Raw genomic sequence first — 288358 nt, forward strand, 5'->3', positions numbered from 1 at the left:
TACCCTATTTCACAGACATTAATTGGTACCCTTTGATTAATTACAATACCTTAGCAAGTTATTAACAGTATTCTGCATTTATCAGAGCTACTGATCAGAATTCAGCAGAACAGTGTCCCAACCAGGGCTATGAAGCAGATTACTGCATTTCTTCTGCACTTATTTACAAGCCTCTGAAATACTTACTGTAATTCTTGTAAGATCAGGACCTTCATCCACTTAGTAATACAAAGAATAAACTAACAAAATGAACAGATATATTAAAAGACTTTATTCACAATAGAGAAATTTTTACAAATATAGTTCTTAAAAATTAAGCATCTTGATCTGTTATGTCTCTCATTACGTCAGAGATTTATATAAAGGTGGAAAAGACTAAATGGAATATGTACAAATCAAAAACAATAATGGAGAGAAATGGATAATACATATGATGAAGTCACCATAGAAACAGTGAGTCATTGGGTATTGTAGAACTGTCATACAACAAACATATGTAATATTCATTCCACAAACAATCAAAACAACTGTTGTTTTTGCAACTTAATTTAAGTGCCATTTAAATTATTCACCATTTAGAATTTAACATGTAAACTTAACTGAACTGTTATATGCTGAAAAGGAATGAGAGTTTAGGCAATGTCTTCACAAAGATATTTGATACACTGTTTACAGTTTTTCAAAATTCAGCAGTTTCCCTTCCATCTGAATTATCAATTACATATACAGTGGCCTTTAAATCATCAGTTTCCACAGAGTTAATTTCATATTGTAAATACTAGGAAAATACCATTTTAGCTGTGTGGTAACTGTTGGTAAAAGCGGACTGATTAAATGGTGATCACTAGAACATTTCACACTTTGGTGTTTTGGGGTTCTTTTTTAAAAAAATCAATATTCCTGAACTTACAAAATAGGGTATTCTTACAGTTGGCAAACTCTACAGGTTGTACAATCTTCTTGTCTACTTACATAGTTTACAAAAGGTACAATACAGTGCAGTTCGTACACCTGAATACCAAATATGTTGTCAGCAACAGAATCACGTATCAACTTTGTGCTCTTTCAAATCATAACCCGCAAACCAGAAAAATTACACTCTTCAAAATTTCTGTATTCCAGGGAAATCAACATGAAATTTAAATATCTAAACACTTAGAACCCAACTTATACAACCATTTTGCATTCTTTACCTTTATTTGCTGGGAGTAAGGGAAATTTGTATGTACAATAAATTTCCCGCAATTTGTCCCAAGATCACTAAGGGTGTAGAAGACCCTGATCAAGAAAATGTAAAAACCAGGTTTACAAAACACATGTCTCCAAAATACGTTTTTTCTGATTTTATTGGTTTTATCATCTGACTAAAAGAAATGAGACCCACAGAAGCGCGCACACGAAAATTACACAGCAGGCAGGACAAGATGTTTATGGAGTAACTGGATAAAAATTCAATATTGCCTTTTTTTTTTTTTTTTTTTTTTTTTTTTGGAGTGGAAGGAAGTGAAAAAATTAGTTGTACTCCAAAATTAGATGGACTTGTATTCCTTTTAAAACCACCTTGTATTATATTGGTGCATCTCATAATGAAAAGGATGACATAGTTAATATCCTCAAACGATACAAATCCTGGCCCACTGAAGTCAATGGGAGATTTACCGTGCATTTTAATGGAGCATGGTAAATTATCGAATACAAGGCACCTAAAAATGTGGATACCTTGTCACTGATATTTTTTTTAATGAATACACATATGGATAACGAAGGCTCAAATCCTGATCTGAGCACTGATTAAGAGTAGCCAGGCAGGGCACCGGGCAAGTGTGTGTGTGGCACAGGAATCTCCCTCCACACCCAGGTTGTGTAGCCCCCAGCAGGTCCTCTCTGCAGGCTCAGCCTAATGATGCATTGCCTTACAAAGGCTTTATGTTCTCGCCAAACCCCAAAGGGGGAGGATTAGCCTACTAGTGGATCCTCCAGCCTTGCCTCCACCCAGGCAGATTGCGTGGGATATACACCCTTTTCTGTACCAGCGGAACAACACATGTGTGGCTGTAAACGGCCCTTTGCATCTGCAGAGGAGGGGACATGGATTTCTCCAAAATGCAGGACATGATGGTAATAAGTTTCCTTTGTTCCTAATTTTTACCTGAAAAAGCCCTATGTTGCAGCACTTCCAGCATTAAGGGGAAAAAAAGGGTTCTTGTTCTTTTGTGAAAGAAGATCTATACCTAATTACAGTTGTGGAACCATAGTGCCTAAATAACTAAGCAGGACATTTGAGTCATCATATGCACTTATTTAAAAGAAAATTGAGAATTACTGTTCTGAACCATGTTGGCTTCTTTGCAGTCACATCATCTAATAGTGTGCTTTTGCATGCTGGGAAGCCAGTGGTCACATCCTACTCTGAACATACAGTACAGTCACCCTGCCTGCAAAAGTTAAGTTCCTAATATCTATATGAATTATTCATTTAAACTATTCCAAAATGCATCTCAATAGAAAAGGAATTGTGCCTGATTTTTCCCTTTGGTGACTCCATTAAAAGTAGCTTTTCTTGGTAATCAAGGTCTTATGTCTGAAGAATACTTTTAAACAGGTTATATTTCTATAACTTTGGTCATCCTTGGAAGAAAGAGTTCTGGGCTACCAAAATGTACTAATTCTCTGCTGGTCAATTTCCATCTTCCAATGCAAACAATACTTTTTTTTTTTTTTTTTTTTTTTATAAAGACAAGTTTCCTTTGAGCTATTCAGAACTCCTGTTCTGATAATCTTTTTATACTACTTTGTTCCACCTGACTGTCTTAGGTCACAATCTAAACCAAATGGAATTGTTGAAAAGTAAGATCACAACAGATTAAAAAATCATCTCCCCTTCTCTGATTAGAATAATTTGTAGCCTTTAGAAAGGATTTCATAACATCTTATTTATCTCACACATCCAAACGAAAAAGCTAACAGATTACGTAAATACCGATAAACAAGATATGATTCCCTTTTTAATAATTCAATAATGCCAGTTTTTCAAATTGTTTATTTTGCTCTTACCAAACTGATTATAGAAGTGATAGTAACTCTAGCTAGAAAATGGAAGAAACAATTCAGTTTGCAGTGATATTCTAAACCAAACAAAAACAAAAATGTGAGTTTTAATAAAAACTAGGATCTGTCCAACTAATGTAATGGATTTGTAAAAATGTTTAGGTTCAATTCAAAGTATACTGCAGTTTTAAACAGAATTGTGTCTGCATCAGATTAAACTATTCCTATGTAGACTTCACTGATAATTAAAAACTTCAGAAGATATTTTACCAATTGATAGACCCGCATAAGAAGAGGCTGTCACACAGTTACAAGATTTGTCTCAGGTGACAGACAGACAAAACAAAATTAACATAGAACAACAAAAAAAGCTCTTTATACTTAATTCTTTATGGCTTTTTGCAACATGGCAAAATATTACAGCTTAAAGCAGACATCTCCTCACAGAGGAGGAAAGAATTTTGCAGTCAAAACAAAAGTGAAATAGGAAACAAGTCACATGCAGACCCCTCTCTTCTATTTGGCAAAGATGACACTGCAGCTTAATGAAGTCTAGAGACGTCAGATTTCTTAAAAAAAAAAGTGGTTCAGCTGGAAAAATAAGATTAAAAGTTTTGCTGTAATGAATTTAGGTCCATTCATAAATCTTTACTGGCAAATATAACAGACTGCAAAAAGGTTGGCTTAAAACTCAGGAATTTAAGTAAAACTGCATCGTGTGCCCAATATTGGAAAGAAATTTCTAAGGAATGAAACAAAAATTAACTTAACATTGTTTTATTTGTGTTTTTCTTCCTTCTTCCCATCATCTCTGTGAAGAACTGGTAGAGGGTGAGCCTCAGTGTTGAAGATCCAATGTTCAAAAGGAAGAAGATCATCGTCAGAAAACAGTAAGTATAAGTACCTGGCAAGAGAAAACAGGTAACATGAGAGCACCATGAAATAACCTCAGGTTTAAACAAGAGAAAGATGGAACTAATTCATTTTCATGGATAAATATTAACTCCCCACTTCTATTGATGGAAATATTAGGTAGCAGATCTAAAGTAAAACATTATCAACCAGTGACAGTTACTAACGTTTTGGCACCAAGCATTGAGACTACTTAATTAAAATTGGCTTCACTGCTTGACAGTAGCAGGTGGTGATGTAAAAATTTCTGTTATGATAAACAAAAAAGATATAAAGTCTAGGTTCTCGAAGTTAAACAGCACTTCTTTTTCTGTTTCATTCTTTTTGGTTACATATTATTACAGCAATACACAGTCATGACAAGCTTTTATAAATGACCACATGCATCAAAAGAAAACTGAGTGCATGTACTGCATCACAAATCCTGTTTGCCTTACTCATAAGAGCATGATTTGGTTCAAGGTATGATATTTAGATTAAAAACAGGAATTGGAACAATACCGTGGATACGTTTACTAAATAGGACTATATTAATACTAATAATAATCACCATTAAAAGCAACAACACTTACTCACTGTTATACACAGAGATCTTGGAGATACTGTAGTATATATATAAATTGTACACTCAAATACCACTGCATGGGAACTGTTGGCAAATGCTGACCTTTTAATTCTTACCACTATACTTAACCTTTTAAAGTACTTTACATTTTTCAAATTACAAAGTTTTATAGCAAAATATAATCAAAATAGTTTTTAGAACCCCCTGTATCTTTCTTTACCTTTGTCATTCAGTGCACAGTGCAGTTGGCACTTTCAGCTGAGGTTGCCACATTGGCTGTCTACACTAGGATTTGTCTGAAAAGGTTTCCGAATGTTGCTAACACAGGTGGAACTTCCCTGGTGACAGGAACAGTGTACACAAGGCTCCCAAGGCTATAAAGGACTAAAAGGATCAGCTTTCCCTTTAGAAGGCAATGGAAATCAGAATACTTGTAAGCTGTCAGATATGCTGTCTCATTTTAAAGTACCTAGTTAAATGAATAAGTGCCACCGTTTAAGTAAACAAAAAGATTAAAAATGTTATAAAACATATTAGAATAGCTTTGGTACATTCGGATTTCAATTGCCTTCTAATAAAATGAAAAATTTCTGCCCTTCCTGTCTGCAGTTTCTGGAGGCAGTTCAAAGCTTTAGCACAGCCTGTGCTAGCCACGCCCCTTTCTCCAGCTTGCTGCCAGAGGATTCATTCCAAAGCTGTGTAAAAACTTGTAGAAAATAATTAATAAAAGTCATTCCAATGCCAACAAAGTAACTAGGTGCAGTGAGTCCTTGCTTATACTGTAACTATTCAAATAAAATGTCGACCCACATCTGGAAACCCATCCAGGGTGGGTAGAATTGTGGGAGACACTAACAGCAGAAAAGAAATGATCAGGTAAGAAAATTTCCAATCTTCAGCACAACATCTCCCACAGTTCTGTTCTCTGGACAGTTTAACTACTCTGAGGGACCCGATAACTGAAGGTTTTTGGCCAGAGAGCCCAAGGATCCTGCAAACAGTAGCTACTGAGGGCTGACACCTGGGCTGTTGTGGTGTTTGGCTGAAGTCCCTTATCAACTCCTTCTTGAACAATGTCCAGAATAACTGGAATCCCAGGATATCTTTGATTTTCCTTTGTGCTTGACACCAAACACTGACTTTGGTCCAGATGGAGGAATAGGCTTTTAGTGAGGAAGCTTTCCTGGAACACAGCAGAGTCTCTATCGCTTTGGAATATAGGCCAAGCGTGGCTAACACTTCTCTTGCAACAGTCAAGCTGTCAGATGGAGACTATCTGGGTCTGGATGGAGGACCAATCCTTGATAAATAGTGTCTGGCCTCTCCAGTAGCTGCAATGGTGGTTTCAGCTTCAGTTCTCAGTCTGGAGAACCAGGGTCTCCTGAGCCAGTGTGCTAGCATGATCACCCTTGCTTCTTCTAATCTTATTTTTTGGATCACTTTCCCTATGAGAGGGAAGGGTGGAATATGCATACAGCAGGCCTTGAGGCCATCTGTGTGACACAGCATCTGTCCCCACAGATAGGGGTCTGCTTTCCTGGTCAAGTATTTTGGTCACTTTGCATTCTTGTGACTGGCAATCAGGATGACTGAAGGAAGACCGAAAGTCTGTGCCGTCAGATTGTAGACTTCCTGGTTTAGGCACCATTCTGGGTTATTGACATTGTGATGGCCAGTCTACCTTTTGGCTCAGCTCCCCATTTATGTGGATTGCCTTTAGGGAAGGGAGTGTCTTTTCTGCCCATTCCATTATTTCCATTGCCTCTGAATGTAGAGCTACGTTTCTTCTCTCCTTGGTTGTTTATGTATGCAACTATGGGGTTGGACAGGATATGCTTCCCTTCCAAATGGCTCTGGAATCTCAGAATAGCTAGTTTGTCCGCTCGAAGCTCCAAGACATTGATGATATGACAACTGGATGAGGGAGAGATAAGGTGGAGCCCATAGCTTGAGGGAGCACCCCTGGTGCACTTTGTCTCTTACATCCACTTATCTGCGGTAGAAACAAGCTATTAATTTAGAAAGTGGGAAACCCTGTCTCCCAAGCTCAGGTCTGGGAGGAGGCACATGCTGATTGCCATAATGAGCCCCAGGAGGTTGCGGGAGCATCTCTAGGTTTTCCATTCGCTTTCCATTCCATCGAAGGCTTTTCCCTTGACATGTGTTATCTTTCCTCTGGAACCTCTGAGAGGAAGATGGATGAAAAGGAGCATCTGTCTGATAGAAGGTTTGTAGTCCCCTCTTAGAGCACTAATTGGAGAGGGTAAGGAACTGTAAGTTTGGCAGCATTTTCAGCCACTATTTTGTCCAATTTTTCTCCAAAGAGGAAAAAATCCTGTGAATTTAGATGAGCACAGAACTTGTTTGGAGTGAGTATCTACCTTTCAGGTAGGAAGTCATATGTGTCTCCTGGGTACTGAGCTGGATGCCATGGCCCTGGCAGAAAACCTCATAGCATCCTTTGAAGTATCTGCCATGAATGATGTTGTATAGATGTAAAGTTGGGTTGATCTCTGTCTGTAAGGGCTTTAACGTCCTCCAGCCATGACACTGCTCTCAGGGTGGCTTCCACCTTCCTATTTGTTGGATTCTTGGGGACTAAGTCCCCTTTGGATGGAATAACCATATCCTTTGGTAGAGAAGCTATGGCATCATCAACCTTAGGTACATTTATGAGAGCATTCTTTTGGATCTTGAAGCTTGTAGAAGTTGAGAACATGGCTGTTAACATATTTACTCTTTTCAGGAGATTCCCTCTCCCCCAGATTACTTCCTCAAAGGATGCATGCAGGGGAATCGCTGCCTAAGGACAATATTTGGAAGGGAGGTATTTGCTCCAAGTCTTGAGGGCATGCTCAGGCTGAAACTGAATCATGGATACAATCTTTTTGCACACGGCTTCGAGCTTCTCAAGGGGGGTTGAAAACTTGGTTGCATTTTGTTTGTGTCCTGCTCATAATCAGAGTCTGATAATAGATCTCCTTCCTTGGTAGAGGAGGCGGTGTCTGGGTCAGAGGACGAATACCTATTTGGTTTTTTGTACTTTTTCTTACCCTTTAAAATTTCTTTTGGATATTTTAATATTTTTTTTATGTGCTTTGCAGGCCAGTGGACTGTGCCCTGGTTGGGGTCTTTTGTGGCTAGCCTTGTGCAGGGTCATGAGTCCTCTAGAAATTTCTCTCTTGGAGTCCTCCCATGTAGACTCCCACTCCAGCAGGTTGGGGGATGGGAATTCACTGCTATTTTTCTGAATCAAGCTGAGAGGAAGGTGGGGCTGATTGTGAACCTGCTTCTACCCCCAGAGCATTTAGGACCCATTTCAGGACTTGGGGTAGGACAGTAGCCCTACTAGTGTCTTATTCTTATGGTCCTGAATTGCCCCAGGACTTATCCTCTTGGGCATCTGAATTAAGTCCTCCCTCATCCTTACGATCTCCCCCTATTCTGCTCTGTCTCCTCTGTTCAGGCATTTCTGTGGGGGAGTCAGGGTTTCTTGAGGAGATGGGGTACCAACATGGCCGTCTGACTCAAAGTTCTGTATCCTAGCAGTGCTAGGGCTGGCTGGCTGAGAACAGGCAGGGCATAACTTGCCCTCTGTAAAGCCTGTTAAAGCTGCCTCACAAATGGTGCACCTTTTAGGCTTAGTCCAGTGCTCATGTGGCTGCTGTACCATCCCTGAAAAGGAGGACTACTCCAGATGGCTTCAGCCATGTGCCGCTAAATACCCGCTTTAAGAGGAGGAGCAGAGGAAAGAACAAAGAAGGGTGCTCGATACAGCCTGAAAACAAAACAAAGTAAAAATAAGAAGGCAAAGGAAAGTTCAGAAACAAAGGGAACATCCACTCATTGCTGTGGTGGAGGCAGACGATCTGACAGCAGGCTGGAGAAAGGAGTGTGGCTAGCACAGGCTGTGCTACAGCTTTCAACTGCCTTCAGAAAGAGCAGACAGAATGGGAATAGCCCATCCGAAGGAAAACTGTGGGAGATGCTAGGCTTCAGAAAAAACTTGTCTCTTCAGTCCTCCCTTTGCATAAAACTATCGAAAAGGCTGTTTGACTGGTAAGTGTTTTGTTTTTTTTTAACTCTTTCACAAAAGTGTGTTTTGGAGCATGGTTTCAGACGGGTTATTCAAACTAATATAATCAGAAACCCAGTGGGCTCAACGATAGTTGAGAGCAAAATCTCCAAGAAGCCATAACAAGTTTGTTTGGTCAAAATCCTCACATGGCTGGCTTAAAGGACTGTATTATGGAGACAGAATACTAGATTGTACACTATGCTCTTAAAAAAATCCCACATGTATAGACACAAAATTAAAAACCCACTAGGAAAATACACTTTCAGTAGAAACTGCAGGATTACATTGTTATTATACAAGGCTGGGTTGCAAAGAATAGAAAGAAATGGGGAAAAAAAGATTGATGCAAGATTTCCTTTCTTTCATTAAAAGCTGAGGAGCGAATGAGGGCCCCTTTTTTGTTCTCTTATCAAGTCTGTATGAATTTACCATAAAAGTTAGTTCCTTTTTTTCTGCTCCATAGTTGACATGAAAAGTATTCAGTACAAGAGGACAATCTCACCATCTTGTCTGGTAAAACAGTGGTACTGGTATTGGCATGTATAACTAGAACCTATCAAAACTGTGAGATGTAATTTCTTAACAATAAATATCAAGTGTCTTTAACCGAGGTAAAGATATTTCCAAAAGTCACAGAATTCAGTTTATAAATAAAAATGCAATCTATCTGCCTGCCATGTAACAAAAGCTGCATACTGTTCCAGTCAGATTTTACATTACCTGAATGTCAAGACTACTAATGTTAAGTACTCATCTGTAAAGAAAATCTGTAGAGGTTCATTAATATAAATTAAGTCTTCTTACTAACTTACTTGAGGGTCTCTGAAAGGAAGAAACTCTGCTGCACATCATCATGGCTTTGATGGTTGCTATAAACATCTCTAATTCCAGAATAGCCACCATCTACTCTGCAATGTTGTTCCAATGCCTGAATTCATGAGAGAAAAAAATTAAGTTAAAGAAAATTAATCTTCTGTCAATTTTACTGTTAGTCTGCCAAATCCAATTACACTGCAGCTAAATGAGAAACCTTTTGTCATAGTGTCCTTGGGAAAGATCTGAAATTGCAGAACTAGATAAATATACTTAAAATTCTTGTATTTTTACTTTTGACAGAGTGCATATATTGGCATAATTATATATTTATGGGGAAAGCAAAAATGGAGGTGACTAACTATAAAAGGAGGTTCTGTGAGATGGATGGTCCCTATCTGTGTTCCACATGTGGGTACGCAGGTGCACCAAGTACCTGGGGCCAGCGGATCTTGCCCCACCTTGTTTGTTTATATGGCATCATGTTGTCTGATGTTATCTAGGCACATTGGGATCGTATGAATGGTAGGAATGCATTGCAGGCCTGTCTGACTGACATTAGTTCCAAGAGATTGATATGCATCCTGGCCTTCCGAGGTGTCCACATATTTTATGACTGCTTATGTGGGCTCCCCAACCTATGAGGAATGCATCTGTGATTATTGTCACGCTGGGTGTGGGAGGCAGAAAAGGGACTCCAATACATGTATTTCAGGTTTGTCCAAAAGATAAGTGAAGCACTGATGTTGATGGAGATTGTTGCTACAGCATTTATGCTATGTCTGTCTGATGTATATCTTGCCCTGAGCCAGGCTTGCAGACAATGGAGATGTAGCCTGGTGAACAGAATTATGTAAGTACAGGAGGCCATGTGGCTTAGCAGAAAAAGATGGACCTAGACTGGTGTTCAGGGTTTACGAGTGACTTGTTTTTATCAGACTGCTCTTGGTATGGAATCTGTCTGCTGGGAGGTAGGCCCTCACTGTGGTCAAGTCCAGGGGTGCCCCTATAAAGTTTATGAGATATTTGGGAGTCAGAGTAGACTTCCCCATGTTTAGGCATGTTCCCAAGTATGCCAAGAAGTGGCGCAAGGACAAGGTTGCCGACACCTTCCAAATACGATCTGCCCGTTAGAAGCCACTTGTCCAAGTACAGGAAGATGGTATAGTCATTTTATCTCATTTGTGCTACGACCACTGAAAAGACATTCATGAAGTTCTTGGGTACTGCTGCCAGCCCAAACAGAAGTACTCTGAACTGGTAATGTTCCTGTCCTACCAGAAAACTGAACAACTGTCTGTGGGATGGGTGAAAACACCTTTCACATTGGAGGGCTGCAAACCACTTGACTTCCTCCAAGGAGGGAATTATTGATGCCAGCATAACCATGAAGAATTTTCATTTGCAAAAATAAATAAATAGCTGACATAGGTTAAAAATGGGCTTCCATTCTCCCTTTTTCTTTGGATCTATGAAATAGTTGAGTAAACCCTTTCTCTTGATGCTGAGGTGGCACTTGCTCTATATCTTCCTGAACCAGAAGAGAGTCCACCTTCTATTAGAGTTGCTCCTTGTAACAGTGGTCCTTGAAGAGGGGCTGGGAAGGGTGTTTTGAAGAAGGCAGGGAAAGACACTTATGGTATAACCGAAGTGGATGATGTCTAGTATCCACTTGTCCATTGTTATAGCCCTCCAATTGTGCCCAGAGTATGCAAGGTGGCCACCAAAACAGACTTTGGAAACAGGTTGGAGATGGCATCATTGTTAAAGGTCGCAACTCAAAGCAACCCATCAAAAGTAACCTTTGGCTGGTGGATGAGGTTGGATGGCTGTTGTCAAGGTGGATGGTAGTGGCACATTAGCCACTGGACCAATGGGGCCCATGCCCAAGGGCCCCGGCCAATTGGGGTGCCCCTGCACTCCGACCGCTCAGCGCTCCTGCTGGGGAGCAGGGTTAGGGTGCTGGGACTTCTCCTGCTCCCTGGCAGAAATGCTGGGCAGACGGGGGGGGAGGGGCGGGGGGGAGCAGGAAAAGCCCCCATGCCCCAACCTCATTTCCCTAGCAGGAGCGTGGGGCGGGGGAAGAGGGGAGAACTGCAGGCAGAAGGGGTGGGGAGGGCTCCCCACTTCCTCTAGTCCAAGGCCCCACAAACGCTAATCTGCCTTTGGTGGATGGGACTGCATATGTTGGACTCCGCATGCTCTAGTGCTTGTGTGGTGATTTTTATGGTCTTCGGTGGTAGACTGCAGAAGGGTGTTGGCTCATACACCTGTTAATGACACCTCCTTTTCATGGCTGGGATATAAATGCCCAGGGAGCAGAGAGCTGTCCTAGAGTCTTTTAGTGAGCGCAAAAACCCATCTGTTTTCTCCCTAAAGATATTGGTTTAATCAAAAGGTAAGTCCTCACTGGACCTCTGAACGTGTCCGGAGAAACCTGAAGATGAAGCCACAACTATCACCACATTACTATAGTGGTCAGTGTACATCTTGATGGGGTACTGGCCGCACCAACTACAGTTTGCAAAGAAGTTTTAGCCACAATTCTACCTTCCTCAACAAGGGTTTGGAATTGGGCCCTTTCCTCCTGGGGGAGTTTTGTCTTGTGAGTAGTTCATAAAGTCATATGTCGCTAACAGGGCCTTGTAGTTAGAGATTCTGAACTCCAGAATGTTCCATCCTGCCCAAAGTCCCTAGTAGTACAAGCAGCCATGGAAAGACCCAAGTAGCAACACCCAAAAAACAACCCTGTGGACATGAGATGGTCCAGTTGTTTCGCTCTGTTGTCCACAGGAATGGTTTTAGTGTGTTGCTGCCTGGATCTTTCCATGGCTGCCTATACTACCTGGGACTTTGGGGCAGGATGGGTGAACAAGTATTCTGTCCCTTTTGCTGACACAAAGTAATGTTTCTTAGCTCTTTTAGGGGAATAAGGTACATGTTGCCTGTGTCGGCCATATGCTCTAGCTGGTTCTATAATGGTTTCATTCACTAGGAGAGCTACTTGACTGGGTCCTATAGGCTGCAGGGTATCCAAGTGCTTATATCCTGAACTTATAATGGGATCTGAAGTATTGTCACCATCCTCTGCAACAATTATTGGTATTGTTTATGGTCATCAGGTGGGGATGGTGAAGACTGAATAATTGCCTCATTGGGTGAGGAAGATTACTCCTGTTGGTACATCCAGTACTGGCGTATCCAGCTTGTCATCTTCCTCTTCCACACAGTCCTGCACAGCCAGTTGCTGTTGCCGAGGAGGAGAGTAATTCTCTGGTAGAGTGTACAGGTCCAGGGTGTTGGGCAAAAGGATCCCATGATCCCCAATAGGGTCAGCATGAAGGGTCACAAAAGCTGGTTGGGGGGGGGTGGGGAAGGGCCCCCCAAAGCAGGATACCAGCGATCCTTTGGAGGATAATCCTGCTTGGGCTGAGGATGGGGTCCATCAAAACAACTGAAGCCCTGTCTGGGCTAACCTCTCTGGGGGTTCATCCAGGACATCAGATTCAGCTGATAAAAGGGCAGGGTCAGTTTCCACTGGAGGTCCTGCAGTGCCAGTGGAAGGAAGCTTTGGTGTGTGGTCAGAGAAGGGATTTAATTCCTCCTTGAGATAGCATCCTCTTCTGGGCTGAAAATATCCCTCAGAAGGACTGGACTCAAAAGCAGAGGATTGCGTGGGTGCTTAGCATGAGACAATCCACGATGCTGGCTCAGACCAACAGATACGACTTGCAAGATTTTTCAGTTATAGGTGTATGATGCACATGTGTACCCATTTATTGAACAGACATAAGGACCAGCACGTGAAACCCCCCCCAAAAAACAACAAGTTTATAGAAGAAATAGTATAGTATAGTAACTTTTTTTTTTACAAAACTGAATTTTCAGGGTGAGGAAACAAGAAGGTTTGATCACCCTTTCAAATATTTTCCATGGAATCATAGATACGAAGGCCAGAAGAGATCATTGTGATCATCTAGTGTGACCCCTTGTATAAAACAAAGGCCCAGAGAATTTCCCCAAAATAATTCCTAGAGTGCATCTTTTAGAATAACATCCAATCTTGATGTAAAGTGGTCACTGACGGAGAATCCACCACAATTCTCAGTAAATTGTTCTAATGGTTAATTATTCTCATGGTTAAAAATGCGTGCCTTATTTCTAAGTGACAGTTTATATTAATCTCATTTTCCTTTCATTAATAGGGCTCCCTCTATCACAGGATAGTCCCTATAATCCTACAGGTATTCAAAGAAAGATCTCTAGCACAGTCTATTAGATTCCATCATATTAGACTCAATTATCATTAAACTCCTGATTTAATCCAGAGATCTACAACAACCTGAAACCAGAAACGAGTCATATAAAAGTGAAAACGAAGTCAAATTACTAAGAATGAATATAAAAAACACCACAAGCATGTAGGGACAAAATTAGAAAGGCCAAGGCGCAAAATGAGATTAAATTAACTATGGACAAAGTGTAACAAGAAATCATTTTACAAATACATTAGAACCAAGAGGAAGGCTAAGGGTAGGGTAGGCCCATTTACTTTATGTGAAGGGAAAGACAATAACTGAAAATGCAGCAGTGGTCTAAGTATTAAATGCCTGTTTTTGTTTTCACCAAAAAGGTTAGCAATGACTGGACAACTAACAAACTGAACAGTGTAAATGAGGTAGGATCTGAGGCTGAAAAAGGGAAAGAATTACTTAGACAAGTTAGATGTCTTCAAGGAGGCAGGGCCTGATGAAACACATTATGGACTACTGAAGGAACTGGCCAAAGAGATCTCTCAATCATTAGCAATTATCTTTGAGAACTCATGGAGGACGGGAGAGATCCCAGAGGGCTGGAAAAAGGCAAATAAAGTATCTATGTATAAAAAGGGGAATAAGGACAACCCAGGAAATTATAGACCGGACAGCTTAACTTCGGTACCCAGAAAGATAGTGGAACAAATAATCAGTTTGTAAGCACCCAGAAGATAATAAAATAAGAAGAAACAGTCAACTTGGATTTGTCAAGAAATCACCTCAAACCAACCTAAAATCCTCCTTTGATAGAGTAACAAGACTTTTGGACACGGGAAGCAGTAGATGTGATATAGCTTGACTTTAGTAAGGCTTCTGATACTGTCTCATATATATCTATGAGTAGGGAAATGCAGCTACATGTTCCTAGCTTAGATGAACCTACTAAAGATGGGAGCACAACTGGCTACAAAACTACTCAGAGCAGTCATCAATGGTTCACAGTCAAGCTAAATGGGTCAAAGATCTCTTCAGCTAGTTTCTTAAGTACTCTAGGATGTATTTTGTCAGGTCCAAGCTTCAAGGACATACTGAGCAGGGTCCTGCAGGGATCTGTTCTGGGTCCAGTTCTGTTCAATATCTTCATACATGATTTTAATAATCATAATATCATAGACAGGACACTTATAAAGTTTGCAGACAATATGAAGCTGGGAGGAGTTTCAAGCACTTTGGAGGACAGGATCAGAAATCAAAATGATTTTGACAAACTGTAGAAATGGTCTGAAATAAATAGGATAAAATTCAATAAATGCAAAATACCACGCTCAGGAAGGAATAATCAACTGCACAAATACAAAATGGGAAAGGACTGCTTAGGAAGGAGAATTACAGAGAAGGATGTGGGAGTTAGAGTGGATCACAAACTAAATATGAGTCAACATAACATAATAGTGTTACAAAAAATAGAACATCATTTTGGAATGTATTAACAGGAGTGTTGTAAGCAAGACATGAGAACTATTTATTCTGCTCTATTCAGCATTGATAAGGCCTCAACTGGAGTATTGTGTCCAGTTCTAGGCACCACAGTGGAGAGCAACAAAAATGATTTAATGGTCAAGAAAAACACACCTACAAGGAAAGACTGAAAAAGCTGAGTTTGTTCAGTCTGGAGAGAGAAGACCGAGGGGGGACATGGCAGCAATCTTCAAGTATGTAAAAGGTTGTTATAATGACAAGGGTGATAAATTGTTCTCCTTAGCCACTGAGGACAGAAAGACATGATGGGCTTAAATTATAGCAAAAGAGGTTTAGGTTGGACATACTTTCCAACTGTCAAGAGTTGTTAAGCACTGAAACATATAATCTAGGTAGGCTATGGAATCTCCATCATTGGAGGTTTTTAAGAACAGGTTAGACAAACACCTATCAAAGATGGTCTAGATAATACTTAGTCCTGTCTCAGTGCAGATGACCTACTGAGGTCCCTTCCAGTCCTGCATTTCTACGATTCTATGCTTCTATAATGCAGAGCTATACCCTTACAAAGAAAGCCCTGTATACTCCACAGCAAGTTTGAACTGAATTCTGTGGCAAGGCCCCTATATTATTCTGCACTTCTGAGCAGCAGACTGGAGATTCTACATCAGCTTCTGATAAATTTAAAACTGGAGGTTTATACTGAAATAAATATGAAAATGTATAATGCAATCACTACAGTATCCCCCCCTCTTATCTATTAGTTCTTAATTCAGTTTATGCTGTTTCCAAATTTTTTAATTTTTCAATGTGCTGCAGAATTTTGTATTGACAAGCATAAGCATTACAGAAGGTGGAGGTTTTTGCAATTGTGTAAGGGACAGTTGGCACCAGGAAAGGTATGGGAGGTAGTCTGGATTTGTGTGAAAAGCATTTTCATAGCTGATCATTTTACCATCCAGCTGAACAGTTAACATTATTAAAACTGAAATTTACAAGAAACCAGCTGAATAGTTAGCATTAAATTTACAAGAAACCCAAGGACTAGGTTATTAGATACACCTGCATTAATTTGTTATTTCTGTATTATGGTGGCATTTGGTGTGACTTCACAGTTAGGGCTGTTTTCTAAAATGAGCTTTGAAATGGGGCATAAATTCCTTCTTTTATTTAAAAGTAAGTGGCTAATCAGTATGAAATTTCACATAGGATTAGTTTTTATAACCTTTGAATTTTCTATATAATTTTTATTTGGTTTCTTTTCATAAATTTTTAAAGGGAAGTCACTGAAGTTGGGATCTGGCTGAACTTTTCCTTGGTAGTATAGTAGTCCCACTTTTCATTGTTGACAGATATCTCTTAAAATATTTTCCATGTACCCATATTTTAGTAATCTCTGATTAGATATGGTGCAACAGGTAATTGTTTTAGATGTTGGATTGAGGGTTATTTTAAAAGTTAATGAAAGTTTGTGCTGCACACACAAACTGATTGACTGATGGAAGCCAGGTGTGAATAAAAGATTTTTACACTACAACAAAGAAGGATCTGTATTCACTGGTTGACAAACAAGAGCTTATGTACTATTACTGATAGATAAAATTTCTATTAGCCCCTGCATTAGCACCCACATCTGACCTCCCATCTCCCCCTCACCTCTTCGCTGCCAAACTCCAGGCGTCAATTATTAATTTAAAAAACTAGCAAAAAAGAAAGCTCTCTGCTCCGGGGACCTTGGGGAAGGGGTGGAATCAGGGCATATTAGTGTTGATGAAAAATTATTTAGTAAAGGGTGTGCCCAAGGGAAGAGGTGGATTCTCTCTCTCCTGATGTTTTCAAATCAAGACTAGTTTCTGATGCCTTTCTGGAAGAGAGGAGTAAGCCCAACTCAAATTATGGGCTCACGGCCTGGGGCTAGAGGGGAAATTAGCAAATTAATACCCAAAAAAAGTCACTGTGAAGTAGTCAGGGTTGCCGCGCCCCACAAACCATACCTGACACAAATCCAGAAAAGAAAATGATACATTCAGTAACTGTCCATACCCTCTACTCCTCCCCAGTCACACGCTTATTACCAAAACAGGCCATCCATCACAACCTAACTTTGACATCTCTGTGGGGCCAACATGCCCTTTAACTCCCTTTCTACCCATGTCCGCTTACCAAACTACCTCTCTCCCAACGTAACCAAACTTTTACCTCTCCCCGGCTTTTACCTCTCCCCCTCCATAGCAAGGGCCATCAGCTGATCAGCCGCAGGGAGGGAGAGAAGGAGGGGCAGGAATCCAGCACGCTCGGGGAAGAGGCTGGGGGAGGGGGAAGCTTGCCTGTCCTGCAAGGAGAGAGCAGTGGGTGGGCCTGACTTTTAGTGGCAAGGTGCTGTCTGCCCGGGTCCGGCAGACAGTAGCGTGCCATTAAAAATTGGCACGCATACCATAGGTTGCCGACCCCTGGTCTAGAAGACTAAGGCAGAATGAGTTACAATGGCTGGAACCTGAAGCTCAACAGCTTCAAAATAGAAGAAAGATTCAATTTTTTACCAGCAAGGGTAATTAACCATTGGAACAACTTGATTTTTAAATCAAGATTGGATGTTTTTGCTCTAGTTCAAACAAGAATTAATTCAGCGAAGTCCAATGACCTGTATCCCTATACAAGGTCAGGCTAGATGATCAGAATGGTTCCTTCTGGCTTTGGGCTTTATGAATCTATAACTTATATTGAATTTGTAACAGAGATAGGGAGAGCTTCTCCATGTATTGAGCTGGTGAATCTTCACATTATGCAGTAACTTATCAGGTATCTATAGTGATGCTAATTATTTTCAACCCAGCATTGAAGAAGAGAACACCACCAGCACTACTACTAGATGAAGACAAAGGCTCGAGAAGGAAGCTCCCAAAAAGATCATGGATAAGAAAGTGCAGGTAGCCAGCCAAAGCTTGAGCAGCATTTTCCAGTACATTATTAACCAAGGAGGATGGTGAACAACAGGGATACACATTTTAAAATCTGCAGTTCTGAATAACTTGCACCCAGAAGTCCTAAAAAAGCTGGCTGAGGAGATCTCTGGCCCATTGAGTTAATTTTTAATAAATCTTGGCATATCAGAAAAATGCCACAAAACTGGAAGAGTTCTAACATTGTGCCAGTATTCCAAAAAGGTAAGTGGCATGAGCCAGGTAACAATAGGTCTCTTACTTAGACATCAATCTCAGGCAAAATAAGGAAAACACTGATAGGGGGTTCACGTGATAAAGAATTAAAGGATAGGAATATAATGAATGCCAGTCAACATGGTTTTATGGAAAATAAGTCTTGTCAAACAAACTTGATTTCATTCTTAGATGAGATTACTAGTTTGGGTCACAAAGTAACTATGTAGATGTAACACTTAGATTTTTGTAAAATGTCTGACTTAGTACTACATGACATTGATTAAAAAAATCAAAACTACACAATATCTAAAAAGCATATGTTAAATGAATTATGAACTGGCTAATTGACAGAGCTCAGAAAATAATCATAAATAGGGAATCAACACTAAATGGGGTATTTCTACTGAGCTTCTGAAGAACTAGGTCTGATTCTATTCAACATTTACCTGAATGATCTGGAAGTAAATATAAAATCACCGCTAATAAAATTTGTGGGTGAGAGAAAAGAGTGCTGGAATGATAAATAATGATGAGTAGACAGGGCAGCGATACTGAGCGATCTGGATTGCTTGGTAAGCTGGGCCCATTCAAACAAAATGTGTTTTAATACAGCCAAATACAAAATTAATAATCCAGGAACAAGGACTGTATCCTGGAAAGCAGCGACTCTGAAAAGTATCTAGGGGTCATAGTGGAAAACAACTCAACAAGCACTCCCAGTGAGATGCTGTGGCTACCAGGGGCTAACACGATCCTTGGATGTATAAACAGGTTAATAACGAGCAGGAGTTGAGAATAGATTTTACCTCTGTATATGGCAATGGAGAGACTGAGCCTGGAATACTGAATACAGTTCTGATGTCCACGTTTTAGAAAGGATGTTGAAAAACAGGAGAGACAGTAGAATAGAGCCACAAAAACAATTTGAGAGCTGGAGAAGATACATTACAGTGATAGACTTAAAGATGTCAGTTTGGCTCATAAAACAAGATTGAGAAGTGACTTCATTATATTACATAAGTACTGTGATGGGGAGAAAATACCAGGTACTAAAGGACTCTTTAATCTAGCTGATAAAGATATAACAAGAACCAAAGATGGGAAGCTGAAACCAGACAATTCAATTAGGAAATAAGGCACAAACTTTAAACAATGAGGGTGAGTCCTGGTTTTTGGAACAAACTACCAAGGGAAGAGGTGGATTCTCTATCTCTTGATGTCTTCAAATCAAGACTGATGCCTTTCCGGAAGAGAAGCGTAAGCCCAACTCAAATTATGGTTTAGTCAAGTTATTTGACTCAGTACAGGAGTAACTGTGAAACATAGTGGCTTGTAATATGCAGGAGGTAAGACTAGATGATCTAATGGTTACTTGTGGCCTTAAACAATATGAATTAAGGCCAAGATTTTCAAAAGTGACTTAAGTTTTGAGACTCCTAAAATTGGCTGTCAAAAATCTCTGGTCACTTTTGAAATCTTGGCTGAAATTTACTTTAAGAAACCTATTCACTGTGTCATCAAAATGCAATTATTAAATATCCCTGACACAACACTTTTTGAAAAACATTTAATAATGTATATTTCCCCTAAAAATCAATTTTAGTGCATATTAGTGGTCATACAGCGGACACTGCTCAGATTTCCCCAATAAGCCCTGACTATGCACCTGGTACAGACCTGCAGGATTTCTGGCCTAAGAGGCAACTAACAAAGAAAAACTGTGAGGTGTTTTACGGATGTAGATAACTGGGAAGACTGGGTTTAGCCAAAGCCAAAATTATCTGATTTCATCTAAATCTCCAGAGAGTATTTTACTGCATTACCTGTTGTTTTAGACAAACAAATCACAAAATGAGCATGTTTACTGTTACTGAATAGTAGCAAAAGTAAATCATTTATCAAGATGTTAAGTTGTAATAGGAGAACTCTGTCTCAACAAACAAACTAAAAACGCACCACACAATCCCACAAAATGTGTTACCTCTACTGCTTCCCATCCCCACTGCCTGTATTTTGGATCATGAGTGAACCTCCACATATACATGTAGGTCTCTAGAACTTCAGGTCGCAAGATATAATATTTCTCATTTTGCCTTGTAGCAATGGCCTCTACACCTCCATCGAATCTGAAAGCTTCTGGTCCCAATTTCATACCTAGACAATAAAAATTAAATGTATAACAATGTTAGCAATGATTTTGTATGCAGGAATTTAACTATACATCTTCCAATTGTTTGAGTATTTTTTCACTGTAAATATAAGTATTAAGACCTACAAATGCTCCTTTTCAGGCACAAACCATGACAGTTTATGTAAATTACTAAACATTAATCATACTTTCATATGAAGTTAACATTACACATGTAGTCAACACTTTAGCCAGGGGTGACCAAACTCCTCCTTATAATTGTTATATTTGGGAAATCCCAATAGCTGGGTCAAAAGGGATATGCTGTATCAATGCTTTAAATTGCAGTTCTACTCCAAAGGGTAACTGTAAAACTTGTATTGTGGGATATTTCATGTGTATTGTGGCTGATTTTTTTCCAGTTCGCTCTGGAAAATTCACCGTGATTGGGTTCTTTCATCTTCTTGCTTCAGCAACTTTAAGAATGATCTTGAAGGACAAATTCTGCATTCAGTCATCTCTGTGTAACCCTACTCTCTAAATGTTACACAGGAGAAACTCTGAACAGAATGCTGTCCTTGTATTTAGAACTTCATTAATAGTTCTATGTATGCACAAATGAACAGAATCCATTTAATCTGTGGTGGGTTCAACAGAGCTGGAGGGAGCAAAAATATTTTTGTCACTAATGAAAGAAGATGAGATGCAACAGACACAGACAGCATATCTGTTGACAATGAGGGACCATTTTTAGAGTCACTATTCAGAGCAAAACAACAGTTTAAATGAGGGAACAAAAAGGACTTTACATTAATTTTACAGAGTTCCATACAATACCTTCTGCACCTGTTTTAACCAGGACAGAATTATAGATAAAGATTAAATCACAGCTAATCTCTCAAAATTCATCATACTGTACTTACTTGTACGATCATAAGACTCATGACACGTGCGAGCAATTTCAGCACCAAGTTCAATATGACGCCCAGTTTTATCATTGGGTGCCCCATCTGCACCCAGCGCAAACATGCCTCCAGCAAAACACGTCAGATGTCCCATTTTATGTTCAAGCAGGCCACCCTTCCACTCAGCAATGTACGTCAGACCTCCACTAGATTTCCGGATCAGATGGGTTTCTATGGACTGCAAAAATATACATTTTTAAGCCAAATTTACTACTTTGTAAGCAATGTGTGAAATACAAAGGCAAAATTGCACAAAATAGGAAAGTAATAAATTTACACTCATCCAGCTTTTTTTGTTTTCAGTTTTATCTTCAGTATAGTTTTTGCTTTGATTTTATTTGCCACTAATGATGCTAATTAACCTCTAGCCCAAAGAAAATGCAACTCTTCTTTACCAGCGCAGGTTGGCATACAACAACATGATAAATTTGCTGAGACTGTCTGTATACTACCTGGTAAATTTTCTAAAAATGTTGAATTAAAAAGATAAGAAAATACCATTTTATGATTCAGATCTTCCCCTCAGTTTTATGAAAAGCATATCTTGTATACATAGGATATATTTTTAATGGCTTCAGTGATTTAGCTTGCAAATTTTCCATCTTAAAATACTACTGTACTCAAAGGATATAGTTATGGTATCAAATATAATTGTGTAGTAATGTGATTGTCAACGGGTTAATTGCGATACTCAAAATACTAGAGGTTGGAGCCATGCTCCACCTCCTCCCCTTACTTTGTTTTGTTCGTGCACATTTTCTCCCACTGTTTGTTATATAGCTGAATAAAGCAGCAGGTTCCCAGACTGCAGCACTGCAACTAAAGTGTGTTTCTTATGCGCTGAGTGGGTCTCTTCACAAAACTGGTGAGGAGGAAGAAGATAAAAATGGTAATTCATGGGAAAACTGAGGAGTTTAATTCAGAACATGAAGATTGACAGCAATATATTGGAAGATTGGGCCACTATGTTATTGCAAATGAGATTATAGATCAGGACAAAACAGAAAGCAATTTTCCTCAGTGTCTGACAGTAAAACCCACTGTCTCTTAAGGAGTTTGTTACAACCTCAGAAACCAGGAGATAAGAGTTTGAATGACCTTCAGAAGACTTTAACAGAGTACTACATGCCAAAGCCAAACATTATTACAGAATGTTTTGAGTTTCATACTAGAATGAGGTGGCAAGGTGAAAGTGTACCTGTGTATGTGTCACAACTAAAAAGACTAATGGAATATTGGTAATTTGGAAGCGTCCTAGAGGACATGTTGTGGGACAGATTTGTTTGTGGTATCAGTAATAAGAGAATTCAAAGACAACTGCTGTCAGAGGGGAACTTAACCTGGCCCAAAGCAGCAGAATTAGCAACAGCAATGGAAGCAGTGAAAAGCTTACGAGGTTTGCACTTAGAATGCAGGGACAATCAAGCTGATACAATATGCAAAATGCTAAGCCAGCTGCAAGGGACAGCCCAATGCCGTAAGTGCCTCAAGACTGGACACTCAGCCAGATGATGCAAAGCAAACAGCATCTCAAGCCCAGACGGGGTAGACTGAAAAAAACAGAGCAAACAGAAGAAAGCAGAAAGGAAGACACAAAGGAGGTACACACTATGTATTGTCTATAAGGGAAGAACGTGGGACCTTACAAAGTAACAGTAGAGTTAAATACAGGGGTTTCAGCTACTGCAATCAATGAATCTACAAACATATCAACAATGCAAAGCAGAACCGAGCCTGATAGTGAATGCAAGAATGACCCTGAGTGCCTACAGCAGAGAACCCAGCAAGGGAAGTAGATGCTGTGCTTGCCCCTGTAAAATATAAAAGCCAAAAGAAAAATTTAGCAGTCCTAGTGGTCAAGGGACAAAGGCAAAACCTGGGAGGTTGAGACTGGTTCCAAGAACTAAAACTAAACTGGGAAGAAATTTTCAAATTAGATCGTAGCACAATACCAGCATTCCAGGAAATCCTATATGCTCACCCAGCCACTTTTAAAGAAAGGTTAGGGACCTTGGATGGTGTAAAAGCCAGGATTTACACCCAGGATGGGGTCATACCAAATACTTTAAAGCAACTCCAGTTCCTTAAGGTTTCAGAAAAAAAGACAGACTGAGTTGCACAGACTGGAAAAGAAGGTATCATTTCACCAGTGCAATTTTCTGAATGGGTCACACGTACAGTTCCTGTGGTTAAACCCAAGACCATCCATATCTATGGGAATTATAAAGTCAGGTGTGTCAAGGCTTCAGGTTAGACTATTACCCCATTCCATGGATGGAGGACTTGCTGGCAGTGTTAGGTAGAAGTTCAAAAATTTAGTAAGCTGGACATGTTGCAGGCATACCAACTGATGAGGCTGGAGCAGGATTGTAAAGACAAAAAAAGTTACCCCTAGAAACAACCACAGGGGCTTATACCACACAATAGATTGCCATATGGAATATTGTTAACATGTGGAATTTTGCCAAGGCCATCTGTCAAGGTTCCTCCCCCACTCTGAACTCTAGGGTACAGATGTGGGGACCTGCATGAAAAACCTCCTAAGCTTATCTTTACCAGCTTAGGTCAAAACTTCCCCAAGGTACAAAATATTCCACCCGTTGTCCTGGCCGCTACCACCACCAAACTAATACTGGTTACTGGGGAAGAGCTGTTTGGACGCATCCTTCCCCCCAAAATACTTCCCAAAACCTTGCACCCCACTTCCTGGACAAGGTTTGGTAAAAAGCCTCACCAATTTGCCTAGGTGACTACAGACCCAGACCCTTGGATCTTAAGAACAATGAACAATCCTCCCAACACTTGCACCCCCCCTTTCCTGGGAAATGTTGGATAAAAAGCCTCACCAATTTGCATAGGTGACCACAGACCCAAACCCTTGGATCTGAGAACAATGAAAAAGCATTCAGTTTTCTTACAAGAAGACTTTTAATAAAAATAGAAGTAAACAGAAATGAAGAAATCCCCCCTGTAAAATCAGGATGGTAGATATCTTACAGGGTAATTAGATTCAAAAACATAGAGAACCCCTCTAGGCAAAACCTTAAGTTACAAAAAAGATACACAGACAGAAATAGTTATTCTATTCAGCACAATTCTTTTCTCAGCCATTTAAAGAAATCATAATCTAACACATACCTAGCTAGATTACTTACTAAAAGTTCTAAGACTCCATTTCTGGTCTATCCCCGACAAAGACAGACTATAGACAGACCCACAGACCCTTTGTTTCTCTCCCTCCTCCCAGCTTTTGAAAGTATCTTGTCTCCTCATTGGTCATTTTGGTCAGGTGCCAGTGAGGTTACCTTTAGCTTCTTAACCCTTTACAGGTGAGAGGAGCTTTCCCCTGGCCAGGAGGGATTTCAAAGGGGTTTACCCTTCCCTTTATATTTATGACATCATCACAAGCAGAAATGACACTGAACATCTATCAACACTGGAGAAGATTTGAGGCAGCAGCAGTCCGCTTACAGAAAAATAAATGCTTTTTGATGACACCAGAAGTGGTCAGGGGTGCTGGAACAATTTGTACAGTGGGGGTGCTGAGAGCCATTGACCCGAACTTCAAACCCTGTATATGATGGAAACCACTTCAAGCCAGGGTGTAGTCAAGTGATCATCAAGGGCTATTCAGAACATTATGAGCTGCAGCTATGATCTAGCCCTCCCTTACTTCCTGTTTAGCTCGCCTGTCTTTTCCCCCTGCTCTGTTTGCTATGTAGTTGAATAAAGCAGCACGTTCCCAGCTTGCAGTGCTATAAGTAATGAGTATTTCTTGTGCACTGAATGGTTCCTTTACAAAAAAAAGTGTTATTTAAATTGATGTACTTTACATATTCCAGAAGTGAACATACTAAAGCTCTGACGCTGTACTGAGAAATGTAGCTGCAGAAGCCTACCCACATGAAACCCTGGCGCACAGCTAAAAGCCAGCAGAGCTCCACATGAACTCAGGGTTCTGCCTAGGCAGTTCTCAGTGTATGATGTCTTGGAGACCTCTGAAAAACCCAGCAATAAAAATGCTGAAATATACTCGTGAGAAAGAATTAGGAGTAGGGGAAGTCTGTCATCACAAGATTTAGGGAAATCTGAACACACTATGTACGTACCAGAAGGTACACTGTGTGTAAGGGGACTGTTGCCCCCTTACTAACATTCAGTGGGGGTGTTTTAGTTGCTAGCTCCCAGTACTAAAAAGGGGGGAAGCGTCGATGGGGAATCAGGACCCTGAGACTCATAGTCCCCAGGAACAATAGGGAGACGCCAATGCTTCAGGTCAGCCTCAATGACAGGACGGGCAGGCGAATCAGAGAGTCAGGAGGCCAGGGAGGTCCTGGTCCTCCGTGTGAACTGGATTTGCCTGAGTCAGACAGAGTGGGACCAAGCTAAGCTGGGGAGCAGAGCTGTGCCAGATCCAGAGAGGCCAGAAAAGTAGCCCAGAGAGAGCAGACCCTGTCCTGGGAGCAGAGCTGCAACCCCAAAGCTAGAGGCACAGCCCAGAGAGAGCAGACTTGCCCTGGGAGCAGAGCTGCAACAACCAGAGCCAGAGGGGCCAGAAAAGCACCCCAGGAAGCAGGTCAGTGCTGGGAGCAGAGTCACAGAAGCAGCCTGCAGAGCAGACCTGTCCTGGGAGCAGAGCTTAGCAACCAGAGGCAGAGGGGCCAAAGAAGCAGCCCCATGGAGTTGGAGGCAGACCAGCAGCAGCGCTGAGACAGTGGTGGAGCTGGGGCTGGAGAGCAGGTGGGGAGAACAAGGGGGACCCTGGGCAGTGGGTCCAGCACAGGGAGATGCCTCAGCCAAGAGGCTCTGCAGGCCAGGTTTGGATTGTAACCCCGACAGGGCAGGGGTGACACTGGGAAGAAGGGTCCTACCACTTAGAGCCTGAGAGCATGTGGCCACCACCAGAGCGAGCGTCCAACCCACAGCATCCCTACAGCACAGCCAGGCCTGAGAAAAAGGCCTGGGACTTACAAGGAACAGACTGTGAACTGCCCTGACATTCCAGAGACATTGTTTGTGATGTTCCCTGCCACAGAGCGGGTTGATGTGTTTCCTTTAACCTTTCCCATTTTTCCTTATTCTTTTTAAAATTAATTGTTGATTAAATAACTTGCATTTGCTTTAAATTGTATGTAATGGCCAGTGGGTCAGGGAAGTGCCCAGTGCAGAGAGAGTACCCCGGAGTGGGGACACTGTAGCCCGTCCTAGGTAATCACAGCAGGGTTGGGGGTCGAGCCCCCCAGGAATCCTGGGCCCAGCCTTGTTGGGGTTACGAGGACTCTGCCAGATAGGAGAGTGGAAGGGGAGTCCTCAAGGGCAGGGAGGCCACCGGGTAAAGGAAGTGGAAGCGAGGACTCAGATCCTTTCGCTAGCCCACTTACCGGGGTAATGCAGAAGCCAGGAAAGTTCCCCACAATAGCGGGACTATTCCCCCGCTTACATAGAATCATAGAATATCAGGGTTGGAAGGGACCTCAGGAGGTCATCTAGTCCAACCCCCTGCTCAAAGCAGGACCAATCCCCAATTAAATCATCCCAGCCAGGGCTTTGTCAAGCCTGACCTTAAAAACTTCTAAGGAAGGAGATTCTACCACCTCCCTAGGTAACGCATTCCAGTGTTTCACCACCCTCCTAGTGAAAAAGTTTTTCCTAATATCCAACCTAAACCTCCCCCACTGCAACTTGAGACCATTACTCCTTGTCCTGTCCTCTTCTACCACTGAGAATAGTCTAGAACCATCCTCTCTGGAACCACCTCTCAGGTAGTTGAAAGCAGCTATCAAATCCCCCCTCATTCTTCTCTTCTGCAGACTAAACAATCCCAGTTCCCTCAGCCTCTCCTCATAAGTCATGTGTTCCAGACCCCTAATCATTTTTGTTGCCCTTCGCTGGACTCTCTCCAATTTAGCCACAAATGTATCATGAGATTAAATGGGAGGCATAAAGAAAAATCTGAAAACATAAGATGACAGTCACAGGGAATGGGACCCATGTGCTCTTGAAAGGGACTGAAGATGAACAATGCTATTGTTTATTCAGTTGTCCACCAAATGCTTAGTTTATTCCATTACAATAATAAAACCCAAAAGGATGGCTGGAAGATAAATTAAAGGGAAGATAAATTTGATAGTCCACACTAAATCACCCCCTGCCCCCCTCCCCCAAAAAACAGTACAGGGAACCATTAAAAAACAAAGATAAAAACAATAAACTGACCATACATGGGAAGTATTGATCATAGTTATTTGTTCCCTTTTAATGCCAATGTTATTTTTAGTAGCAATAAAGGTCTTCTATATACTGTAACATCAGCAGAAAATTCTTTATTAACTTTTACTGCATCTATCCATCAAGGTACTTATGTTGTGCTATCTGAGCACCTACAAAAATAAAGCCAACAAATTCTGAAAACTACTAACTTTGTCTTTGTCTCTCCTATGCCTAAGGATTTACCAGTGACACTTTGTCTTTTCTCTGGCATCACTTACTGACTTAGGAAGTTCCTCAACCTATTCTTCCTCCTCTTTTGGATTCCTTTGAATTCCCTGTAGCTACCCCAGTTTCAGGCAATTCAGTTTTCCTCACATGATACAGAACTTTGCTAAAAAATTACAACTGCTTGAAAAAAAAAATCCTCACACATTTTTGAAAACTCTGTTTTGGGAACTGAAAATGTGGGTTTTGGCAGATGAAGACTTCCTTCCATTTTGACGATAAAGATACAAGTCAGGGGGTTCTCACACTTTCCTAATGTGGATCTTATGCTAATGTAGGGTTGGAAGGGATTCACAAGGTTCACCCCCACACAATATTGGGGCAAAATTAAATATACCTAGATCATCTCTGACTATTTAAAAGACTGTTCTTCAAAACTTCCAATGACAAGGATTCCACAACATCCCCTGGTAACCTGTTCTGGAGCTTAACTCTCCTTACAGAAAACTTTTCCTCAAATGTAACCTAAATCTCTCTTGTTGTAAACTGAGCTGACTACTTCTTGTCCTATCCTCAGTGGACATGGAGAACAACTGATCACCGTTCTCTTTATAACAATCTTTTACACATTTGAACGCTATCAGGTCTCCCCCTCGGTCTTCTTTTCTTTAGACGAAGCTTGACCAATTCTTTTATCTTTCTTAATTGGTCTTGCTTTCTAAACCTCTTATTTTGTTGCTCTCCTCTGGGCTCTCTCCAATTTGTTCACATCTGTCTTGAAGCGTGGTCCCCAGAGCTGGACACAGTATTTCAGCTGAGGCCTCACCAGTGCTGAGTAGAGCAGAACAATTACCTCTTGTGTCTTACATGTAACACAGAATGATACTAACTGCATCACATTGTTGACTCATATTTAATGTGTGATACACTATACCCCCCAGATCCTTTTCAGCAGTACTACTGCCTTGCCAGTTATTCCCCATTTTGTAGTCGTGCATTTTATTTTTCCTTCCTTAATGTAGTACTTTGCACTTGTCTCTACTGAATTTCATCTTGTTGAATTCAGACCAATTCTCCAATTTGTCAAGGTCATTTTGAATTTAAGTCCTGTTCTTCGAAGTGCCTGCAACCCCTCCCCACTTGGTGTCATCCACAACTTTTATACGAATACTCTCCAATCCATTATCTGTCATTAATGAAAATACTGAATAGCACCAGACCCCGAACAGGCCCCTGTGGGCCCCTACTAGATACTTTCTCCCAGTTGGACAGATAACGACTTTTTGAGTATGTGTTTTCAACCACTTGTGCATCCACCTTATAGGAATTTCATCCAAACCACATTTCCCTAGTTTGCTTATGAAACTGTCATGTGGGACTTTGAGAGCGTGAGTGTGTCTCGTATACCCCTATTTTTTCCCGATTTATCCTCTTCCTTTCATTCTCCCCCACTTTCCCCCCTGGAACCTTCAGTGTTGTTTTTCTTCTTCCTCCATCCCAAATGCTCCCTCCTGGGTTCTCTCTCTTCCTTAGCCTATTTGGAATAGAGGCTGGAACATGGATTCTGCTCCCCTTCCAATATGGCTGGCAACAGGATTACAGAGATTGCATTCCAAATGCATGAAAAATTGCTTTTCTGTCAGGTGGGGAAGCGTCTTTCTTTTGGAGTAGCTGGGTAATTATTTTTTTAAAGAATGTTGTTTAAAGCTTGTTTTCATTGGTTATTCCAATAGGGTTTAAAATATTTTCATTTATAATTATATAACTAAGAAGTTGGACTCAAAGAAGCTTGTAGTGAAATATATTACTGCATAATTGTATTGGAAAGTAAAAATAAACAGACAAAGAATTTCCAGACACTTTCAACTGCTATGCAATAAAATGATTTTTGTGTTATAATAAAATAAGCTATTATTTAAGATAGCCTATAGTTGTGTGGGTAACTGCTTTCTGAATATTAGTAAATTCTAATATTAAACTGTCAATAATTTAAGACAAAACAACCTCAAACTAAAACTTTTTGTAAACCGAAAGGGCAAACCTGTCTCAGAGTAGCATCCCTTAAAAAAAAAAATCACTATTCTGGTAACAGTTGGTAATTCTACAATAAATTATCTAGCAGCTAGATTGGGTACATTAAAATAAACCAATTCATAAATCAAACTATTATACATAGCAAAGATTGATTTAATTCCCATGCATGATAAAGCCACTGATCATCATGAAGCCACTTAAAGGCCTGATCCAAAGTGGAATCAATAGACTCTAGTGATTATAGTTAAGGCTGCGAGGTAGTTTGTATTATAAAACTTAATTTTGAAACACAAACACATCTTTCACAAAAGCCCAATAAATTGGTCCCTACCTCCAATCACTGCCCACCTGATCTCCACTCTTTCTTACTGATCTCTACTCTTTCCCTAACAATGCCAACTGGTTGCCCTGAAAGATTAAGTCCATGTGTCAGTGTTCTTCTGGCATGAATGGATTAAGTTAAATTGGAAAAAGTCAGTCTTATTTTGGAATAAGTGTCTCCACACATGGAGTTAATCAGGAATAATTCCTGGTGCAGCCAAGCATTAAAATATGAGCTCTTGTAGTCTCTGAATTTTAGTGGTATGTTGCAGTCCCAATCCCATATAAATTAGTATTTCACAATTTGTGGTGTGAAAAGTTCTGGCAGGGAAATCAAGTCTCTAAAATGTATTAGAAAAGGATATTGGTGTGGGGTAGTGGTAAAGGGAATCTTTATAGATGAATAGTTCAGGACAGCATGAAATTCAAAATTGTCTACTTATGGCCAATTTATTTTCCTTTTTATATAATACATAGATTTTTTTTTTAAAACATACATGTCATTTATTTTAACTTTTAACTCAATTTCAACAAAGATTTGATCTCGGAATAATTCCAATGATGTTTCCCCACTTGTGAATCTGGTGGTTTCACATTTATCACTATGAGATAAATTTATTATTTCATTCTACATAGTGAAATATTCTCTACATGAACCAATTTACAGCATCTGCAAGGAATCAAAAAACTAGAAGAGGTGGTTTTTGATTAGATGAAAATACATTACTGATGGATAATTGTTTGGAACTGGTATAGTTTTCCTTCACAGTAAACAGAAATGTATTTGAGAGAACAGGGGCAAGAGTACAGTTAGCACTCTATCAAGACAGCTAGAATAGAGGGTGCAATGCAAGAGGTTGCAGGGAGGAAGTGGCTGGAGTGTATCATCATAAAGGGAACAGCAGCAGATGCTACCTGGGAGCAGTTTAATAACAAAATGACAGCTAACATAAGGCTGCAGAGATAGGAAGAGAAGGAAAAAAGGAATGTTGTGGGCTAGAAAGCAGCTTAGAGGAGTCTCCACTGCCTGTTCTTTCAATCCCCTCCTCCCTGCACATGGGTTTAACTTTTTGGAGAGGAGGGAGGGAAGTCCTCCATTTTCAAATTCTTCCAGAAAGAAAGTTTGTTTACAACAACGAACATATGGGGTGTAGACTTTGTTTTGGCTTCACCAGAGGGCTTAAGTGAACAGTGGAAGACTAATGATGACAGACATAAATCTACTTATACAGCTTGTTATAGAGTCTTGTTAAAAGTATGCCCAGATGTAATAAGATGCAATACAAAACATGCTCATCTATGTGGTAAAGGAACAGGTTTTAGTAAAAAACAAAAAAAACAAAAAAACCCCACAAAATTGTCTTCATTGAGTTGATGTGGTGCAATAGTTTTTGAAAAGAAATAGATTAAGAGTAGGACTGTCGATTAATCTTAGTTAATGCACACGATTAAAAAAATTAAGCATGATTAATCACAGTTTTAATCACACTGTTAAAGAGAATACCAACTGAAATTTATTAAATATTTTTGGAAGTTTTCTACATTTTCAAACATCTTGATTTCAATTACAACACAGAATACAAACTGTGCAGTGCTCACTTTATATTACTTTTGATTACAACTATTTGCATTGTAAAAATGACAAACAAAAGAAACAATATTTTTCAATTCACCTCATACTACTACTGTAGTGCAATCTCTATCAAGAAAGTGAAACTTAAAAATTTAGATTTTTTGTTACATAACTGTACTCAAAAACAAAACAATGTAAAACTTCACAGACTACAATGCCACTCGGTCCTATTTCTTGTTCAGTCAATCGCGAAGACAAACAAGTTTGTTTACATTTACAGGAGATAATGTGGCCTGCTTCTTATTTACAATGTCACCTGAAAGTGAGAACAGGTGTTCAAATGGCACTTTTGTAGCCAGCATTGCAAGGTATTTACATGCCAGATATGCTAAACATTTGTATTCCCCTTCATGCTTTGGCCACCATTCCAGAGGACATGCTTCCATGATGATGATACTCATTAAAAAACTAATGTGTTAAATAATTTGTGACTGAAATCCTTGGGGGAGTATTTTATGTCTCCTTCTCTTTTTTATCCACATTGTGCCATTTATTTCATGTTATAGCAGTCTTGGATGATGGGGTCTAAATTGGCTGTTACCACACAAGAAAGAGATCTTGGAGTCATTGTGGATAGTTCTCTGAAAACATCCACTCAATGTGCAGCAACAGTCAAAAAAGTGAACAGAATGTTTGGAATCATTAAGGGATAGATAATGAGACAGAAAATATCATATTGCCTCTATATAAATCCATGCTACGCCCACATCTTGAATACTGCGTGTAGATGTGGTCACCCCATCTCAAAAAAGATGTATTGTAATAGGTTCAGAAAAGTGCAACAAAAATGATTAGGGGTATGGAATGGCTGCTGTTTGAGGAGAGATTAATAAGACTGGGATTTTTCAGCTTGGAAAAGAGATGACTAAGGGGGGATATGATAGAGGTCTATAAAATCATGACTGGTGTGGAGAAAGTAAATAAGGAAGTGTTATTTCCTGTCTCATAACACAAGAACTAGGGGGTCACCAAATAAAATTAATAGGAAGGAGGTTTAAAACAAACAAAAGGAAGTATTTTTCCCACAACGCACAGGCAACCTGTGCATCTGTGAAGGCCAAGACTATAACAGGGTTCAAAAAAGAACTAGGTAAGTTCATGGAGGATAGGTCCACCAATGGCTATTAGCCAGGATGAACAGGGATGGTGTCCCTAGCCTCTGTTTGCCAGAAGCTGGGATTGGGCGACAGGGGATGGATCACTTGATGATTACATGTTCTGTTCATTCCCTCTGGGGCACCTGGCATTGGCCACTGTCAGAAGCCTGGACACTGGGTTAAATGGACTTTTGGTCTGACCCAGCATGACTGTTCTTATGACCCAGCGCATGTTCATTTTAAGAACAGTTTCGCTGCAGATTTGACAAAATGCAAAGAAGGTACCAATGTGAGATTTCTAAAGATAGCTACAGTGCTCAACCCAAGGTTTAAGAATCTGAAGTGCCTTCCAAAATCTGAGAGGGACAAGGTCTGGAACATGCTTTCAGAAGTCTCAAAAGAGCAACACTCTGATGTGGAAATGACAGAACCCGAACCACCAAAAAAGGAAATCAACCTTCTGTTGGTGGCATCTGACTCAGATGATGAAAATAAACATGCGTTGTGCCGCACTGCTTTAGATCGTTATCGAGCAGAGCTCATCATCAGCATGGACACATGTCCTCTGGAATGGTGGTTGAAGCATGAAAGGACACATGAAACTTTAGCGCATCTGGAACGTAAATATCTTGTGACACCGTCTACAACAGTGCCATGTGAACGCCTGTTCTCACTTTCACGTGACACTGTAAACAAGAAGCGGCCAGCATCATCTCCTACAAGTGTAAACAAACTTGTGTCTTTTTGCAACTGTCTGAAAAAGAAATAGGACAGAGTTGACTTGTAGGCACTAAGGTTTTACATTGTTTTGTTTCTCAATGCAATTATTTTTTGTACATAATTCTACATTTGTGAGTTCAACTTTCATGATAAAGAGATTGCATTACAGTACTTGTATTAGGAGAATTGAAGAATACTATTTTTGTTTTTTACAGTGTAAATATTTGTAATAAAAAATAAATATAAAGTGAGCACTGTACACTTTGTATTCTGTGTTGTAATTGAAATCAATATATTTGAAACTGTAGAAAACATCCATAATATTTAAATAAATGGTATTCTATTATTTAACAGCACGATTAATTGTGATTTTTTAAATTGCTTGATTAATCTTTTAATCGCTTGACAGCCCTAATAGTAATTTTTTCATTATTCTTCATAAATTAAAGTATATCTGTCAGCATAAACTGAAGAATAAGATCTTCTTCAGAATCACAGAAAGAATTGTCCTTTTTCAAAATGGCCACTATTTCCTAATGTTCTCAATAGGACTGAGGTCATAAACTGCCATAAACTCCTTTTGTTCCTGATAGAAGTGAAGCCCTCCTTTCCTCAGAGAAGGTCTCCACACTATCAGGATGCAGAGAGGAGAACTGCTGGGAGACGCGAAGGGCGATGATGACCATGTCTGCTAAGAGCAGCCTGTGGCATCTACTCCATTGCCAATAATAGGAGATGGCAACCATTTTGAAAGAAGGAAATTCTTTGACTGTTTTTCTGAAAAAGAATACATTTATGTGCCAGCCTTACTGAAGAATAAAGTTTAGTTGTGAACAGTAATGGCAAAAAGTGATCGTTAACACTAAAAAAGTGATTAAAATGTAGTCTACATAGAAGATTTAAATGCGTTAGCTCTATGGAAAATGTGAAGAATATGTATTAAAGTAATTTTTGGGGGTGGGAGAGGAAAGATATCAAGAAGGGTGCTAAACTTCTTAAAGGACCAATTTAAAAATTAATTTTAACTCCAACTAATGTATGCACTTGGGAATTCTCAAACAAATGTTTTGTACACGAGTGCTGTAATTTTGGGAAGGATATGTTGTATTCTTCATACCTAACAGAGCAGTTTAATTCCTACTTTGCATGCAAAACTCAACTCATCCTTACCTATGGAGATGCAACTGGCAGCTCCATATGGTCAGAACAACTGTTTATGCCAGCCATGGCATAAAAGTTCCAGTTTCTGAACTCAAGTAGAAAGTTAAATATCTTATTAACAAAAAGTAATTACATCATATCCTAGACTAATCACCTACCAAGTTTCACTGAAATATACGCACATAATATACCTGAGACATTAAGATTTTTTTTTATAGCAAATATATACCACAATACTTCCTGTAAAGGGTTGACACTTATTGCTTCTGGGCCTAGGCCATGCACCATATGACAAGCTTTAGCTTGATGTGAAATGTGAATTTTTATAGCAGTTTTATAGGAGTTTATAATAGAAGTGCTCACTACTCCCTGATTGTCTGTGAAAGTTCTATGCACCACCTACTATGGGTCTGCATTCATTTAACCAGTTGGTTGGGTCACACAGGCTTATGCTAGGGCTGGACGTATTGTAATGCTGTACAGGTCTGTTGACCCTATGGGGACATAAATTTTGTCATGTTAATTTGATGCAAGGGCTTTATCAAGATGTAATATAAGGCAAATTCAAGCATGTTTCTGGTTTCAAACTCCCAAACGATGTTTAGACCCAGGGTGGAAGGGGTGTGATGGGTCTTCACACCTGCTCTCTGATGATCATTATCCAAAGACTTGGTAGGATTTTCCCATGGTTTCTCTCTATATATTGTGGAAGTATAACATTGTATAAGGGGACATGCTGGATACATTGTGTATGAGAGAGCATGCCAAAACATGTTACAAAGTATCTGAGGGAGCACACGTAGGGACAGTTAGCTTTTGAATGGAGAAGCAATTAGGATAGAGCCAGCACGTCTAAGAAGCAGGCATCAGAATGGAAGGTGTGAAGGGCAATTAGTTAAGTTAACTGGAAGCTGTTAAAGGAGATTGTTAAGGGTGGCAGGTAATTGAAGATACGTGACTGGTCTCAGGGATCTCGAAGGGTGGTGACTACAATCTTTTTCTTCTTTTGTCTGTAACTTCTCTGTAACTTGTTCTCCAAAAAACTGTATAAATTAAAAGACACAAGCCCCACTCGGGGGGCTCACTTCTAAATGTATTAGCAGAGCAGCTTTGCTAATAAAACAGAGTGGTCTGATAAATTGTGAGTCTGAGTCAAACTTTGACAATATGTTGGACCCGCAAAGGCTGCCCAGCAGTAGCACTGCAACACCCCCTACACTACGACCATGGGGAGAGAGAAGGCTACTGGAATAGGATCCCTCTATTTTGTAAGCAATCAAAAATGAATATGTTACCACTTTGAAGGTAAGCAGTAGGAAGGGGTGGTTGTCCTTCTGTACCCCACTGACAGTGTTCTTTGGTCTGACTGTCTCCTCTTCCAACCAAGATCGGTTTTAGAACTGTTTGTCAGGAGGTCTCTCTTTTGCTGCAGCTCCTTTAAGGTAGACTCCCCAGGCTGCTTGGCCAATAGCTAGGGGATTACATGTTCCATCCTGCACAGTCAGGGAGGTGCTTTACATGCACAGTACCTTCTCAGCCTCATTTTTCAGGCCCTAAATGGGGTGATTAATTAATTTTGCCCAAAAGGAAGGTGATTGGTTTGAGCAGCCACAGGACTCGCACTGGCCCTTCTGGCCACTGCTCCCAGTAGCTCTGTATAATTCTGGCAGGCTCCATGTTGCAGACACCTCAGAATGGAGGATTCTTTTTTTGCCAGGTGATAAATTATGCTCGGACCAATATTCTGACTAAACTACTTGACAGTCCCTTAGAAAACAACTGCATTAATCCTAAAATAACAGACTAGTTATTGTATTGCATGTGTGTGTGTGTGTGTGTGTAGATTGATATTTTAGCTCATGAACAATTAAATATGAGGAGTAAAAAATATTTTGTGGACTCTTTATTCTTGGGCATCATCATCAATGAGGCACTAGCTCTTTAAAATTCTTCCTACCTCCACAATCACTTGAAACATGCGGATTACTTAAAGTATAATGCTTCCTTTTAATGGGGGAAAACAGGCCTAAATTTGGTTATTTATTCATGGTCTCTCCCACATAAATTCCAGTTTTTAGGAATCTTTCTAAAGATTGCTTTATAAATACTTCATAAGATTATGTTCTGGTAATTGAAATGAGGATACCTCTATTTTTTTTTTGCCCATCACAAACCAACTAAATTTTAAACAGGGTCAACCATAAAAATATATTTTAATAACAACAGTTTAAAAATATAGATTTTCAATTTAGTTCTTGCTTTTCATGGGTGCCATAAGAAAACAACATGCAAGGACATTATCACATTTTAAAGAAACGAGCTTGCTTTTAACATACAAGCCCTGGATAGAAGAAAAAGAAGATTTCAGCAAAATACTTCTTTCTAAACAAACTCCAAATTAATGATTTTTTCACACAAAACTAAACCCCACCATGCTATAGACATTTACCTTTTTAGTTGCTGGGCAATATAAAGTAATGAATTAGGCATTAAATCTTGCATCAGCACAATTGCTTTTTTGGTGGGGAGGAGTAGCACTGACAGATGGGAGTATATTGGAATATACAGGTCCCTGTGACTGCTTTGGGTTAGTCTCTCGCACACTGAAAGCATTGGGGAAAATTAATCCCACCGTATGTGAAGTAGATTCATAATGCTTTTAGAGTAGGACAGTGGAAAGAATAAGGGGCCAGTACTGACAAAAGCATAACACCACCACACATAAGGATGTCATTCTACCAGCAACGTTATAACATGTAGACGTCTTGCACATGCTTCATGATCACTGGATACTAATAAGCTTGCCAACTACCACCGTGTCTCTAATTCTGCTGGCTGGTAATGCTGAATAACAACCTAAGAGCTATTTATGCCTAAAATACACCTTAGATATAAACATGATAATAAGCATATTAATAATAGAGTTCAAATAGCCATACTAATGTTAGATTTAACGACACTTCTTGATTGTGAGGTACTGCTCACCCACCTAAATGTCTAGCAAGGAAGAGCTAGATTAGCTTTTCTCCTTGAACAGATCCCAAGGGATCACGATGGGCATCATCTCCTCTTTGCTGAGAGTTCTCACATGCAGAGGTGTGCACAGTTCAGTCCTGTCCCCTTTCTTAGGGCTTGTCTACACAGGAAAGTTATACCAGTGTTGGAATATAGGCCTACCTTAGACATGGGTGAACTATGGTTTTCAACTGGGTTGTGATACTAGCATGAGAAACAGGCCCAAAACATGTGACCACAAAGAATGAGATCATGAGAAAGAAGAGATGTGTTAAACTTGTAGTGTTTTCTTATTTAAGATTTGGTCTGAAGTAATTGAAATAAAACATGGTTAATTGGGTACCAGGTGCAGTAAATAATTGGCTATATGTGTTAGTTTAATGTATTATAAAATGGACTTCGCTCAGGTCTAATAATTGGCAATGACATCACTTGTTTATTATAGGGTATAAAAAAATTCTTTTAAAAGGCTATTGCTAATACCTGCCTGACCAAGTTGAAAATGACCAATATGGGTCTAAGTACCCTGGGTCAGCCCTTTTGTAAGTATTTTAATCAAACACCTATAAATGTTCTGTTATTGTTTGGATATAGTAAAATGCTTATTATTTAAGCTTTTTAGACATGCTTAGAGCTATTGTAGAAATATCATGTGACCTTTAGATTTAATAAAGGAATTTATGGTTAAACTGATGTCATGGTAGTATCCCATATTAATGATAATAATTCCAACAACTAGTATAAGTTAAGGTGTGAATTTAAACCAACATAGTTAAACTGGTATAACACACTCTTTCACACCCATCAACCCACCCTTTCACACCCATCAACCCACCCTTACTCTGGTGTAAGAAGGCATTTTTTTCAGTGTAGCTTATGTCACCTGGGAACAGGTTTAAACTAAACCAAATAAAGCCACTTTTGTACCAGAACACGTGTGACCACACAGGGGGTTATACTTGTATAACTACATCAGTTTAACCAAACCATATAATTATGTCGGTATAACTGGTAACACTTTCCTGTGTAGAAAAGCTTTGTTCAACACTTACGTAAGGCATGGGTAGACTGAAGGATGCTGTAAGTTACAGGATCATCACTATGCTAACGAATAGCTCTGCCTCACCATCTAGCACAGATAATGTTGACTCCCCTTTGTTACAGTATCTGAGGCAAATAGAAACCTAGATTAAGAACAGTTGGCTCGTGCTCAGTTCAGAAAAAATGGAGGTGGAATTGGTAGGCAAAAGGAAGCCTACCAAAAGACCAGAAGGATCTGAACTGATGGCATTAATAAAGGTAGCTTGGTCTCCTGTTTTCATCCAGGTGGTGAGCAATCTCTGGACCTCTCATTGGTGGCCAGAACATATCCTTCCCCCTTGATCTTTTGCTGGGCAGGAGGGTGTGCCTTTTCTCTTGGATGTGAACTTGGTCGCAGTGGTCAAGACTGTATTATTGCACAGTATTCTGCATTTGGGGGTGACTATGCACAATTTTTTATTTTTGGGCAAACTTTCCAATCACAGTTCAATTCAAGCAGTTTGTTACTTCACAAAAGCTGAAAAATGAATATATAACTAATGTGCTTATACAACACTAATCCAGTACTGTAATTTTACTGATCATAGAATCATAGAATATCAGGGTTGGAAGGGACCCCAGAAGGTCATCTAGTCCAACCCCCTGCTCGAAGCAGGACCAATTCCCAGTTAAATCATCCCAGCCAGGGCTTTGTCAAGCCTGACCTTAAAAACCTCTAAGGAAGGAGATTCTACCACCTCCCTAGGTAACGCATTCCAGTGTTTCACCACCCTCTTAGTGAAAAAGTTTTTCCTAATATCCAATCTAAACCTCCCCCACTGCAACTTGAGACCATTACTCCTCGTTCTGTCATCTGCTACCATTGAGAACAGTCTAGAGCCATCCTCTTTGGAACCCGCTTTCAGGTAGTTGAAAGCAGCTATCAAATGCCCCCTCATTCTTCTCTTCTGCAGGCTAAACAATCCCAGCTCCCTCAGCCTCTCCTCATAAGTCATGTGTTCCAGACCCCTAATCATTTTTGTTGCCCTTCGCTGGACTCTCTCCAATTTATCCACATCCTCCTTGTAGTGTGGGGCCCAAAACTGGACACAGTACTCCAGATGAGGCCTCACCAATGTCGAATAGAGGGGAACGATCACGTCCCTCGATGTGCTGGCTATGCCCCTACTTATACATCCCAAAATGCCATTGGCCTTCTTGGCAACAAGGGCACACTGCTGACTCATATCCAGCTTCTCTTCCACTGTCACCCCTAGGTCCTTTTCCGCAGAACTGCTGCCTAGCCATTCCGTCCCTAGTCTGTAGCGGTGCATTGGATTCTTCCATCCTAAGTGCAGGACCCTGCACTTATCCTTATTGAACCTCATCAGATTATCCACAGACTGATTATATATTAAGACACTATTATGCCCACATTCAAAATACTTTAGCAGTTTAAGTAATATGTTTTGGGAATTAAAACACACAGTAGAGGGATTTCCTGTATCATAAACATAAGAAAGGGGACAAAAAAAGTATCTAATTTATGTTATTGTGAGGAAAAATGGAATCCTTGTTGGCACTGCTTGCAGATAAAGCTTTCTTTAAAAAATTACACACTAATGCACATTTTATACACATTTTAAAATATTAGATACTGTTTTTATAACTTGAGTTGAAATAATTTCAGTTCAGTTTTAGATTCCCACACAGCATCTGCACTGTTCTAAGATTTATATTTGATAAAGTCTTATAAAACAACTAGTTTTTAAAAAACTTATTCATTGTGGTAGCAAAGGCATAAATCCCGCATTCTCCCCAGAGCCTGTTTCTTTAGGAACATTATAGATTAGATTATTATGGCAAGAAAGATTTAAATATCTCATTTACCTGAACAGCATCATAATACATTTTCTTGCCTTCTTCATCTGTCTTGTCTGACATCAGCCATGCCTTGAGCAAATACTCATAAAAGCTATCTCCAAGTCCTCCAACAGAGACGTGATCTGAAAAGGGAGGAAGAGGATTCAGCAATTCCACCTTGAATTTGAGCACTGAAACACAATTACAGTTTGTAACTGTGATAGATTAACAAATTTCAGTATGCCTCCCTCTAACAATCATGTAATAAATATAGCCCAAAACCTCAGAAAAGTACTTATTTTACAGCAGAAAATATTTTTAAAATAAATGGTTAGTCTTTCTGCTTGAATGACGACCTGTAACAGGGTGGGAGAAGGCAGCCATTATTATTTACATAGTGTCTTTGGAGTTCATGGTATTTTACAGAAATGAAAAAAGTCAATATCTCTGCACTAAGTGTTTATAATCTAAGATAGACAAAAGATGTGTAACTATAATATACTGTAAGGTTTTTTAAAAAACAGAAAAAGTTGGCAAAAAACCCACTCCTAATCTCACAAATGCATTCCTTATTTCGGGGAAGGGGTTGGAATGGGGGCAGGGAAGGGGTGGGAAGAGGTGGAGTGGGGGCATGGCCAGGGCAGTGGCGGGGGGAGAGGGGGGGTCAGTGATGCAGCCCTCAGGCCAATGTACTAGTCCTCATGTGGTCCTTGTGGTCATTTGAGTTTGAGACCCCTGCTTTAGAACAAGAGCACTAGATAAAGATTTCCTCTTCCACAAATAGTATTTTCTAATAAAACTATTGTTACTCATATTAATAATTAGCATTTATTAAGCATCTTCAATAAGAGGACTTCAAAGTGCTTTACTGATACTAATCAATTAAAATAATCTAGTTTCGCAGATTTGGGAACTGAGGCACACAGAGGTTAACAGGAAGTCTGTGGCAAAGCTGTATAAAGAGCCAGTGACTCCTAACTCCTAGTCCTGGGCCTTGACTGCAAGGCTATCCTTGCTTCTCTATGAAGTTGAATGCGACATTTTGAATTTTTCAAAATTCCTAAATTCTCTCCCTCTCCCCATTCACAAAATGCATCCTCTTGCTCACCTTGGGGGTTGGAAAGCCATGCAAATGTAGAATCTACATGTATTTCCATTAAAGCTTTGCCACGACAGTGTGTCTTTTCTCCACTAGCCTGTGACCTCCAGTGTCCAATTTAGGTGTCCAAAATATTTCCTAGTATCCCATCCCAAACAAATGTACTATGATTATGCAGAGCTTTGAATTATGAAGAGCTTTTAAAAAAATTAGATCTTTTAATTTTTGAAGAGAATATACCATTTAATTATTATTCATAATCCGAAAGGAAAAAAGGCTTCTTCAAAAAAACCCAAGAGCAGTTTTTCTATGATGGAGGGCTGATCTCTGAATAGCAGCATTTAAATGACCTTTACAGTTTCCTAAATAAAATTACCATAGAAACCCTTGACATTTGCAAACTAAATAGCACAAACAATCTCATCAATAATAAGTCTTATTATTATATACATTATTGCAGGAGACAAATCCAATTGGTGCACGCTGCAGCAAATCACTGTAAGGTTACTGTCAAAATAACAAGGACTAAATGAATTTACAAGAACAACGGCAGTGAACCAACAACGTCCTTCAGAGTTACAGCATTGTAAGTGAAACACTAACATTCAGAAGCTGTTATTTTCCCCTGGCTGATGTTTGTGAGACGAATACTTCTATGTTGTTGCAATTAGTTTTTTGTTGCAATCAATAGGCACTGGAAAAATAATCTTAAATAAAACATCTTTTTATGACTTATGTTCTTGTTTTCTTCCACTGTTAAAAATCCGTGCTTGCAAACAAAAAGCAAGTGAATTGGAACAGAGGAAACAAATGTAGATTTAATTTTATTTGTTGCTTTTTCAACATGCCATGGATCGACCTGCATCAACACTTGTGTTCGTGGTTTGTATGGACAAGAAGCTAATTTCCATATATAAATTACATGCCATTGGTAAAGAAAGATGGCTTTATAATTTACAAGCTCCCGGATATGACCCAGGGATTTCATGCAAAAGAGAAGTTTGAGGCACTATTATATAAACATAAGAAAGGTCAAAAGCCCAAATAGCAGAATTAGAATTTGATTCACTTTTAAAAAAGGACAATCAGAGAGAGACAGTGGCAGCTTTTAAACTGGGTGAGAGTAAGGGCTATCTTCCCAGGTGAGGCACTGCAATATTAGGTAAGGTTTCAGAGTAGCAGCCATGTTAGTCTGTATCCGCAAAAAGAACAGGAGTACTTGTGGCACCTTAGAGACTAACAAATCTATTTGAGCATAAGCTTTCGTGGGCTCCAGCCCACTTCATCAGATACATATATATCTTCTTACTATATGTTCCATTCTATGTACTCCTGTTCTTTTTGCGGATACAGACTAACACGGCTGCTACTCTGAAAGATATAAAAGAGTATAATTTAGGTCCTCAAATCCATTATTCAATAAAAACAGTAACTTCCTTTGCCTTTGGGGACAACTCTCCAATATACCCAGGCTGGAAACAGAACAGTGAGGATTCCTCATGTCCCCTCCCATTGTGTGTCTTGTTTAACTGACTGCATGCTTGGCAAGTTTTGAAATTAACTGAGCTGCCTGATATAGTCAACATGACAGAACAAGACAGAATAAGCAACCTGTTCCTCTGTTTAAAGAAAAAGAAAAAAAAGCAAAAGGATGAAAGACTACCAGATCATGCCAACTCAGTGTTGTGCCAGACTGAGAAAGTAAGAGGGTGTCTAGAGAATAAAATCTGTGTGTTCATGCTGACTTAAATGATTTTTCCGATCCACCTTTTCTTTTGTCCTGTAGCGTACATGTAGATCATTTATTTAAAAAGCAGAAAACACGAACAAATAAGGAAGTCAATATTAAATAGTTTCTTCAAAAACTGACATTTAAAACCAGCAAGAAACTTTCTACACTATGTCATTCCCTCTAAAATACTTTACTAAACACATTTAAAAAGAAGAACTTTCCCAAAACAATTATTTTTCTTTTATATTCTAAGGTCTGGCTCCCCAGAGGAACTTAGGTGCTGCAATGCCTAATTTTTAGGCACCTTGAAAATCACTAGAATCCACAAAGCCTGGGTTAGGCACCAAGCTTCTCTGTATGATGAATGAGGAGAGATAGGCATCTAAAAATGGGATCTACAAAAGCCAGCATGCTAGGTCATTCTCAGTCTCTCTCTCTCTGGCCCAATGGCTATTTCAGCATCTATCCAAAGTAGAACAGGTTCAACAGGAGAGATGGAGAGAGACTCACATTAGAATATCCCAAAATCCAATGGATAGGGCTCTCTCCTTAGAAAGGATTTGAACCCTTCTCCCCATCAGCCAGAGCTGCCCACATCCTCGGTGAGTGCTCTATCTAGTGGGCTAAAAATTATAAGGGTGGCACCACTACCTCTTCCTCATTCTGCTGGATTTTGAATGGGCTTCAATCCAATAGATGTGCTCAGAGCATGCCTACCAAATCAGGTCCTGCAGGTAAGACAGGTGAGGGAATGCCCATCTTCACCTGGCTTGAGAATCCAGCTGGGGCTTGGGCATGAGATAGATACCCAAGTACCTTTGTATATCTCGGCCTAAATATTTTAATAATTCCTATTTTGTTTCTTTTCAGTGGGTGTGCAGAATCAACTGTTCAGAAGAATTTCTATGATGGGATTGCTACAGTAAAAGTAAACCAAAGTTCCTTCTTGTAAAACCCCCCAAACCACAATCATTTAATAGTGTAACAATATAAAAAAGGGATTCTAGTAACACCTTCTAGTTTAGCAACCCATGTTCTCAACATGCTATAGAAGTACAATAGGCAGTGTTCATACAGGAAAAAGTCAAATGACCAGAAAGGGGCCAGGAACTTAAAATGCCTGAGACGTTCAATATATTCATTCCCCACTGATTTTGTTAGATTTTTCCTCATGATGTTTCCAGTGGAATTGAAGGCAATATAATTCTGTTTAGCTTACTTCCTTGTCTGCCTACATCATTTAATGTCAGCAGAACAAATACTCACCTGCAGAAAAATGTTACTCACCTTCTCATAACTGCTGTTCTTTGAGATGTGTTGCATATGCCCATTACACTGTAGGTCTGTGTGCATCTCATGCACCAGTGATGGGGAATTTTTCTTAGTAGTACCCATAGTGGCAGCCCTGCTCATGCTCTGGCTCCTCATGCTCTGAATGGAGGATATAAAGCAGAGGTGGCCAACCTGTGGCTTCAGAGCCACATGCAGCTCTTCAGAAGTTAGTATGTGGCTCCTTGTATTAGCACCGACTCCAGGGATGGAGCTACAGCCTCCAAATTGCCAGGGGGTGCTCACTGCTCAAGTCCTGGCTCTGCCACAGGTCCTGCCCCACCTCCATCCCTTCCTGCCCCGTCCCCTGAGCCTGCAGTGCCCGCGCTCCTCCCGCCAGAGCTTCCTACATGCCATGAAACAGCTGATCAGAAAGTGCAGGGAGAGAGCGGGAGGTGCTGATCGGTGAGGCTCCCGGTGTGTGTGAGGCGCTGGGAGTGGAGCTGATGGGGTGCTGCTGACAAATTTACTGTGGCTCTTTGGCAATGTACATTGGTAAATTCTGGCTCTCTCTCAGGCTCAGGTTGGCCTCCCTACCCCTTCTTTAGTTTCTTCGGACCGGCATGCCAATGGTAGACTCCGATGTGTTGGGAAAGAGGGTTGGCATATAGCAGACATATGCAACGTATTTCGAAAAACAATAGTTACAAGATGGCGAATAACCATTCTTTCTTCTTCGAGTGCTAGCATACGTCTTTTACACTTTAGTTGACTCCCAAGCTGTTATCAAATGCAATGGGCCTTGAAGTCGCATCATAAGAGTAATTGTAGAACCATTTTTCCCTTGTTTGTGTCTTTTCTTGATGCAAGCAATAAATGCATATTGTCTAGTAAACGTGTTGATGGAAGACCATGTTACTACTCTGAAGAAGTCAGTAGGGAAACGTTCCACAAATGCATGCTTTACTTCCACACTGCCTCTGAAGGGTGCAACTAGAATACCAGAGTTCCCGCAGCCAAGTTGACTCGGGAGGCAGGGAGTGTGTCTAGACAAATGAAGGGGACTTGAAGGGGCTGGGCACCAGTTTCAGGATCTTAGCAGACTGGAGTCATGGTGGATTCTCCAAGGAGTATCCGGGCGGAGGGGATAGCTCAGTGGTTTGAGCATTGGCCTGCTAAACCCAGGGTTGAGAGTTCAATCCTTGAGGGGGCCATTTAGGGATTTGTGGCATAAATTGGGGATTGGTCCTGCTTTGAGCAGGGGGTTGGACTAGATGACCTCCTGAGGTCCCTTCCAATCCTGAGATTCTATGATTCTATGAGTAATTGTTGAGCTTCTTTTTGACAACCAAGAGGGTTCAGACATTGATCTAAGAGCAGCCTCCACAGAATACATCAAAGCTGCTCTTCCCTCAGCTTTTTCATTCTGGTCTTTAAGCCCTGGCATATCAAGCATCTGTCTCTTATGTGGCCCTCATCCACGCACTTAAGACAGTGTGAATGAGGGTCAGCTCATGAAAGCTTATGCTCAAATACATTTGTTAGTCTCTAAGGTACTTCACAAGTACTCCTTTTCTTTTTGCAAATACAGACTAACACGGCTGCTATTCTGAAACCTGTGATAGGAATCTGCTTTTGACAACCAGAGCAAGGCTTGAAACCTGGCGACCTTGGCATAGGCTCCCCAATACTAGGTGAGACCTGGAGATCTGTCCAATTCAGAAAATGTACTAAAAGGGAATAGTTTTTAATATAAAGGAAAATACAGAAAGAAAAATAAAGTCCAATGGATGAAACACAGTAACAATAGGCAAAAGTTAGCTAAAGTACTCACAAGTTTGTTCTCAGGGAGCGAGGCTGTGAACACAGAATGCTCCGACTACTGATCACAGAAGGTAAGAAAAACTCAAGAAGGGATGGGGTAGCTCCTTCCTCTATGCCCTCCATTCAGAGCTTGGTTGTGGGCAGGGCAGCCCCTACAGATACCACTAGGGAAAACTCTCTGGAACCAATGCATGAGACACATACGCCTACAGTGTAATGGAGTGGAGTAAGCACTCACAGAAGAAATACAGAGGCAAACCCTCAGTTAATATAAACTGGCACAGTTTCATTAACTTCAGTGAAACTAAACCAATTTATACCAACATAGAATTTTGATCCAAGACAAGCTGATATCATTTCTTTAAACAGCAGCCTTACCAGCACTTTAATTTTTTCAGTGAAAAGACATTTTTCAATCACACACTTAGACTCATTCAAAAGTTTTCAACTAACAAATATGCTAGAGGTCAGAGAAATATAAATTAACATATATGAAGTAGGTAGAAAAATAAGTAACCCAAGCAGAACTCAGGTTTATCAATTGCTAACAGTGCAAGAAACAACCAAGAGTTGATGTCTTCCTAGAAATGGTATGTAAAAATAGTTAATTGGCAGTTCTGAAGAACTGTCATACTTACGTTGACCCCATTGACCGCTACTGGGATTCAGGTAATTAGGGTAAAGACCTTCTGGTTTATCAAGCCGGTTCAGAACTTTACGAATGTTCATTACCTATTACAAAGAAAACCAAACAATGAGCACTTGATCTAGTCTTATATTCCCATTAAATACAAGTAGCATCAGTACATCCTTTTTTAAACCAACATGCATAAATACATTTTAATTCAAACAAATACGTATTCTTTCAACATATATAATGTCCCTATCGAAAGACCTCTATGCATAGGCATAGAGGATTTCTTTTTAAAATAAACAAATCTAATCTAGTCATCAACTAAAATGCTCCACAGAAAAAAAGAATGCTCCACCGATATTGAGATCGTTGCAGGACCATAAGACAGCAGCTATATTCTGCATCAGCTGTAGTCTGCGTGTCCCTCAAGCATGGTTCATTGTAGATAGAGCACATGTAGTATTTTAATGGAATTTTAATGAAAGACACCAGATTAACTGCACTGAAGAAAGAAGATCATGATTTAGCCACAGAACAGAAACAGCAATGCAGGAGCACTGGAAGCTTTTCCCTAAAACACTGTCAAGATGTCCTCAGCTCTGTTGGAGTTCCTACCTCTACGATACAGAATGTAGTTCCATTTAAAGGTTATTCAAATCTTTGGCTTCTTTGCCAAGATTATCTACTTGTGCATTTTCATTAGGTTTTTCTTTGTTCTTAATACTAGTTTAAAAATTAAAATATGTTATCTTAAATGTTACTTCTTGTGAGCCTGGGGAAAAAAACATTTGAAATTCAAATTTATTTAAAACAAACTCTGTCCTTAATTAATCTCATTTTGCCATATGCATTTCATGGATTCCAATAATTGTGTGAGCTTTAATATTGCACTCTACATAAGGGGACAATACATTGTTCAGCCAATCCATGAAGCTTGGTGTACTTAATACTCAATTAAAAGGTTTGACCACTGCTTTTGGAGCTAAACAAAGTTTACAGCTTCCTTTGGAATTTCTTATTAAGATGTCATAATTTAACAGAGAAAAGTCATTTTTAAATATGTATATTGCTGTATACATGTCTGACCTATTTCTAATTAATAAACAAAATTAAGTACATAAACTACATGAATGCAATGTTCCTGTTGCGATCTAAAATATACAAAAGTCAGGAAATAAAAACATACGATTACATCTATAATTCTACTCTATTGTACATAGTAATATTTTATATAAATGCATGTGGTATATATGTTAAATGTAGCTGAGTTACAGTTGCCTAGGAACCAGTAATTTAATTTTAACGCCTTTGCACACAGTTTTTTGTATTTAGTCATTTTTTTTCAAAAATAAAAAAAACTGAATACATATTCAATAAATCTACCTGTATAAGATCCATATCCACCATTTTGTCACCTTTTTAGTCCAACAGAACCAAATCTATTGACCTTCAGAGCATGCTGCAGATCTCTTTAACAAGGCCTTTAAGGGAGCTGTTGAATAGACCAACTCTGGGTTTTTCTGTGGAGTTTCTTACTTGATATCAGATTAGGTTATTTAAATTGTACATATGCACAGAGGTCTTTTGATAGGCACATTATAGATTTTGAAATAATATACATTTTTCTTATTTAAAATGTATTTATGTTTGTGATTAAAGGAACAATTCACTGGGAACATTTTTATATTGTACATACACATGGGATTATTAAAATTATTGTAGTACATTTATTCAAATATGTATCTATTCCAATAAACACATCTGTACTGATTCAATATAAATCTGTACACCAGTAAATGAAATACTGTACTGTGGTGCAATATGTTAAAAACTTAATAGAAAAAACATACTATGCATGCACCATAGGCTTTTTTAGAATGCATAAAAATTTATTTGTATGCGATGTTTCTTCAAATATGTAAAAAATCATCAAGCCACATTTGAAGTTTTTAAAATAATCCATTTGTAGTTATCTAAATGTGAATACAGGGCTAGCCACAACAATTTCTGAAGTAGTGAAAATGTTATTTTTTAAAGCTCAAAAACAGCCACGTAGAATTTTACCAAACTTGGAAAAAATGTACCTTTGGGCTGTGAACAAGTATGAGAAATATCACTTAAAGGGTACTTTCCTCAAAAAGTTATGAACACTCTATAAAGATGGACATGAAATGGAAGAGACTCCCAAATCCCTTACTTACAGTAGTGACACCCTGTATTTTTAGAAAATGCATCGAAGTGATTGCTAGGTCACAGTCCTTTGTACTTCTGCATGAACACAGTATATTATCTGAATATAAAATTCATTTGTGGTTTTCACCTTAACCAAACAAGTTACATCAACTAAAATAAGTGCTGTGTTCCAAATGCCTAATCTACATGAATTTACCACTTAACCAAACTTCCAAATATTATGTGGCCTGATAAGTGGTCTTCTAATTTTTATAACCATGACAAAATGGATGTCAATTCAGCCATGTGCTTTGTGTTCATTAATATGGATTCCCACAGAAACTATTCACCTGCTTACTGTGACACACTTAAAATTACAGAAATTCCAATTTTTCATTTTTTTAAAATAAAAGTTTTACCAAAGAATCTAACCTTTTCAGCAAACACTGGGTTTCCAGACAAATGGCTCAAATGTATGAACTCCAAATGCAGAGTTCCAAATTCTGCCAGAATACTGCTTCCTCCAGAAGCCCAGGGCCAGTTTCGACCAATCCCACTAAAGGGAGGAAAAGGCAGAAAAGGTCATTAGCATCTATAAAGTAGTACTAATAAAATATACGGTATATTAGGTACACTCCAGCTACCAGAAGAGAATTAACTTCAAAGCTTTTAATTAATAACACAATGAAACTTATAAAAGTAACACCCTTACTAGGCCACCTTCTGTTTTATGAAACTACCCCATAGTTACCTTAAATGTTTGAGTACAATTCAATTCTGCTCCACCTTTATTAGACCACCTTTTTAAGCAAGTCAGACATTGATTGATCACTTAAAGATTTAGCTGTATTTATGTTTACATGACTACTATGCATTCCTAAAGTTAAGTTATAAGCCCTTTGGGGATTCATGTGTTTGTGCACAACGCTTAGCACAATGGACCCGGATTCTGATTGGGTTCTCTGGGTTTCTACTGTAATCTGAATATTGAATATTAAATTTATGAAGTCTCAATAAAAGATTTCATAAGACTTTAGAACATAAATCCTACCCTAATAATGTAGATTTTAACTACAGGTATGATAGCTATCATCCATTGTCTTTCAGGGCACTCTTTAACCATGATTAATGTTTTCAGAATTAAATTCAGAGCTAACAACACTTCACCGAATAAAATTTAATCTTTACAGATGGGAGGCTGAGCTTTGAGACCCTCCCACCTTGCAAGGTCCTAGAGCCCAGGCTGCAGTCGGAGCCCGAATGTCCACACTGCAATTAAACAGCCCCTTAGCCTGAGTCCTGTGAGCCAGTCAGCTAGCATGGGCCAGCTGTGGGTATTTAACTGATAAATTCAAAGAAACAAGTGCCACCTCTTTACTGTGCTCTGCCTGAAGCTTGACTGACAGTTGACAAGAGGCACTGGAGACTTTTTTTTTTTTTTTTTAACGAGTCTCTCGATTTGCATAGGGGAGTTTAAACATTGGACTCTATCTTGCAGGTGGTGCTCACTGGTAAACTGAATTCCACTTCCACAAAAACATTTGAGGGTTTTTTCTGGGGAGAAAAAAGTTGTCTCAAATTGGGACAAAAAGCCAAAATCTCAAAAGTTTTCATGGAAGTGAAATTCTGCAGTATTTTGTTTCAGTATCACTGAACTATTCCTGCAAAGGGAACATTTTAGTGTTTCTGAAACAAAATATGGCCCACAGCCTCCTCAGTCTCTTTGGAGCCTGAAGCCTTGGCAGCCCCAGCACTGTGGAAGCCATTCAGGGGAGCTGCTGAGGAGTCAGGCAGAGGTGGTGACAGGAAACCAGGCAGATTTTTATTGGAAGTTTCAGCAAATAGTTACAGTCCCATAGCAGATCTCAATTGTGGCAAAGACATTTCTGATAAAAAACTTGCAATCAGAAAATTTCCAATCCGCTTCATTTGCGAAGTTTCTAGCATGTCGTGAAGGTTTCTTTAGTACTGGCTGGAGTATTAGAGGTTTTAGGGTGGGTGGCAGATTCTCCTTGTCCAAGGTGACATTACTAGGGCACAGGTATTCTCTATTTCTACTCCATTAAAAGTAAATATCAAACTTCCAGGCTTCAGATTGTATTTTTTCTTCTAAAGTCCTGAGGGACTTGTATTATTGTCTTCACAAAAGGAGGGAACTACAGCTACTGAATGTACAGGTCTTTTCATACATTTGATCACAAAAGTTGCTTAAAATAAGCACAGATGGATTTTCGCAATTATGCAAAGTAATTAAAAATAGTGTTATCTGAAACCTGCCGGTTTTGGCTTTCGCAGATGTCACTGGTCAAAATGGCAGGTGGTGTACCCTAAATTCAAACTAACTTCAGTATCTTCAGCAAACTGGCCAGCTGGCATCTGTGCAGCACTCTACTGCAGATAGTTGACCTTGTCCCCTCCCATGTCATCTTCATGAGCCAACAAAGCAGGAATATTCTCCCCATCCCATCAGGATATTCAGGGGAGTGGGCAACTTGCCATCCCTGATATTCAGCAGTACAACACTGGTCCTACTGCAATCTATACTTACTTCATCTAGGGGAAAAAAGATGTATCCCAGCATACATCACAGGCATAGGGAACACTGCATGTGGCCACTTTCTGAAGAGATAGTATGGGAGTTAGCTGTACTTCCACCAAAAGATTTCGCAGAAGGGGAATGAGGAATTTCAGGGCATCTGGTCCCCACCATCCAAAAATGAAAGCAGATATCTCTAACAAGCCTTGAGTGAGGGCTTAAAGCTAAGGCCTCTGATGTTTGCATAGGCTTTGAAAAGTAATTTTTCTAACCAGATTAGGGAATCATAAGTAAGGCTAAGATTTTGTCACGCATAATTTTAGTAAAAGTTATGGACAGGTCACGGGCAATAAAGAAAAATTCACGGAAGCCCGTGACTTATTCGTGACTTTTATTTAAAATATGCATGACAAAATAGAGAGCTGCAGGCTCCCCACACCACCCAGGGGTGCCTGGCTTGGAGCTGCAGGGTCTCCACACCACTGGCAGCTCCAAGCTCGGGGCACCCCCACCACCTGTAATGGCTCTGGCTTGGAGCTCCTGGGCACCCCTGCTGGCTGTGCCGCTCCATGTTCCCGGGTACCCCTGCCAGTCACAGCAGCTCTGTGCTCCGGGGCACCCCCGCTGTCCGCAGCGGCTGGGAGCTGTGAGGCGCCCCGTGGCCCTCTGCAGCTGGGAGTTTGGGCCCTGCAGTTCCCAGCAGCCAGGGGTGGCGGGGACCCTACAGCTCCCATGCATGGGGGCTCAAGTGACAGAGGTTTCTGGAAGTCACAGATTCCATGACTTCTGTGACAAAGTCGTAGAACTAGTCATAAGTGATTTGGATGATACTGCGTCTGACAAGTCAAAAGCAGTTGACTATGCATGATTATTTATGGATCAGTCAGTTGTGGAAGAAAGGCTGTTAATTTTTCAACAAAAGATGGAAAATGCCAATTTCTTGAAACCAAAAATGTGAGAAAGGGTTGCTTTTGGTAAAATTTCAAAACATTTTCAAAAAATGTTTTGAAATTGTTGATATATCTCTTTTCAATATTTTCTAAATGAAAAATTTTATTTTGTTCAAAAAAACCTTTTCACTTAAAAATGTAAGTTACTTTAAGTTATTTATAGTAAAAATAGGTTGAAAATTTCAATCAAATATAATTTTTTTATTTTCAAGATTTATTTCAAAGAAAATTTTCAAGATTTTCACTTTTGGTCTTGATTCGGGATGGGATAATTTTTCAAAATCTCAAAAATCCTTGTGGGATGGGAAAACAATTTTCTGATCAGCTGTATTTTGTGGTTCAAACTCATTTTTTAAAATTCCATTTAAATAAACTGTTCAGATTAAGTAAATGGAATGATGGTTGATCTGATCTGCTGCTCTGTAAAAGTTGGTCTCAAAACAATTGTTCTGAAATTAAGGGCTTATCCGCATGGCCCCACAGTTTGGACTACGGGATGTTAATTGTACGGAGCACTAGTGTGCTGTGCTGTGCAGCTCCCTTGTTTGGATGCTGCAGACATTATCTATAAGGTACCTACTCCACATCAACTTAGTGCTGTTTAAAGAGGACTACATTTAAGCAAAGTAAGTATTCTTGAGTTTGTGCCTACACTATCCACACACAATTCACACCCTCTATAGTCCAAACTGCGTAGAGATACTTCCAGTAGAGACACATTTTTCTCCTACTCTTTCTAAAATTCATTAGAAAGTCTTTTAGAATCTCAGACTTGTTTACTTAAAATGGTCCTGTTTTGGAAAGGTCATTTGCAATAACATTCATTATAAATATTATTATTTATTTGTATTACTGTAGCACCTAGGAACCCAAGGTATGGACTAGGACCCCACTGTCTAAGTGCTCACATAGTGCTACAACATATTTTTTTTAAACTGTGCATTTTATATGACTAACTAGTTACAGCTAGGCAGATGCTACAGTACATTGCTCATTATAATGCTCTCTGAATAAGTTTCAAAAGTTAACATGATACATTATGAATGTGAAGTGCCACTATTATAGATGTCATACATGTCAATTTTATTAGTTATCTTCTCTTATGCCTCTACCCAAAGAAAAAAATATCTCCATGGGTACATTCCATTTAGGTTAAATTGATTGTTACATCCATACAGGCATCTCCAGTTTCCATAAGTGATACCTTTGTGAGTCAGTTCATAATGGCCAGTCATGGCAGTTGTAATAAGCAGTATTCATACAGTGTAAAAATTCTCAGGTCTAGTTCTCATCTGACAACTACTTTTTCAGAACAATATTTTATTAAATGAAACCTCCTCAGCAGCAGTGAAAAAAGGTCAGTACCAATACAGGTTTTTATCTATACGTTCAATGTCTACCTTTCATATGAAGTAAAATATTTTAAAAGTCACACCTGCCACATAACCAGATAGCATAAAATAAGTCAATATGATAAATAAAACATAATTGCTTCCAACATTTTTACTAAGCAAATGAAAGGAATCAAGAATATGTTCTAAACATTCAGCAACACAGGTGCACACATAAAAATGAGCTACCGGTGAAGAAGTTTGTCCCAATTGTGCTCTCTAGTTGAGCACAAAGATTCTGTAGGTCAAGTGACTCTTGACAGACAACCAACAAGGTGGCTACAGTAGGTCTGCTTCTTCAAATATCAGATATTTTATACTCTATTACTGAGTACTACCTCAGAAATGCTTTCTTAAGAATAATCCTCCATTTTCCCTGAACAAAGGTTAAATTTTACTGCTTTAATACTTAATGAAAAACTGATCAACTTCTTTTATCACCACAGCACTATAATCCAATGTGGGGAGTTATGGTACCGGCAAGAATGGTAGGCATTTGATCTCCTAGAGGGTTTTATAGGTGCCCTGTCCAGGATTTTCAAAAGCCTCTTGTAATTTTGGGTACCCCCAGACACTTAAAGGCACATCGTTTTCAAAAAGTGCTGAGCACACTCTGAAAATCAGGTTCCTTTGAAGTGTCTCAAATTGGGCACTCAAAATCATTACTTACTTTGGAGTATCTTGTTTTACCTATACATAAAACCTAATGTATACATACATAGGGTGAGACAGTCCTTTTCTTACACGGCTGTGCAAGGGAGCAAGGTAACATAAGGCCCTCCCTTACCTCATTGTGCAGGCTACCCATATCACAGGTGGCACTGTGGAGTGAGGGAGAGCAGCCTCTGTAGGGCCACCACTTTCCTCCCTCTACATGTCAACATAGCCTTGTCTCTACCTCTAATGTACAGGCAGAGGGCTGGGGTGGATTATTTCCCCCAGAGCAAGGGTGAACAATCGACCATGTTATGAGTGAGTCACAATAGGGTTGTTGGGCTGCTCCTGGAGCTGTGCAATTTAGGATTTTTGGGTTCTGATGTGAGACTTTTGAACACGTGGACTTGGCAATACTGCACCTATTGATGCTGGTTAATTGTGAGGTTACTAGTCAAAGTAGCCAATATACAGTCTTGGTTAGGGTTAATTGTATAACTGTCTCCATTCTGTTTATTCTGATATTCCATGTTAACCTTTTCTAGTCTTCCCTCATTGTTCAAATGTAGTGCATCTATTTGCACGCAAATGGGCATTGGTTTATACTCCTTTCAACCGGTTGTCTGTCCTATGCTAATATGATGACATTAGTAGTGCCCTGAAGATGGAGGGATAGCAGACCAGGAAGCATAAGGCACTCAACTGAGCAGTAAATGTCGAGATTTTTTGTGTGAGTGTGTGTGTGTGAGAGAGGGAGTGAGGGAGTGAGCGAAAGAGAGAAACAAAAAGACAGACACACAGGGTAGTGGGGTAGTACACAATTTAAACATTGCTATTAGAAATGCTAAGGTTTTAAATGCAATTTTTCAATGTTACAATCAAAAAATTCCTCTAACTTTATTCATTAACACAATTAATTTTAATAAAAATTAATTTCACCACAGGTCTTAAATATGTTTTCTGAAATACACTAATGAATAATCTAAACAATTCATGTTTCCTGTTACTTTATGCACTAAGGGTCTAAGTAATCAATTTCCAAGGACTAAAAAAAGCTGTAGGAAACAGAATACATCAGAACAGGGATATCAATAATGCATACTAGTGGGAACTACTTTTAATAGAGTCCCCCAAAGAAAAGTGAACAGCAAATCAAAAATCATTAACAGGATTCTACAGTTCTGCCATCCATGTAATAATAAATTAGAATATGTAAAACAGAGAGCTATTAGAGCAAAATTCACTACTGCAACTACCTGCATAATTTGGGATGCTGAGTAGAATCAGTATAAATATAAAAAGAATTCTCAGAAACCAATGAAAACCCCCTCTGAATTGGAAATAACTGACAAAAAATTAATAGAGTTTTGACAGAAACCATGTAAAGAATGCTTGTATATAAAATACATATCCTGTAGTACTTGGAGTAAATTAAATCCATTTATCCTAGTCTAAAATATGTCTTTGAACATCACAGTTAGTCCTTCAAAAACACCACACTATGCCCATGATCTCACAATATACGAATAACCAGGCTGGGTGCCACTAACGTGTTCTTTACATGACTACTATGGGTTTCCTCTCTGCAAGGGGAATAAAAGGACAACACATTTCAGCAATCCCAGCAGGCAAAGGAGAAGGGGGATCTTTCCTCTGCTTCCACCATAAAAAGCCTGTTATTCACTCAGCTATATACTGACAAGCAGCATATTCGCTCCAGCAGTATCTTTTTGTGGACTGTTCTTTACACAAAAGCTGTGTTCAAATACTAAAGAAACTAGAGAGTCCCACAGAAAGACTGTTTTACGCAGTGGTTGATTTGTTATAAATAAAAGCTACAGGTATATATGAGGCATTCATATGTGCTTTGTTTTTGGCAGCAGCATAGCATTTCCTGAAATCAACAATGCTGTAAAGAGGACTGTGGACCAGAGTAGTGGCTACTTTGAAGACTAAAAAAAGAGCATCTTCTTCAACTCTTCTCCCTCAATCCTCCCCAAAAGTACCAGACACTTCCCTCCACTGCCAACTTTTCACTGACTCATCTCAGGTTTTAAAGTTGCTTTGTAAAAAGTTGATTGAAAGATAGTTAAGATGGGCCTCCCTGCCTAGGATTCTGGAACAATGGTTTCTTCTACTTCAAATTAGTAACCATGCCTGAGTAATAAATGTTAAAAAAAATTGTCAAAAAGTCAACTTCTCTTTTAGAAGCAGCACGCAGTCGTTTTCTGAAAGAAAGCCACCATCAATTTTCAAGGCAGGATAAGGTTAAAGTATACCAGCCCTTCCAATTTGGTGGAGAGTTTTCAGATCAAGGGAAAACTGTCCATTTACAAGGCTTGATGCTTCAAAACACTGGATAGCATACACTGACAACTGGGAGACTATCATAATTTATCAGGTTATACAAATAATTTCAAATGGTTTTATAAAGCACTATATCATAATCTTATAAATTAAGATTTAACAGCTGAGTTTAGATAATTACTTTTATATTGCCTAAACCATGTTTACTATTCTTTCATATGGCCATTTTAATATGGATTTTATCCTTCATTTTCCTGAAGTCACTTCATCCTGTTTTGTGAGCCTCGTGTCCTAGTCCTAATAAAATATTTTAAGTACATCAAAATACATTAAATTGATATATTTTGAAGTTACAAATAATTAATGCCTTACAATGATTCAACTACAATTCACATTTATTTTTCTTGGTATTGCATGTGGCATGATTAAATTTTTGTTCTGGGAATTAAATTATTCTAACTACATAGATGCATTATTAAAATAAATGGCAGATACAAAGTGTTGAAAATTTATTTCAACACTTAGTGCATCAACCAATCATATCAAGATTTATGCATCATAGTCATTTTGACTGACAACCCATTTATTTCTTTTGAACGCAACAATTGTATCAACACTCGTTTCAGATAGTGGGTAACTTATCGTAAGACTGCAACTATGACATGCATTATGACATGAATTTATAAATGCCTTACCTTGTTCATTTTCATTATGTAACACATTTATGCATAACATTATGCATAACACACATGGACCCCATGCTGGCAGTGCGTGGCTGCCTTTCTGATCTTTACTTTCAGAGATTCTATGACACTTACATGAAAGAGTATTAAATGGATTTCTGTTTTTCTAGATAAAAATTCAAGTTTGTCTTTTTCAGACTTGTAATTTTCCAGACATAATCTACTTTGCCAAATGTTTTTTTAATTTTATTTTTCAGAAGTTTTAACATATCCTTAGATATATTCAAATACAGTGACAAAGAAAACACAGCAGGAGTACAGCAATACAGTACCACTTCCCCCAAAAGGGGAGAAGCCAAATGTTTTAAGAAAGTATGAAATATCTTTTTCTCCCAGCCTGCCCCAATCTTCCTTTTCTCTCCCACCCCCCATTCTTACTTTTCTTATAAATACATTTGTCCTTGGATCAAATAATTCTTGTTTTTATCAGTGACTCTCATCATAGGCATGATCCTATGCTCATCAAAGTCAATGGTCAAGGTCACATTGGCTTCAATGGAGAAGGATCAGGCACTAAAAGTTCCTTTAGTTAGCCTCAAGCATTGTAACAAAGGACATAGATAACACAACATGACCTTCCTAAGCAAGTTTCAAGTGTATGAAAAAAGGTACAGAGATGGCTGCAGAGAAGAGGACAGACAGGGCATCAAGTTTGGAGTGGAAAGGTGTCATGTTTTTCAGATTAATCTGGATAAGTAGGCAGAGACAGAGTTATGCAGAGCCTTTAGGAGAAGCCTGAACCTGATGTGGTGGAAAAGGGGAAAAACAGAAGGGGGTCAAGCCCCTGACTCAGCAGAGCACTTAAGCATGGTCTTAAGTACTTCGCTTTGCTGCACTGGGGCATACAATGCTAAAGATCAGGGTATATTTTTAGTTAATTACAAATAAAAAATAGGAACATAGCATTGCAAAGTTTTACATTGCAAAATTGCGTAGGTTGGCTACAACATAACTGTCACTGTATAAATATCTTGCATTAAAGCTGTTTGGATTTGAGAAATGAGAGCCTTCTTTACGGGAATCAATAATTTTCAGTAAAAACAGAGTTTCCTCTCCCCAGCACAGGGTATGTTTACATATCACAATTTTATCCTTTACTGCCCATGACTATTTCATAATCAAGACGAAAGTCAAAATCCTGTAAAAAATGCATATTTACACACTTTTTACAGGCTCTCTTTTTCGATCACATACATTTTTTAATAGTATATTATTGTCCAGGAGGATCCAGTCAATTTACTAATAAAGAGATATTTTGCTTTTCACAAGATACATTTATACTAAGTGAAACACTTCTGGTATGCTAGAAAATATCCATGTTATTTATGAATTTTTTATTTTAGTGCTTCACTTGTGCCTCCTGATATAGTACGGTATGATAAAACAGAAGTTAATTCATAGTGGGGAGTTATGCAATTTCAAGGGACTCCAAGTTTATAAATGAAACTACCACACTCAGTCATGGAGATAAATAGAAATCAAACAGAATGCCTGAACTATGATCAATTTGATCAATCAGCACTAGTGTAATTACACCTCACTAGAAATTAAATAGGAATATTTCTTTACTGTTGTCTAAGGGATTGATTGAAAAGTTGGCACATTTGTGAATATTGTGTTGCACGTGTCTGGTTTTCCTCAAGTTTTACACATTCAGGCATTGATACAGTGACCTTATAAAGACAATGCAGTCTTCCCCAGGTGCGAGACTTTATTACCTACCAGTTAATTACATTCTAGTGACCCTGTATCTCTTCCTTTCAGCTATTTAGGATTACTTCAGGGAACCAATATTTTCACATAATGGGTAGCCACCTTACAGATGGCCTAAGGTATATAAAAAGGAATTAATTCTAGTGTTATATACTAATTGTCTTAAATAGCAAGGACGCAGAATGTCATGACTCACTGGCTACCACCTGTTGTGATAAAAATTATAATCCAGTCCATTCTCCATCTGATTTTAGTATCACTCAAAAGTTTGTCTAAAACTTCCCGAGCATCCCTTTAAGATTAGGTGAGTCTAAAAATTTTTTTTTAAAAAAGAACAAGCATACGATGTCAAAATACCTACTCATGAGTGGATAGTTAAAAATGCTTGTTTTGCCTTTAATCATTATTACTGTTAATTAAGTTAGCTACATTAACATTAATTTTGTTCAGCAATCTTTTTGCAATAATCTGATGTAAATTAGAACAACATCATAGCCTGAAGTAGGGAATATCCAAAGCAGAATTTTTCCTCCTTTTCAATTTAAGTACCAGATAATTCAGGAGAGCTGAAAAAGGTTGAAAGGGCTGTATCCCCACAGCAGGGTAGAAAATATGAGTATACTTAAATCATATGTTGAAGAATAATCCTTTAACATGAACAGAAACAAATAATGCTCATAATATGCACTAATATTTCTATCACTTCAGTTTAAGGCATTTAATTGAGAACTGTGTAAAATAAACTGTTAAATTAGCTGTCATCAAGTTTTAGAGTAATTCTCTTACTAAAAGTAAAGTGATTTTAATCATATGGCACAATGAAAATTATACATATTAAAGTTAAACAGAGTTAGCATAAAAGCAGGACAATTTAGAGCAACTGACCAATCTTCTTTGAATTCAACCGGATTCAATAAGCACATTTTCCATGCTAAGGACTTATCACCACACTCTCTCTAATCAACACCACCATAAGTTTCTGAATATATTAAATGATGAATAGTTCATCAGTAAAAGTACCTGGTGTTTTCTTATATTTTTGCTTTTTCTATTATTGATATAAGCAGATATATAACTTTTGAAATACTTTATAAATACGATTTTTTCCATCTCTCTCAGGAGAGTTGGGTGAAAAAGTATTTTAATTTGCTCCCAAACTAACTATACCAGTGGTTCCCAAACTTGTACCGCCGCTTGTGCAGGGAAAGCCTCTGGTTGGCCGGGCCGGTTTGTTTACCTGCTGCATCCGCAGGTTCGGCCAATCGCGGCTCCCAGTGGCCGCGGTTCGCTGCTCCGGGCTAATGGGAGCTGCTGGAAGTGCGCGGGCTGAGGGACATACTGGCCGCTGCTTCCAGCAGCTCCCATTGGCCCGGAGCAGCGAACCGCGGCCACTGGGAGCCGCGATCGGCCAAACCTGCGCACGCAGCAGGTAAACAAACCGGTTCGGCCTGTCAGGGGCTTTCCCTGCCCAAGCAGCGGAACAAGTTTGGCAACCACTGAACTATACAATACTTACAACTTCCAAGCTAGAAATTTTATAAATGTAGCATCACCACCTTTCTGTCTCCGTTTCCCCAGCTGAAACACAGGGTGCAATATGAGCAGCAGCAGCAGTTGTCTCACATAACTTGTCATGCTGCTTCAACCCTAACTGGAAGGGCAACCTACAGGGCTGAAAGGTAGTTCAATCTTCATGCGCTTATCCTAACACTCTGAATACGAATGCCAATTGTGACGGCTGTTTCAGCAGTGTGGCCAGCAGTCTTTGGGGAACTAGCCTGACCACCAACTCATGTCACGTAAGCTATTAAACTACTGTCAAATAAATGAGTTACTTAAGACAAATCAGTGAAAGGCTCCAAAAATTCCAGTATCAAACCCTTGAGCTTTATAGTTTTGCACATCCAGAGCATGGGCTCAGCTCATTTTACAAATCAAAACAGAAATTATGGTTAGCACAAACTCAACGTATGTACATCTGCCAGTTTTATCAGTGCAGTATCCCACTGCTTCTCCACTGCTGGAGTCTGTCTCTACCAGCAGAAGAGACTCTAAAGGGAAAGACTATGGCATAGAGAGGGAATGTTTGCTGGCTTTTCTCCTGCTGTTTCACCACTGCCAGAGCCTTTCACTGACACCTGTAGTTACAGACGACAATGTAGATGTGGTGTGCTTTTCACTAAGGGATATAGCTACATGTATACTACATGCCACCCCCAATGCTGAGTAGGATCAGAGGAGAAAAGTCCTTTGTGACTCATAAAACATTTAGGGACATCATGGTTTGTAAACTTCTTGAATTATCGAGGGCTCAAATTTCTTATGAAGTATCCCAAAAAGCTAGAACACAGGCAATGGAGAGAATAACAACAATTCTCAGTGGGGAAGAATCTACTTTCTTGATGGGATTATGTGAAAAAACCATCTCAATAGCACATGGTCTGAACTGTTGGGTTAACCCATAGAATTGTATATGTGCTAAGGCTACTTCTGGGAGAATTCTTTGCCACTGTGTGAATGCATAATTAATGTGCTGTGCATGATTTTTTTGTCTGCAGAAAATAACTTCTGCCAAAAAGCTGTTGCAGTCAGGGGCCACTGTGGTGCTAGAAAAAAGCAGGAGCAGCAATAGCTGCTGACAGGGAAGGTAAGAGGTTGCCTGCCTGACAGTGCCATGCCTGTGGAGCCAGGTCAGGAGACAGGGGCTGGGGAGGGGGCAGACAGCATGGAGCGGAGTGGGGGGGGGTCACAGACTGGGGGTTCTAAGGGGGATTGGGGAAGGACAGACTGGGGCAGGGGCTAAATGGGAATGGAGGTGCTGGGCCACTTGGGGACAAGGGAGGGGCTGCACGGCCACATGGGGGAAGGGGCTGGCTGAGTGCAGGCACAGGGCCACATGGGGACAGAGGAGAGAGGATGCAGAAACACATGGGAATGGGAAGTGGAGGCTGGCTGAGGGATGCAGGGCCACATGGGGACAAAGGGGGTGACTGAGTGGGGGCATAGAGACATGTGGGGACAGGATGGAGACTGTGCAGGGGCACATGGGGGTGGATGAGTGAGGTGGCGACACACGGGAATGGGGGAAATGGGTATCTGAACGGGGATAGAGGGACATATGGAGATGGGGGTAGGTGTGCCTGACTGAATGGAAGAGGCTGGGGTCAGCCAGAATCTGCATGGGAGAGGCTCCCTAACAATCCCTCCCTGCCCCACCCCCCGCCCCAAAATCTATTCCATATTTCTCCCACCCACACCCAACACCTGTCCAGGTTCACTCCCAGACTCTTTCCCTTTCCCTCAGCTCCTGTTACCCTGACTCCCCCAAGCCTTTGCACTGCTTCTGAGGGGGCTGGGAAATATGATTCTGTATTGCAGTTGAAATTAATTACTCAAAGTTCTGTATTTATATACCTAGTAAGGAATCTATATGACAAAAAACATTTCCTGAATCTTTTTCACTGTCTGTATTGTTCAGGACATACTTAACAGGTATTTTGAAATAAATTACTAAAATAATTGAAGCTGGTGTGATTATATTGAGTTATTTTGAAAAATAAAATATGCAGAATTTTAAAATATTGTGTGCAGAATTTTTTATTTTTTGGTGCAGAATTCCCCCATAACAAGGTATTTAAAATGAAACAGATGGCTGGGCAGAAACGCAGATCACCTTTCAGTCCTCCAAAGGTTGAGGGAGGTGAGAGAGAATCAGAGAGACCTTGACAACATATAACTCAAGAACAAAGGAGCAAGGGTTCCATAAAAAATAGCCAAGATTTTTAACAGGTATTTGTGAACTATACTAAATCTATCTACATCTTTGACAAAAAACTTTCCAATAGAATGAGCTCATCTATAACGTTTTAATACACCATTCCCCCCCCCACCCCTTTTTGTGTATTCGATTTTTATTTCATGATTCTTCTGCTGCATTTTTGGCCTTGTGACATTTAATAAATACTGTAACTATACTTACCTATTTAAAGATGACCTGTGGAGTTAAAAATAATGGCTTTTATACTTTTTCTAGTTTTTATGACTATAAAGGGCTAAAAGGTTGTAACTTTACCCCTTACCCCATCTCCATAATATAGAACTTCTGTATGTTCCTCACATTAAAAATGCAGGCCGTAACTAGGAAGACTTGACTGGAGAAAGATAAAATGACACTGTCACAAAAGCAAAGCAAATGAAAATTGAGCAACTGAGAGAAGGAATTTTTAGTGTGACTATATAAAGTCTTTGTTAACATTTATATGACTAATGTTTTGGCTAAAATAAGCCTTTGTTAAAGATTTAACTTCCCAGTATTTTCAGTTTAGCTGTTGGAGTTCAGAATTAACATCCCTGAAACATCCCAGAAGTCATTCTGCAAAACCAGAGAATACCAAACCTGACATTCCTCATAACTTTTAAGGTTTTTTTTTTTAAAAAAGCTGTTAAAATACTTTTAGAATTTCTTTATCCATCATAAGGAAGAAAAAAGGAACAACTCGATTTTTAAAGATTCTTTGCCAATCACTTTTAAAAGTGGGGATACTCAGAACATCTTTGATACATTATCCCAGAGAACAAGTCTGTTATGCACAGAACTATTTACACTTTATTATCTAGACAGAAAATAATCACACTGTGGAATAAGCAGAGCAAGTACAATTTCCGTACTGTATCTGCTGAACACCAAAATGTGTTGCATTGTTCACTGTCTGCACAGTCTAATATTTGCATTCATTTGAAAAATTATCAAAAATTCAAATCAAATTATGTGTGTTCTTTAAGGGGATCTATTTTGTGTGCTGTGGGGGCTCCAGTGTGTTGCATACCCTGCAGGGTATGAAAATTGAAGTGGACATCCAGAGAGGTTGAGCAGAAAGCCTGCCTTGGGCCCCTTTTAATACATTTTACTGGGGGTATTTAATGTAGACAACCCTACCAACACTATGTACTCAACTAAAAGTATCTACATCAAGGAGCCTTTGACAGACGACTAATAAAAATACCCTCTTCTCTAGGTCTTTTAGAAACCACTGAAGGGCAAATATCAACACTAACAGCTTTATAAGATACATTATATATACCTACTATTAAAATCCAATTATAATGAATACTTTCCCCATTTATTCCATTATAAGCCACTGTGGAGAAGTACACCAATAGTGTTTCACAGACATCAATGAGATATAGTAGCCTTTCATTTAATTTGCTGAGGGATTATTTGCTTCTATTGACATCTCTCTAAGAAGAAGTTAACTTTCTAAATAGAAATGTAACTTTTTAACCTAAATTTAAATGCACAAAGAAAAATTTCTAGAACAAAACTGTTTGGATGGCTTACCTACCAATATCTGTCATTCGATGCATGTCTCAGTTCTCTTTTTAATAGCTTTTAAATTGCCCTATGGTTGTGCAGTTTCATTTTGTCCTTCCCTCTGGTGTCCCAGATGCTGAGTGACATTAGTGCCTCGACCACAGCTGCTACTGGAATTCTATTACTGTTTGCCTTGATGAGGGTGTATTATTTATTACTAAGTAAATAAAATTTTGGGATATTAAGACAATTTAGAAACAAACACACTACTCTCCCCCTCTTTCCCCAAAGCTCTCAGGACAGAGTAGGAGAAAGAATGAGGACTCCTGGAGACACAGCTTTCAGTGCTAGCCAATGAGACACCCCATGACTTCCCGCTCCATACTATGCTTTCAAATGATATCCTTGAGAAAAAAAAATATCATGACATACAATTCCTGCTGTGACCAGTAACAAACCACATAACCTGTTGATGAATAGTGGGAAAACCACAGCCTTGCTGGGGGCATTTAGCACCCACATTCCCCATCTGGATCGGTCCACCTGGAGAACCAATCTGAAGAGCCCCCTTGAGGTTTATGCCTTGCTCTTAAGAGATTTGGTGGTTTTGGGAAGACGCACAGAGCTGAGAAGTAAGGAAGCTGGTGGGGCTCCTGCTCTTGATGCAGCCAACCTGATGTGGCAAGGGTCATGGCCACTTGAAACTTTCTCACATAACCTCAACCTTCAAGCAGGGTCAGTTCCAGGGTTCCATTATTAGGGAAGGAGAGCGAGTATTGTGGGGCCCCCGGATGTCACTAGTTAAAACACAAAAAACCTTCCAGGAGTCTAAGGGCTAGGCAGACCCTTGGAAAATCTCAGATTTTAAGAGTTTAAAATTTTAAAAATTGACTACTGTGTCAGTTTTTTGTAATAAAGGATGAAGACTGTACATATTGTACATATTCTGGCCTGTAAACAGATTAGGATTCCTTGGAGATCATTGTGGGTGTGTGCGCTTGTGCACGCAAATGTCTCCAGGTCTTGCCTTCAAGTGAACATGCAACACAGACAGCGTGATCCCTGCACACAGGATGTTCTGCAGTAGATCAGGGAGATGGTGACTCAGAGTTAATCTTGAACTGTCTGATTAGATGTCGATTCTTTGGCAACCCTGATTCCTCCCCAACATGAGACTTCCTAGACCCAACTGTCAATTTCTCTCCCTTATGAAGAATCCTCAATATTAAGCCAGCAATACCACAACAGAAACCCAACGATATGGCAAAATATAGGGATGAATTTAAAAAAATTATCAGGAAAATAAAACAAGACTAAGCAAAACTACATAACTCAGGTGAAGTTCTAAAAAAATGTAAATTTAAATAGAAAATTCAGGCAAGCCTAGCATTACCGAAAACAAAGGTTTCAAATCTTTAAACTATATTTTAATTTTGTTAAAAAGCATTCTACAAAACTACTAATACTCCTGAGATGAATACATAGTTGAATTTGCTTTTGAGGAATTTGTTGTTTTGCATGATCCACTTGAGCAGTGCAACAATATACTGCGTCAGCACAGCTTTGATTGAATTACAGCTTAGGATATCACTCCAGACAATACATTGTACGATATAAATCATCACCGGTTTTGTAAGGTATATTCTGTGCCAATCATCTTGTTATAAGATTATGTAGTCCATGAAAGTATCCCAAGAAAATACTGCTGATCTAAGAGCTGAAAGGTACAGTATGGTAGAAGCTTCAGCAGAATAAAAATTTGATATGCCACAGAGAGAGAAAGAATTTGGACAAGTTCTCCGGGGTCTTTTTGCAAATTCTCAGCTGTATTTCACTTCAGCAGTGTTTATACTATTTTCATTTGCTTTTGAACCAACATTTGTGGAAGCAATGGTTTATTAAGATAAATGTTAATGAAACAAGTTACTCAGGTACTACATTTTCTGCAATGAATAATTTGATCAGGTCTAAACATTAATAAACAGGACTGAAGTACATAGGAAGTTAAATGATACAGAATATCAACTAATTTACTAGAGAACCTTCAATGAAAATGTAAGCCAAAGGCAACCATAAGCTGGCTGTGAAGTGCTTACTAGGAAAAGCACTAACATTGTGCATTCACAGAAATATTCATATAAACCCAAATAGCTCTGTATTCATATTTACATATATCACTGTCTTTTAATGCCTCAGGGAGCCGTATCTGAAGTCAAAACAACATAAGCCCTTGCCCTCTCCTACTATTTCTTCAATTGGGTGTATGTGTGTGTGGGGGGGGTGATTCTGTTCCCTGAATCCAAGTCAGTTCCCGGTGAAATTCTAAAGTAAATTGAGTAAAGCTTCAAGAACTTCCTCTTAAAGCAAATATGTTATTTTTATCCAGGGAATAACCAAAGTTTTCATTTTGGTTTAAAGACTTGAATTTGATATTATTTATTTGTACCTTGGTAGTGCTTACGAGCCCTAGTACTGGACTAAGATGCCTTTGTGCAAGGTGCTCTACACGGAATAAGAAGACTGTCCCCTACCCCAAAGATCTCTCTCTAGTCAGATTCTGGTAGTAGCATATATTGAATCTGTGAGAGTGGCCTATACAGCCTTGATGGACCAGCCAGCTACAGCCATCAGGGATGCATAGGGTCTGTTTGTTTTTTTTAATAAACATAACATTCCAATAAATCAATACAAGAGAAACATTACTTGATCATCAACAAACTCAAAAGTCAAATTGATCTAATATGTGTTTTAATTAGAATTTGCTTTTCCATTATTTCAGTGTTTTGTTTTTTTTGTAATGCTTCAAGAAGATCCAATTTCTGCACATGGCAAACTATCTCTAAAAGGCCAGTCTGAGTTATGTTTAGTCTCTTCATCTGGAATTTTTGATGACCATCTTAAAATGGTTGTATTTTGCCTTTTCATATTTCAAACCCCTTTTGTATTTTTAATTATTTTCTGGACATTGTCTGCAGTTCTTTGAGGCACAGTTACCACATAGTCAGCAATCCTTTAAGCATTTGTGGGAAGGTCTGTGTGGTTGAGTAATCAACTTTAGGCTTTTGAAGATTTGGGGTTATTTCAAACAGAACCAACTTCTCAAAGTTGATTCTATTAAGCTATAAATATAGCAGGGTTTCTATGCTACCCTTGATTACGAAATTAGTTTAACAGACCAAACTGTGTTAATTATTATCTCCCCTTAATGGGCCTGGTTTGATTTTTTGTGTAAGTAAAGCAATGCATTTATAATAATAGTTCACTGCAACACTGATTTATTTTAAAGATATGGCAGACAGCACTCAGACTGATTTGCACAGATCCAAATCTAATACACCTAAGTAATTTTTATTTTCTCCTTGTGTTGCAGAAAAACAGATTTATGGATAAATTATGAAAAATACAAGTAGATAAAAACCATTACAGTAATTGCATTGGTTGCATTTATTAATTTTTCACAATTAAGTCAATAAGAGCTTTAGTAACATCCTTATATTACTTGATTAGTTTTGAAAGTGATTATCTTAAGAACTCTATTTAATTGGAAGCCTCTCAATTTACAAGGAACATTAAACTCTCAGTAGCATTTTAAGATTATTCAACATATGCAGGTCAATTACCAGTAATCACTGTTTTATACAAATGTTCCATAAAAACTACACTGACACTGACAAAGAGGAAAAAAGAAAGAGTGCTTTAATTAATGCTGCTGAGCTTCAATTGACATTTTCAGAATGAATGGACATCTCTAGCACTTTTACATATAAAGCCTTCCTGAAACTGGTGCAGTTGCGAAATTGAATGAAGATAAAACAACACAACGCTCTGCCTTAAAACAGATGAAGATAATTTGTCATGACTGCTAAATCACAAAATTGCACTAACTGTACTCATGCCCAGATGCACTTTAATTTCCAGATTAGAAAATTACAATTAATTTTCTGAATATTGCTATGCCATATTTCTTCTTCCAGTTAATAAAAACAGATTGCAATCAATCATTGTTAACCCATGTTGCAGAACAGAAGTGCTGTAGTTATTTCCATATATGATTCTCTGCAATGATCTTTCTGCATAGCACCCTCTCTGGGAGCTATTTTTTAAATTATTGTAAGAAGGTGTTATAATAAGGGAAATAAATTATAACTGGATTTAATGTAGTTGAGAGAAAAGCTAGAGTCAACTTTATAGTAAGGGATTTTTAAGAGCTTTTTATGGGTGGAATACTCCAGATAGCCACAGAGTATTTTAATCCCTATTTCAACTATACTGTATTTTAAGTATCCTTTTTAAATGGAATTTGTTGAATGATTCAAGTTCACTGCTAGAAATATTTAATCATAATTAAAGAAGGTATTCCTTCTTGTAGTGATTTTTTTGGTCTAGTTAGAAACTATTAAAATTGCTCAATACCTGTCTGACCATCATAGAGCATGAACTTAGAAATTTACAAGAACTGAATTGAAGTGGTAAGGGTAGGAAATTGATTTTTAAAAGATTTAGACTAATGGGTATTTCAAGAGTGCTTTGGACATTTTCGTTTAGATATATTTTCAAGTGAATTGGTACAATGTTTCACCAGCATGGCCTCTTCTTGTGTGTCTGTACTAATATCAAAAGAAGGCTTTTATAGTGCACATGAGTGGAGAGAAACAAGCAGAATGAGGCTTACATGTGACCTAAAAAAACCAAATTAGTCTCTGCCTTTTGTTTATTTAGAAATGCATCAGTAAGGCCTGAAAGGACTTTGTTTCTGCTTGTTTATACAGTAGGAATTCGTTTGTCTACTCCTTTTCTCCTGGAAGAGCATGGATAACTGGAGAACTAGTCAGTATGTGACATCACAGTTTCCAAGGAAGTGACATCTGATGGACAGGGGAAGTGATTAAATTAGAATTTTTAATATATTCTCAGATACCTGAGAAATTATGGGAAATTCAACAACTAACAGAAGTTGGAGATTCAACAACTATTAATAGCTGAGAAAGCTCTCAGTGCACTTAGATATGCTTGGAAGGATTAGATTTTTATCAGTAAATGTCCATTTCACCACCCATACATCCTCCCCCCCCAAAAAAAAACATATTTTCATTGATAACAGATATATACATCTAGGCAAAGTAAGCAGAATGCTGCATGAGAACTGGTAGAGTTTGATTTAAGGATATTTACTTTGTATATTTTGATGTGATTTGACTATTTGTTCTAACGTTTATAAAGCTTTCTGAATCTCAACATCTACTCACATTACATAATTCCCTCACCCACCCCATAATTTCCCCACTAACTGTGAACACTTAAAAATCTTAAAAATAAAGTGATAATTACAAACATAAAATTTGAATTCTGCCTACCCTACATATTACAAAAATCTTCCTAACGCTATGAAGAGTTAAGTGCTATAAGTTATCAATGGAGGTTGTAGAATACTCTTCATTACAGGTTTTTAGGAATAGACTACACAAACACTTGTCAGGGATGGCCTAGGTATACATGGTTCTGCCGCAGGGCAAGGGGCTGGACTAGATGACATCTTGACATTCCTTCCAGCCCTACATTTCTGTAATTTCTATAAAATTAGAAGAATATGCTATAGAAGACATGGTCGACCTGAGGAGTTTTCAATCAAAAACAAACAATGAATACAAACACTGGGAGACACTCAAAATACAATTCAAGAATCAAATGGAAGCAGGAACAAACCAATTATCCTAAAAGAAGGGTCTTTGCTGAATTACTGAGAAGGATCTTAACAACAGGGGAAACACCATTAAACCTTATCATCACAGAGGCTAAAGAAATTATGGATTTTGATGTTTGAGAACTGCTTGGCTTCAGTGATCTTAATATGATGATGGGATTCTTTGATTACTAGGGGAAAATAATCTATAATAAGTGGAACTTATTTAGGGAAAACAAATTGTAAAAATTGTTTTGAAGGCACTCCAAAAGGACTGAACAACAAAATGCTACACAAGAATGCTTGATCTCTTTATAGCATCCTCAGCAGATTTATCACAAATTTCAAGACAGCAAACAACATTGTAAACATCCATCCTGCTAGCTAGATTTAAAGTATGGTACCAGAAAGTAAATATGCTTATACAAATTGAAAACAAAAAAGGTGGTGGGGGTAGAAGGAAATAAAGAGTTATATGTAAAGGGCCATAAAAAAAAGAGGTATGAAGCAAAGATCCGTAATATGGCATGGATGGAGATCAATTTACAGTATCTCCATTTGTTTCCTTCTGAGTGTAGTAGTCAGTTATAATGGGCAACCGCTCATCCTTCCTGAAGGCTCTCTTGTGTATGTGGGGAGGCCTCAGGGTTATGTCCTTATGTTTAATATGTATGTGTAGCTGCTGGGTGAGTAGAGATGTTCTGGGTCAATAATACAATCAGAATTCTAATGGTAGTCAAGTATAATCTTTCTCAAACCCTGGCTCTGATCGCTCTGCTTTCTTAGTGCCTGTCTCAGATAGCTTCCTGGATGAAAGCTAGCTGTTTTAACTCAGACCTAGTGTGTAGAGGAAAGCAACTTGAGGTTATAATGGCTGCCTCCTTTTCTTCTCTGTAGTTAGCAATCTTGGAGTCTTATTAGATCAAACAGCGCTATTGGATTCCTCATTGACACTGGTAGCCTGAGGAAGCCAGTTCTTCATTCCTTTGGTGACACCCCAGTTAGGGTTGCCAACTTCCTAATCACATAAAACTGAACACCCTTGTCCAGACCCCTTCCCTGAGGCACCCCGTCCCGCACTCACTCCATCCCCGCTCCCTCTGTCGCTTGCTCTCCCCCACCCTCATTCACTTGCTCATTTTCACCAGACTGGGGCTGGGGTGTGTGCTCTGACTGGGGGTGAGGGCTCTGGGTAGGGCCAGGGATGAAGAGTTTGGGCTTCAGGAGGGAGCTCCTGGCTGGGGCTGAGGGGTTTGGGGCATGTATGGGCTCTGAGCTGGGGGTAGGGCTCCAGGACATGGGAGGGGGCTCCAGTCTGGGGAAGGAGTGCGGGCGGGGGAGTGAGGGCTCTGCCTGGGGGGCTGGAGATGAGGGGTTCAGGTACAAGAGGGGGCTTTGAGCTGGGGCCTGGGAGTTTGGAGGGGTTTCTGAGCTGGGGCAGGGGGTTTGGGGTTCAGGCTCAGGGACGGAGTTTGGGTTGGGAGGGGGCTCAGGGCTGGGAGCAGGAAGGGGTTCAGGGTGGCACTTACCTCAGGCAGCTCCCGGGAAGTGGCAGGCATATTCCTCTAGCTCCTAGGCAGAGGTACAGCCAGGTGGCTCTGTGCATTGCCTCCGCCCACATACACTGCCCCCGCAGCTCCCACTGGCCACAGTTCCCAGCCAATTGGAGCTACAGAGCCAGTGAGCGGGGTGGGGCCAGCAGGTGAAGCCCCCATGGCCATGCCTACCACTTCCAAGGAGCCATGCAGAGCTGGGTAGGGAGCCTGCCAGCCCCATGCTAACCAGACTTTTTATGGCCTGGTTAGCAGCGCTGACCAGAATCGCCAGGGTCCCTTTTTGACCGAGTGTTCCGGTTGAAAACCGGACACCTGGCAACACTAAGCCCAGCCTGAATGGGAGCAACCACAACGGTTTTAATCCCTCTCTGAGGTATTAGACTGCTGGAGACACAAAAGTGTTTTGTGGTCTTCCCTTAATGGTCTTGTTCCCTACACAATAGCAGCAGAAAATTGAAAACTTATAACTTTTCAATTTGCATTTGAAGGTCATGGAAATCGTAAAGCAAATTGGTTAAATGGTCAGAAATCACCGTAAATGACAGTAGCTTCCAGAGTAGAGGTATCAGTAGTAATTTACTTGAGGAAGTGTTGCCCCTTCTTGCAATTTGCCTTGGAGTGTCAACTGCTGGAACTGGAGCCCGAACTGCATTTTGTTCAGAGTTACGGACAACCTCCATTCCTGAGGCGTCTGGAACTCAGAGGCTCATGCATTCTTGTTTCAGAAAAGAATGCCAACAGGCTTATAGGATTCCCAGCGACCATCAAAAAGGTTAAAATTCAGACAAGTGAAATATTTATATATTGTATGTATGCACCTGGGGCACATTACTACTATCCACATATAGAAATTCCAGAATAGAGCTACTAAATTAACCAAATATAGGGAAGGTTTCAGCTATAACAACCTAGGGAGACTACACCTTACACTGTTTGGAGAAAGGCTATGGAGGGATTCTATTATGTAAGTACTTCAGGGGGATTATATAAATATAGATAATGATCTATGTATCAAGAGGAGAACTTTTTTTTTTTTTAAAAAAGGTCAATATGGAAGGAGGTCTTGTTTCTTCAGGGAATAAAACACGCAGAATTTTCTGCCTCTGAAGATCCTAACAGAATCCATTTTACCAGCGAATTATGAAAAACAGTTGACAATTATTTGTTTTTAATGATATTTTGGAATGTTAATAAGGTTTTGGAGTTTAATGATATTTGGGAGTATTGCCCCTTCTCTCAATAAAACCATGGCCACATTTGTTAAAAGTTAGTCCAGCAGTTTGAAAACTAGACCATTTAAAAGCTAGGTTAAAGCAACTTCAGATACCGTACCCAAGTCACTTTGTCAATTTTTGTGGCTTGAGAATTATTTATTTCTTAAATTTTCTTTTTCCTAGGGACTACTGACTCATATAGGCAAAACCGTGAAACTGAATCCAGTATACTCTGGATTTTCTAAAACCTATTATCCAAACCTCCACATTCTCTGTATCCCATCCTTGTCCCGCAGTTGATTCGGATAATAGAATAGAGACCCCCAGGTGCAAGGGAGGTCATCCTGCTGCTTAATGGCTCCTGCTTCAGTGCAGAGAGCCCTCTGCAGTCCTGCCAACACAGGAGCAGGCAAGCGGGGCCATAACAGTGGAGTTGCAGAGAGCTCTGGGTGCTGCTGCTTCTGCCCTCTCAATTATCTGAACTCCTGCTTATCCGAATAAAAACTGTGTCCCCCATGCTATTCAGATAATGGAAACTACACCGCATATATAACGTCAAATGCACGAAGTAAACTGATAAAAGGTTTTCCTCTAATCTTTCAATTAGAACAATTCCAGATGTTATTTGTGACAAAGGTAAAAAAAAATTCAACTTAAGTGTGATTTTTACGTTGACTCTGCCCCCTTACTGTTACTTGAATGGGGGAGCGTGCTTGTGCCCTCTTTGCCTTCTTTATTACGCATGAAAGCCATGTGTCCTCTCCTCTCTTTCCCTCGCCCCAAAAAAGTATTTTCAGTTTTGTTTGGTTTTAACCAACTTAAAACTTGTCTATTATGAAACTACAGATTATTGGACAACTATTAGAATTAGGACATCCAAAGAAATCAAAGCAATTGATAGGGAAGGGATTTTTAATTAGATTCTTTAGGTTAGGCACACAGAATCTGAGAACATAATCACTCACACTATAATAAATTCATATACAGTAAGAAAAAAACAATTACTATATACATCTTGTATTGTGGGGGAAGGCAGAACTAGAACCGTTGTCTTTCAGATCCAAAACAATCACAGGCCTCTGGTACTTGGGCTAAAGGAGATATCCATGGTAACAACAGTTGGTCCCTCATCCTTTGTGTAGGTGAGCCACATGGCACCTTCACACACAAATCAAATGTCTTAAAGCTGCAGTCTGAACTACATATATTAATGAATGAGCTAACAATGAAAAACATTTTTCTTGTTTTTAAAATGGCTACATGCTTACACTATGTTCCCTGGAGCCTCTTCTGAAATGTTATAGTTTGGGATTCTGCACTGCTCAGCTGCAAATCAGACAGCAAATAGGTTTAAAAATGTCTTGAAAATTTATATAAAAAGGACACTTATTTTCAGTGCTTTGCCATTTAGAGTCAAAGTAATACACAGTCCAAACTGTAAAGTCTTCTGTATCATCATGGAAGTTTAACTTAGTTTTGTATATACTGCTTTTATTTTATGCATGCTCCTTGAAAAAGTACACATACCAACTTAAAGCAGCACAAGACCTTTCATTTTACTTTTAGTACTGCTCATCTGATTTTTACTATTAAAGAAATACACTAAGCACGTAACATACAACCAACTAGTTCTCCATTTCAGTTAAAGCAAAGCCTTCTACAATTTGCCACAAGGAGGATTGCGCTGCCTAAAACAATTAAAAGCTAATAACACTGTTTATACCCTGGTGACATAATTAGAATAGTTAGTAAATAACGCTTCTTTTAAAAGTTAGAAATTAAATACAGGCTGAAGGACTTGTGTCTAGGACATAAATCAATTTGTTGATTAAAGAATGCTTGAAATGCAAATTAATCACTGATAGATAGATCCTTTGCAGAGACAAAGATAATGTAGACTATTGTCTGCTGGCCACTCAGAGTCTCCAATGCTAAGCCACAAGACTTTGCGATGCCAGCAGGGAGGACTTAAAACCTTAGGGTATATCTACACTTAAAGGACTGCAGCAGCACGTGTATGCAGTGCATAGGTACTACCTATGCCGATGGGAGTGTTTCTCCCATCAGCGCTGGTAATCTACCTCCCTGAGAGGTGGCAGCTAGGTTGATGGAAGCAGCCTTCCATTGACCTAGTGCTGCCTACGCTGGGAGTTCGGTTGGCTTAACTATGCCATTCAGGGGTGTAGATTTTTCACACCTCTCAGTGACAGCAGACTTAATTTTCTACAGTAGACCAGTTTTTAGCTTGTCTCTCTGACACAGCTGGGACTCTCAGGGCTCCCAGCGTTATGCCCTAAACCCTACGCTTTTTATTTATTTATTTATTTATTTTAGTGTTGCTACTGCTTTTAAATGAGGCATTTGTCCTAAAATTCAAGCAAGCAATCAAAAGAACTCCTAGCTTTTTTGTTTTTTTAGGACTCATTTCTCTCCTCTACAACTACGTATAATCTCCAGAATTAGACAATAAGATAAAAGGAAAAATACCATTTACAGGTGTAACTTCTGTATGGTCAGCAGTGACAGCTGGAGCAGAAAATATGAGGAGGTTGATGCTCTCACTACAATCCCCTACATGTACAGCTATGTTCGTATGTACAATTAGAGATTCTATACGATCAACTGAAAAAATAATTTGCTTTGAAATCTGTACCTACCAGTTTTTCTTCCACAGTTTCTCTAGTAGTTAACACAATTCAATCTCTGCAATATTCATGTTTTAGGTATTCTCGATAAGAAGTGAAATTGAGCCAACAGATAAGGTTTCTGATTTATTGACTTCTCTCATTTGTTTTGATCCTCTTTCATATATTCATTTTCTCATTCCCAATAAGGTTTCTTTAAATACTCTTACTAGGTACAGGCTCTTAAATAGGATGATTATTGTTTCTTTAAGACAAACAAAATGTTTAAAGGAGTTTTGAATAAAGTCCAGAAACTCAAAGGGAAGTGTTATTTTAAACACTAAAATCTGTATCTTTCCTCAAGTAAGCAAAATGACAGCTGAGAAAGACAGAGTATAATTTCCAAAAACACTTAAGTCCCTTTTTGGCACTGTTGTAGCCGGTATTGCAAGATATTTACATGCCAGATGCGCTAAAGATTCATACGTCCCTTCATGCTTTAACCACCTTTCCAGAGGACATGCTTCCATGCTGATGATGGGTTCTGCTTGATAACGATCAAAGCAGTGTGGACTGACACATGTTCATTTTCATCATCGGAGTTAGATGCCATCAGCAGAAGGCTGATTTTCTTTTTTGGTGGTTCGGGTTCTGTAGTTTCCACATCGGAGTGTTGCTCTTCTAAGACTTCTGAAAGCATGCTCCACACCCCGTCCCGATCAGATTTTGGAAGGCACTTCACATTCTTAAATCTTGGGTCGAGTACTATCTTTAGAAATGTCACATTGATACCTTCTTTGCGTTTTGTGAAAGCTGCAGTGAAAGTGTTCTTAAAACAAAGTGTTCTTAAAACTGGGTCATCATCTGAGACTGCTATAACATGAAACGTATGGCAGAAAATGGGTAGAACACAGAGCAGGAGACATACAATTCTCCCCAAAGGAGTTCAGTTACAAATTTAATTAATGCATTTTTTTAACGAGTGTCATTAGCATGGAAACGTCATCTGGAATGGTGACCAAAGCACAAAGGGGAATATGAATGTTTAGCGTATCTGGCACGTAAATATCTTGCAATGCCAGCTACAACAGTGCCATGTGAACATCTTTTCTCACTTTCAGGTGACATTGTAAATAACAAGCAGGCAGAATTATCTCCCATAAATGTAAGCAAACTTGTTTGTCTGAACGATTGGCTGAACAAGAAGTAGGACTGAGTGGACTTGGAGGCTCTAAAGTTTTACATTGTTTTATTTTTGAGTGCAGTTATGTAACAAAAAAAAGTCTACATTTGTAAATTGCGTTTTCACAATGAAGAGATTGCACTGCGGTACTCTTATGAGATGAACTGAAAAATACTATTTCTTTCATTTATCATTTTTACAGTGCAAATATTTGTAATAAAAATAATATAAAGTGAGTACTGTACACTTTGTATTCTAAGTTGTAACCAAAAATCAATATATTTGAAAATGTAGAAAAACATCCAAAATACTTAATACATTTCAGTTTGTATTTAACAGTGTAATTAAAACTGCGATTAATCGCGATTATTTTTTTATTTGAGTTAATTGCGTGACTTAACTGCAATTAAATCGACAGCCCTTCTTAATATACTAAATAGATTGGATATGAATAGTAGTTTCTCACCATAAGACATGATACAAGCAGGCTGCAGATTCTTAAGGGGCAAGCTACACATGCTTACAGCTTGGAATCTCCAGGTGTTCCATTCACAGGCTAAGAATCCCTTTAGCCTGGGTCCAGGAGTCTCTTGTGTGGGGAGTGAAGAACACCAGATGATGTCACTCCCTGCCTTATATAGCTTTTGCATATATCTGGAACCCTTTGTTTCAAAGCTTAGTTCCCAGACTGGTCTGTGGAAAATTACTGACATTCCAAAATGGAGTCTAGAGACATGTGGTTTCATCACATGTCCTTGTAGAGTCATAGCAGCCATCACTCACAGGCTGTTTGGAGCATTCACAGGAAGGCTCCCCAGGTGGGAGATAAGCTTCTCCTAAGGCCTACTGTTCTCTCTAATGGCTCTTCCTCACCCACTATCTAGAATGTAGGCATCTTGTCTAGTGGGTGTTCCCCAGGTGTAACTACATTTGAAATACAGAGACATAACTTCAGATACAAAATTATACATGCATACAAATAGCATAATCATATTCAGAAAATCATAACCTTTCTAATGATATCTCATGACTTATCTTACATTCATCATAACTATGTCATAATCACGTCATAACAACACTATGAAGAATATGGGGTGCAGTGTCACAGAACCTTACTTTTTCTGCACTATTTTAAAATGTGGTCTGTCATTACCATGATTCAAAAAGTATTTTAGGACAAGTTTTTTTCTTTTTTCAAGACTGAAGAAATAATTTATACAGTATATGGCCTTAGAGTGAGATTCTGTGTTGTGCTTCCTATAGGCATATTAGCTAAATTGGCTTTAGGGCACCACCTTTGTGCCCTCTCAATTCTGCACTGCTTCAGGGATTGATAAACCCCCAGCCTAACTCAGACAGCCATTCTGTACAGTATGGTGATTAATGAAAATCAAAGCCTAGCCTGCTATAAAGACATTACTTATTGATACAAAGATACGCACAATGCTCAAATAGCATAAATGTTGTTTTGTTAAGGGAACTTTCTTCCTCATCCAAAAAACTAAGCATGTTTAGTCTTGAGAAAAGAAGACTGAGGGAGAGACCTGATAACACTCTTCAAATATGTTAAGGGCTGTTATATAAAGAGGATAGTGGGTCAATTGTTCTCCATGTCTACTGAAGGCAGGACAAACATTAAACGGTTTACTCTGCAGCAAGGGAGGTTTAGATTAGATATTAGGGAAAATGTTCTAACTATAAGGATAACTAAGCATTGCAATTGCTTACCAAGGGAGGCTGTGGTATCCCTGTCATTGGAGGTTTTAAAGACTAATTTAGACAAACACTTGTCAGGGAAGGTCTAGGTATACTTAGTCCTATCTCAGTGCAGGGGGGGATGGACTAGATGACCTCTCAAGGTCCCATCCAGTCCCACAATTCTATGATTTGAGTAACTACTGTATCCAGTTTGTTCATAGATATTTCAACCATTCTGTCAACCATTTGCTTTCTCACTTCGTGGAACAGAGAATTAAGAGTTCAGCTCAATTCCACTTTTAACTTGTAACAGATGTTAAAATGCAGAAATAAGACATAACTGAATCTATTGTGAACAGATGTTATTCTCAGTCTACACTCAAACATAGTCAGTAGCCTATGTAGTGTACAAACTTACCATTTCCTGGCGTTTGCTTTTATTAACATTCAGCTCAAATTTTCTCCCTAGTCTTAACTGCTCTTATGGTTCCCATCTCAGGATTGTTCTCCCCATCTCTTATATCTTTTCCTTACAGACAGCTCCCTTATATCTCTGGTGGGTAATGACTTGGTGGAACCTACATAATATTCCATCACAGGACCAACACTTGCTAACAGTGTGGAGTGTGTGTGTGGGGGGGGGGGGAGGGAGGGAGAAGGGGTGTTTACAATTTTCTTTCCAGTGTTTTAAAATATATTATCATGTCCATATGCTCAGGGTTTAGCTGATAGCCATATTTGGGATCAGGAAGGAATTTTCCTCCAGAGCAGATTGGAAGAGGCCCTGGAGGTTTTTCGCCTTCCTCTGTAGCATGGGGCACGGGTCACTTGCTGGAGGATTCTCTGCTCCTTGACGTCTTTAAACCACGATTTGAGGACATCAATAGCTCAGACATAGGTGAGAGGTTTTTCGCAGGAGTGGTGGGTGAAATTGCGTTGTGCAGGAGGTCAGACTAGATGATCATAATGGTCCCTTCTGACCTAAATATCTATGAATCTAATAAATATACTTTACACATGGTGAAGAGCTAGTCAGGATGTTAAGCAAACATTATTCTAAAAAGGAACAACTCAGTGGATTAGCAGTAATGTTACCTACTAACAAGTAGGTTCTTAAGTAACCTCCGGACTCCCTTTCTCCAGGCGAGTGGAGACCAGATATTTTATGGAACAGCAGAAAGCCTCACGCCCCTTACTTCTGACAGGTGAAAATAATACTTGGATGTTGTGGAAGAGTGGTAACATTGTCTGAGTGGGAATAATATGGACAAATGTCCAACTCTGCTCAAAAATAAAGAGGTGGGCTGGGTCATATTTTTGGAGACAATTTCCATCCAAACCAGAAAAGTATTGTATAGGAACTTGTCCCCAGGGATAGAGATTTACCCTTGACTGGCCCAACATGACAAAAGCAATCCAAACTACTTTTCTGTATGTCATAGTTTGTCTCCTGCCCACAAGTGTCAGTCCCATTCAAATGTTATAAACACTGGCTTCCCTGAAGCAAGGGAGGCAAAGGACAAAGCTTCTATTGATGCTAGAGCTGGGAAATCAATTGATTTTTCTGTTTGGCCGGCAAAAAAGTTAGTTCAGTTCTGAAGGCATTCCGAATGGTTCTAATTTTGGGTGAGGAGGAGGCACTGAACCACTTGGTGCTGAATCCACTACACCCTTGATGCCCTGGCCCTGGAATCAGAGACTGATTTCACTGCCCAAGACTATACAGAATCTCAACATTGTGCTCCCTCAAAGCTCCTGCGGTACATAGATTGAAGCCATCAGCCCTTCAAAACTCTAACTAATTCGCAACACTGCGGCATGCTTCCTCAGCAACACTGGCTACCATGAGCAAACCAAACCCATCCTCTACTCTCTATGCTGGATTCCCATACAACAGAGTCACGTCCAAGGTCTTGATGGCAGTTGATGGCCTGTCCCAGGATATCTAAAGGATCATCATTATTCTCTGGGATGAGAACCGTAGTCGACAACTCCACCCTTGGAAAAAATGGAACTTTCTACAATAAAGATGAAACTCATCTATGCAGGAGACAGAGCTTTTCTGGGGACCAGTCTTTCTCCCAAAGAAACTAAGGACCATCATAAACTTCCTTCTTTCACTATCTTTTGCCCCAAGTGCAAGGCACACTTCCTTCAACCTGCCTTTAACACACACAATGTGTATATTAAAAAAACCTGAAACAAAATCCTAGTAAACCAAAACACTGCACTGCACACACAATTTTCTCCGTGGGGAGAGGAAGAGAGAAGAGAATGAATCATATGATAGATGTTACTCACATCTCTTAATGCACTCCCAAAAGTGCTGTTACTATTGAGACTAGTGTGGTATAAAAAAATATTGAATAGAATATGTTTCCCCCAAAAGGCTTTCCAAAACTGCTTAAAACGGGAAAAATCTCTATTTTGGTAAGTGGGGTATTTCTATTGCACTCATGACTAGCAGCACAGCAAGTGATAAAAAGAAAATGAGAAACACACTTAGGAATTCACGTATGTTCTCTAACTTTTTATTTTTAATTTATTTACATTCAGAACGGCAAAACATAAGATCTTATAGGAATTTCCCCCCAGTGAGCATGTAGGAAGACTAAAATTTTCTAGAATATTAAAATGGTGGCTGTTCACTGGTCCCTGTGTAATGAGTTGACATCAGCCAAGTTCAGAGTGAACAAAAATTCCCCCCTCAATTGGCATGTTTGTTGGCAGTCTCCATTGAGAGTTTAAGGACTAAATGGACAGGACTGAATTATTTTCGTTGCTCAGAGATGATCTCTTCAAAACAAAGTCTGGGGTACACTGCTCAGACTGTAAACCTGAGAAAGTATATGCTCTGCCTGTGCTTACGCCTGTTCTGTGGAGAAACACAGGACTTCAGCTTCAATTTAACTGAATGCAGCCCTTCTCATGTGTCCTAAATTCACAAAAAATAGTTATTTTTACCTCTTAATATTAAGCAATGCCCAAGGTATTCCAGTGGGAGTGTTAAACGCTGGGAGCAACTTTTCTCCAAGTTCCACTGCTTTCTTTCGAAATATCTGAAAAATAAAAACCAATCATAATATTATACCGTATAAACTATGTACTAAGTACTAGGAAATAAATAGTGTTGTTGATATTACTATTGGTAGTGTTTTACAAAGCATCCCTTAACACTACATAGTATAGCACCCTGGGGTTTGTGCAGAGACGTTGAAGAAAAAGGAAGATACAATACTTTAGTACCGAAGTTATACCTGGCATTCTATTCATAAGATTTAGAACTACTTCAATATGTCTAACTATCAGCAGGAAACACAACAGAACTTTTTATGCTTAGAGAAAAAGTATCTAGTTATAACAATACTGCAAATATGCGTTCTGCTCTCTCCAATTGCCAATAGTCAGCTCAGGCTGGACTGAGCTAACTGTTGGAAGGCTTTCTTTGAGCACTATCTGATGATCTCTTCAAGAAGAGAGTTTTCTAATACAGGAAAACTGTTCCAATTTAATATAGAAACCTATTTATGGAGAGCAATTACAAATACTTGGTTGCTCAAGCACTATTATCTGCTTTGAATCACACTGGGGTTTTATAGAACATACAAAAAATAATTATCCCAGGTGTACTAAAATATCAAAGTCACCTTTGCTGATTTTCTCTCCAACAGTGCCTCCCCCTTCAACTTAGTTTTTTTCATGAAAACATTTACAATACATGTTTTTAGGCATCAATTTTCAGTTTGATATATATATATCACAATTTAAATTGGTATTCTAAGCCAAATTTTCTGAGGAAGAAAAATGCACACACCAACTTTGTACAGATGTACTTGTGTGTGTAAACAACATTTGCTGGTGGACCAATGCAAGAGAAGAGAGGAGCACACTCATTTACCTTCTCATAAATAACAGCAGTTCATAAGAAATACTGTACTTTCCAAAAGCCACTTTCAATATTTGTAAATAAAGTAGGTTTTTATTTAATCAGAGGATCTTACACTTTTTGGTCAAATTTCAGTTGCTGGATTTTAGTGCCTGGATACTGGGTGGCATTGGTGGCTTGAGATATACAGAAGATCACACTAGATGACCATGATCCCTTCTGGCCTCTGATTCTGTAACCACATGGGACACCAAAACTAACCATAGTTTCCTGTTGGGTCCTCTATCTTACCATTTGTGACTACGAATGATTGTGGGATTGGACTTGCAACAGAAATATGTGATTTTGGATGGGGCCGGTTAGCTGCATTCTTGTACTAGAGCTGGTATCCGCATGGAGTTGGACAGCAGGAGTTGGTGCTTCAGCCTACTCCTCCCACTCTTAACCGTGCTCTACTCCACAGAAGAGAGGCAGGAATTAAGTGCTGTGAGCAGGGCCAAAGTAGTATCGAGGCAGATTTAACAGAAATTTGACAATGAGAAAAATAAGCAATTTGTTTAGGATGCTTTCGATATCCAGTTTGTTCTGAATATTCAAAGCAGTTCATTATATTTTCATGATGATATGAATTTTGCTACAAATTATGGCTATGTCCTTCAGACTGCTTTACAGTATGCCTGGGGTTAATGTAGAGGATACTTTGAAACCACAGCTAGTGTAGAATTCAACTGTCTCCCTGCATGGAGGCATTAGCTATCGTGAGCATGTTAAAATAAGTCTATGAAGACTGCACTGGCTTTCCATTTCTTTTTGTTTGCAATTCAAGTTGTTCAGATTGATCTATAAATACCAATATTGTTTTTTGCCCTAGCTACTTTAGAGACCATCTCTTTTTCCTATACGATGTCATGACAGTGGAGATAACTGCACAACTCATGCTAGCAGTCCCTATATTTAAAACATCTGGAGACTGGCTGTACAGTATATTATGATGGACCTCACTCATGTTGGAATTTATGTTCCCTACTAATGCAACAGAGGAGGACACAGTATGAGATCATATCTTTTCTCGGGGTTTTGCCTGAATGAGACATTGTGGCAGTACATATTTTATTTTGTGGAACAGGAGTCAAGGCTGATGGTTGTCAATGTTTCATGGGTATTATTTTTAAGACATGTGCCCCGGGACAGTCTGAGTTGCTTTTTATAAATAAAAACATACATACATTTAATTATAATATAGGATACAAGGCCATGACCATGATTTCATAACTGTGGTACATTATTGGCTGTATTAATCATTATTAAGCAGCCTATACACAGGCTCAGCAAGAGATATATTAGAGTAACTGTTTCTGGACAAGAAGATACTACTTTAGTTTAACATCAAGGTTTTAATGCTGCAATACTGAACTACAAATTATTCACAACTTTCAGTAATAAAACTTCCATCATTCAACTTGTAATACTTATTTGTTGACATATCTCAATTTCCTTGAAACTTGTTTTGTCTGTTTCAGGGAGACACAAGAATTGGTTAGCCAAAACTAATGGTTGTAATATTAAGCATTAAGGAAATATTTTTCCACTTTTAGATAAGCAAGGAAAGCCATAAGTTATTCATGTGAACTACTGCTCTGAACAAATATTACATCAGCTTTAAAACATGAGAAAAAATTAAGCATATTGGTGTTAGGAAGTTAATTGGAATACCCTTTTCAAAATTAGCAGCTAAAAGTACAAGAATGGAAACGGAAAAGGAAAAGCCATTAAGAAAATAGGACCAGAGTAATTTTTAAATTGAACTAACATTCTAGAACAAGTCTTGAGCATAAAAGTCCACTCTTGTCACTTGCAACAAAGATTTTCATAAATTACTCAATTGATTCTAATAATTTTTAACTTTTCAAAAATTCAAAATTTGGACTAGAATAAAGGAACTATAGACATTCTTTAATTTTATCCTAGACTACAATTTAACATGACTGTACTACTGACTGTGCGGTAACTATCTAATGAGTAAAAAACAGTACTAGCAACTGTGATTTCAAGCATACAATAATGCTGTGTGAATGGCTGAACATATTGAATTGGAACATGATCCAGCAAAAATCACCATCCTTGAATAGACAAAAACAGCGAAGCCACTTTTTATTCATTTAACTGATACCTTTAATACAGTTCAGCAACACAAACAAGAAAAACTCATCTTAGCTGCAATTAGTTAGCTCAATCTATCTCAGAACATTTTTTTCTTTTGCAGACCATACATTTCCTAACAGTGTGCAAGAAATAAATGCTATGCAAAAGAATCCATAAGGTACTTGCTTTTTACAAGTTGATGAAAATTAAGAAGTTAGTCTCTAAGGTGCCACAAGTCCTCCTTTTCTTTTTGCGAAGTTGAAATGTTCATTTTTAAAGACACATCCACATGCCAATATAGATTTTAGCGAATGTTTACCAAACTTGTCTCTGTTCCCTCAGAATATTTTAAACATGTCTATTCCATCTATTGTCATACACCAAACTTAACCTGTCATTCAATTCATTCAATGAACACATTAAAATTGTTAACTTATTCTGCCTCTATAATTTAGCTTCTTAATTTTAAAAAATATTTAAATAAATTTATTCCTCATGAGACACGCTAGATTAATAGTTTTGCAAAATGAACTACTTTGTCGATAGATTTCTGAGTAGCAGCCGTGTTAGTCTGTATTTGCAAAAAGAAAAGGAGTACTTGTGGCACCTTAGAGACTAACAAATTTATTTGAGCATCAGCTTTCTTGAGCTACAGCTCACTTCATCTGAAGTGAGCTGTAGCTCACAAAAGCTGATGCTCAAATAAATTTGTAAATCTCCAAGGTGCCACAAGTACTCCTTTTCTTTCTGTCGATAGGATATACAAGCTCTGGGCAGACATGCCTTGGTATAACACAATGCCTGTGTGTATCGTGGCCCCTATTACTAATAAGTCATCCAGATTCCTCAATTTTAATTCTCTGTCTTTCACAGTATTAACACTTGTTAGAACTATTCCTTGTACAAGATAAGGAAAATAACCACATCTACATACATTTCATCAGCAAACTTCCTACAATAATTGCTTTTATAATTTGTTCAATCATCTCTCAAAGTGCGTGAAGCACCTTTCTGACCTACTCCAAACTCAGAAAGTCATCCCTGTTCAGCAAAGAACTTAAGTTATGTGCTCTGGTGAACTTGGACACCAACTTTAGACTGTATGTGTGGAGAGTTTAAATAAATTAGTTTTTAAAAAGTCTATTTAGAGAGATTACTCCCATTCACCATGCTATTATATGGTATGCTGAAATGGTAAGTGTACTCATAAAACTTTTTTCTTTTACTGAATTGATCATTGTGGATTTAAATAAAAGCTTTATTTTCAAGATAGTAGATCAAATGTTCAGAACTGAATAGTTCAAACTAACAAACAGAAGCTCCAGTTCTGAGATCACGTCCATGATGGCAGGCCCTTATACTCCCATGGAACCTCATTAACATCCACATGGGCACAAAGGGCTACTCGCCCAGATCTAATTGCAGGATTGAGGGCAAAGCTATTTTTTGTGGTGAGAATGAACAACCCAAAGTATAGGGTTTTTTTTTCCTGAATGAAACAGGCATACATATTCGCTCTCAGAGAAAAACGATGCCCTCTACCTGGAATGACAAATATTTATGAAAGTCAAATTAGCCTAATAACTATTGCAAATGAAGTGATCAGAAAAAAGGGAAAACAGAACACAAAGGAGGAACAAGTGCCTCCTACAAATTCTAACTATAATACACAGCCAAGCATGGTGAATTATTGTAAATTAAAGGGCATTTCTAACTCCATCAAAAGACATTAACCTTCATCAGCAACGATGGGGTAATTTTATCTTATCCTTCAGCTCCAAACTAATTTATGCATTGTGGTATCTGATTGATTAAAAAATAAAATAAATTATAAAACATACACCCCTGAAAGAATTCTCTACAGAAAGATGAAACTGGAAGTTAAAGTTTAACCACTACATCAGAAAAACATCATACTTAGAATTTTAAAAACAAATATTGAAAACATTTTCTTCTCACTTCTATATCTGTTCAATAAAACATTACTCACTTTTTTCATTACACTTACAGATGGAAATAGACAGGACTCTGACTAAGATGCATTGTTTTCTTTGCAGCAACTGACCGCCTTTCCCAGTGGGCCAGCCCAAGAATATTACAATGCAAAACAAAGAAACAAGGATACGAGAATGAACAAGGACAGTCTGCTTTGCTTTTCCTCAGGCAATATAATAGAAGACTTTTTACCACAACGAGTACTGATTTATTTAAGTTTAAAATGATCTGCTAACAGAGAACTCTTTTGAAAAGCTCATTCTGATACTTTCTATACAAGATCACCTACTAAAATAATGTTTCCCCCCCCCCACAAAAAATGTTCAAAGCTACACATAGAAATCCTATTTTCCACATACTGGTGTGTCCTTTAGCATGCAACACCACTTTTATATACAGAGTACTACTTTAAATGTCACATTATTTTCAGCAATTCCTATAACGTCATGTTCATGGTCTTTATGATCCATCTGCAGATTATCCAGATGCTTTCACAAATTCAACAGCAAATCCTTTACCTGCAGGTAAGTTATTTTATAATTGCCATTGCATTGTTAGTTACAAGTTATTTTGAGAGTTTGCTAGTATGTTAAATTTGATGCATACACCATTTCCTTAAAAATGCAATGGATCAACCTAAAAGCATAGTTTAAAACAATGGTAAACTTATAAAATACCTATTACTAGCAATGCAACAGTAATTGTAAAAACAAACAATTGCAGAGGAAGACTCTGTTATTGAATTTGTCTCAGCAGTTGAATAACTTGCTAAGTGATTATAAGGTAAACATCATAAACATGGCAACACAAAAAAAAAGTCCTTAAGACTCTAAACTGCTTCTCTGTAGGTCATTGAAATGGAAACAAAGAAAAATCACAAAATTCTAAATGTGCAGCATATATCAAACTCATTATGTTAGCACATTGCTGAAGATTTGATTCCCTTCACCATCACATGAAAAAGCAAGTGAAATGTGAAACTGTATACATTGTGGTAGTAAAGCAAAATGGGGAGATACAGATCATATAATGGAAGCCCCTTTATGTTTACTGAATATTTTTATACGGAACTGCGTGAAACAAGCACTACATCCTTATCAAAAGTTGAATATTCTGGACAAGATTTTCAGAAAACAGAAGTTAGAGTGTGTAGCACTTCTAAAAATCAGGCTATGTATTTCAATGCCTAATAAATATAGATTTAGGAGCTTAACTTTAGGCTCCAACTTTCGAAACAGTCTTGGTCTAACTTTATTCAGTGTAAAGAAACACATTAAACAGATGCAAGTGACAGTATTCCTGTAGGACCCTCGGAAGTTATCGTCATGAAAAATCCAGAAGTGAATAAATAAATGTGCCAGTAACAGTATGTTGGGCATCTCATCGCTCTATTGGAAATCTGACTCCAGACAAATATGTGTAGTAGTCTACAAAACATTTCCACATACAGACTCCGCTAGTACCCATGCCCTAAAAGTTCTGTTTCTGTTATGCTGCACTCCCAGAATTTAGATGTCAGTCAGTGCTGAAGGTCTTTGATTTTCTTAGTTCTTTAGTTACTGTTACCTTTGTTACAGTTATTTTAAATCTTCTGCTTAGCTTAACACATTGTGGCTAAACTCTTATCTTAACTACTTATTCATAAATTGTCGAATCCCTAAATAGGATACTGGAGTATTTAACATATATAAATACATAATGTGGTACATACTGTTCTGTATTTTGTGTTTTTAGAATGATGTTATTTTGAGAGTCAGAGCATGGAATGTACCCATAATTTTACAAGGCAGTTAAACCTTAAGACAAATTGCTGTCGGTATTACATTGCTCATTGACTAAAACTAATAAAATTGTTCTGAAGTGTTTTCTATTTAGAAATAAAGAGTTACCTAATGTAACAACCAAAATCCTGCCACTATTTTCAGTAGATTAGCTTTGGCTGTTTTATGGTACCATGAACCGCAGGAAAGGGAAATTACTCCTCTATTGTTCGAATGATCATCATACCAAAAAAGAGTCAAACAGTGCCATGAAGTTATCCCTGTCAGAAAAGGCTTTGGAGAGCTTAATCAGACTGAAATAATTGGATTAGTGAGAGCTTCCCACGCTTAATCCAAATATACAAACAGTGAAAAATTAATCAATCATACTTGCTAATCCTAGCAGTATCTAACATGTATAATGATTTTTTGAAACACTGTAACTAGGGAACTAAAGTGTAGCTCTACTGTCTTCTGAAATCTTTTAGGGAAGCCAGTAATGCCCAGCACAAAATACTAAAAAGCCTGAAGACAGAACTAAACAGAGATGGACGAGAAACTGCTGTATAATAATTTGAATTTAGATTTATGCTTGAAACTAGCAGTTAGGCAGGTGACTGCTCAATTTTAGGCTCAAATCAAAAATAAATACATAAAACAAACTTCAAGACAGAGAGTTTTGTTTCAATTATATTGAACTGTGTCTTTTGGTTATGCTTCTGTACATTTAGGAAGTGCTTAGGTAGCCATAAATTGCAAAAACAGCCTAAAAGTTTTGAGGAAGAGCCCTTAATCTGGAGGCGAAGGGCAGTAATTGCTAACGTAGCTGATATTTATAACAGGTATTTGTAATTTCTTTAAGGTTTATGTTTATTGGTACAGTTAAAAGTGAAGTTAGAGGAACATACAAATGGAAAAATTTCTCAGCTTGAGGTATTTAATTTTCAGGTATGAGTGGTGTTTGAAAAAACTATACAACAATTAATGAATGAATAACTATACAGAAGTGACAGAATCATAGGGTTGGAAAGAACTTGAGATGTCACCCAGTTCATCTCCCTTCACTGTAGCAGGACCATATATACCTAGACCATCTCTGACAGGTGTTTCTCTAACCTCTTCTTAAAAACTTCCTAAAATGGCGATTCCACAACCTCCCTTGGTAACCTATTCCAGTATTTAACTAATCCTTAAAGCTATAAAGTTTTTCCTAGTATCTAACCTAAATCTCCCTTGCTGCTGATTAAGCAGAACACTTCTTTTTCCACCTTCAGTGGAAATAGAGAAACACTTGATCACCATCCCTCTTTATAAAAAGCCCTTAACACATTTGAAGACTATGGCATCAGGTCCCCCTATAGTCTTCTTAACACCAGTTTTTTTAAAATAGCATCTCAGTGTCAATAAATCAGTGACAGAGTTTGGAAGTACCATTCTTATCATGTAGGAACAGAAACAGAATGTTTTGTATCACTGTAAAGGCTGTAATCCCAAGATGGCAAGATATCAGATGTTAAAACTCTCAGTGGTCCACAACTGTATACTGATCCTAGATCTCAGACCAGTGTAAATGTCAAATCCCTGCTTTCACATGACCTATATGTGTGGGCAAAGTAACCTGATATTATCACATTTATCATCATCATCTGTACTGCAGTAGTGCCCAAAGGCCTCACTCAGGATCCTTGTCCACACTGTGCAAAGCACTGTACAGACATATGCCACAGGTAGATAGTCTATACCGCACAGAACTCACAATCTATGACAGATTTTTTTTTTCATTAATTGCTGTTGGAATGCTGCTCATAGAAATGGAATGTTACTTGTCTACTAATCTCTTCTAGGATAAGCAGAGCATTGGGAGGCCAAAAGTGCAACATAAATGCAATATATTTCATGGTTCTGCTTCCTCCATGGCTAAGGAAGAAAGAAATTTAACACTACATGGTTTTGACAATATACTTTATGTGGTATAAATTAAAACATGTATACATTTAAGTAAAGAACACAGTATACAACAGCGAGACATACTATATCACATTGTGAAGAGACAGTATACCTCTGGATGTCATCTTAGGGGTTTGAGTTTTTCCTGATTAAGGAAACAGCTGTCCCAATAAAATTGATCCTTATTCACCAGTAATGAGTATCTTTAAGCACAGTTCCACTGTTAAGCCACAAGCATCTGCTTCCTAATTTTCTGTTCATTTAGCTTTGTGTACCAAACCCTAGCTACAACAGCAAACTTAGAAACTTCATTTTACATGTTGTGAGCCACCATATCCAAACAAGGGGTAGCACTTTGCATATAAAATTTTCTTTTCAGATAGCTGACTGGTAAGATTTGATTCGCAGCATAGCTTGTGTGAAAGGAGGGAGGCACCTAATAGGTGCTATGTTGTGAATCAATATCTACATTCTTTAAGCAGCATAAAGCACTCACAGAAGGTTCATTCCTGGCCTCATAAATCTGGCTATATCTTTTAATTCTAATGCCATTAAGTGACTTTGAGCCATGATTTAGCAATAGAATAAGCTCCTAAATCACTATGGGAGGCACATAAAGACTGAAATTATGTGCTGATGGCATGCAATTTGTGGAGGCAGTGGCTGTCCTATTTGCTCTTTAATGTCAATAGCGAATGAGGAGATGGGTTGTTAAATTTCAGGTTCAACATCACAGGACATTTGTAAGCTTGTTCTATTTGCTAGTGGGAAAAACACTTCTTAAAAGCCCTTATTCATATTAAATATTGTTGTAAAACAATAGAAATAGGCGCAGTATTTTACTGAGTACTCCTATTAGTTGATTTATGCTTCCAATCAATTTTATTAATTTTGGTATAAAATACCTGAATTTCTTATTGGTATGTCAGAACAACGATTTAAGAAGCTCCTCAACTGGTAGCAGCGCAGTGTTAACTACTAGGAGTAAGCAGTAGCAAACAGACATCCCCCTTCTGATGGAACAGGAGCAGAAACCAGACAGTTGGGGATTGGCCCTGGGATACAAAGGGCTGAAGAATTCTTTCGTATTATAAAGGTGACCATCTGAATAATAGTAAGTACTGTTTTCATTATGTTACATTAAATTTCATTAAAGTCACACTTCCCTATGAAGAATCTATGTATTTCTAAACAAAACATTTTTTGCAAGTGACTTGAAACAATTCTTTGCCTTTAAATTAAAAAAGTGGAGGAAACTGTTGTAACACAACTGATCAGAGGAGCTTATTACTGTTACATCAAAAGGGTTTGAGGTAAACAGAGACTTGCAGGTCTCATGTAGTGTAGAAACACTGGATCTGAAGTCCTATGCACACACTCCATCTGACTGGCACCCTCGATTTCCTCCAGGAGAGGAATGAGCCCAACAACTTCTATAGAAACTTTGCTTTTGTTTTCAGAAGTTGTGAACAGGTGCATTAGTCAAACCTTTGTAAACAGTAGTGGATGGACACAGGAAAAAAAGCAAGATGGCAGCTCAAATTTGGTGGTTTCTGAAGGACAACAAATTTCCTCAGTTTATCTGCCAAAGTTTTAAGGTAAGTCATCATGTGTATATGGATGTTTCATCAAGTCTACACTAAACTCAAAAATCTAAAACACACTAGTTCAATATTTCTTTCAAGAAAAGTGAACATTTAAAGCTTATTTTACTGTCATTTATGCACAAGATCTATTCTGTTCAAGTTCTTATACAGCACTATCATTGTGGTAGCTGCATACTACTGCCCCCCCTTGATACACATGTATAATTCCACTGAACAGTAGTGGGATTTGTTTATGCATCAAGAAAAAACACAGCACTCCTTCAAAGAGTAACTGTTTCCTTTACTGTTTTAACATGAAGCAGCAGAAATTGAATACGTAATACTGAAATACAATAGAACCTCAGAGTTACAAACACCAAAGAGTTACAAACCGATCGGTCAACCACACACCTAATTTGGTACCAGAAGTACGCAATCACGCAGCAGAGACCAAAAAAAGCAAATCCTGTACAGTACAGTCCTGTGTTAAACACAAACTGCCTAAAAAAAAGGGAAAGTTTAAAAGAAGATCTGACAAGGGAAGGAAACTGTTTCTGAGCTTGTTTCATTTAAATTAAGATGGTTAACAGCGGCATTTTTCTTCTGCATAAAGTTTCAAAGCAGTATTAAGTCAATGTTCAGCTGTAAACTTTTGAAAGAACCACCATAATGTTTTGTTCAGAGTCACAAACAACCTCCATTCCTGAGGTGTTCGTAATTCTCAGGTTATACTGAATATTTCATGTTTAAAGGGCAAAGTTCTTCTAATTGTTAAACTAAAACTGGAATTGGATTAGGAATTACCAGCTCTTACTGTGAACTCCCATATTAGTAAGAGGACTTCCAGAAAAGGATAATATAGCACAACTGTAATTATACTAAACTTGTTCAGCTTCTATCACTGACAGGTAGCAATTTTAATAAAGATCATTCCCCCTGCCTCCCTCCACCACTTATCCTCGAGAGAGACCATATATCGTTCATTTAGTTTGGAAGAACAACTGATATTGAAGCAGTTTCTAGATGTTTTCCTCCATAGCAGTTCCACTGAATATGGGACATTTTTATTTACAGAGATCAGACCCAGTAGTGGAGCTATACAATTATTAGGTTTTGTGGTAAAAAAAATTACAGCAGATTGCAGAACTATTTATTTACATTGTGTTCCTCATAATACTGCAAGAATTCAAAATTTTAATGAGCTAGAGAGGCTAAAACTTACTCACAAGCGCCCCACTCTTTGTATACAACAGTAGAAATGGAGACAGATTTGGAACCCAGGATTGTGACTTCGTGCACCATGTATCTGTTGATTCAGTTTCAAGGGTAGTTCAAATCTGAATAGTGACTGTCAAAATTAGTAATTTCTTGCTAACAGATCTGTGCTGTGTGCATCTTCAAGTCATAGCTACTTAGGCAAGTGACAGTAAGTTTTTATGCTTTTCACTCCTGTTCAACATTGTAGAGACTAACTACACATTCTTGTGCTCAGCAGAAATACTTTATGAATTCCAGTGATGTCCAGGCAACTCCATTAAAAGCAATGGTTGACAGATATCATTAAGGACCAAATTCAGCCTGTAAATCCTTTATTGTACATGTGAGAAGTGAAACCAGAGATGGCAGGACTGAGAGTTAGAAAAAAATCTCTTTGTAATCAGATATAGAAATGACAGAGGCATACATGGAACCCCATGATGCCATTTTTAGAGTGTGTCAATTTTCAGCCCAGGGGAGAGCAACATTTTAAAGGGTAGTATATTCAGCACATCTTGGAAAACTTTGGCCATCACCTTTATATGGAACATCTGTTACAAGGCACAAAATGAACATGTGTTTTCTCTTGCAGGGTAGGAAAGGACGGTCACCCTCTCCTGAATGGCTGGTTTCTTAATTACTACTGAGGATTCTTTCAAAGAAATGGGCTATCACTGGCTACAATCCATTTGATTGTTAGAACCTAACATCTAAGACACCACACCTATTGGCTTTGTCAAAACAAGTCTGACTAATGCTAAGTGCCTGCACCCTTTATTTAATATAGGAATTGTGAAGTCTTCTGCAGTTTGTGTAAACAAATAAAGGCATTGTGAGTAACCACCACCTTTATTGTTTGGGAAAGTGCTGGCAAGGGAAGAGGGACAGCAAAAAGACTAGGGGGTTGCTTAAGTCTGATAAGAGATCAAGTGGTCTTATCCTCTAACCAGAATCCAGCAATACTGACCCGTCCTTTAAACAACTCCCGTCTTCAGAGGAGATGTGCAGCTTGGAATGATCTCAAGTTAGAATTGCTCTGCTCCTTGTTGCTTTAGCTGGGCTGGTTTACTGGACCAAGAGAGGACTGTCCTCAGCTTCAAGGTCTTCAAGCGCACCCACATGACTTTAGAACTTAAATTCAGAGAAGTGCACATTTAGGAGTGGGGTAAATGGTGACAGTGTAAATGTAAGGTGAAGTTTCATTTACTACTGCACATTGCATTAATTAACTTATTGAAGTACCCCTACTGATTTAAATTGGTTGTGCCATTTTAATTAATCTCAATCTGCCCCATCCCATGAGAGAAAGAAACAGACGGAGCCTGTTAAAGAAAAATACTGAAGGTATATTTATTCAGGCTTGAGACAGACCAGAAGCTCTGCTCTAGGCAGTTGCCAAACAGGATTTACATTCTTGTGGCTTCAAGTTTTCCTTTAGATCTATGACCTAGAACTAACCTGTCAAAGTGGTGATCTTAGGAGGGCAATGACTCTGGAAAACATTGTCATAACTAAAGCACTGAACCTAATCACAGAATAATTTTGCTCTCATTGGATTTATAGTGAAACCTGACAAGAAAGCTTTTGAAAAATACTTGGGCTTGGCAGACTGCAGTTTATCCTTATGACTGTCAGGAACAGCAAATGCTTACTCATTAAGTTTCTTTAACAGTAGCTGTTACCCTCATAATTTGGGTCCTTGACATTTGCTTGTGAGTGGAGGAAACAAAAGGGCAACTTCCTTCACAGCTGAGCTGTCCTCTGGAAAGCTTGCCATAGTCAGAACAGAGGAACACTTCTTAGCCCTCTTTTTCTAGTAAGACAGACTACTCTTGTTCTTTAAGTCATTAAAAAAAGATCGAACACTAGAATACTATTGCTTTTATTTTAGAATATATACACATGCATGCACACAACAGGGTAGCATATCTTTGTTTTTGTTTTCTGTAGACTTCTCATATTTTAGCCATTTACAGTACTGATCAAATTAAATATTCAACATATAAGTAAACTGAAATACAACTACATTTTTAGTTGTATAATTCGAAATAATTTATTGAATGGTGGAACACCTTTTACAATAAAAATAGCAAATTTGCATTTAAATGACTAGTTCTTTCATCTCATATCTACATTTCATACACAAATAGTATATTTTGTGACTAACATCACTACGTTTACATTCTGATTGTCTGAATGGCTCAGGAGACATATCCCTTAAAATCAGAATTTTGTCTATTTTCACATTTTTGATCATCTGAATTTCAGATAATTGGGATTTAGCGGCACTGGAGAAAAACAAACCTTTGTGTTTGGTTCATTTTGCTGACAGGCAATACCACTAAAATATGAAACTGTCTCCAATCATCTTCCTAGGATGTTAACTTATAGCTATGTGAATACTAAACACAGGTAGTCAGAGAAATTTCAACTGTGCAATAGTCTGCCAGACTATGCAGTTCTATCAGAATCAAAACACTTCACAAAATCAAGTCGACTTTACTGGAACTTAGTTTTAGAAGGAAAAAAAACAACCCCAAACAGTTTCAACCATGTTTACATGTCTTATATACATTTTTAGAGCAAATATTCTGATTTTCCATTTTGAAACTTTTCATTTTAAAATTTTTACAATGTTAAAATATAAGTTTAAAATATACTCAAAATCAAAACAAAGAACATTTGATCAACCCAAAGTGATTTTTTCCCCCTCAGAATTTCCCTTCATAGAGAATTTCCTTTTGGAATGAAACCCATTTTCAAAATTTCAACATTATTCACAAAACAGAACTTCCATCCTCTGCACACATCTCAAAAAACTCCAATTATGAAGGGTAAGCAACTTCCCCTTCTTCTTCGAGGGCTGGTCCTATCCCACTGTGTGTGACTGATAAGCACTACTTGGTGAGGAGGGTGCAACGTGGCCTAGCTGCTTGTAGAACCATTGTCCCAAAGAATGTATCAGAGGAGGAGGCTTGGACCAAGGTGTAGCGTCTTGTGAATGTGTGAATGGAACTCCATGTTACTGTCTTGCAAACAACAAGCAAAAGTACCCTCTTGAAGTGATGCTACTGAGCAGGGCTGGCTCCAGTGTTTTTGCTGCCTCAAGCGGCAACAAAAACAAAACAAACAAAAAATACTTGCAGCCGAACAGGGAGGTGGAGTGATGGAGCAGCTGCCAAATTCCCGCCACCGCCAAGGGTGAATTGCCGCCCCAAGGCCCGACGTCCTGCTGCCCCTTTACACTTGCCGCTGCAGGCACCTGCTTGGTTTGCTGGTGCCTGGAGCTGGCCCTCCTACTGAGGCTGCTTGTGCTCCCATAAGAATGAGCCCTGATCCTGTGTGGGGGAGGAAGATGTACAAGCTGATAAAGTAGAATACAGCCAGAAATCCAATTGGGAGACCCTCGGAGGAAATAACTAGTCCTCAAGCTTGTTCCACTATGGCAACAAACAGCCCGAGTGACTTTCTGACCTGTTTTGTTCTCTGTAGGTAACATTCCAAAGCTTATTTTTTGTTCAAGGAATAAAGTTCTCTCTCTTCACTGGAGGCTTGGGGCTTTGGGAAGAATACAGGGGAGCTGATAATCTGGGGGTTTATGGGAAATTCCAAAACTACTGTAGGGGTAAATTTCGGATATAGTAGTAGCAGCAGTAGTAGTAGTAAGTAGTAGTAGTTTGTCTTAATGAAATATTGCATACGGAGGGCCTGCCATTGGTGCCCCCAGTTTACCTATCTGTTTGGCTGATGCAATGAGGAATGTAAGTGCTTCACTTGTCTATGAAGGCTAACAGGGGGTGGAAAGATGGCTTGGTAAGTGCTGAAAGGGTTAATTAAGGTTCCATTGAGGGGTCAGTTTTATTACCAGTGGGAAAGTTCTAATTAAGCTCTCTGAGAACCTGGAGGTTAGTGGGTGAGTAATTACAGGGTAGCTATGCACTGGAGGTAGACATGCCCGGGGGGAGGGATAGCTCAGTGGCCTGCTAAACCCAGGGTTGTGAGTTCAATCCTTGAGGGGGCCATTTAGGGATCTGGGGCAAAAGGAAATAAATACAAAATTAAATTTGGATGATTTAGTTGGGGAGTGATCCTGCTTTGAGCAGGGGGTTGGACTAGATCTCCTGAGGTCCCTTCTAACCCTGATATTCTATGATTCTATGTTGATTGCTGCCAGGAGAACCTGTATTGAGCTAAGGGAAAGAACTGTCATCTTGAGGGTAAGGTGATAACCCAATATACCAAGGAATATCTGTTGTCTCTGGAGACATATGATTGTGTTGGGCCCAGAGAGGTAACATTTCCTGGTGAACTCCTTTCTGCTATTAGTAAAAATGGCTTGCACAGTTGCAGAACAGGAATGTTCTAGATCCAATGCCCATCCAAATAACAAGGTGAGGCAAAGAGCTTTTGGATTGGGATATCTGACCCTGCTGTTCTATTGAATCGAGGTCTGGGAAGGGAAGAATGTTGATGGGCAGGCAGCTGGGCTGACATATGGAGAAGACCTTGGAACCTGAACTCTCTAGGTCATTTGGGCATGATGACAACTCATGCTCTGTCCTGTCAAATCTTCCACATTACTTAAGGAAGCAGCAGGATCAAACCATCTATCCAAGGGAATAGGAGATGATCGCCTCTGAAGAACTGGCCCTGAGCTTTCCGAGAGCATGGATGCAGATCACTTGCCAGAATTATCCAGGTCTCTCTCACTTATTCATTTCCCTGGCATTGTGGGGGCCTTGGGCATTGGTGCACCTCAGTCCTTCCTATTTTCTGCCTGTGGCATGTAATAGTTTAGTCTTCAGTGAGCTGTAATACTCAGGTCTAATTTCACTTGTTTAACGTGTGGACACTAGGTGCTGTTGGTGACCTCTGATATACAGGAGGTCAGACTAGATGATCAGGTGGTCCCTCCGGCTTTTAACTCTATGGAACAGTATGTGCTACATTTCCTGTTTGTCTGGGAGGCAGGATGGGATTCCCCACTGAGTGAAGAAGCTGTTCACCAGTTAGCTGTATGCCACCATCTATAAGTGGGAGCTAAAGCACCTGCTGAGGCTGTCTGCCAGGGAATTCTGGGTTCCTGCAAGGTACGCTGCAGACAGGGTGTTGTGGTTCTTGATATTCTAGTTCTATAAATTGGCCACTTATATGCACAGTGGAATGGATCTCACTACTTCCTGTTTGTTTATGCGGATCAGTTGTCATGCTGTCTGACATTATGAGAATGTGCTGAGACTGGATTAACGGTAAGAATGCCCTGCATGCTTCTCAGACTGCTCTGAATTCCAGGGGATGTGTGTGTATGCTGATTTTGTGGGATGTCCAAGTGCCCTATACTGTGTGACCATCTATGAGGGCTCCCACCAATCTAACAAGAGGTGTCTGCTTATTGTCCTGTCGGGTGTGGAGGAATAGGAAAGGAGTGCCCATAGCTAGAAGAAAATTCAACATCACTCAGAAGCAGCAGCCAATGATCAAATGAAAAAAGTCAAGGAACTGCCTGTACCCCTCTGTACAGCTCTCATTTGTCTAATATCCATGTATAGCTATCAATGACAAGAGCTTGAGAGGGAAGCTATCGTGTTTATTGACAGTAGCACCACAGTTCTTCCACGCTTACCTGGGATTGCAGTGCTGCAGAGCAGTAGAAGAACAGCTCTTGTGGGGATTCCAGTTAGCCACTCAGTCGCTGATTATTGTTAGCAGATCAAGAGCTTGACTCCAAAAAGTTGTTAAAAACTAGTTTTGTTCATATGACTAGACAGGAGTTTGTTGTGTTCCCATTAGCAGAAAATAGAGAGTGGGGACAGGGAGAAGGTATGGTGAAGCATGCTCAGGAAGCTTCCCCTTCAGTAAAATCTCTTTTATGGGTGCAGCATATGGTGGCCATCACATGGCAGCTCTGACACTGTCCCCATCCTGCCCCTAGTAGCGGTCTTCCCAGGACAATAATGGAGAGAGCATAGTGGTAGCTGAGAACTGGAATCAGTCAGTCAGTCATACGGTTTTAACAGATTTAGACATTTTAATTTCTCTAGCAATTAAGCAAAACTTTGCGAGAAACTTGGCCCACTATTATAAGCTGTACTGACCATGCCATAAGCACAATTGAAGATAAAATAATAAATCCATTGTCTAACTGCAAATGAAGTGTAAGAGTGGTCAAGCTAAAGAGGAAAAATCAGCATTAGTGGCACCCTGAAGGAAAGCAAAACAAAACTCCCAAAGATTTGTATTACTTCCAGACAAATGATGATTCCTCTCTCCCACCCCCAAGTCAACTTTATCCCCAATTCCTCCCTCATAAATGAACTCTATTTCTCCATAGCACATCTGATAAATAGCAAGAAAGCAGTCTTCAGTTACACACACAATATTCTGTAGTAATCCAGATACACAACAAAAGAAAAGATCTTAAAATCTAAGACTTCTTTTCAGATTATGTTGTCTATAAATACCTGAAGTGCTCTTAACACTGATGAAAAGTTTAGCTCGTCTTAGTCAAGTTTGACCTTTCTTGTGTGTTCTCTCTATTTTAAGACTAACATTTAAATCCAAATGCAAACAAACTCCTGGTTTCAAATCTAATTCTTTTAATACTTGTATATCATTCATGGTAGCCTGATTAAATCCAGAAAGGCAATTTTTTTTTCCAGTAGTTTTTAATGTAATTACAGCAACAAGATGCGTCAAATATGCCATGTAAAGACTTGGCTATCAGACCAAAGTATTCAATGTCTATCACATTTTTAAAATGAGCTATATTCACAATTTTATTTGAATGAATTTTAGCGCAAGCAAGATGTTTTAGAATCTATTCAATGTGTTTCAATATTCCTAGTTAATTATGATTAAACTTAAATTTACAAATAATTATGGGACGTGCAATATGTTACTATTTTAGATCATTAACCATGGGCATTTAATTCCGAAGTACCAACAATTATTGTTTCAATCACTTTTTACATAACCAAAGCTGCCTTTAGTCACACTACTGAAAACAAAGCACATCAACATTACGCTTTTCATAGGCAATCTGATTATGATGTGGAAGAGCTGAGGATCTGATCTTCCAAACTTTATTCACACAAGAGGTTCTGATTACTTACAAAGGCTTACTCATATGAGTAAGGGTCAGAGGTATTACAAGGATTATTCTGAACTGTGGCTGAAGATACTAAAAACACAAAACAGAAATATTCAATAAAGGATATGTTTAAAATTTTCCTTCTCAAGTAATCAATTGCCATAAATTTCTCATTTAAAGATGAAGACTATTTCTCCAAAATGTTTTTAGACAGAATATGTCATATTATATTATATTAAAGCTTGCCATGTTCAGCTTTTTGATCATTTCCAGAGTTTACCTTCATTAGAAAACTAGATAATTTGTAGTTCACTGCTTCTGAAAGGTAAGAATCTTTTTAAAGAGGCCTACCAGAAATAGGCCAAGATACTGAACTTAAAGCACTACGACAACTGCTAGCTGGATACAAGCAGGGGAGGGGTTTAAGTCTAACTTGAATATCAAGGTTGTTACAAATTTGGTCTGACGACACTGGTAGAGCGATTTGGGAGTGGATATGTAGCAGTTCCCTTGCCATAAGCTGGGGCGGGCATAACTAAAGCCATGAAAAACAATCAGTGGGCATATATTTCAAAGAAAATAGATGTAAGTGTGTTCTAAAAAACCAAACATCTTCAAAGCAGTTCACAAGTTAAACCTAGTCACAAGACAGGCAAATGACCACTGTACTTTAAAATAAGTTGTAATACTTAGCCTTGAGAAAAAGTGAGGAGTGCCTTTATTCAAACATTATAAATTGTTGTTTGCCAGTTGCTTAATTAACCAACTTATTTGCTTCTGGAAAAGAGTCCACCTAACTGGGCAAGAGAATTACCACTGAAACAATTGTTTCCTATTAATTTTAGCCATTTTTTTTTTTGTCAAGAGGAAAAGAGTTCCTACACTTTGAAATGTCTGATTTAAAAAGGTGTTTCAACTACAGACTAAAGCTTCACCAGTGGCCATGTATAGATTATGCTCAAGCAGCCACAGCATGGGACCCAGAAAGTAGCTACCTGACAACTGCAGGGACAACCATATCTGGCCGATTTTCTGAAATGAATAATGAGACCATGGAGTCCAAAAATGTTCATTTCTAATACAGGAAAAAAGGACCAACATCCCAGAGACTTTCAGATGAACATAAGCTCTTTCCAGTCTACATCTTAGAGATATGCAGCTACCCCATGACATAATTCTAGATAGCAGTTCAGAGAACTCAAGTAGCTGAATTTGAAGTGGAAAATTATCTATTAATGCAAAATCAAAATATTTCTAAATGAGAATGGAAAATAAGCCAAAAGTTATTTTGGGGGGTATGCCAACAAACTGTTTTCTTTAAACTAGACAACTGCTTAGGGAATTCATGATCTCACACTTGTCAATTCAGAATTGCCTGACAAAAATAATAAAAGGACAAGATGATACTATATTATCCATTAGGTGGTGGTACGGTAACAATATACACAAGGCTTTCGGGGGGCGGGGGGGGGTGAGGAGTGAAGGAACCAGAATAAAAAAGGTGCTGAACACTCTGCCCAGTATTTGAGAGGTACTATAACAAGCACTGATATCTTGAAATAATCGAGACATCTGTGAGATGGTATGTACTTATCAAACACAGCAGAGATCTTTGAAGGTGGAGGATGTCAAATCCAGCTGCTCTCCTTCCTCCCTGTGGAGGATGCACTGTCACTAGATTTGATTTGTAGTAGATGGAAAAAAAAGTTCGAAAGAATGCACAAATTCCTATTCCACTTGAAATTGGACTGAATGGCCCACGAGATGTTGGTCAGGTATCAACTAAAAAGAAGTAGCTATGTGTCAATTTTTGGACTTGTAAGATTTTCACCCAAAGGCTCACATGTAGCACCATAATGACCTACCCTCCTTTCTTCAGCCAATAAAACTATTTTGTCCTACAAAGATCTTACATAAAATAACTTATTCACAGCTATAGACTTAAAGGCATGTTGAACACACAGGCCTCTTTTCTTACCAGTTAGTATATTGGTAAGTAATTTCTAGAGGAATGTAAGTACTAGAACAGAATACTGTATCCATGATAAGTAGTGTGTGTGTATGTATAATCGCAAAAGATCATTAATTTTCTCCTTATATGTTTATATTTTGATGGTTTAGAATAGACCTAATAACTGACACGTCGAATATTTCTTGGCAGTTAATGACCAATTGAGTTCAGAGCCCTTAACTCTTCTAGCTGGTCATTAACTGCCAAGAAATGTTCTCCACGTCTGTTACTACTGCTTAATTAAATGTGAATAGGTTATACTGCAAAAAGCTCACTAGTTTGTGAGCAGCAGCAGCTTTGCTGGAAGAGAAATTATTGGTGGAATATAACTATTTAATTGAAAAAATCCGATATTTTTGTTTCTAAAATTACTCTAGATGGACTCATTTCTGGGTCAGTAAGTTATTGTAGAATGATGGCTGATTTCCTTCAAGTGTCAGATGAAACATCTCAGTTAAAATGTATATTTACTAAAAACAAAAGGGTGGTTAGTTTCAGCCTCTGGGATTTACTATCACAATAACGTTGAATGTGGAGCAATATATCTATGTGAGAGTATAAACTGCTTCAGAGAACTTGAACAGGGGAGTTTAAACATAGAACCTTTAGAATTTTAACTATAAACCCAACGCCTTCTGTGTAACTGCCACTGTGAAGAGCATCATGAGGCGTGCTTGCTTGTGTTTGCTCAAGAAAAAAAGGCATAACATTGCAAAGGAAGTCAAGAAGAAATATCTAGGAGCAGCTATCAAGACTTCTGCAATAGTTGCCAGCATGCTCTTCACTGGAACCTACTGGTAGGAGGGCTACTGCTTTTGTGGTCCCTGAGGCCTCCAGACTAGCTATGGGAAACAAGTAAAGATTGACACCATTGGCTGTTTGAGATTAGAGGACAAATTCCAGCTCTACTTTCTCCACATCTATACAACTGAGGATCAGGACGAAAGTTAAAAACCACACAGCAATCTTCATTCTCTTTCTGCAGCTGGCCAGAATACCAAATACCAACTCACCTAAGACCCGAATTTCATACCAACTAATCTAAGACCCCTGAGCAGTGGTATTTTTAGGAGTCTCCTTTGGCATCTGTATGCTAGTTATTCATTCCGTTCCCCCTTCAATCATATCAACAGTTTCTCCAGTCATATCTTCCAACTGCACTTTTGCTAACACTTGGATGAATAATTAGTCCTGTCAGAGTTGTAAATTGTGCGAGTCTGTGACAATACACTCCAAACTGGCCTGTGAGAAGCATATGATCTAAACCCACCTCCAGTAGCATCAGCAAACTTCACTACTCTGTGCTTGAATGCAACACCTAGCGTATACATTACACCTAGCGTATACATTGATTACAGTTTTACAACTGAGACTTTTTTTCCATTCATTAGACTTATACAAAACAATAACTTGGTGGGGGGGGGGGAGGATTGGAATTTTAGATTGACAATGCAGATAGATAATCTTACCTCTTCTCCGGAAAGATAATATGCTGAAAGCAGTCCACCAACAAAACGGATGTTCACTTCAAAAACTGAAATTTCTGCATTCTAGGGATATAAATACATATAGTTAGAGCTTGAACGTCAGTTTTATATGTGAAAAAATCCAGTGTTAGTTTCATAAGGCCACAATGGCATGCTAATGCATGCTGTATAGAATGTATTCACAATTTCAATTATAGCAGAAGAAATATCTCAAGTTCACCATCCTCCATCTTACTTTGTGGGTGTTAAACTCCATTAATACCAATCAGCAGCATGCAGAAGAGGGAAACAAATAATTCGAAGCATAACACTATTAGTTCTTCTTCCTAACTTTAAAGATGCTGTATGACTTTAGTACTGACTAGCTCTGATCCCCACACAGTTATATCTAACACACCCTACATCTTGGTATTCTTCTCCTACAAGTGACTCAGTACCTGTGCACAGAATGTGCTCCCAGAGCAAATATGTTTTTGTTAGACTTGCATCTTGACCAAGGTTTGTTCCCTCAATCTAATAGATTGTTTAAAAGAAAAATTACATTGAGTAGATGTATTAATTATAAAAACGGAATAAAAAAGCATATAATCTTTCACATTTCTAATGTTAGTCCTTCCCCAGATGCTCTTGGCCCAATGTATTTTTACATATCAATATTATGTAAAAGCTTTCATGGAACAAAGTTGCTTTAACAGGGAAATATTTCCAATGGATTCTTCACGTCTGCTCTTCTAAAACGTTTGACAACCTACATAATTTGATAATGTCCTTTCAATGAGAGATGTAGGATTTCATAGTTTAAAAGTTACTTAACCTAGTGCCTGATTGCTCTCAAAATATTCTGTTCAAATGTTGCCTTTATTTTGCAGAACTGAACTCAGCAGACACTTCAATTAAAAATGCCAGAGAGGTTAGCACATTAGTACTAATGATTCTGTCATACATTCAGATAGCACAAGGACACCTTAAGTGAGTTTGTATTATACATGATGAAAGATCTGAATTTTGGAGCAGGGGCCAAGGAGTGCAATAGTACAAGGGTAGCTGTCAATTGCTCGAGTGGTTAAAAATAGGGTGACCAGATAGAAACTGAAAAAATGGGACGGGGGTGGGGGGTAATAGGTGCCTATATAACAAAAAGTCCCAAAAAAGGACTGTTCCTATAAAAAATGGGACATATGGTCACCCTAGTTAAAAACTACTATGAAGTTAGTGAGTTTCCCAATTAGCAAGAATCATATTTTTGCAGTGTGATTAGCATATAAAGAATTGGCTGTAGAATAAATAGGCTGTGCTAAACAAACAAGATATGTGGTTTCTAAAAGATATATTATGGGTTCAAAAGACTGCATAAACAATACAGATCTAAAACCAGTGACATATGAGCATAAAAGATGGAATGCTTCATGGTATAGAATGGGTTTCAGAGATTATTTTGGAGGCTGTTCCAAAATTATAATGTTATGTTGAAGAAAAGTCAAAGTCAGCCGAAAGTCAAGGAACTTGGTGGGGCTCACCATCTTTCTATTCCAAGAACCTCCTGACAATCTTCTCGATAGGACTACTTTTTCCAGTATCCTCCCTTTGTCCATTCTTATGTTTAAGAATTAGGACATACAGAGATGTAGAGTGGATTATGCAGTCATGCCTTCACACGCCATTGGTTTAGTCAGATGTTTGCAAGATGAGTTTGTTGGGGCATTGAGTAAGCCTGAAGAGGAGCAAGCACTAAAAAATGTGAATCATGGCCAGGATTTTGGAAGCTCAGAGGGAGGGCAGTGATAACCCAGGGATCTCCATAACAATGGTCCTGAGCTTCTTAGAGATGACAGAGTACATCTGTCATAAGCTGTGGCAGACATTTGGTCCCTTGACCAGGAACTGGGTCAGGCAGGACATGGGTACCAGGGCTTAGTGAGTGTGAGATGAGTTCATGCTAAACACTGGTGTTCCCCGTGGCTAGTGAGGGTAAAGTCTAAAAGGGCCATCTCACAGAGGTAAATGAGACCCAGGATTGCACAGCTGGACTTCATGCCCAGTGGGGCGGAAGGTGGAACCTGAAGTCTCAGACCTGAGATCCTGCCCCCACCCAACCTCGCGGCCTCGGTCACTTCACCTCCACCTTACATGGGGAAGTTGCGGGAGGAGGGCAGAAAGATTTCACAGAGCTTAGTCAATGGGTAGACCCTTCCTTGTCTACCCAGAAAAACAGTTTGCTTTCTGATCACAGCTGTGTAACCCACATGGGAACCAATTAATGCCTGGTATCAGAGAGCAGGGGTCAGGAAGCGTAGCAGCCCTCCCTGAAATATAATTAAAAAATTTGCAGCCTGCTATTTAAGACCATCCCATCTGTCTGCCAATCATTCACCTACTTGTCCTGGTCATCAAGTGTCTTCAAGAAGTTTGCTGCCAATACTGAAAAATATTCTGACACACAACTTGGTCCATCAGCTACATTTGCAATGTCTCAGCGCTACCACAAACCCAACAGAGGCCTGCTAGTACTCCAGTAGTCTTTAAGAGAACCACAAAACGGAAGTCTGGACACTATTTCTAGCTCCAAAATTGGTTTGAGACTGCTGTTCATAAGTGTTCTCTCCTCCCAGGGGGTGTGCTGCCTGTCAGGAGCCCATATCCAAGACATTATACAGGAATTGTCAAGGATCATCCAGCCCTCTGACTACTATGTCATGCTAATCATTCATGTGGGCACTAATGATACTGTGAGGTATGACTCTGAGCAAATCAGGTGACTACAGGGCTCTGGGAGTAAGGGTGAAGGAGCTGGGGGCGCAGGTGGTGTTCTCTTCAATCCTTCTGGTCAAGTGTAGGGACCCAGGCAGAGACAGATACATCCTGGAGATGAATGCCTGACTGCAAGTTACTTGGGTGGGATACATGGCTGGAATATTGGTATAGAAGGGGACAGCTTGCTCAGGGAGGACAAGCAGGGTTAAAAAGGGAGGAGGTGTTGGTTTATATATCAAAAATCTATACACTTGGAGAGAGGTTGAGAAGGAAATAGGAGACCGACTTTTTTGAAGCTAACAATGGTTTGAAAGTTATCAGATTTACAAAACTTCATCCACATACCTCTCTTTGCAGCTTTGTTTGAAATCTCAACTCTTAGCCCTGGTCTACACTAGGACTTTAGGTCGAATTTAGCAGCGTTAAATCGATGTAAACCTGCACCCGTCCACACGATGAAGCCCTTTATTTCGACTTAAAGGGCTCTTAAAATCGATTTCCTTACTCCACCCCTGACAAGTGGATTAGCGCTTAAATCGGCCTTGCTGGGTTGAATTTGGGGTACTGTGGACACAATTTGACGGTATTGGCCTCCGGGAGCTATCCCAGAGTGCTCCATTGTGACCGCTCTGGACAGCACTCTCAACTCAGATGCACTGGCCAGATAGACAGGAAAAGAACCGCGAACTTTTGAATCTCATTTCCTGTTTGGCCAGCGTGGCAAGCTGCAGGTGACCATGCAGAGCTCATCAGCACAGGTGACCATGATGGAGTCCCAGAATCGCAAAAGAGCTCCAGCATGGACTGAACGGGAGGTACGGGAACTGATCGCTGTATGGCGAGAGGAATCCGTGCTATCAGAACTCCGTTCCAGTTTTTGAAATGCCAAAACCTTTGTCAAAATCTCCCAGGGCATGAAGGACAGAGGCCATAACAGGGACCAAAAGCAGTGTCGCGTGAAACTTAAGGAGTTGAGGCAAGCCTACCAGAAAACCAGAGAGGCGAACAGCCGGTCCGGGTCAGAGCCCCAAACATGCCGCTTCTATGATGAGCTGCATGCCATTTTAGGGGGTTCAGCCACCACTACCCCAGCCGTGTTGTTTGACTCCTTCAATGGAGATGGAGGCAACACGGAAGCAGGTTTTGGGGACGAAGAAGATGATGATGAGGTTGTAGATAGCTCACAGCAAGCAAGCGGAGAAACCGGTTTTCCCGACAGCCAGGAACTGTTTCTGACCCTGGACCTGGAGCCAGTACCCCCCAAACCCACCCAAGGCTGCCTCCTGGACCCGGCAGGCGGAGAAGGGACCTCTGGTGAGTGTACCTTTTAAAATACTGTACATGGTTTAAAAGCAAGCGTGTGAAAGGATTAATTTGCCCTGGCATTCGCGGCTCTCCTGGATGTACTCCCAAAGCTTTTGCAAAAGGTTTCTGGGGAGGGCAGCCTTATTGCGTCCTTCATGGTAGGACGCTTTACCACTCCAGGCCAGTAACACGTACTCAGGAATCATTGTACAACAAAGCATTGCAGTGTATGTTTGCTGGCCTTCAAACAACATCTGTTCTTTCTCTCTCTGTGTTATCCTCAGGAGAGTGAGATATCATTCATGGTCACCTGGTTGAAATAGGGTGCTTTTCTTCAGGGGACACTCAGAGGAGCCCGTTCCTGCTGGGCTGTTTGCCTGTGGCTGAACAGAAATGTTCCCTGCTGTTAGCCACGGGGAGGGGAGAGGGTTGAGGGGGTAGCCACGCGGTGGGGGGAGGCAAAATGCGACCTTGTAACGAAAGCACGTGTGCTATGTATGTAATGTTAACAGCAAGGTTTACTCTGAAATTGTAGCCACTGTTTTATGAAATGTGTCTTTTTAAATACCGCTGTCCCTTTTTTTTTCTCCACCAGCTGCATGTGTTTCAATGATCACAGGATCTTCTCCTTCCCAGAGGCTAGTGAAGATTAGAAAAAAAAACCGCACTTGTGATGAAATGTTCCCTGAGCTCATGCTGTCCTCCCACACTGACAGAGCACAGACGAATGCATGGAGGCAAATAATGTCAGAGTGCAGGAAAGCACAAAATGACCGGGAGGAGAGGTGGCGGGCTGAAGCTCAAATGTGGCGGCAGCGTGATGAGAGGAGGCAGGATTCAATGCTGAGGCTGCTGGAGGATCGAACCAGTATGCTCCAGTGTATGGTTGAGCTGCAGCAAAGGCAGCTGGAGCACAGACTGCCACTACAGCCCCTGTGTAACCAACCGCCCTTCTCCCCAAGTTCCATAGCCTCCACACCCAGACGCCCAAGAATGCGGTGGGGGGGCCACCGGCCAACCAGTCACTCCGCCACAGGGAATTGCCCAAAAAAAAAGAAGGCTGTCGTTCAATAAGTTGTAAACTTTTAAAGTGCTGTGCTTAAAGTGCTGTGTGGCATTTTCCTTCCCTCCTCCACCACCCCTCCTGGGCTACCTTGGTAGTCATCCCCCTATTTGTGTGATGAATGAATGAAGAATGCATGAATGTGAAGCAACAATGACTTTATTGCCTCTGCAAGCGGTGATCGAAGGGAGGAGGGAAGGGTGGTTAGCGTACAGGGAAGTAGAGTGAACCAAGGGGTGGGGGGTTTCATCAAGGAGAAACAAAGAGAACTTTCACACCGTAGCCTGGCCAGTCATGAAACTGGTTTTCAAAGCTTCTCCGATGTGTACCGCGCCTTCCTGTGCTCTTCTAACCACCCTGGTGTCTGGCTGCGCGTAACCAGCAGCCAGGCGATTTGCCTCAACCTCCCACCCCACCATAAACGTCTCCCCCTTACTCACAGATATTGTGGAGCACACAGCAAGCAGTAATAACAGTGGGAATATTGGTTTTGCTGAGGTCTTTGATTGCATGTGCTACTTGCATCACAGCAGCCCCCACAGTAGATTTGCCCACTCCAAATTGATTGCCAACTGACTGGTAGCTGTCTGGTGTTGCGAGCTTCCACAGGGCTATCGCCACCCGCTTCTCAATTGTGAGGGCTGCTCTCATCTTGGTATTCATGCGCTTCAGGGCAGGGGAAAGCAAGTCACAAAGTTCCATGAAAGTGTCCTTACGCATGCGAAAGTTTTGCAGCCACTGGGAATCGTCCCAGACCTGCAACACTATGCGGTCCCACCAGTCTGTGCTTGTTTCCCGAGCCCAGAATCGGCGTTCCACAGCATGAACCTGCCCCATTAGCACCATGACGCATGCACTGCCAGGGCCCATGCTTTCAGAGAAATCTGGGTCTACGGCCTGATCACTCACGCGACCGTGCTGACGTCGCCTACTCGCCCGGTATCGCTCTGCCAGGTTCTGGTGCTGCATATACTGCTGGATAATGCGTGTGGTGTTTAATGTGCTCCTAATTGCCAAAGTGAGCTGAGCAGCCTCCATGCTTGCCTTGGTATGGCGTCCGCACAGAAAAAAGGCACGGAACAATTGTCTGCCGTTGCTCTGACGGAGAGAGGGGTGACTGACGACATGGCTTACAGGGTTGGCTTACAGGGAACTAAAATCAACAAAGGGGGTGGCTTTACATCAATGAGTATTTCAGGCAGGACTTCACGGAGGGATCCAATAAGAAATGGTGCACCTAAGTAATTGTTCTTATTGGAGCAAGCAGGTTGGTTTGGTCTCTGATTGATACATGGCTAGATTTACCTCGCTGCACCTTCTCTGTGAGTGACTGCAGTGTGACCTAGAGGAATGAGTCCCCTAGACGGGGGAAGAGGGGAAGCAAATGAGTACAAAACAAATCTGGTCTATTTCTTGTTTTGATCCACTCCATCTATCTTTTACATCTTTGGCTGGCAGCAGATGGTGCAGAAGGACTGCAAGCCATCCACATCTCATGGCTGCTCGGCAGAGGACGGTGCAGTAGGACTGCTAGCCATCCTCATCTCTTGCCTGTCTGGCAGAATATAGTACAGTAGGACTGCTAGCAATCCGTATCGCCTGCCTGCTCACCATAAGATGGTTCAATAGGACTGACTGCAGGACTAAAGAGAATGACTTGATCAAGTCACTCCAACTTTAGTTCCTGCGCCCATGTCTGCCCAGGCGCTCCTGATCGACCTCACACAGGCAACCAGGAGTACCTCGGACACGACGAGGACGGCTACCAGTCCTATTGCACCGTCTGCTGCCACAAGGCAAGAGGTTCTGCTGCTGTGTAGCAATGCAGTACCACGTCTGCCAGCACCCAGGAGACATACGGTGACAGTGAGCTGAGCGGGCTCCATGCTTGCCGTGGTATGGCGTCTGCACAGGTAACTCAGGAAAAAAAGCGTGAAACGATTGTCTGCCCTTGCTTTCACGGAGGGAGGGAGGGAACGGGGACCTGACGATATGTACCCAAAACCACCCGCGACAATGTTTTACCCCCATCAGGCATTGGGATCTCAACCCAGAATTCCAATGGGCAGCAGACACTGCGGGAACTGTGGGATAGCTACCCACAGTGCAATACTCCGGAAGTCGACTCTAGTCTCGGTACTGTGGAAGCACTCCGCCGAGTTAATGCACTTAGAGCATTTTCTGTGGGGATACACACACTCAAATATATAAAACCGGATTTCTAAAAAACCGAATTCTATAAATTCGACCTAATTTCGTAGTGTAGACATACCCTTACTGAATTCTTGATTCAAATCCACTGAAACATATGAAACAAATGAAGGAGCCAGACATTTCATGGAGTGTAGCTTTGAGAGCTGCATCTTTAATAGGATATTTATCCTTAAGATCATTATGCCAAGAAAGTTTCACCTTGGCAAAGTATGTGGATGATATAGAGATTTGTAAAGCAGCAGAAGAGGTTTTATATCTTCCCCTGAAGGAAGCCTCCATCTCTAACTCTCCCTTTAAGGAAAGAAGACATTCTATAAGCAGCAGGCTACTGATGTGTCAGTCTTAGGAATCAGGTAAAATTAGATTTATTGTATTGCAATATTTAAGGTGTAAAAAGTCCTATCTATTTCCCTTCCATTATGTTTATCCTACTAATGTATAATTTGTTCAAAGGATGCATATAAGGCAAAATGAAAAGCTATTTTCTCTATCAGACCCAGCTGAAAATTAAGATACATATCATGAAAGAAACTTGTAAATGGGGCCAAAGAATTTTAGGACAAACCATTAACCAGCTTATCTTATTCATACTTTTCCTTCCTCATCCACTGAATAGGGCTTTTTGGTTAGGGCTCACCCCTCCCCTCCTCATTTTTGCAAACCCCAAGAGGATGGCTCTTATTTTTGGTCCCCAGATCATGTGTCCTGGTCTTCCTTCCTCTTTTATACCTCCAACTGATCACTCAAAAGGATGCCTGAAAAGTTTTTTTAATTTATTGTACCATCCTATCAGAATCCCTGAGGAGAGGTAACTGGATTTTTGCTCATTTCTTTCCTTAGAAATAAAATAATCGCATTTTGGGTCAGGAGAAATTGATCCTTCATGTCCCCTTTGTAAAACTCTATGTGGAGCAGAGACTAAGTTATCCTCATCGGCACATATGATTTGGTATTTCTCCCAACTTAATTTTGTCATATCATTCTTTTCATTATCCTCAGCAGTCTAGTGTGGAATGTACCAGCATGTGCCTTGTTGATTGGCTAAAGATAAAACTAGTTTAAAGATTTCATTCTAAACAAAAACTTTGGTAAAACTACTCATACTCTGGTTGCTGAACTTGTCTCCTGAAAAGTGTATTTTAATGCAGAGGTCAGCAACCTATGGCATGCATGCCAAAGGCGGCATGCGAGCTGATTTTCAGTGGCACTCTGCTGCTGGCCTGGGGTTCTGGCCACCGGCCCCTTGCCGACCAGGGTCCCGGCTGCCAGCCCTGCTCAGCCCGCTGCCTGCCTGGATGGATAGAACCCCAAGCCCTCAGTTTGCTGCCAGCCTGGGACCCCGGCCGCTGGCCCCCTGCCAGCCTGGGACCCCGGCCGCTGGCCCCCTGCCAGCCCACTGCTGGCCTGGGACACCAGCCGCTGGCCTCGGGCTCTGATCCTGGCCTCGGCCTGGTGCTCTGCAGCTGCCCCAAGCTGTGGCCCACTGGCCCCAGCCTAGGCCAGTGAGGGGTGCAGACAGAGGCAGGAGGGGGCACAGCTCAGCTCCCCCCACCTTAAAAATAGTTCCAGGCCACTGGGATATTTTTTAAGTTCTGGTTTGCTGCTTATATCAGACCACGTGGAACAGTGTACTGCGTCTGACCTTGTGCGTGCCCTCTGTCACCATTTTTTTTCCCCACTGAGTTGAGGGGTACATTTGACAAAATGTCAGCTCCTAGGAAAGCAAAGTTAGATGTCCATTCATTTCAGCCTTCTTGGACAGACACATTTGGATTTATTCAAAAGGACCGTGCTGTTTGTGCTCTCTGTTGTGAAAGTGTTATTTGTCGCACATCAAGTGTTCGATGACATTTTGAAAGTAAGCACGAGAAAACCTCTCTTGACGAAGCAGACAAGACAATCGATCAAAAAGGCAGCAGCAGGATATGAGAAGCAAAGCAGTGTTTTTAAATGCTTAAGTGTAAGTAAAAAATCAAGCTACAGAAGGAAGTTACAAGACTGCACAGTGCATTGCAAAAAACGGAAAGCTGTTTACAGATGGGGAATATATAAAAAGTTTTTCTCAGCAGTTCGGAGGTTTTTTTCAATCATTCGCCAGATAAAGATATGATCATATCTAGAATAAAAATTGCCCGTCTCAGAACAGTTGAGAGAAGCATAAACGGAATGGCAGAAAATATTAATGAAAAGCAGATGACTGCATTAAAAGACAGTTGGCGTTGCAGTTGATGAGAGCCTGGATATAATTGACATTCCACGTTTGGCAGTTGTTGCAAGATATTGTGCTTCCGATGAAATCCAAGAGGAACTCTGTTGCCTAAAACCCCTGCATCGCAAAACAAAGGGGGAAGATATAGTGGAAAGTTTTCTAAACCATTTTGAAGAATGAGGAGTTGACATCAGAAAAATACTTTGTGTGACAATAGATGGTGCTCCTGCCATGGTTGGAAAACAGAAGGGATTTGTAAAGTTACTTGAAGATCAGATTGGCCGCCTGACAGTCAAATTTCACTGCATCATCCATGAGGATAACCTGGGAGCTATAATTTCTAATTCAGAGCTTAATAATGTGATGAATACAGAATTGTGAATTTCCTTGTTGCTCCATCTGCTTTGACTCACAGACAGTTTCAAGCACTGCTAAAAAAGATGATCAGTGCTTATAACGACATTCCAGTTCACAGCAACATTTGGTGGCTAAGTCGTGGCTAAATCTTGGCAAGGTTTTGGTGTGCTTTGTAAACTGTTTTGATGCAATCAAGGCCTTTTTGTCGGGAAAAGGACAAAACTATCCCAAACTGGATGATTACAAATGGCTGTGTAAGCTCATGTTTCTAACTGACACCACCCCTCACCTAAATGAGCTCAACCTCTGTCTCCAGGGTGCAGGGCAAACAGTTCTGGATCTTTATGAAGCTTGGAAGACATTTGTTGTAAAACTAGCAGTTTTTTCTTGGATATTCAAACTTCTACTTTCCGCTACATAAAAAAGCTATCGACACGTTACACTGTCAGTGTCGATGAGATTGGAATGTATATGCAAGAACTGGAATCAGAATTTTCTGACAGATTTCAAGATTTCCAGTGATTTGTCCCAATGTTTTCTTTTCTAATTAAACCTGAAAAGTTCAACGAAAGCAACTTGGATTTGTCTGTATTTCAGTGGATGGGTGCTGAAGATTCCAAAGTGCAGCTCATTCAGTTAAAAAGCTCAGAATTGTGGCATCAAAGTTTGGAGATCTGTGGAGTGCACTTGAAGCTACTGAGAGAGATCATGGGCCTCTACTCTGACCTGCTGGACATCCCTGCCAGTGAAATTTAACTGTTTGAAGAAAATTGCATTTGCAATGCTTACAGGTATGTGGATCCATGTACCTGTGTGAATAGGTATTTTCACACATGAAATCTGTCCTCTGTCCCTCTTTGAGCCGGTTAACAACTGATGACTCAGAAGCCTGTGTGCAGCTTAAAGTAACCAAAAATGTGCCAGACACTGGAAACCTCAGCAAGGAAAAGCAAGGGCAAGGATCACACTAAACTGATAAGATCTGAATTTTAATTTAATTTTAAATGAAGCTTCTTAAACATTTTAAAATATATATATTTACTTTACATATAACAATAGTTTAGTTATAGAATATAGACTTAGAGAGACACCTTCTAAAAATGTTAACACATATTACTGGCACACAAAACCTTAAATTACAGTGAATAAATGAAGTCTTGGCACACCACTTCTGAAAGGTTGTCGACCCCTGTTTTAATGCATTAGCCACACCGGAAAGACTTGTCTTATCTCACTCAGGCCGTTTAGTGCTTTGCCAAACAGCAGCAAATACTCTGGGACCTGTATGCAGACTCAGGAAGACATCACATCTGTTTAATAAATACATATTCTGCAACACTGATAAGCCAGTTTTCATTGTTCAAAGGTGAAACAAACAAGCAGCACGTGGTAGAAGTAAATTGTTCTGTTCCTTTACAGTCTCTTTAATGAAAGGAAAGTACGCTCCCTCACAGGTTTCAGAGTAGCAGCCGTGTTAGTCTGTATTCACAAAAAGAAAAGGAGTACTTGTGGTACCTTAGAGACTAACCAATTTGAGTATAAGCTTTCGTGAGCTTATATTCAAATAAATATAAATAAATATACATACTTATCCGATGAAGTGAGCTGTAGCTCACGAAAGCTTATACTCAAATAAACTGGTTAGTCTCTGAGGTGCCACAAGTACTCCCCTCACAAACACTTACAATTGAAAAAACAAAACAAAGCCTCCGCAAACTTCTTCTCAGCTACATCTGAGCATAAGGAGCTGATACAAAAAGGTATATTTCTGAAGACACTGTGACACTAGCTGCTCACAATCCCTTTGCTGTGCTACAGGAAGGCACCTGGCAGGTCCCTGGCAAGTTCACGCTGCAGTGATCGTGCTCAGAGGGAAGTGCAATGTACAGGCTGAGAGAGGCCACGGAAGAGTGAAATGGAACTCTGGCTGACAGAAACCTCCCACATTTGATTGTGAAGTGCAAGCTTCTGTTAACTTTACCATAAATAAAACCCACAAGCTTTTAGGGTCTTTACATGCTAGTCTATTACTAGTATATTGCCCTGCTGTTGCCAGATATTTTAGAGTGCAGCCAACTGTGCAAAGTAAAGAGGATATGAAAGCAAAATAAGCAAGTACACATGGTGAAGACCTCTGTTTATCTCACAGTCTGTCAGACCATAAGGGCAAAACAAGATACCATATTGAAAAATATGATAGCAGGCAAAAATATCTGCTGCAAGGTAAAGGAAAGATATTTTGAATGAGGAACCTTTACAGCAAAATCCTAACAAAAAGCAATTTTACTGTCTTTTCTTATTCAAGAAAATAAACTGCAATATCTTCAGTATTTTATGTGTGTACATCAAGCGCCATATAATAAATAGTAGGACGAATACGTTTTAAAGTTAAGTACAATTTCAGTAAAGGTCTTTTTCAACTAAAATAAAAACCATGCAGAAGAGTGAAAGCACAAACTCTATAAAAACGGAGCCATCCAATCTAGCATAAACAGCAAATGGGATTATTTGATCAGTTATCTCCACAATCTGTCAATCTTTATTCAACGTTAACCATTAACCTGTCAGAAATGCAAAAAAGAAATGCGATATTTACAGTTGTCAGTGTGACTTTAGTTCTGCTCCCTTGTGTCTGCACCCTTTAAACTAAATGAGGCTGAGTCCTCTCAGAAAATATATCTGATCTGTAACTGAAGACTGTATCATAATGAATACACGGAAGGGAGAGAATAACAGGTATATTATGGTTGCACAGGCATGTCCTAGCTGTTGATTTTGCAGCTTAAAAAACCTGTTAGAACCCCTGAAGCTTCAGCCCCAGAACACAGACAGTTCATTACCTGAAAACAGTTAAAGGCTGTCGTCCCAAAGGGAAGGAAGGACCACTAGGTACAGGTGCCGGGGGAGTCAGTGGTGGGCAAGAAGGCAGGGCCAGCTCAGACCAAGGGCATTCCTCCTCTAACAAATGACAAAGGTTTGTTGCAAACAGAAGCAATGGGGGCTGTGGGAAGTGGTGTGGGCCGAGGGACGTGCTGGCCGCTGCTTCCTGCAACCCCCACTGGCCTGGAACAGTGAACCGTGGCCAGTGGGAGCTGCGATCGGCTGAAACTGCAGACGCTGCAGGTAAACAAATGGTCCCGGCCCGCCGGTGGATTTCCATGACAGGCTGGGTGCCAAAGGTTGTTGATCCCTTCTGTAACCTCAGCTCCATCTCCTAGGGTTGAAGCCCTCGAACTCTGGCTCCAGACCTCAGCAAGTCTAAACCAGCCCGGGTGTCCCCATTAAAATGGGGTCGCGACCCACTCTGGGGTCCCAACCCAGAGTTTGATATCCACTGCTCTAATACCAACATAGGAAGCAGATCTGAAGACAATCACTGTAGAGTGAGCAGAGATTCTTTTGTGAATTGTGTAGCAGAGATTTAGGAAGTACAGTACAAATTCTCATGTATTTCTATAGTGATTCAGTTTTATACCACCAGAGTAACATGGATGTATTCCTGCTATTCTGGAAGGGACCTAACCCTATACCTGTGGTCTATCAAGGTGAGCAGATATATCTTAGGCAAGAAAGTACGAGTCTCAATTATATCATATATAGCATTTTTTCTTACATTAGCCCTGCATCAACTTTGGCCTCTCCTTCCAAGATCTGTACAACCTACTTCCTAACTTTGGTTTGCCAAAGCAACATACCTAACTCCCCCTCTTTGTCACCTCTTCTCTCTGCACCGCTTCCATGCAACATGCTGCAACTTCTTTGCTGACCCAGTCCCCATGGCTCCCACAGTCTTTTCTGATATTGATGGTCTTCTTGAAAAAAGTATTTCCCCCCAGTCATTCTTTAATGATGTAATTAAAACAACACACAGACCTAGAAGGCATTTTTATCACCACCAAGGTTTTCTTTGATTACATTGGCTTGTCCATCCTTCATCTGCTTGTCGTCTATTTAGATCAGTGTCATCCAACATGTAGCCCAAGGCTAGGCCACTTGGGGCTTCTGAGAGTATAAACCATGGCCCTCAAGGTCCCCTCTGTTAAGTTAAAAGAAAAGGAGTACTTGTGGCACCTCAGAGACTAACCAATTTATTTGAGCATAAGCTTTCGTGAGCTACAGCTCACTTCATCGGATGCATAAAGTGGAAAATACAGTGAAGATGTTTTTATACACACAGACCATGAAAAAATGGGTGTTTATCACTACAAAAAGGTTTTCTCTCCCCCCACCCCACTCTCCTGCTGGTAATAGCTTATCTAAAGTGATCACTCTCCTTACAATGTGTATGATAATAATAGAGACTGGGAGTGGTTGAGTCTTTATAAAAAGTAACCTATTTCCCCGTGTTTATTCCCCCCCCCTTCCTCAGACGTTCTTGTTAAACCCTGTATTTGTGCTGGAAATGGCCCACCTTGATTATCATACACATTGTAAGGAGAGTGATCACTTTAGATAAACTATTACCAGCAGGAGAGTGGGGGTGGGGGGGGGGTGGGGAGAGAAAACCTTTTGTAGTGATAAACACCCATTTTTTCATGGTCTGTGTGTATAAACATCCTCACTTTTTTTCCCCATGGTCTGTGTGTATAAAAACATCTTCACTGTATTTTCCACTGTATTATCCGATGAAGTGAGCTGTAGCTCATGAAAGCTTATGCTCAAATAAATTGGTTAGTCTCTAAGGTGCCACAAGTACTCCTTTTCTTTTTGCGAATACAGACTAACACGGCTGTTACTCTGAAATCTGTTAAGTAAATCAGCCATGTCACTAAAAAGAGATATTAGGGGGCACCATTTCCCCAAATGAGCACTGCTTCCCTATCGGCCCAAGAGTAGCTCTGCTCAAAGCTGAAAGGGCTCAGAGCAGTTATCATTGCTGTTCAGCTTCAGTTTCTCCCTACTGGCCTCCAGCTGCATCATAGGGGTGAAAGGAGAGAGTAGCTCTGGCTGTGAGGTCCCCAGGGAGAAAATGAGTGCCAATGACTCTTCCTCAACCTGGCAGAATGCCTAGCAAAGGATGACGTTTGTGCCTTACACAGCAACCAAGGGCAGCCCAGGAAATGGGAAAGAGGGACAGGCTGAGAACCAGCAAACAGTTATTACAGCTATGGCTCACCAATTCTTTGCCAATGCTCCTGTGCAAGTTGGAACTGCCAAGGAACCACAGACCTGTCAATATATAATCAAACGTCCTGCATGTTCTAGACCTCATCCCTCTAACACATTTCCTGGGCAAAGGACTGTGGAGTCACAGGAGCCAGTTGAGCGCAGGGATCCAAAACCTTTCAAAAAGAGTCTTGCACGCTTTCAGCATAAAGAATAATATTAAATATTATCAACAACATAACATTTAAAATAGTGTTAATTTGCTAATTTGGTTTACTGAGCATTCTGACAGTTCAGAAGCAGGGTCATCCTATCTCTGCATTTCACTCTGCCTTAGTTTCCACACTTGTGTAAGCTAGAAGGTCAACTTCTCAGCCAGTACATCAGTGAAGCTCCCATCATGTCAGTTTCTCAATCCTATTCCTCAGGGATGCGATTATTGTTCAAAATATACACAGATCTCAGTATCAATCAGAATGGTAAATTAAGTCCTGCTGCCTGACCTAAGACCTCAGTCTCAGAGAGTTTCTGCTTATATTCCCAGGCAGGCATTTCATATATCAGCGTGGCCCAGAATTTCATGCAAGAGCCTCCCTACTTCCCGCCAATCTCCCTTTTAAACTCTCTGAATTTAAGGCCAGAAGAGAACCTTAGAGAGTCTAATCTGACCTCTCATATATTGAAGGCCATTCAATTTCACCCATTAACCCCTGAATTGAGCCCAATAACTTGCTTGGGAAAACATCTATTCCAGACACGCATCTAATTTTGATCTGTCGTCAAGAGATGGAGAATCTACCACTTCCTGTGTTAGTTTGTTCCAATGGCTAATCACAGAAAGGTAGTGGTGGAAGAGACTTTGAGAGGTCATTAGCCCCCCGAGCTCAGGTAGGATCAAGTACACCTAGACCATCCCTGATAGGTCTGTCTAACCTGTACTTAAAAACCTCCAATGATGGGGATTCCATAACTCTTGGAAGCCTATTCCAGTGCTTAACTATCCTTACAGTTAGAGTGTTTTTGTTAATATAACCTAAATCTCCCTTGCTGCAAATTAAGCCCATTTCTTGTCCTACCTTCCCTCATAGGCCAGGTTTTCTAAAACTTATCATTTTTGTTGCTTTCCTCTGGACTCTCTCCAATTTGTTCACATTCTTCCTAAAATATGGTGACCAAAACTGGCTACAGTACTCCTACTAAAACCTTACCACTGCCAAGCGAAGTGAAAGTTACCTTCCATGTCTTACATACAACACTCCTGATGATTGATAAAATGTTGAATAATGTGGGGCTTAGTACAGATCGCTACGGAACTCCAGTAGAAAACATCCCACTCACTGACTCCCCGCCATGACAATTACTTTGAGTTCTGTCAGTTCACCAGTTCTTAATCCACTTAACATGTGATTTATTGGTAACTTATAGTGCTAGGGTTTTTTGTTTTTAAATCAGAATGTCACGTGGTATCAAGTCATATGCCCTACAAAAGGCAAAGTATATTACATCTTTGCAGTTACCTTTATCAACCAAACTTCAAGTCTCAACGAATGAAGTAAGGTTTGTTTGACAAGATCTATTTTCCACAAAACCAAGTTGACAGGCATTAATTATATCATTCCCTAGTAGTTGCTTAATATCTTCCACAGTTACTAATGTACGGGAAAGTACTTCATCAACCTTATGCAATACGGGCACCTAATCCTGCTTCTTTCCAGATAAATAAATATTTTTTTGTTATGTAACATTTCTGCCTTTTATGCAACACTAACAATTACCACCTCCATCTACTTTCTGGCTTTTATGAAGACCAGTTGACCTTCAAGCTTTCACTTTATCTATTGTCTCATAGCATCAGCTGACAGGCAGCTGATCAATTACAGGTGGGATTAGATGCAACTCCCATTCGAGGGTCTGCCTTCTGGTGACAAATACCTTATGAATTCTGATCATGTATCTACCTTAAAGCAAAATGTAATTTAACACATTTGTGGATAAACAGCCTAGAAGTAAAATGGTCACTCACCTTCTCGTAACTGTTGTTCTTTGAGATGTGTTATTCGTGTCCATTCCAATCAGGTGCATGTACGTGCACAGCAGCCACAAGATTTTTCTCCAGCAGCATCCACTGGGTCGGCCTGGGCACCCCCTGGGGTCGCGCCTTCATGGCGCTCAATATAGAGCCCTGCTGACCTGTCATCCCCTCAGTTCCTTCTTGCTGACTACTCTGACAGAGGGGTAGGTGGGTGGGTATTGGAATGGACATGAACACCACATCTCGAAGAACAGTAACGAGAAGGTGAGTAACCGTTTTTTCTTCGAGTACTTGTTTATGTCAGTGCCAAATCAGGGGACTCCCAAGCCTAAATTCCAGAGGCGGGGTCAGAGTTCAGATGTCCACTGACTGCAACACTGCTCTACCAAAAGCCGCATCATCTCTGGCCTGCTGGGTGATAGCATAATGTGATATAAAGGTATGTATAGAGGACCACGTTGCTGCTTTGCATATTTCCTGAGTGGGAACCTGCGCCAGGAAAGAAGAAGCCTGCGCCCTGGAGGAGTGCGCTGTGAGCGGAGGGGCAAGCCCCTCTGCCAGGTTTAGCACTCACGGATTCAGGACGTGATCCACAATGAAATTCGTTTGAGGAGACTGAAAGACCTTTCATCCTGTGTGCCACAGCCACAAACAGTTGAATGGATTTCTGGAACAGTTTAGTTCTTTCAATGTAATAGGCTAGGGCTCTGTGGATGTCCAACAAGTGAAGCCTCTGCTCCCCAGCGTTTGTGTGCAGCTTTGCATAGAACACAGGGAAGGAAGAAGTCTTGGTTGATGTGAAACTGGGAGACAACCTTCGGGAGGAAAGCTGGGTGTGGCCTGAGCTAAACCTTGTCCTTATAGAACACCGTGTAAGGAGGCTCTGATGTTAGGCTGAGGTTATTGCTAGCAGAAAGGCCACCTTGTACGAGAGGTAGAGCAGGGAGCAAGTTGCCAGAGGTTCGAAGGGTGGCCCCATCGATTTGGAAAGAACCAGATTAAGGTCCCAGGCTGGGACTGGTTGTCGGACGTGTGGTATAACCTGTCGAGACCTTTCAGAAAAGAGCTGACCAACTCTCTGCACCTGGATGGAAGGCCGAGATGGCAGCCAAGTGAACCTCTACTGAGGGCTTCCTGGCACAGGAGAGAGGAGTGTGTACCATCCCGTTTGTTGATATAAACCATTGCCGTGGTGTTCTCAGTCATAACTGATACACATCTCCCTGCCAAGTGGGCTCCGAAAGTCTGGCATGGTGGACCGCTCTGAGCTCTCCGACATTGATGTGGAGAGTGAGATCCACCTAAGACCAGAGGCCATGGGTCCTGAGGTCTCCCAGAGGTGCTCCCCAGCTCAAGGCTGACATGTCCATCACTAGCAAGAGGGATGGCTGAAGGCTGGTGAAGGGGACCCCTACACACACTACCTTTGGCTCAAGCCACTGCAGGAGGGAGTAGAGGACCAGGTGAGGCAGAGTCACGACCCTGTCTGAACTGTCCCAACCCAGCCGATACACTGAGGCTAACCATGACTGGAGCGGCTGGAATCTAAGCCTGGTGTGTTGCACCACATAGGTGCAAGCAGCCTTTTTTCCCCAGGAGTTTCAGGCAATTCCTTGCTGTGGCAGTGGGGAACTGCCTAAACCTTCAAATGATATCACCCAGGGCCAAGAACCTAACTTCTAGGAGGTATGCCCTGACCCATGTTGAGTCCAGTACCATCCCTATAAATTCTAGCTGTTGAACCAGGGACAACATAGATTTCCCCACTTTCAGAAGGCCCAGTTCACTGAACGTCATTCTTATGAAGTTGACCTGTGCCTCCACTTGGGCCCATTCATCGAGGTACAGGAAGACCTGTACCTGCCACCTACGTAGGAACGTGGCCACGACTGCCATGCACTTGGTAAATACTCGAGAAGCCGCTGACTGGTCGAATGGGAGGACTGAATTGGTAGCGGTTGTTGCTCACCACAAACCTGAGGTACTTTCTGTGGGACAGTGTGACTGCTATATGAAAGTACGCATCCTTCAAGTAGAGTGCGGTATACCAGTCCCCTGGATCCAGAGAAGGGATAATGGAGGCCAAAGAGACCATGAGGAACTTGAGTTTCTTCATGAACCAGTTGAACTCTCGCAGGTCTAGGATGGGCCTGAGCCTGCCTTTGGCTTTTGGTATTCAGAAATACCAGGAATAGAAGCCCTTGCCCTTCAGCTCCTGCGGAACCTCTTCCACTGCTCCCAGCTAAAGGAGTGAGTGCACCTCCTGTATGAGGAGTTGCTCATGAGAAGGGTCCTTGAAGAGGGATGGGTAAGGAGGGTAGAAGGGCAGGAGGGCTGAGAATTGGAGAGAGTATCCCCTTTCTACCATGCAGTGCACCCATCAGTCTGATGTGAAACGAGCCCACACAGGATAGAAAGGGGATCGTCAGGAAGAGAAAGACGGGTTGGATCCAGTCCATGCACTGGTGCACCTTCAAAAGGCCTGTTTCTGGCCTGAAGATGACTTGGATTGGCCAGAGCCCTGTCCTGAGGACAGGTGCTGTCTTTTCCTGCTGCTCCTGTTCCTCCTCCAGGAATCATTTTGACGGTTCTGTGGTTGGTACAACCGCGGAGGGGGTTGCAGCCTGAAGTGTTTCTGCTGGGTGGCAGGAGTGTGGAGAGCCACCCTCAAGTCGCTGGGCCCAGAGTCCTTTAGGCTATGCAGCCTTTTATCGGTCTTATGAGGGGCAAGGCAACGTGTGCAGGTCCGGAGGGGGCAAGGATATACACCACGTGATCGGCATCCTCTACAACCTCCTCCACCTGGATGCCCAGAATCTTGGCAGCCCGCTGCAGCAGCTGCTGTAGTGCTGTCCTCTAGGGCCAGGGCTATAGCAGTGCCTGCCACTGCCTCATCTGGTGAGGAAGAAAAGGAAAGCCCCAGAAAAATTGGCTGTTCCCTTTCCTCCATGACCAGGGGATCCAGCAGCAGCTTGGATTCCTGGGATGCAGATTTCGACCCCAACAGTGCTGTGACTCTCGGTGCCATGACTATAGAAGCCAGTGCCGGGAGAGTCAGTGGTTACATCAAGACCGCCGGTGCTGGGGCTGTTGGTGCCGATGGCGTCTATGTGATTGGCAGCGGTACCATGGGTGGTGGTAACCTGGTATTGGGAAAGGCTAGAGCCACTCCTGGTACTCCCGGAGCTGACTGAGCTGGAGGCAGTATAAATGCTACCAATGCTGCTCTAGATTGGGACTCCTGGCTTCGCCCTTGGATTTGGTGTAAGGCCCAGGGCATCCAGAAGGGCCACTGCGTCAGGTGTTGCCATTGAGCAGGCCACAGTGCCGGGTAAGCAGGACGATCCTGCCGCAACCTCCATCTCCTACTCCTCCTCCTGTCCGATCAAACGGAGTCAGAGTCTGTCTCCGAGAAGGATGACCATGGAGAAGCTGCACTGCAGGGAATAGACAGTTTGTGGCATGGGCGAGGGGACTGGCGTGGCTCCCGCACCTGTGCCATTGGTGCCAGGGAGAGGTCTGGGGATGGTGAGTGTTGCGACATCACCACCGGCTTTCCCCTTGATGGTGCCTTGGGACAGCCCGGTGCGGGCGATTCATCCCTCCTGGGAGGGGAGAACAGCACCATACAGTGTAACAAGTCCTGGGCCACCATAAGTACCTCAAGAGTAAATGAAAGCTGTAGCTGTTGGCTCCATGGGGCCAGCAAGCAGGGAGGATCCAGATTCAACTATGCCACCACTGGAGCAGGAGTCGACGTGCCCCTAGCAGGCGAAGGGGCCAAGGTGGTGGGGCCCGACTGGGGTCTCACAGCAGCTGGCTCCTTGGTCTTGGCCAGGGGACAGCGGCCCCTCTCTCGCCTCCTTTTCTTTTGTGGCACAGCTGATTGCAAGAGGTGCCCGCCTGAATGCAGGAGGAGCTGTGACAGTGCCGGGAGTCTCTGCAGATGGTGCCGGGGTGCTCCGCACCGAGGAGGAGATGTTATGTGCGGGATCCCCCAATCTGGGGTCTGACAGCGGCTGGACCGCAGCTTCCATAAGAAGGACTTTAAGATGCTAGTCTCTGTCTTTCGAAGTGTGAGGGCGAAACCCAAGATAGATCTGGCTCACCACTCCTTCTGGTGACTCTCCCCAACGCACCTTAAACACAAGGTGTGCAGCCACTTTTAGGCATACGTTTGCCACATGCCTTGCAAGTTTTAAAGCTTAGAGACTGTGGCATACCATAGTGCCAGGAGTCTTGGGAGGGGATGGGGGAAACCCCCATCGAAAAACTTATCAACTATATCTACACTACAATTACTAATAACTAACACTAACGTATGATAACTATATACAACGGACACTACTAATGGTGCTTGCCAAGGCAAGAGCTATGGGATGTTCCAGCTAACCATCACTGGCAGTAAGAAGAAACTGAGGAGGGGTGGGGTGGGGCAGGTTGGCAGGGCTCTTTATTAAGCCATGAGTCATGAAGGCGCAACTCCCGGGGGCGCCCAGGCCTATCCCACGGATGGTGCTAGAGAAAACATCTTCTGGCTGCCGTGCACGCACACACACCTGATTGGAATTGACATGAACAAGCACTCTAAGAACTAGTTGTTACAGTGTTTTTGTGGATGACAGCCTGAGATTAACCCTGTACCAGATTGGTAGGAGCCAATAACTGCAGTGACAACATGTTTAGGCCCTCTGAGGGAAACCATACAATATTGTTTCCCTCACTAACCCTTTGGGATGACAAAGGAGAGCTCAGCCTCATCCAGTCTTCTCCAGTCAGAATGAGTAATCGCTCATGACGGATCTGAGGAAGTAAGGAAGGATTTACAAGGGAAAAGCCCCCTTGTCAGAAAAACTATGACAAAAACCTTTTTTTCTTTAATTCTAGATCACTAAAAATGCACTAGATGGTTAAGGCTACTACAAAAATAAAACTGATGGTTACAGACTGTTGCTTACAATTTTTAAATAGCTTGCCACATTTTTAACCAATAATTATATAATAAAACCCTGTTCATACTTCAACTACTAAAATTAAATGACATGGTTTGCTATATTACCGATCAAAAGTATTACACTCCTGTGGTATAACTGACAAATTGGATATTATATAACTAGTAAGAAATCAGTATAACACCCCTTTTTACTCAGAACTGTTCAAGCCCCAATGTGCATGTTTAGAACTTTCGTGCCATTCATAATATTTTATTTTCATGCTTGTTTTCCTTCCAACAGACTTTGACGGGACAACAATTTATTACGCCCCATGATAAATGTACCCTTAGGATCTCCCCTAACCTTTTAAAATACTTTTATTTCTATTCATCCTCAAAGCTAAACAAAAGAAAACCACTTTTAAGTGAGACATTTAAAGTATACCAACTTGAGTCTACTTTGGCAAACTACTAAACAAATTCAAACATTAACAAGACATTTTCAGCTGCTAGTTTAACTAAACTTCAGCATAGACCCAATTCTCCGTTTAAATATCTCAAAATAAAAACAGCCCTGTTTTTCCAGGAAGCAATTTTGCTGCAGATTGTTATATTACTGGGAAAACTAGAAGATGGTCTAGCTAAAAAAAGGCCAATGGGAAGTGCCATAACTATAGGCAGGACTCAAATCATTGAGTATACCAAGAAAGTCAGTATTCACCATAGGAGCCAAATTTGTAGAGAATTCAACTGTTGGCCTTCTCAGAAGCTTGAGAGCGTATTCTGAGCAATAAAAAAAACAAACTATATTTGACAAATAGCTTATTTGGTTTTAGTCTTTCAGCTTAACATTTGTAGCTCCACTAATCAATCAATTTCATACAATTCTTCATACTCATTTTCTTTGTTTTGTAATACCATTTATTTTGCTAGGTTAATCTTAAAGTGGCTGTGTTAATAAATTTGGTAACAGTAAGTCCATCCAGTGAAAAACGAACAACCTAAAACTAGCCAAATTAAACAAATGAACATCCTTAGTTTTACAAGATTATAGACACCATCATTTAATTTAGCTAAGCTATGTTGCCATACTCTGATGATGGGGGCCATATAGATACCTAGACAAAGAGAGATTAAGAGTTTTGCCTCACAGAGTCATTTTTAAGTGCTATATGTTTCTTCATTTTATCCTTGTTTACTAGGTTATGTATGTAAAGAAAACAAATTTTATAGCTGTGGAAAGTGAAACGGCAGAGTTCTAAAACTAAATTTGTAGAGAGTCCAGGAGTTCAAATGAAGACTTCAAATATACTTTTTTAAATAGCTACCTGATCAATCTTCTCTTTCTGCAACAACTAACTGAAACGATCAGATTAATTTCACATAACCCCCATCTATACACCAGCTGTGTAACAGTAAACGTTTAGTAGCTGTATCACTGCACGGATGATAAAAAATAAATCCTTTGCATGGGTAAAAAGACAGTTACTAAAAATATCTCAGAAATTTAATATACAAATAAAACGTTAAGGAAGAAAGGGCAATAAAATGTTAACTAGTGCAGGATAATATGATAAAACATTTCAGCAGAGATATACAGACATATGACAAAGAATGGAGCCTGTTCTGTTTTTCCACTAGCTGTAAGTGCTGAGCCTTAAGTGGTATTTGGAGCTAACCTACCTAAATTAAAGTTAGCATTATTCAAAGTAAATTTATTCATTTAGTTTTCTAACACAACTAAACCTACATTTAACTCCGCCGCAGCTCTAAAAAAACCTACTGATTAAAAATGGTTCATGCCATAGGGGCCTATTTTCATAGACTGTGCACTCAGAGTGCCTTCTTGTGATTTAGAAGAACTGAATTCCAAGATGTGGAATAGTGTCCATATAGGAAACAGGTTTGCAACAGCTAGTCTGTGTCATTTCTACCAAGATAAGCCCTTACATCCAAGCTTATTCACTTTCAGGTCATGGGATTCTCAACTTCGCTGGTCTTATCAGTATGCATAAAAGTCCCTAACTACACTGACATTTACAGTGTATATTAATTATAGAGAAAGCTAATAACTTTATTGGTAGATCATCATCTTGTGTCCTGTACAGAAACAGACCAAAAGTTTTAAAATTTGGGCATCTAAAGTTGACACGTAAGTTACAGTGGGATATTATTAAAGGTCCCCATTAGCAACTCCTACTAACTGTAATGTGAACTGCAAGCGTTCAACCCTTCTGGAAAAAAAAAGTCAGATTACCTTGATTTAGGAGTCAACTTTGGGTACCATTTTGGCCTCAAATTGTATAGTCAGTCAACTAAAAAGTGCTTTTTGAACATGCTTGATTTTTTTCACATCTATCAAGTAGCTTTGACCAGAATATTAGTTCTAGCAAGAGAAGCTGGCTGCACAGAAGCAGTGACAGGCCAGTGTCCTTTTTCCCTTCCATTTAGCTAGTCCCCTTTTAACTCATGACCACTCAAAAAATACCCCACCCACAGCCCCCCAAAACTGTGGCACTAACACGCCATTTGTGATCATTCCGTTCATTCTGACTACAGGTTACAACTTTGTCTCCTATGTCACCTTGCCTAGTTAGATTATATGCTTTATGGGGGCAGGGATTATTTTTTAGTTTGTTTATACAGTGCCTAGCACAATGGGACCCTGTTCTCAGATCATCACAATGCACTAACAATTAATAAAAAAAAAATAATCCCCAATACTCACCACATTGAAATCTAAGTTTTTTTCTACCCATTCCTTGGCTTCCTTGAATTCATCTTTCATTTCCATGATATACAGTGTATCCAAGGCATCTACTATTGTTGCTCCTTGAATGTTACCTGAAAATACATGCAAATATAACTATAAACTCTAATAGTAATTTCTTCAAATAAATCTGGTTAAAAATAAAACATACGAACAAGTGTACAACTAGTTTCTAGTCAGTTAATTTGATTCTCATGCCTGAGTAAAACACTAATGTTTTGTGTTTCAAATACTGTAGGGGAATGTTTATATTTCATTGACTTTTCTACTGGATTGGGGGTGTGGGTGGGGAATTGTGTTTTATACTTTGATTTGTAAGGATTAGATTTTCAATCGGTAAATGTCATGTCAGCAAATGTCTATTTCACTGTAAACACAGAAGCTGATGAAAAACATTTCCATGGATTGCAGAAATTTACAGATTGGCAAAATAAGAAAAATGCTGCTTGAGAGCTTAGTTTGATTTAAGGATATTTACTTTTTGTATTTTTACATGTGATGTTGAAAATTTTTTGTTTTAATGGTTATAAAAATTAACTTTTGGAATCTCAGTGTCTGATGTCATTTAATTATTGTCTGACCCTCCCCCCGTAATTTCCCACAACTGTGAAATTTCGAATTTGATAAAAATTTTAAAAAATGCATAACAAACATACCATCTATTATCCACTGAAATTATTTTTTTTTAAATCATATTCTGCCAAGCCTACTTATATGGCACACACTAAAATTTGAGCACAATGTAATTGATAACGTCCCTTCAAGTAGTAACAGAAGCTCTAACAATATTTTTGCATTTATAAGACTGACAAAAGTACATAACTAAGATTACCACAACTGTAATACTAGTTAATGTTATATTTGTGAAAATGTATTTCAGAGTCTTTTTTTGGGTTCTCAGTCACTGTCTGTCTTGCACACTCAGTGCATAATACTAAACAGCCACTGAGGATCTTGAAACACTTTATTAAAGATGTACTCAGTTTCACAACAACATCAAGAGTTTGAGAATAATATTCTCATTTTCTAGGGTCACACAGGAGTGCCTGACAGCAAGGAACAGACTCTTGAACTCTTGTCTTCTAATCATGTACTGCAATCAAAAGAACATCCTTTCTCTAAGAACTTGTCTACACTGACAAAACTGAAAAAAACTAACCCTCAGCGATACAAGTTTCAGGACTGTAAAGTGTCCATGTAGACAGTGCACCAGTGCCGAGAGTCACGCTGCCAGCGCCGGTAGCTACGCCCCTCGTGGAGGTGGTTTTTTTTAGAGCGCTGGGAGAGCTCTCTCCCAGCTCTGGGCCGCAACCACACAATGCACATGAAAGCACTGCCATGGCAGAGCTTTAGCGTTGCCACTGTAGACTAGCCCTAAGTGAATTGTGTTTATATTCCACTTAGCCCTACCTTGACCTCAAGTGACCTCACCTACTATTATTATTTGTCTTACTGTTCCTAGGAGCCCTACTCATGGACCAGGCCCCATTGTGCTAGGCATTGTACAAACAGAACAAAAATACAGTCCCACCACACAGAGCTTACAATCTAAGTATAAGACCAGAGACAGACGGATACATACAGTTTTTCAAATCTTTGTCTTCAGTGTGCATGTCAACCAGTTTATCTTCCAATTCAAAACCAAGGAGGTATTAGATGCTATTTCTAGAGCTAGTTCTGGTGACTCACATAGGCTGCAATCTTTCTTCTTGATTTTGGGGACTTAAAGAAGTCAGGTTATCACAACTTTCAATTTAAAAAAAAAGTATTTATCCTGTTTTGGTGCAAAACAAAATATATCACTAGTGTTTAAAATCTGCCACTGACTTTTTCCTGAAGATTCATGAACCAATCACACTGGTGAGGCAGGGGGAGGAAGCCATCTGAGTTACTTGCTATTGGCTTTAGGCTGTCTCAAGCTTCGTCCAAATTGACTTCCTCCAAACTGACTTCCTGAAGAAACTACAATCCATTGGTGATCTTCCTGAAAACACCATCCTGGCCACTATGGATGTAGAAGCCCTCTACACCAACATTCCACACAAAGATGGACTACAAGCTGTCAGGAACACTATCCCCAGTAATGTCATGGCAAACTTTACAGACATGAAATTTGCGATATTACAACAGAAAAACTTCAAAACCAGACTCCAGCGAGAGACTGCTGAATTGGAATTCATTTGCAAATTGGATACAATTAACTTAGGCTTCAATAGAGACTGGGAGTGGCTAAGTCATTATGCAAGGTAACCTATTTCCCCTTGTTTTTTCCTCCCCCCTCCCCGTTCCTCAGACATTCTTGTTAAACCCTGGATTTGTGCTGGAAATGGCCCACCTTGATCATCATACACATTGTAAGGAGAGTGATCACTTTAGATAAGCTATTACCAGCAGGAGAGTGGGGTGGGGGAGAGAAAACCTTTTGTAGTGATAAACACCCATTTTTTCATGATCTGTGTGTATAAAAACATCCTCACTGCATTTTCCACTTTTATGCATCAGACAAGTGAGCTGTAGCTCACGAAAGCTTATGCTCAAATAAATTGGTTAGTCTCTAAGGTGCTACAAATACTCCTTTTCTTTTTGCGAATACAGACTAACACGGCTGCTACTCTGAAACACGGCAAACCTGGTGGCTGAACTTTGTGACTTTGTCCTCACCCATAACTATTTCACATTTGGGGACAACGTATACCTTCAAACCAGCAGCACTGCTATGGGTACTCGCATGGTCCCACAGTATGCCAACATTTTTATGGCTGACTTAGAACAACACTTCCTCAGCTCTCGTCCCCTAATGACCCTACTCTACTTGCGCTATATTGATGACATCTTCATCATCTGGACCCATGGAAAAGAAGCCCTTGAGGAATTCCACCATGATTTCAACAATTTCCATCCCAACATCAACCTCAGCCTGGACCAGTCCACACAAGAGATCCGCTTCCTGACACTACGGTGCTAATAAGCGATGGTCACATAAACACCACCCTATACCGGAAACCTACTGACTGCTATGCCTACCTACATGCCTCCAGCTTTCACCCAGACCACACCACACAATCCATTGTCTACAGCCAAGCTCTACGATACAACTGCATTTGCTCCAACCCCTCAGACAGAGATAAAGCCTACAAAATCTCTTTCAAGCATTCTTACAACTACAATACCCACCTGCTGAAGTGAAGAAACAAATTGACAGAGCCAGAAGATTACCCAGAAGTCACCTACTACAGGACAGGCCCAACAAAGAAAATAACAGAACGCCACTAGCCGTCACCTTCAGCCCCCAACTAAAACCATTCCAATGCATCATCAAGGATCTATAACCTATCCTGAAGAACGACCCCCATCGCTCTCACAAATCTTGGGAGACAGGCCAGTCCTTGCCTACAGACAGCCCCCCAACCTGAAGCAAATACTCACCAGCAACCACACACCACACAACAGAACCACTAACCCAGGAACCTATCCTTGCAACAAAGCCCGTTGCCAACTGTGCCCACATATCTATTCAGGGGACACCATCAAAGGGCCTAATAACATCAGCCACACTATCAGAGGCTCGTTCACCTGCACATCCACCAATGTGATATATGCCATCATGTGCCAGTAATGCCCCTCTGCCATGTACATTGGTCAAACTGGACAGTCTCTACGTAAAACAATAAATGGACACAAATCAGATGTCAAGAATTATAATATTCATAAACTAGTCGGAGAACACTTCAGTCTCTCTGGTCACTCGATTTCTGACCTAAAAGTGGCAATTCTTCAACAAAAAGACTTCAAAAACAGACTCCAAGGAGAGACTGCTGAATTGGAATTAATTTGCAAATTGGATACAATTAACTTAGACTTGAATAGAGACTGGGAGTGGTTGAGTCATTACACAAAGTAAAACTATTTCCCCTTGTTTATTCCCCCCCCCCCCACTCCCCACTGTTCCTCAGACGTTCTTGTTAACTGCTGGAAATGGCCCACTTTGATTATCACTACAAAAGGTTTTCTTCCCCTCCCTCCGCTCTCCTGCTGGTAATAGCTCATCTTAAGTGATCACTGTCCTTACCGTGTGCATGATAAACACCCATTTTTTCATGTTGTGTGTATATAAATCTCCTCACTGTATTTTCTACTGAATGCATCTGATGAAGTGAGCTGTAGCTCACGAAAGCTTATGCTCAAATAAATTGGTTAGTCTCTAAGGTGCCACTAGTACTCCTTTTCTTTTTGCGAATACAGACTAACACGGCTGCTACTCTGAAACCTCCAAATTGAGTGTACAGTCCTGAATAAATTCCATCACAGCCACAGCCCACATACTGAGGATGCCACAATGTCACAGCTGGTGCCAGGCTAGCCAGCCCACACATTCACAGTGTCTGTTCACAAGGGCAGGGGGACAACACCTCGGATACTCTATGGAAGCACTGATATGGTGATTGAGCACTATATAAAAACTTGGATCAATAAAAAAACCTAAGCTAAGAATAAGAAATTCCTTTTTTAATTCGAATATGAAACAAATTAAGACTTGTAGTATCACTGATCCAACTGTCAGCTCCAGAGTGTATGTTCATAAATCCTACTCCTCCACAAGATTTTATGATGGGCAGGAAGTTTGGCAGGAGCCGAACACCCACGAAGCAAGGAACAAGGTCAGTGCTGCTATCACAGCAGGCTTGCCCACATGCGTGCAGTTCAGTGCTAGCTGCAATTTAGTACTGCTGTTATGGAACTTCTGCTTTTAGAATACTGCATTTTAAATGTTTAAATAAAATTATAGATACAGCGAAGATGAGAGGAATTCTTGAGAAGAGTTAATACACACCATACCAAATCGAATCAGGAAGACTCAGTGAACAAAGGACTTACAGAACAAAAGAGGGCTTAAAATCCTGAGAAACAGTACTGGAAACGATTAAAATACTTATTGGAAAACCAACAGCTAACACAGAATATCCAAGCATTTCTGAGTGCAGGCACTGTTAGCAAAGGATGTAAAAAAAGTTTTAACAGACTGAGAAGCAGCTCTATAATGCAGGCTAGTGACTACCTTTTTGTTCTGTGTTTATCAAGTACCTATTGCAATGAGGTATTGGTCCATGACTGGGGATCTTAGGTCTTATGGTAATACAGATAACTGCAGTAATAATAAAAGCAGCATTCTAGTCTAAACTTCCACTTTCACTGATAACCTTCTCAAAATGTTATTTCAGTCCAAAACTGTTTATATGCTTCTTCTTATCCCAAAGAATTTTAGTCAATAATGAGCACAGTAATTTTAAGCCAGATTTACTCAGTAGTTTAATATTTATATTTTAAATTTAATTTTAGTTTACATAGGTGATCTAATTGTGTGTTTTGTGCAGAAGCATCGAGATGTATTGGCCAACATTTGATAACACTAGTTTGCCTGTGAATTCATCTTGCTGAGTCAACAGAGAACTAATTTTTAGAAATATGTATTTAGTTGCCAGTGTAACTTTAACACTGTCATACCGTTTTTGAAATATACCAGGATAGAAATATATCAGCAATGCGGGTTTGTACTAAGACTATAAAGCAATACTATTTTCCTGAGTTGAACTGCAGTACTAATTGCAGTTTTGGTTTCCTGCTTTAGAATTTAGAGCTTCAGGTCTCCTGCTTATTCATGAAACAGATAAGCAATTTGACTCCTTGTACAGAAACAACAGGGCTGCCAATTTTTTTTTTGAGAGACTTGTTTGAAGGACACACTAATTCTTCTATTACTAGTTACTTGTGACACCTAACGTTACTGTAACTGGTTATAGTTTAAGTTTAAAAGTTGTTCCTATCTTCTTTGTTCTATCTTCATTTATAGGAACTCTGCATTTACCCGAACTGTGCATTTACCCACTTGCACTGTGATGTTGATTGCCAGCTGCTTATCTACTCCACTTCGCCCTGAATGGTCTCTTGCAACATACATTAACTTCTGATCTGTTCCACCCTTGTACTTAGTTGTGACACTCTACCTTTCCCTGAAAAAGAATGGTCTTTCACCAACAGAAGTTGTACCAAGAAAAGATATTACTTCACCCACACCTCTCTAATATTCTAAGACTAGCAGAACTACATAGCTATAACACTGCAGATATACCACCCCATGTCCGGCACTAGCATGACTTCACCTTAGCACTCCACTCAGAGAGCTCATGTTCACTCAGCCCTAGGGCCTGAAAGAGGATGTTTACTAGTAACAGGATGGCAGAACTGCTGCTGTTTCTGAGGTTTGAAACCAGAAGGGTGTCTCCTCTTCCCACAACCCCTGCCTGGAGCCCCTTTCTCATAAATTCAAGCTGACAGTGTCCCTTTAACTTAGTAAAGTAACTTGTGCTTATCTAAATTCAAGTGTTCTTACAACGTAAAACATAATACAAAATGCAAGACTTACACTACTGGTAGCTGGAAGACAGCAGTTCAGGAATGATACATTGTGATCCAAGTCAACAAAATCATACAAGAAAATAAGGGGCATGCTCAGGAAATCTACTAGAATGCATGGATAAGAGGTCAAGTATCAGGGGTAGACATGTTAGCCTGTGTCATAAATATAAAGGAAAGGGTAACCACACCTTTCTGTATACAGGGATATAAAATCCCTCCTGGCCAGAGGCAAAACCCTTTCACCTGTAAAGGGATAAGAAGCTAAGGTAACCGAGCTGGCACCTGACCTAACATGACCAATGAGAGGACAAGGTACTTTCAAATCTGGAAGCAGGGTGGGGAGGGCGGGGAGACAAAGGGTTGGTCTGTCTGTGTGATGCTTTTGCTGGGAACAGATCAGGAATGCAGCCTTACAACTCCTTTTAAAGTAATCTAGCTAGAAATGCGTTAGATTTCCTTTTGTTTAATGACTGGTAAAATAAGCTGCGCTGGATGGAATGTATATTCCTGTTGTTGTGTCTTTTTGTAATTTAAGGTTGGACCTAGAGGGTTTCTCTGTATTTTGAATCTGATTACCCTGTAAGGTATTTACCATCCTGATTTTACAGAGGTGATTCTTTTACCTTTTCTTTAATTAAAATTCTTCTTTTAAGAACCTGATTGATTTATCATTGTTCTTAAGATCCAAGGGTTAGGGTCTGTGTTCACCTGTACAAATTGGTGAGGATTCTTATCAAGCCTTCCCCAGGAAAGGGGGCGTGGGGCTTGGGGGGATATTTTGGGGGAAAGATGTCTCCAAGCGGTCTCTTTCCCTGTTCTTTGTTTAAAACGCTTGGTGGTGGCAGCGTACGGTTCAAGGACAGGGCAAAGTTTGTACCTTGGGGAAATTTTTAACCTAAGCTGGTAAGAATAAGCTTAGGGGGTCTTTCTTGCAGGTCCCCACATCTGTATCCTAGAGTTCAGAGTAGGGAAGGAACCTTGACAGTCTGTGTCCGCAAAAACAACAAGGAGTCTGGTGGCACCTTAAAGACTAACAGATTTATTTGGGCATAAGCTTTCATGGGTAAAAATCCCACTTCTTCAGATGCAACTGAAGAAGTGGGATTTTAAGGTGCCATAAGAGGATACATCATATCATGTTATGGTTCTAGAGACATTTAATAACAAAGTACTGTGAAAGCTGCTTATAGTGAATTTTGTAATAGTTTAGCTCCACTTACAGGAAAAAAGTTTGTATCTGGATTTCCTTCAGTGCATTTCAATGGACTTTTTGTCTGCTTGCATTACAATACCTCTCCCTGAGTTAATCCTCTTGTAATACAGCTACTCTCTCTAAAGTGGTGGTTTTCAACCTTTTTGGACTCGTGGACCCCTCACAAAGTTTTGAATGGAGGTACAGACCCCCTTGGAAATTTTAGTCTGAAGACCCCCAAGGGGTCCACAGGCTGAAAACCACTGCTCTAAAAAGAGTTAAGTACTGCATTCCAGGGTGTGTAACCTAACCCATCCCCTGCTTTGAGCAAGAGAAAAGATGCTTCTGCCCTGTTGAGGAAAGAGGTTTGGAGTCATTCATAGCTGCAGCTGTTTCCTGTGTGGAGCAGAAAAACAGTTTTGCTATCTGATGCAAGCAGTTATAGTACGAATGTGGCCTTCCTAGGCACATCTAAACAGCAGCTGGCAGTGAGCTTCCCAGCCTAGGTAGACAGACTCATGATCCATGGGGTTGGATGTGTCCTAGCTCGGGTGGGTAGCCCGAGTCTCTGCTAGTACACCACCACCCACACTGCTATTTTAGCGTGCTAGCTCAAACCCCACTAGCACAAGTGTCTACCTGAGCTGGGAGGCTACCAGCTTGAGTGAACAAAATGCAGAGACTTTCAGACTCCCCCTGTATTTATATGACAAGCTGACTGTGGTGTTATAAAAAAAATTAAAATCTGCCCCTAAATTTTGAACAATGTACCACCCAGTCTCTGTAGCGTGGGAACTGAAGTCATTCAGATTTTAGACACATTAAAACACTCAATCTTTTTTTATTAGATGTATTTAGAAAGATACTGATTTCTTCTTAATACACAAAAGTTTAAAGCGGAGATCTCCAAAAAAAGCAGCTACAGTGGGTAATGCACAATATTTTATAAAGATAAAACATAAAAAACGCTCAACTCAGCCATAAATATGTAGCCATGATTGGTACCTCTACAGTATTGAGCAAGGGACTGAGCAAAGAGACTGGTCTAAAATTCTTAACCAAGGAAGAAAGAAGATAGAGTTGTCAACTCTCACCATTTTATTTTGAGTCTCGTAATATTGCGTGTTATTCTCAAGACTCCAGCTCCTGGAATCCAGTGATACATGGAAATCTCCCCCTCTTAAAAACAATAGCCAAAGTAAGTCCTCAAGTTTCATCAAAAAGTGAACACCCCCATGCCTGAACAGGTATGAAACTAAGGCCAATACAAAGAACCTAAAATTTTTTGTTTTGTTTTGTTTCATAGACTCAAATTTTGAGCACATGGTGTTGGAAATACTGAGTTAACTCACAAGTACTATTTATGGGAACTCAAAATTACAAGAAAACTACATAGAGCATACAGTTGTACCATGGATAAACCACAACTGTAACCATTCAAACCCACCAAATACAACAGGAAAGAAACAGGAACTTTCTAGAAATGAAACGGCAGACTAAGTAACAAATCACTTAATACTATGTTAGCTAAATTATTCAAGCCTATATATACACACACCACCTTTTTGAAAACCTGCATCTGTAGACCACATGTAACTCTGTAATTAAATCAACGTTAAATCTCAAAGTCCCAAGGAATTATAGACCAGTGAGTTTAATTTCAATGCCTTTATTAGAATAAAGCAGATGATTTCTGAGCATCAAAAGCAAAATAAGATTGCTAATCATCATTTCAATGTAACACTATCAGGCTAAGCTCTTTTTTCAGCAAGGCAACAAATGTTGGGAATAAAGGAAATCCAACATACATTTCTCTCAAATTTAAGTAAACTATTTTAAAATGTTTCACAAGACTTTTCGTACAAAAAGATGTTTGACTTCGACAGCACTATAAAAATATACCAATGGTTCAGTGCCGAGTTGCAAATAACGTCAATGAAACTGAGTAGGGACATATTCTAGATTCTTCACTGTTTTCTTAACTATTATGGGGACGGCACAGAAAGAACACTGATCAAACTGGAGGATAATTACTTGAAAAAGGATTACACACTTAGAGGGTAATATTACAGTTTGGAGCCAAGTTTGAGAAACTGGATTCAAATCCTTAAAGTTTGACAGTGACAAAGTTAATTTAGTTCATAATGGCAGGAATAACCAAATGTACAAGTTTACTGAGTCGGCAGTAGTACAAGAGAACAATCAAGGAGTTAAGTGTAATTTAAAAAAAAAAACAGTAAAAAAAACAAAGCACACACAAAAAAGGCAAATACCAATTGATGTTCTATTTTAGTTACATATTTTAAAATAAAAAATAGCATGTGGTTTGTCTTACTTAGGGTAGGAACAAACATAAACAGGGTGGTCAATAGAGCACATATTAAATGGATTAAGATTTGACCAGCTAACAGATCTTAAAAAGAGAATGGTCATTGCAGGGGGGTGTTTATAGTGGGTTCCAAAGGGATCAACATTGGACCTGACACTGTTTGACATTTTCATCAGTGATCTGAAAGTTAATAAATTGCCTGATAAAATCTGTGGATGACAAAGACTGGCAGAATGGTAAATTATCAGGAGACAGAGCAGTCAATCAGAGCAACCAAGATCACGTGGTAAGCTGTGCCCAATTTAAACAATATGGATTTTAATACCACCAAATGCAAGGTTGTATATCTAGGAACAGGGAACGGAGGTCTGACCTACACAGTGAGAAAATGTATATTGGAAAGCAATGACTCTGAAAAGGATTATGGGGTCATAGTGGACAAGCAACTCAAAATGAGTTCCCAGTTCAATACTGTGGCAAAATGGCCTAATGTGAACCTTGGACATCTAAACAGAGGAAGCAGCAAGGTGATTTTACCTCTTTGCATGTCATTGTTGTGATTGACAATGAAATACTACATATAGTTTCGGTGACTACATTTTTAAAAGGGTGTTGAAAAAACTGGAGAATGTGCAGAAAAGAGCTATAAAAATTATTCAAGGGTTGGAGAAAATGCTTTACAGTGCCTGTTTAACTTATCCAAAAAACGCAGAGAGGCGACTTTGATTATAGTATACAAGTACCTTCACTGGGAGAAAATACCAGGTACTAAAGGGCCCTTGAATGTAGCAGAGAAGCATCACAGACTGGAAGCTGAAGCCAGACAAGTCAAACGGGAAATTGGGCACACATTTTTAACAGAGTAATTAACCATTAGAACAAATTACAAATGGCATTGGTAGAGTCTCCATGTCTTGTTATCAACTGGAGGCCTTTCTGGAAAATGTTTTAGCCAAACCCAAGTTATGATTTACTCGAATAACTTAGTTTAAATATAACGGTCACTGCGTGAAGTGAAATGTAATAGACTGATATAGAGGAGATCAGATTAGATTATCTATAGTCTCTTCTGACCTTATACTCTAAGTCTATGATCTGTTGATTTTTAAATGGTAACCAATGTACTGTATGTGACTTGCTTGGGGTGGGACAGCCTTTGCCTAGGAAATAAATAATACAAAGTGGATACTGGAGAGAATTCATGAGGTGGATAAAAGAAGGAAAGCTGGGGAAAAACAAAGTTGACGAAGAATTAAGGGATTTGGGCCTCTGTAGTCTGTAGCAGCTGCTGTCAGACTCTGTGTGAAGATTTAACTTGATCACATGTTCTTGTTGCCAACTGCTAAGTGGGTGGGTGGGGGAAATAACACCATAAATACTTTTCTATTACTAATTTTCCATTTAAAAACTGTTAGAGTTCACATTAAGAAGTTATAAAAATTGTGAACGGAAGGCCAAAATCATTAATGAACCATATGTTTTCCAATGCAATGTAGTCCACACAGTTATGAATGTAAGAAGAGGTGATTTGTGAAAAAGACACCAAAAGGTTGTCCCCACTGTAACTTTGAGGATCTCTGGACTAGAGAAGAAGAGAGTTGTTAAGCTATGTTATTGACTCAAAAATTGAAACAGAAGACAGCCATTAAGTTGCCAAAAAGAACACTAAATCCAATAACTAATAATGTCAGATAAAATTAACAAACTGAAAGAAAAAATAAATTTACTGCTCCAAAACAACTTCCCAGATATCAAAGCTATCTAAGACAAACAGTCTAAAAAAAAATGGGGAAGTAGACAGCAGTGTCTATCAGCCTGTGGTGCAAGACTTGCAGGCAGGTCACACATGTGGGTCTGCTGGATCATTATCTCTCAGGCTGAAAAACAGAGTTTCAAAAAAATCCCTTAGGCACTAGAATGAAGAGGCAGTGAAGTAAAGTTCCCTTTTTCCCTTACTCTGCAGCATTTCTTCCTCCTCTACCAGTGCTGTACTCAGCTGGAATGGAAAGAAATCAGCTGCCTTGATCTCACAGCACAGTGCAAAACCAACTGGGGGAGGAGCAAGGAGAGGACCATCAACACTTCCCAACACCGTATCACCCACGACGCCTTGTATCCCACCTTGAAACATCCACTATCCAATCCAGCATGCAAAACTAGGCCCCAGTCTTGTAATCCTTTGTGTCCACAAAAGAATACAGGATGAGTTACATCAAGAAATCATGACTTTTCGTGCAGGGTTTCTGAGACAAAAAGGAGAAGTTTTAAAATGTCGGAAGTTTGGCATACACCACTAACAGATGGCCTTTCTAAAAGCAGTGCAATTGTCCTCTCTTGTGCTAAGGGAAAGGTAGTTTTTATGGTTACTAGGGCTGTCGATTAATCACAATTAACTCAAAAAATTAATCACAATTAAAAAAATAAATCAATCACAGTTTTAATCACACTGTTAAACAATAGAATACCAACTGCAATTTATTAAGTATTTTGGGATTTTTTTTTTACATTTTCAAATATACGGATTTAAATTACAACTCGCAATAAAGTGTACAGTGTTCACTTTATAGTATTACAAATTTGCTCTGTAAAAATGATAAATTTTATTTTTCAATTCACCTCATACAAGTACTGTAAAGCAATCTCTATCATGAAACCAACTTACAAGGATAGATTTTTTTTGTGTTACATAAGTGTACTCTAAACCAAAACAATGTAAAACTTTAGAGCCTACATGTTCACTCAGTCCTACTACTTATTCAGCCAATCACTTAGATAAACAAGTTTGTTTACACTTTCAGGAGATAATGTTGCCTGCTTCTTATTCACAATGTCACCTGAAAGTGAGAACAGGCGTTTGCATGGCACTTGTGTAGCTGGTACTGCAAGATATTTACATGCCAGATATGCTAAACAATCGTATGTCCCTTCATGCTTCGGCCACCATTCCAGAGGACGTGCTTCCACGCTGATGAAGCTCATTAAAAATATAACGTGTTAATTAAATTTTGACTGAACTCCTTGGGGGAGAATAGTAGGTCTCCTGCTCTGTTTTACCCACATTCTGCCATATATTCCATATTATAGCAGTCTTGGATGATAACCCAGCACGTTTGTTTTAAGAACACAGCAGATTTGACAAAACGCAAAGAAGGTACCAATGTGAGATTTCTAAAGACAGGTACAGCATTCGACCCAACGTTTCAGAATCTGAAGTGCCTACCAAAATCTGAGAGGGATGGAGAATGCTTTAAGAAGTCTTAGAAGAGCAATATTCCGATGCGGAAACTACAGAACCCGAACCACCAAAAAAGAAAATCAACCTTCTGCTGGAGGCACCTGACTCAGATGATGAAAATGAACATGCGTCGGTCCGCACTGCTTTGGATTGTTATCAAGCAGAACCTGTCATCAGCACGGACGCATGTCCTCTTGACTGGTGGCAGAAGCATGAAGGGACATGTGAATCTTTAGCGCATCTGGCATGTAAATATCTTGCAATGTGAGCTAAGAAAGTGCCATGCGAACGCCTGTTCTCACTTTCAGGTGACACTGTGAATAAGAAGCAGGCAGCAATATCTCCTGAAAATGTAAACTAACTTGCTTATCTAAGCGATTGGTTGAATAAGTAGTAGGACTGAGTGGATGTGCAGGCTCTAAACTTTTACACTGTTTTACTTATGAATGCTGTTATTTTTTGTACATAATTCTATATTTGTAAGTTCAACTTTCATGATAAAGAGATTGCATTACAGTACTTGTATGAGGTGAATTGAAAAATACTATTTTTTTACAGCACAAATATTTGAAATAAAAATATAAAGTGAGCACTGTACACTTTGTATTCTGTGTTGTAACTGAAGTCAATATATTTGAAAATGTAGAAAAAAATATTTAAATAAATGGTATTCTATTATGCGATTAATATTTTTAATCATGCAATTAATGGGGATTAATTTTTTTAATTGCTTGACAGCCATAATGGTTACTTAATTCTTTGTATTTCTGTGATAAAGTCTTTGATAGTATTTGTTTAAGATGCACTAAGGAAATACGACTAATATTTTAGACCCTGTTTTACATTACTTCCATAACTAGAATGAAGCAACTAATGTTTTGCCATTTTCTCAGCTATCACTTCTACAGAAGTGGAAGAGGCTCAGCCAGGGCACAGAACACACTGTAGTAATTTAATAATCACGAGTGTACATTTTATGGAACACTGCGCTCAGACATGCTACTATATGTTTTCTGTATCTGTATCCTGGCCACATCAAACATGGCTGCCTCAGTTTCTCATTTCATCTAGCCATCAACAGCTGGTACAACTTTTATTCGATACAAGAAAAAAATACAAACCTGATTATGTATAATAAGAAGTTATCCTGGGCTAACAGACAGGAAGCAACCTCGCATTGATAACATATTAAAATGTCTACTAGCAGGAATCACCTGCAAGTTTTCTAAGTATACATACAGTACTACCAAGAACACACTGAATTTGTTATCCTCACTATACGTGGAAACATAGAAATGTCGGACTCAAAGCTAACATTTCTGTACATCTACAGCTGTTGAAGTGCTGAGGTAAAAGCTGACTCAGATTTTAAGAAGCTGACTTCCTAGATTTAAAGTTCACTAAAAGGTTTTTTTTCCTAGATGGTACTCCAATATATTGTTAGAGATTAAAGTTGCCAAGGGTGATTAATTATTAAAAATGCACGAAAGCTAACTGAGACATTGCACCCCACAATGCTTTATGGGAATATGCTTATGAATGTATATGACATAACTGGAATATGTTTTATGCTACATATGCCATGTAACATATCTCTGTAAAGGTTATGATCTACTGAATATATTCATCCTATTTGTACGCATGTCATTTTTGTACTCGAAGTTATGAATACTGGCTGTGTACTTGCTTGATTTTAAGTAGCCTTAGAAAAGCATTTGGTCAGCTTCTTGAGAAAGGAATGTGCAAATTAAGTGATCAATCAAGAAACACTTAACGAACAATGGATCTTGGAAGATTCCAATCCACATAAGAAGTCTTCCTGGAGACATTCAATATAGCATGTGGGCAATGGCTGCTGCCTGTAAAAACTGAGTCATGCATGGACATGTGACTTGCCCATGTGACTCCAAAACTCCATCTTGGAGCTGGACTTTGCTTATGGGAGAGGAGGGGTCACAAGAGAAAGTCTATTTAAGCCCCTGGGAGACCCCTCCATTTGGTCTTCAGCTGACTCAAGAGATAGCCTCTTCACCCCCAAAGCGTACCTGAAAAAAACTGCAACAAAGAACAATAACTACAGGGGGTGGGACTGATTGCTGGACCAAGACTAGAAGGAGGCTAGTCTGTAAAAGAGGCTTATTGGAACATCTCTGACCATGAGATTTTATCTGTCTTCATCTTAATGTATTAGGCATAGGCTTGCGTGTTTTATTTTATTTTGCGTAGTAATTCACTTTGTTCTGTCTGTTATCACTTGGAACCACTTAAATCCTACTTTTTGGATTTAATAAAATCATTTTTTACTTATTAATTAACCCAGAGTATGTATTAATACCTGGGGGGAGTGGGGGGTAAACAGCTGTGCATCTCTATCAGTGTTATAGAGGGCGAACAATTTATGAGTTTACCCTGTATAAGCTTTATACAAGGTAAAACGGACTTATTTGGGGTTTGGACCCCATTGGGCGTTGGGTATCTGAGTGTTAGAAACAGGAACACTTCTTAAGCTGCTTTCAGTTAAGCCTGCAGATTGTGGGACGTGGTTCAGATCTGGGTCTGTGTTTGTACGTGGCAAGCGTATCTGGCACAAGCAGGCAGGGTTTTGGAGTCCCAAGCTGGCAGGGAAGGCAGGGGCAGAAGTAGTCTTGGTACATCAGTTGGCAGCCCCAAGGGGGTTTCTGTGATCCAACCCGTCACACCAACGTTTGCAAAACCCTAGTTAAAAAAATGGCTAATCCCCTGCAGATTTCAACACTTCAGATTAGTTTTTAATCCAGTCATTTGGTAATAGTGAAAAATGAACCGAACACTTTCAATCCAGTGAGTCTTCTTAACTGACTCTTCAGTTGACTGTTGTGTATAGGAATTGGGCAGTATACCTCTAGTTTGGGGTTCCTCTTCTCTTGAAGAAGGCATCTAAATCTAACATAGCAGCAGTGTATTTATTTATTTAGGCCTCCTAGATAAAGGTTTGTATATAGTTGTTTTATATGGCTAAGGGGAACTCAGCTATGCCTATGCAGGTTTCCTCATATTCTTAATGTTGCATAAAGAGCAGACAAGGACTTTGGTGACTAGGCAGACTTCTGAAAATGTTACCCATGGCATTTAAGAGCATAAGATTTAGAGACCACTTAACAGACCAACAAAAATCCAGTAGTTTAACAAAGGTGACCATATAACGAAGCGGAGCAGAATTCTACTTAATATCTTTGCGGATGTGTCCTAAGATGGCGGTTATTTAATACAGCAATGTAAGCAAACTGATAACCCACCCCAATATAAATACAGTACACATACTGAATGCAGTCCAACAAAGAAACCAAAATCAAACAAAAAACTTACACCTTCCAGGGTTTTTACTTCATTGTTAACTTAAATAAACCTTAGGCTAAAGCGCTCTCCTTCGACTGGCTGTGCCTATGATTTTTTTCCTTGCATGTCTAGCTCCCTCTGCCTTGGGAAGGTTAGGGGTGGGGTGGGCAGACACTAACTTTTCTTCTTGAATTACAATTAATAGGATTCCTGTGGTTAGTCCACAGAGATAGTACAGAACTCTAGCATTTTCACAGTGGGCTCCCAGATCAAATCTGCTTAATTTACTAATAACTTGAGTTTTCTCCCCCATCAAGCTGCCTTCTCTGTACACCCCAAACGTGAAAGTCAAAGAAAGGATTCTTTCTGGCTTATAAATCAGCATTAACATTTTACAATTTGAACTTAATTTTTAGGTTCTCCCATAGATGAATTGGCTCTGTAGTGCTAAGAAAAATAAACTTTTAGCCAGTAAATTTACCAGTGAGAGTGAATACAAAGATGAAAATCAATAAAGTGCAGCTGCATTTGAGTGTCCAACACTGTAGGAGTTAAGTCTAGTCCAGAGGTGGGTAAACTCCGGCCCGGGGGACTGTCCTGCCTGGCCCCTGAGCTTCTGGCCCACAAGGCTAGCCCCTGGCCCCTCCCCTGCTGTTCCCCCTCTCACTGCAGTCTCCGCTCACTGCTCTGCCGGGCAATGCTCTGGGCAGCGGAGCAGCGAGCTCTTGAGGCAGCGCAGCTGCAGAGCCCAGCCTGACCCGGTGCTCTGTGCTGCACGGCTGCCTGTCCTGGCGCAGCCATGCTGCCAGCCACCGGTGCTCCAAACAGCACAGTAAGGAGGCATGGAGCGGGGGGGGGGGGGGGGTGTTGGATAGAGGGCAGGGGAGTTCAGGGGTGGTGGTCAGAGGGCAGGGGAGTTGACAGGGGTTGGGGAAGTCAGAGGGAAGGGAACAGGGTGGTTGAATGGGGGCAGGGGTTCTGGGGACGGGGGGCAGTCAGGGGCAGGGGGTCTGGGGCAGTCAAGGAGACAGGGTGGTTGGATGGGGCAAGGGGGGAAGTCAGGAAGGTGAGGGGAGAGTTGGATGGGGCAGCGGGGGGTAGTTAGGGGCGGTGGGTTCGAGGGCCGTCAGGGAACAGGGGGGTTGGATGGGGCAGAGGTCGGGGGGGGAGGGCTGTCAGGGAGCGAGAAGCAGGGGGGGTCCGATAGGGGGCGGGGGCCAGGCCATGCCTGGCTGTTTGGGGAGGCACAGCCTCCCCTAACCAGCCCTCCATACAATTTCAGAAACCTGATGCGGCCCTCAGGCCAAAAAGTTTGCCTGCCCCTGGTCTAGTCCCTGCTCTCCTCCTTCCAAAATCAGTTACCTTAAAAGTGCACACATTTACCACCACTATGATTTTATCACATCCTTTCCTTCCCCCTCCCACTCTCACTAATACTCCCGCCTCTGAAATTACATTTCATTAAATTTACTTGAAAACTGTGGCTGTGGCTTTCATTTTTGTATGAAAGATGGGGGCAAAAAATAATGAGTCTTCTTCATCTTCCCTCCCAACACTCCCACCCCTCAAATCTAGTATTCAATTGGTTTTGGAAACTCACCAAAATATCTCAGAAGGGTTTTTCAAGACTTACTGTCAGCTATAGAACTATTGTATTTGCACATTAATAGTATTAAACATACTGCAGAAGCAGCAAAGGCACAATCCTCTTGCGGAGCAAGGTGAGAAGGGACAAAAGGAAGACTAAAGGAGTTATACCAACGCCTCTAGCAGTAAATTCTCCTACTTAGACAAGCCCTAAAAGTTCTAACTTTTGTCTCTCCAACACCCAGAAGCAGAAAACTGTAGTGTTACACTGTCCCTATTTGGAGTCGGTGCCTTCCTCATGGCCAAGCAGTAGCCATGGAATGAACTTGCATGTTGCCATGGACAAGCATTGTTAATTATATGTACTACCATAGCGTCTAGAGGCCCCAGTCCAGATCAGGGCTCCACTATGCTTTACCCTGGACAAACACGTACTGAGCAAGCCCCCCCTGTGCCAGGGAACCTATAGTCCATACAAGACAGAGTGGAAAGGGAAACAAAGGCAGAGAGGAGTAAAGTGACTTTCAAAAGTCACACTGAGAGAAGGTCAGTGACAGCCAGGAATAGAACCCAGGTCTGATTCCCAGGCCAATGCCAAATTCACTAGATCATACTGCCTTCCATATGCAAAAGCTGCAACAAAGATATAATTCTTTCTTGCAGTAAAACCCCATAGGAAAATGTTCTGAAATGATGATCCCTACAAACTTAAAACCAGACTGCATGGCTAACACAGATCACCTAGAGCTAGGGTTGCAGATTTTGGTTGGATGTATTCCTGAAAGGTTCATCACATGACAATCTTTAATTAAAAACTAATCTAATTCCTGGAGGGTTGGCAACCCTAAGAAGTCTGAAAACAGTGTTAATTTTAAAAGAAGTTTCCCAGTAATGGCAGGTTAAAGATTACTGAGATACCAGGATGTTACATGCATATTGGTTATTTACCGACATATCAGTACTCCTTTTACTACACATATACATGCTAATAAGCAGATTCAGTATAGTTTCAGGGAAAGCGGTTGAGGGGAAGGGAAATTGTCTGGAGGAGAAAGAACAGCAGAACTTACAGAGCTCTTTCTACAATGCCAAAGACCATTTAATTTCTCCCTACTATTCATAAAGCAGCTAGGATTTTCAGTTCTGACTTTCACCTCATATTTGACATTCTCTACATAATGTCAGTTAATCCCCATTTCAAATGGGTCAAACTAATGCACTTTGAGGAAGACGCATACTGTAGCATAGTGCTTTAATTAGTGAAGAACTGGTTTCCAACATGACTAGTTCATTTCCTGCAATAACTCTGACTGCTACAGGAGATAAGAAGTTTATTAGGTCAAGGAGGGAATTAAGACAGAAATGGAAAGATGTGTATGTTTGAAATCATACTAAATAGAAGTCCTACGCTACAAGGTGACAGTGTCACTACTCCATACCAAAACTAAGTATTGAAGACTTTAAATAATTTTCTTTCTAAAACCAAAACGTACGTTTGGTTTTTTTTTAAAAACCCAGATTTCAAAATTGTTTTTGTTTTGCTCTGTTACCATTTTTGCCACTGAATGCAATAAAATAAGTGATATTCACAATTCCTCTCTCCTACTTTCAATTCTTTTTTAAACTACTAATTTCTCAAAAGCTGGAGATTTTGAGAAGTCAGAATAGCAAGAAAAAAAGCCAGTCTCAAAAATGAAACAAAAATGCCCTGCATATAAGTCATGCTAGTGCATTTAGTGGCAAAAGTGGGGGAAACCCTGACATTTCTGTTTTTGCTGAAATATTAGAAGCTTTCAGAATCCTAAAGCTTTGCAAGAAAGTTTCCAGTTTGAAAGAAAAGAATTTTTTGATAAAACAACAGCCTCACAAAACTTATGGCTAGCTTTACCCCCACACTCTTACTACACCACAGCACTCCCAGACTTAGAACTGAGTTGCAGCATCAAGTCAGCACTGGAGGAATGGGATGTCCACATCAAACAAATATACTTGACTGTGGAAAGCTTTGGGGGGGGATGTTAAGAACCCCCAAATAACAAGCAAGAGACAGTTTACTACTCCCAAACTAATTTTCACCAAAACCCAGAAATCAGTATCGGAAATCCATTAGAAGATTTTTAACAATCCTCCCCCGCTCCCCTCCTCTTCCCACAGGCCTACAAACTTAGGCCACATCTACACAAACTTTTGCCAGTATAGGATTAGGATTTTTAAAACATTTTTATACCAGCAAAAACCCTAATGTAGATGCAGCTATACCAGCATAAAAGTGCTTTTGCCAGAATAGGCTATTTTGCTCAGGCAACCAATATCAACCGTAGCAGGAAAAATACCCTTGTCGGTATAAGCAGCTGTACAGATCTAATACTAGGCTGTCCCTTCTATCATACGCATACATAGGACTCTACAAAATTCATGGTCCATGGTCACAGGATTTTAAAAATAGTCAATTTCAGATATTTACATCTGAAAATTCATGCTGTGATAACAATAGGGGTCCCAACCCAAACGAGAGTTGTGGGAAGGTCTCAAGGCAATTGTGTGGGGGAGGGGGGAGGGGGGAATCACAGTTTTGCCACCCTTACTTCTGCACTGCTGCTGACAGAGGTGCTGCCTTCACAGCTGGGCAGCCAAAGAGCAGCAGACAGCACAGAGATGTGGGTCGCATGTTATGGGAGGGGTCATCCCTTTTTTAGTGAGTGGGGCTGGGATGACCTTTGGGTTGGGTGCCTGCCCAGAGCCCCATAGTCAGGTAGGTGCTGTGATACCCCCCGCACACACACTGTGAGCCCAAAGGCCCCGTTAGCCCTACCCCCACTTCCAAGTGCTGGGCCTGGAGCTGGGGAGAGGCAGGGCCGGGAGCAAAAGCACCGGAAACTGTAAAAATGGAGGGGCTACTGGTGCTGGGAGGCTATGCTCCCCCCTTTTTAACATGGCATAGTTTGGGAGGGCAGGAGGCAGCATTGCCCCTCCCCCACAAACAGCAAACCTCAGGAAGGTGTAGAGCAAAGCCAGCAGGGGCTGCGCTTTGCTGCAGGGGAGCTGTGATCAGCTCCCCTCTGCAATGCACAGCCCCTGACTATGCCACTCTGCGCCCACCCACCTATGCCATGTTAAGGGGGGGGGAGAATGGCCCTCTGGTGTCCCCAGTTCCAGCACCGGTGGCTGGGGGAGCACAAGCCAGTGGCTCCTACTGTGCACCCAGCTCCAGCTGCTAGTGTCAGCTGGGCTGGGGAGGGAGGGGACTTCCTCTTCTGCAAGGTAAACATCATAAGTGGCAAAATTAATAAAATCACAAAATTCCCCATTTTCTGAATGTCTAAATTTCAGATGGAAATGACCTAATAAATCAATAGGTTAAGATTTAAAAAATTAAGTCTTAAAACCTTGTTGTGGTAGTCCTAAGTCTTCCTTCTTATACCAATTTTGTCAACTTCTTTTCTCTGTGTGTGTGTGTATATGAAAACTACCTAACGCACCTAATCTGGTTAAAGTCATAAGTGATTGTACCCTACTATCCTATGAGCATGGTTATGATTTTGTCAAAGAAATCACAGAAATCTTGAATTTGAATGAAGTCTGAAATCTTGGAAATGGCTGTTAAAAATTTTTTTTAAAAAACTACATTTCATTAGGTCCCCCCAAACCAAATTGCATTGGGACTTGGATCGCAGCAGCACTCAGGTTGGGCCCGTCCTCCGTTCCACAAATGGAGGCGGGGCAGATGGGCCCAACCCGAGTGCTGCTACAATCCCGTGTGCTAGGTTGCAATACCTGGATAGGGAAGACTGGCACAGCCCTGAGGGACAGGAACTGCCACCCCAGGTTGAACTTGCACTCCAAACCATGCTACTCCCAGGCTTCATCCTTCAGCACCTGGGTATGTTGATGTAGCAAAAGCTACATTTCTCTTTCTCCCTCACACACACACCCGCCGTCTGCCATGAAACTTACCAAAAATTTGTGGGCCAAAAATCGTAGCCTTACCGCTGAGAAATATGGTTTATATAATCATTCTGGTCCCAGGTACACTTACTCTGGTCATCCTATCCCATCATCCTGCTTGCCATAACTGCCATCTTACTTTATATTTTGGTGGAGAAAAGCTTAACCTGGAACGGTGGTGTGAAGTACAGAGGAGAGTATGCACATGTCACGTAAAGAGCCTCACTAACATCCACATTCAACTTCACTTGTTAAAAGCATCTTTTATTTTCCCTCTCAAAAGACTCCAGGATATGAACAAATGGTGATTTGCAGGTGGCTTGACATTCCAAACGAGGACTGCCATACTCCCAAGTCCAGTTTTATACATCCAAAATTAAGTTTTGAAGGTGGAATGTCACTTGCATAAGTCTTTTCTGTGTCCTCTCTGTTAATCTGGATGGATTGGTATATTGTCTGTTTGACATTAGCACCACTGAATTATAGCTCTGGAAGTTGGCATTCTACAATAAGGGCCTGAAGTCCAATCTGTTCCACAGCAGACACTCACTTTTCATGTTAAATACAATAGAACTTAACTGAACCAATTAACTTGGAGAGGAGTAAGGTTCAAAATTAACCAGCTGGTTAATAAGTTATACTTAGGCTTTAACTTATCACCACGAATGCAATTGTAGTTTAGAAATCTTGTGACACAAGATACCAAAAGCCAGAAAGAATAAGGTTTAGTACTCAAAGTAAAGACTCCTTACTGCAAACTGAGGGTACTAATGACGACAGTCTGAATTTAAGATGGACTTGCTTGGTTGTTGAAGAATGGCTGGAAGATCCTTGGGTTCACTAGCGGAGATCCATTCTTAAAAAACAACCCTCCCAGGGTTACATTCCTGACCAATTCCATTTCGAATTTCTTTGCAGCAATCAACTGGTTGAAACAGTTGAAGTCTAACTCTTTGATCTTCCCCCCCCCCCCTCAGAACAACAAGTGGATAAGCACAGATGTTTTTTATGACTACAATTATATATAGTATGTGAGTAAAAGGAGGAGAAAAAGCTTGTATGCGTCTGAAGACAATAAATGCAAAATAATCTATAAAGCTTTTTACTGTTTTATGGTCCAAAATATTGTCAGGGAGGGAAAGAGCTGGGGGTGGGGGGAGGGCATTTATTGAAGTCTAATCTGAAGTTATATATACTCCTACCTGCCTGAGGCCACTGTTAGAAACAGTTCCATGATTTCCCCCTACTAGAGACCCCAAAGATTTCAGGAGAAACAGATGAAGATTCTAGTAGATTTGGTGCTTTCTGGTATTATAAGGAGCAATTAGACCAAATGAGAGCCAGTGTTTTACTCTACTTCCCTTGATTCTGGGCAATGGTGGATGTAGTTGAGGTATCTAGAGGAATGACTTTCTTCACAAGTAGTGCAAAGATATACTTGGGTAAGAAATTTAGCACTGCAATGAGACAGGAAGCTTTGGTGCGCCAAAGCATCTTCTGGGCCTGATTTAGGACACTTTCAAGCAACAGAATCAAAGACTTGTGCCTGATTTCAGTTAGAGGCCATACCTTTCTATAATATTATAGTCTTTAGTTATGCATGATATAGTATATGAAATTAGCAGCCAGTTTACAATACATAAGGCCCAAATCCTACACACAGCTTTAAAAGGGGCACCATTTGGTAATTTTTTTTTCCTTCTCTTCCCCATCCATACCTGAAGGATTTTAAACACAAAGTAGATAGCTACTATTGAAATGAGCGGTGGATATTTTCAGAGGACCTTCTAATGCTTCCTTCTACCAAGTAACTTCATAGGCTCATGTTGGTTTATTTTCTTGATGGACAAGACCAATACCAAATAGATGGCCTCCAGAAGGAACCACATGACAATGTGGTAACGCATTATCTGCTCCATGATTTCTTCAGTGCTTTCATAGGTCTCTGAAATTTTTCCCAGTATTAGAGACCCACGCACTATTTTTGGTACCAGGTTCATTTTCTCATCCTGTTTATCACAGGCTACATTGACTAAAACGGCTACATTTCACACAGATTCATTGGTCTCCAGAGCTTTAATTTTTATGGTGGCCATTTTAAGTGGGATATGTTCAATTTTTTTTCTTGTTTATTAGTCTCACGAGTAGTTTGCACCAGCCACTCAGATCTAAATCTTGCACTATTATATCCACAAGCATAATTAGCAAAGTGATCTGTCCATCATTGTCAAACTTCAAGCAACAATATAGCTGTTATTCTTCCTTGACACATAAAAGTAAAGGTTAAGTATAACACCTCACTTGTTCCACAGTGAAGAATGTCTAGCATGACCTTTGCTAATGCTATAACCACAGATAAGAAAAATTTCAAAGTACAGTACATCTTTAATAATTTTCCTGCATGTCTGTCTGATGTCATGAAGGATTACAACCCCTACTTAGACATCTTGTTCTTATGATTTTATGGCTATTTCTTATTAAACTACTGGTCTCCGGTTTTCAGATGACAGATTATACTATCTGAGTACTGGAACAACTTATACTGGATGCAAAATGACAACAGTGGATAAACTGCATTATAGCCCCTTATCAGAATTTACTGAAAAGGGATCCATCCTGAATCAATTAGTAAAGGTGAAATTTCACTTCTGTTTTATGTACATCAGAAAAACAGGGATTTAAAATTAGACCCAGGTAACATTTTAAACTATTTCATTTAACTATTTTAGTCAAATCAAATATTAAACTTTTCAAACAGCAATTAACTGAAACGAAAAAAAAAACAGTGTTCTCATAAATTTATCAGAAGGGTAGCCATGTTAGTCTGTGTCCACAAAAACAATGAGGAGTCTGGTGGCACCTTAAAGACTAACAGATTTATTTGGGCATAAGCTTCTGTGGGTAGAACACCCACTTCTTCAGATCTGAAGGTTTCTTACCCACAAGGTTTACGCCCAAATAAATCTGTTAGTCTTTAAGGTGCCACTGTTCTCATAAATTTAAAGACTACAATAACGTTTCCCACACTTTCGAAAGCAGCAGACCTCCCTTCAGGAAAAGGGAACAAATCATGCCCCTCTGGAAACCTTGTGCATTTCTAGGCCTATCCAAAAAATAATCGTCTTCATAATGACACATCCTCTTTTCTTACATGCTTTGATAAGCAGTGAAATAGTTAACTGTTGACATTTAAATTATTATTTGACATCTGAATTAGCACCCACTGAAATGAATAAGTTCATACTTCAGCTACTGTTCCTGGCTCCTTGCAAACTCAGTATATGCCTTCACAGCAGAGTTAACCTACGTGATCAGTACCCAGCTGTGAGCACCCTGGTTAGTCTAGACTGGACATGAGCAACCCTACAGCTAAGTCATATCTGTGTTACTGTGTCCTCACTGGTTCTTCATTCACCTACATGTGTCTCTGGGGGCATATTCCATCCTTCTTTGTGCTGAGAAACTAGGATTCTTTCACAGTTAGTATTGTCAATTGCAGAAGAATTTGTCTGTTCTTCAGGAATAGCAATGGAAGACTATCAGCATTTGAGTGATTTTTGTCTGTGTCCTCACTGGAAAGTGGGTGGATTCCAGTTTAGGCTTAAATGCACCTCCAAACCCAGATAGAGGTTTTTGTATGTGGATGCCGTTGAGCTAAAAACCTAAGAGTCTGGGCTGACTCTGCAAAGAAGACATACCCTCAGATACTGTTGCACTGCTGACACTTGGATAGCTTCCAATTTCTCTTTTCACTCACATATGTTGGCAAGTGGCATGTGTGTGCATTTGGTGCAAGCAGTCATGGCCCTCAAAGACCACGCAGGAGCTCTTGAGGCCAGAGTGGCTGAACTGGAGGAGCTAAGGAAGAAAGACTTTCTGGGACAAAGTGGAGAAGTCCGACCCCTACTCTGACAGCCTCTGTGCTGTTGAGGAGGAAAAAATTCTAATTGGAGAACATCAAAGTGGAGTGGAAGGAAATGATCCCATAGTTGAGACTCTCCTTCCAGATGATGTCATAGTACCCTCTCACACTGAGGACACCCCTCTGGATGAGGGGACCCCAGTTATTAGGAAGATTGGTAATAGTAATGGGAGATCATAGGAAATATAAATAACTGTTTGTAATCACCTGGAGACCCTCATGGAGGTAAACTGCCTGCTAGGTGCAAAGGTTGCTGATCTCTTGAGACATGGAGTCCAAATTTAGGTTGCTAGATATGAGATTAAAGCCTAGGACCTCCATGGTAGCATTCTCCAAAATGCTTCCAGTTCCATGCATGTGTCCAATTAGACAGACAGAACTGCAGGATCTCAACATGCAGATGAAACTATGACATAGTGAGGAAGTTTTTAGGATTATTAGGAATTGAGGAATATTTTTGGGAAAGGAGGAGCCTATATAGGAAGGATGGGCTCCACCTAAACCAAAACAGAACCAGATAGCTGACATGTAAAATTAAGAAGGTTATAGAGGAGTTTTTTTAAACTAAGGGGGGTCGGGGAAGCTGACAAGTGCAGAGGAGCACACTTTTTGGGACAGAGACATCCCTTAGGGGAGGATCTTTTAATGGGGATTCTCTATATCCTATTAAAAAGGACAGGATAGAAACTGATAAAATACAGGTAGTAGCTGAAGAGAAACAGAAAGATTACATCACATGAAGGCAGACCACTATATATTGATACATTTTATAACTGCTTATATACAAATGCTAGAAGTCTAAATACTAAGATGGGTGAACTTGCGTGCCTGGTATTAAACGAGGATATTGATATAGTAGGCATCACAGAAACCTGATGGTATGATGATATTGGGACAAAATATATGTGAATGACAGAGTAGGTTGTTCTGGTGGGGGAGTGGCACTATAAATGAAAGCATGCATATAGAGTCAAATTCAGTAAAAATCTTAAATGAATCAAACTGTACCATGGAATTTCTATGGATAGAAATTCCATGCTTGAGTATAATAGGAATATACTACCAACCACCTGACTAGGTGGATGAAAGTTATTACGAAATGCTCAGGGAGATGAGAAGCTATAAAAATAGAAAACTCAGTAATAGTGAGGGATTTCAACTGTCCCCGTATTGACTAGGTACATGTCAGCCCAGGATGGGATGCACAAATAAAATTTCTAGACACTATTAATGACTGCTTCTGGAGCAGCTAGTTCTGGAACTCACAAGGAGAGAGGCATTTTTTGATTTAGTCTTAAGTGGCACACAAGAGGTGAATATAGCTGAACCACTCAGTAATAACAATAGCGTAACTAAATTTAACATTTAAAATATACCAAAGCAGCTCCCACAGTAGCATTTAACTTCAAAAAGGGTAACGACACAAATATGAGGACACTAGTTAAAAACAGAAATTAAAAGGAACAGTGACAAGAGTGAAATGCCACCCAACTGCATGGAAACTATTACAAAACACCATAATTGAGGCTCAAATTACATGTATACCCAAAATTAAACAACACAGTAAGAGGATCAAAAAAATGCAATGGCTAAACAAAGTAAAAAGAGGAAGTTAGAGACAAAAGAAAATTTAAATATTGGAAGACAAATCCTACTGAAGAAAATAGAAAGCAGCATAAACTCTGGCAAGTCAAGTATAATTATAAAGGCCAATAAAGAATTTGAAGAGCAACTAGCGAAAGACAAAAACTAAACAGCAAAAAATACTTGAAGTATATGAGAAGCAGGAAGCCTGTCAAACACTCAGTGAGGCCACTGGATGATGGAGGTGCCAAAGGAGCAGTCTAGAAAGACAAAGCTGTTGCAGAGAAGCTAAATGAAGCCTTTGATCAATCTTCACTACAGGAGGATGGGAGGGAGATTCCCACACCTGAGCCATTTTTAGGTGACAAATCTGAGTAACTGTCCCAGATTAAGGCATCAATAAACGAAGTTTTGGAACAAACTGATAACCTGAAAAGTACTAACTCACCACGACCAGATGGTATTCATGCAAAAGTCCTGATGGAACCGAAGTATGCAATTGTAGAACTACTAGCTGTGGTATATCACCGATCACTTAAGTCAGCCTCTGTACCAGGTAACAGGAAGATACATAATGTAACACCAATTTTTTTAAAAGGCTCCAGATGCCATCTGGCAATTACAGGCCGGTAAGCTTAACTTTCAGGCAAATTGGTTAAAGCTATAGTAAAGAAGAAAATCATCACACAAACAGATTAACATTATTTATTGGCGAAGAGTCAACATGACTTTTGTGAAGGGAAATCATGCCTCACCAAATCTATTAGAATTCTTTGAGAGGGTCAAACAAACGTGGACAAAGGTGATCCAGTGCAGATAGTGTCAAAGGTTTTCTGAAAGTCCGAGTATAAGGTCCTTCACCAAAGGCTCTTAAGCAAAATAAGCAGTCATGGAATAAGAGGGAAGGTCCTCGCGTGGATTGGTAATTGGTTAAAAGACAGGAAAAAGGGTAGGAATAAATGGTCAGTTTTCAGAAGGGAGAGAAGTAAATAGTGGTGTCCCCCAGGGGTCTCTACTGGGACCTGTGCTATTAGACATATTCATAAATGATCTGGAAAAAGGGATAAACAGTGAGATGGCAAAATTTGCAGACACAAAATTACTCAAGATAGTGAAGTCCAAAGCAGGCTATGAACAGCTGCAAAGAGTTTTCACAGTAGTGGGTGACTGGACGACACCAAAATAGCAGATGAAATTCAATGTTGATAAATGCAAAGTAATGCACATTGGAAAACAATCTCAGCTATACCCACAAAATGATGGGGTCTAAATTAGCTGTTACCACTCAAGAAAGATCTTGGAGTCATTGTAGACAGTTCTCTGAAAAAATCTCCTCAAAATGTGCAGTGGCAGCCAAAAAAGCTAACAGAATGTTAGGAACCATTAAGAAAGGGATTGAGAAGACAGAATATATAATGCCACTATATAAATCCATGGTACGCCCACACCTTGAATACCACATACAGTTCTGGTTTCCCCATTTCAAAAAACAGATATTAGAAATGGAAAAGGTACAGAGCAGGGCAACAAAAATTATTAGGGGTATGGAACAGCTTCCAGATGAGGAGAGATTCAAAAACTGGGACAGTGGTCTCTTTTCCAAGGTGAACAAAGGGAAGATATGATAGGTGTCTATAAAACCATAAATGGGGTGTAGAAAGTGAATAGGGAAGTGTTATTTTTTACCTCTTCACATAACAGAAGGAAATACATCTTCACACAACGCGCAGTCAACCTGTGGAACTCGTTGCCATGGGGTGTTGTGAAGGCCAGAAGTATAACAGAGTTCAAAGAAGAATTAGATAAGTTCACGGAGGAGAAGTTTATCAATGGCAATTTACCAAGATCATCAGAGATGCAACCCCATGCTCTGGGTGTCCCTAAGTTTCTTACTCCCAGATGCTGGGACTGGACACCAGAAGATGGATCACTCAATTGCCCTGGCCACTGTCAGAAAAAAGGGTACTGGGCTAGCCGGACCACTGGTCTGACCCGTTATGGACATTCTTATGTTCTCACCCCCCTTCCCACCACCCCATTCCTCCCCTCTCTCACACACACACACACACACACACACACTCATGATCTTTGAATCCTGAGGGGAGTAAAACCTGAACTTCTGGAAATGTTGCACTAGAATACTTAATTCTTGAGGATTTGCTAAATGCTGCACTTAGGCTGTTTTAGGAGGGTCATCCAAAGATAATACAATTTTTCATCTCTTCTCCCATTTCAAGCAAAATATAAATGTCCTATTTTTACATACCATACACATGCACATAGCTTCACATATTTTTGTATCTTTCTAATAAATCAAAGCTATGCATCATCTTGCGGGCATCAGGAAATTAGTTCACTTTTACTATTTCTAGAATAATGAAGGCTAACAATAGTTTCTATATTCTAATGAGCAATTTTCAGGTTTTTTCCTGTTGTACAAGGTTTAAGCCAATATTAATCTGTGCATAAGGAAGCAGTGTTCTCCACTCAACCTCCCCTTTAGCTGCTGCTCTTCTTTTCAGTTCTGCACCATTTCTAAATTTAAAAGATATTTCTAAAATGCATTACGTTAGTCTTCTGTCCACATTCTTCTTCCAATACAGCTGTAACTTTTTCAAGCTAATTTCAGGCTGAAGAAATGTTTAACACTAATTTATAGCTATATCTCTCGCAACATTTATGGGTACAACTATAGGCCATCTCAGAGAAGAGAAAACCAGTTAAAGATTTTCTCCATTTCAAGTCAATTAACAGGTCACTCACTCCTCGCCAGAAGATACTTGTGAAAGTTCCACTTTTGCACTTCCATGGAAGTGGTAGCTACATCCCTGGTCTAGCATTTAATTTTTATTTTTTGTTTTTACCGTGTGAAGTGACAAAGTGATCTGAATCAGAGTAGTGTAATACAGTGCAATTACCTACATATGGTATAGCGCCGATATGCTTCATTATCTTCATTCAGAGGAGCAAGATGACATAACTTGTGACAAGGCAATGCAGCTGTCACCTGAGTCTGTTAACTACTATACAAAACATGCTATGCAAAAAACATCAGTATCACTACAGGTGGGAAGAGCACGTGTGTCACCACTGTAATCTCCTCAACTGATTTACTGTCCTAACATACATGTCACTAAGTACAAAAGCACAAACTACTCACCAAATAAATTGCTTGAATGTCCTTGCTTAGATATGGGTTTCAGTTCATTTAATCCCCAAGCGTAACGCTTATAATTATCCCAGGAATGTTTCATCATCTGGAGGGAAATGAAAGCAGGATTATAATGTTGATTTAACAAGAAAACATAACAGTAAATACTGAGAATATTCTGTATTTTCAAGAAGTGTTGAATTTATTTACGCATTGAATTATGGTTGTATGTATTAGAAGTGTAAGATATTTCATCAAACAACAATTTAACAGCACTGTGTTACTGATGCGATACTATGGTTATACTAGAGGTTCCATTTCAATTAAATCCTCAAATTTACAATAGAGACCAATTAATTCTCATCAAGATGAAATTTGATATATACACAGTATATTAATTCAGTTAAGAATTTTCCTTGGGTAAATGGCTGGAACCAAGACAAGTAAATATTACTTTGAAGACAGTCTGACATGCATTCTCCTGGAGCAGGAGAGCGCAATTTTTAACAGGTCAAAATTTGGCAAAGATTAAGAGTAGTTTTCAATATCTGGCAAAGAGATTGTGGCTTGGATACAAACCAGCTGGTTCAAGATCCGTACAAGTAACATCAGCTGAAGCGGGTTAGGCAAAATACGTGGGGGGAAAATTGATATCGCTACCATAGCTGCTCGCTGCTTCATTTGAGAAGATATGTTGATATTTTAAAATTACTATAATTTGCAACAGTGAATGGAGAGAGGCAGTGTCATACTAAATACTTTGCTGCTTCTGGATGTCATTTAGCGGCAGTAGCCAATGCTTTCTTTCTATAATTGAACATTCACACTAATGCAAATATATACCCATATCAATAGGTATGTTGGTCTCTGAAAGTACTAAACTCATTTTGAGGAATTCCATTACCTCAAGGGAAGATTACTAAGGCCTGAGCTACACCAGCAAATTAGAGCCATTTAACCACACTAGTCCGGGGCGCAAAAATAAATAAATAAAATAAATAAAAATCCATGTCTGAGTGGTGTACTTAAACCAGCCTCAGCCCAGGTATAGACAGCATTAGAGCGACAGAAGAATTTTTATGTCGACCTAGCTATTGCCTCTTGGAGAAGGGGATGACCTACACCAACAGGATAAGTCCTCCTGTCAGCATAGGTAGCATCTACACTGGTTCAGCTGTAGCATTTTAAGTGGACACAACCTCTAAAACACATGTCGTCACCTGAACAGAATATTTCTTCAAGTGTGTTGTTTTCTCAGAGCCACAGAACCTATATATATGAACACTAAACCACACCTAGCCAGACCATGATGCTTCTCTGGAATGTACTGAAGCGGAGGTTTGTAAAACGTGGGATGTGCCCCCCAGATGGAGAGCACATGACAAGGCTGTCGAACAGACACTAGTACCTGATGGGGCCACACTGAAGGACTGGTGTCAGGAGCGGGTTTTGTCTGGCAGAAGTGGATGGGGCTATGAGAGCGCGTCTCAACTGCTGGAACAAGGCTCCTTGCCAGTCTTGCTACCTCACTGCTGCAGCAGCCACCAACTAGCAGTTGACCTTCTCTGCTGGGGAGACCAAGCAGAAACTCTGCAAACAGAGAGCAGAACTCTGGACCCCGGGAGTACTGACCCCCTTGCTGGACAGTGCTACCTCCTAATCCCAGACCTTCAGAATGGCTCCATCTACACAAGTCTGCTGGACTGGTGAGGACCCATCACCACTCTCTAGTTAGGCTGGGTCCCTATGCCCACCCCGCTTATCTGAATACCCATCTTCCAGCAAGTTGGATTCAGTCCTGGAAGGAAACTCCTGCGTAAATGAGGAGGAGGAGGAGGAGGGAGGCCTATGTCAATAGGACAGAGCTTGATAAAGGGATGGCAACAAGGTTGCTCCTCAACACACACAGTGCCCTCTTCTGGGGTGGTGGGGGGCAACAGCTCCGACAAAGCTAAGTGAAAAGAAAATGAGTACTTGTGGCACCTTAGAGACTAACAAATTTATCTGAGCATAAGCTTTCGTGAGCTACAGCTCACTTCATCGGTGAAGTCCGATGAAGTGAGCTGTAGCTCACGAAATATTATGCTCAAATAAATATGTTAGTCTCTAAGGTGCCACAAGTACTCATTTTGTTTTTGCGAATACAGACTAACACAGCTGCTACTCTGAAACCTACAAAGCTAAATGTTTCACAGTTAGCAAGCCATTAAGATGGATGTCTATTTATACCTCTCAAATAACCTTTTCATAACAAATACTCCTGTGAAATATTAAGTCAAGTGGCAGCAAGATATTTTTATCCCCCCCGAGCTGCTCTGCATATATGTAAACCAGAAAGTATGTTAACCAATAATTTTTTTCACAATCTAGTTTTAAACCAGGGGTCAGCAACCTATGGCACGCTGCTGCCTGCCGGGTCCCAGCCACCGGTCCCGCTCAGCCCGCTGCCGAACCCAGGCCAGGACCCTGGAAGGCAGCAGCGTGCCATTAAAAATACTGCCTGACCCAGCTGGCTCTTCTTTGCTCCCCCGGCCAGGTTGAAGAAGCTTGATTCTGTTGGCTGCTGCTGCAAAGCAGGCAAGCTCCCTCCTCCCCTGCCTATTACCCCAGCATTCGGGGTTCCTGCCCCTCCTCCTCTTCCTCCCTGCCGCCAATCAGCTGATGGCCCTTGTACGGGAGGAGGAGAAGCAGAGCCCTAGCACGCTCACTACTCTGAGGAGGAAGCGGGGGCGGGAGTGGGGGGTGGAGTCAGGGTATATCCCCTCCAGGCCCCTGCTGTGAGCCGCTCTGGACAGGGGGCTGTGAGCCCCCCAGCCCACACCCCCCGACCCCCGCACCTCCCCCCCCCACACACACACACCCAGCCCTCCGCCCTGACCCCCGCACCTCCCCCCCCCCACACACACACCCAGCCCTCCGCCCTGACCCCCGCACCTCCCCCCCACACACACACACCCAGCCCTCCGCCCTGACCCCCGCACCTCCCCCCCCCACACACACACCCAGCCCTCCGCCCTGACCCCCGCACCTCCCCCCCCCCACACACACCCAGCCCTCCGCCCTGACCCCCGCACCTCCCCCCCCACACACACCCAGCCCTCCGCCCTGACCCCCGCACCTCCCCCCCCCCACACACACCCAGCCCTCCGCCCTGACCCCCGCACCTCCCCCCCACACACACACACCCAGCCCTCCGCCCTGACCCCCGCACCTCCCCCCCACACACACACACCCAGCCCTCCGCCCTGACCCCCGCACCTCCCCCCCACACACACACACCCAGCCCTCCGCCCTGACCCCCGCACCTCCCCCCCACACACACACACCCAGCCCTCCGCCCTGACCCCCGCACCTCCCCCCCACACACACACACCCAGCCCTCCGCCCTGACCCCCGCACCTCCCTCCCCCCCCGACACACACACACCCAGCCCTCCGCCCTGACCCCCGCACCTCCCTCGACACACACACACACAGCCCTCCGCCCTGACCCCCGCACCTCCCTCCCCCCCCGACACACACACACCCAGCCCTCCGCCCTGACCCCCGCACCTCCCTCGACACACACACACACAGCCCTCCGCCCTGACCCCCGCACCTCCCTCGACACACACACACACACAGCCCTCCGCCCTGACCCCCGCACCTCCCTCGACACACACACACACAGCCCTCCGCCCTGACCCCCGCACCTCCCTCCCCCCCCGACACACACACACACCCAGCCCTCCGCCCTGACCCCCACACTTCCCCCCCTGCACCCCAACCTGCTCCTTTACCTCCAGCCCTGTGCTCAGTGCACTTCCATCCTCAGCTCAGTGCAGAGAGAGAGGAAGAGACTGGGCTAGAATCAGGGAGAAGGTAGGTACCCACTCTGTGTGGGCAGGGCCGGGATCCCAAACTGGCAGCAGGCTGAGCGGGGACAGCAGCCGGAACCCTGGCTGGCAGGAGGCGGCAGACTGAACCCCAGACCAACACTGGGCTGAGTGGCCGCGAGCCCCAGGCCCCGGCCGCGAGCCCCGGCCGCGGGCCCCGGGCCCCGGCCCCGGCCGCAGACCCCGGGCCCCGGCCGCAGACCCCGGGCCCCGGCCGCAGACCCCGGGCCCCGGCCGCAGACCCCGGGCCCCGGCCGCAGACCCCGGGCCCCGGCCGCAGACCCCGCTCAGCCTGCTGCCAGCCTAGGTGAACGGACCCCAGGCTGGCAGCGGGCTGGCAGCGTAAGATCAGCATTTTAATTTAATTTTAAATGAAGCTTCTTAAACATTTTGAAAACCTTGTTTACTTACATACGACAATAGTTTAGTTATATAATATATAGACTCATAGAAAGAGACCTTCTAAAAAAGTTAATGTATTACTGGCAGGCGAAACCTTAAATTGAAGTGAATAAATGAAGACTCGGCACACCACTTCTGAAAGGTTGCCGACCCCTGTTTTAAACAAAGAAAAATCTCCCTGTAAAGTATGTTTCACGAGGCTTCAGCCAGCATCAGTTACAATCTTGTGGAATCATTATAGAGCATTCACTAAGAAGTTAACATAATTCAGAACTTTTAAACTGACACTAGTCTCCAGTATCTCTCAAATCTCAAACGCCAGCTTCATTTGAAGCATATATTTCTTGTAATGCCAACAGCAAAATGAACTGGACACAAATCACATTTGTGATCTAACATTCCATTTTACAATCAACTTCACCACTCTGAACTCACAGAATACATTCTTTAACAGGGGCGTGAAAGTACCATTACATGTATACCTACATTCAAATAACCTCAAATGTTTGACTAACAATATGGGAATTCAGAGTCAATGTTGCTTATCTGTCTACTGCCTAATGACCCTTTATTGTAGATGGTGTCCGGTGACATATAGGCTACAAATGGAACAAAGGAGTTAAAAACTGAAGGGAGCATGTTATATACTGATCGGTGTCTTGACCGTCCATCAAGTCTACACTTATATCCAATAATGAGCAAAGGCAATAAAACCTTCTTCAGATGGTGCTTGTTAACTGTTGAAATTTCTATTTACGGGAGTACACTAGCAATGCTGGACAAGTTAACAGCCTCAAAATTCTGTCACTCACTAAGGGTATATCTACACATACCGTGGATCAGTGCTGCAACAAAGACCCGCTAAATCAACCTCAGATCACTCTCGTCGACTCTGGTACTCCACCAGAACGAGAAGCATAAGGTAAGTCAACTCTCCCATCGACCCAGCACAGTGCATACGCTGCAATAAGTCAACCTAAGCTACATCGACTCCAGCTATATTATTCACATAGCGTGAGTTGTATAACATAGGTTGACTTAACCCCGTAGTGTAGATCTTCCCTAAATGTTTGCAATTCCCACCGGCTTCAAAGTTGTATGCCTGCATCCAAGAGAAATATTTGATCTTTATTCTTGGGGATTTTCTGACTAAAACAGTTTGTAGCAGGCTGAACCAAGGTAAAGTTGCACTGCAGCAGTGGAGGCCTGTCTTCATTAAGGGTTTGCATAGGACTCAATTTCCTTAGCATAGACAGGGCCTTACTTACTGTCATTTTATTTCATTTTTAAAGCCAAACCATCCACACTGGTATAAATATGAACAAGAGGAGAATGGATATTTGCTTCCTGTCTTTTCTTGGCTTTTCATTGAGTTATTATTCCATCCTCCCCTAGAATCCAGCAAGCTTCTAGAAGAAACACTCCTGCAGGGCCACACCACCTGCAGCTACAGAGCAAGAGGACGTGGTGGTGGGAATCAACTTCAGAGGAGCAGGTGGGAGAGCAGCATAATTCCTGAACACCAAAAGTTAGTTTATTCAGGTTTCCTTACCCTAGCCCTGAGGTCTGCACTGGGCTATATCCATTCTCCTTCCTCCCCTTCTGTAGCATGTAAAATTGCTCTAAGAGTAAAGTGTGGCTACAGAAGGATGAAGGGAGAATGAATATACCCAGTGCAGACACCAGTATATTTTGTTACTTAAAATAATTGTTTTTCTGTAATCTGTATCTTCAATATATATCCCAATATTATAATTATACCCTTGGGATGGGAAAACATAATCCTCACTTCAATACCCAGTTATGGACCTTAATCAGCACTACATTCTTGTACTCTCTAATACACCTGTGGTCAGATCATGACAAATATTTGTTTTGACCAAAACTTGGCAACTCAATTCCACAAAAATGGGCAAGATTCCCCCCTACCCCATTTTGCAATGAGTTCTGCTTTTGACATGGACTGAAATGTGCTTTATTTAGATAATACTTTCTACCCTCTCCACACATTTTGATAAACTTAACAAGGTATACTGAAATCACCCAAATATTAGACTGAAAGCTGGCTAAAGAAGAAAGATAGAGTTTGTAAAGTTTAGTTTAAACACCAACACAACCATCAAATAATGACAGTATAATTAACATGATTTAATAGGAATCCTAGTTGTCTACTTCATTTAAACAGAGCAGCCCTGACCCCTGAATATCAGATTCTTAACTGCTGATCAAGAAGGATGCTCACTTTCTGCATCTGGGCTCAGCACCTTCCTTTTCAAAACAGCAAAGAGTATTTATATGATATAAAATATTATCTAACAGAGGAATTTGACCCACTGGTGTTGAAATAATTGAAAAATGGCTAGGTCTGTTAGCCAGACCATTGAATCCATCATATTTTGTACAAGACAGTGTATCTTCTACCTAGCGACAGCAGAAAAGAGTAGTAGCAATTATTTTTCTTCTCAGAAACAAATTCTGCCCTGAAAGGTTTCCCAGAATACTTCACAACAGTTTTCTGGAAGGCGAGGATACTTTTATTATGCTCCACAGAGACTTCTGCATATTGCTTGTATTTTACAAGAATCACAATTTGACTGTACTAAGCACTTATCCTAATTATTTCATCTGATGTTCAGATGAGTTTTGTCATTATGTCATGACAGCTTAGAGAAAAGTCTTTTATTTGGTTTCACGGAGACACTTTCCTAATGAAGCAGAAGAGAATCAGAATACTTATCTTTCTGGTTACTAAATATTGCAAGGATACAGGCTGGGTTGTGTTAATAAAAGACCTTAGAAAGACCTTAGCTTTTGTGGTCTTCTGTAGAGCCATTCAGCAAGTAGAGAAAAGCACATATGTTACAGACGTACAATAGGTGAAGTGCACCAAATAGTCAAGTCCCTGGCCCAGAGGAACTTACAGTTAAATGGAATTAGTCGACACAATACAATACAGTGCAGTATGGTCTTTATAGCTGGAATGCTTAATTTAACAGTTGAGCCTTCCTTTTAATCAATAAATGTGGAAACACCAGAACATGAACTGGAAGATTGTATTAGGATTAGCATTAGGAGTGATATTATCATGCCTTAACAATGCCTTAACTTATCATGCCTTATGTTAAAATCAATCAGTGATAAACATGAATTTTTAGTTTTCAGTGTTGTTGCAGCCATGTTGGTCCCAAGATATAAGAGAGACAAGGTGGAGGAGGTAATATCTTTTATTGGACCAACTTCTGTTGGTGAGAGAGACAAGCTTTTGAGCTACGAAGAGCTCTTCAGGTCTTCATGAGTTTTTAGTAGTCACATACAATCATTGTGCAGAGTTGAGTGTATGTGACAAAGACCAGCTTAGAAAACTAGGTAAAAAGTTACCATTTAATATCATTAAAGACACATTCGTCAGTTTAATCAAGTCAAAGAATAAGCATACTTGGCAAAAAATGAAGAGATCAAACTGCCTCGAAGTGAATTCAAAACTGAACTAGCCAGATATTTTAACAAGAGGACTTAAATTTTTGTATTTAATAAGCAATTTTTTATATTTAATAAGCTCCTTTCACAAGCGTTTAATATTTAGTGGTATTGAGAAAATTTGAGTGCAGTTCTGCAGCAGCAAGTAGAATGTTCATCTGCTGAAGTTAACCTTAAATTGCTAATAGAATGCTTAGCTAGTGGCAGAGCCAACTAACTTTTCAAACTTAAAAATGAAAGACCTCAATGTTCCTTATCTGTCTGATATGATACATATTATAGTGGGTAAGTTTTTAACCTGCAAGTTAATGTCATTAATAGGTTAATTGGGCTATTCTAAAAATCATGTCAACAATAAAAGGACAACATCTTAAGAAAAGAACTACAATGCTCAATGTGGCTACTTATTTGCTTCTGTATACTTGCTCTTTTTTCTTCTTCTGTATCCCCTTGTGTGTCTTCAGGTAAAAGTCACACGCTGGTTGAGTGCACAAGCTGAGATACTGCTCTCTAGAAATATCTGAGCTCAGGCATGCAAGGTGCATTCACACCAAGGAAGGGGATTCATACTGGCAATACTCAAAAGACAAGGTAACATTTATTTCTACCACAGAAACTTTGATGCTATCAAATTACTTTTCAAGAAGTAGAAAACTCCCTGAGGTGACCATAGGATTGACTACTATTGTCAAGTCCCACTAATGCTTGAAGAGAACAAGAAGCTATTCCTTTATACAGGCTGTAACTAATTTTTTTCCCCCAGATTGGGCTATCATACAGTAATACTTTCAGCATTCTGACTAGATAGGTGTGGCTGCATTACTAGATTTATATATCTGTTTCATAATAGTCTCTTTTTATACAAAATCATCAACTTCCGGGCACCTAGAATTCTGCACGGGGAGAAAAGCTGGAATCTCCTACAAAGACAACTCACATTTGCTGCTTTACATAGCCATGCTGATCTCTCTGATAACAGAAATAGATTATCTTTATGTAGAAGGAACAAAAAAAAGTTAAGAAACTGAAAAAGTAGTATTGTACCATTACAGCAAAATTCTGAATAGTTATAATTATACTAAAAACTATTTTAAATGTAACTTAAAGGTTGCAAAAACACTTGAGAATTGGGCAACCATAAATCTGGTACTTGTAGAGGAATTTCAATTCTGCCCCCTTGTGTACCTATCCTGTAAAGTGAATAAAGTGTGCAGGAATCTCGTAAAGAAAATGATAATATGTCATCATGTAATTAATAACTGTATCAGTATGGGGGTCAAATTAAGACTGCACAGGCCACCCTAAATTTGCCACTTCCTAAGTTTTGACTGCTTGGCTTTGCAACCTTGGCATTCTTTTAACAGATTGAGTATGAAATTTCCTGAGTTTATGGATTTGTTTTTAAAAAACTCAAAGCAAAATCAAGTTAAGTATGTGCAGCTAACAACCTACTCAAGCCTTCTGAATCAACAAGGTTTGAACCTCAAACCTGCAGTATTACAGCAGAGACTGCTACTAGAGTTACAGGTCTAGCAATGTGCTCAAAGTGCAAGGAGTGCTGGGTCCAGGGTGCAATCAGCCCCCTCGTCCTCCCTCCAGCAGCTTCACCTAGCTCCCTACTGCTCAGGCAGCAGGTGTTGGTGGTGCTGCCACAGATGCAAGCCTGGCCTCTGAATGAATCCATGCTGCCATTTCCTAAAAAAGGCAAGCAAAAGAAAGGAAATAGTCATTTTTAAACATACTATTCCTCAGTAAAATCTGAATGGAATTTCACAGAACAAGAAAAGTCACTTCTTTAGCCTCAGGCCATGAACTGTGCTGAACATCAAAGACCTGTAGCAAATAACGGAGCTGAGAGATTCTCAAAGAAAGGTTGCAGAAATCCTTTATAATGGACAGTGTTAGGCAACTTAAATATAGGGTAACTACGAGCTTCTCCTATAGTAAGTAAGTAACAGAACAAATGGATAGGGGTTCAAAACCACTAACAGCCAAGCTTACTCATTTTCTTGTTGTATATGCCACACTTACAGAACGTTTTCCTATGTTTTCCCATATCACTTTAAAATTTCAATTTGTTTTGCTTATTGTCAGCTAGCTATGACTATTAAACTTTTAGTCAAGTTTATTTCCAATTAGTTTTCTACAGACACTTTTTAGTTTAACTTTAGCTCAATACAAGTTTTTTGTTTTTTTTTTAATGCAACGTAGTATATAAAGCAGCATCCCTTATAAATAGTTTGTCAGACCTCTGGTGCTCTTCATTGTGTTCTAGATTTCAGAAGCCTCCAGGAGACCCAGGTAACACTATGCAGCTAGAACTTGCATATTTATGTACATGGAGTAGACAACTGTGCCCCCTATAGTTTCTTAATATTGTTTTTGTTGTACAGAGAACAAGAGACAAAATACCGTAGATTAATAGACTCGTTTTAGTTAGCACTACATGCTAGACAGACAAAAATCAGTCTCAAATTTGTATTTTTAATTAGCCAAGAAGTCTTGTTTATTGGAGCTTAATAATTTAAAATTCTTGTGCACTTCCCCCCCCCCTCAAATCATTGTCGTACCATTTTCCATTAATATTAAATTAATGTCAGTGATACTCAGACTGAGGCATAGGAGTCGCAAGTGGTTCTTTAATGTGTCTCCTGTGGCTCTTTGCAGCACATGATATTAAAACACTGATTATTAAACAACTTAAGTTATTAATCAGTCAGGATGCGTTTGCTATGTTAACCAATTGTAGTTGATAAAATACTTGCTCATTCTGCTGTGCATACACACACACCCCTAAATATTTCCTGTTATACTGTTTAAATATTAATATATGGTACTATAGTAAATTAAACAATGAATTCACAATACTGTGGCTCTTTTGGGAAATGCTGATTTGAGCTAAATTGGCTCCTGAACCACTGAGGTCTGAGTATCACTGCATTAGTGTTACAAAGTAGTAGCTCTACTTCCAACATACATTAAACAAAAAAATTACCTTAAGTCTGACCACTTTAGCAGATGATAGTCACATATGAAGTCTTGGATTTGGAAAGGTTTCTGGCACTGACATTAAGAATGGAATTTTACTAAACATTTTCTGGCTAAACAATCCTCTGTTACAAACTTTAATATTTCATTTACAAGATGCTCTCCATCCCCCACTTTTAGTTTACATTTCTTAAGGCCACAAGGGACCACTGCGATCATTTAGTCTGACCCTGCGTAACAGGCCATAAGGCTTCCCTAATTTATTCCTTTTTGAACTACAGCACACCTTTTAGAAAAGCATTCAATCCTGATTTTACAAAGTTTCCAATGATGGGCAATCCACCATAACCTTAGTAAGCTGTCCAATGGTTAATTACCAATACTTAAAATGTGCGCCTTATTTCCTAATCTAAATTTGTCTAACTTCAACTTCTAGCCATTGTGTCTTGTTATATATTTGTCTACTAGATTGAAGAACACTTATCAAATTTCTGTTCCCCATGTAAGTACTTCTGGGCTGTGATCAAGCCACCCCTTAACCTTCTCTTTGATAAGATAAATAGATAGAGCTCCTTGACTCCCTCACTGTAAGGGATGATTTCCAATCCTTTAATCATTCATATGGCTCGTCTCTGAACCATCTCCAATCAACATCATTGTCCACAATTCAAGGAAGATCACAATCCAGATTGCTAGAAATCATATGGGCTGGTTTAAATCAGGGTGCCGAACCTTACCCATTAGAGAGCCAATACACTGTGGTTTCTCCTAAATGATTAGGCTTTGTACTGTTATCAGTATCAACTCAAAGCAGCAGTGTTTTGAACCTCCCTCCAAAGCTTTACAGAGGAAATCGAAGCATCCTCCCTAGCTAGCCTCTGAAGAAGCTTAAAACCCCCTGAATATGGAACTGGTTTACCCAAAATTGGATCCAAACTTATCACTGCCTCACTTCCTACAGTATTCAAAGGCAATATGCAGTTTTATATAATGTCAATTGTCAGAAAAATAAAGGGAAGGGTAACCATCTTTCTGTATACAGTGCTATAAAATCCCTCCTGGCCAAAACCCTTTCACCTGTAAAGGGATAAGAAGCAAAGGTAACCGAGCTGGCACCTGACCTAACATGACCAATGAGAGGACAAGGTACTTTCAAATCTGGAGGGGACGGACGGACAAAGGGTTGATCTGTCTGTGTTTGATGCTTTTGCTGGGAACAGATCAGGAATGTAGCCTTACAACTCCTTTTAAAGTAATCTAGGTAGAAATGCGTTAGATTTCCTTTTGTTTAATGGCTGGTAAAATAAGCTGCACTGGATGGAATGTATATTCCTGTTGTTGTGTCTTTTTGTAACTTAAGGCTTTGCCTAGAGGGATTCTCTGTATTTTGAATCTGATTGCCCTGTAAGGTATTTACCATCCTGATTTTACAGAGGTGATTCTTTTACCTTTTCTTTAATTAAAATTCTTCTTTTAAGAACCTGATTGATTTTTTCATTGTTCTTAAGCTCCAAGGGTTTGGGTCTGTGTTCACCTGTACAAATTGGTGAGGATTTTTATCAAGCCTTCCCCAGGAAAGGGGGTGTAGGATTTGGGGGGATATTCTGGGGAAAGACGTCTCCAAGCAGGCTCTTTCCCTGTTCTTTGTTTAACATGCTTGGTGGTGGCAGCACAGGGTTCCAGAACAAGGCAAGGTTTGTACCTTGGGGAAGTTTTTAACCTAAGCTGGTAAGAATAAGCTTAGGGGGTCTTTCATGCAGATTCCCACATCTGTACCCTAGAGTTCAGAGTGGGGAAGGAACCTTGACATTGACTTAAAAAAAAACAAATGCAGTTTTCAATTCTACCTATCAGATCAACTCGGATTCCATTACAAGAATATAGGAAAGGGAGAGCTCACCCGTAGCCAATTCCATATCCTGGTCAAACTGGTATGAAGACAGCATTAGAAAGTGTTTAACACAACTAATAGGCTTCTCTACACTGGCAATTTCCAGCGCTGCAACGTTCTTGCTCAGGGGGGTGAAAAAACACCCCCGAGTGCAGCAGGTTTCAGCGCTGTAAAGTGCCAGTCCAGACAGTGCACCAGCGCTGGTTTCTTTAGCGCGCTGGGAGAGCTCTCTCCCAGCACTCTGCTGCGGCCACACAAGGCACGCTGAAGCGCTGCTGTGGTAGTTGCCAGTGTAGACTAGCCCATACTTCCCACCACTCAAGCATTCGGAATTCTTATTCTAATCCTAATCCTTTTTTCCAAATATTGCTATTACAGATAATCCTATACTACACATTATGTTTACACAAAAAAGCTTGAAAACTGCATAATCCAAATCTGTTCTATTCACTTTAAAATTATGCCTTATCCCGAGGTTTAAAAGACGGCACTTAAAACCAAATCTTTCACTGATTCACATTTCCCTAATCTAATCTTAGCAAAATTCATAAGAAAACCTAATCATTCCCTCCCCCATTGGATGCAAAGTAAAATGTGCTACTGTAGTTACTACTACAGCAGTTAGCTAATATCCATGAGTTAGGCTGCATTTAGTCATGGGTATTTTTAATTAAGTCATGGACAGGCCACAGGCAATAAACAAAAATTCACAGCCCCATGACCTCTCCATGACTTGTACAATAAATATCCCTCACTAAATCTTAGCTGGGGAGTCTGGGGGAGCCAGGGCCAGCGGCAGCAGCTGCCTGGGGCCACCGAGCAGCGGCTGCTCCAACTGCCCCTGGGGTTGCATCCCATTGCCCCCAGGCCCACTGCTCAGGTGGTCTCCAGGGCCAGCCACACCAGCCGCTACTCAGGTGGTCCCGGGGCGAGCTGCCCAATCTGCTGCTGGAGCTGCCTTGGCCACTATCGGTGTTGCTGGCTACAGGGCTGCCCAAGTGGCTGGCTGTGGCTGGCCCTCGGCCAGCTGCTTGGGCGGCCCTGGGGGTCAGCCACACTTGCCACTGCAGAAGTCACGGAAACCGTGACCTCCACGACCTCTGTGACAGACACAGAACCCTATCCATGGAGTAGTATGAGTATCTATGGAGATATAACAACTAAGGAAGAAAACTAGTCTTTTTAAAACCATTTTGGACTGTTAGCTACATTTGCTAGTAAGTGGGTTTTGTTTCATTGTTTCATAAATTCCAAACATTGCCTTCAACAAAAATGCAAAGTTTATGTCAAGTTATCCAGTCAAGATGACACAAGTTAGCAAAATACAGGTTTAGAAGAATTTATACATAAGATTCAAAGTATCAAAGTATATATTGGAATAGAATACTCCCACATTTTAATTTTAAATTTAAAAATTAACAGTGATAATCAACAGAATGTTGTTTGAGCCCCACATGTTTTACATTAAGTAGGATAATGCTTTAACATCTTAAAGGGAGTGTCTCCATTTTCATTTATTTCATAGGAGTTTAAGTTTATATATAGACATAACTTGTCAGAGTTCCCATTGGTAAAAACAGTATTTTTTCATAGATACAAACATATCCCCAGTCATCAAGGATCTTAATATACAGAAGCTCTGATCTGTCAGTGTGGTGATTATTGCAAATTGTGAGCTGAACAGATTAATAGCATAATTTCCTAATGGCATCATACTGAGTAAAAAGTATGTACACACTGGCTAGTTTGCATAATACCCAGACAAAATGTCAATGTTTCTAAATCAGTCAGATGATGTCAAACATGTTCTGAAGTATGTTCATGTTAGTGTTTCAGTAAGTAGCCTCCTGCACAGACTTTAATTCTAGGGAAATAAACCAAAGAGCTTTTTAAAACTACATTTAAATTTTCATTCAAGGTTTCATATGAGGGATAAGGTAATATTTCCCAAAGTAATTTAAGTGCCCAAGTCTAATTGCCTTTCAGTAAGACTTGGGCTTCTAGGGAGTTTTGAAAATTTTACTCATAGCATAACGTACCTGAACAGTGTTGGAAAAGCTTTTAGAACTACTTGAAACCTTGAGAATCCCATAAAGTGCCTAGACAAGCCACACTGGTTTCCAGGAACATCCTTCGCAATCATTCATATAACCTGTCAAGGTTCCTTCCCTACTCTGAACTCTAGGCTACAGATGTGGGGACCTGCATGAAAGACCCCCCCTAAGCTTATTCTTACCAGCTTAGGTTAAAAGCTTCCTCAAGGTACACACTTTGCCTTGTCCTTGAACCCTATGTTTAACAAGCTTGGTGGTGGCAGCAAAGAATAGGGAAAGAGCTCACTTGGAGACGTCTTCCCGCCAAGATATTCCCCCAAGCCCTACACCCCCTTTCCTGGGGAAGGCTTGATAAAAATCCTCACCAATTTGCATAGGTGAACAAAGACCCAAACCCTTGGATCTTAAGAACAATGAAAAATCAATCAGGTTCTTAAAAGAAGAATTTTAATTAAAGAAAAGATAAAAGTATCACTTCTGTAAAATCAGGATGGTAAATACCTTACAGGGTAATCAGATTCAAAACATAGAGAATCCCTCTAGGCAAAACCTTAAGTTACAAAAAGACACAAAAACAGGAATATACATTCCATTCAGCACAGCTTATTTACCAGCCATTAAACAAAAGGAAATCTAACGCATTTCTAGCTAGATTACTTTAAAAGGAGTTGTAAGGCTGCATTCCTGATCTGTTCCCAGCAAAAAGCATCACACAGATAGACAGACCCTTTGTTTCCACCCCCCTCCAACTTTCAAAGTATCTTGTCTCCTCATTGGTCATTTTGGTCAGGTGCCAGCGAGGTTATCTTAGCTTCTTAACCCTTTACAGGTGAAAGGGTTTTGACTCTGCCCAGGAAGGATTTTATAGTTCTGTATACAGAAAGGGTTACCCTTCCCTTTATGTCATAACCCATAATATTGTGAAATATATAACTCAGTACTGGATTTAATGCTCTGTATGAGAGAAGTGACCAGCTTATTGTTTGTGCTTCCGAATTTTAAGTCATTCATATGAGCAGTTTGTAGCCTACATAAAAATCAACATAATAAATTCTAGACATTAAAAGGAAATAAGTACAGCAAAGGAAAACATTGAGGGCTGTTGTTAGGATTAATTCATTAACATAAAGCACTTTGAAATCCTCAAATAGAAGGCATGATAGAAATGCTAAGTAGTATTTCTTAATAGGAGTTATGGTAAATTACCGATAAGGTTCTATTCTGTATAGATTCTTAGACAGCCCTCATCACCCTACTATGAGAGCCTTCCAGTACTATATTAAACGGTGACACTCATGTGTTTGTTCTCTCAACCCTTCCTTGAGGGGAGAAGCATGTCCAACAGCGTGTTTTGTTCTAGGTTTGTTTTTTTTTTTTTTTATTTAAAAGACATGGCGTTTTCTTCTGAAGAGAATAGCTAACTATTAATTCTATAACCTGAATGTTGGTTTAAAAAGTAACAAAGGAGAATGGAAATGAATAGTTAAGGGAATGACTAAATGTATTCCATTGCTTGACATTTCATATATACACTTAAAAATGAAGACAACTTTATAAATGCAGAAACAAAAGGACAACCATTCCTTTGACCCATCTACATAATCATAAAACTCAGTTAAATAATGTAAGAATTACTGTAGGGATATCAAGTCACTCAGGATTAATGCCTGAATAGAGTTTTGATATGTAATATACACTTTAACAGTACATTTTAGAAGTAGTAAGTCTTGAATGTTTGCTTCTAATATCTCAATTGAACACCAACACCAAAAATTTCCCTGTTACCTTGAGTCAGAGTTATGCGGCCAGATCCTTAGCTATCACTGAAGGTAACAGAGCACAAGTTGCAAGCTGGGAGAGGATGGTGGTACAAAGGTGGCTTAAAATTCACCTTAACACTCCTGACATGAATGCTGCTTAGCACAGGGTCAGCATCTCTGCATCAAGTTAGAGCAGCCCAAGGGCAGCTGTAACTTGTGTGGTGTGGCATGAGTATCCTAGTCATGATCCTTTTTTCAGGGCCCACCATTCTTCCTGCTAAACAAGAAGGAAAGGAGACTAGTATGTGTACTTGGGTGATCCTCTTTAGGCTGAACTAGCTAGTTTTAGAGCCAAATTATACCAATAGGACAGTTCAAAGAGGCCACACCAGAAAATCTTACCCGTGGTTGTCTGTATCTATAGGGTAAAGAGGTATAAAATGCAAGTTAATAGAATATGCATAAAATTTAACTGTTTAAAAAACCTAAGCATTAAAAAAAAATGGAAATACATTGTGATATTCTCTTGTAACTTTTAGAAGTTTGAAAATTATTCACTGGTCCTGAAAATATTTACCTTAGTTGGCATGTTAAGATATCATAAGTAATTTTGATTACCACAAAGCTTTGCCTCCAATTATCGTTTTTAATGAAGGAAACCGTTCTGCAAGAGCAGTAGTTACAGTGGTAGAAAAGGCAATACAGATATGATATTGCAGTATAGCACTCAACGTTTAGTTGGGCACAGTCTCATATTAGGTTTAATATGCCCCAATTTTCAGATAAGTATTTCAATTTCCATTTAAATTACACAATATAAACAGCTGTTACCACCAGAGCCATTCGAGTTAGGTTACTGCCTTATTTAAAAGGCGAGACAAAACTTGTCCCAAACGGTCCATCAAGCATTCATCTTATAACTTTGTGACTGTTGCCATGATCTGGATTAAAACAAAATACCTTGAGGTTAAAGTTCTCTCCTCATTCCTCCCCCATCCACTTATCTACTTTTCTTTTCTTCCTTACTTTTAGCAAGAGCTGAAGAGGAGGGTAGGAGAATGGAAAAGCATCAAAATAAGGGCAGAGGAACCAGCTCCATATTCCCAGTACGGTAAAGGAGAGAAGTTGGCGGTTTCCTTTTTCCCTCTGCAGATTTTCCTTCTCAGAAATTTGAGATGCCCATCGCATTGGCTTACAAATATATTAACCCCATGAGCAGAAAGTGAAAAACATCCCAGGAGTAATGGTTACATGCAGAAGATGTCCTTAGGGCATTCTACAACTTTCCTTTCCCAAGCAAGTCACTGAAAGGGAGTCCAAAACATTATTAGACTGTTTATTGTAAAAAGGAAGAAAATATTTGAACTGAAGACAAACATGCCTGAAGAGGAAAGTTTAGAGGGCAAGAACTCAGATTGGACATTAATCCTGAATGACAAGCAAAGAATAAAAATTCAATACCTACATTCAGACATACAAAAATAACTGGCATGTTATTCAGATACCAAAAAGAGAATTATTGTCTAAAGTAGTCCTTTCCATTTTTTTCCACAACAACTTTACTGATATAGCTAGAAAAAAGTAATTGTAAAAATTCTACTCAGCACCACAGATATATTATCCTCCCTCTCACTCAAATATTCATTAAGGTCCACATATGTACTGTTACAGTTTCCAATAACTTTGAACCATCAAGCAGTATACATAGCTAGCTTATGTAGCTCTGATATGATCATATTTTTGTCATCCGTCTCCCCTTCCTATTGTTCTTCACAAGCATTTGAGGAGTCTTGTTTCAAATTAGATTGCAAGTTATTTGGGAGGAGCATACTTTCCTGTGTATTTGTAAAGTGCCTAACAACAGAGTCCTGTTCATAATAAGTTAGCACCAAAATGCCACAAACTCAATACAAATAATTTAAATAGAACACTACCAAGCAAAATATACCGTTTTGCAGTTCCAAAAAAGGCTAATGTTCTGGCCTTTGTTCTATATTAACAGGGGGTTCGTATGTAAGACATGGGAGGTAAGTGTCCCTTTCTACTCAACACTGGTGAGGCCTCTGTTGGAGTCTGTGTCCAGTTCTGGGCTCCACACTTTAGGAAAGATGGAGAACTTGGAGAAAGTCCAGAGCAGAGCTACAAAGTGATAAAAGGTTTAGAAAACCTGACCTATGAGGAAAGATTAAAAACTGGCATGTTTAGTCTTAAGAAGACTGAATGGGGACCTGATAACAGTCTTCAAATATGTTAAGGGATGTTGTAAAGAGAACAGTAATCAATTGTTCTCTGGGTCCACTGAAGGTAGGATAACAAGTAATGGGCTTAATCCACAGCAAAGGAGATTTAGTTTAGATATTAGGAAAAACTTTCTAACTCTAAGGATAGTAAAGTACTGGAATAGGCTTCCAAGGAAGTTGTGGAATGTCCTTCACTAGAGGTTTTTAAGAATAGGTTGGACAAACACCTCTCAGGGATAGTCTAGGTCAGGGGTTCTCAACCAGGGGTAAAGTATCCCTGGGGTTACACAGAGGTCTTCCAGGGGGTACATCAATTCATCTAGGTATTTGCTTAGTTTTACAAGAGGCTACATAAAAAGCACGAGCAAAGTCAATACACTTACAATTTCATACAGACAATGACTTGTTTATGCTGCTTTATATACTGAATATATACTACTACTACTACTACTACATACTATACACTGAAATGCAAGTATAATAGTTATATTCCAACTGATTTATTTTAGAATTATATGGTAAAAATGATAAAGGAAGCAATTTTTCAGTAATAGTGTGCTGTGACACTTTTGTATTTTTAGATCTGATTTTGTAAGCAAGTAGCTTTTAAGTGAGGTGAAACTTGGGGTACACAAGACAAATCAGACTCCTGAAAGGGGTATAGTAGTCTGAAAAGGTTGAGAGCCACTGGTCTACTTTACTTGGTCCTGCCTCCACACAGGGGGCTGGACTTGATGACTTTGAGGTCCAGTCCAGCTCTACATTTCTACGATTCTACGAAAATGCACTGAAAGAATATAGTTACTTACATATCTAAATTCAGAAGTGATGCTTTTGACAGGAAACAATACACAAGTGATATCTGAAATGTTTTAAAATATAACAAAAAACCAAACCACCACATTATTGCTTTCATGAGTCTTCAGTATTCTTCCTAGCATCTTGACCTAGGAGATTTATTTTCTGGAAGTATAAACAGGCTCATTTACTCTGCCAACATGGAAAGATATGGACCAGGAAAAGGCTTTAACAATTTTCAGATTTAATCACAGTCCACCAGCTATTTCCCTCAAAGTTCTCTGAACACTCAATTGCTTTCTTAAGTCACAGAAGGCTGCACATTCCTGGATCTCTGGTGCATACCTCAATTGAGGCAGAAGGCCAAGGACCATGCATTGGCCAAGAAGCGTGTTCACTTAAGTGGTTCATCACTACTACAATTCTTTAAATTTCTCTTTTTAGTGGATTCAGTTGCTTGTGAAAAGTGGCTGAACTCTCTGGATACTGAAATCCTGTTTATCCCAGAACTTGCTTTGTTCCGAGAGTACAAGTGAAAACTTCACAATCTCCTGTCCTCATGACCTGGGAGGTCCACATCTAAGGGTGAGGATCTTCTGTTCAGTTCAGTCCTTGGTCACCAACAACAGAACAAGGTGTCAAACACCACCACCACCACCACCACCGTCAACTAAAAACTGGATTGAGACCAGCTCTTCACATGTGTCAATAAACAGGCATCATAATAAAACTGGAAACCAGTTTTGACAAGTGATTATATACATCACATTCTCTTAACTGTAAATTACTTTTCCAAATAAGATGAAGACAGGATTACAATGAGCATTATTCCTCTTCCTCCACAGCCCACCTCTACCCACTGAAGATTTTTGAGGCTACTCTCCCTAATCCTGGCAACTAAACTTTTACATGCATGTCGGGAAATCTGAACTTTTACTTTCATTTGAGCAAGTAAACTGGCTCCTTTTTAAGGGAAAAAATAAAGTAACCCTCAGGGGCTGAACTCAGAAAGGACATGGTAGTTTTCTTTGAAATTCAGCTCGCAGCGCTTTGCAAATAGCTTAATTTCAGAGAGAAATATTGCATTTCCCTTCTAGCCCAGTTGCAGTGGCTCAGTAGTATTTCAAAGACAGAAGGACTGCTTAGTAGGACTGCTTTAAAGTTCATCCTATTTAGTATAAGCTCGAAGTGAGTCTATTGCTCCCATTCAGGGTTTGCTTTTTTTTTTCTAGCAAGTACAAAAACTTACAACTTAGCTGCCTGCAAGTCACTGCAGCTCAGTTAGAAGGAATGGGAAGAGAAAGTAAAGTCTCTGCAACTAAAACTGGTACTGTTCACCATATGATAATAGGTGTGGGAACAAAACCTATGTATCCATTAAACACAAATAAGAGCAAATAGTAACAGATACAGAAAAAAATGTAAACATTATCTTTGCGCAGAGATTTATGCCCACTGACTCTCTGGAGTTGATGCATGCCTTGGGGGTGCCACAGAAATGTCCAGCCACCCAGCGAAAACATACTTTGAGAATTAGTGTCGGAACCTCAAACACAACAAACTCTACTTCTCTTGTGGCTCACTAAGTCAAAAAAAAAGTGAAGGTCTTGATGTGCTATATGATTAAAGGTTCAGAAGCGATGAGTATCAAAAATCAATACTTCACTTCTACTATTGAAGCATAATCAGTTTCTATAAAAATAAATATTTAAGGTTTTAGGGCAGAAGGATTATCTCTCAACTTTATCACAGTAGTAAATGAGCCTCCAAAATTATAAAGAAGCAATGAGCCCAAAATCTGTCATTGTGAGCCTCAACTAGAGATTATAAAGTATGTGTGTAACACTACCACCGCTCATCCAGACACAGAACATTATTTCCTAAGCTATTTAGCTAGTTAGGTTGAAAAGATTTTTCTCCTTTGTCTCAGACCATCTTCTGCTCAGAGGACAGATCCACTGTCAAAACACTAGCATAGGATTATTCCAGTTAATATTGTTTAGTTACAACAAATTTGGTGTTCTCAAAGTGTTTAGTACTGGATTGGTCAGAAAGTGTATGGCGATAGCCAGAAGGAAAAGAACGAAGAGGAAAACATGGGACATCTTATGTTCCATCTCAAATAGTTTTGTGCCACCTCAATTAAATTTTTAGTTCTATTTCCACCCATTTTATTTTTAAATTATTTTCCTTAGTAATCAATAGTAATGAATAGCAAGTTACATTACTGCAGCATTAAGATTTGAGTTTACACAGGAAACTAAATTTACTTTTCCCCATTACAACTCTAACTATGGATGCTAGTGTATAGTATATTTATTGCATAGTTATACAAGACCAAGCAGTAAGACATTTAGAAAATACATTGCACACAAAAAGTTATTTTGAGCAAGTATTAAGTTTGCAGAGTCAAGCACTCAAGTTATGAAGCCACCAGAATCAAGATTACCCTTGCAACTGAGTAGCCAATGTTTTCCAAAATGTTGGACATGGGAAGTAACACTTGCCCTATCAGAGGTCTTGATACTGGGTCAGGAGACTGACCATATCAAGTCCTGGACCACTAACTCTCATCTTAATTTTCTTCTCTTTTCGCCCCCTAGCCAAATGAAATAATCAAACTATTTGTTCAGTATGGTTAAATACTGATGGTTAAGTCAGGAGAAGCACAGGACCTTTGATACCAGGTTCACAACAACAAATGCTTTCATAAAACTGCCCTTTCAGAATTTAAAAGGAGAGCCTGTTTCTGTTGAAACTGTTTACATAGATTAAATTTATATATGGCAGTTGATCCGTTCAACAAAGGAGGCTGTAGTGTTACCACTGTGGCCAGAAAACAACCTCCAGTCGAACAGCATGAAATTGGAGGAACAGAGTTGGACTTTCCAAACTCTGAAAAATACACATTAGACGTTAATCCCAGTTAATCACAATACTTGGGATGAAGCAGATAATGTCAGCTCACCACCACTAGATTCAACAAGCATCACACATTCCCTCATAAATCTTTCCAAACAGAACATTAACACAGTGCAGCGACTCCGATTCCTGTTCCCAAACAGCATCATTTGCAAATATGCATTTTAAGAAAATTGAAAATTCAGCTCTAATATTGTGGTTCTCTGCAAGTTTTGGGAAATATTTCATTACCTTTTTACATCACAAAATTCCATTTAGGTACACAATGCACTATAGACCCCCTTCTAAGAGATCAGCTGCTCTTCACTGGTATCCTTTCTCCCTCATTTACCTCTGCCTTGATCTCACTTTATGCCAAACCAATGAGGTCTATCTCTGCCCCAGTAAGACACTCATACCTTTATTTAGAAAATGCAGTATGGTACCACTTTTATCAGGTAAGTCTTAGTAGTTATCCACGCATTGTTATGGATGCAAATAAGGTAACTACCTGTTCGGACTACGATCCAAACGGATCCAGACCATTACCGTATTGACCTTTGTAAAGGTTATTTAAAAATACAGTTTACTTCTACAGCCTTTAAAATACCTCTTTAAAAAAAAAAGAAGAAAACATGCAAGATTTTCAAAGTTAGCCAATGTGAAAAAGAAAACTATTTTCCTCTACATGCATGTAGGTTTTACAACTAGAGTTTCAAAGATGCTAAAAGCACTGTTTTCTTTAATTTTTTTGTATTTTTCCTAAAAGCTGCTTGTAAAATCATGAAAACCCAGAAGCAGTAAGGGTGTTTTCAAACTGTCACCTACCTTCATGAACCATACATGTATACTATGATACACACGTGCATACACACACACGAAAACTTAAGTGTAACCTGTCGTTCTCCTGACTATTTTGGTCTTTCATGGTCAATAGTTCTAGAGCGGTGAGCACTGGGCACATCATTATTATTATTCCTAAAGTTTTCATGCCACATTTCCTTATAAAAGGAGATTTGTGTAATTAGGGTATCCATTATGTTATAGTTTTACACAATATTGAACTAGTTTTAGAAGTTATTAATATTCCAATTAAGGCACCTTATTTCCAGAGAAAGGAATATGAGACACTTGTGTCATTAGTTGTAACCATTTCCTTCATTCCACCAAAGTTAAGTGTGACAGCAGTTTTGTGAAGAAGTTTTCATTATAAAAATGTGTGTATGCATTCCATCCGTTTGTGGGGGATGCTTTGTTGATTAAGGACATCTCTGAAACAAGTTCTTGCATATATTTCTTAAGTCCTGGTATTTTCTAACTTTAAAATTTACCGATTAAATGGTTTCGAGTCATGAGTCACTGGATACTTTATTAGATAATTTAATGAATCCAAAAGTTCCACACCATGGAGTCTTTACAATGCATAATATCAATCTCAATACTGGACTTGGGAGACAAAAACTAATATAAAGACAACACTAAAAAATTAACACTAGTTTTCCATATATGTGAATTAATATTTTCAACAGAAGATTAAGTAATTAGTTTACGGACTAAGTTAAGTCAAAATTAGAGAAAGACTGAGGAACTTTAAAGAGTAAAGCAACATAAGTAGGTAGCATGACAGCAGATTAACTTCATGGCTGACAAATGCATGATGGTGCATTTTGAAAGGAATAATTTTAGAACTTAGCAGTGTGAGAGACCAGCTAAATTAACTAAGAATTTCAGGAAAAAGTCTGGGCATTAATGTGGGCAGCTCAATGTAAGACTCTGTTCGATGTTTTGTGTCAGCCAAAACAAATGAAGTGTTCAGATTTCTAGGATTGATATGCCATTGATCTAGTTTTCATAACCAATGTAGTGGTTATGTAACCATTTAAGATACCTGAATAGTGATGCTCAGTTCTGATTACTCTTATCTCACAAAATTATATAGCAGAAAATAAAAGGGATAAAGACTTAGAGGCCACAGAAGCAGGGAAGGATTTCTTATGAGGACAGACCGAAAAGATTGACACTATTTAGTTTAGAGGCGGCAACAATCATTTGATAGAACTTGTTTTGCTGTATCTACTACTTTCCCTTAACATCGCCAAATAAATAATATTTATGCTTCAAGTGGCCTTTTCTGGAGTGACCAAATCAGCTTGGGGAAGTTTAATATGGTATATTTTCTCCCCCAGCAAAAGCTGAAGGTGTATTCCCCATATCAATACAAGATGGCAGGACATACAGGCAAGGAACTTCCTCAGCATACTACCCCTCCAAACCCACACCGACAACTTTGATTTTTCCATGACACCTAGGAAGGACCTGGCCCCACTTTGCACAATGGAATAAAAAATAAGTCAGCATACCCGTTTTATTCTTGAGCAGAGAAAAAAGCCTCACCACTCCTCCTAAACAAAATTTTCTGTTTTCTTAGCACAGGAACTACTGGCAGAACTTTTAACAGCCACATACAACCTTTCTGGCCTGTTTGCCATCATAAGTTCATCGTCAGCAGGCCTGTGCTGTAAGGTGTTGAGGTATTTTAATATATCCCACAGTAGCTCAGCTGAACACTCTAAATCAGGGGTGGGCAAACTATAGCCCACCAGCTGTTTTAAGTTGGCCCTCAAGCTCCTGCTGGGGAGCAGGGTCTGGGGCATAACCTGTTCCAGCGCTCCAGCCAGGAAGCAGGGTCAGAGCCCGCTCCACGTGGCTCCCGGAAGCAGCAGCATGGCCTCCCTCCGGCTCCAACATGCTCCAATGGGAGCTACAGGGATGGTGCATGTAGACGGGGCACCGTGCAGAGCCGTCTGGCCGCGCCTCTGCGTAGGATCTGGAGAAGTGACATCCCGCTACTTCCAGGGGATGCTTGAGGTAAGCGCCGCCCAGAGCCTACACCCCGAGCCTCTCCCCATGCCCCAACACCCCTACCCCAGCTCTGAACCTCCACCTCGGAACTCCTCAATCCCAGCCCAGAGCACCCTCCTACACCCAAACCCCTCATCCTCAGCCTCACTGTAGAACCCGCACCCCCGAGCTGGAGCCTGCACCCCTTCCTGTACCCCAACCCCTTGCCCCAGCCCTGACTCCCCTTCTGCCCTCCGAACCCCTTGGTCCAAGCCCAGAGCACCCTCCTACACCCCAAACCGCTCATATCCAGCCCCACCCCAGAGCCCACACCCCCCTCCCCCACCGCCTCCCGCACCTTGAACTCATTTCTGGCCCCACCCTGGAGCCCTCACCCCCTCTCACACCCCAACCCCAATTTTGTGAGCATTCATGGTCCACCATACAATTTCTATTCCCAGATGTGGCGCTCGGGCCAAAAAGTTTGTCCACCACTGCTCTAAATAGATATGTTTAAAATTAAGAGCAATGAGATATTTAAGTTTTATTAAACGGAGGATTCTGTACAAAAATTGGTCTGAAGAGGCAAAAAACTTATTTCTTAACAGATAATTGGCATGGCCTAGCAACCTACCATCCACTGTGCACAGAGTTAAATTAGAAGACAACTCTTAGAACAGAAAGAAATCAAAGCATGTAAAACTTGTATTTCCCTTCCCTCTCTCCCACAATATTATTAAATGATAGAATTGTTTCAGAAAAAAATACATCCTTATGCATCTTTCACTCAAAAAGTGAAAACCTAAAAAACTGGAGGTCTTTTTTGAAACCCGTTCATGCACACACACTGCTATGATTCGGTAGAGGTAGGAAAAGTTTTTCATCACCATCGTTATTTGGAAAAAAAATTGTCAAGGAAAGGAAAGAATCCAATTCAATATATTTTCTGATCTTACTATAAACACGGAAGTACCTAGTCCATTTGTATCAGCCCATTTAGCCTCAGCTACAATTCCAGAAAACAGTTCAATTACAGTTTCATGGGGAAAAATTAGGTTCCTCAATTAGGGTCCCTTGGTTGTCTCTTTTTAACAGGAAGATGGTTGAGTACAGAAAATGGTTTTCTGTAACCACAGCCGAAAAAGACAGTTTGTGGTTATCAAAGTTACAAGAGATATTTTAAACCAGACAAAAATAGCTTAATATTTCATTTATGCATTTTTACACCCCAGTAACAGTTTTCTTTTTAAACTTCTTGGTGCTATCAGTATTATAGTTTCATTAATTCACAACGGTTCTGTCTAATTTAAATACTAGCAGGGAAAGAGACTATACCAGGAATACATTTCTGAATTTTCACTGGCTGACCTCCAAAAACTACGTTACAATGATTTTTATTAACATGATCTTAAGGCTTTGAAATATACAGAACATAAGAGGGTTTCTGCAAACTGCAATAAAAAGCTTGCTATGAGCCAGTCCACTATATGAAGAGCCAAGAAAGTTTTCCCAACATAGGTGAGTAAAATTAAACACCTAAATCTGTATTAGTAGATAAATGGCTTGATTTTTTCAGAGGTGTTTTACACACATATTTTGCCTAAATATGGATTATGGGCCTGACTTCACACAGTCATATTAGAAACCCTTTACCTAATCGCTCTACTCTGAGCGACATGCAAACGCCACCCTAAGAACAGAAAGGAAGTCCAATGTATATAAGAGGTAGAAAGCAACCGAAAACCATACTCAATACAGAGCAAAAGTTCATCTTCAAATACCAATCAGATCTATTGTTTTCTTGTTCAGCAAGTCCCAATGACTAGATATATTGATAAGAGGCTCAAACAAATAAGCCTTCACTTAAGACTCTAGTTCTAGTACAGAAGTAGCACATATAATTTACTTAATAGAACTTTAACGGCTATCACCACAAATAAAAGCTCCTCCTAAATCTGATTTAAGAACAGACATAGAACATAACTTATTTAACCAAAAACACTCCTCCCACCCCCCTTATGTCTTCCTGCTTTAACACTCAATGTTTAAGATGAACTGATGCAACTGAATCAGTTCATCTGCAGTTTTATTGCCACAATAAGACAATCAAAAGAGTGAATACTTAGGGTATGTCTACACTATGAAATTAGGTCAAATTTACAGAAGTAGGTTTTTTAGAAATCGTTTTTATATAGTAGATTGTGTGTCCCCAGACAAAACGCTCTAAGTGCATTAACTCGCCGGAGTGCTTCCATAGTACCGAGGCTAGTGTCGACTTCCGGAGCATTGCACCGTGGGTAGCTATCCCACAGTTCCCGCAGTCTCTGCTACCCATTGGAATTCTGGGTTGAGATCCCAATGCCTATTGGGGCAAAAACATTGTCGCGGGTGGTTCTGGGTACATGTCATCAGGCCTGCCCTCTCTCCCTCCGTGAAAGTAACGGCAGACAATCGTTTCACGACTTTTTTCCCTGACTTACCTGTGCAGACGCCATACGACGGCAAGCATGGAGCCCGCTCAGATCACTTTGGCAATTAAGAGCACATTAAACACCACACACATTATCCAGCAGTATATGCGGCACCAGAACCTGGCAAAGCAAAACCGGGCGAGTAGGCAACGTCAGCGCAGTGATGAGTGTGATGAGGACATGGACACAGACTTCTCTCAAAGCACGGGCCCTGGCAATGTGGGCACCATGGTGCTAATGGGGCAGGTTTGTGTGGTGGAACACCGATTCTGGGCTCGGGAAACAAGCACAGACTCGTGGGACCGCATAGTGTTGCGGGTCTGGGACGATTCCTAGTGGCTGCAAAACTTTCACATGCATAAGGGCACTTTCATGGAACTATGGGACTTGCTTTCCCCTGCCCTGAGGTGCAAGAACACCAAGATGAAAGCAGCCCTTACAGTTGAGAAGCGAGTGGCAATAGCCCTGTGGAAGCTTGCAATGCCAGACAGCTACCGGTCAGTTGGGAATCAATTTGGAGTGTGCAAATCTACTGTGGGGGCTGCTGTGATGCAAGTAGCCAGTGCAATCAAAGATCTGCTGATATCAAGAGTGCTGACCCTGGGAAATGTGCAGGTCATAGTGGATGGCTTTGCAGCAATGGGATTCCTTAACAGTGGTGGGGCCATAGACGGAACACATATCCCTATCTTGGCACCGGAGCATCAAGCTGGCGAGTACATAAACCACAAGGGGTACTTTTCAATGGGGCTGCAAGTACTGGCGGATCACAAGGGACGTTTCACCATCATCAACATGGGATGGCCGGGAAAGGTACATGATGCTTGCATCTTCAGGAACTCTGGTCTGTTTCAAAAACTGCAGGAAGGGACTTACTTCCCAGACCAGAAAATAACGGTTGGGGATGTTGAAAGGCCTATAGTTATCCTTGGGGACCCAGCCTACCCCTTAATGCCATGGCTCATGAAGCCGTACACAGCACCCTGGACAGTAGTAAGGAGCTGTTCAACTATAGGTTGAGCAAGTGCAGAATGGTGGTAGAATGTGCATTTGGACGTTTAAAGGCGCGCTGGCTCAGTTTACTGACTTGCTTAGACCTCAGCGAAACCAATATTCCCACTGTTATTACTGCTTGCTGTGCGCTCCACAATATCTGTGAGAATAAGGGGAAGATGTTTATGGCAGGGTGGGAGGTTGAGGCAAATCGCCTGGCTGCTGATTACACGCAGTCAGACACCAGGGCAATTAGAAGAGCACAGCAGGGCACACTGTGCGTCAGAGAAGTTTTGAAAACCAGTTTCATGACTGGTCAGGTTACGGTGTGACAGTTGTTTGTTTCTCCTTGACGAAAACCCGCTCCCTTGGTTCACTCTATTGCTTCTGCAAGCAGTGATCGAAGGGAGGGAGGGTGGTTGGCTTACAGGGAAGTAAAGTCATTGATATTTCAAAATCATGCATTCTTTATTAATTCCACACACAAATAGGGGGATAACTGCCAAGGTAGCCTGGGAGGGGTGGAGGAGGAGGAAAGCACCGGGGGGGGAGTGGTGGATGAGGGGAGGAGGGAAGGACAAGGCCACACTGCACTTCAAAACTTATTGAATGCCAGCCTTCTGTTGCTTGGGCAGTCCTCTGGGGTGGACTGGCTGGATGCCCAGAGGGGGGCCCGCCCCCCGCGTTCTTGAAAGTCTGGGTGAGGTGGCTATGGAACTTGGGGAGGAGGGCGGGCGGTTACACAGGGGCTGCAGTGGCAGTCTGTGCTCCTGTTGCCTTTGCTGCAGCTCCACCAGACGCCGGAGCATATCAGTGTGATCCTCCAGTAGCCTCAGCATTGCTTCTTGCCTCCTCTCATGCTGCCAACACCTCTCCTCTTGCTCGTCCCTCCTGTCCTCGCCTCCATTTTCTGCTTTCCTAGACTCTGTCATTGGTTGCCTCCACGCATTCTGCTGAACTCTTTCAGTGCAGGAAGACTGCATGAGCTCAGAGAACATTTCATCGCAAGTGCGTTTTTTTCGCCTTATCTGCGCTAGCCTCTGGGATGGAGACGATGGGGGAATGTTGAAACATTTGCAGCTGTGGGAGGGAAAAAAAGGTAGAGTAGTATTTAAAGAGACACATTTTAGAGAACAATGGGTAGACTCTTTCACGGTGAACCAAGCTGTTATTACACAGCACATGTGCTTTCGGTACACAGTCGCATTTTGCCTCTTATATTGAGGGTCTGGTGTGAGAAATCACACACGCAGGGCCGGGAAACAGAATTCGGCTTGCAGGCAGCCATGGTAAGCCACAGTCTTTTGTCTTCTTCAACCTTCATAACATGTGGGAATTGTTTCAAACAGCAGCGCCCTCCTTTCCCATACCAAGCACCCATTGGGTTGGACATTTAGAAGGACGGGCTGCGGTTTTCGGGTTAACGTGCAGCACAAACCCAACTGAACCCCACTCCCACCCAATCCTCTGGGATAATCGCTTCACCCCTCCTCCCACCGCTTGACTAGTATCAGGGAAGATCCCTGCCAGCCAAACGCAAACAGCTCAGTGTGAACGGGCCCCCCCAGCCGTGTGGCTAAAAGTGGGGATAATTTTTTTTCAGCCACAGGCAAACAGCCCAGCAGGAACGGCCACTTCTGAATGTCCCCTTAATAATGTCCCTGCAGGATTTTTGCTCCATCCCCAGACACATTAACAGACTTTTCCAGTAGCTGTACTGGCTGCAAATGCATCCCAAGTTTTCAGGGCAAAATCAATCATTAAACACACTTGCTTTTAAACCGTATATATATTATATTTACAAAGGTACACTCACCAGAGGTGCTGTCTCCGGCTTCATGGTCCAGGAACCCGCCTTGGGAGGGTATTGGCTCCAGGTTGATCAACAGTTCCTGGCTGTCGGGGAGAACGCTTTCTCTGCTCCCCTGTTTGCTATCCTCCTCCTTCTCCTCATCATCTTCCTCATCCCCAAAATCCGCATGCCTGTTTCAGGAGACTCCCCCCTTGCAGGTGTCCAAGGACAGAGGTGGTGCAGTGGTAGGGGCACCCACAAGAATTGCATGCAGCTCATCATAGAAGCGGCATGTCCGGGGCTCTGACCTGGAGCAGCCGTTTGTCTCTTCAGTTTTTGGTACGCTTGCCTGAGCTCCTTAATTTTCACATAGCACTGCTGTGGGTCCCCTCTTATAGCCTCTGTCCATCATGCCCTTGGAGATTTTTTCAAATATTTTTGCATTTTGTCTTTTGGAACGGAGTTCTGATAGCATGGTTTCATCTCCCCATACAGCAATCAGATCCAGTACCTCCCATTCGGTCCATGCTGGAGCTCTTTTGAGATTCTGGGACAGCATGGTCACCTCTGCTGATGAGCTTGCCACACACACCAAACAGGAAATGAAATTCACAAGTTCCCGGTGCTTTTCCTGTGTACCTGGCTAATGCCTCTAAGCTGAAAGTGCTGTCCAGAGCGGTCACAATGGAGCACTCTGGGATAGCTCCCAGAGACCAATGTTGTTGAACTGAGTCTACGCTACCCCAAATTCGACCCAGTGATGTCGATTTCAGTGCTAATCCCCTCGGTGGGGAGGAGTACAGAAATCCATTTTAAGAGCCCTTTAAGTCGACAAAAATGGCTTCTTTGTGTGGATGGGTGCAAGGTTAAATCGATCTAATACTGCTAAATTCGACCTAAACTCAAAGCGTAGACCAGGGTTAAGTTCAATGTACCTTTTAGTTAAAGGAACTAAGGAGTGGTTGGGGCCACTCTCCCTTGTATATCCTTGGAATCCTCTGCAAGGGAATGATGGGCACATGCAGAAAAATGTGATGAGGAGCTACAGAAGTGACTGGAACTAGGAGTCCAGAGAGGTGAGACTAGGATTTACTAGAAAATCTGAAGAATGGAGACTGGGACTAGCTAAATGATGTGAAAAGGACTGGGACCACGCCAGGGTGAAGTGGTTACACTTAGGCAAAACAGGTAGAAGAGTCTAGGGCCCCTAGGGAACACTTCCCTCCACCTAGAAGGGAACCCAAGATCACAGAGTCTTACTATTCCTCTGCAGTCAGCAACCATCTGCAAAATTCACTTCAAAGTATTCCATTCCCTTGTAGCGAAGGGCCAGAGAGAATAAAACTGGCTACAACTGTCAGTTATCCCCATAAATAGCAATGGTCTGTGTAGTGGATGAAAGGGTTCCATTCCTTCTGATGACCCATTTAGGTGTCCATACGATGGCACATGGTTAATTCTTTTTTCATTTTTTTTTATTTTAAAAAGCAAAGATTTAAGAAATTACGTACATAAAAAACATTAAGGTTGCCAAGTCACTCACTCAAAAGTTAGGAAATGCCAGAACTGAAGTTGCCCACACAACCTCAATTCACCCGCTCCCCACATTGTGTATACATTATAAGACGGCTTTCAATTATGTGATCACATACTATTTTTTCCACAGGAACATTAAGTGCAAGGATGGATATGCTTTGGGGATGACTCAGAATTGTGTAGTACAGATCCTTTGCCTCATATATTGTGGAACTTGTATAGCATGGAGTGAGTGAGGCAAGAGACTACAGGAAGAGAAAGGATGATTCCATAGTTAAGGCAGCTGAACGCTGCCCTGGAGAACTGGAGTCTATCCCTGCGTTAGCCACAGAGTTTGTATGTAATGCTAGGCAAGTTCCTTTAACCCATTTTTTCCACAGGTGGTCTCTAATCATTCCTTATTTTCTGGGCATCTGACTTGAGGCCCTGGGTCTGATTTGCAGGAGTGCCAAGTACTCACAGCTAGAACTCGAGTCAAGAGGAGCTGTGCTTTGAACATATAAAGTGCTACAGAATGCTAGATATTCGGGTGGGGTGGGGTGCGGGGAGGAGAATAATCAGGTTCTAGGGATCTCAAATTGGGCACCAAAAATTAGTGGATACTTTTGACCTTAGATCTCTGCACCTCAGCTCTCTACATAAGAACGGCCATACTGGGTCAGACCAAAGGTCCATCTAGCCCAGTATCCTGTCTTCTGACAGTGGCCAATGCCAGGTGCCCCAGAGAGAATGAACAGAACAGGTAATCATCAAGTAATCCATCCCATCGCCTATTCCCTAGCTTCTGGCAAACAGAGACTAACCCTACTCATAAAACAGGGACACCATGAGGAATGTTGTGAAAATAAATGGTCTTTTACTGATCTAAAGATATTTTCATTTGATTTATGTAACAGCTTAAAGTTACTATGTCTCTGACTATCTCCATGGCTACTCTACAGCAACTGCCACATATTTGTTAATGGGCAGGAAGAATCATTTACAGGAAGAAAGGTCTACACTTAAAAACTTAAGTTAGAACACTGGACTCTGAATGTTAGCATTGGAAAGGTGTCAATGTGTGTACCCTTAATTCTAAGAGGTAATAACCAGAGTAGATCGCCACCAATAGAATAAAGTGCTGAAATAAGGCTAGAAGGAAAGGGGGCTGAGTCTAAATGAAGGATAGCTTGAAAAAAAAAAAAAAAAGCAGAGAAAGGTGAAAGGGACTAAAGTCAAAGTCTGACTTGATCTGAAATTTCTGAATGCTGTCAACAAAATAGAGAAACAAGTTTACACTAACACTACAATTATCTGAAAAGATACTCTGAAAACTCACTTAAAATATTTGTAGTCTAGTGGTTTTCAAACCAATTTTAACAAGAGAGTTCTCTTAACCTGATTTCTATTCTCTGAAAGAAAATGACAGTCTTTCTGGAGTAATTTTTACTTCATTTGTTTTGTGTAGATATGGTTATTTAATATTATATATATATATATATCTTTTGCTGTTGATGCCCATCTAGTTAAATTTAAAAAGTGAGATTTCACAACAAGAAGCTTTCAAGACACCACTCTAAATTCATTGCAGGAGCATTACCAGACATGGTCTTGTTGATACTAAAAATAAGTGGTCCAACTCTTTGCTCAAAGTTCTGTTGGTGGTCCATTAACCCCACACTAAGCTTTCCTGGGAGAGAAAGATCTTTAACCTACTTCTCAGCACAGAGCAAGTTTTTACAGATAGCATAGGCTATCATTTAAGCTATGAAGTAACTTGGCATCTACCCAACTTCTGCAGTAAACTCCTAGAGAAACAAGCGCTTGCTGCATGAGCAATGAATGCTTCAAGCAAAAAAAAAAAAAAAAACCACACCCACATTACGTAAGTGCTCTATAGTCTACACTGGGATCCAATTGATTTTGATCCATATGGTCTTAAATGGCTTGGGGCCTGATGACTGGCAAGCCTCTTCCTCCCACTAACCCTTCCATGAAGGATGAAGGTGCTTGTGCTCACAGATCTTTTTGAAGGGGCAGAAGGGGGAGAAGACTGGTGGCAAAAGTGTTCTTCACAGGCAGAATTAATTTCCACCCTTGTGTAATAGAGCAACGATTGCTTAGATTTTAGGGTGAATTGCCAAGGTTAGTTTGGGGGACAGATGGTTTATTTTGATGTGGGAAAGTATCTTTGCCCTGGTAAATCTTGTACAGGGAGTTCATTTTTTATTTTATTTTTTTTACCACCACCTTTGAAGTGCATATTTTCACTATTTCACTACTGACCCTTTCACATCAGGGATAAGTTTTAAGACAGTAGAACAAACTGTGTGCCAAAACCCTTGCAATGGAAGAAAGCAAGCTTCTGGGTACAATCTGTGTTACCACTATAATATTTATAAGACTACTTAGATTGTATATAATTTAAACTAGTGAGTTGAACACTAGGAAAGTTAAAGGTGGGGGGAGAAGAGTCTTCAGATACAGCCAACCTGAATGATTTTGGTAACTTTGTATAGGTGTAGGCTTATAGTAATCATTTTTAGGAAGATCAGAACTCTGGAGACAGACAAAGGAATCCATTTGTTATATTAATGGATACAATAGGAATAAAGAAAAGAAAGCCAATGCAATATACTAGCATAATACAAGTTAGCAATGCTACGCTGTAGAAGTGGTTGAGTAGTTACAACTGACTGCGTGCCTGGGAAGAATTTAGAAGGCTTAAGACCCCTCATGATTATTTTAAATTTGTTTTGCAGTAAGGCCACACCTATGAACTCTAGTATTACACTTTAAAATTAAGTTACCCAGACGCAAAGAGGAAGTGCTTGTTCAGTGGAGCTGTATCTTACACGGGAGTTAGGTTCTAAAGTAAGGCGAAAATCATATATAGTCAAAATGACCCTTGAAAATCCCTTAAAGACCATAAAGTACAGTATACTATACATGGTTTTGTGTATACAACCCTGTACAGTAATGTATAAATGTGTAATGTATAGTATATACTAAAGAGTACATATCCAAAATATAATTTTACCGTATTGTATTTTTAATTACAGGGGGTTGTCAGGGCTTGATGTCGATCCAGGAGATGGAGGTGACGGAGAGTGAGTCATAGATTAAGTGGTTGGCTCTGGTTCTGTTCGGAAGTTGATTGCATAGGCTCATCTGCAGCTCGTTGTTTTTCCTTGAAAAACATGGTACTCGGCAACCGTTGCTGTTGTCTGTTGAGCTGCTCAAACATTTCTTGATATGGTCTCAAATTGTCTGTAATACGACTTGTGATTTTGAGGCTTTGTTCCATAGAGGCATGGTATTCAGAAATTAAAATCATTCAAGCGTTTCGCTGCTTGGAACACTTCAGCAAATTTATATAGATTCCAACTTGCTGGCTCTTCCTGTTCGTCGTCATTGTCATCTGTAGACGATTTTATCAGTTCCTCTAACTCTTCATTAGTCAATGTTTTTCTACGGCTCGCAATTAATTCTTCAATTTCTTCCTCAAGGATGTCAATGAAGCCATCACCACCCACTTGCCTGGCCACCTGAACAATGCATTTCACTTTTGTCAATGGGTCAGGAAACCCTTGAAATCATTCACACATTCTTTCCATAGGTTTCACCAACATGCATTGACTGTTTCAGGCTTGATTGCAGCCACTGCCTGTTTAATGTAAGTGATGCAATTGGCAATGTTGAAGGACTTCCAACACTCTATTACTTTAAGATTGGGATTAGCATCCATAGCCCTACATATCGATGAGAATGTAAGCCTCGTGCACGTGGCCGTGAAACAGCGAGTCACGCCTTGGTCGAGAGGTTGGAGGAGGTATTGGGGGTGAGGGGTGGGAGAAAGACGACTTCAACGTCGTTATGTGCAAACCGGAGTGCTGCAGGGTGGCCAGGAGCATGGTCTACAATCAACAACACTTTCAAGTCAAGTCCTTTCTCTTCGAGGTACCCTTTGACCTCTGGAATGAAAGACTTGTGGAACCAATCCAGAAATAATGTTGCCATCACCCAAGCCCTTATTTGATTGCCAGAACACAGTCAAGAGACTTTTGTTCTTGCCTTTTAGGGCATGGAGATTTGCAGCCCTGTAGAGCAAGCCTGGCTTTATTAAATGCCCAGCCGCATTGTGCAAAACACAGTCACATGGTCTTAGCTGCTTTGAAGCCAGGGGCTTATCTTTCTGATTTTGAAGTGTGAGTGCGGTTGGGCATTTTTTTTTTTTTCCATAAGAGCCCAGTCTCGTCAGCATTAACAACTTGTTCCGGAAGATAGCCCTTTTCTTCTATGATTTTCTTTAATTGTTTGGGTACACTTCTGCTGCCTCTTCATTGGCAGATGCAGCTTCACCAGTAGTCTGCATGTTTTTGAGACTGATGCGGTTCCTAAAACTATTAAGCCAACCTTGGCTGGCTTTGAATTCCTTCTCATCAGAAGGTTGTCCCTCTTCAGCAGGAGGTTTGAACAGCACATCGAGGCTAAGAGCCTTTTCTCGCAACGTGTTGCCATCGATAGGCACACGTTTACGGTTCATGTCTTCCAGCCATAAGTTTAATGCCTTTTCAGTCTTCACTAAAGTCTTATCATGCACCTGGCTCATCACCTTAGTTATTGGAGCACTTGATGCCACAGCTTGATGAATTTCTCTCTCACATCTTGATGGCACGGATGCGAGATTCGTTGTGGCCATATTTACACGCCACATTGGAGATCGACATACTGTCTCTCAATAAGTCCAACAAGCCAGTTTTTCCTCCAGCATTGGAACAGATTGCTTTCTCTTCGGTTGTGCACCAGATGAAGTAGTTGGTTTGTGTTTAAGGGCCATGTTGTATGAAAAATACGTACAGTATCTTTAAACACTAGAATCACGCTCAGTGAGGCGAGATGCTCACACTATGAGAGGCATGCAGGAACTGAGAGCGACTGAAGGAACAGCAGATTCACGTCTCCCATCTCACGCTCACTCCAGGCATACACTTATTGAGTGGAATGGTGGGCAGAGTCACCCGCACTATTTACAGGTATCTTATTTTCCCTTTTTTTTTTGCCGAGCGCATATAGTTGAATTCGCGTAAGTTAAATGTGCGTATGATGCAACTCACCTGTATTAGCTTTTATTCATCAGTAATACACATTGTCCATTTGAAGTAGGTTTTAGAGTGGCCTAGAAAGAAAGATTTGTGTGCTTTTTCTGCTTCTTTATGACGTTTAAAGAAGGCCCAAACGGTTTTTATTGCATTTGCTTGTTTTTTAATTAGGAATTCAGGTTCCATCTACTATGACTGGAGAATTAGTAAAGTGACATGAACCATGGCAATGAATGCTTGGTAACAGAAGAGATTCCTTGTCATCCTATTTTCTGTTTCATGTGTTTGATATGTTTAGTGGACTAGTGTTTTAAGTGAAGCTTTTGTCTTGTTGAAGTTTGAACACTGAAAAGATGGCAAGCACAACACACACACACCCGCCCACAGAGTCTTCCAGAAGCAAGAATAGGAAGATCAAACTGGATTTAATATTTCTAAGATGAAACAAGTTGGGATTTTTAAAAGTTTCAGGACTTAACATAAAAAACAAAACCAAAAAACCACCGCACAAGAGGACAGTCTCACTTTTAGAAATCCTTAAAGATCTGCAGAATATTGACAGATCAAATGCAAAGTCAACTCTGCAGTGTAATGTCTACATCTATATTTCTTCTATATCTGATGTAACCAGAAACAATTACTAAATTCAGTGTCTGAAATATTGATAAAGTATTGCAAATCTCAGTCAGAAAAGGCAGAAAATTGTCAAATATTAAAAGTAAGTATATTCAAAGCCTGAAGCCTTATTTTTAATTCAACAGTATTTGCAGGTGAAGAGGTTTTGTATTTGAGGTATAATAGATTGAGTGACACTATATCATACAATCACAGAAATGTAGGGCTGGAAGGGACCTCAAAGTCTGCAGGTTCAGGCTCTGTGCCAAGATAAAACCAAGTAAACCTAGACCATCCCTGTCAGGTGTTTGTCAAACCTGTTCTTAAAACCTCCAATGATGGGAATTCCACAACATCCACTGGAAGCCTACTCCAGAGCTTAGTTACCCTTATAGTTAGAAAGCTTTTCCTAATATCTAACCTAAATCCCCCTTGTTGATTAAAACCAATACTTCTTGTGCTACTTCAGTGGGTACAGAGAATTGATCACCATCCTCTTTGTAACAAGTCTTTGCTGATTTTATTTGATTAAAGAAATTAAATTTATAACCATATACATGTATATGAAGAGTAATAAATTAGAACTGCCATTCCAAATTCATTTCAAGGAAACCAATTGAAAGTGCTGTTTTATCATCATAAATTAATCTTATAGTATGTCAATTTCTATATTCTTAATTTCATACCTGCAAAACAATCAAATTATCCAGTTGTAAGTGATTTATGTTTTGTTTTTATTCACAGCCACTGCAAGGAAAAGGAGTTTCACGTGGACATGTAGATCCTTGAAGAGTTGCTACTTTTTATACCTCACAGCTTTTGTCCAGATACTTGTTTAATACTTATAGCCAGAAGTGGTACACAGTTGGCAAATTAAATGTTTTCATACAGAATTTGGTCAGTAGATTCTGTCAGCATTTTCATATGTTTACTGGAGACACAAACAAACAGCTGATTCTTTGAAGTAAGTTCTCACCCCATTATAATTCCATTAATTTCAGACTCTTGTGCCAGGTACTATAGAAGGAACAAGGAAGTCCTGCCCTGATAAGACAATAGTCTAATTTATGGTAAAATGAAAAATTAAGAAGTAGGTGAGGTGATAAAAGAAACACTGATTATATGCATGCATGCATCAATACAGACTACTTTCACAGGCTTTTTGTTTTAAGTTAAGCACAAACTGTTCGAACTGTAGAACCATCTTTTTTTTTAAATAAATTTAGTGGTGAGCATGCTTACCTGCACAATTAAGTTAAACATTTCAAGTACAAAATAAAAGCAGTAGTTGCTCCCAGTCCAGCAGTATCTGTAGACTCATCAAGTTGTGGTGCAGATTTGCTTTGTTTTCCTTCCCAGTGCCCTGGGTTTGTCTGGAGGGCCATCTAATGAATTTAAAATCTGCCATTGCTATTCAAAATTGAGAACATATTGGTATCAATTCCCTCCCCTTTTTTTTTTTAAAGGGACGATTTCAACATACTCAAGAATGGATGGTAGGATTAACGCCTCATCGTACCTGACTTTGTTGCTCCAATAATTATTGAAGGACCTGAACGAGCAGGGACTTTCAAACTTTTTCTGAGGTAATTCTCTGAAATGCAGTTTTCTGATTTGTGCTGTCATGTAACCCCCGATGAAGTTATATACATTTACAAATAGATTCCCTTTGTGGCTCCACTAATCCTGTACACAGGTTTCCGAATCAACAGCTGTGCTCAGTCTAAGGGCTTGTCTTCATGTGCAGCACTACAGCAGCGTAGCTGAAGTGGTGCAGCTGTGCCGCTGCAGCGCTTTCGTCAAGATGCTACTACACTGTCGACATAGTTAATCCACCTGCCTGAGAGTAGCTACATCCATGGGAGAAGCTCTCCTGTCAATGAAGTGCTGTCTGCATTAGGGGTTACGCTGTTATTAGTACACCGCTCAAGGGTGTGGATTTGTCACACCCCGAGTGACAGTTACACTGACATAGGTCTGTAGCGTAGACCTGACCCAAGCCTTTACAGGCTGTGTCAAGCTGTCTGGAGTGGCTCACAAACATGTTTGCCAACCTCACCACAGACTGTTACAAACCCAAAGCTGGTTGTGTTCTAAAATTAGATTCCACCAATCAAGTGTGAACTCCTCAAGCATTATAACAGCCTTAAGGTGTAGTCACAGACAGTCCCTTTGAGCACTCCAGTCTATCTTGCCACTCAGACAAGCCTGCTTTTGTGATAGTCCCTCATGCACACACAAAATCACAATATTCATCTTACTCACAGTCCTAAAGAACAAGTCACTAAGCCCAGGTCAATTGTACTACAGCTCTTGTGGAGAAAAAAAATGCTTTTAGCCAAAACTGTAACAAACTGCAGATTTATTAACTAGTAAATAACTTTCTTTATTCCAAGGTTAAAGGCGGAAAACACACACTCGAATAAGTCACAGTCTTAGGTTTCAAAAAGTAATAGAAGCTTCTGTGATGTGCAAGCTCTATGTCCTTTAGGGCTAACCCAAGCTAAGTATGTTTATGCTTAGAAATATTGCCCTCTCCAAATTCCAAGCAGCATAGTGATAATTTCTCCTTAATGAGCATTTTTATTCCCTTCCCCCCAGCATTTAAGCTATGATGGGACAAGGGCTTGTGCACAGAGCCTCCTTCATGGGCGTGGGGGGACGGAATCAATAAAATCTTTTGTCCACTGCTGTTCCACAAAGGTTTGTCTGTAGTCTATAGGCCTTCTTTTGGAGAGAAGATGACACTTCTTGTGGTAAACTAATATTTCACACTCGGTAATGCTTATGTCCTGACTGTGGGGGTTTACAGTCTTAGCAAACATTTTTAGTTACAGAACAAACCTAAATGATATATCCATATCCCATGTAATAAAGTAAGGCCTTGTCTACACTGCCACTTTACAGTCCTGAAACTTTCCAACTTATGGGTGTGGGAAAACACCCCCCTGAGCGATGCAAGTTTCAGCGCTGTAACATGGCAGTGTAGACAGTGCACCAGTACTGGGAGCCGTGCTCCCAGCACTAGTAGCTACTCCCCTCGTGGGGGCTGCAGAGAGCTCTCCCAGCGCTGGTGCCACAACTACACAGCCACATTAAAGCGCTGTACGGCAGCACTTCCACGCTGGTAGTGAAGACCTACCCTATGTAAGATTATGAAATGCTTGTAGGATGCTGCACGTATCAAAGTCTAAAGATTAAACTTTTTCTACAAGTCTAATAGCTATTTTAACAATACTAACACAGGAGAGCCACACTGGTTTCCAGCTATGCATCTGTCAGTGTTCAGTGAGTCCCAGTAGCTTTGACATGAGCTAGCACCTGGTCTGCCAGGGTCATGGCTAGTTATGCAAATATTAGTTGGTATACAGTTTGTGTTCAGACATCCACAATTTTGACAAGCTTGTCAAAAGAACCACTTCAATACAGTAAGAAAGTATTATCACATTCCAGCACAGAGGTCCAATCTCCACTAATGTCTGAACAGCAGTTAGGGTTTCTGTTACAGGAGCTCAAAATAATTATAGACGTAAATAATTTGTATCTACTTCCACTCCTTTAGTTTTGGTTTAAGTATTTTAAAACCATTACCTAGGTCCAACACAAAATTTGGACTGCAATTCTCAGAATCACAGATGGGTGGAGAACTACAACCACAGTAATGAGCAGCAGGTTTCCAGCAGTACTAGCAAAACTGTATTTTAGAGAACCAGTCGGCACAATTACTAATGCTAGGGCTGAAAAGCAGTGACAGAAAACGGTGAGCTAGAAAGAATGGACCTGCATCTGTGCGCATTTTAGTCAATTGTAGAAATACTAACTCCTTAACCAGTGCAATTTTCCAAAGCAATATTCTCCGCCACCCCAATCTAAAAAAACAAAACAAAACAAAAAAAAAAACTTAGGCATTCTCTCACACCGGCTATTTCTTTGAAGGAAAGCTAAACAGGAAGGAATTTAAAGGCATAGGAGTCCTTTGTATTATGTCATCTGCTAAGTGTGTATCAGAAGCCTGCAACTACTGAACTGTTTTTTCCTTTGAAGAGAACAATTAAATGCTGCCAGCCATTAATTCAAGAAACGAGTTATATTTATCTAATGCAAGACCTCTTCTTGCTACATTTTAAACAATGCTGAAATCAAAGACTACAGAGGTTTGATATCAGAGACAAGTTCCATGTTGCTGAACAGTAAAGGCATCCCTGGACATGGGACACATACCAAGCAGATAAGACAAGAAAAGAGTGAAAGAAAAGGATGAGTACAAGACAATGATTTTCCTTTTACCTTCTTCCTCTCCACTTTAATTCTGTCAATAGATACAGACACAATAACTTGTAGTAAATAAAGACAGAAGATAGATATCCCCATATGACTGAGAACTACGCAGAAACAGGTTCTTTCCAAATTGTAACTTCTCCATCCACTTTCAGAGGAAAAGTTGATTCTTCTGAAATCTTTTGTTTTGAAAAGCAAGTCAGCCTTGGTTAAATGATGTTCTAAATCATCATCTAACCCTTTGTACAACCTTCTGGCCCTTCAACATTTTCTTATTTATCCTGCCTCTTTTGCTTCTTGTGCTATTTCTTATTAGAGTCCTATGTTGAGAGATTTAAGAAATTTTTAGGCAGACTTCATTCACTTGCTGTATTTCTTAAATAATTTAAAAGATAGATACTTTAGGAATGCAAATTTAGGAACACAAGCAGCATTCCCTCAAGTGCTGTGTGTGCTTAACTGCTTAACTCTAATAAGTAAGAGACTATAACTGGATGGAGCACAGAACCTGCTGTTAACATGCTGGCAAAGGCTTTAAAAATTAAAAGCATCAGAATGAGCAATACCCATATCTTCTTCACCACCAGCTAATAAAATGCAGTATATTTGCTAAGACCCTCAAATATATCAATTTCCTGTACAAACTAATTAGACCAATGGAAGTGGTTCTTGGTTACAGCAGAACTCAAACTGAAGAGATGGGGGGGGAGGGGAAGAGAAAGATGTTGAAAGAAGGTGGAGCCTCCTACCTCCCCTAATTAGAGCACTGATTACACAATACTCTACTTTAAAGGATAATTTAACTATTTGGACCTATTGGCCAGCATATACTTTTAAGAGCAAGTCTCAGAGTTGCTCACCTTTGCAGTGGACACCCATCACCGTAACTACTGCCAATAGCTATCTTAAGTTGGGGCCAGATTCCAAAAGCTTAATCGACACGGACCTCAGTGAGACTACTTCGCTGAGAAGGACCTACTCAGCCTGATAACAATTAAAGATACTGCACAAGGCATAATTTAGAGCACAAGGCATAATTTAGAGCACAAGGCAGAAGATTAGTAGTCGATAACTGAGTGCAATTCTCTACCACTGACCCACTGTGTGACCTCCAGTGAGCCACCTTGAATTCAGTTTCCCCATTGGAGAAAAGCAGTACTTCACCTTCACAGAGTACTTTGAGAAAAGCTGCCAAGTATTTTATTATAATTGAAACACCTTCTGGAATACTTTTTGCTATTAAGCTATTTCAGTTAATTCCCATTTTATGCCTGACCTGATCATTTTCATAACACCTATGCAAAGCTGAATTTAGTATATCAGAAGGAAAAACATTACAAATACACTGCCCTGAAATACACACATTTTCTTTAAATATCTTTCTCTCTCTCTCACACCAAACCCCCCCTCCCCCACACACACATAATAAAGGAAGAATCCAACATGTTGAAAAACTGGTACTTCACACATTATTCTATTTCCGAGCCTACCTATGAAATTCCTCTCCACAAGCTTACAGCCCCAGAATAAGCAAGAAGAGTAAACTATTACTAAAGAGGTGGCCAATTTCCTCAAGGCACATTATAGCATTACTGGGCTGTCACTTCTTGAGCAATAAGGCAATAGGAATTTTTGGATAACTAGCTTAAGTGCATTTTCTTAAAAATTACTGTCATCCTATCTTAAACTACAATTTATCAACAAAGAAAGAGGTAGCATATTACAATATAGTTAGCTACTCCACGGTATACGATAGTGTTCGCCATAATAAAAGCCAAATTCAGGAACTGCTTTTAGTTTGTAGCCTAAGATGAGCAAATCAACACTTTAAAATATAAATATAAAATTACTCATCCATTAGAGCTCTCTAAACATTATATGCTAAGGTATATTTTATACACTTAAAATAAAATTTGTGGGTCTTTTGCTTTATTACAGCTTTTCCTCATGGTGGGGGGGTGGGGAAGTGAGGTGAGAACCAACACCCCAATCTTCCCAAGAACAGTTTACCAAACTTCACAGCAGTTTTTTTTCCAAGGCTTTTTTAAAAAGTATCATCCACACAATACAAGTGCTTCTAATGAAGTTAACTATCTTGCATAAGAAATGCTGCGTCCGAAATTCTGAGTAGCAGTGAGCAGGTTTTCATAGAAGATGCAGTTACCTTCTTTCACACCCAGCATCCACTGAAGCCCATCCTGTCAATTTCTCACATACCAGATCTATTTGCAACTTAAGTAGTGGATTTCAAAGTAAATCTATCAATCTTTAAGTTCTGCTATTCTGCATTCAGTGTGCACACACAACCACGTTATTACCTACTGCATCATCTAACATTATAATTTACTCTTTTTCCTCATGCTGCATGGATGCCACAGGCTAAGTGAACATTAAAACAAAGTTACCACTAGGAGTTCATAATCTTAGCCAAAACACAGAAAACATTCCATTCTAAACCTTACTCCTCCTAGCCTTATGTAATTTTCACCAAAACAAAAAGCAAAAACACCAGCAATCAAAAACAAACCTCATCCTTTCTAGTTCAAATTTATGTTTAGTCTTTACCAAGAAGTCGGTGGTGGTGGTAAGCTTAAGAAACTCAGACAAGGCATCTTTGTGGCAATTTCTGGGGGGGGGGGAGGAAGGGGGGCATTTACAGACAGCATTCAGACCTTTTTGCTCTCCCATAACTCTGAAGTGCCATTCGGGCAGTCAAGCTAGTCTTGCACTTAATCGTCCATAAACAAGTGCGAGATGTTTGAAAAAGATGGCTACAGAAAAAAGTTGAATGTTACAATTGACTAAGCAGGTTTTTCAGATGTTGCGTTACAATTCAAGAGTCAGTAGGTGAATGCTTCAAATCTGACTTTTCCAGACTAAATAACTTTATGTTCAGTTTTGAAACTGAACAGGTTTTGATGTGGTCAATACCTGAACAAGTAGGAATCACCCTTATCCCAGGAATGATCTGATAGAAAGAGATTAGTTAAGTTTCACTGATCAAGAGTTGTAGTTTGATGGGAGACATTGGGAAAATGGAAAAAACAATTTTAATTGTGCCTTTCATATACCTGTATCTTAAAAATAAACATTGCCCCTATCTACAGTAGCAGTATAAAACCCTAAGATACAAATACTAGAGGGAAAAAATTTTAAGTGTAGTCGTCCAAGTACAATGTGGGGTGTGTGCAAAAACAACTCCCCCGTTCCCCCCCACAGAGAGTAGTCAATAAGGACTCACTTCTACTGTGAAGTATGAGAAACTGAATCATAGAGTATCAGGGTTGGAAGGGACCTCAGGAGGTCATCTAGTCCAACCCCCTGCTCAAAGAAGGACCAATCAAGAATCTGGATGATTATAAGGTTGTGAAGTACTACAAGATTCTATATTTTTTAATTTATCAGCCGCATATGACCAATAATCACCATCTGACTACTTCACTGCATGTCCATTCCCATTCTCTTCCCTTTGTCTTATATTTTTTAAATGTAAGATCTTTAAGGAACAGACCATGCTTTTGTGATTGAAACAAAAACCCACCACACCAACCAACTGTACAAATGTACACTCACATGCACACAGAAGTGTCAAAGGAGAAGTTTCATCAATGCACCACCACTGTATGGAGGAACAGAAAAGTATCAAGTGCTAGAAATGGGGGATAGAGATGTTTGTAACATAGATTAGAAGAAATCCTTATACCTACAGTAATCCTAATTAAACCTTGTATTTACAACATAAGCAGAAAGGGGAATAGATCCCATTATTTACTTACTAGTAAAGTATCAAGTTGTTGCACAAGACAAAATAAAGATCTGATCCCTGCATCGTGAAGTTACATTTTCTTCAATGTGCAAGGCCAGGAGAAAACAAGTTGCCTCAGGCTTGTCTACACTGCCACTTTACAGTGCTGCAATTTTCTCACTCAGGGGTGTGAAAAACACATACACGCCGCCGAGCGCTATGAGTTTCAGTACTGTAAAGTGGCAGTGTAGACAGTGCACCAGTGCTGCAAGCCGCGCTTCCAGCACTGGTAGCTACTCGCCCCGTGGGGGCGGATTTTTTGTTTTGTTTTTACACAGCGCTGGGAAAAGCTCTCCCCCAGCACTGGTGCCACAACTACACAGCCACATTAAAGTACTGCCGCAGGAGCGCTTTAGCATTGCTAGTGAAGACATGCCCTCAGACTAGTCAACCTATTAATGTGAAGTAATTAAAAAAGAAAGACTTAAGCAACATATTCTCATGACCTTACTCAAGACAGAAGGAGAACAACAAGCCATCAGTTTATATCCACATGGGCTTACCAGTGTGAAGATTCCAAGGAAGTTGTGGCCTTCGAACAAGTATAGCGTTACTTTTATTTGCAGTGAAACAGTTTGGCAGACAAAGCCATTTCACTGTCTTACAACAGCAGCCCTTTCTTCACTCCCTCAGGCTTGGAGAGCATAAAGGCTTCAATAACTGGTGGCGTTTTCCACCTCTCCTTCCTCTGAAGAGGAGTTGGGGGAGAATACTTAGGAATGCAGCATCTCACATCTGCCACTGAATGTAAAACACTACCTTCCAAGAGGTTTTGCACATCTGAATGGAACTCCACCCTAATAAAGCAATGCAGCAATCCAGGTCTCAATTTTCCTCACTTCAGAGTGGAGTTTAAAAATAAGCAGGCTTCACTATTACACTTAACACATTTCAAGGGACCATTCAAGGTGGACTACTTATGCTAAATAATGCATTCCACCTCCTATTTAGCTGCGACACTCCAAGTACACTTCCCAGCCTGGAAGAACAGTTCTATGTCAGCTCAAAAGCTTGTTTCTCTCATCAACAGAAGTTGGTCCAATAGAAGATACTGCCCCCTCACCCATCTTGTCACTGTGATTTTTCACACTTTTATGTTCATATGTACTGTGCAATCTTATGTTAGCCCCCTTGTGCGTATCCATTATGATAGTCTTTAAACATATGATTGTGCACCATACCCCCAGCCCCACACCCCCTGTCTGAGGTTCCCAGAACTGCTACTGTGTCGCTGCCTCAGTGAGAGTTTTGCTATTACTAGCTGTGTGACAACTGCCTGACACACCAGCTTGTTCTTCTTACCAGCAAACTCTTCTGGACCCTGCCAGTCCTAACCTTGCCTTGCAAGTTACAAATAGTGAACCCCAAATTACCCCATTGACTTCCCACTGCAGCATCCAGTGCTCTCCTGGAACACTCTCAGAAATGTGCTGCTCCTTTAGAGAGACAGTAACCGCTGCTAATTACTTGAATTGGGGGTGAACACTCCTATTTGCATCACAGCACTGAATTGTTTTTTTACTAAAACAAGTTTATTAAACAAAATGACATAGGATTAAGTGATACCAAGCCATTAAAATAAAAAGCATTACAAGCCAACAAAAGCAAAAACAGTTCCAAGACCAAAAAAAAAACAAAAAAACACAACCAACTTACTTTCAGCAATTTACCCATCTTTTTCTAAGCAAGTTTCTCACCTAATCTGTTCCCAAAGACTTCAGCACCATTGACTGAAGAACCCAACATTCAGTGATTTCAAAAGCTCCAGTGCCTTGAATCCCCCAAGTGATGGACAACTATGGGGTTCTCTCCCCTTTCTTTTTATAGTCCAATCTCAGGTAGCCACTCTGTGTTCCTCATTTTCCAGGTGCCCAATTTGAGATAACTGGGTTCTGATTTGCAGGAGTACAGCTACAGCTGTGTACGCTCAGAAGTCAACGGGAGTTGTGCTTTGAATATATGAAGTGCCATATAATGCTGAGTACTCTGAAAAAATATCATGTTCCAGGCATCTCCCACTGGGCACCCAAAATTGAAGATTTGGCCTTAACCTACATCTCAGTTCTCCACCAATGAAACAGAAACAAGATCACCTCACGAGGGTGCTGGAAAAATAAACTGACAATTTGTGAAGCCCCAGATGCTGCTATGAACAGCACATAAAAATGCCCATGAGGAAATTAATACTGTAATAAGTGCAGGGTTTATATGGTGTGTAATAAATTAAGTATGGGAGCACACATTGAATGAAGAGAAGAAGAAATACAGAGTAGCTCTTGCCGTTCAGCGAGCACTGTCCATTCTACGCACTGAATGAAGCTAGGAAATAAATATTATGTGATCACATAATTAAAGATCATCATAATGGAAATGTACATTGGGAGCACAGATTAAGGTTGCAAGGGCAACCTTCATTCTGTAGTTTCTAACTTTCAAGTGCTTGATTTGCAATTTTAATGTCATTTCGTACGTAATTTTGTAGGTTTTTAAAAGTGTAAGCTGAAAACAAATTGTCTTGTGGAGTCATACTGACCCACAAAGGGATCAACATCAGTGTTGAACTAGAGCTGGTTGAAAACGGCAAATTTTACAAGAGTGAATATTTTTCATTTTGTTTGGAATGTCCCAGAATAATTAATTAGTTTCAGTGAAAAACTAAATGAAAAAACATTTTGTTATTATTTTCCATCAAGGAAACTTTCATTTCCCCCTTCCCCCCCAAGAGGAAAGGAGAAAAGTGTGAGTTCCCCTACAAAGAGGTTTAGTCTGAGGTGTTCAAGCTTTTAAAGGTTTCTGAACAACCGGATCAGTCTGAATAAATAAAAAATTTAAGCAGTTTGCAAAATGTATATTATTGGTCATACATTTCGCTATTACATGCTATAAAACAACAGCTTTTTCTAACTCTGTAGATTAGAATTTCACATTAATACAGTTTAGCTAAGGTTCCAACACAAACATTTGAAAATCGAAGTATTGCAATGTATGTGAAATGCAGCAGAAGAGATAGAACAGTTCAGTCTTCAGTTACATTTCCCACCACTAACACAGTCCTTTTATATTAGATACAAGAATTAATATAGGACACACTGTACCCCAATACTAGTGCAGTGAGAGAAGTAAATCAGTCTATCATCTATGTTCATGAGATACAAAGCACAAATGGCAAGTGAAACAGAACTGGGTGCATTAGTTCGTTTGCCCTGTGGGTCCAATGAGGGCAGCAGGCAGAGCCTAATTCATCTCTCTCCTCGGCCTGACAAACTTAATTTTCTCTAAATCCTTTTTAGAGCCATGTCTTGTTATGATCAGTAAATATGAGTCATTTGAGTTCCTATCTATTAAGTCAAGACATGTATGCTTTAGCAAAATATACAATAGTAAGAGCAGGACCAGCACAGAGGAGGTTAATAACATCTGAAAGCCTGGAAGCAAAAACTGACAAAATATGCTACAGTTAGTTTGTAGCAGCAGGCTGAAAGCTGCTTATTTTTGTACTAGAAAATGCAGTGTTTTCACCAAGTAAACGTACAGTGATTTGAAATATAGTAACAGAGGGCAGTGCATGGCCTTTCAATAAAGATATCTGAAGACTGTGAAAAAAAACCTCACAAGGTAGAAAGCCATACCTGAATAGCTTCCTTAAGTATAGAATAAGGGATGAGGGTAAGAAAAAGATCAAGGGGCAGGAGGAGATATCTGCAGAGAGACAGGAAATTAACCAGAAGAGAAATAAAGTGGGACTTCAACAGAGAGGAGAAACTGACATAACGATCTACCTGCACAATAAGGAATTGCCAGTGCACCCAAAGGACTAGATCAATGACCATCATAATGAGGTCTTCACACCGTATGGAAAACTGATTGCTAAACCAAGTCAGTAAAATGCTTTTAAAGACTTATTGCTGAACACAGAATAAATGCTAGGTTTCATACTTTCCCCAAGTTTTGCTCAGAAGCCTACACTTACTTATGAATGTACACACACTCACAAACAGGATACAAAGACAATTGCTCTGAGATGTAAAGTACGCTTGTACCTCCTAGCACAGCACTGAGTAGCGGCGATGCTGTCACAGATGCGGCTCCGAAACGCCACAGGAGCCTTCTGGCCTTGCTGTGCCACTCCATCCTCACGCCGTACGGCTCTCTGAGCGTCAAACACTACACTTTACAACTCGGAGTTAACGCGCCCCGGCCCTCGAGCTTCCCCGGGGAGAGGAGTGTTTGGAAGAGAGAGAGTCGTGAAGAGCTTCTAGTCTCGGTAGTTTGTCTGCGCGGAGGTGGTGTTCTCCCTCCCTCCCTCCCTCTCCAGTGTGAACGCGCGTTCGCCGACACCCGGGCGGCCACGCTACATTTTGAACTCCACCAGTGTAAACACCTGCACAAAGCCCCGTGAAACGCCTAGCAGATCCCAGGCGCTAACGTGTCGCCTGCGGAGGCCGATCAGCCTGCCTGTTCCTGCTCTCAGAGCCGGAGCCAGCGTCACCCCCCCCCCCTCAACTTACTTCCGCAAGTTGGAAATAAGCGACCTGGGGGAAGCGCGCCAGTGAGAAGGCGCAGGGGAAGGGGCAACGAGCGGGGTAAACAAGGGGGTAGCGAGTGAGCCGGAAGGCAGTCCGCGGAGCCGGGCGCGCAGGGCGAGCCCGGCCGATGGCGGACACACACCAGCCGCCGGGGATACTCACCTCTTTAATCTTGGCCCGTTTCTGCTGGACGTCAGGGTCCGCCGGCTCCCGCCCCACGGCCCCGACGGGCTTGCGGAAGAGCAGGCTGGGCAGCCCGGCGGCCCCCGCCTCCTTCCCGCCGCGCCTGTCCTGGAGAAGTTTCTCCTTGTCCTGGCGGATGTCCCGGCGGATCTCCTCGGGCAGCTTCTGCAGCGTCTCCTTGGCCTCGCGCAGAGCCCGCTCGTGATCCTCGCGGATCTTGGCCAAGTTCTCCGCGGCCGCCCCCCCGGCGCTGCTGCTCCCGGCGGCGGGGCCGGCTCCGGGCGGCGGGGCGCGCTGCTCCCCTCCGGGCGGCGGCGGGGGCGGCGGCTGCAGGGCGGCGGGCGAGTGGAAGAAGACGCCGCTGAGCAGCTTGGAGGAGTCGGGCAGGAAGAAGATGGCCCCGAAGCAGAGGGTGATGAAGGCGCTGAACACCAGCAGCAGCACGAACTTCTCCGTCAGCCGGAACGCGCTGGGGCCCGACGCCTTCCTGCCGCCGCCCGGGCCGCCGCCCAGCGGGCCGCCCAGCGCGCCGGGCCCCGCGGGGCTGCCGAACAGCGGCAACAGGCTCACGGCGGGCATGGCTCAGCGCCCCGCGCAAAGTTCCCCCTCGGCAGCGGCGGCAGGAACTTTTCCGCTCCGCTCTCCCCGGCGGGTCCGGCTGCGCGGCGCGGCTGCCTGTCAGCTGCTGCTGCTGCCCATGCTGCCGCTGGAGACAGAGCGCCGAGACCCCTCACACGCGCGCGCGCACCCGCCGCCTCGCCCTGCCTGCGAACAACTGCCAGGCAGCGCCGGCCTCCGCCTGCCGGAGCCAGGGGGAGCGGCGCCGCCGGGCCAATCAGCGCGTGGGCGGGGGGAGTGGGCGGGGCTGGCGGGGGAAGGGGGCGGGGCGCGCGTGTGAGAGTGGCACACGCACACGCACGGGGCGGGGCTGGGGAGGAAGGCGAAGGGCGGGGACCCTGGTCCACACGAACAGCTCCGGGCGCCTGGGGCGGCGCTCGAGCGGGCAGCAGCCTCCGCGGCATTAATGAGAGTAATGCTATTCAGTGAGGGTCCCACTGTTTCTTTAATCGCATCTGTGTAAGCTGGTTTTAATTTGCCTTTTTTTTTTTTCCCCTTCCTGCTGCTGCTTTTGTTTTTTGCTCTGGCGGTGGGGTTTGACTGGGTGGGCGGTGGGCGTTTATTCTTTATCGTTTGACGTCCGCAAAAGGGAAGATCGCCAAGGTTAAAACGACATTAGCATAGACCCCCTATTGATTAGTGCAGATTAATTAGTCATCTGAGGGGTTGGCAGCCATCCCGCCGCTTGACTTTTTAATTGTTAAATACTTTAGTAATGATCTTTGATAAGAAATTAGAGGGTTTTGCAAATCTTTCCAGCCTGGAGGCATCTGGCTACAACTGTTTAGTAATATACATAGATGTAGCATTAATTATCTTAAAGCAGAGAGTGCAGATTCATAAATACAGAGAGAGAAACACAAATGTGTACTTTGCCATACAAAGTGCAACAACTTTGTCTTTTCAAGAACGTCACTCGGAGTCAAAAGTAAGCTGGGCTTTCCAGGCCTTCTCGTGGTTTAATACCACTTTTCATGCACCTTCTATTCCAAAAAGCAGAGCTTTGCTTTCACCATTACATTTTCAGTTTATACATTTTTTAAGTATCAAAGATGACTCCCTTCCCCACCCACGGCAAGAGCTCCTCTACAAATGAAACAATTTCTGCCACACAGTACCCACACATGGTAGACCACAATGTAGCATTCCGTTTCAGGAGTTTGAGGTCCTGCCTCTTCTTGGCTGTCTTGTGCCTGACATGCTGAGCTCAATCCACACTTGACAGCTGCTTTCTCTCCTTCTAGTCGTTCAATTCTCTTAGGCTGGGTCTTCATAAACCCCAAGGGTTTTCTCACAGAGCTCACTCAGATCCTTTTGTAACAGTAAAAAGAAAAGGAGTACTTGTGGCACCTTAGAGACTAACCAATTTATTTGAGCATAAGCTTTCGTGAGCTACAGCTCACTTCATCGGATGCATACCGTGGAAACTGCAGAAGACATTATATACACAGAGACCATGAAACAATACCTCCTCCCACCCCACTGTCCTGCTGGTAATAGCTTATCTAAAGTGATCACTCTCCTTACAATGTGTATGATAATCAAGTTGGGCCATTTCCAGCACAAATCCAGGTTTTCTCACCCTCCGCGCCCCCCCCCCCACACACACACAAACTGTCGTTCCTTGTTTCCTTGTGCTAACCCCAGGTGCTTTTGTTTTGCTTGTAAACTTTAAGACGGATCTCAAGAAGCTATCTTGATGCTTAGGCCCTGTAATTGTTTTTTTAAAACCTAAAAATTCCAGATGTATTTTCTTTCTTTTTGTTTTTACTACAATTTACCTTTTTTTTAGGAACAGGATTGGATTTTTGTGTCCCTAAGAGGTTTGTACATGTTGTTTAATTAGCTGGTCACAGCAGCTAATTCTTTTGTTTTCTTTCTCAGCTCTTCCCAGGAGGGGAGAGTGAAAGGGCTTGAGGGTACCCCACAGGAAGGAGTTCCCAAGTGCTTCTTCCTGGGTTCTAAAAGGGGTTTTTGCACTTGGGTGGTGGCAGCATCTACCCATCCAAGGTCAGAGAAAAGCTGTAACCTTGGGAGTTTAATACAAGCCTGGAGTGGCCAGTATTAATTTTTAGAAACCTTGTGGGCCCCCACCTTCTGCATTTGAAGTGCCAGAGTGGGGGGATCAGTCTTGACAGCTTCCTTCTCTGTCTGTAGCTGCAGGAAACTCTTACTTCCTCTGTAGTCTTTCAGTGAACTTATTCAGCTCTTCCTGGAGCCGGGAGGTCTTGGCCTGTTTCACCCACTTTGGACTCTGGGCTTGTCTACACTACAAAATTCAGTCGACTTAAGTTGACGTACAGCCACCAATGGGTGGTGGGTATAATAGGCCAGGGAAGGCTTTGCCTTTCCTGGTGCTGCTGCTGACCCGCTGCCGGACAACTGGGCCATGGTGCCCCCCCTTTTCCGAGACCCACACCACCTCCTCCACTCCACCCCCAAAGGTCCCCGCTGCTTGCTGCGTCCCTCCTCTCTGGATGGGGGAGTGAGGAATGACGCGGAGAGCTCCTCCAGCGGACTGAGGAGGCTCAGTCAGGCGCTGCTGGGGCTGGTGACTCGGCGGGGTGGGGGACAAGGTCTTCAGGGGCAGGAGGAGCAGGCACTCAGGGAGGCTGACGGCGGCTCTGCCCAGCCCGACTGTGATTGGAGGGCATCAGGGGCAGGGGTCTGGTGGCTCGGGGAGGCTGCCAGCTCAGCCTGGCACTGAGGACGGCTCAACTCTGGCGGTGCTGGGGCTGACGCGGTGCTCAGGGGAGCCAGCCGCCGGTGGCTCTGTCAGGTGCTGGGGCCGGCCCGGAGCTTGGCGGGGCTGGTGGGTCAGCCCAGCGCAGGGGCCAGCCTGCGCTTGGGGGGCCTGAGGCTCAGTCTGGTGCTGGGGTGTGTGTGGATCAGGGGGGCTGGCGGCAGCAGCGGCTCAGCCCGATGTAGCTGGGGTGGGCGGGCCAGGGCTCCTCCAGTTGGGGGTCCCCTCAGGGCTTTTCCTTTTTGGGGGGGAGGGGTTTCGGGGCTCCAGCGTGCAGGGGGGCGGTAATTCAAGCGGTGGTTCATGTCCACACTTGCTCCTTCAGTCAGTGGTGCGCGTCCTTACCAGGAGTGCTTCCACTGACTGAAGTGGGGCATTGTGGGACATTGACAGCTGGAGCCTGGCAGCCCTGGGGCTGACAGCCTCAGCTGTAGATGTGGAGTTCACAGCTGCTCCCTCCCACAGCTGTCAGTTGGGTGGTGGACTCACAGCTGTCAGATCCCCCCCTCCCTGGCACTGACAGCTCCAGCTGTCAGCACTGGGGCAAGGGTGGTGGGGTAGGAGAGGGGCTAGGGCTCCAGCTGTCAGCCCCATTCAAGGTTGACAGCCAACAGCTGATGTAAGTAATGGAGGGTCTACACAGACACTGCAGGCTACCAGAGGTGAAAGTAAGCCGGTACGCCCCAGTACGGCGTACCGACAAGAGCCCGTGCACCGTACCAGAGTGGATCGGCTTCCCCAGTCGGCAATTTAAAGGGCCTGGGGCTCCCAGCAGTGGCTGGAGCCCCGGGCCCTTTAAATTGCCTCCGGAGCCCTGCTGCCAGAGCCCTGAGGAAGCGGCGGCAGGGCTCAGGTGGCAGTTTAAAGGGCCTGGGCTCCAGCCGTCTTTACCGCCCCGGGCCCTTTAAATAGCCACCAGAGCCCTGCTGCCGCTTCCCCAGGACTCCGGTAGGTTCTGGGGATGATTTAAAGGACCCAGGGCGGTAGCGGCAACCGGAGCCCTAGACCCTTTAAATCACCGCCCAAGCCCTGCTGCTGGAGCCCCGGGGGTTGCGGCGGCAATTTAAAGGGCCCAGGGCTTCACTGCAGTACCAGCGGCTGTGTCATAAATATAAAGGGAAGGGTAAACCCCTTTAAAATCCCTCCTGGCCAGAGGAAAAATCCTCTCACCTGTAAAGGGTTAAGAAGCTAGGATAACCTCACTCGCACCTGACCAAAATGCTTTCAAAAGCTGGGAGGAGGGAGAAAAACAAAGGGTCTCTGGCTGTCTGTGTGATGCTTTGGCCGGGGATAGAACAGGAATGGAGTCTTAGAACTTTTAGTAAATAATCTAGCTAGATATGTGTTAGATTATGATTTCTTTAAATGGCTGAGAAAATAGCTGTGCTGAATAGAATGAATATTGCTGTCTGTGTTCTTTTTTGTAACTTAAGGTTTTGCCTAGAGGGATTCTCTATGTTTTGAATCTAATTACCCTGTAAGGTATTTACCATCCTGATTTTACAGAGGTGATTCTTTTTTACTTCTATTAAAAGTCATCTTGTAAGAAAACTGAATGCTTTTTCATTGTTCTAAGATCCAAGGGTTTGGGTCTGTGCTCACCTATGCAAATTGGTGAGGATTTTTATCAAACCTTCCCCAGGAAGTGAGGTGCAAGGGTGGGGAGGATTTTGGGGGAATGACATTTCCAAACAACGTTTTCTCAGGAACCCAGATAAAGTTTGGTGGTGGCAGTGGAAGTCCAAGGGCAAAGGGTAAAATAGTTTATACCTTGGGGAAGTTTTAACCTAAGCTGGTAAAAGTAAGCTTAGGAGGTTTTCATGCAGGTCCCCACATCTGTACCCTAGAGTTCAGAGTGGGGAAAGAACCTTGACAGGCTGTGAGCCCCGGGCCCTTTAAATTGCTGCTGGAACCCCCGGCTGCCACTGCTACCCCGGGGCTCCAGCAGCGGGGCTCGGGTAGCGATTTAAAGGGCCCAGGGCTCCCACTGCCACTACCCTCCGGAGCCCTTTAAATTGCCACCTGAGCCCTGGAGTAGCAGCAGTGGGGCTCCGGCGGTGATTTAAAGGGCTAGGGGCTGCCACTACTGCAGCTGGAGCCCCAGGCCCTTTAAATCACCCCCGAGCCCTGGGGCTCCCAGCCGTCTCTGCAGCTGGTAGCTCTAGAGTGATTTAAAGACCCCGGGGCTCCCAGCTGCTGCTACCACAGTCCCAGCTCCAGGCCCTTTAAATCTTGATTTAAAGGGCCCGGGGATGTAAAGGCACCGCCTCTTCAGGTAGAGGCCATGCCTCTTCCGGTTGAGGCCCCACTCCTCCTAAGGACTCCGGAGTACTGGTAAGTCCTTTAAGTTACTTTCACCCCTGCAGGCCACTTACTGTGGCAGAAGCAGCATTGTAGTGCAGACACTGACAAAATTAGATCGATGTAAGCTGCCTTATGTTGACCTAACTCTGTAGTGTAGATGAAGCTTCTGTTATTGCTCCTTTATCAGCCCCTTCTGTTCTTTCTTAGTCTCCCGTTTTATCTGCATTCCTGACAGCAGCTGCCAGGCCTGGGAGGGATTGGCCTCCAAGTCTTACTGTTGGCCAGGATCTTCCATAGTTGCTCTTCAGGCTTGTCTGCTCATTTCTGCTGCAGGTGCAGCTGCCACTTCAGATCCTTCAGCAGGGTGCTGAGTTTCTGCTCCAGTGCACAGTGTCCATCCACAGTGCCTAACAACTTGTGTCTCAGCTGGTTCCTGGTGTCCGTTAGCCACATTAATCATGTCTGACTGCCCTTTCCAAAGTGCCTCTGTCAAGAGCTGTAGGGCTTGTTCAGGTTCTTTCTATTTCAGCTCCTGGAACTTGTTCTGTTGACTGGTAGTATTGTATTAATTAAGATAGACTAAAGGGCCCAACGAGTCAAAGGTGTTAACATGAGCCCGAAACTGTCCCACATTAAATAGCTTTAAACAAGGTTCAGGGTTTGGTATAAAGAGACCACAGCCTGTTTAGTACCATGGCAAACACACCATTAAAAATATTTTTAAAAAGATGAAAAACAGTTAAAGATCTTGAAATGTAAAGTATTCCATAAGGCTTTTGTTTGAACAATATTCCTTGTTCCATTTCCCTTAAGATGGAGACAGATTTTAGAAGGAAAACTCACCTTGTCTGTCAGTCTCTTAGATGGTATCAAAGATGGTAATAACTGCCCTTTTGGGGAGAAGAGAAGAAGTTAGTTGAAATGGGCTGGAACTTTTGTTGTTGCTATTGTTATTAAAGTCCAGTCCTGTTTCCTAGAAGGCAAAACAAGAAAGGGGGGAGAAAAGGGGGGAGAAAAAAACAGAAAATGCAGCTTCTGTCTCTGGTATTGATGCTCACTTGCAAACACTCCTTGAGAAACACGGACACAACTCATGATCTGATTAGCCACTCCAAGACCTGGCAAACTTGTACCAGCATTGGGCTGTTTAGGGCATTGCTTTTAGCTGCCTTTCTGGTCACAGGCTTACAGCAGTGTTGCAAAATATAGTCTTAGCTGGCTAAGCCAGATTTTTGTTAGACAGAGGAAAAAGGAGAGATAAGAGAAGAAATAAAGTAGGAAAGAAAAAGAAGACATGGGAAGGGTGGGGGGAATGGGATGACAAAGTCTCATGTCCCAGGTGGTATCCAGAGCTGGAAGAGGTGGGGATGTCATGGTGATGGGTCCTTCTCCCGGGCCCAGTCTGGTCATGACATCTCTCAGGAGCAGGATGACAAAGGTTCAAGGTCAGAGGAGACCATGGGGGTGACAGCCATGTTGGTGAAGGCTCACTCCAGTAGCCAATGTTTTCTTTCAGAGTCTCTGTTGTTGAAGACACCAAAAGGGAGTGATGAGTATAGTCCATCCCCTCATTATTTTGTCCACCAATTAGGGATAATATCAGACACATTGATTTCATTGAGTTCTGGTCCCACACTTTTCTTATTTACATGGCAAGATCTTAACACAGTCCTTGTGTTAAATCAGGAGGCCTTTTTGTTTGGACTAATTCAGTTTTTCCGTCTCCCTTTGGTAACTTTTCCCATTAAGATGTGTTACAGGCTGTTGTGAGACTTCATAAACATTCACTCACTTGTCACAGGTGAGCTCACAATTAGGATAAATTTGTAGGCCCAATTCTCACAACAGTTCCTTCTCCATCTCGTTTGCCTGGTGACCTTCAGCCTGATGTTTCTTGTACTATAGGTTCCACTGATGTTCAAGCTGTGTGACCCTCACTTCCCAGGTTGTAAGGGAAAATCTGTACTCAGACACCATTATTCTTTCTATCATCTGTAACTTGGCCCTTAGGTCTCTATCTGCTCTTGCAAACCAGTTGTTCCCTGCTGTGGCATTGATTTGATGTCCTCAAGTTGAGCTACTCAGGTTTCTGGGCATTGCTTCTCTTCTAGAGTTCCCTGACCTTGAGTATATGCCACTACCATAGCTCGTCCATCCTAGTTGTGTAGTGTCTGGTATTTGGCACCTTGCTTAAGTGTAAGCTCTTCCTGTGATCGGAGCATCTTATTATCGTCTGTCTAAGAAGGTGCTGGAGCTATATTCTTAAGCATTGGGCTTCTCGGGCATGAACTCAGACTTCCTCATGAAGAAGGCTGCATTCCCTTCTCAGCATGTTAATTTGCCACTTCATTTTAGCCATGACTAAGTATCTTCTCTCCCTCTCTGCTACTAGTTCTGCCTGCCTGGTACTCCCTGGGCTTGCTTCCCTTGCTCAAACAGTTTCAGTAGGAAAACCCACATTTGGGCCTGTAAACTGTGTAGCAATATCATTAATGTTCTTTTCACCCATGTTTCCTGGGACCCTGAGAATCTCTGGACCAACTGTGGCCCTCTCCTGAGCTCCATCCACCTGGGGACCCCACTTTTCCTCCAGGCCCCCTCAAATTTCCTAAATTCTCATTATGTAAGGCTGAGGAAGATATCAAAATAGCCTCAGTAAATGGGAGGACTGTGAGCCCTGTGGTCAGGCTATTGCCGTGATGTCCACATCCCAAGTTTGCCCAGTAAAACAGCCTTTTCCTCCCCCAGAGTGATATCCCATCTGTCTGAGACTCAAAATGTGCCTCATGAGGGAACAGTGTGTGGTTAATGATCCAGTTTTGGGGCCATTTGACAAAAGTATTTCCAAGATACAGATCCCTGCTGAAAAAACAGTTTTTCTAAAGGTGGATGCTTTCTACCAACAATAATATATAAACATTTAATCTAATACTATGGACCCCAAAGATACTTAAATGTTATCCAGTAAGGTCTCCCAAGCATATCGCAGGAAATTGCCCTATCTGTCACACTACTGAAGATAATTTAGATGCAAAAGGACCCTAAATTATCCCTGTGTTGCCGGCACCCAGTGCCGAGAGGCTGAACAACAGCTTGAGTTGGTTCGTTACCCGGTGTGCTGCACCCAATAATCACAACGGGGTGGAGAAGCAGAAAAGTTTATTTGAAGCTTCAAAAAGGTACAGGGAGATTTGAATCTCAAATCCTGTACCACAGAGCAGGAAGTTACACAGGCTTTTATACATCCTTTTTCCCAGCATACTTATCCAATAGCAAGCTGCTCCAAGTATCCATATAGCCAGCCAATCCAGTTCCCAGCTAGTTCCCTGATTCTCTGTATCATTTGTTAAACTATACATAAAGCTGCTTTATTCAGCTTTGTTCTTCCATATCTCCCCTGTTTGGCCTTGCTTAGTTTCAGGCAGTCTGACTCTGCAACATACTGTTGCAGATTCTCAGCATAACTGCTGTGTGTGCCTCCAGGCCGGGGGGCCAAGGACACTTGGGTCTAGCACGCAGAGCTGCTGCGAGTGCCTCCAGGCAGGGGGGGGGGGGCAAGGACACCGGGGCCTAGTGCGAGGGGGCTTCATCGACACTCGTGGTCTTCCATCCCCTCGAGTTACCTAGTGGCCATGCCCCAGTGTTCCCAACACCTGCAGCAGCACAAGTCTTTTCACCCACACTTGAATTTCCTTTATAAGGCTCCAAACTCCTACAAAGCTATTAAACTTATCTGAGCCCAGGTTTTGAACTCTGAGTCCTTGCAAGGTCATGTAACTCACTAGTGTTTAGTCATTATTCTAAACCCAGTTGCCCTTTGTTTTCATTATTTGGATGTGGGCTGTGCTGCTGTAGCATTTTAAACATAGATAAGTTCTTGGGCCTGCAGACTTCCTCTTGTGTTTCCCCTCTGCCTCTAATATCTGAATCTACTTCCATTTCTCGTCTCCACCTTTAACGCTTTATAACTTTCTTGCTAATATAGGAAATAACCTATCCCAATCCTGAAGAGCTCTTACAACAACTGGAGAAGAGTCATCAGATCCTGCAACTTTGCTGTATTCTTGTAGGGCTGTCACCTGGCCCATATTTGAAAGTTGTCTCCAAGAAATACTCTTGGGCCTGAATTCACAAAGGGGCTTAGGTGTCTGGAAAATCACTGGAACAAAAATGGGATCCCAAAAAACTGAGTTAGGCGCCTAGGTTCTCTCTATAATGCATTGGGAGAGATAGCTGCCTAACAATAGGATCCACAAAAGCCAGTACACTAGGCAGGAGATAGGCCTCTGGATGCTTAGAGGGAGGCAGCACTACTCATGCCCAGAGGCAGAAATGTAGGTGCCTAAGGAACTTTTACAGTGAAAATTTAGGTGCTGAGTGAGTTTAGGTGTCTACAAGGTTAGGCAGCAGCTGAGTGGATGTTCTGTGGATTGCAATAGTGCCTAAGTCTCTTCGTGGATTTGGGCCTTTGTCTTTGTGTACCTTCTGAAATACTTATCACTCACGTTAGAATGTGTCTGGCACTTTAAGGGAGAGCAAGGCCCAGCCTGACCTGTGACTGGTCAGCTACCTCCCAGCTGGGATTGATCAGGTGATTATAAAAGCCAGTAAGTGGCTCATTTGGGGTTCCCACTTACAGGAAATAGACTGGTTTCTGTGATAGGTGCTGCAGAAGGAGGACTTCTAGTAGATGACCTGTAGGAGGATTGGGTGTGATGTTCAGTAATGATTTTAGGCCAACTGTGGTTGAAAGAGATCATCAGTGATGTAGTTCCCAATTGTCCCTGAATATTGGAGGGTAGGCTTTTGTAGCATCTCTCCCTCAGATGTACAGTCTGGAAAGCTAACCCTCTTGGAGAAGGTATAGTTCCCCAAACTACATCTTCTTTGTCCATCTAAAACTTTAATAATAACTAGGGTGGATAACACATTACTAACTGATATTTTTAATTTAAATATGTTTTTAAAAGAAATGAAAGCCAAAACTTATTATTGTGTAGTAAAATCATTACAATTAACTAAATTTTAAAAAGTTGAGTAGTCCTTGTTTGCTTAAGTTTTAAAGAAAGTCAAATGACAGAGCTGGTGGAAGTCACGGCTAAGCAACTGGAACCATAGATTATTCAAGTGCTAAACCAGCTTTTGACAGCCCTAGCCTTTACTGCAGGTGCAAAGAGAGTATTTTCTTCTTTTCAGTTTATTCAACTAGTTCATTTAAAGCTAGGAAACAAACTGGGTGTTGAAAAAGCTGGAGAGCTTTTTTCTCTGTTCCAATCTAAGAATAAAAACTAGGTCTGCGAGGATGAGATCTATTTGTTCAAAAAACTTGAAGATGCTGGTGGCCAGAAACAATCACCTTGGTTCACTACTTATGAAATAATACTTCCTTTGTTTAATAAGTCAATAAGTTTTAAATGGAAAACATGTTTTGATAAACTTTTTTTCTCATCTATCCAGAATATATAAGGTCATTTTATTTACTTTATTAACTAATAAAAAATTAAAATGCTGTTTTGGTGCATTTTTAATTGAATACCAATTTCCAGCCAAATGCAGTTTGACACAAATCAGAAGTAAAAAATTGATAATCTAGTAAATAAATAAGAAATGCATCACTCATCATTTTCTATCATAATAAAATTAATAAAATTAAAAAATAATAAAAATTAAGAATCTAAATAAATCTTAAACTATGTAATTTCTTAAATAAATGTGTATAAATATAGATGTGTATTAACATCCTGGTTAATAAAAAGAAGTAACAATTTTTGTGTAAAGGCTGTATTTAGTTGCAAATCAACATGTTCTAATGGTTACCAACCAGTGAAAATCAATCTTTTTCAGGAAAATAACTAAAAGATACAAATGCAAAACAAGATTAAAATTGATTATTTAAATCAAGATTTTCTGCTTGCTGATCTAAAACATGATAAAAAGTGGTGATTTAAATCACTTGGACTAAAATCAATCCATCCTGATAACAACACCATTAATATAACGCACAATTCCAACTACTTATAACCAACCTAGTAAATAAATTACTTAACAACATTCAAGTAATCTCTGAGGTGCCCTGCTTGGACTTGCAGGTCTCCACTGAAATATCAGTACGAGTCTTGTCAGGAGGCAGTGAGGCAGCGTTATGTCCTGGGGCTCAGTTAGCATGACCTGTTGTGGTTGTTGCCTAACTGGAACCTCAGGCACAAAGCCATAATCAGTGCCCCTCATCTCCCTCCCTTCTAGTAGCAGAAGAAGGTGGTGTCTCCTCTTACTCAGTATATATCCATCTAGGGTGATAAACTTAGAAGACCACAAGGCAACCGCATATTACACCACTGCTGTTTGTGACCAGTGATTTCCATCATCGATTTGTCCTTCATCATGTTCATGAAATACCAGCTCCCCAGGTCATATTGTTTTTGTTTGTTTAGCTTTAGCTATCTTGTTGTACGTCTGCGAATCCCCAGTTCCCTTACCTCAGCTTCTATCATGACACACTTTCTAGTTCTCAATTTTCTGTTAAATAAAATATCTGCAGCTGACAAACCATGGTTCATTGGTGCCATCCTATAATTTAACAGAGCTAAATATGGATCAGTGTCTGATGCTGCAGCCTTTTTCAGTGATGCTTTATTATTTTGACACCATTTCCCACCAACCTGTTGCATGGATGATAATGGGGACTAGCAGTTAGATGTCTAAACCCAAACTTCACTGCAAACTGCTTAAACTCATGGCCAATAAACTGAGTCCCATTGTCAGACATTACTATGTCTATTCAAAATAGATTTGATATGCACCATCACCTGTGGAACTGTAGTATCTTCAAGTAAAACTGCCTCAGAGAATTGAGAATAATAGTCTAGGACAAGTACATAATTTTTTCCAGCAGTGGTAAACAAGTCAATGCTTACTTTGCTCCGGGGGGCTGATTTTTCTTGTGCCACCGACATGGGCTCTTTTGCTTGACTTGGCCTGTATTTTTGGCATACGTGACAAATCTTAACAGCATCCTCAGTGTCACTGTTCATTTGAGGCCAATATAAAAATATCTCTGGCCCTTTGCTTAGATCTAGAAATCCCTAAATGACCTTCATGTATCCTTTAAAACATCTATTTCTGTAATGCCTTAGGAATCACCATCCTGGTGCCTTTAAACAACGTTCCACCAAGTATTGAGAGCTTCCTCATATTGATAATAAGGGCTCAAATATGCTGTCCCAGCTGCCTTATGCTAATAGCCTTAATGACTCTCTGCAGAGCCTCAGCCTGAGCAGTAGCTCTGGAAGACGTCCTTAAAATCTTCCTCAATTGGTATTGGTCTCTTCCTCTCCAATGAGTGCACTCTCTTGATGAGACCAAGAGCATAACACATTTTTAACCAAATATGTATGCTCTTTTCCCTGGTGCTATTACAAATTGTACCCTTTCCACTTTTGTTAGAGAGCTTATTCCTTCACTCTCCCACTTCCCTGGTCCTTCTTGCATGAACAGAGAGCAACAATACCCGAAGTCCGAAGGTGCAAACAATTCAATGTTTATTGGGGTGAACTTCCAGCAAGCTTAAATACAAGTTCCTTTTCCTTATTTCCGAATCCCAACTTACTTCCTGTTTGCCCCTAATTTATATAGTAATATTCTTAGCTATACCTTAACCAATCATTCTACTAAAATTTAACTAACCAATCCTAACATATTGTAACATGATTATGTAACCAATTATATCCCATCACCTTAATTAGTTTACACCCAGCAAAATTAATTATACAGCAGACGGGAAAAATCACAGAACCAGACAGAGATTATACAGACAAACAATAGCAAAGTGGGAACTATAATGGCAAGACAATACAGAAGTGAGGATTTCACATCCCAGTATTGATAAGTGAGTTCTTGCCAGACAGGATGCTATCAAACTAAGTTTTCTTTTACATTTTCTAGGCACTTCCCTTTCTCTGGAGCTGATAGGTATACAATCCTGTCCTGATAGTGCCTAACAGCCCAATAGCACCTTTTTTCAATGTGACTAGGTTGGAATGTGAGGATGTGACCGGTTGCTTCCCAGCTTATGGCTGCCTCTGTTGCTTAGCCAAAGGCCTTAGCCTAAGAACAGGGCCCCAGACTGTCACAGTAAGAGAAGGACCTTACATTGGCAGACAGTGATTTTGATTCTTTCTTTTATACCTCTAACTAGCCAAGTGATAAGAATACACCTAAATTCTTAAAGTACAGGCCTTTACAGGCAGGCCTGAATATCTATATCCTAACAACTTTATTTACCCATATATCTAGTTTGGATATCCTTTAGTGGGGATAAGCTCACCACTGTAAACCCTGAGTTTTACCTGTTTACTTTCTATTACTTATGGCTTTTTGTTCAGTGTTAATAACAAGGTTTCTGGCAACATATTGACTTGTGCACCATTGTCCAACTTAATTTGCTTTCAGGTTGATAGCCCAATTCTCTTCTGCTGCAACACTGTCCATTGCTCTTATTAAGAATTCATCTTAGCCAGTGATCCTGCTGTTGTCCTCTTTTTCCACATTGTGCGCACTGCTCTCTGCATACTTTTCTGCTGCTTGTTTCTTTTCTTGTTGTCATAAATATAAAGGGAAGGGTAACCACCTTTCTGTATACAGTGCTATAAAATCCCTCCTGGCCAGAGGTAAAACCTTTTCACTGTAAAGGGTTAAGAAGCTATGATAACCTTGCTGACACCTGACCCAAAATGACCAATGAGGGGACAAGATACTTTCAAATCTGGAGGGAGGGGGGAACAAAGGGTTGGTCTGTCTGTGTGATGCTTTCGCTGGGAACAGATCAGGAATGCAGCCTTACAACTCATGTTACTTTAGTAAGTAAACTAGCTAGAACATGCGTTAGATTTCCTTTTATTTAATGGCTGGTAAAATAAGCTGTGCTGGATGGAATGAATATTCCTGTTTTTTGTGTCTTTTTGTAATTTAAGGCTTTGCCTAGAGGGATTCTCTATGTTTTGAATCTGATTACCCTGTAAGGTATTTACCATCCTGATTTTACGGAGGTGATTCTTTTACCTTTGCTTTAATTAAAATTCTTCTTTTAAGAACCTGATTGCTTTTTCATTGTTCTTAAGATCCAAGGGTTTGGGTCTGTGTTCACCTGTACAAATTGGTGAGGATTCTTATCAAGCCTTCCCCAGGAAAGGGCGTGTAGAGCTTGGGGGATATTTTGGGGGAAAGACGTCTCCAAGTGGGCTCTTTCCCTGTTCTTTGTTTAAAACGCTTGGTGGTGGCAGCATATGGTTCAAGGACAAGGCAAAGTTTGTACCTTGGGGAAGTTTTTAACCTTAGCTGGTAAGGATAAGCTTAGGGGGTCTTTCATGCAGGTCCCCACATCTGTACCCTAGAGTTCAGAGTGTGGAAGGAACCTTGACACTTGTGGTATTTTGGATTCTCTATCATAGATTCCAAGGCCGCATAGGACCACTGCAACCCCCTAACCTTACCCCTGCATAGCACAGGCCATGGAACATCTCTGAAATGATTCCTGTCAGATCACTGTCCATAAGCTTCATTCTGGACTGGGTGACTTCCTGCACCAGAGAAATTCTAATTGTCTGGTCAAGGGTTAATTCTGGGTCTTCCAGTAATCTCTCTCTCTCTCAGTTTTTTGTTTTGGATTCCAATCACATTCTGGTCTCTTACCAGGGACTTGGTTCATTCACCAAAATCAAAAGATTGGGTCTTTTGCCTGAGATCAGTCACAAACTTTTTTATAGCTTTACTTTCTTTTTGTTATCTTGGGTAAAAACATCTCTCTCACGTTTCATTTTTATGTGGAATGTAGTACTGCTCAAATTTTTGTACTATTTCACAGTTCTCCTCTGCCTGAGTAAACCGAAAAGTGTTAAGCGTATCAGAACCTGCTATTGTCAGAAATAAGGCTACCTTTTGATTGTCTTCCTTTTCACTGGCACCCATTGCTTGTACATACAGAGCAAAGCACTGTTTAAATTACATATTTCCAGTGAGTTTGAGCAATGTTAGCTGCTCCATTCTTCCGCTCAAGTTATTTTCTTAAATTTCTGTTTACGCCCAGTACCTTGTGGTGTTCAGTAATCACACCGGCCTCAAGGTGCTTGAAATAGATCTTCTTTATTCAATGATACCATTGCCCAAATGCTTCTGCATAACAGAACATGGGCTTCTTCAGCACCCTCCCCCAGGCTTCTTGTCTAGGAAGCTAACCCACGTCAAGGTACAGTTTGCAAAACCACACCAGTGAAGAGCTTTATTACATAGTACTTCGTGAGTTTTCTATTTGAGTAAATAAGAATAAGAATGGCCATACTAGGTCAGACAAAAGGTCCACCTAGCCCAGTATCCTGTCTTTCGACAGTGGCCAATGCCTGGTGCTTTAGAGAGAATGAGCAGAACAGGTAATCCTTAAATGAAACCCTGATCCAGGCTCTGGGTATGGTGTCGGTCCTTCCCAGGCTGGAGACTCAGGCCAACAGTCTGCCTGGCACTACTCTCCTGTGATGACCAAAAGGAGAGGCTGGTGAAATGGAAGATAGAGCAAAACATAGGGCAAGAATTTATCAATGAAGGGACAAGAGACAATAATGGGGAGATCCAAAAAGGGGAAAGGTGGAGAGAGGGAAGACACTGAAGATATGTAGACAAAGGAAGAGAGACTGAATCAGGAAAGAAAAAGTGTGAGAGTTTTAGAGGAGAAAAAAAGCAACAGCAAATTGAAACATTTTAAAGGGATGAAATGATCAAATTCAGCCTGGCTTTATACCTGTTTTTGTCAGGATAAAACCAGAGGAAGGACCTCTGAAGCAGAAAGTGTACTAAGGGACTCTTGGAAACCATCCAGAACTTCCCTTTTGATGGGGAACATTATACTAGGTCAATGCAATAAAAGAAATCAGAGGTATTGGCTAGGAAGGGTACATGGCCAGGAGGGATGGGGAATGCAGTCATTCAGCATATGCTCAGCAGCCTTGCCAGTATGTCACCTGGAGAACCTTGGCTATAAACTAAAGCTGCACACACCCAGTAAAAAATTATCATAATCAACAACAACAACAAAACCTAAAGGAAGGTGAAAAGTGTCTGCCTCCCCTTGGTGTGAATGCTTTTGAGGGTGCAGATTGATAATCTGGTGAAGTGAGGTGTAAATTATATCTGCATTACACTTGTATAATTCTGTTTTACTTTGAAGGGGGAAAGGAGCAGCAAGATATATTTTTTAGAAAAGCTAGAAAGAGTCAGAAGGAAGGAGGCAGAGTATGATTTATTTATTGATTTTAATAATGCTTGGTCTGGATAAGATTTTAATGTGATCATATAATGATCATCTACATCCTAGATGGGAAGCCCAAAACTGTAATTGAGGCAGTGGAGATTGGAGCCAAATGGGTGGAGGTGGCAGAAAAGAAAAAAAACTGGTTGCAGTTGGAGCGGATACCAGAAGGGAAAACCTCAGACCACACCCTACTACTGGAGGCAGCCCAAGGCCCCAACTATCCCCCAAGGAACCCTCCAGACACCTTATTGTCCCGCCACGCCATTCTCCAGCAGCCCACCTCGTCCCAGTGACCGTCAGCTGGACGATGTTTTAAATGTAACAAGCCGGGACATGTGAAGGCCAACTGCCCCAAGAACCCCAACAGATTACAGTTCATTGCACTGGAATCACACCAGAGGTCCTCAGGCCCAGATACCTCCCAGATACCCTTGGAGTGGAGGGAAACTGTGAGTGTGGGCGGGAAGAAGGTCACCGCATGGAGGGACACCGGAGCACAAGTGTCGGCTATCCATGCTTCCTTAGTGGACCCCAATTTAATCAACCCAGAGATCCAAGTGACTATTCAACCCTTCAAGTCAAACTCTTTCAGTTTGCCTCCAACCAAGTTGCCTGTCCAGTACAAGGGCAGGTCAGGAACATGGACTTTTGCAGTCTATGATGATTATCCCATCCCCATGCTGTTGAGGGAAGACTTGGCCAATCATGTGAAGCTAGCCAAGAGGGTGGGAATGGTCACCTGCAGCCAGGCTAAACAAGCTGTCACGCCTAGCTCTGTTCCGGAAACTTCTACCAGGACCCGGTCAGAAGTGATGGACCCGGACCCCAGGCCAATGTCTGCAACAGCAGTAGTGGATCCAGTCCCAGAGACCCAGACAGAGCCAATCCCAGAACTGGAACCGGCAGAACAGCTAGCACCAGACCCATTGCCAGCACTGAATCCAGTACTTGCAACCTCAACACCAGAGGGCCCCACCGAACCTGAACCAGCAGCAGCCAATAACCCTACACAAGAGGCTCAGCCGGAGCCTGAACCCCAACATAGTGCCCCAGCGGAGAGCGGTTCACAGTCAACGGAAACAGCCCCATCCCCTACATCACTTCCAGAGGGACCAAGCATAGGTCCACAATCCAATGAGGAACTTGTGTCTCCAGCATCAAGGGAACAATTCGAGACCGAACAGAAAGCAGATGAAAGACTCCAGAGAGCTTGGACGGTGGCACGGAGCAACCCCCCCACCTCTCAGCTCTTCTAATTGATCCAGGTTTGTTGTAGAAAGAGGACTTTTATACAAGGAAACTCTTTCTGGTGGACACCAGGAAGACTGGCATCCTCAGAGACAGTTGGTAGTTCCAACTAAGTACCGTGTCAAGCTCTTTAGCTTAGCCCACAATCATCCTAATGGCCATACTGGGGTGAACAGGACCAAAGACTGTTTGGGGGGGTCATTCCACTGGGAGGGAATGGGCAAGGATGTCTCTACCTATGTCCGGTCTTGTGAGGTGTGCCAAAGAGTGGGAAAACCCCAAGACCAGGTCAAAGCCCCTCTCCAGCCACTCCCCATCATTGAAGTTCCATTTCAGTGAGTAGCTGTGGATATTCTGGGTCCTCTTCCGAAAAAGACACCCAGAGGAAAGCAGTATATACTGACTTTCATGGATTTTGCCACCCGATGGCCGGAAGCAGTACCTCTAAGCAACACCAAGGCTAAAAGTGTGTGCCAGGCACTAGCAGACATTTTGCCAGGGTAGGCTGGCCCTCCGACATCCTTACAGATGCAGGAACTAATTTCCCGGCAGGAACTATGGAGAGCCTTTGGGAAGCTCATGGGGTAAATCACTTGGTCGCCACTCCTTACCACCATCAAACAAATGGCATGGTGGAGAAGTTTAATGGAACTTTGGGGGCCATGATACTTAAATTCTTAAATGAGCACTCCAATGATTGGGACCTAGTGTTGCAGCAGTTGCTCTTTGCCTACAGAGCTGTACCACATCCCAGTTTAGGGTTTTCACCATTTGAACTTGTATATGGCCACGAGGTTAAGGGGCCATTACAGTTGGTGAAACAGCAATGGGAGGGGTTTATACCTTCTCCAGGAACTAACATTCTGGACTTTGTAACCAACCTACAAAACACCCTCCGAACCTCGTTAGCCCTTGCTAAAGAAAACCTACAGGATGCTCAAAAAGAGCAAAAAGCCTGGTATGATAAACATGCTAGAGAGCATTCCTTCAAAGTAGAGGACCAGGTCATGGTCTTAAAGGCGCTCCAGGCCCATAAAATGGAAGCATCATGGGAAGGGTCATTCATGGTCCAGGAGTGCCTGGGAGCTGTTAATTATCTCATAGCATTCCCCACCTCCAACTGAAAGCCTAAAGTGTTAATCCTCTAAAGCCCATATTAATCCTCTAAAGCCCTTTTATTCCAGAGAATTAAAGGTTTGTCAGTTTACAGCTCAGGGAGGAGATGATGCTGAGTGGCCTGAAGGTGTCCACTACGAAGGGAAAAGTGCTGGTGGCGTGGAAGAGGTGAACCTCTCCATGACCCTTGGTTGTATGCAGTGACAGCAGATCAAGAAACTGTGCACTAGCTACGCGCCGACATTCTCAGCCACCCTAGGACTGACTGAATGGGCATACCACTCCATTGACACAGGTACTGCTCACCGAATTAAAGTCCAACCTTACCGGGTGTCTCCTCAAGCTAAAACTGCTATAGAACGGGAGATCCAGGATATGTTACAGATGGGGGTAATCCGCCCCTCTGGCAGTGCATGGGCATCTCTAGTAGTTCTAGTTCCCAAACCAGATGGGGAGATACGTTTTTGCATGGACTATCATAAGCTAAATGCTGTAACTCGCCCAGACAACTATCCAATGCCATGCACAGATGAACTATTAGAGAAACTGGGACGGGCACAGTTCATCTCTACCTTGGACTTAACCAAGGGGTACTGGCAGGTACCGCTAGATGAATCCGCCAAGGAAAGGTCAGCCTTCACCACACATGTCGAGCTGTATGAATTTAATATACTCCCTTTCGGGCTGCGGAATGCACCTGCCACCTTCCAAAGTCTTGTAGATAGTCTCCTAGCAGGATTAGGAGAACATGCAGTCGCCTACCTTGACGATGTGGCCATATTTTCGGATTCCTGGGCAGAACACCTGGAACATCTACAAAAAGTCTTCGAGCGCATAAGGGAGGCAGGACTAACTGTTAAGGCTAAGAAGTATCTAATAAGCCTAAACAGAGTGACTTACCTTGGACACCAGGTGGGTCAAGGAACTATCAACCCCCTACAGGCCAAAGTGGATGCTATCCAAAAGTGGCCTGTCCCAAAGTCAAAGAAACAGGTCCAATCCTTCTTAGGCTTGGTGGGATATTACAGGCGATTTGTACCTCAATACAGCCAAATTGCCACCCCACTGACAGACCTAACCGAAAAGAAACAGCTAAATGCCGTTCAGTGGTCCGAAGAGTGTCAGAAGGCCTTTAACCAGCTTAAAGCGACACTCATGTCTGACCCTGTGCTAAGGGCCCCAGACTTTGACAAACCGTTTCTAGTAACCACAGATGCGTCCGAGCGTGGTGTGGGAGCAGTTTTAATCCAGGAAGGACCGGATCAAGAATTCCATGCTGTAGTGTTTCTCAGCAAGAAGCTGTCTGAGAGGGAAAGCAACTGGTCAGTCAGTGAAAAAGAATGTTACGCCATTGTCTACGCTCTGGAAAAGGTACGCCCATATGTTTGGGGACGGTGTTTCCACCTGCAAACCGACCATGCTGCGCTACAGTGTCTTCATACCGCCACGGGAAATAACAAAAAACTTCTTCGTTGGAGTTTAGCTCTCCAAGATTTTGATTTCGACATCCAACACATCTCAGGAGCTTCTAACAAAGTGGTTGATGCACTCTCCCGTGAAAGTTTCCCAAAATCAACTGGTTAAAATCGTCCTTGAGATGTGGAAAATATTGTTAGTCTTTATGTACTTGGTATTATATTTAGAGGTGCATGTGTCTTATTAACTCTGTTTTCCCCTAGAGCTCCAGGAAGAAATCACAGTCAGCGTTTCACCCTATCTGTGATTTGGGGGGGGTGTCATAAAGGTGTTTACCCTTCCCTTTATATTTAAATCCCTCCTGGCCACAGGAAAAACCCTTTCACCTGTAAAGGGTTAAGAAGCTAGGATAACCTCGCTGGCACCTGACCAAAATGACCAATGAGGAGACAAGATACTTTCAAAGCTGGAGGTGCGGGAGAAACAAAGGGTTCTCTCTGTCTGTGTGATGCTTTTGCCGGGAACAGAAAAGGAATGGAGTCTTAGAACTTCATAAGTAATCTAGCTAGATATACGTTAGATTCTGTTTTGTTTAAATGGCTGATAAAATAAGCTGTGCTGGATGGAATGTATGTTTTTGTAACTTAAGGTTTTTCCTAGAGGGATTCTCTGTTTTGAATCTGATTACCCTGTAAGGTATTTACCATCCTGATTTTACAGAGGTGATTCTTTTACTTTTTTTCTTTTCTTTTAAGAACCTGATTGCTTTTTCATTGTTCTTAAGATCCAAGGGTTTGGGTCTGCGTTCACCTATGCAAATTGGTGAGGATTTTTATCAGGCTTTCCCCAGGAAAGGGGGTGTAGGGTTTGGAGAGGATTTTGGGGGGAAAGACGTTTCCAAGCGGGCTCTTTCCCTGTTATATATCTGTTAGACGCTTGGTGGTGGCAGCAATAAAGTCCAAGGGCAAAAGATAAAATAGTTTGTACCTTGAAGTTTTAACCTAAGCTGGTAAAAATAAGCTTAGGGGGTTTTCATGCAGGTCCCCACATCTGTACCCTAGAGTTCAGAGTGGGGAAAGAACCTTGACATGCTTGGTCTGGATAAGATTTTAATGTGATCATATAATGGTGGTTTGGTCATTTCATAAAAAAACAAAAATCTGTAAATGTTCCCAGCCTATGGACTCCCCTGGCCATGCCTGATACTCTGTGGATATTGTAAATCACCATCAGTTACTTTTTGAAATGGTGTCCTTGTGCTTCCCTTTTCCCAGTGACTGTTTCCCCAACTGTCAAAATTCATTCTGCTCCCCTGCACATTTGAAAGGGACAAATACAGACAAGACTGTTTTTACTGTACCCTGATTGACTGGGCCATTGCACTAACTTTATTATTTAATTCTGGTGCCTTTTCAAAAGCCCACCCACTCCTTGCATGGACTTTAGAAAGCTTTTCGGGTTAAAAGGGCAGTGAAGGATTTTTTTGATCCTAATATCTGTTGAATATATTCCACTCCCATTTGACTTTTCCAGCTCCTGTCCAATGCTTCCAGTTAGGGTTGCTGGATATTTACTTTTTAACTTGTTCAGAAATTCTGCTGCCTCTTGTATCATCCCTAACAGACTCTCCCACTGGAGGCCCTAAAAATCTTTTTGATTTGCTTGAAAGTTCTTTAAATTTTTAAAAACATTCCTGTCTGAGCCCTCTGTGGTCTGACTCACTTTTGACACTAATAGTGATAATGAGCCATTTGTGTCTTGCTATCATCTAACTAGCTGCATAACTTTCAGCTGGTACAATCAATCACAGGTAGGGTGACCAGATGTCCCGATTTTCATAGAATCATAGAATCATAGAATATCAGGGTTGGAAGGGACCCCAGAAGGTCATCTAGTCCAACCCCCTGCTCAAAGCAGGACCAATTCCCAGTTAAATCATCCCAGCCAGGGCTTTGTCAAGCCTGACCTTAAAAACCTCTAAGGAAGGAGATTCTACCACCTCCCTAGGTAACGCATTCCAGTGTTTCACCACCCTCTTAGTGAAAAAGTTTTTCCTAATATCCAATCTAAACCTCCCCCACTGCAACTTGAGACCATTACTCCTCGTTCTGTCATCTGCTACCATTGAGAACAGTCTAGAGCCATCCTCTTTGGAACCCCCTTTCAGGTAGTTGAAAGCAGCTATCAAATCCCCCCTCATTCTTCTCTTCTGCAGGCTAAACAATCCCAGCTCCCTCAGCCTCTCCTCATAACTCATGTGTTCCAGTCCCCTAATCATTTTTGTTGCCCTTCGCTGGACTCTCTCCAATTTATCCACATCCTTCTTGAAGTGTGGGGCCCAAAACTGGACACAGTACTCCAGATGAGGCCTCACCAATGTCGAATAGAGGGGAACGATCACGTCCCTCGATCTGCTCGCTATGCCCCTACTTATACATCCCAAAATGCCATTGGCCTTCTTGGCAACAAGGGCACACTGTTGACTCATATCCAGCTTCTCGTCCACTGTCACCCCTAGGTCCTTTTCTGCAGAACTGCTGCCTAGCCATTCGGTCCCTAGTCTGTAGCTGTGCATTGGGTTCTTCCGTCCTAAGTGCAGGACCCTGCACTTATCCTTATTGAACCTCATCAGATTCCTTTTGGCCCAATCTTCCAATTGGTCTAGGTCCTTCTGTATCTTATCCCTCCCCTCCAGCGTATCTACCACTCCTCCCAGTTTAGTATCATCTGCAAATTTGCTGAGAGTGCAATCCACACCATCCTCCAGATCATTTATGAAGATATTGAATAAAACCGGCCCCAGGACCGACCCTTGGGGCACTCCACTTGATACCGGCTGCCAACTAGACATGGAGCCATTGATCACTACCCGTTGAGCCCGACAATCTAGCCAGCTTTCTACCCACCTTATAGTGCATTCATCCAACCCATACTTCCTTAACTTGGTGACAAGAATACTATGGGAGACCGTGTCAAAAGCTTTGCTAAAGTCAAGAAACAATACATCCACTGCTTTCCCTTCATCCACAGAACCAGTAATCTCATCATAAAAGGCGATTAGATTAGTCAGGCATGACCTTCCCTTGGTGAATCCATGCTGGCTGTTCCTGATCACTTTCCTCTCATGCAAGTGCTTCAGGATTGATTCTTTGAGGACCTGCTCCATGATTTTTCCAGGGACTGAGGTGAGGCTGACTGGCCTGTAGTTCCCAGGATCTTCCTTCTTCCCTTTTTTAAAGATTGGCACTACATTAGCCTTTTTCCAGTCATCCGGGACTTCCCCGGTTCGCCACGAGTTTTCAAAGATAATGGCCAGTGGCTCTGCAATCGCAGCCGCCAATTCCTTCAGCACTCTCGGATGCAACTCGTCCGGCCCCATGGACTTGTGCACGTCCAGCTTTTCTAAATCGTCCCTAACCGCCTCTATCTCCACAGAGGGCTGGCCATCTCTTCCGCATTTTGTGATGCCCAGCGCAGCAGTCTGGGAGCTGACCTTGTTAGTGAAAACAGAGGCAAAAAAAGCATTGAGTACATTAGCTTTTTCCACATCCTCTGTCACTAGGTTGCCTCCCTCATTCAGTAAGGGGCCCACACATTCCTTGGCTTTCTTCTTGTTGCCAACATACCTGAAGAAACCCTTCTTGTTACTCTTGACATTTCTGGCTAGCTGCAGCTCCAGGTGCGATTTGGCCCTCCTGATAACATTCCTACATGCCCGAGCAATATTTTTATACTCTTCCCTGGTCATATGTCCAACCTTCCACTTCTTGTAAGCTTCTTTTTTATGTTTAAGATCCGCTAGGATTTCACCATTAAGCCAAGCTGGTCGCCTGCCATATTTACTATTCTTTCGACTCATCGGGATGGTTTGTCCCTGTAACCTCAACAGGGATTCCTTGAAATACAGCCAGCTCTCCTGGACTCCTTTCCCCTTCAAGTTAGTCCCCCAGGGGATCCTGGCCATCCGTTCCCTGAGGGAGTCGAAGTCTGCTTTCCTGAAGTCCAGGGTCCTTATCCTGCTGCTTACCTTTCTTCCCTGCGTCAGGATCCTGAACTCAACCAACTCATGGTCACTGCCTCCCAGATTCCCATCCACTTTTGCTTCCCCCACTAATTCTACCCGGTTTGTGAGCAGCAGGTCAAGAAAAGCGCCCCCCCTAGTTGGCTCCTCTAGCACTTGCGCCAGGAAATTGTCCCCTACGCTTTCCAAAAACTTCCTGGATTGTCTATGCACCGCTGTATTGCTCTCCCAGCAGATATCAGGAAAATTAAAGTCACCCATGAGAATCAGGGCATGCGATCTAGTAGCTTCCGTGAGCTGCCAGAAGAAAGCCTCATCCACCTCATCCCCCTGGTCCGGTGGTCTATAGCAGACTCCCACCACTACATCACTCTTGTTGCACACACTTCTAAACTTAATCCAGAGACACTCGGGTTTTTCTGCAGTTTCGTACCGGAGCTCTGAGCAGTCATACTGCTCCCTTACATACAGTGCTACTCCCCCACCTTTTCTGCCCTGCCTGTCCTTCCTGAACAGTTTATAACCATCCATGACAGTACTCCAGTCATGTGAGTTATCCCACCAAGTCTCTGTTATTCCGATCACGTCATAGTTCCTTGACATCACCAGGACCTCCAGTTCTCCCTGCTTGTTTCCAAGGCTTTGTGCATTTGTGTATAAGCACTTGAGATAACCTGTTGATCGCCCCTCATTGCCAGTATGAGGCAGGAGCCCTCCCCTCACAGACATTCCTGCCTGTGCTTCCTCCCGGTATCCCGCTTTCCCACTTACCTCAGGGCTTTGGTCTCCTTCCCCCGGTGAACCTAGTTTAAAGCCCTCCTCACTAGGTTAGCCAGCCTGCTGGCAAAGATGCTCTTCCCTCTCTTCGTAAGATGGAGCCCGTCTCTGCCCAGCACTCCTCCTTCATGGAACACCATCCCATGGTCAAAGAAACCAAAGCCTTCTCTCCGACACCACCTGCGTAGCCATTCGTTGACTTCCACGATTCGACGCTCCCTACCTAGGCCTTTTCCTTCCACGGGGAGGATGGACGAGAACACCACTTGCGCCTCCAACTCCTTTATCCTTCTTCCTAGAGCCACATAGTCCGCAGTGATCCGCTCAAGGTCATTCTTGGCAGTATCATTGGTGCCCACGTGGAGAAGCAGGAAGGGGTAGCGATCCGAGGGCTTGATGAGTCTCAGCAGTCTCTCCGTCACATTGCGAATCTTAGCCCCTGGCAAGCAGCAGACTTCTCTGTTTTCCCGGTCAGGGCGGCAGATAGATGACTCAGTCCCCCGGAGGAGAGAGTCCCCGACCACCACCACCCGCCTTCTCCTCTTGGGAGTGGTGGTCGTGGAACCCCCAACCTCAGGACAGCGCATCTCATGCCTTCCAACCAGCGGAGTCTCCTTCTGCTTTCTCGCCCCAGACATATCATCTGGTCCACTCTCCGCAACGATACCTGTGGAGAGAACATGAAAGCGGTTAGTTACCTGTGTCTGCGTTGCTGGAACCCAGACATTCCGGGACATTTTATAGGGACAGTCCCAGTGTTTGGGTCTTTTTATTATATAGGCTCCTATTACCCCGTATCCCCTGTCCCGATTTTTCACATTTGCTGTCTGGTCACCCTACTCACAGGTGGTGGTTCTCAGGGGGTATAATGCCAGTGGCTGATTAATGGCAGCTGGGATATCAGTGTTCTGACCACACAGTTGTGAATATTTGTCTTTTTCTAAATGAAATGAAGGGCTTTCAGTCAGTTTTCTAACAGTGATTTTATTTTACCCGAAACATACTCCCTGGTTTGATTTTTTCCCTCAATGCTTTTTTTGCCTCTGTTTTCACTAACAAGGTCAGCTCCCAGACTGCTGCGCTGGGCATCACAAAATGGGGAAGAGATGGCCAGCCCTCTGTGGAGATAGAGGTGGTTAGGGACTATTTAGAAAAGCTGGACGTGCACAAGTCCATGGGGCCGGACGAGTTGCATCCGAGAGTGCTGAAGGAATTGGCGGCTGTGATTGCAGAGCCATTGGCCATTATCTTTGAAAACTCATGGCGAACCGGGGAAGAACCCGGATGACTGGAAAAAGGCTAATGTAGTGCCAATCTTTAAAAAAGGGAAGAAGGAGGATCCTGGGAACTACAGGCCAGTCAGCCTCACTTCAATCCCTGGAAAAATCATGGAGCAGGTCCTCAAAGAATCAATCCTGAAGCACTTGCATGAGAGGAAAGTGATCAGGAACAGCCAGCATGGATTCACCAAGGGAAGGTCATGCCTGACTAATCTAATCGCCTTTTATGATGAGATTACTGGTTCTGTGGATGAGGGGAAAGCAGTGGATGTATTGTTTCTTGACTTTAGCAAAGCTTTTGACACAGTCTCCCACAGTATTCTTGTCAGCAAGTTAAGGAAGTATGGGCTGGATGAATGCACTACAAGGTGGGTAGAAAGCTGGCTAGATTGTCAGGCTCAACGGGTAGTGATCAATGGTTCCATGTCTAGTTGGCAGCCGGTATCAAGTGGAGTACCCCAAGGGTCGGTCCTGGGGCCGGTTTTGTTCAATATCTTCATAAATGATCTGGAGGATGGTGTGGATTGCACTCTCAGCAAATTTGCGGATGATACTAAACTGGGAGGAGTGGTAGATACGCTGGAGGGGAGGGATAGGATACAGAAAGACCTAGACAAATTGGAGGATTGGGCCAAAAGAAATCTGATGAGGTTCAATAAGGATAAGTGCAAGGTCCTGCACTTAGGACGGAAGAACCCAATGCACAGCTACAGACTAGGGACCGAATGGCTAGGCAGCAGTTCTGCGGAAAAGGACCTAGGGGTGACAGTGGAGGAGAAGCTGGATATGAGTCAGCAGTGTGCCCTTGTTGCCAAGAAGGCCAATGGCATTTTGGGATGTGTAAGTAGGGGCATAGCGAGCAGATCGAGGGATGTGATCGTTCCCCTCTATTCGACATTGGTGAGGCCTCATCTGGAGTACTGTGTCCAGTTTTGGGCCCCACACTACAAGAAGGATGTGGATAAATTGGAGAGAGTCCAGCGAAGGGCAACAAAAATGATTAGGGGACTGGAACACATGAGTTATGAGGAGAGGCTGAGGGAGCTGGGATTGTTTAGCCTGCAGAAGAGAAGGATGAGGGGGGATTTGATAGCTGCTTTCAACTACCTGAAAGGGGGTTCCAAAGAGGATGGCTCTAGACTGTTCTCAATGGTAGCAGATGACAGAACGAGGAGTAATGGTCTCAAGTTGCAGTGGGGGAGGTTTAGACTGGATATTAGGAAAAACTTTTTCACTAAGAGGGTGGTGAAACACTGGAATGCGTTACCTAGGGAGGTGGTAGAATCTCCTTCCTTAGAGGTTTTTAAGGTCAGGCTTGACAAAGCCCTGGCTGGGATGATTTAACTGGGAATTGGTCCTGCTTTGAGCAGGGGGTTGGACTAGATGACCTTCTGGGGTCCCTTCCAACCCTGATATTCTATGATTCTATGATTTAATTCATCAGTTTTTCTTTTAGTGGATTAAATGGGACAGGCAAAAATCCAAGCTAATCTGAACCGATTTGCAGTTTAACTAAACCTATATCTATTTTAGGGTCCAGGTAAGAAAAATGGCTTTTTTTTATTGTCTGTCTATATGGTCTTGGGCCCCAATCTGTCAGGTTTTGGGCCTCAGTTTCCCCAACTGTAAAATGGGGGGGGGGGCTAATTTTGATAATGAAATTGTGATATTTAATGTTGGTATCATATTTTGAAATTTTTAGATGAAAGGCCATTTAGAGGTACTTTTATTTATTTATTTATTTATTAAAACAACAACATTCCTTTTCCAGGCTGCCTTGACTGGCTGCCTATCCCAAGACTCCTTTCAACAGCCATCCCTCTTGACCAATTCCTGTCCATTCCGTTTTTCCAGCTGTCCCAGCCTTACCCAGAACACAGCTGGTTTCTAGCCCAGTTTTTTGCTGGCTCCTCCACATACAGCTGGTTTCCTCTGAGACATCCACGTGTCATGACAATCCTATTGCAGCCATGACATCTGGTGCTCTGGTCCATTGCCACTGACTTGAGCTTGCAATATGCAATGCTTCCCTGAGTTCAAGGCATCTGAGAACGCTTTATGCTCCTTCAGAAGCATCATGCCGTGTAGGATCACAGTGCAGAATTAAGATAATGGCAGCAGTGCACTGGAGCAGCAGGTGGTACTAGGACAGGATGATTTTGATTAAAGATCAGACTCAGGGTATCCGAGGATGAGAAGGGAAAATAATTGGTGCAGGAGATATTTTTTTTTTTTTTGGGGGGGAGAAGGGTCATAGCACGGGGAACTGACTGAGAACTAGAGGAAGGAGTGATTAATTTTGGACCAATTATTATGGGACAGAGGTCTTGATGCATGCATTGGGTACCTGGGGGGGATGAGCGTGGGAGTGAACACGAGGAATTATTTGGAGATGTCAGTAAGAGAATGCATTTAAAAAAATCCCATAAAAATAGTTCAGCTAAAGGCCTAAGTTTGGGAAGGGTGGTGGCAGGGACAGGTATCTAACCATTTCATAATTTTACATTTAAAGGTTTGTCTATTTCTATTTTTAGAAATGTTGCCATTGACTTTAGTGGGAGCAGGACTGGGCCCTACATTTGTTTTTCTGAATAAAGACACAGATTGACTCTAAACATGTGAAGTAAATATCTGCACATTTCATCACCTTGACCACCCTGACTGATTAGTCCTTCAGCCCTCATATAGATTGTGCCAATCACAATGTCTTCCATTCTTCTCTTATCCTAGCCTTGCTTCTCCGTATTCAGCCATGCCTTTTCATGATAAAATCTTCCCATCTCTTTGGAGGTCGGCTGCGTGATTGTTTCAGTTCCTGTGGGTACCACTTCTTGACAGCTGCAGTCCATCTATTCATAGAATCATAGAAGATTAGGGTTGGAGGAGACCTCAGGAAGTCATCCAGGCCACCCCTCTGCTCAAAGCAGGACCAACCCCAACTAAATCAACCCAGCCAGGGCTTTGTCAAGTCGGGCCTTAAAAATCTCTAAGGATGGAGATTCCACCCCCTCCCTAGGTAACCCATTCCAGTGCTTCACCACCCTCCTAGTGAAATAGTTTTTCCTAACATCCAACCTAGACCTCCCTCACTGCAACTTGAGACCATTGCTGCTTCTTCTGTCATCTGCCACCACTGAGAACAGCCTATCCCCCCTTCAGGTAGTTGAAGGCTGCTATCAAATCCTGCCTCACTCTTCTTTTCTGCAGACTAAATAAGCCCAGGGCCCTCAGCCTCTCCTCATAAGTCATGTGCTCCTGCCCCCCTAATCATTTTCATTGTCCTCCACTGGACTCTCTCCAATTTGTCCACATCCTTTCTGTAGTGGGATGCTCAAAACTGGACACAATACTCCAGGTGTGGCCTCACCAGTGCGAAATAGAGGGAAATAATCACCTCCCTCGATCTGGTGGCAATGCTCCTACTAATGCAGCCCAATATGCCGTTAGCCTTCTTGGCAACAAGGGCACACTGTTGACTCTCATCCAGCTTCTCATCCACTGTAATCCCCAGGTCCTTTTTTGCAGAACTGCCGCTTAGCCAGCTGGTCCACGGCCTGTAGCAGTGCTTGCGATTCTTCTGTCCTAAGTGCAGGACTCTGCACTTGTCCTTGTTGAACCTCATCAGATTTGTTTTAGCCCAATCCTCCACGTTGTCAGTGAGCCTAGCTATATGCCTGGCCCATCACATTTTAACGTAGTTCCTTTCAACAGTTATGTCCTGCACTCCACACTGCATTGTGATCACGTCATTGGGGACTTGGTCACAGATTGAAAACACCAGAATTCTTCTTGCCATCATTCTGTCTGTGACAGACAGTTGTTGCTCCTCAGTCTCTGTCAGCGCCCATGTTTCGCTGTTGTACAACATTGCCAGCAATACTGTTGAATCGAAGAGATTGCATGTGTTGCCTTGTTGATTTTTCCTTGGAGGACATCCTCCATATAATTGAATGCGCTCCAACCAGTTTTCTTTCTTTGCAAGAGTTCGCCTTCCTGACCATAGTGCATGTTAACTTCTTGGCCCAAATAAACGTATTGCTCAACTTCTTCTATTTGTTCATTTCATAACACAGCTTAAATATACATTTTCTTAGCTATTACAATATCTAGCTTAATATACAGTGAACAGTATTTAGTGGGGTTATACAGTATTTAATTTGTCAAAAATTAATACCAAAGTAAAACCTGTTCCATCATATCAAGATTGTTTTCTGGTTCATTACTGGCATCTGCTGTGTTTCTCAAGTGAATAGACAGTGGAATGACTTTCTTTCTCTAAAGCTACCTGAAAGACAGCTGAGACAATGCAATAGAAATTAATAGTTATCTGTACATGGACACAGAAGGACGCATTTAAATTGCAGCAGAACTAGAAAATTGCTCAGGTCATCTTGCTCTTAAAATCATCCATTAATTCCCAGATTCACTTCCTCTTTCCTGTGTATTCATCTTTTTGTCTTCAGAAAGGTAAGTGTGGCAGCAGTTCTTCTTCCCAGGCACACTGCTAAGTATTGATCAGTGCTGGGAATGAATTGATTTAGTTTATTAAAATCAGTATTTTATGGTGAGTGTTTCCAGATTCACAGCAAAGTAACCATGTGACATTCAAGCAGCTATAAATGATCTATCCTGCTTTTTAACTGGAATGGAATGAACGATAAATCCATCCTACCTGGTGTGCATGGAAAAATCATATTTCTCTTACAATTCTTGCTGGTGTGATCTGTCCTGTGACTTGGATGAGATTGAAAAGCCACTGCCCTTGAAAAAATGAAATTGCCTTTAAAGATTTTTATCAGGGGATGATGTGATATCATGTGGTCTTTCCTGAAAACTTTCCATTGCCTACCTTGGAAAGGTTTTCTGTCCCGTTCGTCCTCCTCTCTGCCCCCGGCTCTCAGTTGCTCCTCTATTTTTAATTTTCCAGCTAGAGGTTTGCTAATGCAGAGTACTGGTGACTAAAAAAATGTTTATAGTCACATGCATGACTGGGAATTTCAATGGGGAAACCTGCATAAAATACTACTCAAGAGTAACACTAACCACACTCTTTGTAACACACTGGTTACAAAATCCTAAGAAATATGAATTTAATGGAAAGAAGATTAAGATCTTGGAACCCCCTAAATTCTTGAGACAAACCCGACCAAACTAAATAGGCCAAATTGTGCTCTCAGATTAATGGTCCATCCTTTACTGAATGTATTGGGAGTTGGACTCAGGTAATTGATAACAGAATGTGGACCATTTTGTACCAGAAAAGGGGGGGGCATTTGAAACAACATGGAGCCCTGAGATCCCAGTTCTGCTACATTACTCCTGTTGAGAAGTACCTTACTCTGTCCAGTTTGAGATTACTTACTACAATAAGGAAATAATCAGCATGAGTAAGGATGGTAGCACTGGGCCAATGGGTCACATGTGGAAATTGTACATGTGGATAGTATTATGTGACCTCACGGTCATTTCTTAGGGCTTGTATACATGGGGACATCCAGAAAAACTAATCCAAATTACATAAAGGTGTGAATTTAAGTGGGTTACTTAAGTAGCATTATTCCTGTGTGGACACTGTTGTTCATAATTAAAGTGTCTTTAATTTGGTTTAGTTTAATTCACTTCCAAACTGAATTAAAGTAAACTAAGGTCACTTTAATTCTGAATGAAAGTGTTCACACACCATTTAATGTGGTTTAACTAATTCACTTTAAAAGGTGTGAGTTTGTTTAATTTGGGTTAACTTTCCTGGATGTTTACACATAGAAAAGCCCTTCATGTTTTAGCACAGTCAAGCGGAGTCCCCGAAATAATGGTTCAGGCTGAGCAAACAACAGAATTACATCTATATGTTATTGGCAGAGAGGATAGATGCCAGTTCCTCTCCTGCTGCTGGTGTTATTATATTTTCCTTTCTCCCCAGGGAGAGTTACTTCCTCAGACAGGAGCTCTTCTCACCAGCTGCGAGGGGCCATGCCTTTTAAGAGCAGTTTGCGCCAGTGCCCACTCACCCAGCCACTACAGCAACTCTGTTACAATAGCTTTACACGAGTATTCCCAGATAGACATCTACTCCTCTCTGTAAAGTTACTCATATCTGTGAAGCCCCAATTTTCCAAATAGATCTGTGAAAGCCCTAGATTCACTGTAAACTCTATTTAGATGTTATGATCTCGAGGGCTGTGCTGTTGTCTTCATGCTTGCCTGTAAAGGGACTAGCAACAGTTAGTGCAATAGACATAAATAACAATGATGATGGAAAATTCATAGGAAAAAACAAAGTGTGTACAGCTAAATAACTGGCTACTCCAATCTCCTGTTCCAAACAGGATGGGTGGATATGGAAGCTGTATCTATGAATGGAGACTGCGGAGCTATATCCTGTGTCAGGTCACTTTATCATCCCTTATCCCTATCTGGAAAAATGTTCCTTTTGTTTTTAAATGAGGATATTTAATTTATGCTGCCTATCAGTAGGGAACAGAGAACTCGACCTGGTGCCCAAGAGAAACTAAGCACTAGGGAGTCTGGGGCATAACTAGCTTCAAAAGAAAAAATATCAGCCACATATAAAGGTAATAATAAAATTATATATGCTGAATAATTTTACATAATAATAAAAAATAATTTGAAGATCTATTGCTAGCCTAGTTAGACACCAAGTTTGATACTTCTGACTGAGGTTTACCCTTTCATTGCCTTTAAATTATCTTTAATTGAAGCTGGAGCTGTTCTGGTGAAGGACTCATGAACAGCCAACTGGCCAGTAGGTAATATTTCTCTATCATAACACCTGTACAAGATGGCAGAGACAATGAGTCCACCTAAATGTTTCCCATAGGAGAAAGACCAAAGTACCAGCAAAGAACATAGCTCCTCAAATAAACTATTTACTTTGCAGGATCTCTCTAAAGAGATTTGAACAGTTTTTTGTTAAATTTATCATTTTTGTTGAAAAAAGGTCTATGGGATAAAAATAATCCTTGCTTGACTTTAAATGAACTACATTAGGTAGCCTTGTCTTCTGGGGCTTCTTGTAAAAAATATCCTTTTCCTAGACTTTTTTTCACCCTCTTCCCCAGCCTTACAGCACATTAATTTGCCCTAACCCAGTAACACTGTGATGATTGGTTTCTTTTTCGAAATTTTCATGAAAATTAATAAAGAAGTTGTCCTACTCCATACCTCAAAAATGAAAATAGTCAGTTATTGTATGGCTGAAGACACATAACTAGGCAAAGGCATACAGTTTTAATCAGTAGACAAACAGGTATGGGGGCTTCTCTCAGAACTCAGTCATTTACAAATATAGGCCTAATCCTGCAATGGCACAGGTGGACTAAAGCCACTATGGGGGATCATGAGACTGGCCTATGGTGACCCAGTATGGGGAAAACATGCAGCTTTGTGTGTCAGTTTCATCTGACCTGGGCCATTTAAATGAATGGGATTCTGCCTGTGATTGGGACATGGATGAGGATGATTTACCGACGATTCAATATACATAAGACTGGGGTAATTTGGATAGACTAGGAGATACAACCAGAAGAAACAAAGTTTGTTTACCTGTTGGTTGAAAGGGTATGCCCACTATTAGCCCAGTTTGCAAGCTGGGGTCTTATTGGATCATCAGTTGCTTCTGTATCTCCAGGGGCAGTGGTGGCCAAAAGCACTTTTCCCGAACTACATTGGTCTAGAAGTTTGCAACCTTTTCTTCTGAGATGTGGACCTTGACCCAGGGATCCATGTCTTTGTCCTCTTAGGATTGGATTACTAGAATGCATTCAATGAGACCATTCAGAAATTTCAGCTGGTGTGGAATGCAGCTGCACATGTATCAAGGGGCATTTCTCACAGGGAGTATATTACGACTGCCCTCTGTGGCCTAAAATGACTTCCAATTGTTTCTGGATGAAGTTTAAGTTGTTATTTTTTACCTTTAAAACCCTTAATGGTTTGGATCCAGCTACTTCAGAAACTACGCATCTCCTAGAGTGATTCCACAGCAATTAAAAGCAGTTGAGGTGCTTGAGCTCATAACCTCCGCATTTAGATAGGAAGACATGATTACAATTCAGGGGGCTTAAGTGCCAAGTAACCCAGTACATATGGAAAGGAAATATTAACAAAGTCAGAGAGACTAGAAAACAAGAGACCTCCACTGTGGATAGTTAAGCATTTGCTTTATTAGATGTATGGTATATTAAAAATATTGAAGTAATTCAGGCAAATAGCCAAGAGGTCACCACTCCATCATCATCTCTATAACAGACATAAAGGAGCAGTAGACAGATACCATCTGTAGCAGTGTGTTCTTCTTGAGGTGTAGGAACACATGGGATATTTTATAACCTTGTCTGAACCATTTTTGAAGCTACACAGGGAAGAGATTGGTTTATATAAAACTCTTTCTTGGGAGATACAAACATCAAAGATGGGACACAGAGAGAAAGACAACATCCAGACTGACAGCAGCAGCTGGTAGTCCCCAGAGGTAGCATCAGATATTGTGTTTATAAAGTGTGAACTGTTAGTCAAAGTAACTCTCACAGCAATGTAAATCAGAAGTAATTCATTTGAAGTCTCTGGACCTGATTCTCCACAGCATGTGTATCCATTTTTAAAACATGCACACTGGATGTAAAATGCTACCATTCTGATCTGGTAGAGTTTTTCACCCACTTGCCACTGATCTTAAATTATTACACAAGGTGTGGAGAATTAGGTCCAGTGGAGTTAGGCTTCCCTAAAACTGAAGTCCCAAAGTGGAGAACCAGGCCCAAGATTTCCTTAAATTTGTTATGTCACTCCCACACATCAATTTCCCTCTTCCACAAAAGTCATCTATAAACTGGTGAAGTGACTCAGCAGAACAAAAGAGTTTAGGAAGCAAGGCTTCTTTCTCATGGTTTATTAACCAAAAAAGTAAGATCATTCAATACAATCAAACAACAAACAGAAAAATTCCCTAAATGTATTCAGGTTTGAATATAGTTCTGGTTTCCTCCTTACATGTATAGGACACACGTAATATATTGTTCTGTGAGCTTGGGGCTTATGCTAGTACCTTCCTTGTCTCAGTTATACTCACACTTTTCTATCAAATCTGGTGAACCATAATGTAGGGACCATCTCTGAAGTTGAGAATGCACTCTTCATGCTGAGCCCATCCTTGCTTTGCAAGAAAAGGTGTTCTTTTTGTTTTGGGAACATACAGCGGTTAAATAGCAATAACTCTTTATTACTGATTTTATTCCAATATGAAGGGATGACCTAGGGGCGAAAGGCTTCAGAGGCCATAACTAATTCATTAGGTCATCCAGTCCCCTGGCTGGATTAATTGGTTGTTTGGTACCTGGACGTGGACTTTGTTCTTGGTATGTTATTTTATTTTATTTTAGGTAAAGGAAAGTCTTTTCACATGCTTTCTGTAATTTGAGGACTAATGTTTATTTTTATGACAAGACTCTGTGAAAATGAGACACATGGAAGGTAAGTGACTTGTTCACAGCCACATACGATATGTGGAGGATTAGTTATTTTTGGCCCCAGTTCAGCAAAGCACTTAAGTATGTGCTTATTTTGAAATACACACTTAAGAACTGTGCTGAATAGGAATGGACTTAATCATATGCTTGAAATTAAACATATACTGAAGGGCTTTGCTGAATCAGGCAATCAGGTTGAATTTGTCTGCCTGTTAGCACTCTAAGAAAAACCTATGTATTATTTTTTGTGTTGGGCTTAAAAAAATCACTGTAAAAGCTAGGGTATACAGTAATAAAACATCTATTTGACCATTTGTAATAACGACTTAATAAACATTGAGACATTTTTAAAATGTAAAAAAAAATGTATATTTCTTTCTGTCAGTAGAATAATTAATTAGGGAGACTTATTTGGAAGCAAAAATCAAATTACTAGTATCCTTCCAACGGTAGTTTATCTGTACTTATAAAATGACTTCAAAAGAGTAAAAAAGCTATTTCTCTGGTTACTTAATTGTAAATCAAACATTTATGTTCAAACTCTATGTAAACCTTTAAGGTACAAAGTTCAGCAATAGAATGTACCTTTTTAGAAAAGCTTTATTTGTACTGTAATACTTTAGGTTGTTTACTAAAGAGTCTGTTTGTTGCTAATGCATTTCAAAAGCCTAGCACTTGATTCTTAAACAGGAAGAATTATAGGGTCAAACATAAAAAAAATATAATCTTGTGTGTGGTTGCAATTATATTTGTGAAAAGTACCTGCATTTCAGTCTAATGTTTTTCAGTCATAAGGGAACTGTGGAGAGCTGGTTCAAAGTTTGAGCTAACGTTTCAAGAGCAGCACTTAACTGCAGTGATTTTATATATATATATAAATAAATAAAGAGCATTACTCTGATTGGTCTTTTGTCATTCAGAATATTCATTACTTCTTGATGGGAAATAACAGATTTTTTAAAAACGCTTTAATCAAACTGTTCAATCTTCAAACTATTTAAATTTGCAGTTCATTGCATTGCCATTCCCAATGAATTATAAGAAGATTTACTACTATCAATGTATTTTACTAAGACTTAGGGCACTGCTTTTTGTCTTAGGGAAAGTGATTTGAGTTAAATCTTTGAAATTGTACATGTATGTAACATGGAACTGATTTTGTTTCATAAGGCTTAATGTGGCCTTGACCAGCAGATAATCCTGTGACATACAGCAAATAAACAGACCCTCCCTGAGTAAACTGCTGTGAAACATTTAGTTTACTTTCCCTTAGTGAATATGCATAATAGCAAAAAGACTGTAGCAAATGTGGAAAAGGCTAGCACCACCTCTGGGTGGAAAATGTAAAACACAATATATATCATTGAGGCACATAGGCTACCATATTCTAAATGAGGATGTGATGGGAAAGAAATTAATGGTTATTGTTTAATTGTATGTTTTAGTTATTTCAAATTAACACATTCAAAAAAGGTACAATATTTGGTGCTTTTTATTTAGGATGGTGTTTCTCAACCTTTCCAGACTACTGTACCTCTTTCAGGAGTCTGATTTGTCTTGCATGACCTCAAGTTACACCTCACTTAAAAACTACTTGTTTACAAAATCAGGCATAAAAATACAAAAGTTACACAGCACTCTACTACTGAAAAATTGCTTCCTTTCTCATTTTTACCATATAATTATAAAATAAATCAGTTGGAACATAAATATTGTACTTACATTTCAGTGTATAGTATATAGAGAAGTATAAACAAATCATTGTCTGTATGAAAATTTATTTTGTACTGACTTCGCTAGTGCTTTTTATGTAGCCTGTTGTAAAACTAGGCAAATATCTAGAAGAGTTGATGTACCCTCTGGAAGACCTCTGTGTACCCCCAGGAGTATGTGTACCCCTGCTTGAAAATCAATCATTTAGGATGAGTTTATTCATTTTTAGAAAGCATCAGATCTGTGTTCTAAGGGACTGATCCAAAGCCAGTTAAGCCAATGGAAAGAAACCCATTTACTTCAATGAGCTTTGTATCAATCTTGAGATATTCTGTAGGAAGAGGCAGAATTCTGAGAGCCAAAGTGTATGTGTATCTGTCAAGGTTCCTTCCCACTCTGAACTCTAGGGTACAGATGTGAGGACCTGCATGAAAGACCCCCTAAGCTTATTCTTACCAGCTTAGGTTAAAAACTTCCCCAAGGTACAAACTTTGCCTTGTCCTTGAACCCTGTGCTGCCACCACCAAGCGTGTTAAACAAAGAACAGGAAAGAGCCCACTTGGAGACATCTTCCCCCAAAATATCCCCCCAAGTCCCACACCCCCTTTCCTGGGGAAGGCTTGATAAGAATCCTCACGAATTTGTACAGGTGAACACAGACCCAAACCCTTGGATCTTAGGAACAATGAAAAAGCAATCAGGTTCTTAAAAGAAGAATTTTAATTAAAGAAAAGGTAAAAGAATCACCTCTGTAAAATCAGGATAGTTAACTACCTTACAGGGTAAACAAAATCAAAACATAGAGAATCCCTCTAGGCAAAACCTTATGTTACAAAAAGACACAAACAGGAATATACATTCCATCCAGCACAGCTTATTTTACCAGCCATTAAACAAAAGAAAATCTAATGCATGTTCTAGCTAGATTACTTTCTAACTTAAAAGGAGTTGTAAGGCTGCATTCCTGATCTGTTCCCGGCAAAAGCATCACACAGACAGACCAACCCTTTGTTCCCACCCCACTCCAGATTTGAAAGTATCTTGTCCCATCATTGGTCATGTTGGGTCAGGTGCCAGCGAGGTTATCCTAGCTTCTTAACCCTTTACAGGTGAAAGGGTTTTGCCTTTGGCCAGGAGGGATTTTATAGCACTGTATACATAAAGGTGGTTACCCTTCCCTTTATTTTTATGACAGTATCTAAACCCCTTGTACATCACTGGGGCTGCTTGTGGCCAAGTATGCTTGATTAACTTGGGGGGGGGGGGAGGGAAGGAAGGAGCAAGGCCTAGATTTGTGGATCCTCACCTATGTAGATTCTCTAGCCATTCTACCTTGGTGGAGGGATATCAGAGGTGCAATTGCAGGTCTGAGGCACAAGCAGCAGTCACCATGGAGCAGAATCAGTTCCACAGTAGTCCAAGAAAGAATGTGCCCAAATAAATTTTGTTAGTCTTTAAGGTGCCACAAGGACTCCTCGTTGTGTTAGTCTTTTTTTAATACAATTTTTCAGAAAACAAAGTTCCTGCCTCAGACAAGTCATTTTTTGGAATTCCAGCGTGGACTCATAAGAATTGTTCAGCTGTTTTAATGACAATATAATGAAAAACATGGCAGTCTTTGGGGCAAATGAGACTGTCTTCATGAAAAATTAATACTCTACATAAGGATGACTTTGTGTGTGTGTGTGTGTGTGTATAAAGTAACCAGAAAACACCATTTGTTTGTCTTTTGCACAGCTTAATATATAATTGGCATTCATTTATGCCGATAGGTTTCTTGACCAGCAAAAGACAGTTGTTGAAAAGAGGCTATACAAGACAAAATGCAAATGAGGCAGAGCATGAGGAAAATGAGGTGGCACTGGCAGAGTAGTAACAAGAAACTATTAGCATATTACCAAAAAAACAGTAGTGTGGGATTTATTTGTGATTGTCACATAGATGAAAAGTGAATTCTTTGTGGATTATTCCGAGGGAATGAGCACACTGAAGTAATTCTTCATTGAATCTGGCACTAGTTCATCCTTCTTTAGTTTATACCTTTCACCTATTACAGAGATGAGGCAGGTGAGGTAATATCTTTTTATGGGGCCAACTTCTGTTGGTGAGGGAGACAAGCTTCCAAGCTTACACAGAGCCCCTCTTCAGAAGTCAGGCCAATAACAGACATGACCTCACCCACCTTGTCTCACTAACATCCTGAGACTGACACAGCTACAGCACCAGTGCATGTACCTTTCGGCTGGGACAAGCAAGGGTAAATCCCAAGGCTGGAGTTTCTTGTCTATGTTTAATGAATTGTAGTTACTGCCCTGGCATCGACACCAGTACAAACAAAGATATATCACCCATTTATGAAAGAAAAAAAAGAATTTATTCTTATTTCCCTTTTAACTTATCTTGAATCTTTGCTACTTTGTGAAAGTAAAATTTGTTGCTGGATTGTGTTTTCATCTTTCCTGGTCCACCATCAAGATCACAGATCAAAACATTCTACGGAAGTCGGCAAATGATTTATGACTATCTGAAAGAGGCAGAGGTTTGTATATGTAGCATTATATAAACTTTATATACATATACAGCCCTTTGGACTTCCTCTCTGGATTTCTGATCAAAACTTTGGAACAATCTATGCTGAGATTTCCCACCAGAGACTCCTTTCTAGGTTTTAAACTGAGCCCAGTGCATGAAGGGACACGATTTGGGGAGGCTAGCGAGTGCAATGCCAGTACTTAGTGCCAACATGATCAATGAAGTTATAGTTATGTCCCTCATTACTGCATCTCAATGGCTTGATTTAATGAGCTCATAATAATTAGAGAATATCAGTTTTATTTTTAGAGGGATGAAGAGGCACAATACGTTTTTTGCAGTAGCAACTTTCTATTAGCAATATGGCACAACGCTACCTCCCAGCAAACAGAGTAGGTACAGTAGCAACAGTGGTAAAAGAGACAATCCAGCACAATACATTTTTACAGATTCCAGGGCATGAAGGAACAAATTGTGATCATCTCTGGTCTGACCTCTTGTATAAGACTGCCCAAGGTATTTAGCTAAAGTTGCATTTTCGTTACAGTCACACGCAAAATAGGAAATAAGACTGAAGGACCTGTCTTCAAAGCAGGCTAACCACAGGCTACACAACAAGGGAGCTAGTTAAAGTGCAGTAGGTGAACCTGCTATGGCACCTCCACATTGTCTCTGTCAGAACTCTGCTGTCATGCCTTGTGTCCACACTGGTACTATATTGGGCCATGGTTCATAGCACCACAACTTACTGCGTCGCTCACATTCACAGGGTGTGGTGGAGTGACTAGTCTGCCCACTCTGGGGGTTGTGGGAGGAAATGGTGTTGGTCTGGTATCCAGTTGTGCAAAGCCCTCCCCTCCACAGAACTGCTCTGATTGGCTAAAGGCAGGGAGAGCAGTGCCCTCCAAGTGTCCCACTGGCTGGCCTCCCATTGTGGGTGCAGGGCAGCAACAGGAGTTAGGTCTAACTTCTACTGTAGGGCAGGAGTGCCCTCTAAAACAAAGGACTTGGCGGTAAACCACCTGGTAGGCTCTTGGCAAGTCAGGCTTGGGGGCTGGAGCAAGCTGCTGTGGTGGTGGTCTGTGATTTTGTTTTCTACTGCAGGAGAGAGAGGAGACAGGAAAACAGCTGAAAAAGGCCTCAGACAGTCTGCCCCATGGAGTAGCAGGACTCAGACCAACCCAGCAACAAGGAGACAGACTGTCCAGACAGCAATAATCAGCATTCAGCAGTCCGAGCTCACATTGCCACTTAGCATCAGTAACCACAGCAAAGGGGGTGTTTTGAACTTTGTATAGGATGGAGGGGTAGGGGCTGTTTGGACTTTTAGGGTATGCCTACACTACGGTTATACATCTGCGGCTAGCCCATGCCAGCTGATGCGGCCTGGCCTCACGGGGCTCAGGTTAAAGGGCTGTTTAATTGCATTGTAGATATTTGGGCTCAGGCTGCAGACTGTGTTCTGGAACCCTCCCACTTTGCAGGGTCCTAGAGCCTGGGCTCCAGCCCACGCATTTACACTGCAATTGAACCAGCTGCTTAGCCCAAGCCTTGAATGGAAGAAAGCTAGTTATTTCAGGCTTCAGGGAACAGACCCTCCATCTGTGCTATGATTGATGAACTGATAAGTGACTGGACAGAGCACAGCATAACAGTGGCAGATGGAGTGGAATATTTATGGAGAAAAAAATTCTATTTTTTTTTATTCTCCAGGACTGGACCAAAATCAGATCAGCTGTTGTGCTAGTGGGAGGGAGCTTTAACATACAGGGCTATTCGGGATGGTAGTGCTTTTAGGGATTGTGGTCATAGCCCAAACAAAATATAACACAGTCCCACACAGAATTGCGTAGCGTTTGCTTTAATTCTTGTCCATTAAAAATTGCTATTTGCATTCTGTGGTGTATTGAAAGCTGTGTTAAAATTACAAGCTATCGCTTCAACTTATAAGGGGTTCCTGTTCCTGCTTGCAGGCAGGGGGCTCTGGAGGTATTAAAAGATCAAGTCATGTTTGGTCTGGTCCAGTTGGCAGAGCAGGAATCAGAACCACATTCAGAGTCTGAATGCCAGAGCCAACGGTTGATGTAGAGTAAGAGCCAAAGGTCAGAACTGGATTAGCTGAAGTGAGGGAAGGCAGGAACAGGACTGGTTCCAGGACAGGACTGAAACAAGGCTAGGTGCAGGGCAGGGGCTGGGTTGGAGCAGTGCAGAAACAAGGCTAGCACAGAGAGACAGAGAATTGGAGGATGCGTGTCCTGAGCAGGAAGTGAGTGCTGCTGTTGGGCACAAAAAGAGCAGTCATGCAGCCCAGCTGTGCTCATTATGCTGTAAGGAGACTGAGCAGGTGCAATTTCAGGGCTTTATTTCTGACAGTAGGGAAGCTCAACCATGCAATCAGTCAGCCTGCAGGGTACCAGCTGACAGTAAAGTGGGATGAGTTGTGCCTCTCTGTTTCAGGGAGCAGCCTACTTGTCCCTCTGTGTTGCATGTTAGGGTCTGGGATTTAAGAAACTAAGCAGTGTTATGTTGTAATCTTGCAGCAAGCCTGTCTCCTGTTTCTATTCTATTCAACTTCTGAGTGTGTTCATAGCTTCCAAAGGCCAGAAGGGACCACTGTGATCATCTAATCCGACTGCCTGTAGAACACAGGCCACAGAACTTCCCCAAAATAATTCCTAGAGCATCTCTTTTACAAAAATATCCAATCTTGATTTAAAAATTGCCAGTGATGGAGACTCCACCTCTGCCTTGGTAAATTGTTTCAATGGTTAGTTACTCTCACTTAAAAATGTGTGCCTTATTTCTAGTCTGAAGTTGTCCAGCTTCACCTTCCAGCCCTTGGAACTTGTTATACCTTCATCTTGTGGGCTGAAGAGCCCTCAACTATCAACTATTTATACTTATAGATTTTGTTCATGTAAGTTTTTATAGCCTTTGATCAAGTCACCCCTTAACCGTATTTTTAAACTAAACAGATTGAGTTTCCATCGGATCAGTCCTACTTTCCAAACCTTTAGTCATTTTTGTGGGTCTCCTCCACATCCACTCCAGTTTATAGATATTATTCTTGAATTGTGGACACCAGAGCTAGACAGTATTCCAGTAATGGCCATACCAGTGCCCAAATACAGAGGTAGTATCACCTCCCTTCTTCTACTCAAGATTCCCCCGTTCATACATCCATGGGTTGCATTAGGCTTTTCAGTCGCAGCATTGCCCTCAGAGCTAATTTTCAGCTGATTATCCACCATGACCCCCAAGTCTGTGCCAGATTCACTGCTTCTTAGGATAGAGTCCCTCATCCTCTAAGTATGGGCTACATGCTTTGTTCCTAGATGTGTACGTTTACATTTGGCCATATTAAAAACCACCTATTGTTTGCTTGAGCCCAGCTTACCAAACAATGGCTCTGTATCAGTGACCTGTTCTCTTCCTTATTTACTGCTTGGCCAATTTCTGGGTCGTTTGTGAACTTTATCAGTGCTGCTTTTATGTTTCCCTGCATGTTGTTGATAATGTTAAATAGTGTATGGAGACAAGCTGAGTGAGGCAACAGCTTTTATTGGATCAAATTCTGTTGGTGGGAGAGACACGCTTTCAAGCTTCTGAAGAAGAGCTCTGTGTAAACTTGAAAACTTGTCTTTCACCAATAGAAGTTGGTCCAATAAAAGGTATTACTTCACCCACCTTGTCTCTCTAATATCCTGGGACTGACATGGCTACAACAAACACTGCATACAACAAACAGTGTAGGGGCAAGAACCAGTGCCTACAGGACCCCCCTAGAAACACACCTGCTCGATGATGATTCCCCATTTATAATTACATTTTAAAACCTGTTAGCTAGCGTGTAATCCATCTAATCTGTGCCATGTTAATTTTCTGTCATTCTAGTTTTTAATCTAAATGCCATCCAGTACCAGGTCAAACACCTTACTTAAGTCTAAGTATCATCAATACCATTACTGTTATCAAACCAAGGTTGTTCATCTCATAAAAAAAAGTCATTGTTGGTTTGACAAAATCTGTTTTCCATAAATCCATGTTGGCTAGTATTAATTATATTACCCTCCTATTCTTTATTGGTTGAGTCCCATATCAGCTGCTCCATTATCTTGTCCAGGATTGAGGTCAGACTGACAGGCCTATAATTAAGGCTAAGATTTTGTCATGGTTATTTTTAGTAAAAGTCAGACAGGTCATGGGAGTTAGGGGTCTTATTCCTTCACCCACTTATTTCCCTGGTCCTTCTCGCATGAACAGAGAGCAACAATACCCGAAGTCCAAAGGACAAACAATTCAATGTTTATTGGGGTGAACTTCCAGCAACATGATTCCAGTTTCCTTCCTTAGTGTCCCCCCTCCCAGCTCTGACACCACAGAGCCTTACACCTGTGTCCCTATTCCCATTCCTGCCCTTAGCCAAACATGATTCCAATTTCCTTACCCCCATTCCCTGTTCCCATTTCCCCCTTTAGCAAAACATGATTCCAATTTCTTTACCAATTCCCTGTTCCCATCTCCCACCCCCACCCCCTCCCTTCCTGATCGACTGCAGACTATATAGTAAAACTTGAGTTCTGCTTAGCTATACCTTAACCAATCAATCATTTTCCTGAAATTTAACTAACCAATCCTAACATATTGTAACATGATTATGTAACCAATTATATCCCACCACCTTAATTAGTTTACACCCAGCAAAATTAATTATGCAGCAGACAGGAACAATCACAGAACCAAACAGAGATTATACAAACAAACAATAGCAAAGTGGGAACTATAATGACAAAACAATACAGAAGTGAGGATTTCACATCCCAGCTATTGATAAGTGAGTTCTTGCCAGACAGGATGCTATCAAACGAAGTTTCCTTTTACATTTTCTAGGCACTTCCCTTTCTCTGGAGGTGATAGGCACTGTCAGGACAGGATTGTATTCCTAACAGCCCATTAGCACCTTCTTTCAATGTGACTAGTTTGGAATGTGAGGATGTGACCGTTCGCTTCCCAGCTTATGGCTGCCTCTGCTACTTAGCCAAAGATCTTAGCCTAAGAACAGGGCCTCAGACTGTCACAGTAAGAGAAGGACCTTACACCGGCAGACAGTGATTTTGATTCTTTTATATCTCTATAACTAGCCAAGTGATAAGAATACACTTAAATTCTTAGAGTATAGGCCTTTACAGACAGACCTGAATATCTATATCCTAACAATGGGTAATAAAGAAAAATTCACAGAAGCCCATGACCTGTCCTTGACTTTTACTAAAAATATCCATGATAAAACAGGAAGGACTGGGCAGCTGCGAGGTGGCTGGGAGCTCTGGGGCCCCCACCTCCCATCGAGGCTCAGAGTTCCAGAGTCCCCGGGCCGCTGCCCTGTGGCAGCAGCTGGGGAGCTGCCAGGGTACCTCCCCTGCCTCCTGTGGCTGGGAGCTTGGGGCCTGTTGGCTCAGCTGGCAGGGGTACCTCAGTGCTCCCTGCTGTTATGGAGACAGCAGGACTCTGCAGCTCCCAGCCAGTAGGGCTGAAGTCACAGAGGTCTTTGGAAGTCATGGATTCCGTGACTTCCGCGACAAAATTGTAGTGTTACCTATAGTTACATGGGTCATCCCAGTTATCCTTGTAAAATATTGGCACACTGTTAGCTTTCTTCTATTCTTCTGGAACCTCCTCAGTGTTCCAAGACTAACTGAGAATCAACATTCCAGCAATCTCCTCAGCCAGCTCTGTAAAAACTCTTGGATGCAAGTTATCCAGACCCACCGATTTAAAAATATCTAACTTTAATAGCTGCTCTTCAACATCTTCCTGAGATACTAGTGGAATGGAAAGAGTGGAATAATCATTGTCATATGATATGGCTACATCTTTTTTCCCCAAATACAAAACAGAAATATTTATTGAACTTTTCCACCTTTTGTGTGTTATTGTTGATAATTCTACTAGTTATAGCTAGTAATGGATCAATAAAATTGTTAGGTTCTTTTTATTCCTAATAGACTTTAAAAAACCTACTTCTTATTGTCCTTAACTCAACTCACCATAGATTTCTTATATGTTTTCTTATCTTCTGATTTATACTCATTACCATCAATTTCCCCTGTCTTCTCTCTCCCTCTCTCTTTTAAAAGCTGCCTTTGCTTTCTGCAACACAGCATGTGCTACTCATAGCTCATCTGGGGAAATAGCTCACCACTGTTTGTTCCCTGTCTGGCAGTCAGTCAGCCCATTGCCTAAGTCTCTTGCTCTGTGACCCCTCTCCTGCTGGTCAGGAGCTGCAGCTTGTCAATTTATGGCTTGGTTCTCCAGTCAAGATACAATTGTTCTCCAGGGTCTCACCAGTCTCTCTCCACACAGTTTCAGGCAACATCCATATCCACTGTGCTGACTGCAAAAAGAAAAGGAGGACTTGTGGCACCTTAGAGACTAACCAATTTATTTGAGCATGAGCTTTCGTGAGCTACAGCTCACTTCATCGGATGCATACCGTGGAAACTGCAGCAGACTTTATATACACACAGAGATCATGAAACAATACCTCCTCCGACCCCACTGTCCTGCTGGTAATAGCTTATCTAAAGCTACTTGATGATCACTTTAGATAGCTTATCTAAAGTATCACAAGTACTCCTTTTCTTTTTGTGAATACAGACTAACACGGCTGTTACTCTGAAACCTGTGCTGACTGCACCATTCCCAGGGGCTGGTAAGGGAACCCTGGTCTGTCCTCTACGCTGGGTTCCAATTTAGGGGCCCTTGAACCAGCAGCTTAGGTTTTTCCCCTCCGTGGACTACTTCCTTTACTCCTATTACAAGCTCCGACTCTTTTCCTTTCTGCTGCCCACGCCCCGCATTAAGAAAAATGGCTCTAGACTTCCTTACTATAACCCCCTTCTCTGTTATCAGTAAGGTTGCCAACTTTCTAATCACACAAAACCAAAACACCCCTGCCCCACCCCTTCTCTGAGGCTTTGCCCCCGCTTGCTCCTCCCCCCTCCCTCCATCCATCGCTCGCTCCTTCCCCCACCCTCACTTTCACTGGGCTGGGTCAGGGAGTTGGGGTGCAGGAAGGGGATGAGGGCTCCAGCTAGGGGTGCAGGCTTTGGGGTGGGGCCAGAGATGATGGGTTTGCGGTGCAGGAGAGGGCTCTGGGATGGAGCAAGGGGGAGAGGTGCAGGCTCTGGGAGGGAGTTTGGGTGCAGGAGGGGACTCCATGCTGGGACAGGGGATTGGGGTGCGGGATCCCTGCAGCACTTGCTGTGGCTCCCAGAAAGTGGCCACCAGATCCCGGCAGTCCCTAGACTTATGAGCAGCCAGGGAGGCTCTACGCACTTCCCCCACAGTTCTCATTGGTCTCAGTTCCCAGCACTCAAGGTGCGGGCAGCATATGGAGCATCCATGGCTGCCCATGCACTAAGTGGCTGTAGGGACCTGATGGCCACTTCTGGGAGCTGTGCGGAAGTAGGGAGCCTCTCTTAGCCCCAGACTCCCACTGCATCCCTAGCCAGATTTTTAACAGTCTGGTCAGTGGTACTGACCAGAGCCACCAGGATCCCTTTTCAACCAGGTATTCTGGTCTAAAACCAGATGCCTGGCAACCCTAGTCATCAGCTCTGTTGCTATATAGAAGCCCTGCCTGTTTCTGATCAGGTGAGCTTCATCCCTATTTAAGCCTAATTGCATTCTACCTATGGCTAATTGACATTTCTTGCCTTTATTAACCCTTTCCTGCCTTTATTAACCCTTTCCAAGGATAATGTGGAACCCTTCCACACTTTCTCTCCAAGCAAGGTCTATTTTTTAACCAATGCTCCTGTGATGGGTTGGATCACAGAAACCCCTTTGGAGGCTGCCACCTGATGTGCCAAGACTACTTCTGCTCCTGCTTTCCTACCCTGGCAGCTTAGGACTTGAATGCCCTGCCTGGTTTGAGCCAGACCTGCTAGCCTGCTGCAAACCCAGACCCAGGTCTGAACCATGTCCCCTAACAGCTGTAGGCTTAATTGAAAGCAGTTTAGGAAGTGTTCCTGTCTTTAACACTCAGATGCTCAACTCCCAATGGGATCCAAACCCCAAATAAATCTGTTTTACCCTGTGTAAAGCTTATACAGGGTAAACTCATAAATTGTTCACCCTCTATAACACTGATAGAGAGAGATGCACAGCTGTTTGACCCTCCCCCATGTTAATATATACTCTGGGTTAATTAATAAGTAAAAAGTGATTTTATTAAATACAGAAAGTAGGATTTAAGTGGTTCCAAGTAACAGTAGACAGAACAAAGTGAATTACCAAGCAAAACAAAATGGAACACACAAGTCTATATCTAAGAAAACTGAATACAGATAAAAACCTCACCCAGTAAGCTTCCTTTTACAGACTAGTCTTCTTCTAGTCTGGGTCCAGCAATCACTCAAACCCCCTGTAGTTACTGTCCTTTGTTCCAGTTTCTCTCAGCCTCTCCACCCCCAAGAATACCTATCTCCTTAGCCAGCTGAAAACAAAATGGAGGGGTCACTCACAGGCTTAAATAGACTCTCTTGTGGGTGGAGACCCCCTCCTCTCTCCTATGCAAAGTTCAGCTCCAGGATGGAGTTTTTGGAGTCACATGGGCAAGTCACATGTCCATGCATGACTCAGAACTTACAGGTAGCAGCCATGGGTCACATGCTACCTTGAATGTCCTCAAGTAGACTTCTTATGTGGATTGGAGCATTCCAAGATCCATTGTCCCTTAAGTGCTTATTGACTGAGCACTTAATTGGCACATTCCTTTCTCAAGATGACAAAATGCTTTACAAAGACTACTTAAAAATCAAGCCAGTACACACCCAATATTCATACCTTTGAATACAAAAGAGATACATGCATACAAATAGGATAAATAGATTCAGTACATCATAACCTTTACAGAGATATGTTACATGGCATATGTAGCATAAAACATATTCCAGTTATGTCATATATATACATTCATAAGCATATTTCCATAAAGCCTTATGGGGGGCACTGTCAGCACCCTTCTTCCTTGATTGTGGGAAATTGGCTTTTTGGTCACCTAGTAAAGTGTTCTTAAACAATTCCCAATTATCATTCACATTTTTCACGGTCTCTTGTACCTAAGTTACCACTATTTTTTACTTCTGTGATCAATTCCTCTTTAGTCATCAAGACAAGGTCTAATATAGAATTCCCCTATGTTGGATGCAACACTTTTTGAGTTAGGAAATTGTCATCCATAATATTTAGAAATTCCAAGGATGTTTTAGTACTGGCAGAGTGAGACCACCAGCATATGTCATTCAAATTGAAGTCCCTTATGATCATGCAGATTTTTTCCTACACATTATAGATAGGTACTTAACAAGTCAGTCATCTTGTTCCCTGGTATGATTTCATGGTTTGTAGCAAACACCAGCTAATATCATTGTGACAGGGTGCTAGCTGTATCATCCTGGTCACTGAGGTTGCTGCAGCCCAGGGAAGACAATAGGCTAATTGGAGTCAATTAAGCAGTTTCTGTTGGGGATTACTGACACTTGGTGGCAATTGCTGGGCTAATGAGGCAATTCACTCAGTAACTGGGAAGATGTATATTTGGGAGGAACAGGAAGCATGGGGAAGCTTGGAGGTTGAAGTTAAGAGAGGGAGAGAAAGTTATATGGCAGTGGTTCTCAAACTGTGGGTTGGGACCCTATTTTAATGGGGTTGTTAGGGCTGGCTTAGATTACTAGGCCCTGGGGCCAAAACCCCAGAGCTTTGGCCCTTGGTGCTGGGGATAGGTGCTGACTCTGTAGGTGCTCTGGGGCTGGAGCACCTCTGGAGGAAAAAATGGTGGGTGCTGAGTACCCACTAGCAGCCCCCTATCAGTCTCCGGTGCTTCCCGCCTGCTGGTGGGCCCTGTCAATCAGTGCTTCCCCTCCCACCCACCACAATCAGCTGTTTTGTGGTGTGCAGGAGCCTCTGGGGTGGAGTGAGGATGTGGCATGCTTGGGGAAGGGGATGGAAAGAAGTGAGGTAGGGCCTGGGGTAGAGCTGGGGGTCCAGCCCCTCTCTCCCCCGGGCACGTTGGAAAGCCGGCACCTGTGGTGCCAGGGTTCAGGTTACAGGCCCTTTGCCTAGAGCTGAAGCCCTTGGATTTTGCTTTTGACACCCTTCCTCCCCACCGAGCCCCTGCATGGGGTGGTGAGCCTTGGGCTTCCCCCTGCCCCCCATCTGGGGCAGTGGGGTTCAAGTGAGCTCAGGCTTCAGTTCCCCCACTCCTAGGGTTGTGTAGTAATTTCTGTTGTCAGAACGGTGGTTGCAGTGCCATGAAGTGTGAGAACCCCTGCCTATGGAGGTTGTCTTCTGCTGTATACCTGTTGTACATTCTGTTATGCTTTGAAACTGAAGGCTGCTTGGCAGCTCTCCAGCATCACTTTCTACAAGCCATTACCCTCTGATCCCACTGAGAGTTACCAAAAGAAACTACAGCATTTGCTCAAGAAACTCCCTGAAAAAGCACAAGAGCAAATCCGCACAGACACACCCCTGGAACCCCGACCTGGGATATTCTACTACCACCCAAGATCCATAAACCTGGAAATCTTGGGCGCCCCATCATCTCAGGCACTGGCACCCTGACAGCAGGATTGTCTGGCTATGTAGACTCCCTCCTCAGGCCCTACGCTACCAGCACTCCCAGCTACCTTCGAGACACCATTGACTTCCTGAGGAAACTACAATCCATCGGTGATCTTCTTGATAACACCATCCTGGCCACTATGGATGTAGAAGCCCTCTACACCAACATTCCACACAAAGATGGACTGCAAGCCATCAAGAACACTGTCCCCGATAATGTCACGGCTAACCTGGTGGCTGAACTTTGTGCTTACCCATAACTATTTCACATTTGGGGATAAATGTATACCTTCAGATCAGCGGCACTGCTATGGGTACCCGCATGGCCCCACAGTATGCCAACATTTTTATGGCTGATTTAGAACAATGCTTTCTCAGCTCTCGTCCCCTAACGCCCCTACTCTACTTGCGCTATATTGATGACATCTTCATCATCTGGACCCATGGAAAAGAAGCCCTTGAGGAATTCCACCATGATTTCAACAATTTCCATCCCACCACCAACCTCAGCCTGGTCCAGTCCACACAAGAGATCCACTTCCTGGACACTACAGTGCTAATAAATGATGGTCACATAAACACCACCCTATACTGGAAACCTACTGACCCCTACTCCTACCTACATGCCTCCAGCTTTCACCCTGACCACACCACACGATCCATCGTCTACAGCCAAGCTCTGCGATACAACTGCATTTGCTCCAACCCCTCACACAGAGACAAACACCTACAAGATCTCTATCAAGCATTCTTACAACTAAAATACCTACCTGCGGAAGTGAAGAAACAGATTGATAGAGCCAGAAGAGTTCCCAGAAGTCACCTACTACAGGACAAGCCTAACAAAGAAAATAACAGAACGCCACTAGCCATGACCTTCAGTCCCCAACTACAACCCCTCCAACGCATTATTAAGGATCTATCCTGAAGGATGACCCAACACTCTCACAAATCTTGGGAGACAGGCCAGTCCTTGCCTACAGACAGCCCCCCAGCCTGAAGCAAATACTCACCAGCAAACACATACCACACAACAGAACCACTAACCCAGGAACCTATCCTTGCAACAAAGCCCGTTGCCAACTGTGCCCACATATCTATTCAGGGGACACCATCACAGGGCCTAATAACATCAGCCACACTATCAGAGGCTCGTTCACCTGCACATCCACAATGTGATATATGCCATCATGTGCCAGCAATGCCTCTCTGCCATGTACATTGGTCAAACTGGACAGTCTCTACGTAAAAGAATAAATGGACATAAATCAGATGTCAAGAATTATAACATTCATGAAGCAGTCGGAGAACACTTCAATCTCTCTGGTCACGCGATTACAGACATGAAAGTTGCGATATTACAACAAAAAAACTTCAAATCCAGACTCCAGCGAGAGACTGTTGAATTGGAATTCATTTGCAAATTAGATACAATTAACTTAGGCTTGAATAGAGACTGGGAGTGGCTAAGTCATTATGCAAGGTAACCTATTTCCCCTTGTTTTTTCCTACCCCCCCCATCAGACGTTCTTGTTAATCCCTGGATTTGTGCTGGAAATGGCCCACCTTGATTATCATACACATTGTAAGGAGAGTGATCACTTTAGATAAGCTATTACCAGCAGGAGAGTGGGGTGGTGGGAGGTATTTTTTCATGCTTTGTGTGTAAAAAAAGATCTTCTACACTTTCCACAGTATGCATCCGATGAAGTGAGCTGTAGCTCACGAAAGCTTATGCTCAAATAAATTGGTTAGTCTCTAAGGTGCCACAAGTACTCCTTTTCTTTTTGAAGGTAAATGCTTACATAGGGAAAGAAACTGTCTGTGTGTTTGTGGCTGGGAGACCACAAGAACAGGCTAGGCAGTGGTATTTGTAGGATGGGTGAAAGGAGGCCTTGTGACAACCCAATCTTATGCTTTATCTGTTAGGCCCCTGATCCATAAGCATTCTGCATAATTTTCTTCCGAGTTATCAGTGACTTGGACACAGGTATTGCCATTTTTGACATAGAGTGCCATTCCCCTCCCCATTTGCCCACCTGATCCTTCCTAAATAGGTTATAACAACTGGTTTGAACATTCCAGTCTTGGAAATCATGCCACCAGGTTTCAGTAATACCAGCTAGATTGAATTTAGGCTCATAAATGAGCAATTACCATTCCTCTTGTGTTACCTGGCCTCCTAGCATTGCTGTATGGGCAATTAAAGAATTCCTTCTCCATGTAATTTGGGTCTTTGATTAATTTTGTTCTCAACATCTAGATTTTTATGCTTAGTGCTATAGTTCTTCTTTTTACCCTCCAATTGTGTTACTAATTTAACATATGTAGTTTATACGCTGTGAACATATCCAGACACTGTAAGCTATCAGTTTGCCATTTTTTTTCTCTGCCTTTGTCCCGGTTTTAATCAATGTGATAGGGAATGTGTGGAAGAGGGTGGGAGAATGGTACAGCATCCACCCTCAACTGAAGTGGCAGCTGGGATTATAGGCTAAAATTTGGCCTAATTAGAAATATCCTTCATAATAATGACAAAGATGGCTGTATCCATGTTACCCAGCTGAGAAGCTGTGTCCCCTCTCTAGCTTGCTTCTTCTTTGTGGGGTCTCCCTACCCCACTGTATTCTTCCTGGTCCAGATCAGAGAAGAGATCCTGTGATGTGAGGCCAAGGTCATCTCTGGGATGGCTGTCCTCTGAAGAAATCACAGGGGAGGGCAATAGTGCACATGCTGCTTGTGCGTCTCAGGGAGAGATTCTCCGTTGGGTACAGTGGCTCTGAAATGCATTAGGGTTTGCAGTTTGCATCCCCTCTATCAGCAGAGATGAATTATGGCTGACATAATTTAAAAGAATGAGACATTCTGCAGGGGTGTATAAACCCCACACTGCAATGGAAGAGGCTGAGGAGCAGTTCTGGGCCCATATGACTCTCTCATACATCTGTAGCGCCTGCTCCAGCTGGAGGGGGAGTGTAAGAGAACCAGACAGCTCAGAAGGGGGCGGACAGGGTAGGAGGACAGACCTAGCCTGAGAGCTCCTGTACAAAGGTACTTCAGAAGCCTTTGCTGTCAGAAAGGGATTTTCACTTGAACCCGGTCGGGCTGAAGGTTCAGTTATTTTCTATTTGCTATCTCATGTTGGACTTTGCTGGGAGGCAAATGGTAGGAAGTGGCCCAGGGAAGCAGCCTCAAGTCATGCCAGGGTGCTTGAAATTGTTGCCTCTCATGGGGCTCTGGGTCAGAGCTCAGTCGAGTGGGAGGGCCTGGAGTCCCTTACTAATCATCTGTGTTGCAGTGCGGGGGTATAAATCTTCCTTCCACACATCCCTCTCAGAAGTAGAGAGGGTAGAGATGCTGAAAGCTCCAAAGTGAGGATAAATCACTTACACGGATCAGGAGGTGGACTGAAGGACTGTTCTCTTGTGTGAATGTGGGACCCTGTATATTTCTTTGGGCTCTGTTATCCTGGAAGGGGGCAAAGCAAATTGTTGACCCAGCCTGAGGGCTTAATTGTTGCCTACCAATAAGTGTGCCGTCACAGTGTTGGCATGGTTGCCAATGAGAGGCCCCAGAGATGGGAAGGTGGAGGCCTAGAAACTTAACCACTGGGCAATACCATTGGTAAGCCCTTGTCACAATTTAGTGCAGAAGGTGGTCAATGTCCGAGGTGAGCTGTAAGGCCTAGGAGGGGGAAAAAAAAAAAAAATCACATAGTGGAAGGAGAGAAAGAAAAGGGGATGGATATAGACACATTGTTGAAGTGACCGATGGACAGTCAACAACAACAGGCAGCCCAGCAGCAGCAACAAAACCAGCTGTTCCAGTGACCACCCAGCAACAGCAGCAACTCATTTGGGAGGTAGCAGCACTGCAGCAAGAGTGATAACAGCGCCTGGTCCAGCCAATGGTAACCCTTTTATGATGCCAGGGTAAGCACAAACCAGGAGGCAGGGCCCCTCGACTCCACTTGCCCCAAACATTCTGATAATACTCACAAAGATGGGACCCAGAGATGACAGAGAAGCTTTCCCCATCACCCTTGAGTGGGTCAGCACTGCGGCATGGTGGCCATCCAAACGTTGTGCTCTTTTGTTGGCACCTTACCTGATGTGGCCAGCCCAAGTTGTATATCATGGCCTCAGTATTGCAGCCACAAAAGACTATGTCTGGGTCAAGGTGAATATCTTAGATGTGTTTGACATCAAGGTTGAGACCCACCAACATTGCTTTTGCTGGGAAAGATACCACCTGGGGTCCTGACCTCGAGCCTTAAAGAGCATTAGTAGTGATGGCCTCCAACCTGAAAAGCAAACCAGGGAGCAGGTGGCTGAGCAGACTGTACTGGAACAACTTACATGGATCCTCCCAGCTGGGGTATGAGAGTGCAGCAAAGGCCTGAGACAGTGGCTGACACAGTGAGGCCGACATTAAAATATAGGGTGACTGTAGGCCTGACTCCTAGAACTCCAAGGATCTGTTGGGCAGGTGAGGGGGGTGGCCTCTGGGAAACTGTATACTTAGCTGAGCTCCACAGATGATCAGGGGCTACAGCATAGCCACAAAGGCCTGGCCCCATATGAGGGTGGCTACTTACACATTCCCAGAATACCAGACATTTCAGCACTTCAGAGAACGGTGTGGGACAGCACCCTGCTGCATGACCCTGCCCCTGCCAGCATGATCTCATCTGCAGAGTGCACGTGAGGTCACGCCGCCTGAAGGAAGCCATTTTCAAAAATGTGCTGCCCCACTTCCACCAGCCTGACCTCTCATGCAGCATGTATATGAGGTCACGCTGGTGGGAGCGGAGTGGCGTGATGTTCAAAATGGTGTCCCCCATCCAATACCGGAAAAAGCCATGTCTGGTTTTATCTCAATACTGGACAGGGGGCAAGTCAGCCAAAAATAGGACTGCCTAGTATAAAACTGGACAAGTGGCCTTCCTACCCCATGTGGACCAAAGAGCTAGGGAAAAGCCCTATCCTGAGGGTGGGTCCTTCATGGACACTCAACTCCCTCTAGGTCAGTCAGGGATCAGGACAGGTTTCTCAAGCAAAGTTATTTGTTGTGTGGACAGCAAGGTCATGTCTCATGTGATTGCCCCTTCATGGACTGCAACTATGGGTAAGTGTGGACAGCTGACACCAAGGGTCAGAAAAGATACCTGGCTAGATGTTAGTCCCAGTACAGGTCAACAGGGTAGAAGTGCCACTACTAATAGACTTGGGCTGCAGCCAAATATTGATTAGGGGAACAGCTCTCAGGCCCCAGAGACACTCCTGGAGATGCCACCTGCCTCCAGCATGTACACCTGATGAGATGTACACTTGTCTCCTGTGAAAGAGATATAGTTAGCCATAGGGAACGGCACAGGAACAGTATGAAAGGGTGGGGCTCCCACTCTAGTTTATCCAATGATTCTGGGCCAGAATTGGAAGTTTTTCAGAGAGGGTCATAAATCATGGAGTGATGACCCACCTGAAGGAACTGACCCTTATGTTACAAGAGCCAGAAGAGTTAGCTGGAGGCAGGGAGACAGAAGATCTTTCTACAAAGTAACATCCCAGCAGGAACAAAATTCTCACCCCCTCCTATATTCAGGAAAACCAGGGGAGCTGTCATCCCCTGGACCTAGACTTACAGGTGTCACACATAGACTTCGTAGGTGAACTGCAGGATGATCCAACCCTGAGCAAAGTGTATGGTCAACTTGCCTGTGTGAATGGTGAAGTAATTGATCCTCAACTGATGAAGCAGTGGCCCTGATTTGAACTGAAAAAGGAGAAACTGCACCAGGTGGTGAAGGACTCCCAAAACTGAGAAGTGAAGGTACAACTCCTGGTCCCAAAGAAATTCCTCAGGGAAGAACTATGGCTGGCTGACGCAGTACCTTGTGGGGGGCACTGGGGTGAGAGAAGACCTTTGAAAGGGGAGCCCTCAGATTTTACTGGCTGGGGGTACATAAAGAGATTAATGACTCCTGAGAATCATGACCTGAGTGTCTGTGGGCAGGACCCAAGAAGATCCCAAAGGCCCTGCTACTGCCTTTGCTAGTGGCTGGAGTACTTTTCAAGAGGACTAGTAGGGACCTGATGGGACTGCTGGGAAAGAGCACAGCTGGATACAGACATTATATTGGTAATATTAGATTGCACTATAGTCTACCTTGAAGCCATCCCCCTTCATGCAACCACTGCAGTGACCACTGTTCCTGAACTGATGAAAATCTTTCTTCAGGTAGGAATTCCAAAGAAAATACTAACTGAACAGGGAACCAGCTTACTTAAGAACTAATGAAGGAATTGCATGGTCTGTTGAAAAACAAAAATGTAAAGACATCAGTTTACTACCCTCAGATGGATGGGCTGATGGAACAGTTTAATAAGATGCTGGGACTGATTGCTTCCATCCCTCCTATTTGCCATCTGCAAAGCGCTTCAGGTATCCACAGGGTTCTCCTCAATTTGAATTACTATGTGGAAGGCAGCCAAGCAGGATTTCTGATTTCCCCTGCAAGACATGGGTGGAATAGGATCCTAAAACAACCAACATGGTGTAGTAAGTGATCCATTTGAGGAAAAATTTGGAGATTCTGGGGACTTTTGCAAGAAAAAAAGCTGACTAAGTCACAACAGAACCAGGAACGGGTCTACAATAGAAGGGCCAAGATGCAAGAATTTAAGCCTGGGTGTCAAGGTTCCTCCCCCACTCTGAACGCTAGGGTACAGATGTGGGGACCTGCATGAAAACCTCCTAAGCTTATCTTTACCATCTTAAGTAAAAAACTTCCCCAAGATACAAAATATTCTACCCTTTGTCCTTGGATTGGCCGCTACCACCACCAAACAAATACTGGAATACTGGGGAAGAGCTGTTTGGAAACATCTTTCCCCCTAAAATACTTCCCAAAACCTTGCACCCACTTCCTGGACAAGGTTTGGTAAAAAGCCTCACTAATTTGCCTAGGTGACTACAGACCCAAACCCTTGGATCTGAGAACAATGAAAAAGCATTCAGTTTTCTTACAAGAAGACTTTTAATAAAAATAGAAGTAAAGAAATCCCCTCTGTAAAATCAGGATGGTAGATACCTTACAGGGTAATTAGATTCAAAACATAGAGAATCCCTCTAGGCAAAACCTTAAGTTACAAAATGATACACAGACAGAAATAGTTATTCTATTCAGCACAATTCTTTTCTCAGCCATTTAAAGAAATCATAATCTAACACATACTTAGCTAGATTACTTACTAAAAGTTCTAAGACTCCATTCCTGGTCTATCCCTGGCAAAAGCAGCATACAGATAGACAGAGACCCTTTGTTTCTCTCCCTTCTCCCAGCTTTTGAAAGTATCTTGTCTCCTCATTGGTCATTTTGGTCAGGTGCCAGCGAGGTTACCTTTAGCTTCTTAACCCTTTACAGGTGAGAGGAGTTTTCCTCTGGCCAGGAGGGATTTTAAAGGGGTTTACCCTTCCCTTTATATTTATGACACTGGGGATAGGGTATTGTTATTGCTACCAACCTTAGAGTCGAAGCTATTGTTCAGGTGGCACAGAACATTTGATATTGTAGAAAGGGTAGGGGCAGTCATTTAAGAAATCTGGAGAAGAGAAAAGAGACACAGGTATACCACATGAACCTGCTGATGGATTGGAAGGCCCAACAGGGCTTCCTCAGAATGCTTTTTCCAGCCAAACTGAGCTTGTCCCACAAGCACCCTCAGCTCATGATGTGAGGCCAATTCCAATGGGGGAAGGACTCCAGACCAAGCAGAAACAACAAATACAATGGCTAATTGAAACCTCTCCCTAGGTGTTCTCAGAGTTGCCAGGATGAATCCGCTTAGCCTACCATCATGTGGACACTGAGCTGGGAAAAAGGGTCTGGGGAAAATCTATAACCTCTCCGTCAGAAAATGTAGGAGGTGAACTAAAGGCTGTGTTGGACCTAGGGATAGTCAACTTATCCCATGGTAAGTGAATGTGTCCCATCATACTCATGCCAAAACCCAGTGTGTCAACCCATTTTTGCATCAATTTTTGGAAAGTAAATGCAATATTGAAATTCAATGTGTATCCTGTGTTTAGAATGGATGAGTTGCTGGAGAGGTTAGGGGCTGCCAAATATATCTCCATTTTTGACCCAATGAAGGGATATTGACAGCTTCCTTTAATAGCTGAGTTATGAGAAAAGAATGCATTCTTCACCCTGTTTGGCCTCCATCAGTTCAGGAACATGCAGTTTGGCCTTTATGGGGCTGTGGCCCACCTTCTAACTGCAAACAGACACCTCCAATGTCGGTCTTGGGGCCTTACTTTCCCAGGACTCTGACAGGGAAGAATACTCCATTCTCCACCTTAGTAAGAAGCTGTTTCCCCAAGAAGTGCCCTACTCTTTCATCGAGAAGGAGGCCTCAGCCGTGAAGTGAGCCACAGATATTATTTATTTGTTGGGGAATCCTTTTCTCTTAGTGACGGAGTGCTCTGCTGGCTGAACTCAGTGGAAGAAACCAGCTCTGGGATTAGGTGAGGGTTCCTCTCCCTGCAACCCTACAGTTTCCAGCTACTCCATCAAATGGGGAGGGACCATAAGAATGTGGACTGTTTTTTCCCCCATGATGGGGAAGAACAAGGGTCCCAGGATAGTACCCAGATCCTGCGCTTGAGGGGAGGGGTATTAGATGGATGTTGTAAGTCCTACACTGGAACTGAAGGGGTTAAGGAGCAGTACTGAGCCCACATGACACTGCCCTACCTGCACCTGCATAGCCTGCTTCAACTGGAGGAGGAACTTAATAGGGAACCAGTCAGTGCAAAAGGGACAAACAGGATAAGAAGACAGACCAATCCTGACAGCTCCTGTTCAAGGGTACTGCAGAAGCCTTTTGTTTCAGGAACACAGCTGGACTGAAGGTTCCATTATTTTCTTGTTGCTATTTTATGTTGGACTTTGAGACTGTTGGGGGAGGTGAATGGTAGGAAGTGGCCCAGGGAGGCAGCCTCAAGTCACTCCAGGTGCTTGGTATTGTTGTGTCTCATAAGGCCCTGGGTCGGAGCCTGGTGGAGTGTGAGGGTCCAGGCTCCCCTACCAGCCACCCTTGGGGAGGGGCCATAAACCTTCCTTCTACACACCCCTCTTAAAAGTAAGGAGAGGGTAGAGATGCTGAAAGCCCCAAGGCATGGATGAGCCACTTACAGCGATCAGAAGGTGGACCTAAAGCCCTTCCTGTTGTGAGAATGTGGGACTCTATATGTTTTTTTGGACTCTGTTACTCAGAAAGGAGGTGAACTAAGCTGATGACACAGCTGAATGACCAAGAGGTGGGCTATCACAATATCGGACTAGTTTCTGGTGCAAGGCACTGGAGATGGGGGGTGGGAAAGTGGAGGCCCAGCAACCTAACCATGAGGCCATGCCACCAGTAAGCCCAGAACTCATCACAGACATCTAGAATTACTGTATAAACTAATGGTTTTACAGCCTACTATTCAAAAGAAAATATAATGTTATTCAATCTTGACTTAAAAAAAACCACCAGGAATCCTTTGAACTTTATCAGTTATTGGGCAGTCTTCATTACAAATAATAATTATAGAATCTTAGCCAATGTATTAGCATCCTTCTTAGAATTAAATACAATTAAATTGACAGAGAGATTTTATGGGCGTTGAAGAGCACTATTCCTCGAAGAGAGTATGACAGACATTAACCCTAAGATGATGACTAGAGCTCTTATTTGTGGTAGCTTCAATCAACACTGTATATTTGATTGTATCATTTTGAGATATTAAACATTTATTCAGTAGAATAATGGAAGAACATTATGTAGCACCTAATTAGTTCCAAAGGAGCCAACTTTTTCATTATAATTTCAAAAGAGGTATCAGGAAACATTGTCTCTCCGAGCCTTCATGGGACCTCTGGAACTATAAAATGAGCAATGAGAAATTATCTCTGGAATTCCGAAGGAGTCTCAACAATTCAAGGTATGTAGTATTTAGAGGATAATTATTCCATTTTTTACCCTGGGTGAGGGTGGGTCCCATATCAGTCATAGTTCTAATGATCCTTTCCTCTTTCTCTGTTTTGCACCTCAGGCTTCTCCTCTTGATTCCCAATGTCTTGGCCAATGTATATTTGGCTGAGGACTGGAAGATACTCAGTACAGAACATTTCTATACCCGTTCTTAGCTAGCTGTAGGAAAACACTGTGAGCTTCTCAAGATACACCATCCTTTCCTGGTGCAGTGTGCATTGCTTATACAAATGATTACTGATTTTAACAAGACAATATTGTGACAATAATGTATTAGTGAAAGAAGGATGGTCTAGTGGTAAAGACACTGGACTGGGACTTGGGAGCTCTTGATTTAATTCACAGTTCGACCACACATTTCCTTGGCCAATTCACTCAATTGCTCTGTGCCTCAGTTCACCATTTATAAAATAGGGATATTAATATTTTTCTTACTCATAAGGGCCTGGAGAGGGAAAAATTTAAATAGTTGAAAGGTCATCAGATACTGTAGTAATGTGGGCTTTAAAACAGATAGTCTTTGTTAGGGGGCTTATTCCTTCACCCACTTACTTCCCTGGTCCTTCTCGCATGAACAGAGAGCAACAATACCCGAAGTCCAAAGGTGCAAACAATTTGATGTTTATTGGGGTGAACTTCCAGCAAGCATGATTCCAGTTTCCTTCCTTAGTATCCTCCTTCCCAGCTCTGACACCACAGAGCCTTACACCTGTGTCCCTGTTCCCATTCCTACCCTTAGCCAAACATGATTCCAACTTCCTTACTCCCATTCCCTGTTCCCATTTCCCCCTTTAGCAAAACATGATTGCAATTTCCTTACCCCTGTTCCCATCTCCCACTCCCACTCCCACACCCCCTCACTTCCTCATTGACTACAGATTATATAGTAAAACTTGAGTTCCGCTTAGCTATACCTTAACCAATCATTTTCCTGAAATTTAACTAACCAATCCTAACATATTGTAACATGATTATGTAACCAATTATATCCCATCACCTTAATTAGTTTACACCCAGCAAAATTAATTATACAGCAGACAGGAACAATCACAGAACCAGACAGAGATTATACAGACAAACAATAGCAAAGTGGGTACTATAATGACAAAACAATACAGAAGTGAGGATTTCACATCCCAGTATTGATAAGTGAGTTCTTGCCAGACAGGATGCTATCAAACTAAGTTTCCTTTTACATTTTCTAGGCACTTCCCTTTCTCTGGAGGTGATAGGAATACAGTCCTGTCCTGATAGTGCCTAACAGCCCAATAGCACCTTATTTCAATGTGACTAGTTTGGAATGTGAGGATGTGACCGTTCGCTTCCCAGCTTATGGCTGCCTCTGCTGCTTAGCCAAAGGCCTGAGCCTAAGCACAGGGCCACAAACTGTCACAGTAAGAGAAGGCCCTTACACCGGCAGACAGTGATTTCTTTCTTTTATACCTCTAGAACTAGCCAAGCGATAAGAATACACCTAAATTCTTAGAGTATAGGCCTTTACAGACAGGCCTAAATATCTATATCCTAACAGTCCTCTCTGAATTACTTCTTCTTGGGGAGAAGTATATGATGTGGTCCTCTCCATTGTCATTTCTAGGCAAAGAAACAGGCCCAGGCCCAGGCAGGTACAAAGCCCTGTTGCTTGCAATGGGTGGGGATACTGTCTGGATTAATTACTTAGCGATCGGATGGTTCTTTGGACATGTAAATAAATATAAAAATGCTAAGTGTTACTAAATATTACTCAGATGAACCCCAAAGTTGTAGACTGGCAGGTGGGGTTAGTGCTGGGTGGAGCTCTGTTTATAAATAAGCCTATATTTATTGCTTTTAACTACTTTGGTCTCCACAGCTTCAGAGGCTGTTGCAGTTCATTTCCTATGGGGAATACAAACTGGGGCATATACCTACATAGGAAGTGATCCATGTAATATGTGTTTTGAGTTTCATTGTGTCAAACCTTTGTGGGTTCTTGGGGGAGTTGGTTTCAGAGGGAGGTTTTTTTTTTCCTGAGGAAAAAAGCAATGAGTTATTTCAGTTTGGGGAAAAATAAGAAAAACCCTATTATTGTGTTTATTTTCCAGACAGCATAGTGTGAAGTTGTTAACAGATCAAGTCTCAAGACTTTCAGTTTATGACAACAGGTATTAAGTTTCTGAAGGTGTTTCACATTCTCTTTGCAATGTATTTACTGACTCATACAGTTTACTAAAAATTATGAATCTCCATGTGATTTTAAGCTTGACTGTACAGCTGAGCTGTAAAAAAAAAATTAAATTAAATCAAAGTCTGTGTAAACTGCAACATGGCTGTGTAAAAGTATATAAACCTGAAGTATTTCATTGTGTATAATGTCTTGTCGCATTTGGAGGCTTTCCCAAGAGTGAAAGGAAAATAAAGGCAGTCTCCACCTGCTGTATGATGGAGCATATGTTAAAGCAGTTACCTGATGAGCCATTAATACTTTTGTGTTTATAGTTCCATTTCCAGAAACACAAAATATTTCAAAGGAACTTGCCCATCATCTGTATTATAGCTACATACACAGGACCAGATCTCAGCTGTGGTCCAGAAGCACCTGGACGATAATCCTGCTCTATTAGAGCCAATAGGAGTTTTGCTATTGCCTTCAATGAGCATAGGATTAAGCCTCTGGTGCAGACGAGGGGTGGGAACAAAGGAGAGTGTAAAGGCACCTCTGCAGTTTTGATCCTGGGGCTGCTCTTTGCCAGATTATTCTTCTGGGCAAAAGGTAGTGCACTTTAACTGCTTTAATTTCTGCTGACTACCTACGGTTCGGGGGATTATTACAACTGTTGAGGACTTCTGGAGAACTGGGACCCTATGCCTATTTCCCTTTTCTCTGGCCACAGCCCTGCATTAGCTGCATGGACATGAGTGACGTAGGAGCTGTTATGGAGGTTCTGTACCACCCAAAAATTTGCCTGTGTGTGGGAGGAGGAGGAGGGATCCTCCTGCTCATTTAAGCTAATGGGGCAGTGCAAAGCTACCACAATGCAGCCAAAGATCTGGTCCACAGTAACACCTTGCTGAGCATCTAGTGAATTTACAGATGAACCTCCTATTTAGAAGAAACTCAGCATTAAAGAAGGTGATTAGATACAACAGCTACAGTTGTATGACCCTTAACCCTCCCTCAGAACTTGTAAGTGTAGCATGAACTGACTGCTGACTGAGTTGTAAAATTGTTATATTTGTTACTACACAAATGAACAGGTCATGTAAAAATGATTCCAGTCTGTGCAATGTCTCATTTTCTCTAGCAGACAAAAAGTAGGCCTTAGCCATCAGGTCTGAGAGTACAATTAGTCAACCTGGCCATGCTGTCATGTGCTACTTGCTGTTATTTATTGTTATTAATTATTTGCTTCCAGTAGTACCCACAAGATGCTAGCCATTCTAAAAACACATAAGGTAGCACAACCGTGTACCAAAGAGCTTAGAACTGGTACTGTTCACTCTTGAGTGACATTACCTATGTGCTAGACCTGCTAAGCAGGGGCCTAAAACTCCCATCAGCCCCCTCCTCCCTGTACTTCCCTTTCCCCTGGCAAGGTAGGGGAAGAGTCCTCAATCAGGAAGAGGCCAGGCTCTCTTGGCAAGATGGGAGCTGCAAGGAAGCTGAAGCAGGAGCCACATGGCAAACAGGGAGCTGAACAAAAGCCCAAGGAACTGTGGACTGAGCCACATGTATAACAGGCTGTCATGGATGCATGTTATTGCTGGATGTAGATTTGTGTGGGACTTATGGGGGAGCAGCAGCAGCTGGGCAGGGAGTCAGTGCAATGGGCTTCAGTGAGAGACACTGAGCCTGGCCTGGAACCCTGCAAGCACCTATTTGCTTGGAATAGAGATTGACTGGAAAGGTCAATCCACGCACTAAACCTGACAAGCCCCTCACTCTCAATGGGACTGCCCAGGGACCCAAATAAGAACCATTATTGCTTACTTTGAACTGTAACTGTGTAAGCTTCTATATATAGGGAATTTTCATCATTTTCCTTTCCTACTAGCTCTAGTAACTTAGCCTTTCACTTACCCATGTGTCTAAGTGGTTATTGGGATCCATCAGCACTAGTGCCTATAAGGTCTAGCTGGTCAAGCACATGCAGCGCTCTGAATTGCGGTACACCTGGCACACTAGGGGTTTGGTATATAGTGCAACCAAAATACACTTAGCAAACTAAAGATGGCTGAATGGCTGTGTCACAGCCCTCAACTATTCCAGAAAAAATCCCCCAAACCCCCACACTTATATCATTTGCCATCCAGGCACCACTGTAACTATCCCAAGATACTTTCCATGCTGAGTCCTTATACTGACCCTCTTCTATCTACCTTTCAAAATCCCCTTTTGGCTTTTTTTGCTAAGTCTTATGCCTGAAGAAGGTGTGAAATAAATGGAGGAGGACACTTGAATGGTAAACCTGTCAAATCTTTTCCATGTTCTCATGGGGTTTTGCGTCCCATAATTAAAAAAAAATAGCTTGTTTACTTTAGATGCTTAGGACTTCACATTGTTCGCACTGAAATCTATGGTAATATTGCTAATTACTTCAGAAGAAGCAGCATCCGCCCCTCAGTCCTCCATGAAGTGCTGTATCTTTTGCAATTTGAATAAAAGTAGCTCAGGTTATTAACATTTTATATGGGAACTACCAATTAATGCACATGCTTCCTTTCAAAACCAAACACACCACTGTGTATACCCATGACCATGGCAGTGATAATTAATACACATACAACGGTAACAGCAGGATTATCCTGTGGCCTGATCCTGCAGAGCAGCTCCTGGAGGGGCTGAGAGTCTTCAGCTCCCATTAAACTCAGTAGCAGCTGAGGGTGCTCCGCATGCCACAGGAGGCACTCTGCACTTTGCAGGCTCAGACCCTATAACTGGTTATAAATATGGACTTTTATCCAATTAAGAGCAGAGCCTGTGAGGTGCTGAGTAATCTCAAGTCCTATCAAAAGCAACTAAATTAGACCCTATATCTGTATAGCAATCGTAGCTTGTTATCTAAGCACCTAATCCTCTGAGGTGCAGAGCACCCTCAGATCCCACTGAAGTTGTTTTGTTTGCTAGACCCATATGTCTTCCAGAAGAGATGCAAAACACTGCAACACCAAAGTAGCTACTCAAAGGCCAGCTCAGTGATTCCTGCAAAAGGATGCCAATAGCTGTGATGGAGAAGTAAGAACTGGAAGAACAAGACATGTTACCGAACTGCTCTTCAGGAAATCAGACAAGGAGAATGCATTACATTTCTATTTTAAAAGGACTGCTAAGTAAGTTTGAGAAGATTTCCTCACAATTTGGATCTCTTCCCTAGACCTACTATTAGAATTTGTTATTCATCAAATACAGACACTCAGATTTGGTATTCAGTCAAATAACCAAAATGACTCTTCACAGCTGTAAGTATATTTTATTTGTGTACACACACACAAAACCATTTACCTCACATCATGGAAAGGGGACATGGATGGGACAGCATGGTATCTAAGGGTTCACTCCTCATCTCATTAGGAGCAGTGTTATTTTAGCTCTCTGTTTAAAGAAGCTATATTAGTTCTCATTTCAATATATCAGTTATAACTGTTTTTATATGCTATTAAAGCTGAAGCTGTGCAACATTTCTGGGCAGACACTGGCTCTTCTGTGCTTTCAGACATAAACAAACCAAAGATATTTCTCCTGTTAGAACACAAATCTGATTTTATTTAAGAAAACATTGTATAGCCCCCCTCTGAATGGAGGGAAGTCCCTCTGCTTCCCTTTCAGTGAAACATTTTACCCCAGTCTTACCTTTCCAAACAAAATATGGAGTAGCATTAATAGGTTTCCAACTGAACTACATCCAGCGTTTCTTGGTCAGAGGGGAAACGACTGATAGAAGTCCACTGAAGAAGAGGTGTGGTTACAGAGAATTCTATTGTCCTCTTCCTGTACCTTCTCTACAGGATTAATAGTCAGAAAAAAACTATTATTCATTGAAAATAAATTAAATTTTATTCACAAAAGGATCCAACAGATTCCCCTGACTGATCTAAATAGCCTATGCTACCTGCTTACATCTTTTTCCTTTATTTTCTCTTTTTAAAAGTTGATATAAAAATAAAGCAGGTGCTGGAAGGAAATGTGAAGACTCAAAAGGAATTAGAAGAATACTGTACTAATTTGTATCTCATCTGTAGTAAAGTTTGAGAATAGAATTTAGAAATATAAAAGAAGGAGGAAGTTTAGACGTGTGATTGGTTACTGCAGGGAAATTAAGGTCTTCTCTTCACTGCTAAAAACGGTATTTTTTACCTCAGGCTGTGTCTGCACTAGCACCTTGGTTGGTATAACTTATGTTGCTCAGGGGTATGAAAAAAACACCCTTCTGAGTGGCATAAGTTACACCGGCACTTCTGTCTGGACAGGGCTATGTTGGTGGAAGATACTCTCCCCCCCGAAACAGCTACTCCTGCTCATTGGAAGTGGTTTAATTATGTCTACAGGAGTGCTCTCTCCCATCGGCATAGAGCGGCTACATGAGCGATCTTACAGCGGCACAGCTGCATCGGTATAGCTGTCCTGCTGTAAGCTCACTAGTGTAGACATGGCCTCACAGTAACTGCTGGGGATGAGCTATCCTGAGGTAAAAACATAGTGAAGACAAGACACTTTATTTCTATCGTGAGGTAAACTCATCATGGTTAGTTCTATTTCTCTGTCTTGTGTTCACCTTGCCTAGCAATTTAATCTACAGCCTAGTGCATTGTACAGAACCACTGAGCATATTTTTCACAATTGCTCTCTTCTGATGGGACAAAAATCAGAACATAATTCTGTGAATCCACATTTTAGTGGCAGCCAGAGCTCAGACACTGCTATATAACAATTGAGCTATGACATCATTCAGATTATTGACTTGCAATCAGTAAATAGCATCCCAGTTTGCTTGACTTTGGTAAGGCTGAATTTGGAAGCCCTTCTCATCCTTTAGCCTCCATCTGTAATTAAAGAGCTTTCTAATGTATTCTTTTCTATTTAATGCCATTTAGCTTGTGTGCCAGATAACTGTAGTTAAAAGTTATCAACTTACCAGGATCATTAATATTATTGGTAGTACTGTGACTTGAATAACTCTACACTTGTTTGTCTGAGCTGCAAAATTGTCCTTCTCGTGGGTGTTGCAATGGTAAATTTGATTTTTCAGTAATGTTCCAGAAAGTGCCAGACACATTGTTTTACTTTTACTTACCTTTAGTTTAACTACAATGTGTTTGCCAATATGAATGTTAGGTGTAGAGCATACCTGTCATAAATATAAAGGGAAGGGAAACCACCTTTCTGTATACAGTGCTATAAAATCCCTCCTGGTCAGAGGCAAAACCCTTTCACCTGTAAAGGGTTAAGAAGCTAAGATAACCTCGCTGGACCTGACCCAACATGACCAATGAGGAGACAAGATACTTTCAAATCTGGAGGGGCAGGGAACAAATGGTTTGCCTGTGTGATGCTTTTGCTGGGAACAGATCAGGAATGCAGCCTTACAACTCCTGTTAAGTTAGTAAGTAATCTAGCTAGAAATGCGTTAGATTTCCTTTTGTTTAATGGCTGGTAAAATAAGTTGTGCTGAATGGAATGTATATTCCTGTTTGGGTGTCTTTTTGTAACTTAAGGTTTTGCCTAGAGGGATTCTCTATGTTTTGAATCTGATTACCCTGTAAGGTATTTACCATCCTGATTTTACAGAAGTGATTCTTTTACCTTTTCTTTAACTCAAATTCTTCTTTTAAGAACCTGATTGCTTTTTCATTGTTCTTAAGATCCAAGGGTTAGGGTCTGTGTTCACCTGTACAAATTGGTGAGGATTCTTATCAAGACTTCCCCAGGAAAGGAGGTGTAGAGCTTGGGGGGAAGACGTCTCCAAGTGGGCTCTTTCCCTGTTCTTTGTTTAAAACGCTTGGTGGTGGCAGCATAGGGTTCAAGGACAAGGCAAGGTTTGTTCCTTGGGGAAGTTTTTAACCTAAGCGGGTAAGAATAAGCTTAGGGGTTCTTTCATGCAGGTCCCCACATCTGTACCCTAGAGTTCAGAATGGGGAAGGAACCTTGACAATACCATATTAATATTATTTTATACATGATATGTAGGTAGTTATGTTTATGTTTTTCCCACAATTCTGTCTAGTTTGCTCACTTATGTCAAGGTAGATATCTCACAATACTCTGCAAAGCTAAATGTAGCTTTTGGCATTAGTGAATATAAAGCCTGTCAAACAAAGACAATATACTGTACATTTGTTCTGCCCTAGTACAGATACCTTTATGGACACCTAGTTTAAAATGTACTATCCAAAATGGAGATAAGAAAGGTACAGCACAAGTTAAGGAATTTGTACAAACTGCTGAGTTGGATCTTAGGTAACATATAAAATGCTTGTTACAGTATTAGCATGTTGCTTTACAAGTTAAGTGATTTTGGAGGCATAGTTCAAAGCACACCTTCTGTGTAAGGTGAACATGCTGCAAAATAAGAATTGCTTCCTAGAAGGAGGATATGCACATCTCATTTTTGCATTGTGCTTTTGTCTTTAGACAATAAAATTAGTGAAGTTTGGTTATTTAGACTCGAACATTTTTCATAACAAACCACAAGTATAGTCAATTAATTGGTTATACATATTAATCAACAAATGCAATGTAAATCTAATGATTTTAAAATGTGATTGTATTCTGAATGGTAATTCATTACAAATGATGTCATCTTGCCCTCTAGAGCTACTCCTTGTGTTTATCCAGAGTCACATCTAGTGATTTTAGCAACAATAAATTTTGCTGGGTTTTTTTATTTCTGTTGTCCCTGCAAAGCCAACACAGTTGAGAGAGAAGTAAATTCTATTCTATTCTTCTACATCCACATTTCAATATTTCCACCTGTGCAAACCCACTGAAAGCCAAAGTGGTTGAACATGGGTAAATGAGGGACAAATCTGGCCTACTGAGCTTCTATGACTGATGATAATGTACAAGAAGGAGAAGACCAAGTGTGGCTGTCAGAACACAGGTTGTATTTACAGGGCTGGCAGCTAGGAACAACCTTCTACACACTCATTTTTACTTGCAAACTGACCAAATTTAATATGAAAATCACTGAGCAACTTGGTATGTGACAGTGCTTTTTTTGCAGTCACTTTTCTGAGCAGAACCACATGTTGAGGTCTAAATAATTGTGTTTTCATTATAAAAATTAATTTCTTAAAATGAATTTAGTCCTTGGCAAAGGCTCCAGACTAACAATTATTAAGACTGATATGCATGCAATTTTAAGGCCAGAAAGAACCACTAGAGCATCTAGTCTGACCTTGTCATAAATATAAAGGGAAGGGTAAACCCCTTTGAAATCCCTCCTGGCCAGGGGAAAGCTCCTCTCACCTGTAAAGGGTTAAGAAGCTAAAGGTAACCTCGCTGGCACCTGACCAAAATGACCAATGAGGAGACAAGATACTTTCAAAAGCTGGGAGGAGGGAGAGAAACAAAGGGTCTCTGTCTGTCTATATGCTGCTTTGCCGGGGATAGACCAGGAATGGAGTCTTAGAACTTTTAGTAAGTAATCTAGCTAGGTATGTGTTAGATTATGATTTCTTTAAATGGCTGAGAAAAGAATTGTGCTGAATAGAATAACTATTTCTGTCTGTGTATCTTTTTTGTAACTTAAGGTTTTGCCTAGAGGGATTCTCTGTTTTGAATCTAATTACCTTGTAAGGTATCTACCATCCTGATTTTACAGAGGGGATTTCTTTACTTCTATTTACTCCTATTTCTATTAAAAGTCTTCTTGTAAAAAAGCTGAATGCTTTTTCATTGTTCTCAGATCCAAGGGTTTGGGTCTGTGGTCACCTATGCAAATTGGTGAGGCTTTTTATCCAACATTCCCCAGGAAAGGGGGGGGGGGGTGCAAGTGTTGGGAGGATTGTTCATTGTTCTTAAGATCCAAGGGTCTGGGTCTGTAGTCACCTAGGCAAATTGGTGAGGCTTTTTACCAAACCTTGTCCAGGAAGTGGGGTGCAAGGTTTTGGGAAGTATTTGCGGGGAAAGACGTTTCCAAACAGCTCTTCCCCAGTAACCAGTATCAGTTTGGTGGTGGTAGCGGCCAATCCAAGGACAAAGGGTGGAATATTTTATACCTTGGGGAAGTTTTGACCTGAGCTGGTAAAGATAAACTTAGGAGGTTTTCATGCAGGTCCCCACATCTGTACCCTAGCGTTCAGAGTGAGGGAGGAAACTTGACAGACCTCCTGCATAACACAGGCCACTGAATTTCATCCACTTCTGTATGAAGTGCTTGGCTAAAGCATATCTTCCAGAAAGGCATGTTGTCTTGATTTGAAGACATCAAGAGATGGAGAATCCATCACTTCCCTTGGGAGCTTGTTCCAATAGTTTATCACCCTTTTTGACAAAAAAATTGTCTCTCTTCTGTTTCTTAAACAGATATTCTGTTTATCTACAGTAGAGGGTAGTGTGGTTAGTGCCAGTGTTAACTTTCCCACACAGGTTCTGTCCTGGAGGGAACATTTCTATCTGTGTGGGATTAGTCCAGTCTCCATGAGCATTTAGTCAGTGGCTTCTGCTGAGACAGCCAGCAAGAGTGGCAGTTGTGGAGACTTGCCTATTGTGAACTGATTTGAGAATTTTCTATCCTGAGCCATTCCCAGAGTTGCCAACACTCACAATTTTATCATGTGATAATTGTTTTTTTTTCTAAATGTCCCAGCTCCTGGAGTCACTTGAAATACAAGAGCATCTCAGTTTTCATCATTAAAAACTTACCTTTTCTAAAGCTCTGATGGTTGTGGAGAAACTCAGGAAAATTTGACCTCTCTGCACCATAGATGCTTAAAAACCTGAAGTTAAATACCCCTCCCCTCACAAACCCAGATATATTAATGTTCTAAAATCTTTGGATTTTGGGGGTCCTGCTGCAGTACCTTTGAATGTTTAGTGATGACAATACTGCATTCAACAGATATATGAGTTTAATAAAGATCTATTTACCTCTTTGGGGCCCAGAATATGCATCAGTGCAACGAACCATAATACTTCCATGATCACTACTGTTCTCAAAGTCAGTTCAAACAAACCATACTGAACCTATACTGCCCTCCTCGTCCTTTTATTTCTTCCATCAGATTTTGCTTCTGTCTTCCGAGCTTGTAAGTTCCTTCGGGCAGGCTTTTCACAATGTTACCTTAACCCTGATTGGGGTCTCTAAGCCCTATGCAGTACAAATATTAAATAATAATAATTAATAAAATAATAATAATTAACCAGGATTTGAAACAGCCCAAAATCCCAGAGCTGAACCTCTTGACATTAGGCTGAAATCTGGACCCAGATGTAGATTCTGACTTGGATCCGTCTGTACTTACCACAGATCTTCCTTCTATTATTATTAGAGCTACTTTGTAGGTAAATTGTACTTCTCAAATAACTTATGAGACAAGTATCACAATATTTTTGACTGAATTATTCAATTTGTTTTCAAACCTCCCCTCCCCCAAACAAACAATTGTCCAGTTACAGAATTGGACTGATAACTAGATGAATATAATGCTGAATAACTGGCTGAGCTAAGCAAGGTCCTAAACAAAATGTGATGCTTGTGGGAATGTTCTGGGCAACAGTGGGCAGTACCCTATTGATTTTGGTGAAAATCAGCAACCTGGAAAAACCATTTGGACTTAAATAGTTGCTCCTTGCTATTCCTGCCAAGAGCTGCCTAACAAGTGTGGGGGCAAATGCTCAGCCTACAAGGGGAGCCCGAGGAAGAAGAAAATGAAAGAGGCTTCATTCCTCCCTCCCTTCTAGTGCATTGCCTCCCAGAAGCCCACTTCATGGGGGGGTGGGGTGGAGGGAGTGAGGGGGGAGAGAGAGAGAGAGAAGTGAGGGCACCAGCTATTTGCCTGTCACTTCCATTCTGGGAGGAAGAAAGGTGCTTTGGAGAGGGAAATAAAAAAGAGAGACTCACAGAGCCTTTGGCATGGGCGGCCAATGCAGAACTCCTAGAATGGGGGCAGGGGAAGGGGAGAATGACAGACCACACAGAGTCTCTGGCATGGGGGGAAGGGATGGGGTGGGATTCAGGAAGTCGCCTAACGCAGAGGGGGATGGGAGGGTGGCACACAGGGAACTTGTGTGCGTGTTTGGGGTGGAGGGGGAAATGGAGGGATGCAAGGAACCCCTGGTGTGTGCAGCGAGCTAAGCCTACAGAAACAATGAAGTGTGCAACCCTCTAATTTACATAATAAATAACACTATCTTCTGACAAAATCACATGAACATTAAATATTCATCCAGCTTTAATGATTTGTTACAGGGAGACGGTGTGCTTGGATCTGTACAGGCACAGGGCCAATCATGTCTTCCTGAGGGATGGCACAATAAGTAAGGAGAAAAAGAAAATAAGAAGTCAGGAAGGTCTCTTCTGCAAGGAACAACATTTATAACAAGTGGAGGGGTTCTGTGGCCATTTCTCCTCACCAGGCTTGGATGGGGCCACTCTGCCTCACTACACAAGAAAGTAAAATATCTAACGAAGAGATGAATACTCCCAAGTTTTGGGTTCAGTCCAGTCCCATTACATGGATGTGGAGCCTGCTCTTCTTCTTTCATGAGACTGTCAATCAGTCAGTTTACAGCTGGATCCTGCAAAGTGCTGAGCACTCTGGGCCTAATCAAACAAAGCACTTAAGAAAATGCTTAATTTTAAGTACATGGGTAGTTTCACTGACTTGCAGCTGGGCAAGGGGAGGGGAAAGGTGAGCTGAGGTTAATCCATCATTCACCATGTACCAGTTTGCACCTGTCACCTTTACCCTGCATAGATGCACTAGAAAGGGGGAGAAAACAGGGAACGCTTTCCTCACTTAGCGAGCTGGCATAATAAACAGCAATAATTTGGCTGCAAGGGAGTAAGATTTATTGCCCACTGTGCTTGCCAGGTACCCCTGGGCTAATGATGATTTACACAGGCATAATGCCTACATTACTAGAAGACACAACACACTCCCTTCTCCCTCAAACCGTGATCTAGCTCACAGAGATAGATCTGATCCCACTCCCAGGGAGCTTGCATTCTAAATTAGACAATATGGGTTCTGGCACACATTGCATTGGATGACCAGATAAGAGGCAATTTCTCAGTGCTGCTGAGTGTTTTTATTGTTTTAAACAGATCTCTTTAGTGGATTATTATTAAAGACTTCTATATCATTCATATCCCTATATCCAGTATCGGAAGATAATGGGAGATACTGAGGGAGTTCCTCAAAGCTCTGTACTTAGAGGGGGGTTGATTGAGTATAGGAGAAGGATTTACAATTAGGGAATGAAGCTTTTTGAGGATACAAAACTGGAGAGTGAGTAATGAATACTAAGAAGCACATTGCAATCCAGAGTGTCTTGGATACAGAACTTCTGTGAGAAGAGTTGAATGTTCAGTGGACATAAATGGAAGTCCTTCCTAGGGCACCTTGACATCCCACTCACTGTGTTACATTAAAACAATCATGGGAGTTACTAATCACCAAGGTAAAATCTTCTATTTGGCCCACTGAAAATGATAATCCAATATGAAAACTATGCCCTTTGCAGCAGATGCTCTCATTTACAGGCAGCAATCACTGTACATGGGCAGAGAGAGTGCTTCACCACCACCACTTAACAATACAAAATAAGCCTCATGACCCTAATAATTTTCCCTTGCAAAACCACAAGTGATTTCCTTAATATCAAATATTGAAAGTAGTAATCTCAGAAAGGCCTTAATAATAAGAATAATAATAGTCATTTTAGAGAGAATAAAATAAAATACTCCCAAGAGTAATAAATCAGCCTATTACACCTTTGCTTGTTGCAGCAGCAGTGGCTTTGTGAAAGGAAGATTGTAACAGGCATCCATACAAGGTTCAAAGAGCAGTAGCCATAACAAAAGATGTGGCACACTGAAGGAGGTCATCTGCCTCTAGTTCAGACTTTTTGGCCTGAGGGCCACATCAGGTTTTGGAAATTGTATGGGGGGCCGGTTCGGGGAGGCTGTGCCCCCCCTTTGCTTCTCGCCCCATAAGGCCCCCCGGGACTCCTGCCCCATCCGACCCGCCCTGTTCCCTGACAGCCCCCTCAGGGCTCTTGCCCCATCCACCCCACACCCGCTCCCTGTCCTCTGCCCGCCCCGGAACCTGCATCCAACCCCCCCATCCTTCCTGACTGCCCCCCCGGGACCTCTGCCCCTATTCAACCCCCCCCCCTTCCCCACCCTCTATCCACACCACCACCCCGAGCTCCCCTGCCCCCTTACCACGCAGCACAGGTGGCTGGATGCGCTACTGCCGTGCAGCCCAGAGCGTTGCGCCGGTGCAGTCTAGTAAGTTGCTCTCCGTGACTGCGACCAGTAGCACATTCCTACACAGAGCAGTTTAATACGCTACACGGGCAGCATGGCGCGCTGAGGCTGCGGGGGAGGGGCCGGGGGCGAGCCTCCCGGGCCAGGAACTCAGCAGGGGACCACAGGCTGGATGTGGCCCGCAGGCCGTAGTTTGCCCACCTCTGCTCTAGTTGCTGGAATTAAGAGAAACATAGTTTTACAAACCCAGGTGAATTTTTACCAGCTCCTATACTTTGGGTCAGTAGGAACTGTACTGACATAATGAAGTGAGACAAAGCCTGTGCATTGGGGGGTGGGGGGGTGGCTGTAGCTGCCCTGTGCTAGAAAGAATGAGGGCTGCACTACTGTGTCATGTGCCCCAAACTGGTAAAATTAACAGAGCCTCTGTTTAATTCCAGTGACGGGGGCTGTGCTTTTGGAACAAGGGGTTTGATCCCCCACATTGCTGTGAAGTTCCAGATGGCCATTGGGTTGTGCATAGCAACAACTCTGATACTAGAGGAGGCTATGGTTATGTTGCTATTTGTCGTTAAACTGACACCTACTGGGAAGGGTGACTATGGGTCAGCTCAGAAAAGATGGCCAACCACCAACAAAATTAAACAGGACTTGTATCCTATGACACTTCTGTTTTTTAAGTATGAAAAACATTATGTTATGTTGAGGGTACGGGGCAGTTTGTTTCTGTGTTGCAGTACTGATTAATAGACGTCTTACAGAATTGCAAGGAAAAGGAGGATTTTAACTTCCCCTTCTGTGAGTCTCATAAGTTTTACACATACCAGCTACACATTACCATTTACCATTTTCCAAATGCCGGATGGAGATTCAGACCTGTGACTTCTTCAGCTACCAGTTTAGTGCTGATGATTCTGCACCATTCACATACATCACCACATTTTAATAAATCCTCCCAAAGCTCCCTGCTTTGGTCAGTCTTGACAAAGCAAACTTTTGCTTATGACTTGGTACACTCTACCTCTGTGGGATCAGAGTAGCCTCCTCTATTTCTCTTGTATCTCAGATTTCTCATTTGCATTTACTGTCTGCAAATTTGGTGTCATCCTAGATCCTGAACACTCCTCCTTTGTGTGCAGCATGGATTTACACCTTAGATAGTCTTTTACACCCAGGCTGAAAACAAAGCAAAACACTACCACTAGTGTGAATGGGGAATTCACATTTCATAGTATTTTACACCCCCTTTGCGCCAGTGTAAATGACTATGCAAGATGCAAAGGAGTGGAGAACCAGGCCCATTGCATCTACATGCAGCTGCCATGACTCCATGTCTGCTAAAATCCATGCAACTGTATCCTCTTTCCTCGATTATTTCAATCTCTTCTTTTCCCCAGTTCTCCACACTTCATGTGCAGAAGGATTCTGCATTTTTCCTAATACATACAAAAAATAATCAGATGAGTCCTCTGACTCACTATTTATTTAATGATCCAGTTCTACCTTGCTCTCCTTGTTTTAAAAACTCTCAATTAACTGGTTTCAACAGATCTCTTTGAGCTCCCTCACTCTCCTCCCCTTGCTACTCCCTTCATTTGCCTAGCACCACTGACATTAGATCTGTCTCCGCAGCCAATCTCCCTTCTGTTGGTAAGGGCTGTCTGCATGGGGAAATTGACCAGCATAGCTATAGCTGAATGAGTTATTCTGCTATATCTGTGTGTAGTGGGCTGAATCACAGAAACCCCTTTGGGACTGCCACCTGATGTACCTAGACTACCTCTGAGCCCATTTTCTTTGCCAGCTTGGGACTTTAGTACCTTGTCTTGTTTGAGCCAGACACACTTGCGTGCTGCAAACACAGATCCAAGTCTGAACTACATCCCCCACAAGCAGCAGGCTTAACTGAAAACAGCTTAAGAAGTGCTCCTGTCTCCAGCACTCAGATACCCAGCTCCCAATGGGGTCCAAACCCCAAATAAATCCGTTTTACCCTGTATAAAGCTTATACAGGGTAAACTCATAAATTGTTTGCCCTCTATACCACTGATAGAGAGATATGCACAGCTGTTCATCTCCCTCCCCCCGCCCCAGGTATTAATGTAGATAAATATCTGCATGAAGCATCTTCACATAACTTTCATATGGCTTTATATTATGCCTCTATTTTCATACAACTTTGTATCAGATCCTTATATAGAAAACTTTGTATTGAGCCTTGGTATAACATTAAAAAAATGTCTTTTTGCTAGGAGTAGAATAAGATCTGCCCCCAGCACTTTTAATCAATTGCCCTGTTGAATTAACAAGGGGTGAATGAGTAAGGCATGAAAGGCAAGCACCTCCAGACAGCTGCAACAGTCGGAGAGGGGATGAAAGCCAGACCAAGAGCAGACATATTGACGGCCTTGGGGGTTAGAAGTAAGCACCTTCTTTTGAAAACACCCTCTTTGTAGCATTAAGACAACACTCAGAAGGAAGCATCACAAAGGACCCAGACACAGATTTTGTATCTGGGATAGGTTTGCAGGAGAGGGAAGCAGCTATAAATGTGAGGTGTCTTGCAGAGGACCCTGGGTCTCGTCTTGTCAACATGGAGCATCGATCCAGATTGGCAGAAGCCCAGCTCCACCCCTCCCCCATCTAACTCACCT

General features: G+C 41.5%; 1 protein-coding gene across 1 annotated transcript; it reads right to left on the minus strand.

Annotated features, from left to right (window-relative positions):
• Positions 1-251: 251 nt before the first annotated feature.
• MAN1A1 (mannosidase alpha class 1A member 1) lies at positions 252-210855 on the minus strand. Its single transcript, XM_084624798.1, has 12 exons — positions 210052-210855; positions 159576-159672; positions 128851-128966; positions 104135-104215; positions 81956-82050; positions 49864-49987; positions 47264-47357; positions 40729-40844; positions 21361-21580; positions 20291-20463; positions 9416-9531; positions 252-3952 (listed from the first exon to the last, which is right to left on the minus strand). Exons 1-12 carry the CDS (start codon positions 210649-210651, stop codon positions 3826-3828), a joined length of 1959 nt encoding a protein of 652 aa, XP_084480924.1. The 5' UTR covers positions 210652-210855; the 3' UTR covers positions 252-3825.
• Between the last annotated feature and the right edge of the window lie 77503 nt (positions 210856-288358).

Source organism: Lepidochelys olivacea, assembly GCF_965140295.1.
Source record: "Lepidochelys olivacea isolate rLepOli2 genome assembly, chromosome: 3".
In the NCBI taxonomy this organism is placed as follows: Eukaryota; Metazoa; Chordata; order Testudines; family Cheloniidae; genus Lepidochelys; species Lepidochelys olivacea.

Bases quoted from the DNA above. Each gene is read 5' to 3' on its own strand.
- MAN1A1 (XM_084624798.1), bottom strand. From the start codon at position 210,651: ATGCCCGCCGTGAGCCTGTTGCCGCTGTTCGGCAGCCCCGCGGGGCCC. The intron at 40,845-47,263 runs GTAAGTATGACA...CTCCCTTTTCAG, and splicing joins TAGCGGTCAATGGGGTCAAC to ATCACGTCTCTGTTGGAGGA. The intron at 3,953-9,415 runs GTAAGTTAGTAA...TTCTCTTGCCAG, and splicing joins TTCCTTTCAGAGACCCTCAA to GTACTTATACTTACTGTTTT.